This window comes from Callionymus lyra, chromosome 1 (assembly GCF_982586985.1).
Source record: "Callionymus lyra chromosome 1, fCalLyr1.hap1.1, whole genome shotgun sequence".
Taxonomy (NCBI): domain Eukaryota; kingdom Metazoa; phylum Chordata; class Actinopteri; order Syngnathiformes; family Callionymidae; genus Callionymus; species Callionymus lyra.
Genome location: NC_141818.1, coordinates 37904110 through 38192467, shown reverse-complemented (window position 1 = coordinate 38192467; position 288358 = coordinate 37904110). Strand labels below are relative to the sequence as shown.

The 288358-nt window shown below is 37.9% G+C and overlaps 5 protein-coding genes across 5 annotated transcripts; 3 read left to right on the top strand and 2 right to left on the bottom strand.

Moving 5' to 3' along the window:
- Positions 1 to 106072: 106072 nt before the first annotated feature.
- ctnna2 (catenin (cadherin-associated protein), alpha 2) lies at positions 106073 to 233556 on the bottom strand. The gene is made up of 18 exons (XM_087806512.1): positions 233238 to 233556; positions 224419 to 224523; positions 221570 to 221765; positions 220255 to 220421; positions 219590 to 219709; positions 219143 to 219409; positions 209560 to 209763; positions 162202 to 162282; positions 158720 to 158872; positions 134106 to 134198; positions 133527 to 133683; positions 131752 to 131952; positions 126862 to 127013; positions 125202 to 125315; positions 116439 to 116620; positions 114054 to 114159; positions 108913 to 109047; positions 106073 to 107315 (listed from the first exon to the last, which is right to left on the bottom strand). The coding sequence occupies exons 2-18, from the start codon at positions 224518 to 224520 to the stop codon at positions 107028 to 107030; spliced, it is 2718 nt and encodes a 905-aa protein (XP_087662638.1). The 5' UTR covers positions 224521 to 224523; positions 233238 to 233556; the 3' UTR covers positions 106073 to 107027.
- lrrtm1 (leucine rich repeat transmembrane neuronal 1) lies at positions 173331 to 178503 on the top strand. The gene has a single exon (XM_087806497.1). The coding sequence runs from the start codon at positions 174498 to 174500 to the stop codon at positions 176058 to 176060; it is 1563 nt and encodes a 520-aa protein (XP_087662623.1). The 5' UTR covers positions 173331 to 174497; the 3' UTR covers positions 176061 to 178503.
- Positions 233557 to 266551: 32995 nt separating the features above from the next.
- adra1d (adrenoceptor alpha 1D) lies at positions 266552 to 270792 on the top strand. Its single transcript, XM_087806464.1, has 2 exons — positions 266552 to 267605; positions 269950 to 270792. The coding sequence occupies exons 1-2, from the start codon at positions 266684 to 266686 to the stop codon at positions 270477 to 270479; spliced, it is 1452 nt and encodes a 483-aa protein (XP_087662590.1). The 5' UTR covers positions 266552 to 266683; the 3' UTR covers positions 270480 to 270792.
- A 1098-nt stretch (positions 270793 to 271890) lies between these two features.
- Positions 271891 to 272961, bottom strand: LOC148089396 (5-hydroxytryptamine receptor 4). Its single transcript, XM_087786066.1, has one exon. The coding sequence runs from the start codon at positions 272959 to 272961 to the stop codon at positions 271891 to 271893; it is 1071 nt and encodes a 356-aa protein (XP_087642192.1).
- A 9750-nt stretch (positions 272962 to 282711) lies between these two features.
- LOC148089395 (uncharacterized) lies at positions 282712 to 287611 on the top strand. The gene is made up of 12 exons (XM_087806474.1): positions 282712 to 282865; positions 283277 to 283330; positions 283429 to 283467; positions 283561 to 283632; positions 283703 to 283741; positions 285304 to 285431; positions 286308 to 286372; positions 286445 to 286587; positions 286666 to 286871; positions 286946 to 287010; positions 287086 to 287225; positions 287309 to 287611. Exons 1-12 carry the CDS (start codon positions 282817 to 282819, stop codon positions 287404 to 287406), a joined length of 1098 nt encoding a protein of 365 aa, XP_087662600.1. The 5' UTR covers positions 282712 to 282816; the 3' UTR covers positions 287407 to 287611.
- The last annotated feature ends 747 nt before the right edge of the window (positions 287612 to 288358 follow it).

Genomic DNA, 288358 nt, shown 5'->3' with positions numbered 1-288358 from the left:
CCTAAAAGAGGATTTTGGCCAATTACAAGCCGGCTATGACCCTTTTCCTCTTCGTTCCTGCCCTCAGGGTTCTTCTCTAACATGCTCACTCTCCACTGAACTAATGTAAAACCATCAATCTTCATTCACCTTAATCACCCATCATTTAAGCGGCTGCACTTGTTGTGAAATATAAGGGGCGATGTCTGTGTCAGTGACACCGAGTTCTCCATCAAACAGCCAACTCCAAATGATAAATCAATTAATTTATAGCTCGTAATTAACGATTTGACACTTGATTTATGCTCTCCTCGGCAACAATGAAATTTGCCCTTGCGGTGCTTAAAACATGACAAATTTAAATGTTGAGTAGCAAAGAGTCATTTGAAAAATGGACAACCCTTTAGTGCGATAGTGTGTGAATTAGTCCAGCATGCTGTGGTACATATTTACCTATAGCTGTGAGCATCTGCCTCTGTCACCTTCTGACATGTTTATTTAACTCCCAGGCTGTTTTCGGTTGTTAATTGCTTGTTTAGTTGCGCTTCTATCAGTTAATTTCTTTTCTTTTTCTTACTCACATGCTGTCGAATGCATCAATAGAAACCATTCCTTAACATATGTTTTGTTTTCGGATAAAGGCGTATGATGGGTGCAGAAAAGAGGCTTCCCATTACTGCACAGATCCACACATTTCTTTATGTGCACTTAAAATATATCTATCTATAAATGTTGAAATATACAAATATGAACAGGTTTTTTTTATTTTTGATGGTCCCACCCCCATTCACCCTCTCAGGCCGTCAACCCTGAGTCTGGTTATGCTCAAGGTTTCGGCCTTCTAAAAATTAGTTTTTCCACGCTGTGATTTACTCATTGTTCAGTTGCTAGGATCTGTTTTGCAATCTTACTAAAACTGTAAAAAAGCGTCTCGAGATAACTTTGTTATAATAAGATACTTTAAATCAGAGAGGGTTATTTGGTTCCCAAGCCCACTAAACCGGGCCCCCACAACGTCCTAGCTGTGCCTAGAAATTCTGTTTGTAAAAGTTATGAACAGTATCTGTGACCAAGGGCAGCCCTGAAGGCGTCAACTTAACAGGGCTATGCGAACGAATCACAAAAAACATGTTGAGGGTGAAGAACTGATCAACAGTTCCACGACCTGAACGAAAACCACGTCGCTCCTCCTGAATCTGAGGTTAGACAATAAGGGACCGTTGAATAGTCCTTGCCAGGGAGGCTGAGGAGTGTAATCCCCCTCTAGTTGGAACACACCCCTTCTAAAAAAGAGGAACCCAGACCTCAGTCAGCCAATCCAGAGGTACTGCCCCCGATGTTGCAAAGGCTCGTCAGTCAAGCAACCTCAATCCCAGAGATTGAGAAGCCCACGTCAGAGTCCCATGACCTTGCTTCCTCCTCGTAAGACATGATGGGGATCTGATATTCTCTCTTTTATTCTTACACACTCTGGATCTGAAACTAAGACTAGACTTTATTGAAAACTTGGTTCACAAAGAGTCAGAATTGTGATGATAAGAAGGCACATGTGTGCTCATGGTCCTTACAGCAACTTCTTTTGTGTCAAATCTCTGTGCTCATTCGAACAACTGAACCTTCAGCTCACATTCTCCCTTTTATGACGAACTACTTTTATCAAGCCAATAACGTAATGCTTTGATGAACCTTAGAGCACAGAGCAATTACGATCTGCTGAGGTGGCCTGTTTTATAACGGAGGTGAGAACAGCAATTCCAGTCACCCAACCAATGGCCATCAATCAGCTGAGGTGAATGTTCCAGCTTCCCTTGGAAACTTACTGATGACAGTTAAATGAAGGCCAAGATGATGGCAGCTATGGGTAATTGAATTTCTCCTTCATTTCTATCCAGATCCTCCGTAGAGGAAGTCTTCCTCGTGAATATGTAATTAATTTAAAGCGAGCTGTGAGCGAGGCACTCCTGGGATAGTTATTGTTTGCTTCATCTACCATCTCCCTCTCTTGATTTTTCAACATTGATCAAAACCTTGAAATGCGTTGTTTGAAATTGGAAGCTGATGTCTTTTTTTTGCTGAGATAATGTACATGTTAAACATTTTATTTCAACATACACATCATGATGATTTCGTTTTTGTTGCTCAACTTGATTAAGCTTGTTTTGAAATAGCAAATCTGTTATACGTTTTTTTTAATAAAACATACCAGTGGTTTCTAAGCTCAGATTCACATTTTCTTTAGGTGGGCATATTATCGAAAGACAATGGAATAGTTTGTGTATTTCAACATTTCTAAAACTCTTTTTTATTTAGTTAAAGTTGCTGCGATTTTTTAAATTCAAAGTCAACCGTTTCATACATTGTGCTTTGATGTGGCTATATAGTGTTTTTCGATTTCTTTATAATGTTACTTGTGTATAAAGGGAAACTAAGTTGTTTATTTAAGTGTCTCTTAAAGGGTCTTGGACTCTATTATACTCATCAGTATGTGTCTGTTTCGACAAAACTCTATTTTCATTTAAATATTTACATTAGAAAATGTGCTTGAGTGCCGCCCACTGAAAACATAGAGTTTCTGGGGATTAAATCTTGTTTACCATAACCACACTCACTCTGCTGTGATTGGTCAAGCATCAAGGTTTGTCACAGCACAGCATCAATCCCGGAAGTCTCCACCTCCTGGGAACTTGTTGCATAAACAAAGCAGGCGTGATTACAGCTGGCTGGCGAGGGGTAACGCCATTATTACATAATAATGGACTCTGCTCTTGTAACCTCTTGTTTGCTGAGAGCAGGGAAGAACTTTATAAAGACATAAGTTCAAAACACGGTCATGATGAGGGACTCACTCACATGTTTCAAATGTTGAATTCCTCTCCAAGATGCAGTGAATCGGGAGATTTGGGTTTTCACATGAGTTGCCCTTTAAGTTATTGATGATTTTCAGTTTAGCTCCGCTCATGACCCGTCTGTTGTAGGTCTATTGACAATTATGTCTATTTCAATCCAGTGATATTTGAAGTCCTTTATATTTTCCCTGTATTTTTTAAGTCAATGGCTTAGAACCGCTTTTATTTAGTTTTTTATCAATGATTTCCATCTTTGTGAACCAAACTGCTAACTCATATCCCAGAAATACTGAACTTACTCATGATATAGTTGATGGCGAATCGGATTTAAATGTATGTGCAGATAGGAGTTGCTATAGAGGAGAGCGAAGGTGTTGCAGGTTTAAAACCGCCAGCTGGCTCTTTCATCCATAGAATGTGCATGTTGTCTTCTGACCAGTGAAGCTTAGGTGATAATTTATTGTAGCATCTAAATTTTAACCGGTTCTGCTCACCATGCAGTTTATATTTACGCGTGTTTGAGAGTGTAACAAAGGCTAGCAACTGAATAAAAGTGTACACAGCGGAATAAACTGCTAAGAGTTCCACTAGGTAACCTGAAGGGCACACTTGTGAAGTAAAAAACATTTCAGGTGAATATATTTTGAAGGTCATCAGTTTGCAAACTAAACGTCAGAGAAGGTTTTCATTCATAGTTTCGATGCTCAGTGAGAATCCATCACGTAGGTAATCATGAACAAAAAAAAGAAAAAGCATTGAATGAGAAGGTGTTTCAAGACTTTTGCCTCATCCTGTATAATGTTGGAATACGTTTAAATCACCAGCCATACGTCACAACGAGTTGGCTTAATAATCAAACTTAAAAATATTAGCTTCCCATTGGCGGTTGTGACTTTTCTCTAATTTTCCATAGCCCTTATATTACACACACAGAAATACAGATGTTTTTTTAGGAATTTTAATAGATCTCCCATATTGTGGAGTTTAGCTGAGAAGTACATTTTCATTTCACACAGATGCTTATTAAGTTTCATGCAGTTTCCCGCCTCTTTTCCATTACTCTTTTGCGCATTCTTTTTTCTTACTGCCTGACAAAGTGAAACCTGCTTCAGTAATGCATTTTCCCTCATATGCTTTCAGCTTTGTTTCCCACTTTCAGATGGAAGGGTTTTTTTTAAAACTGTATTTCTTACTTCTCTATAACAAAACAGACAAAAGGAAATGCACTTATGAAGAAAAAAATAAGGTGTAAAAAGATTCTGTCAGAATAAAAGTAGGATGACAGCTATTGTACACTTTGACTATGGCTTTGTAGAAGGCAGGTTGAAATCTTCAGAAAGCTAATGTGTTACCTTGGAAAATCTAAAAAAGAAGTTTAAAAGAAATGCCAGCTATTGCCATATGTGACAACTAGATTGAATCCAAACAGTTAGAGTCATCACATGGTCACCTACTGTCGTTGAAGGATTGGCCAAAAAGACTGGCGTCACAGTTCTTCAAACACACAAGATCATCAAGCAACGCTGAGGCATCATCAGAGTTATCCCAGATCATCAGAATCAGTTTATACACACTTGCAGTGAGCTGTGACTTTTCGTGGAAATCAAAGGTTAACTCTATTCACGTCATAGAAGCAGATGCTTTGGTCTCTTGGTCGACCAGACGGTGGCAAACACATCCATGTAACTCTAGTGACCTAGCTAGAAGTTCAGCACATACATGGAAACCTATCTTTTGGTACAAGATCTTCCTCCACATAATCCCTCCTGTGGGGGCTGATTTACCCCGATAGGACCTGCTACTTTACATTAAGTAGGTGATTTATTTCATGATATGTTCAATATCACATGATTGTGTTATCAGTAGGATAAGGTTGTTTGAGTTCAGGATGCTTCGCACGTTGTCCAACCGGGTCGAAGTGATTTTTTACAAAATACTTTTTTAGAAAATGCATCAGTTCTAATTAATATTTAATTTAGTTTTAATGTACTTGTAATAAAAATATATGTTTAACTCTTCATCAAACTTTTCCCTCTTTCCCAATTTGACTTGATTTCTATAGTAAAAATAAGTGAAAATACTGGACAATAAGCTGGATCTGAGAAACCTTTCCCATTCTGTTGAGTTGAGGATCATGATGATCAGAGTGATTTGCAGCGCAACTGAATCTGATCCTAAATAGATGAGAATCTTGATGATAATCGTGCTTATTCTGAACTTGGTTTCTTCAAAATTGGTTTTGTAATCATCATAAATGACTTTTCTGAAACACACACCCATCAGGTGACGACACAGTTTTTCATACATCATAGGGAATTTATTTTTAAGTGTTGCACAATTGATATTTTTATAATTGATATGATTGATTACTTTTTGATTAAAATATGCGAATACCAAAAATGTATCAATTTAACTCAGATACAGATATTTGTCTCATCAGACTTAATTAAATACAGAATATAACCGCAAATAAACACCTCCTGTACTAAATAACCACTAAACATACTTATATGTGTATAAAATCTTAACTTACACTTAATGCAGTGAACAGAGAAGGTTTTAACGAACTTCAGGGTGATATTTAGGCAGAGATTAAAGCGGAGATCATAGAAGAGGAGGGTCAATGAAAGGAAAAAACTACATGAAACATCGGGACAAGATATGGACATATGGTTTGAGAAAACAAATGAAGGACTTACATCTCGGACCTCTAATATGACAGGTATGCAACAGAGCTAAAGTGCCCTTCACGCCTAAAAGTAGTTAAAGGGATCCTCAAGATCTATCATGCGTCAATGTATTTCCAGACATGTTAACTCGGAAAGAGTTATAACAGAAGTAATAATGGTCTTCGCTCCTCCTCCAGCCAGCTGTAATGACGCCCCGCTTTGTTTATACAACGAGTCCCTTTGAGGTGGAGTCTTCCGGGATTGATCACGTGCAGTGACAAACCTAGGGGCTCGACTAATCACAGCAGAGTGGGTGTGGTATACACGAAAAAGTTTTTATCAGTATAATCATTTTCTAATGTAAATATTTAAATGAAAAGAGAGTTTTGTACACACGGACACACACTGATGACGAGACACTTTAATCAACACATTAGTTTCCTTTTAATGTAAAGTTCCTTCTTCGGCTTCCTTTTGAAGATGCTTGATTATTGTGGCATCTTCGATAAATTTGCGTTGATTCTTGTCTCAATTATTTATTTTTTCTTAAAATTTAGCAGCGAAAAACAACAAAAAAAACATCTACTTCTATTTTGTCCAATTTTTTTAAGCACTAAATGGGCCGGCTATGAAATATAGTGCAGTATAGCTGTGCATGGAGAAAGTCTTCACTCGCCGTCCACCAATAAAAAAAGCTATTTATGAATGATTATTCAGAATGAGGATGATTGAAATGAAAACGAATACACCGCCCTGCTGGAAATGTTTCATATCAACATTTGGTTAGTATGTGTTACCACTTCAGCCTTTAATGTGTTCCGATGTGCTAATCTTTCTGGCTCCATACAGAGCGTAAAATGCTTCCTCTGCTAGTGTGTGTGCAGGCAGTATGGCACATCACACTCGCTCGTACAAACATCAAAGCAAGGCAATGGTTAGGTTCCTGAATTATAATAGATAAGAAGTTTCTATTTAAACCTCGTGTCCCTTGGGGTGTTAAGATATATCTGTCCGGCCGTAAAACGATTTTTGAAATGTATTTCTTTTTTACGTAAACCATCCATTTGTATCGGTATCTACTTTAATACCGTGGATCGCTCATGTCTGTGCAAGCTTTCTACTATTATCGGGGCTACACATGTGACCGTTAACAGTTGTTCCATCTATTTGACAAATATTTTCAACTGCAATAAAAGATTGCAGATTTTAAAATTTGTATATATTTAAAATATGTTCTGCGACAAATTTACCTGTTACACTTTGAATATTTGAGGATTAGAATCCTAATTCTCTGACTCTGCAGCTCAACTAAAATCAACATTTGCTTATTTAAAATTGGACTTTTATTTTTTGTAATAATGATCATAATAATAATATTTATAACAAATAACTTGGTCATCAAATCGTAACTTACGTCCATTTATAGATGGATAGATGCTAGATTTCAGATGATAGATGCATCCGTCCATCCGTCCATCTATCTGTTTATCCATCATCCATGAATCCATCCATCCGTACGTCTATCAGTCCAATGCCCTCGATCTATCCCTATTTTCTATCCATCCATCCGTCTGTCCATCCCTTCATCCGTCTGTCTAACCATGTATATCTTCCGTCTGTCCATCAATCCATCAGTCTGTCTGTCCATCCACCCATCCATATTTTCATCATTCCATCCATCCATCCATCCATCTTATCTTTCTTTTTATCCATCTATCCATCTATCCATCTATCTGTTTAACCATCCATCCATGCATCCATCCATATGTCCATCAGTCCAATTGCCCTTCGATCCATCCATCCACCATCCCTATTTTCATCTATCCATCCATCCGTCCGTCCATCCATATTTTCATCCATCTGTCTATCCGTCAGTCCATCCATCCATCTATCTTTCTTTTTATCCATCCATCAATGCATACATCCATCCGTACGTCTATCAGTCGAATTGCCCTCGATCCATCCATCCACCATCCCTGTTTTAATCTATCCATCAATCCGTCTGTCCATCCCTTCATCCATCCGTCTCACATTAACCCATCCATATTTTCAACCTTCCATCCATCAGTCCGTCCTTCCGTCCATCCATCCATACATCCATACATGGTTATATGTATGTTTGGATCAATTTATACATCTAACCATAAATATGTATATAAATTTGTTATCGATTTTTTATTATTATAAAAACAACAAAATATGACTACTCATAATAATATTGCAGGATGATTTGAGATTTTTATTTTTTAAATTTGGCAGTCCTTATAAAGAAACTGTTTCTAAAATACTAAAAAAAACATTTGTAAAATAAAACGCATGTTCAGGTTTAAAAAACGACTTAACTCCATTGTTCATGAAGTATAGTCAGATCATTTTTAGATTTTAAACACAGTAACTATCTACTTTCCACCATTATAGGGAAGCTCAAAGCACGCACATTGTGTCAGCATGACTGGTGTCGAAAAGAAAAGTTGCCTCGTGAACCTCATCTTTTTTGTAGCGTCTCTACAACATTAAGGTCCAGCATGTGACAAACTGGGGTTATGCCTTGTGGGTGTTGCTAAATGGAACAGCCACAATTAATGTTCACTCAGTTTGTGATGAGTCAGTAGACATGCGGCTCGTTCATCCTCGGCCTTGGCAGTTATTGTGGACATGATTTAAGTGTGTAAGAAATAAAAAGGCGTTTGTCCCTGCGGTGTGAAAGCAGTTTACAATTTTCCGGCTTATTAACGGAATCACATTTGCGGACACCATTGTTCGGTAACATTTTTCTAGCTTTAATGTGATTCCAGAGACGTCAAGCTTATGATTTGTCACGAGTGCGATGATACTGAAGAGGACGCTGGGAACTAAAATATATCCAAACTTATACAGGAAAGTTAATTTTAAAAGCAATTTGTAAGTAAGAAATTGTACAAAATGGAATGTTCTTCTTTGTTTTTCCCAGGTCAGATTGTGGAGGCAGCAGAAGAGCAGATAGGACTTTCTCTTCCTAGAAACATCTTGTAGCTCTTCTGGGAAAATTGAGGTGTTCTCAGACCAAGTGGATTTTTTTTATCTCCTAATCCTCAATCCCATGCTTCTAGCTCCTTCTGCGTTCCCACGTAGAGTGTAAGGGTAGCTTCTTTACTTTTCACATTCAATGGGACTTTCCTTTGTTGTAAATTGTCTCCCAGAAGGCTTTGCGCATCAAGACATCAACGGCGGCTAAAACCAGGAAAACTCGAGCTTCAAATGTAAGCATTTTCTTTCTTAATAGATTTGTAAAAATTACAAAACCATACCTAGTTAAACGTTTTTTTAAATGTTACGATCTTTGGCCTGGTTCAGATTATCCAGTGCTGAGCTTCAAAATATTGTTTTTCTCGGAAGTTAAAGGTCAAATAATGTGTTGTTTTAATTGTATCTTAAATGGATCTTCGACTCCATTGTATCATCAGTATGTGTCTGTTTGTACAAAACTCTCTTTTCATTTAAATATTTAACCACGCCCACACTGCTGTGATTGGTCAGGCATGAAGGTTTGTCACGCAGGGCCATTAATCCCAGAAGACTCCATCCTCTAGGGACTCGTTGTATAAACAAAGCGGTGCATGATTACAGCTGGCTGCAGGAGGAGTGAAGCCATTATTACGTCATAATGGACTCGGCTCTCGTAACCTCACTAACCTTTGCCAAGATTTAAGACGGAGGAGAACTTTATAAAGTAATAAGATCAAAACATGGTCATGATGAGGGACTTACTGTATCTTGAAGAGGAAGAGTTTAACATTTGAAACGTGAGAGTTGCCCTTTATCAAGATACAGACCACATGTACCGACAGTTATATAAGATGTGGTATTAATATACAGTATATATATATATATATATATATATATATAAATACTTATATTATTGTTATTATTCAGGCAGTTTATCTAGGAGGAAAAACACCAGGCTGACAAAAAAGAAAAGTAAATTTTTTTTTTAAATTTAATTAATGATAATGTGTGTTTCTGCAAGTCATCTTTGTCTCTCTTCTTTTGTTAACATTGACTCCACATTTTTTTCTATCTCAACTTCTCATTATTTCTCCTCCCCCTCTTCTCCTGTCTTCATGTTTACTCCTTCTCTCCTCCTTTACTTTCTCCTCTCTTCCTTTGCTGCTTTTTTTTCCCTCTGTCACTATGCCATACATTCAGACTCTCTTCCTTTTTGTTTGTTGCAGCGACGTAAAAAACCCCAGGACTGGGTCGACACTGATGGTGGGGAGGAGACTGCTCCGTTCATTTGTTCGAACCATTACCGACTTCCAGTTATTTGTTGTATTCTAATGGTCTATCTGCATAGCTACATTACTTCCTGAGAGGACCATTGTGTGTTTCTTGTTCTGTATAAATGGGCAAACATCAGTCCAAGTGTTTTATTGCAGTAATCACAACAGCTCACCTTGTTTCATCAGTTTAAACACGAATTTTTTTTTAGCGAATAAATCATGTATTTCAATATGTTATTACAATACTGCCTACCTTTTTTTGTCATTAATGTTTCCACATGTTACACCCAGATGAACAGATTGTGAGCACCTGTTATGTAATCACAAAAAACAGCCATGCTAACATATAGGAATATGATTTATTGAACAAATCAAAAAACCTTTACAAACAATCATAAAAAAAACATGTTGGATCAAAGACAGCATTTTTTGTTCTTTGATTCAAGAGCCCCAGCTATTGGTCTCTTTGAAGACCCTGAATCTTGACATGGAAAAGTCATTTTGGCCACTAATCCATGATCTTGTTTTTTTTCGGTCACAATGTGTGTGACCATAGATGACAGTAGGAACATGCCATATTTTTTTTTATGTGTATATTCTTTACTTTGAATAGATTACAAAAATATATAATTCAAAATAATTAATACATTTTCAATTTGTTTCAGGATTTCAAATGATTACAATAGGGACAAATACATAATAAATAATAATAATAATACATTTAAATTATTCTAATAATGTGACGCAACACTTTTTTCTATATTACCAGTAATATAGTTATACCTTATAAGGGACGCTGTTCCGCGACAGATGGTCGGGCAAATTAATCTTTTGGCTTAGATCTCCCCTCGGCATGAAAGACATTACTGTGCTCAAACGTTTAAAAATGTTTTATAATACATGTATTTTACAGTTATAGAAAAAGTATCTAGTATGGTATAGTATAATATTAGGCCTAATAATCAAAGCTGTAATACTTTTCTATAACAATACTATTACATAAATATTAAGTCTATAAAATAACAGTTTAGATTTATTTTTTTTTAATTTTAAGAAAAGAAGAAAAGTAATAATCCAGCGAGAAAATGTTTTTAACCCGTTGTGTTGTCTCTGGGTCAAGATGACCCGGAGGACCGAAAGCAAATGTGTTTGTGGTATCTCTGGTGTTGCCTCTGGGTCAAGGTGGTAGCTCTGGTTTCTTCTAACTAGAAAATGTTAAAGTGATAGTTCACACAAGGTCACCTTGACCCAGAGACAACACAAGGCATACCACAAACATATTTGTTTTTGATCCTCCGGGTCACCTTGACCCAGAGACAACACGTGGGTTAATATAATAAAAGAAACGTGAAACAGCAATGTTTCTTCTTCCCTGACCGATGGATTGAAACAACTTGCTTAACAAATAGTTTTTGTAAATTCAGTTTAAATTGCCCAATTTCATTGTATCAATCATATTTATTTTGCTAATCGTTCCTGCAGAATACCCAGTGCCATGCTAATTATTCTTTTGAATAGGTCTGGAAACAGCAGAGTGATGAAGAGAGCAAAGTGACGCCTCTCATTTATTAAAGGTAATAAGATGCTCACCACAATTACGCTTCTCAATGGTTCACTCGCTTTCATCCCACCAATGATGATGTTTTTCTAAAAAGAATCCGAATGAAGCCGGTTTTAATACACCGGGGAGATGAGCCGTCAGACTGGAGAATGAATATCCCATCAGCCCTAACTTTTGCACGACAACCAGTGTTTCATTTCTCCTCTCGTTCCTGCACATCTGCACTGTCTCTTGTTACCATAACAACCAATGAATTTGGTGCCCTTCAAAATAATTAGTATTCCGCTCTGTCTCCCCTGCAAACACTAACCATGTCTGTACTTCCTGATCCCTCTTTCACAAAAGCTCACCGCACATGACAGCGACCTGCTTCCCTGCAGTTTGTGAGATTATCCTACTGCATATATACGTTTATGAATTTAATTTATGTCTGTGAAACGTGAGAGTCAAAAGCCCGGAACAAAGGGTGTCACACCGGTTCACAAATATGATTAGCTTCGATGCACTCATTGTTTTCATTCCAGTTAGCAGTTGAAAATACTTCCGATCAATTAAAGTCACATTGTTGCACACCGGCAGTCAAGTGGAAACATTAAATCAAGGTTCCAACTAGACTGGCATCAGACAGAGTCTATTTGCTTGCTCAGAATGAGGCAGACTAATTCTCTATAACATTCTAATTGCCTAATGGACCTTGTTCAAACAACAGACATTTAGGCTCTTGAATCCCAGAGAAGCAATCAAACACAAGCCCGAATTTCCGGTGAAGTTCTTTCTCAAATCTTAAAACTCGTACTTTCTAAGTCAATTAAAGCGACAAAAACAACTCAAAGTAGATGTCAATGAAAATGAGATGAAAAGCAAGGTCCATTTTTGTACGTTGTGTTGTAATAAAAGTTTGTGTTGGACTTTGTGAACTAGTTCATCTCATAGTATTTTGAAATTTAAAAAGTTTACAGCTTCAAGAATTAACTAGTTCAAAGTTCATTTTCTATATGTTATTATGAGCTACTTCTTTTCAAAATGTTACCCTCGATAATCTGTCTAAACATATGTGTCACATTTCATCTTCATACCAGAAATGAGTTACAATTTATTGACAGTATTGTAAAAACAACACAATAATTGTGTATGTTGTTGTGGAAAAGGAGGGAATAAAAAGTAAATAAAATGAGATGAATAAAATATAATAAAACAAATGACACATACATTCAAGTTAAATTAAATGGACATACAATTAAATAAATGATGTGTTTATGATCCGGAGCATCTCATTTTGAACCTAAAAGAACCAGGTTTACATCGAGGCAGCATTTCTGTCAATTCAGTCAACATTGGCAGAGACGCCAGATTTTATTTTTCCATGGAAATGAAAAGTTTTTCAATCCTCATCGACCTTGTTATTGAACTAGTTTAAACGATTAAAGGACACATTTTTGGTACTTTGTCAAGAAGCTACATGCTTCGCCTGCTGATACTTGCTTTCACAACGTCAGCTTTTGTGTGCTACTGGTGGCTGGTGTTTCCAGATTGTTTTTTTTTTTTTTGCTTTCAACATTAAGTTATGTTTACCAGAAACAGGGTTTCTACCTATAAGTCTCTGAAGAAATCTGGCAACCTATGGATGGGAGATGAACAGAGAGAGTGTGACGTTCACAGACACCAGAATGAACACATTCACAATAACGTTCATCAGGCAAAATACACTACGTTCAGTTCACGCTGGTCCAAAATATGAGCTAGTTCAGGAAAAACACTGGGTGTGGACACATCTGTGATAAAACAATTGTGGCTTTTTAGCAATATTTCAAAGGACAGTTCATTCATTTTTTACTCAACCTCATGTCGAATGAGAGGAAGATGAAAAACTAAAAACGAGTCCTTATTTTAAGTATGTTTGTAGTGGAAGTTTAAAGAATAACAAGAGATACAAACAGGAAGTACTCTGTACTGGGTAGACCAGACTATTGTCTACACTGGAAGTTTGCTACACTTGTTATTCTTTAAACTGCCAGTACAGACAAGTTTAAAACATCGCATGTTTTAGTTTTTCCGAAACAATTCCTCTCGTCGAAGCTTCGATAAAGATGGAAGTTTCAGACGAGCAGTATGGAGGTATTTGGATGTTTTTAAGTTTGTCTTTTTGGACGAAGATGAAGACAAAGACCAACAGAGCTCCAGTCGCTACATTAAAATAGACTCATGTTTTTGCATACAACTCTAAAAATTAACAGATTTCTCTCAAAATAATCCCAAACCTTAGTCGACGTGAGTGCGAGTAGAACATGAGTCAAATCTTAATTGAAGTTTGGCCCACCATTTACATCATCACAATCGTCGGCATAATAAAGTTATCTATGGATGGTAATAAAAAGAAAATTTAATTAATTTTCCGGGGCAACACAGAATAAAATCTCTTATCATTTCTAATGATGTTAAAAAATCAAAGCAAAACATATTTATCTTGATATTGATATTTGTAAACTGATGAGATGATAGCATCTGTAAATATTATGAGAAAAATGCAGTGCAATTGATACTCTGTGTCTTTGGATATCGGAACGCGGTTCTTGTATCCAACATCAAAGGGGTCCCTCGGGCTTTCCTAAGGCCAACAGAGAGAAAGGTAATCAGTGTGTCCTGGGTTTTACCCCTCGGCATCCCAGCAGTACCTACTTCAGCATCTGTAGTAATTCATCTCAGCGGTTGAGTTTGTGACTACTACACAGAAGCAACAGACTAAGCCAAGCTGCCGATGTCACTTTTTATTTATGACCTTCGCCAAGAAAGTTTGCTAACGTCCAAATGTGATCTGTCATTGAGCAAAAGTAGTTCCAGTGAAAGTCTGAGGAAATGTAGATAATGGGATCAGATAACACACGTTTTGGATCTTTTCTTGGATTCTGTCTCTGATGGAATTTCAAGGTGACTCGAGAAATTGTCAGAACAGAATCTGTCATCTTTTTTCTACTGTTCACACAACAAAGATTTCTCTGCGTGGTTTTACAGTTTCATTGTTGAGCGAAAAACTATTCAAATTGGACAAAAACCATTGAAAACATCCATCTGCATGGCAACTGTCAGAAAATTATGTTTTTTATTGAATTTACAATGTTGGTTCAAAAGGTCATCAAAATAATGAATGTGAATAAAACCTAAAATAGGTTTTCAATGTGACAGGTTGTTGAGGCAGGAGTGATATTGGTGTGCACAGCAATCTTGACCCCCAAACACGCTTGTGCTCCTGGAGATTAACACTCTCCTTCAAGGGCTGACAACTTTCCTATTCTCCACTCTCTCGCGCTATCACGAAACATCTCTGCTCTGAAAAGAAGCGAAGCTCAGATTGCCAAGATTTTTGTTGGAATGTGTGCTTTAACCCCCCAAATTGAGCTGTCATAGATTACAGGATTATTTGACAAAGCACTTGGCTCATGAGTTTTTCTATAACTCAGCAGAGTGGCATTGATCCTGGAACCCCTCGGCCAAGAGGGGGAAAGGGGTATAACTCATAGCTACATCAGCATGGGCAACTAAGCAAAATAAATGACTGGACCTCTAAAATGTTTGTGGTACACTGAAGGAGAATGACAGCAATATGGCTGACAGTGTGGGAAGAGTGATGGCTTCATTTTTCACCAGCCAAGTGTCTGAGGAGTCCAAATTTTGGTCACAATTTGGAGTAATTTTTCATTTTTACTGCAATTAAAGTAGCATTTAATAGCAGCACCTTGACTCCCTGCAACAAAATGTTCAACATTAATTTTTCCAACAGTTAATTTTTCCAACAGTTAATTTTTCCAACAGTTAATTTTTCCAACAGTTCATTTTCACGATGACTGCGATGATTGACTGAGGTTTGCCTCTCGCCCTGAGTAGCTAGGATAGCCCCCTTGGTCTGTCCTATACTGGTGGCTATAATCCTTCTTTACTGAAGTAGTCGCTCTGGTAAAGCGATAAACATCCTAACAACTCAATAGAGACAGTTTTCTGTTGGTAATATGTTTATTTTCTTTTTTTTCTGTGAATTTGATTTGTCCCACGCTCTTGAACACACCATAACCATTACCATGGTGACGCACACTACACTTTCTGGTTGCTGAGATGTGATGGAAGTTTATTGGTTTGATTTGGTTAAAGTAAATAAGAGAAATTAAATACTTCAATACTTGTTACTACCGAAAAAGTTTGGTACCCTGTCCAAAAAATGTATACGATACAGCCTCTTAAAATCTAAGAGCAAATTAGATTAAATTAGTCAATGCTAATGTAGCGCCTGGTGTTCTTTATCCAAAAATACAAACTTAATATAATCTAAATACCTCCATATTGCTCGTATGTAATGTCCCTCGACATTAGAAATAGTTTGGGAATAAACTTCAACAAGTCTTTATTTAAAGTTATAGTTTTTAGCAGAAGATCCCAGTCCATTAGCGTAAATGTTGCGCCCTTTTGTGTCTTTTTGGTTTAAGATGAAGATCATCATCATACATTAAAATGGAGATCATTTTGTCTATAACTCTAAAAAAGAATAGATTACTCTGAAAATTATCCCAACCCTTAGTTGACATGAGGGTGAGTTGAAATGAAATTTGAAACCCTCACTTTAATAGCTATGCTTATGTGGGAGTAAAGCGAGAGTAAATGAAGGAAATGTAACTAAGTGTAAATACCAAGAACTTCTTCATGATATGAGTGTGGATTTACTTCATCTAATCTAGCACGGCTCTGTTAGAAAAAGGATATTATAAATCTGATCTGATGTAATCTGGAGATAAACAGTATAAACAGTGCTGTCCGTTACCAAAGATCTTTTGTAGAACTTATCTTCTCACACAGAGCCCTGAACGCCAAGTTGGCACCAAACTTCACATTAACTCAGTTGCAGCTCGAAGCAAACTCTTTCCCCGACAGATTGATATTCAGTCTGTAGATGTGATCCCCTTTGAGCTGCTGTGTCTGTTTTGTTCCCAGATGAAGCACGGGAAGATTTTCTCCTTCTTACCAGAGTTTATATGAAGAAGAATATATTTCAAAATAGCAAAAAATAGCGAATCTATATCTGGCTATATTACAACAGACTGAGCTCTATTTTTTTGAGCTATAAACGCTTGCAGAATACCTTTTATGCCTTTATGCAGTATTATTTCATTATTTCAGTTTTGATTTTAATATCCTCAAAATGCTGAAAAAGAGGCCAAATATTGGCTATTTATCTTTGCTGACAAGAATAAAGGCTGCCAAATATTGACTCACATCAGTTTTTGCTGCAATTAAAAATATAGGTAGTGATGGGCCGCTGATGTTTCATGAAACATTGCCCTCATTTTCAAAGCCCACTAGATGGCACTATTTCCCATAATTTTAGATGGCGACGTCTACTGGTATACTTTTGACTTGAAAAGTCAGGAAAATGCTCCACGAAAGTCCATCATCCCATCAATAACAAGCTTTTCTGGGCCACATCCCAACACTTATGCGCCGCATGCTTACCACGCTACGATTGAATGTTTATTTCTTTCAAAAGTACAACACATTTGCATGGAATGAATTTCACAAAAAAAACGTCATCCTCGCAGTCATTGTAAAATAATGAGAGTTTACAATCGAAATCTAACTGAAGAGCTATTGAAGTGAACGAAAGTTAACCCATTGATCACTGTGTCATCAATTATTTAAACAAAATAAATAGTGTTAATAGTAATAAAGACTTGTTAATTGAGGTAAAAAACGAAGTTACTAAAAAAAAGTGCTCCATCACAACTTGAGTACATCACTGGTCCTTTAAGAATAAAGTGATAGTTCACCTTAAATTCAAACTTATACTCATTTTCTTCGTACCCTCATGTCGACTAAGGTATAGGATTATTTTCAGAGTAATCTTTTCCGTTTTAGAGTTGAAGACCAAAATGTTTGTTCATTTTAATGTAGCGACTGGAGCTCAGTTGTCTTCGTCTACTCCAAAAAGACACTTAAAAACATCCAAATACCTCCATAATGTTTGTCTATAACGTCCATCTTGTATTGAAGCCTTGACATGAGGAACTAGATGGACGGACGGACGGACGGAAGGACGGATGGATAGACTTCCAGCATCCAACATCTTACACAGTCAGGAAGTACTCTAGGTAAATATTGTGAGCACTTTCAATGTGTACAGGAGTCATAAGAAGATATAAATATTACAAGATACAAGTATCACGACCTACAATTATCTTGCGATGAAGAAACGTACTGAGCCCCAGAGGTGACTTAAATGTATATTTTTTAATTTTCCATGGTGCAAAATACTTATTTTAAAAGTAAATAACAATTTACTTACAAACGCGCTCAACACATTGAGGTTTGATATGTGAAGTAAAATACGGCCAGTGCTTGGTTTCCTAGTGGACACTAGCAGATGATGGTATTTACATTTTTTACAGCCTTGTGAACAGAGCGTGCAGAAATCGGGCTTCAGGGCGTGCTCACCGTTAACCTGTACTAATGAGATAATCTCAGCAGAGACTGAAAGCGATCTTGTTCATGAACTCGTAATTCCACGTCTGTTTCAGCCCGCTGATACCCGGGATCACCAAGTGTGAGCGAGTCCACCCAACAGAACTCTTATTAGGAGGACAACACAAGTGATTTAGTGGTTCAACCCCACTTTCAAGGTCATTATAATTTGAAGGGTGAATTTGACAATAGGACTTTGGTATTACTTGGTATTTGTTATTGCATATGGAGGAATGGCACTAGACCTTTTGCTACTGCTGACAAAGCGCTGCTGGGAAAATGCGACTCTTCTCTTTTGGTAATTGTTGCAGGAATACGCTAGCCTATGTGACCCTGAGTGTTGTGCATGGAGGGCAGTAGGTCCAGAACAGTATCCTCAGGCAATTTGCTCACATCTTCTGCTACACTTTTGTAGGAAGTACCCGGAACAGTGTCAGCACAAAAAAAAAATGCTTATCTGCTTAGTTTGAAGTGATTTCATCTGTTGGCCAGTGAATGTTCAATTTAATACCCCCCAGGCCAAAGACAGGCAGACAACAGCATCAAGAGCAACAATTCTTAGTCTGGAAACAGACATTTTACAGGAAATCAGATACAAGTTTGGTCATTAAGTCCCAAATCTAATTGTTTGAAAAACATCTGGAACTTTCTTCTGTACGGATCAAGACGTCACGTTAGCCCCGCCCACCTATTTTGAAATAAAGTCTTTAATGGATAAATAAATGACGCAAATAAAAACATGTTATTCCATTAGATGAATAAGCCTTTTAATCAATGTACCATTCACCAAAATCAACATTTATTTAATATTGTGAGTCACTATATCAGGGTTTGACGCTTTTTCTCTTGAGACCATGAATTAATAATATTCTGTTGTTTCATTTGTACGAGTTTGGGTCGCGTGAGCAGCAACTTTAACAGGGAGGCCCAGACTTTCCTCGCCCCAGCTAAATCATCTAGCTCCTCCTGGGGGACCCCAAGACGTTACCAGACCTCCAGCATGTCCTGGGTCCGCTATGCCTTTTGGCTCAGCTCTCTTTTTACAGCCACGGATTGGTGCAGTGTTTGCATATGTGCAGATGCCGCCCCAATATCTCTATCTATTCTTCCCTCACTCATGAACTAGACCCCAAACTCCAATTGGGGCAGGATCTCATCCTCTACTTGGAGAAGACTCTCCAACATGTTCCGACTGAGGACTCAGATCTGGAGGTGCTTTCCACTAACAGCTGAAGGTCATAGTTTGATAAGGCCAACAGGACCACGTCATCTGCAAAAAGCAGTGACCCAATCCCAAGGTCACCAAACCAGAGGCCCCCAAGGCCCTGGCTATGCTTGGAAATTCTGTCCATAAAAGTTATGAAAAGAATCAATGACAAAAGGCAGCCCTGACAACCCTCGCCTAAAATGAGTCCGACCTAATACCAGCTATGCGGACCAAGCTCTTGTATCGCTTTTTAAAATTAATTTGCAAATATATTTAATAATCAAATCACGTATGAATTCACGGAATTCGGTTCACTTAGTTTCATGGGACCTTGAATTAAATACATTTATTTATTAGAAAAGAGGCTGAACAAAAATGGCAGCACCCGGTCACAAAAGCTTATGATAAAAAGAAAATTGCACAAATTGTCCTCGACTAGGAAAAGTAACACAATTATGAGCACAATGATTTAGGTTTTATTATTTCAATTACATTTCATTGTCATTTCGTCTTGTGTTAATAAAAGCTCAAACCTAGACGTGTAATTATTTAGCGTAAGTATTTTTTTTCCTTTATTTCATGAATTCTTTAGTTTTATATCCACAACTGCTAAACAGATTCCTGGTTTAAAATTAAATTAAACTTGATGCTCAGTTTGAGACGAATATTGATCACAGTTTGATTAAACTTCCATCATTCTCAGCCCTATCTATTAAATAACAAGATAGCTAGTGTAAAGAAACAACATGGAACAGAGAGACTAAGAAGAAAAGAATGCTCGATCAGTGATTCAAGTTCTTGTCGCAAGAAAGAGGAAGAGAGAGAACAGTCTTCAATAATGATGGCGAATATAAAAAACAATGTTGTAGATTCAAGTGTGTTTACACAGAGCAACAGTTGTGTCAACAAACCCAGCCACACCATCATGGAAAAGGCTCAGCTGTGATACAAATCCCAAATAATGATTGTTTTAGTTGGCTTAGCTTGATAAACAACTCCTGCATAAACTAGCAGTTATACAAGTTGAATTCATGTGTTTACAGGCAGAGAGAGGGAGCGAGCGTATTTTGATTGAGTGTGATGGACTCAATAAAACAGGGGATCCTGAGGGAATGTTAAAGGACATTCATAAACGCAGGTCAATGAAGTAATGGCAGGAAATGACAGCTTTATGAAAACCACAGTGGGTGAGACGATGACCTGTGCTCGGACGACCTGCTGTGCTTTTTTTCCCCCACACGAGGATGAGTATGGTACAAATGTCAGGCATTAACTGGATTTTTGCTTGAGGTTAAACAATGTGTGTTTAAAGATAAAAAAAACAGATGGACATCGGGAGCGTGCAAGAGCCGGAGAAATCCTTTCAACCACCTTTAAAGCAACTATAAATGATTTAAAGTGAAGGTTAACCTCTCCCTGATTTTACCTATGGGTTGCGATCATTTTCTGTTTCTTTTTTGGAGATATCGGTATAAATGCATGTTTATTTCAACGTAGCAAATGAAGCGCAGTTGTCTTCGTTTTTATCTTCATTCAAAAAGACACGAATATGAAGATAAAGGGAAGTGAGCGGCGGTCACTTAATATTATTGTGAGTTACTTGTTTTTTTCTGTCTGTCACAGTGGTGGCTGGTGAAAAATATTATATGTTGGGCTCTTTTCCAGTACATTTCCCTGCCCTCACCATTGAAAGCATTCAAAAATACTTTTAGACTTAGACAATATTCATCACTTGTGGAATTCAACACTTTTACAGCTAATGATGTATAATTATCTCTATTATCCAAGAGGTTCAAAAGTGAGTCTAATGGACTTTGTAGAATTCTAGGAATTGTCTAGGGGTTTCCTAGAACTCTACACAGTCCATTAGACTCGCATTTGAACCTCTTGGATAATCATGACCTGGATGAAAGAGAACCTTCACCAACGATAATGTTTATTATGCTCCTTTTTCAGACACAAATGAAAACACATTTTAATTATACTATAACAAACAGCATATAGAATATTTAAAAATTAAAGAACATGATACTTTCTACCTACAAACACACACAAATACACTGCAAATGAAAACCAAAAATAAATTGGAAAATTAAAATGTTGAAAGCGGGGATAGAATTGGCGAAGCCTTGTGTCCTTGAACTCTAATAACTATGCTAATAACTATATAAAAGAGCTAACCGAGCCAATGTCATACCTTGAACACACACCCTTTAAGTATAGAAATTATCAGGGTCCCTTTTTTACAGCGCCCCAAATATTCTCATATTCAGAGACAACGCTTCTGCGATTATTTAGCAGCCTCATGATTGAGCTAAAGAAACGTGATGTCACTGATGGGCCCTTCAAAAAACGACCCCAGATAGACGAATGACGACACAAACCAAGATTATAATCTGAAAGTGAATCAATGCAAATGTACATTTAAATGCAGATGTCGAGTTTTAGAACTTCCATCTGGATTAAGGAATTTTTTGAAGGATGCTATGCATTTGCTGTTTGTTTTCTTACAATTGCTATAGTATATTGCTTGAGGCTTCCCAACTAACACACTCTGGACTACTTGAATGCATTGAGTTAATTGGCGACCAACAGCTTTGAATGATGGAAAATAACATTGACTTTAATTCACAATGCGGGTGGATGCACAACTGGCCTTGGAATGTCTCGGCGTCCTCCAGGAAAGCTGCACGATCTCAACCCAAAGATTTTGGGTCGAGAGGTGAAACTGCGTTGTTCGACTATTATACTGATGTTCCTTCGACCACAACAATTCAACGGTTCTCTGGAAAAACATTTAATAAAAGTGAGAACACTTTCATGTTTCTTGTTGTTTAGAGACGTAAACCTTAAAGGTGACGCACAGTCAGAAAAAGCAAAGTGAGAAAAGAAAAAGTCTTACTGGATCTCACGTTAATCCTGGTCATAAAGTCATTTAATGTTAACTTTGAAGTTGAAAACATTTACAGCGGATATAAATATTCAACGTGATTGAACTCAATCAACCTCTTGTTGAAAAACTGCGTCACTGTGCTTCACCATGCACAGCTAATTTAGCTAATGAGATATTCTCCATTAGAACTTAAAGTATTTATTCATTTAAAATAAAAAATATATTTTCAAAGTTTCATTGTTTTAAAAAAATCTTTTTTTTCAACAATTTGTGTTTGAATCTAAGGGGCTACAGAACTTGCAAGTCCTGCTTAGAGTGAATATTTCTAATGTATTGAAGCTACGTCGACGGTACCAAACGGTAACATAATCCAGGTTGCAGTTCCAAATGAAAATTTTCTACGGAAACACATACAATTTGAATCATTTAATCATCAAAAATGATTCAAAGTGTGTGCAAAAAAAAATACACAAACAACATTTAAATTGGCGTAAATATTGCTCAACATCAAATTCTTCTTGAAGATATAAACCTTTGTCAGGACTTTTAAATTGGGCTGGTAAAGCGTGGCGGGAAGTCCGAGATGATATAGCCCACATTCCCCCGGGGAAATCAAACCAGCCTGCTGTGCACGGCATTGTGCGAGCATCATCCCCAGGTCCTCTACAAACGCTGCTTTTATGTCCTCTGCAAGGTCTTTGTTATGTGCCTGCAGCAGATCCAAAGACAGAAAACATTTGCTGATGTGCGAGCGAACTGCAACATGTCGTATTTATCATCAACTGGTTTCAGTTTTTTTGAAGGATTTTGATTCTCACAAACTTCAAAGACATCTGGTCATTTAAAGACAAGTTATTTTAGACCAACATACAATTAAGTTGATTCGGTTATTGTTGCTCCACCCTTACTGGTTTTCATTGAGGAAGATATTTTCTGCTCATGTGGTGAATTTTTTTTAGCAGCGAGGGGAAAGCAGTTAATTACCTGATGCTATCTCATGCTTACTCATATTCCAGACTTGAAGTCAACACAGTAATTTTGCTGGAGCGTTAGGATTTATACAGCTACGAGGTTTCTGATATCAATGTGACTTTGCTTATCCCTGTTAGAAACGGCTCCGTCAAGTTTAGAAATTTCAGAAAATTCTGTGATTAAAGTGATATTTCTGAGAATAAAGTTGGGAGATTAAATCATTTATTCCTTTATTGGATAAAGTAAAGCGACAACATAACATTTTAAGAATTCAGGATCAAAGTGAGAATTTGGGATTAGATTAGATCAGATAGACTTTATTAATCCCCCTGGAGAATGGTTTCCAGTACACAGCATACGATAGTTTCATGAAAACAAGAACAAGACAAAGTGCAAATAAAAAGAACAAAGGGCAAGGGATGACAAAGTGCTAATATAAAGAAAAGAATACAAAAGCAATATTAAATAACATTATACTTTCAGTCCTATCCCCAGACTCAAGCCTAATAGCAGAGGGAATGAATGAGTCCATGAGTCTATTAGTGTTGCATCATGGGAGGAGCATTCGTGCTCCATCTGCTTCTCTGTTCACTGATGACAGTGTTCAAAGGATTGATTCCAAGTTATCTTTCTGGGGTCTTTTTTTCCATTGGCCCGTAAACCCTTTCATACAACTATATGTTTAAGTAACTAAGTAAGTAATTTATAGTTCCAGACCAGGGTCACAAAGCACTTAAACAATCAAAACAATACTCAATAAAATATATACTTTAAAAGGTCAAGATAACATTCAGAACAAAACAGTTTCAGAAAATTAAGGAAAAGCCTGCACAAATAAGAATGTCTAAAGATGTTTCTTGAAAGAGTCAGTAGATCATCAAACACAGAGCGAGAGGAAGATCGTTTCAAAGATTAAAAGTTTAAAGTGAGAACTCAGTCTTTGAATGAATACTTCTGGAATTCAAGTAAAAACTTGTGAAAAATCTATGCTGATTTTTTTCGTTCTCCCAAGTGAGAATTCTTGGATGAAAGTGAGAATTTTAAGATTAAAGCCAGAATGTATTCGTTAAATTGATACTTCTGAGATTGAAGTAATAATTATGAGATTTAAGTGAGAATCTTGAGATTAAAGTGAAAATTCTGGGATTTTTTTTTTTTTCACTGGCACTAATCCTACCATAGTCCCCAGCAGCCATATGAGGGACCATATCTTCAAATACACACGAATGATCAAACATATTGTCGAGAAATCATTAAGGCAGTCACAGTGAAGAAGAAAAAATCATGGATGCAAGGATGAGATCTGTGACTGAACTCGAATTTATTTCCTCCTTTATTTATTTAACAACAGAGATGCTTCCAGCTTAAGGACTCCTGCTGCGTCTTCCAAGAATACAGCTTTCGATCATTCCAAATAATAGAAACTAAAGCCTCTTTCCACCAAAGCATCTCATTGAGAAACCACATGCAGAGTCATGCCCATTTGTAGCTCTCCTCTTTTCTCAAAACTGTCATTTTATTCACACCAAACCAGCGAAGGAAAACTATGGAAAACAATTTTCCCTACATCCATCCCAACAAGTTCAAGAAGGCTTTTTAAAATAAGGGGCTGAATATATTTCATGTTAATACGCCACATTACGTCTCGTGCAAGTAGAAATTGAAGTTACCGAGCCCCACAAGTATTTTAAATGACCCCTGACCAACGAGATTCCTGAAGACTGCTTTATGGTGAATTCCATCTGGAAACTTGTCAACTCTCTATTCTCATTGAATCTGTTAATAGCCTTTTTTTGTATTCCTGTGGTAGAGAAAACACTGAACATTCAAGTCTGGGACTTTGCAAATACCCCGACGCTTCAGACATATTGAAGGCAAATAGGGTCTTCTTTAAGTTCTGGGGTTTCAAATTACCAAGCCTCACAGCTATAGTTGGTTCTGATGTTGGATGAAAAAGGGTCTCAGTAGACAATCTCTTAGTTCTCTTTGAAGAGGGAATCATTGTGAAAAACCAGTCTGTGGGTAATTTTTGAATTTGTAAAAAGCATATAAATGTGAGACACGTAAAAAAAAAAAGACACATAAGGAGTTTGGGGTTTGTTACTTTCTCTTTGAGGGTGACCAAATTATTCCTCATCTTTAAGTTTGAGTTTATTTCATCAGGGTGACTGGTTCCACTTTTGAAGAAGGTTTTGTTCCGCCTCGACATGTTCAGTATCCCTTGTGTTGTCTCTGGGTCAAGGTGACCTGGTTGCCCCAAAGACAAATGTGTTTGTGTTATCCCTTGTGTTGTCTCTGGATTCAAGGTGAACAACCTCAACCCCTGCATATGTATTTCTGGAAGTCAGGGAGGTCATTCACCTTGAACCCAGAGACAACACAAGGGATACCACAAACAGATTTATTTCCGGGCCATTCATTTCACGATTTAAAAATAAAACAAATAAAGATAAGTGATAGTTTCATCTAAATTAATCAAGTAAATCATATAATGAAAGAAACATTTTAGAATCTAAGGGTTCATTTCGAACCAATTAAACACTGTGTTGATGAAGCTTCATGAAGCATGGTCCTCAATTTCAGAGCCAACTGGACTCTTGGCTTTATAATCCTTAGCAAACTTTTTCAATAAAACCTCCCATTATTTAAAAGCCAACAGCGCCATCTACTGAGCTCTGTAAATAAGGACGATGCTTCATTGAGCGTCATCATCGGCCCATCACTACTGAAATATATAATAATAATAATAATAATAATCTCTATTTATATAGCATATCTGAGCACATTTCTAACATGCTAGCTTTCACCACCACGGCCCCATGCATCAGTGACATCATGTTTGGTAAATTGAATCGAATACATTTTTCTTTCAGGATCAGCGACCCAATTTATTGCGCAAAATGAATTGTGACCAAAGTCACATAAACATGATCATGCAGGTTAAGTGAGCTCGACACATTAACGGCGGATTAAGAAATCAGTCGAATGAAATCAGACGAAATTAAGAACCATCTCTTTTTTGTAGCTCGTAGGATGTTTAGCTCTTTTGGTTTCAAGTTAATTGCTTCATCTAAGATGACTCTCTGTCTTCAAAGCACTTGCTTGAGATGAAAGTGAGTCACACTCACACACAACCCTTAAATCAATTGGGATCTTAATCACTGAGATTGAGGACAGAGTTTTTTCATTGTACTTGCCACTGCTCTGAGCTGTGCCCAGACTTTAATGTGTCATACCTTTACAAGGAAACAATTTGTCATTGAAATTGTATTAATAATTGGATCAGTGTCTCAGGCTGCCATTTACACCTGGATGTATTTTCCCCGATCTGAGCAGATGTTTTGCCACAACAAATGCTGAGTCCAAATTGCTCTGACATTTCGTGCTTCGATGCCTTCATGACATTGAATATAAGGTAATATCATTAATATCAGAATTCTTTCAGGGCAAGCAACAAATCCCGGAAACAACAGCAAAAGGTCTCCTTTTCAGTCCAACATGTTTTGTTAATCATCTGAATCCTTGTACCCCAGACTGTATTCATTATTTTCAGTGCTTTCATTTACTGCAGATTCTGGTGAAGGTTGTACTTCTACACACTTGCAGTTTTTGGCATAGGATGGATGGATGGATGGATGGATGGATGGATGGATGGATGGATGGATGGATGGATGGATGGATGGATGGATGGATGGATGGATGGATGGATGGATGGATGGATGGATGGATGGACGGACGGACGGACGGACGGACGGATGGATGGATGGATGGATGGAGGGTTTGTCATCTCTATTAAAACGCCTCCTAATCTCATTATAGCAAAGCCCTTCCAATAGATATCAGAGAAAAATCATTTCTTCTTATAGATCCACTTTAAATGGCAACTAAATTTAATCAAAGGACTTAATTTACCGTATTTGTTTTAGACTATAAGGTGCAATTACATTTTTTTAAATGTTCTCAAATATCAAAATTTTCAGCAACTTGACCTTGAACCAAATTTTTGTGGTAAAAAAAAAAAGTTTTATTAGTTCAATAAACACTTATGTATCATCAAAGCACAAATACTCACATTTCAATGGCAACCCACTGCCAGTCAAGTATAAATTGATGAGAAATGAACGCGGAGTTGGACAGAAAAATAAATGTTTCCAAATGAATGATTTAATATCCCTGGAATCATTTGCGTTTAGAAAAATAAAAAAACATTTAGTTCCTGAGATGTCGCTGGAGACACAAAAAAACCCTTGTGGTTTCTTTACCGACCTTGTTTGGCGAACGATAATGGCAACCTTTCGTCAATCACGATCGTAAAGATGATGTTTCCTGTGAGCTCCTTGTCACATTGTTCATCAAACGACATTATGTCTTTGTCCTTCGCCCAGAACAAACCATTTAAGAGAAGTATATATACTTACATTTGATTGATAGTTCAACTTAACAGGCCTATTGTAGATTGATTTGTTTGGTTACCAGTTCCTGCTATATGCTAGATGTGGACATATAGCGATAAAATAAATGCCTGGGATGGAAAACAAACCGCTGCCTCGTCAAGCGTACACGTTGGTGAGGACTTTATGTATATATTCATGAAGTATACTACGATGCCACACACGCTGCCTTCTTTGGTTTCGCAGGGAACAGCTGGTAATGTAACCGCAGCACATATCAAACAGATGTTTGCTTAAAGAACAGTGATATAGAGCATTTTGCTGTGATGCTTTTTCTATCAGCTATTCACCGCTGTGGGATTTAGGATGTGTTTTACAGAGTGTGTCTGGTAGCATCTTATCACTTTTTCCTCTCCAGACATGCATCCCTCTCCCCCTGTGACTTCCCCGTCTGATATTCCAGGCATTCCCGTTCTTATTCCTACGGTGTGCTGAATAACAGACGGAGACACAGTTACTAATTCTCTTTTTGTTTTATGTGTGTTTTATTATAAATGAGGTCAAAGCCATGAGGTACTTTTAATGTTTATCTATTTTAACTTTAACACTGACCAACATTTTTTGTTTCGTCTTATTCATTATATCCATCAATTCGAGCGACTTTATGAATCTGGAACAGGACATTTGACTGCTGTGAGGTTAATATTAATAAAAATGTGACGAACTGATGGATTTTGAACCACAAGAAGCATGTGGCCAGAAAACTGCTTCAAAGAAAACAACAATTGTTTTCTTATTTGTCTAGGGTTGCCAAAGTAATTCAGCCTTATTCATTTCCACCCACTCATGTCCCACATATCCTCTTCATACCCTTGTTTACTAAATCCATAAAGTCCATTAAGGGTTGTTTTTTTATTCCTCCTTTAAAAGTAGTAGTTATTTGTACAGTTCCTTTCTAGACCAGGGTCACAAAGCACTCAAAAGCAATACACAGCTTAAAATACAAATTTAAACAGCAAAGGCATGAGAAAACACAAAAGTACCTGAAAATCAGGGAAAAGCCTGAACAAATAAAAAGGTCTTAAGATGTTTCTTGAAGGAGTCAGTAGAATCCATCGTTTATAGAGCTTAGGAGCAACAGCCTGGAAGGATTTCTCTCCTCTGGTCCGGAAGTGTGTTCAGGAACCATCAGTAGATTCTGATCCACAGACCTCAGAGCCCGAGCTGGGGTGCAAGTCTGGATTAGATCAGTGATGTTAGGAGGACTCTGACCATGAAAATATCTGAAAGAAAGAACCAGAATTTTAAAATTGATCCTGAAAGAAACTGGAAGCCAGTGAAGAGTTTTAAGGATCAGGGAAATGTGAGTTCTTCTACTAGAACAGGTCAGAATTCTTTCTGCAGAATTTTGTATTAACTTCAGGCGGGACAGCTCCTTCTTGTTTGGACACAAAACTAAAATAATAGAATAGTACAAACAAGACAAGACACAAACACATGGATTATAAACTCTAAATGGTGGGGTGTTTTTTTTAACATCTTTAAGATCCAATATATCCACTGTCTCTCTTCTCCAACAATCTGAAAATGATTTTATACCTTCATTCATGTAAGACTGATGTATGCTCACGTTTTCACAACCTCTACTCCTTCCATCAGTGTTCCTTTACCTCTTGCTCATGGGTATGTTGGGGATATGGTCAGCACCAGCGTTGGGAAAGTTCTTTCTCTAGGTGAACTAGTAAAAAATAAAATAGTTCAGTTCTTCATAATAAACATTTTCAAAAGTTTACTTATCCAAGATTGAACAAATTAATAATTAATCATATATACTGATCTTTAACATTAACATTAAAAATACGTGTCCGATTTCATTGTTGTATCAGAAACAATAAAAGTAAACAGAAAAAATCGGAATTCTATGTGTTGTTGTGGACTACATTTAAAAATAGATCGATAATAAATGTAATGGATGGAGGGTTTGTCATCTCTATTAAAACGCCTCCTAATCTCATTATAGCAAAGCCCTTCCAATAGATATCAGAGAAAAATCATTTCTTCTTATAGATCCACTTTAAATGGCAACTAAATTTAATCAAAGGACTTAATTTACCGTATTTGTTTTAGACTATAAGGTGCAATTACATTTTTTTAAATGTTCTCAAATATCAAAATTTTCAGCAACTTGACCTTGAACCAAATTTTTGTGGTAAAAAAAAAAAGTTTTATTAGTTCAATAAACACTTATGTATCATCAAAGCACAAATACTCACATTTCAATGGCAACCCACTGCCAGTCAAGTATAAATTGATGAGAAATGAACGCGGAGTTGGACAGAAAAATAAATGTTTCCAAATGAATGATTTAATATCCCTGGAATCATTTGCGTTTAGAAAAATAAAAAAACATTTAGTTCCTGAGATGTCGCTGGAGACACAAAAAAACCCTTGTGGTTTCTTTACCGACCTTGTTTGGCGAACGATAATGGCAACCTTTCGTCAATCACGATCGTAAAGATGATGTTTCCTGTGAGCTCCTTGTCACATTGTTCATCAAACGACATTATGTCTTTGTCCTTCGCCCAGAACAAACCATTTAAGAGAAGTATATATACTTACATTTGATTGATAGTTCAACTTAACAGGCCTATTGTAGATTGATTTGTTTGGTTACCAGTTCCTGCTATATGCTAGATGTGGACATATAGCGATAAAATAAATGCCTGGGATGGAAAACAAACCGCTGCCTCGTCAAGCGTACACGTTGGTGAGGACTTTATGTATATATTCATGAAGTATACTACGATGCCACACACGCTGCCTTCTTTGGTTTCGCAGGGAACAGCTGGTAATGTAACCGCAGCACATATCAAACAGATGTTTGCTTAAAGAACAGTGATATAGAGCATTTTGCTGTGATGCTTTTTCTATCAGCTATTCACCGCTGTGGGATTTAGGATGTGTTTTACAGAGTGTGTCTGGTAGCATCTTATCACTTTTTCCTCTCCAGACATGCATCCCTCTCCCCCTGTGACTTCCCCGTCTGATATTCCAGGCATTCCCGTTCTTATTCCTACGGTGTGCTGAATAACAGACGGAGACACAGTTACTAATTCTCTTTTTGTTTTATGTGTGTTTTATTATAAATGAGGTCAAAGCCATGAGGTACTTTTCATGTTTATCTATTTTAACTTTAACACTGACCAACATTTTTTGTTTCGTCTTATTCATTATATCCATCAATTCGAGCGACTTTATGAATCTGGAACAGGACATTTGACTGCTGTGAGGTTAATATTAATAAAAATGTGACGAACTGATGGATTTTGAACCACAAGAAGCATGTGGCCAGAAAACTGCTTCAAAGAAAACAACAATTGTTTTCTTATTTGTCTAGGGTTGCCAAAGTAATTCAGCCTTATTCATTTCCACCCACTCATGTCCCACATATCCTCTTCATACCCTTGTTTACTAAATCCATAAAGTCCATTAAGGGTTGTTTTTTTATTCCTCCTTTAAAAGTAGTAGTTATTTGTACAGTTCCTTTCTAGACCAGGGTCACAAAGCACTCAAAAGCAATACACAGCTTAAAATACAAATTTAAACAGCAAAGGCATGAGAAAACACAAAAGTACCTGAAAATCAGGGAAAAGCCTGAACAAATAAAAAGGTCTTAAGATGTTTCTTGAAGGAGTCAGTAGAATCCATCGTTTATAGAGCTTAGGAGCAACAGCCTGGAAGGATTTCTCTCCTCTGGTCCGGAAGTGTGTTCAGGAACCATCAGTAGATTCTGATCCACAGACCTCAGAGCCCGAGCTGGGGTGCAAGTCTGGATTAGATCAGTGATGTTAGGAGGACTCTGACCATGAAAATATCTGAAAGAAAGAACCAGAATTTTAAAATTGATCCTGAAAGAAACTGGAAGCCAGTGAAGAGTTTTAAGGATCAGGGAAATGTGAGTTCTTCTACTAGAACAGGTCAGAATTCTTTCTGCAGAATTTTGTATTAACTTCAGGCGGGACAGCTCCTTCTTGTTTGGACACAAAACTAAAATAATAGAATAGTACAAACAAGACAAGACACAAACACATGGATTATAAACTCTAAATGGTGGGGTGTTTTTTTTAACATCTTTAAGATCCAATATATCCACTGTCTCTCTTCTCCAACAATCTGAAAATGATTTTATACCTTCATTCATGTAAGACTGATGTATGCTCACGTTTTCACAACCTCTACTCCTTCCATCAGTGTTCCTTTACCTCTTGCTCATGGGTATGTTGGGGATATGGTCAGCACCAGCGTTGGGAAAGTTCTTTCTCTAGGTGAACTAGTAAAAAATAAAATAGTTCAGTTCTTCATAATAAACATTTTCAAAAGTTTACTTATCCAAGATTGAACAAATTAATAATTAATCATATATACTGATCTTTAACATTAACATTAAAAATACGTGTCCGATTTCATTGTTGTATCAGAAACAATAAAAGTAAACAGAAAAAATCGGAATTCTATGTGTTGTTGTGGACTACATTTAAAAATAGATCGATAATAAATGTAAATTAAATAAGATTAAAAATATATTTAACTCTTACATTAAAATGAAGAGTGAAAACATCTAATTTTCAAAGAACCAGGTTTAACATCGGGGAAGCATTTTTGTTAGGCAACCTGTGTGGATTTCCTCCCTCTGTTTACTCCCACAGTCCAGAATCAGAATCAACTTAATTTTTCCAGTGATGAAAGAAAAAAAATGGACATTTCCAAGAACATATTGAGGTCATTTGAGCACTTTATATTGTCTATAGGTGTGGTTGTTGGTCTCTGTCTGACCTGTGATTTAGTGGTGACACTGTTCAAGGTGTCCCCCGCCACTCGCCCTTACCGGCCCATATAGAATTTAGCCCCTCCCCCAAAACCTTGATAATGAAAGCACTGATAGAAAAAGGAATAAGGTTTTCCTGCACTTGCGCTTTAGTCTCACTAAAAATCACTATGCCATTGGTAAACATCATTGTCCACGGACGCCCCACCTAGCAAAACGGCATTCGTTCCTTTTTTTTTTTTTTTACACATTTTCAGCCCAGCCAAGACCCTTACAAAAGCACCAAACTAAGTCGTGTTTGCATGAGGGTGGAATTGATGTGAAACAAGAACCCAAAGAGCACCACTCCCCATTATTTATGCCATTTCTTTTTCCGAAGAGACTTGTTAGACAGTCTTGCACATGAGTCTGTAACTGCTCATCAGTCAACACCATCCATTGATCTCCCCAGGTGCCTTAGTTAAGCATGCAAGCACTGGATAAAAAAAGAAATGCAATGTGCATACACCTCTTTAACTGACACCAAGGATAATGGTGTATGTCAGCCTGTTAAAAGTTGATCCAACCCCTCGATCACATCTCAGAATGTATTTCTATAACCTTGTCACTTTTATCGCTGCATAAATCAGCGTGAGGTCAGCCGATCCCTGGCAGTTCGGATAGTAACAGGACAAAAGGTTAATTGAAAGACGGATCAAATGAACCCCTCAGACCCCATTACCAATCGACGCCCTAAGACAAGGTACGCGCGTTTACATGCTGAGACCGATTCGTAAGGAAGGATGATTTACACGTGACGGGTTTGATGCACATACTAGCTTGGTATTGAATAGTTAAGCTCAGCCCAGCGTGTAGGAAATCTATCAGCAATGTGCGTTCAGCCTTTCTAGGCAGTTTTACCTGCCAGCAAGAGTTATGCCGCCTCCTAGTAACGGCCCCTCCAGGCTTGAAATTAGCACAATTTAACCCGACATTGTAGCATGTCTTGGTGCTGAGAACCAATGAGTTGCACCACTCCTCTCCACTGATAAGCTCAAGCGACAGAGCAAGCCAAGGACATAGGGGAATATAAAAGTTGTCAGCTTACATTACCAAGTCGTGTTGTGTGAAATGACTTCAGTCTGACATTGTTAGCACTAAGCGGGGCTGCCATGTCATGCGCTCTAAAAAAGGCCAGATCCAGGCTTGATTGATATTTGTGTTTTGAAATAGTAGGTGTTAAATATGTTTTTTTTTCTTTCAGTTTAACTAATGGATAGCTGAATCGAGAGCAATCAACAGCACTAGTTAGAGGCTTCTCACACTAATTTGACCATAATTGGCTAGACAATGCCCTTTTGCTTTCAGGGGAATGTTCTGGTTGTATTCTCCTTCATACATCCTATAAAAACAAAACTGATTTCCTCAATTTAAACTTGCTCGCCAGTTCACCAGCGATGAATGTTAGCTATCTGTCTAGAGACATAAGACAAGGCAGGAGATGGAGAAGGCTGCTGGGTAATGGTAGATTTTTAAATTGTTTGGAAGCAGGAGCACTAAAAGGGCAGCTAACTTGTCGATTTTATTGTTTCTTTAATAGATATTGTACTCTATTGTACTCAGAATTGTCTGTTTGTACAAAACTCTCTTTTCATTTAAATATTTATGTTAGAAAATAAACTTAAGCCCCGCCCACTAAAAATGCTTTCTTTTTTTTCAGGAGATTCAGTTTTGTTTACCATAACCACACCCACTCTGCTATGATTGGTCAAGCATCAAGGTTTGTCATCGCTCGTCATCAATCCCAGGAGTCTCCCCCTCTAAGGGACTTATTGTATAAACAAAGCGTGGCGTGATCACAGCTGACTGGAGGAGGAGAGAAGCGATTATTCCATCAAAATGGACTACGCTCTGGTAACCTCTTGTTCGCCAAGATTTCAGACGAGGGAGAACTTTATAAAGTAATAAGTTCAAAACATGGTCATGATGAGAGACTTACTGTATCTTGGAGAGGAAGACTTCTACATTTAAAACATGTGATTGAGTCAAGAGAGTCGGAGTTTGACATTTGTCGCACTTTACATCAAGCACTAATTTCAGATGAAGCAAAGAAATGTCCAAAACAATAAAGGCCAACATTGAAATAAAAAACTAATAATAAGCTCTCAAATGTGTGCAATAAAAACATCTATAAATGACCATTTAAGTGAAATTATTTCCCAGCATATGCTTGCTGCCAAGAACAAAATCAGTAGAGGAAAAATAAATTCCTACTTTGTTAAAGAAGAGGAGGAATTTTGTTTCTTGAGATCATATACAAACATAACGTTATACTGAAATATTTCCTTGTTTCAAGCTCTGCTGGGGGCCTTTGACACATCATTACACGCTCCCTTCTAAGGTTTAATGTGGCTCTATACTATCCAATAAAAAGTGTCCTTCAGAGGATTTGCAAGGGAAGGCCAAGCTGCAGAATTCTGAGCCAAGGCCCATCCTTTCAGCCCCAGAGACGAGACAGAAGCCATGGACATGACAAAACCATAAGTCTGTTTGATTAGGACACTCTCATTGCTGCTGCTGCCTGTGTGCGTGTTAATTAGCATGAGTACAATTCATTACCCGGAGAGACGTGGGAATATAACTCTGGATCTCTCGGCAGCTAAAAGTTTTGACACTCTAATTTAACAGATGGAGGGGGTTTCTAATTTTACCACCTTCCCATTGTGCTCTAGCCATCAGAACCTAGAGAGACCCCCTGAAGACAATGTCAAGTAGGAAATAGGAGAGCGCAGACTACCACCAAGCAGCTCATTTCTACTCACATTGGGATTTATATAGAGATGTATATACTCTAGGGTTGGGATTATTTTCAGAGTAATCTGTTCCTTTTTAGAGTTATAGACAAAAATGTATGTTCATTTTAATGTAGCGACTGGAGCTCAGTTGTCTTCGACTTAATCTTTGACCAGAATGACACTTAAAAACACCCTAATACCGCCATGGAGATCATCTGTAACGTCCCATGTAGGGAAGCCTCAACAAGTATAATCGTTTGAAAAAACTTTTTAAAAGTCTTCATTTTAAAGAATAACAAATGACACAGGAAGAAATACTGTTAAATTAAGTCCAAGAAACCTGGGTGTTGTATTTGACAAAGACGTGTCTCTAGTTCAACACTGAAAAAGCCATCTAAACTTAGTTAAATGGTGTCACAACACCGTTAATACAAAACTCTGTAGAATTCTGACTTTCTCCAGTAGAAGAACTCATATTTCCCTGATCCTTAAAACACTTCACTGGCGGCCGGTTTCTTTCAGGATCAACTTTAAAATTCTGGTTCTTACTTTCGGATATTTTCATGGTCAGGCTCCTCCTTACATAACTGATCTGATCCAGCCTTACACCCCAGCTCGGGCTCTGAGGTCTGTGGATCAGAATCTACTGATGGTTCCTGAACACGGTTCAGGACCAGAGGAGAGAAATCCTTCCAGGCTGTTGCTCCTAAGCTTTGGAATGATCTTCCTCTCCCTCTGCGTTTGATGGATCTACTGACTCCTTCAAAAAAAATCATAAGACATTTTTATTTGTTCAGACTTTTTCATCATTTTCTGTGGTGGTGTCAGTAATATTCGCAGTAATATTCTGCTGGAATCGCGGCAACTGAGACTGAACAAACTCATCAATAAAACGGTTCTGTCCGTTGATGTTTGCTCAACCCAGTGAACAAGAAGAAGCTCTCTCTTTCTCCTCTTTACGAGATCAGTGACGATATCTCTTAGCAACAGTTAAACAACCAGAAAGTGTGAGTGTAAGTGTGTTCTTCATTTGTACCAACCTGTTTTTGCGCTCTACAAGCCACTTAGTGCACTTTTAAAAAAAAACTCAAGCTCAAAAAGACGAGTTCAAGTTGAAGTTTAGTTGAATCTCAGCGGCTGCAGTAGAATGTTCATTCATGACATTTTTTGAGGATGTCCTAAACATTCTTGACATAATGTGTCACCTGTTGATAAATACCACATATTCTTCATAAACGTATCCAAAACACCATGAAAGTCTTTGTATTACCAAGACAGATCAAAATAATCACAAAAATAGACGAGCATTATGGACATATTTGGATCTTTACATCAGGTCTCTTTGGAGGAAGATAATGAACCTGAGCTTCAGTCCTACATTAACCCTCCTTAAGTATGCACCTTTTATAGAATAATAACATGTTAGATTCACGTCTGAGCACTAAAAGCTCCAAGCCATCATATAATAAGTATAAGTTACCTACTTGTAGGAGGTCTGTCAAAGATATCAGTGCCCAATAGGAGGGTGGTAAATTATATACTGTATAGCACATTTTCTAATGGAAATGTTTCAATAAAAAAATAATTTTGTAGAAACGAACACATACTGATGAGTACGATGAAGGTCCGAGATCTATTTAAGACACCTGTAGAAACTACTGACCGGGTTCCCTAAAAGTACTAAGATATTACAATGGTTTAAAGAGCGGTTTCCTTTCATTAAAAGGATGTTAAAGTCATTTTCATGCCAATCGAGTCCAAGCAAAGTCAATGATAAACAATGCCGCAGGGCTCTTCGCACACGAGGCTCACAAAAGCTCCAGTAGGACCCTCAAGATGTCATCTTGAACAGATGGTGCACGGATTGTGTTACATTAATGAAAGGTCCCCGCTCCACTTGAGGTATCCGTCTTTTTGACAGCGCCGTCCCTGTACAGGACTTATCAAAGTCCCGCTCTCGTTTTTAAAGAAGTTTCCTGACACCATCCTCTTTTTTTTTTTTAAACATCCTCAAGGCCAGTTAAGTTGGCGAGCTACGATTATGTGGCACTTTAACCCATCAAAGCACAAACGTTTGTCACACGCCCGCAGCGTTAGTGCAGAGTAAAATAGATCCATTTGTGTGTCGCACAGTACACAAAGGAAATCCCTTGTTCCCGTCTGTGGATTTTTCAGGATTATTTGGACATCCCTGGAAAAGTTCAATGGGAGACAAACTAAACACATCCTGAAGATATCTAAAGGTCTTTGATTGTTTTGTCTGTATCTCAACTCAGCTGGCTCTCCTGGGGGATTCTCACATCGGAAACTCTTTTTTTAGCTTTGGACCTCGTGTTATTTCAGCCCTCATCCAAAAAGGGTGTCGATTTGAGGAAGGGAAAGTTTGGAGCTCTTGTTTACTCAATCGTAAGCTTCTAAGTGTAGGCGTTGATACCACAATAGCTCAGGTTCCATATGCAGCCCACTCACTTTATTTATTCAGGTCACAGGTCACAGGAAACTTACAAAACTGATCAACTAGTAACATAACTAACAGCTAACACACAATTGAATTTCTTTTTATTTTCATTATTATTGCAAGTTTAAAGTAATATTCAGCCTTTATTTAACCTGTTTCATTTGTTTATTTTTTTCATTTTTCTTGTCCCGAAAAACAATATGCATATATATTTTAAAGTGAAATTATTAAATAAATAACAACCAGGCCTATTTTTTTTAACGGTACTGAATAATTGTGCAGAATTTCTTTTTCTTCGCTGCTCATTCTAGAAAGCTATCCTGCCATAAAAGTTTCCCTTCTTTTGTTGGTTTCATAACACAACACCCTGCTTGCTCGGACTTTAATTACCCCATTTCTCCGGAATTAATTTATTTAAAGTGCGTCAATTATGAAAGTACGTAAGAGCCTTCAGAGTTTTGAACAGTTCAATCAAACATTTCAAATGTTTAATTAGTTGTTGTTTTTTTAAAAATTAAACTAAACGGTTTTGTATTGAAAGTGTTTTTTAATTAATTAAGTAATTAAGTAAGTAAATATTTGTAGAGTGGAAATGATTTTTTAGAAAATCAAATTGTTGTTTACACATAGATTTAGTTCCAATTATTCAAAAAACATGTTCTATATTTAATATATGTAAAATCCATAGCATTTTAAAGCAACTCTGGGTAGCTTGGGTAACTTAATATTTTCGTACTAAAATAACTTCACACATCACTTGACACATCAACTTTAAACTAGTTGATTGACTCATATACCGTGACTTGAGGTGTTTTGTGTGATTTTAATTTTCACTGTAAAAGTTCTTGGGGATGGTGTGAACGTGCTACATATCGCGCTGGTTGTGGTGGGGTGTGGGCGAATTATGTTACAAAAAAAAAGTTAAAGTTATCCCTTCAACATTGGGTGTAAAGCAGGGGTAACGTGGCCCCTCAGGAAATGTATTTATCAGCCAGGTATCGTCTGTCAATCATTTTCTAAATTCATCTTCCTAACTTTTAATGCCTGATAGAATACTTTGGTAAAACGGTAAAATAGTCAACACGATGGCCTCGAACCCCACAGTCTTCAAAGAGTGGACAAGGCAAGGGCCCCGCGTGGTGAACGCCTGCTGCAAAGTCATGGCAGCCCCACAGAGAGAAGCAGAGCTACATGATCTCAATCGGAGTTCCGGCTGCTCAGATGGAGTCATGGAATGAAATCCGACAGTTAAAGGTTATCTCAAGTCTACAATGTGTGCTGTTTTCCCAGGGCACCGTCGAAGACTCGTGTCCCGTAGAGACTTATACGAACAAACATTGATCTTTTGTCGGGTTCAGTTTGAAACAGGTGGTCGGTCGGAATATGATCAGGATTATTGTATGTTGACTCATTGATGATGGTGAAAAAAAAAAGATGAAAATAAGAAATGGTGTTTCTCTCAGTAAAAAAGTTTAACTAACCCTAAACAGTTTATTGGTTCCCAGAAAAGATCCTGTTGAATAATCCAATGACTGCTAAAATGAAGCGACAATAAGCCCTTTGAAAAAAAAAGGGTTCATTTTCATCTTTTTTCTGTTGATTTTCTAGCAAACAGCTATACAGACTCCTGGGCTTCATGAAGTTCACTTTTCACCCTGCGCTGTTTTGTTATTAAAGGACTTATGAGCCTTGTTTTTTTTTGGCCGGTTCAAATGAGTCTGTAACATTTGTAATTGCAGGCGCACCAATCGATTCCAGGTCATCTCACTTTAACCCTTGTTTTGTCTCTGGGTCAAGGTGGACGACCTCCATCACTGCATATGTGTTTATGGAAGCCAGGGAGGTCAATGACCAGAGACAAAACGAGGGAAGAGCACGTCTGTGAGAATTTCTTTTTTTTTTATTAAAAATTAGTATTTTTCTTTTTTTAATTATTTTTTATTATGTTTGATTTTTTTTTTAAATTAATTATTAATCATTTATTTATATGGAATGGTGTGGCAATGTCCCTTATTTTACTTTAATTGATTGAATTTTATTTTATAAATATCTTTTTATTCATATCGTTTCATTTTTATATCCTGGAAAGCCACCAAAACCAATGTCTGTGTCATGTTTACAACAGTTTTCTGATTTTGATTAAAATAATAATAATAGGATCAGCCTTTCTAATATAATAATTCAATAAACACAGTTGTTTATGAAAGATGTATTTTTCCTGACTGAGACACTGTATTAAAGATTCCAATTATTGTCAAAATGAGTCACACAGATCATCACCGTGAGCCTCGTTTATTCATCATCAGATGTTATACGACAAGAAACTGCCGGCATTTCCGTGGGTCTGTGAACTTGTTGAAAAAAAAAAAAAAAACGGATGGATTTGATTTCAAAGAAGAATTCCTGGTCTATTCTAAAAACGTTAAGGGAAACCGATGAAGTGTGGGTCTTTGCTAACAAAGCAGGTCTTATAGGATTTTTTCTTTTTTCGTGAGCACTTCCTAAGCACCTCAGATCCGGAGAGATAAGTTATAAAAGGAATCGCAGGATCCATGATAAATGAGCTGGAGCAGGGAATCTAAGTGACTTCAGAAGGAAGTATTACCTCCTCACAGTCATGTGTTTAGTAGGAATTATTTCACTACATATTTGTTTTTAAATAGATCCTGTTCATAATATCTCAGCTCCAGCAAACACCGGGCGTGTTGTGGGTGTGGGTGTTTGTTGGACGAGCCGTGTGGGTGGGTTGCGTATTCATACCCCACCGAAAATCTAGCAGTGACTAATGTACCTCAGAGTCTTTTAAATGGGTGACTGAGTTCATAATAGAAGACATGGACTTTCGCTCCAGAGTCATCTATTGCAAAGCTGATAAATGAGTGTGTGTCTTGTTGTGAGGGGAGAGATGAGGAATGGGGGAGGTAAAGGAAGTGAAAAAGGGAATTAGAGCGCCAGTCCCTCCACTTTTGGCACCCTCTTCTTAATGATCTGGTGGCGTTGATCTGTGAAGGAAAGAGAAAATGTGCCATTCAGGGAAATAACGGCAACCTGCTGTCGTGTCCACTGTCGAGGATTTAACTGAGAGAATCAATTTGTCATGACACTTTGTCAATAGAAGTAATTCCAAGGTTCTCTCCCAGGCTGTTATCTGATATGCACACGAGGCAACGGAGGAATGAAGGGGGCCGTGTTTCCAAATTGGAACTGATAGCGATGCATTCACACATACCTTGTTCCCTTTTCCACCTGATTTTCGGCTAAAAATGTTGCTGGAAAATGAGGTTTTTTGGGGGGCGAGACGACCGAGCCTGTTGGTCTAAGAGAAAGTGAGGAGTAGCGTCAGCTGTAACAGTCCAGGACACCATGTGTCATGAAAATTCAGCACATAACGCTTCCCCTCCTCCATCGCACTCACGGGAGGAAGGAATTTATTATCAGGCTACAGATCCAGTCATGATGGCCAGCCTGACAAAGTTTTCCCTCGGTTCAATCAATCACACGCGTCCTCTGTGAAGAGGTATCACCACAAGGCGCTCTCAGAGGCTTTGCCAAGAGATTAGTCACAGCCCAGTCACATTTCCGCAGTACATATTTGGCGTTCCTGTAGTTGGATGATTAGAAATAGCGCGAAGAAGGCAAGAGAAATCAGAGACTGTGATACAACGTGTGTGGTATATGTTGTTCATGGACTGACTCAATACATGTTAATGTAAGCAAGCGTCACCAGAGGGAGGCTCGGCACTGGGACCTGAATTGTTTTTATCATTAATAACCATGAAGTTCATTCATAATTTACTCTATGTATATGATAGTATATTCATTGTAAAGAAAATTTAAGATTACAAATTAATCAAGAACACCAGAGAGTAAATTAAGAAAATGAAACCCCGGTTTGAAAATAATTCTTAGTAAGTGGGACAGGAAGAAAACTATGCTCTTTTCGGATCACAAAATAGACAGCACCATCTCCATGGACTAAATAGATTTTCAGTGTTAGATTCCATGATAAAATGGCATTTTTTCATGAGCTTACAAAGTGAAAAATGTATCAAAAATCTATTTTCAAAACTGCTTTGAACCACATACTGCATGTTTTAAACGTAATAAAAACACTTATTAGTCGTGTCCAAACATTTTTATAACATAAATCTTGATTTAATACAAAAGGAAATAATGGAATTGCAGCAGTTCAAATATTGTTCATTGTTTAGAGCTGTAGGACGTCAAAGAGCATTTAGCCTCAACAGCATGGTACTGACATTAGGATATTTTCAATGATGTTGATTTATTTCCAAGAGTTCATTAAACAAAAAAAAGGCTAAACAGTTCGACAGGGCTGGTCAATCAAGTACTTTACTTTACCCAGTTTAGAAAAATCCTTAAGGACAGCAGAACACAAAGGTTTGACCAACACTTGCTTTCACCAATCATCTTTGTAGACACTGAGAACACCCAGTAGAATGCTAAAGAGCAAAACCAGGCAGCAATTACAACTTTATTTAAGCAAACCCACTTTAGCCAAAGCCTGTGGGCACATTGGGAGAACAAGCCACAAAACATCTATCAAGGGGTCTCTTGTTTGCTAATCCCTATTAACCTCTTTGCTGAGCAGAGGGCAGGTTCACAGTCTGGGCCACTTAAGTTTGAGCTTGACCTTACTTTGTGCTTGCGAGGGAGTGTCAACAATGACTTGGCTGCTTTCCACTTGGAAATCTCATCTACTCACCCTAGATTTGGTAAAAAAGAAAAAGGAAGATAAAGGACAAAGCAGACTCCATCTGCACTATTTTTTTTAAAGAATCTTAAACTCACTTTTAGGCACCTGTCTTTTAAGATTTATGTAAACAGTTAGTCTATTCAAATATGTAATCTTCAGGAAATTAAATCCAGATTAAATAATTGCACAAATCCAAAATTAAACACAACCAGATTTCTTGCACAAGAATGGGCAAAAAAAAGCTGATAACCTAAAATATCATGTGCTCCGTTTTTGCTGCAATGAATATTCAATCTGGTACACACACACATTTTTGGGGAAAACGTTTGGTTTGCATTAGTATGGAAATGTTCTTGAGAAAGAATGAACAAAAATAGAGACCTTTTTTTTTTTCTCCCCGATTCCAAAAGGCCTTTTTGTTGTCGTTCATCAAAAGAGTTCTTACATTTTACATGAGAACGAAAATGAGGTGGATTTTTCTACGAAGCAGTTTCTCATGAATGCGAGATCGTTTACACAGCCAAACCAACATGACCCAAATCATTTTTTGTGGTTTATAACCTCTGGTCCCGGAATATCAATTCGGCAGCAGTGTTCACTCCTTCTTTTCTTTTTTGTCATCTGGATTTTTTCAAACTTTATGTTTTGTTATTTCCAACCTTTATTTCTTTGAATTGTGTCTTTCCAAATGTTTTAGCATACAGGATACAAGGTAAGGTGTATTATCAGCAACATGGACTCTCTGTCACTGAACTACAGTTTATAAACCAACCTGTAGTCACAGCCATTTTGGAAATGCTAGGCATAGTTACAGCTTGAATAATGATTGGATGATGAAACCATAGGCCTTTAGTTATATCAGCTAATACGTTAGCTGATATAATCAGCTTGTTAGTCCCCTTAGTTTATGATCAAATGTAACAAGGCATTATCATAACAACGTTTAAATCATTTACGTCGACTAAAACTAGATGAGACATTTTTCAATTTCGTTAAAAGTGCCGCACATATTCTTTCTTATCAGTCAAATACAGCTGGAGAATACAAAGTCGACTTTAACAGATCCACTGAAAAGGTAAAAAAAAACAAAGGAATTCCAGCATAATTGTCTCTGCACCCTCACACAGACAATTGTCCCACCAGAACGCCGAAGGCGAGGCCAATAAAGCATCAGCATCAAAGTGTCTGAATGCAGGTGTGGACCAACACACGACTCACAACTCCAGTTACTGTACGATTATTCTTTCATTTTCTTTACCTCGTAATCCCTCATGGGGACCGGGGGATGGGGGGGGGGGGGGGCAGTGGAAGTTAATCACCATTGTCCAGAATCCCAGATTCTACAGAGAAGCAGGGGACACCCTGGACAGGACGCCAGTCTGTTGCAGGGCACACAAAGACACACAAACATTCACACCTACGGATAATTTCCCCAAGTTCTCAATCAACCTCTGTATAATTTTAGACTGTGGGAGGAAACCGGAGTGCCCGGAGTAAACCCACGCAACCCAGAGAATATACCATCTCCACACAGACAGGTCACAAGTTGGATCCCTCCGGACCTGGTAGTAAAGTAAAGTCATAATTTATTAGTAGCAGTAGGTAGTTACCCATGTTAAAAGGAGGGGTTAGAAAACAAAACACTTCAATCTCTTGCGGAACAGCTTACTCAGAGGATGGACTGTGCCTGTCTCCCCTGTCGTCTAACACATCCAGTCATTTATGGCCCTGCATTTTCTCTAATGCCTTTCCAGACGATGGGAATGAGGAGCGTAGGTGTCCTCTTAGCTTTCTCTTCGGGGGTGTTTTCAGGACAGACTGTACATTTGTTTCCAGGCACATTTCCATGCCATCTCACTTCTACATGACACCATCAATATTTTGAATGTTTTTATTCAGTTAATAGAGTTTTGTTTTTTTGTCGTGATCCCTTTAATAACCAAAAATACATATTCCTTCTTCTATAGCAGTCATTGTAATGATAAATGAACATGTAAAATGAGTATATGTTGTAAAATCACTGAAAATATTCTCGAAAAGTTGCTTATATCATTTTGAATTGCATAATTTAGCTATATTTTCTTATTTGTTTATAGAAATTGACAGATGGATAAAAGAATGGAATGAACACACAGAGGGATGGATGGACAGCAGTGTGGGCAAAAAGTAGATGGGTGGATTTATTGAATGTGGATGTCCATTCATCCATCCACATGTCAACTATCTGACCATCCATCTATCCATCTATTCATCTATCCATGATGGTGGATGGATAATGAGATAGTTGGCATATGGATGGATAAATGGACAGGTGGATGAATGGACTGAAAGTTGATATATGGATGGATTAATGGATGGGTGGATTAATGGACTGATAGTTGACATATGGATGGATGAATGGATTAATGGATAGATAGCTGACATATGGATGAATGAATGGAGGGGTGGATGGATGTACAGATAGTTGACATATGGATGGATGAATGGACGGGTGGATTAATGGACTGATAGTTGACATATGGATGGATGAATGGACGGGTGGATTAATGGACTGATAGTTGACATATGGATGAATGAATGGAGGGGTGGATGGATGTACAGATAGTTGACATATGGATGGATGAATGGACGGGTGGATTAATGGACTGATAGTTGACATATGGATGAATGAATGGAGGGGTGGATGGATGTACAGATAGTTGACATATGGATGAATGAATGGAGGGGTGGATGGATGTACAGATAGTTGACATATGGATGGATGAATGAACGGGTGGATTAATGGACAAATAGTTGACATATGGATGGATGAATGGACGGCTGGATTAATGGACAAATAGTTGACATATGGATGGATGAATGGACGGCTGGATTAATGGACAGATAGTTGACATATGGATGGATGAATGGACGGCTGGATTAATGGACAGATAGTTGACATATGGATGGATGAATGGATGGGTGGATTAATAGACTAATAGTTGACATATGGATGGATGAATGGATTAATGGACAGATAGTTGATATATGGATGGATGAATGGACGGCTGGATTAATGGACTGATAGTTGACAAATGGATGGATGAATTGGTGGGTGGATGGATGGACAGATAGTTGACATGTGGATGTATTCATTGCTGAAAGGTCTTATTGCATAGTATTTTCTATGATCTACATCTACATGTATTTCGCTCGCCTTATTGGTATATGTTTTCTATCATAAGAATCATTGTGTGCATTCTCACCACCTCTTATCAGCGCTAATGAGCTTGGAAAGATCATGGAAAAAACAGAGCTGTGGATGAATACTATCGCCTTGAAGACTCATTATCGTCACGTAATGTGTCGTGTATCATCACGAAGACAAAATAGATCACTCTGACCTTTGCATGTTGTTAGCAATAAAACCACAGGTTATACTTAAAGGGATATTTCACCAAAAAAGACAACCTCATTTTCTACTCACCCTCATGTCGACTGATGGTTAGGATTATCTTCATCGTTTTTACAGTTTACAGTTTTTACAGTTATAGACAAAAATGTATGTAAATATTACTGTTGAATTAGGTGCCTTATCTTAATCATTCACTTTTAAAGTTATAGACAAAAATGTATGTAAATATTACTGTTGAATTAGGTGCCTTGTTCTTTATCAAAAAAGACATTTAAAAACATCCAAAAACCTCCGTACTGCTCATCTGTAACGTCCCTATTGAGTTGAAGTCTCGACATTAGGAATTAGGAATAGGAGACTTGTCTGAGTTTATTTCTGAACATTTCCTAATGTTATTTAAGTGTTTTTTTTTTGAGGAAGAAGAAGATAAGAGGTTACGAGAGCCATTATGATGATTAATAATAATGGCTTCACTCCTCCTCCAGCCAGCTGTAATCACACCCCGCTTTGTTTATACAACAAGTCCTTGGTGGAGACTTCCTTGGTTGATGACAGGTGGTGACAAACCTCAATTGTTTACCTATCACAGCAGAGTGGGCGTGGTTATGGTAAACAAGATTTAATATCCAGAAAAACCCAGGGCTTTCAGTGGGCAGAGCTTACGATAATTTTCTAATATGACTATTTCGCTCATGTAGTTTGTCAAAAATCCCTTAAATATCTTGTAGACAGATTTCACTAAGCTTCGATCTGCTAACGTTTTTGATAGCTGCAATTGAAACTTGGCAGCATTGGTCCCTTAAGTACTTACTTTAGGATGTCCAGGGCAGGTCTTACATCCAGCAAGCCCTGGAGCGCACAGAAAGTTCTGAAGAAAATTTATCATAACAAGACTTCGCCTAAAAGAGAGATGGGAATCATGCCGAAGGGTAAATATCTTTTGGGAATTTCAAGGCATGAATAGCATTTTCTAATCAGCACCAAATTAAAAGTAATACGGAACAAGCATCAACCTGTTTTATTTGTCACTACAAATCAAAGGCAAGACTTTAGGTTTAGTGTGAAACTTCCAAGATGAAAAATACTTTAATTATAGTATTAACTATTACGTGCATAATTGTCCAGTTTCTGAAAATTAAATGGAGCTGGAACTGTTTATTAATTTAAATTGTTTAAGAATCATATTGTACGGAAACTCAAAAGTAGGAAAAATAAATAAAGTGATCGTGTAATTTTATCATGTTGTCTCATGAAAGAAGTTATAACATCTTAACATAACAGTGTAATATCGCGTACATCTCAAAATACTATTATATTATCACATGATAATATCAATGAGATAAGTGTGGGTTATCATGTAATAACTTGTTTCATGGGATGACATGATTATTTCAGTATATCTAATGAGAAAATTAATTTATCACAAGTTAATTCACATTATAACTTGATAACATGAAATTGATATGTGATATTTTAAGGAGGTAACTTGATATTGATACATATACTGTTTCCTAGTTGGAAGATTTTAGGCTTCCCTAGAAAAAACGTTCGGTTAACATACATTCAGCAAACATTGCTAAAATAATATCCCCAAAAATCACATTTTCTGGGGATATTATATATCATATTACCCTCTTTGAAATGTTAGGCGGAGGGTCATATTTCAATGGTAAGCAATTGAGGCTAAATTCTAGCAGCTCTTGGTCAATCAAATTTCTTTGAAAAACGCAAATTCATAAAAATATATTTTTTCATTTTTCAATGATACTTCAGTGCCAGTTATCATTGTGCTGTTCAGGGAAACTACCTTAAACTACACCATTATTTGCCTCTGCAATTTATTTATATTCAGAGACGGATCAGTATTTGTTTTTTTTATTCATGCTGGTTTAAAATCCTGACTGTTATGTAGAGCTTACACTATTTATTTCAATAAAACCTGTCCTCTTATTGGATTTATTTCTTCATGAATAATATATAAGGCATTAATAGATTAATAAAAATCAGTAAAGAGTAAAAGTGATTAAGTTCATTGGATTGTTGACGTTCATACGTGACATTACAGAACAACCACACATGAATTTCATATACAATATGACACATTTTGTCACAGTCAGTGAGTATTTTAATAATTTTGTGATTCTATTCTATTGTATGCCGTTTTATTAAATCCATTTGTTTTTAAGTAGACGTACGGAACTGAGCACCAGCGAAAGATATCCATCCAGAACCACCACACAACCCTTTATGTTTACATAAAAAATAGAAACAGTTTTTTGATAACAGACTTTTGAGTGTAATGTCATTATAATGTAACTATTTATGCCAGATTACACAGAGACTACATTTAAAAAAAACGAACAAACTGCAGTAGATATTATTGTTTGGTTTCCTTCCATCCAAACTCTCGTGCCCTTGTTTCCTCCTCCAGCCTCATTGCCATGCCTCCCTCGGGACACTAGCTAGTTTGCTCGTATTCCAGCATGTTGGATGGTACCATACTCATGTTATGCTGCCCAGCATGTTGGTTTTTGTCCCAGAAATATGTCCCAATTACAATCTGGCTCACATGAACCCTTTTTTTTCTTTTTTTTTTACAGTTCCAGCCATTTATATCTTCTATGATGAAAAGGATTCTAATCATGTACCACATTATCTACTTCGAGTTTGAGCATTTGTTTTGAACCCTTTGATATCAACGGCTGATCAGATACTCCAGATGTCCAGGAGTTGATGATTGTACCATACGTCCAGTTGGTTTAGTGTGTCGGGCAAACCAGTGACTAATAGGGTGAGCCCTAGTGATGAAGCTTCATGAAGCACAATGCTTTTCAAAGACCAGTAGATGGCGTTTTTTTTTTTTGTTGCTGCATAATATATATCATTGAACTATATTCTACTATGGGGCTTTTAAAAATAGGAACATACATGACACTTCACCAGCCCCCAGGTGAATGGATGTACAGATGTTTGAATGGATGGATGGATGGATGGATGGATGGATGGATGGATGGATGGATGTTTGGATGGATACGTGGATGGATGGATAGGTGGATGGACAGATGTACCATTAGATTTGTGGATGTTTGGACAGACATATTGGTATATGTCATGAATGTATGGACTGGTGTAAAGATGTAGTGATGGATGGACGGATAAATAAACGGACAGATGGATGAATGAATGAATGTACCGATGGATGGACGGATGGGTGTATGTAAGGATGTATGGTTAGATATGTGAACGGTGGAATTGATAGGTGGATAGATAGATGGATGTATGTATGTATGGATACATGTATGTAGGAATAAATTGATGGATTGATAGGTGGATAGATGGATGTAAGGATGGGTTGATGGATGAATGGATGGGTAAATGAATGTACAGATGTTTGGACAGGGAGATTGGTGTGTGGAATGATGGATGGATAGATGGACCTATGCATGTATATAGTGATTGATGATAGATGGATGGACCGATGGATGTAACCTTGTTAATTATATTAAAGAAAAGAGCAAATGAAATATTAAACTTCCTTTGAAGATGGAAGGGATGTTTTAGATGAATAGAACTGTGGACTTGCACGTCAACATTTTCATTGAAACTGAACAAAGGTTTTCGTCTGAGTACAGACTCAGCGGTGACTGTAACTCCTGGAGGAGCAATCGAGCGCCCGGATATCTTCACCTGGACGTAATTATACCGTCTCAGAGCTGACGTATTGCACGCTGGTAGATGATCGTGTTAATGAAATGCTCAAAGCTACTCCATCCAGTGATGACTGAATTGTAAACCCCATAGACCAGTCATTTATCTTCCATTACTTTTGAAATTCACGAACACAAAATTAATTTCACACCCCGTAAAAAAGGAAATGTTGAATTATATTACCCTCACCAAACCAATTTGCAACCTTTGCTCGTCAGTGGTGAAAGTCATTGGGCTTGTTTTCATTCACAGTCACACACAGTTAAAAGCAATAAGTAAGACATGATCAGGTTTTTATATTGCTATTAAACAGCTGCTTTATGAAGAATTGAATTTAAGTATTTATACTCATGATTAGGACACACGTTTTTGATCAGTCCTAAAAGACTACTAAAGAAATGAACATGAATGCAGTGCACAAATATTGACTGCTAGCTGATGCTCCTACTGTCAATATTCTTTGGCGCAAGCTAATGTCCCACTAGTTTATTTTAATATCTCCAAAGCCTTGGGAAACTTGTTTCAAAAATGACATATACGTATTTTATTATTTTTAGAATATTTATAATATATAAATATATATATATTTAATATAACACATAATCTTTATTTTTAAATCCAAATGCTACCTATTATGGTCGCTGCCTGCCTGTGTATTTGGACCTTTGAGCCAGTAAAGAGTGTATTATACACATGTGATGTGTAAATCGCTGTAGTTCAAACTTCTCGCTTAGCATAAAAAAAAAAAGTACAAGATACTCATATTAAACAACGACTTTAAAACCTTTATTTCCACATTATAGTTCCTAAAAATATTTTCCAATTTAGTTTATCTTACATAAAAATTTGTGACGCAACGTCTTCCATCAGGGTTTTTTTATTTATGTTCCAATTTTCTAAACAGACACAGCAGAAACATCCAATCCTTCAAAAGCACCATCAAATATGCACTACTTCCTTTCAAACCTGCCTGCAGTTTTCTAAAATTGGAACTCATTTCGAGGAAAACACATTCAAGTCCATGACTGAGAAACCTGGCATTTGCAAATGGGCCTCAAGGGCCTTGCCTTCCTTCCTAAAAATCTGTCAGAGTGGAACCAGCTTGGCCGATTTCTGCATGCACACATTTGGATTAAGTGGCCCATGATTGTAAAATTACAATCATGGTTAATCTTGAATTAAGATTTTAATTACGATTTCAGTATTTTTTTAAAAAAAAGGATCTAAAAGCATTAATTTCTATATTCACTGAAAATTTTGAAGAGCAAAAAGAAGAAAAAAAAATGAAACAAATCCTAAAAGTAAGACCGCACATTAATACACGTGACGAAAATAAAGCTGTGAACAATAATATTCATTTTCGAATTTTACAGTCTCAAGTTGTTTTTCTTATTCCTTTCAAAAGACATTATTTAATCATCAGGGGGTCGTGCTGCTTACTCACAGCAGAGGGTTGAGAGTTCGAATACAGCTGGAGGCAACTCTGCTTTCCTTTGTAGGTTCCAACAATTTTTCTTTCATTTTCCCAAAATACAGATATCCGGAGACATGAGTGGATGCGGAAGCAAACACTCTAGATTCCAGCCCTACAAGTACAGTTACACAGATTTACCGAGATTAATTAACAATTTGTGTAAAAAATGTTGGTATATTTATCATGTCATTATCATGTAATTGCTTTTGTTTTAGAACGTCAGTAAAACTAACAAGTTATAGAATGACATATACTGACCTCCCAAACAGGTTGCCTAGCATATCACGGTACAAATAAAGACAACCATGCATTAGCACACTTTAAGGTTTACCATACTGAGTTTTAGTCGCTGTAGATTCAGTGATATGGGAATAAATTGGTGTTACGGTTTATTATAACATTGAAGGTATGGCATGTTAGCCGAGATGCTAACATAACAACAGCATGGACATAATATTAAGCCTCAAAGACTCTGCTATCTTTTTGTTATTTTTCGTGTTAATACAGGCGTAAAAATAAAGTTTGTCTTAGCTAGCAGCTCGATGGTGGATCGTTTCCAGGAGTCAACACCAACAACAAACTGTACATTAATTCAGTCAAAGTTTGTGGAAAACTGTGCAATGCAATTTTGAGCCGTGTCGATTATTAGATCAATCAGCCTTTGTTCACTTTTGGACAGTGGGAGGAAACCAGAGTGCCCGTTGGAAACCCAAACAACAACGACAACTTATAACAGAAAGGATTGCTTCAAGAGTCGCCTCAAGTTGGAATCGAACCAATGATCTGCTGTGAGCCGTCGTCCCTCATGCTCCAAGCAAACAAAAACAGCAGCCGTTTGTGGCGGTTCGCCATATAAAATGTTCAATCCCTCGATGAAAAAAAAACTCAAAGAACTTCAAATGTGTCATCAGCTTGTCATCATCCACATCTCATATTCCTCTGCTTGTCTTTCGTTCTCTTTTTTGTTCTTGTCCTGCTCCACTTCTTTTGTCCTGGTACCAGTGTTCCTCTCTATTATCCTGATAGTCATTTTACTTTCCCATGTTCCAGCACTTATCTCACTCCTTCCTTCCATTCTCTGAGTCTGGTTTTTATTTTGGAGCAGATAGAAGAATTGAAAGCTGACAGCTGCAATGCTCCACGGGGGGAAAATAGTTTCGATATAGTTCGAACAAAGACGTATGATGGGAGTTGAAATGAGGTTGTTTTTGTGCAATGTCACAGTATTCTGGCTGGAGCACAATGGGGACACAGTGAGTGGAAAAAAAAAAGATTCGCCGTCGTCCCCACTGTGGCATCATCTGCCTTATGTTAGCACTGACGATGTAGCTCAGACCAAAATATTGTCTTGGATAAATGTTCTTTACTCTATAGCCAAGGTGAGAGTTCACCCGAAATTCAAACTTCACTCGTTTTCTACTCACCCTCATGTCGACCGAAGGTTGGGATTATTTTTAGAGTAATCTGTTATTTAGACTAAGATATTTGTTCATTTTAATGTAGCGACTGGAGCTCAGTTTCATTTTCATCCAAAAAGACGCTTAAAAACATTAAAATACCTCCATCTTGTCTGTAACGTCCATCTTGAATTGAAGCCTTGATGAGAAGAACCGGAAAATAAGTCCATAATTCACACTTGTTTGTGGCAGACGTTTAAAGAATAACAAAAGATATCGCGAGTTCTTCCAGTTTAGACAGCAGACTGTATATGGTCTGGCAGAATAAATGAGTTAAGTTTTAATTTTGGGTGAACCAATCACTTTAAGTTGTTCCCAACCACCGGGCTGCTGACTGGTTTCACTCCGTGAGGCATCTGATATAGGGCCACATGGGAAGAGAAATGACGGGAATTCTATTGATTATTACTGTGTGAAGGTGTTTCATGTAGATAGAAGACTACGTTTTCAATAACATTAGGCAGGTTTTGGTCAAATGTACTCCAAATATAAGCAAGTGAAACTACTTTTTACTGTTTAAAAAAAGATATTGAGCTGTTCAATGATGCAAAAAAGTTGTTTTTTTTGCTTGTAAGTGCTAAAAAAAAGTATTCTTAATTAAATCTTGAACCAAAAAACAAAGCTACTTTACTATAACTTTCAAAAGACAATTTCATACTTGCGTAAATAGAGAGCTCGTAAAACATATTTCTTTGTTATTAATAATGGAATCTTTTTTTCAGGAAGAATGTCCCTGCTATACATTTCCTTAGAGACTGGAGGAGGGCCGGGCTTAAGATTGCAGTGAGACTTCCATTTCCCCCAAGGATTCAATTCTAATGTCCCTCGCCGCACTCGCTTCTCATTTATCATACTTTCAAGTGACCCACATTAAAGAATGAGAAAATTGTTCATGAATAAAAAGGAATCGCTTCAGATTCCTAGAAACGCAAGAGTGTCCTTGTTTTCTTTCAAATATACTTCCAGGGACTTAAGCAAATCAATTTACTCGCGGGACAGTTATTACTTTAATGAAAACACATTTACCATATCATTCATGATAAACACCTTTCTTTGCTTAACAGTATTTTTTTTTTTTTTTATATTCCCAAACTGAAAACCTTAGAGTCGCCATTCTTGGAGCTTTTAAGTTCCGAAGTAATTTCCATGTTGTTGGAATGTACTGTATTACAACAAGTTTGCATTATGTTGTTGCATTATGGGAAAGGGTCAGTAAAGTTTCAAGCAATTGAGCAACTTTAAAACGTAGATTTCAAACTATGTATGTGCACGTATCTGACAGCCCACAATAGTGATGTTGCCATATGTTTGTTTGCCTTTTTTTGTCAGATAGAATGTAACATTAAAAAAAAAGAAAGATTTTAAATGATAAAACACATTTTAAGAATGTGCCACACAAACAATTCTAAGAGTTCCAATCATCATCTTGAGTAGAGTATCATTTGAATGTCAAACGTTGAATATTGGTAACAAGATAATGGCCCCGAGTAGAAGGCGGTAAGAAAAAAAACAAAAGAGCAAAGAGGAAGAACATAATAGTGATCTCCCCTGACAAGAGAAATGTGCCTTTGGGCAGATATAAACAGTGCATCGTGCCGTACTGAAGATGCTTTGCTAATAATAATTGGATGGGCAATTCTTAAGGAGTCAAACAAGCATGAAAACATATAAGGCACAGCACAAAGCCAAAAGCTATATTCATCTCAGCATCATAATAGTTTTAATAGGCTTCAACTCACATTCATCTTTGAATATGAATAATCAAGAGAAAATCTGATATCTTTCAAACTATATACATCATGTGGGATCAATTATGTTTTCTTCTGTTGATCATTTAAATATAACATGTGCGATACAGTCAGGATTACAAACATTTGAATTAATCACTTTTTTTGGTCAAAATGTATATTCTCTTAAAATGTGTTGCCTCTGGGACGACCAGTGCATAGGTATAGAAGGTATTGCAAATGTATTGTTAAGTTTAAAAGGATATTAAACATTTTTTTAATATTCTTTTCATTATATTGTTTATCCTTCGAGTATTATACATGTGTTAAGGAAATAAGAACGCATTATAATGCCTTTGTATTTATGGGCAAAGGTTTTTGAGACTTAAAACTGGGCCCTGAGTTGGAAAAGGTTGGGGACCACTGTTCTAGGGCAATCGGGTCACCTTGACCCTGAGATAACACAATGGTTAAAAGTTATAAATTTGAATGTAAAAGGGATTAATTACCATTTAAAAGTACAGAAATTAGATTTTAAAACAGTGACAAATAATGGTTAAAGCATTAAAAGTATATATATATTCTACCACGGAAATGTACTTTTGATACTACAAGTACAAGACAACAACAATCCAGAAATAACCAAAATGTCATTTTCAATGAAAATGGAAAACTAGGGGCCATTATTAGGGACAGTGGCGGATGAATGGAAAGTACATCCTCCCATGTCAGGAGTGAAAGAAGATAATTAGATGATTTTATCACAGCAAAAACAAAAAAAAAACATCTGTTGTCTATAACCAAAGCTTGCTTGAGATAATGTGGTGAAATTGATGTTGATTATTCCTGTATTTTCAGTCCTCAAATAATTCTGGGAGGAAGTACATGTCAAAATAATGGGTTCGATTTTCAAGGTACATTCGAAAACATGTGTCTCAGTAATTTCCCTTTTGATGACATGTACTGAATATCAAAGGCAATTGCTCGCCTAAAAAATAATAACTGAGGAAGAAATGTTCTTCAAGAAATTTGACAAGAAATTACAATTATATGACATATTGAGAGTAAATAGTTATTTAAACTGTGTTTAATTATGCTTTTCAAACATCAATCCAAGCCATTCTATAATTGATTTATTTGTTTGAATTTTTTGTTGTTGTTTGATTAAGAAAGAAAATCCAAATTTAAGTCAAAACATTAAATAAAAGCACAACAGAAGGTTTTTCTACACACACAAACTCAAACGTACGTTTGGAAATGACAATGATGTTGGTTGGAACTTCCCTCATCCACATCTGGAGAGGACATCACTTCATATTCCCAGATTAATCAGCTGGTTTTTGGAAGCGTGGTCAGGGGCTGGCAGAATGGGACGGACACAGTTCCTCGCAGTGGATCACCATCTTGATTCAGGAAGGTTTTTAAAGGATGTATTATTCACCTGTAGCAGCTGATGCCATGTTACCTTTAAATCCCAGTACAATTTAGAGTCTTCATTTTCAGAGCCCACGATATGACACACACCGTCAACTACTGCGCCATCGGCTGAGCTTAGAAAACTTAGGAAACAAGGACATTGCTTCGTAAAATCCAGTCCCTCCTGATTAAGGGCTACCTGAACAACACAACTGAGGTCTTGTCAGCATTAAGGTCTTTCGCCATTGCCGCCTTTTTTTGCCAACTAAACCTCCTGCTGGATAAACACAGTATCAATCATTTTTTTCATGGGATTTTTTGATTGATTTGCATGTATTTTCTGTTATATAAGGAGCTCTCTGAGTGATTTTCGAAAATGATGCGGTTACAAAAAAACATGTTTTAATGAAGACACATTTAAATAGACGTTTACTGTAAACAATGATGTAAAGCAGCAGGCTACTTTTACGGTCGCTCTACGGATCATTATTCACGCAAATACCACACTGATGAAAAACAAATGTGCGTTGCTCGTTGCTCTGAACTTTGGCGCGTGGGCTCACCACGAGGACATTGATTATTGGAACGAGACTCAAAGTGACGTGGTCTGGGGGTGTTAGCTCTAGCAAATGAATCACTTTTTTTTTTTACCCAACTTATCAGCAAGATTATCTGTTGCACATTTAACCAATCACAGTGGCAAAAGATGCCCGGAGGCAGCGCTGATCGAGTGTTTCGTCATTATTTTTTTGCTCTGATAAATAAAGAAACTTTAAACAGATTGGTCATAAACGAAGGGTCAATAACTTTGTCAGTGCCTTCATCAGTTAGAAGCTGCAGGCCAGACATGACGCTAGATAATACAGTTAAGGGTTCATTTATTCATCTGCCGCTTATTCCCTTATGGTGGTTGCAGTGGGGGGGCTAGGGGCTATCTCAGGAATGCGGGCGAGAGACAGGACGCCAGTCTGTCGCAGGGCACACAAAGACACACTAACTCATACCTACGGACAATTTTTCCCAAGATCTCAATCAACCTCTGTAACCCTAACCCCTAACCTCGATGTTCCCCCGGTCCAGGGTTAAACTTTTTTTTTTTTTTACCAGCAAGTTACAAGAAGGTTTAGAAGGATTTCTGGGAAACATTTTACTCATTTTCCGAACCTACTTGGCTGTATAATCTTGGCCTAGGAGCAACTGTTTTTGATGAAAACTCCCTTCATTTTAGAGCTTACAGCGCCATCTACTGAACTTATAACTAGGACAACGCTTCATGAAGCTTCGTTTGTCATTCACTATAAGATCTAGTCACTTAAGTAAGACAACTGACCACCCCTGACAAAAAGTGTTGTTCATTCGATTTTGTTTTGATCCCATTGTTAAAAGTTCAACTAGTGAGTTCATTTAAGTGAGTCTTCAAAAGATTGTACTCATGAGGATGTGTCTGTTTGTACAAAACTATCTCATCATTTAAATATTTAACATTAGCTCCACCCAATGAAAACAATTTTTCACAGTTTTTTTATGGAGATTAAATCTTGTTTACCATGACCACACCCACTCTGCTGTGATCGGACAAACATAGAGGTTTGTCATTGTGCGTCAACAATCTCCAAGGGTGTATACATTTTAGTCAGGGGAGATCGTTAGAAAGTAATAACTCAACTCAACTTTATTCATAAAGCACTTTAAAAACAACAACAGTCGTTACAAAGTGCTGTACAGTGACATAAAAGTGCTATGCAAAGTTAAAACACACAAAGGTAAAACAGTATCAAATAAAACGCAAGTCTCATGCTGTGTTAAAAGCCATGAAATAAAAGTATGTTTTAATACGAGATTCAAAAATAACAACTTCCAAACATGGTCATAATGGTCAGCATAGCTGCCTTCCAAGCAGTTGATCCGGGTCACGGCACCAAGTTGTCAGGGTTTTTCGTGTTCCGATGAACCGACCCCTCCCCAGCCTCGTACGTGGTGGTGGAATGAAGGACAGACACATGGATGAGTTTAAGAAAAATGCTTGTTTAGTGAATTATGCAGAAGTCAGAGATAAACTTACGTGAACACGGGCGCTAGCAAGCAGAGAGATCTATCGCAGACGTCTTCGAATGCCAGAACGAAAAGAGAAAAGATCAGACAAAATGGTGGATCTTTATAGTAGAATATTCAGGTTAACGCCTCTAGTCAAATGTGAATGTAGGATTGGTCAGTAACTGTAAACACTTGATTCTAAGATGGCCGTCGCACGTGATCGTAGTGGAAACTTTCAGTGTGAATTATCAAACAGGTGTCCAGACTTCCTGGAATCTGGGATTGTTTAATCTTTCTGTGTGTGTGAGGCTTTCTGACCTCGGCCTTGTGTTGCAGTCAGTGAATGCAATGCAAGACAATGATTATTTAATATGAATTAAATATAAAAGAGTATCAGTTAATTAAGTGACCATTTGAAATGTGTGTTAAATTTAGATGATTACAGTAAAGTTGTCATTTCCTTACAGGGACTTACTGCATCTTGGAGAGGAAGACTTTAATATTTGAAACATGAGTCAAGAGAGTTGGGTTTTCACCTGAGTTGCTCTTTAATGTGTTTGATTTTTAAATTTATATATTTTTTCGACCACAAAAAACTGAATTATTCCCATATCATCACTCGTTTTCTCATTTCACATTTTCTCCTTTTTTTGTGTGTACAAATGAAGTGATGACTCTGGAGCTTCGAAAAGCGGAAATTGCGGTTGCAGATTATAAGAGATGACGGGGGGGATATTAATGGGACAAAATATCACAAGAGGAACATCTTGGAGGGAACACGCCGGCATCTTTAAGCCAATTCAGTGATAAGCAAAGATGGAGCCCCATCTGATGGTTCTCTATACCCATGGTTTCAATACATTATTCATTTTTGCACTAGTGTTTTATTAAAGATTTGCCCTCTGGCCATAGCTGCTTAGATAAGCTTCACCATGTATCAGTGCGTCTGTGACTACAACACTACTTTCCTGTGAGATGCAAACTGAAAAAAGGTCGTAACCTCAAAATGAAATCAATTTAACATGCACAGAACAGTTCAGTTATAGTTTAAGGTACAGAAAAATAATAAAGATAATACTGTAGATACGACCTCTGTACCACAAAATCCAAATGAATACAGGCTCAAACATGTACCATGAAAATATATATTTGTCTTTATTTAGTTATCTAACAGTGAGATTTAAACAGGCCGTGAATGAGTTACGACAGAAGATAGGCTAGAAATAACGACAGAATAAACTAAGTATTGCACACAAATAGATTAAACTCAAAACACACAGTTAATAATTACAATGAAAAAAAATGGAAAGTTGTCAGAAGAAACCCACACATTGATGTGACAGAAATAACAGTAAACTATAATCAGTGTTAAACTCCAACCAACTGTCGTTTACACCTACAAGAGTGGAATAAACGACACAAAGCAACCTAAACAAAAACTTAGCGGCAAGCTGAATAACAAAGAGATAAATTAAACTACGCGGCAAACCGAACTTAAAGAAGCCAAGGTAAATAAAGACAATGTACCCCGTGCTCCAGAACCCCACATCAAACAAAAGTATTCATAATAGGAGAATTTGGACGAGGTTTTTAATCATAATTAGATTTAAAAAAAAATGTATATACACTTCATAATGGAAGAAGCAAGTTTGAGTTTGCACTTTTATTTTAAAATGGGGGCGCACAGTATATTTTGAGCTCCTGCCCTGGTCTAGAAAGACGCTTTACAAATAACTATTACTTACTTACTTGCTTACATTCTGTTTTGACAGTGAATAACGAGTGAATTCACCACGCTGGTGCATTGCATGGGGGATTAAAGAAAAGGGGATCAAAGTAACATTCAATGCAATAAGAAACGTGTCCCACAGAGACAAACAAGAGACATGAAGGGATTGCTTGCTAGGGAAGTGCAAATGGTTCTGTGATTACAACTTTTCTATGGTAAATGTCCGCCCTCTCCTCAACAAGATAGTTGGAAAATCAACAGACCAGCTAGTTTCAGGACTAGTTTACCATCCACCGCCATAATTCTGCTACGGTTTTATATTGTTTGTCTTCCTGCTGCGGTTGCCAGGCCTCTGAAACTAATACCACTCTATTTGTTCCTCGCAGTTGTGTGTCTGTAGCATTAATCTGTTTCAATTTTTTTTTTTTTTTTTATTTATTTGCCATTTGAGCTTTACATGCAGAACAACGTTTTGAATAGTTTACCTGAAGGCTTTCAGACACACACGTCTTATCTGTGAAAGCTATTCATCTTTATACTGAATTACAAACATTTTATAAAGCGTATACGTTAATTACAGTTTACTTCATTACTTTGGCGACTCTATTAGCCTCTCATAAGCAATGTAACACTTCAGCAGACATTTTTTTTTATAGGGGTTTGATAAAAAATGAAACCAAAAACACTATTTTCTTTTGAACCAGATAAAAAACATGTTTTTGATTTGATGTGTTAGTAAAGAACAACACTTTACATCCAGGGATAGAGGGAAATTAGTTTTTCAGTGCAGACATGTATTCACTTATCTCCATGGTAACTATCTTAACACCGTGGTTGACTAAAGAAGTGTTTTTCAAATACATCAATGCAGATATATATATAAAGGATGATTAAAGAGGATATTACTTTATATGAAATTAGATATTACAAATTCAGTCAGACATTTTCACAGTGGGTCTCATGTGAAAGTAAAGACGTGTATGTAGACGTATAATTATTATAGAAAGTTATTTGAAACCATAGACACACAATAAAAGCTCAATATTGAACAGCCAGGAATGTAGTATTAAAGCTGTTTGCCGATGCCAGATTGAACTCTGGTGAATGCAAATGACTATTTCAAACTGAGTTATGTAAATCCACGTTCGGTGGAAAGACCAAAGGTGATGAAAAACAAGTCTGTTCCATTTGAATGAAGATATGACAATAGACGTCGGTTAGAAACTGTCTTTGTTTTGTTTTTTATAAACAGTTAAAGGGAAAGAATAATCCAACAATAAACACAGAAGATCACAGACATATGGATTTCAAGTGATAAATCCATAACCTAACGGCAATCTGCTGGCACGTCAGCAGAAAATATATATATGGATCATAAATAATCTTTAGATAACGTGTCACCAAAACGTTTCCCGCCACACCTACCCCCGTCCTTCGATCTTTAACCCAATAGCTGCACACTACCAACCAATTTCCTCGAGCATTGATTGGTGCTCAATTCCAGCCGGGTAGAAAGAGGCAACTCTTCTTGCTCATGGATTTTCCCGTCACAACGATGACTGACTGCTAATAACCACTCGCCAATCATAGCCCACTTCCCAAGTGACCTTTCCTGAAGACATTCCGTGCACTTCAGTGGAATAATATGCTTTTATTTGATTGTTTATTCCTTCATGCATCACCTTTCTAACTGACCGGTGGACTTGTTTTCATGTCTCACACTGAATAGAAGAGTTAGAATAGTGCGTCCAATGGCCATGTACAGATGTGCGACCGATCAATTTCAGCTACACAATGTAGGTGTGATCACTAAGGCTCTACAGATTCTTACGCAATTGAGTTTTGAGTGTTTTTTAATCTTCACTATAAGTAAGCATAAATCCCAAAATACTTAATAATAAAACTCCAACTTTTGAGTAATGCATTTAAATAGAATTATTATCAACAAAAAACATTAAAGGACAAGTTAGTAATAAAGGGCTGGTGAAGCTCACTAGATGGCGCTCTTTAAACCCTGAGCATTAATTACAAGGATACCTTTCATGATTTATAGCCTACAGCGCCACCGTATGACCGCTCTGAATATAGATGACGCTTCATGAAGCTTCGTCAGCCCATTATCACAATTCAGTACTAAACGTGTTTTGTTTCACAGAAAAACAAATAAAGTTAAAAGTGACAACTTCACAAGATGCTCAGATTACTTTTCCTTTTTCCTTACATTAAAGAGCCAGACTTGACCTTGATGTTATTTCTTGTTTGCCTTTTTTTTTAAACCATGTATTTTCTAATGATATGTTTTTAAAATACTTACTGCTACTATGTTCAGGAACAATAAATATGCAAGGAATACGTATACAAAATGTCATGGTTTTCTCTTATCCAAATAAATGATTACAATAATTATATTTGTTCAATTTATAAGGTTTCATGTACCTTTCCAATCAAAGATTAATGTGTGTTTGATAGTTGTTTTAAAACATTTATTTAGCTATGTTTAATGCTCCAGTGTCTCTTAGATTTGTCTGAATAAAATTCAAATATATGTTTGCTCTTTAACCCACACTTATTATTTCCTGGGCTGCTCATTACACATGCTTCACTTATCCCCACGCTTCATGAATGAATTAGAGAGGTTGGTTAAAGATAGCGCTATGCTAATAGGTCACATGTCATGCAGTGGGTCGACGCCAGAGAGTGGAGCGGAGGTGAAGGATGTGGGATGATGGTCCAGGGATTGATTGACATTGAGGTCATTCACAATGAGCTTTCAGCACTGAAATCCCAATAATCAAATACAACAAGTGGAACACAGTATTTCATAGAAACAGAAGACGATATATAGACTTTAAATGTTATCATCCAGATCTGAAGGTTTACTAAAAAAAACATATTACTGCTATTTGCTATTGTAGTCTTATACATGTGATAACTGATGAAGCTTCATGAAGCTTCATGGAGATCACTGGACGGCAATCTTGGCTGAATCATATTTCTCCAACTATTTTAACGAATCTATCCATCGATTTAAAACCAAGAGCCCGGAGTAATCCGTTCCTTTTCAGAGTTAAAGACAAAAATGTTTTTTCATTTTAATGTAGCGACTCGAGCTCAGTTGTCTTCACCTATATCCAAAAAAGACACTTAAAAACATCCCAATACCTCCATAGTGTTCGCCTGTAACGTCCATCTTGTATTGAAGCATCGTCAAGAGAAATCCTAAAAAACAATTTTAAGATTCTTTGTAACAGAAGCTAAAAGGCTGACATACAGCGAAAAGTGGCACTATGGTTAACCTCTTATTCCTCTACTGTTTATGTGTCTTATCTGTAGAATTATCTATATTGCTCGCCTATAACATCAATCTTGTATTAAAGCCTCAACATGAGGAATTGTTCAGGAAAAAATCTTTATTTTAAGCTTGTTTGTAGAAGAAGCTAAATAGACAGAAAGCATTCTGGGCAAAATTAGCTGCCAGTGTATTTGTTTTCATAATTCTACTTTTGTTTTATTCAAAGAACGAGTCCGCTGTGTCATTTGATAGGACGTTCTGTTGGACCTCACCCACCTGCACAGCTTCAGGATGCAGTGTAACCTGTAATGCTCTGTGGCAGCGAGTCATTTGCTCTCCTCTCTGTAATCAGAGTCCAACAGAGCTCAGCCCGAACGCCCTGAAACCCACTCGTCCTTCTCACAAAACCCACATAAAAAAGCGTCCGTCCTTTATCTCTTCCACCTGGAGGGTTAATTAGAAGAGTGACACGTTGTCTGAAGATTTCCTCTCAGACTTCTTCCACATCTAATTTTCAGGATGAAGCAGTGATTTATGAGAATTGGTGAAGGGAGAGAGATGTGGGGGGGGGGGGGGGGTGCGAACGTTTGATGCCATATCAGAGGCACTTCAATCCTACAGATAAGAGACGGAAACAGTAGAGTGATGAAAGGTGGACCACGGTGCCACTTGTCTCTCTATAGTAGCATGTTAGCTAACCTCATCATCGACAAGACGTTCGCTGATGAAATCAACCCTGTTGCTCTGAATAGAAAACATGTCGATTTATGATCCCCCTCACATAGAGAGAGCAGATGCATGTCAAGTTAGGAGTGAAAAATTAATGAAAATGATCAGCAGTTGTCTATTCAGAAAGCTGTGTTGACGAATGGACGAATGAAAGAAATGTTGTAAAGAGCCTTGTTGCTGTTTTTCTACTGTGTTATCACGTTTCATTCTTTTATTGTGTACTGACCCCACAACACGCTCCTATGTGTGTGTTAACAACACTGGCAGTAGAGGTTTTTGATTCCCATCGCAGAGGTTTTGAAATCGTATTTTGAATGAAATGTGATGTAACTGCAAACTTCATTCACTGTTTTAGAGAAAATCAATTTTCTTTTTCTAAAAGAAGCACCTTTTAAAAGGTGCCAAAATCTTTTAAGAGCTCGAGTGAAAAAAATATTTATAACTGTTCATCCATCTTTCATATCCTTTCCAATCCATTTCACTTTATTTTTAAGTATTTGTATAACTGTTGACATGAATAAGCTCTGTGGAGTCCAGATGTCTATCGGCTAATGCGTTGTAAATTGAGGCAAACATTTTGTGTGTGCTCCCTGAAACTACTGTAAGTAAGTTAGTAATTTATATTTATAGAGCGCTTTTCCGGACCAGGGTCACAAGGTGCTTAAACAATCAAAATAATACTCAATAAAATATATACTTAAAAGGTCAAGATAACTCTGAGAATAACACAGGAGTTCCAGAAAATCAGGGAAAAGCCTGCTCGAATAAAAATGTATTCTCGTCTGGACTATTGTAACAGTTTGTTTTCATGTTTAAACAAGAAGGATCTGTCTCGCCTGCTGTTGATACAGAACTCTGCAGCGAGAATTCTGACCTGCTCTAGTAGGAGAACTCACATTTCTCCGATCCTTAAAACTCTTCACTGGCTGCCAGTTTCTTTCAGGATCAAATTTAAAATTCTGGTTCTTACTTTCAGATCTATTCATGGTCAGGCTCCTCCTTCCATCAGTGATCTGATCCAGCCTTACACCCCAGCTCGGGCTCTGAGGTCTGTGGATCAGAATCTGCTGATGGTTCCTCTCTCCCTCTCTTTGCACTTGATGGACTCTACTGACTGTGTGGTTGTGTTCCGGACTTTTAAGATCTAGACCCCCCATCCCCCTTTTCTTTGAATACACATGTTTAAACCATCCACTCATTCAGGAGAGTCTCAAGTACAACCACTGCTTCTCTACCTTGCCCTCCTCTAAATCATCTCTTTATTTTTCAACCTCATGTTTACCAGGAAGCTGAGAGAAAGAAAATTGAGTTACAAATTATTTTTTTTTTAGAACGTGACTCCACATCAATGGAAGAATATGGTGAGTCTACTTGTGGATGTTATATTAGATTAAAAATAATTATATCACTTTAAAACAACAGCTTCTGTGCTAACTGCTAACTGTGAGGAACAGACTGGTTTGTTTCAATTTAAATTTCATCCCATACTAAGATGGAAATACGCTTTAATCCGATCCAAACTGTGACGCCACATGATGAGTCATAGTCGCAAGAAAATCCTGCCAGACATTTAATTTAGTTAATTGAATTATTTAAGTGTCTGGACAGTATCAAGCACAAAAAAAAGGGAGTGAACCAGAAGAAGAAAAAAACGCTTAAAGGATGAAAATAGTTTTCAAAAATGGTTAATAACACAAGAACTGTCATCACAAATCTAGATTATTTAACATTTCCTGCTTTTAACCGAATCACTCGAGTCGCTGACATTGGTTCAATGCCACGGGGGATAAAAAAGAAATCCCTCATGATGTCGGTGAACTGAACCTTTAATATACTCAGCAGCAGGAACAGAAAAATGCATCTTCATTAGTGAGCTTTCATGGGTCAGGTCCCCTATGAATCGGCGGGTATTTGTCAACTTACTAAATTTCCAGTATATCAGTGGCAGACAGCCAACGACAGAGAAGATATATTAAAAAGAAAATGAAAGTGGGAGCGTGTCGTCACTAAATGCTGGGGAGAACACGGGGCTTGACAGTGATGTAGTAACATCAGACACTCTTGTTATTGTTCACACAAACAGAAATGACATTAGTGAGCCACTTGATGGGGACTGGCGTGTTCTTCGTTTATTATTGAACCAATTACTTCATCCTTACGCTGACAGACGCCTTCATAAATTTCAAATGATGCGCTACCCTTCCCTCGCTTCTACCTTCAACCAGGTGAGAGAAATTGTCGGCACAGGTCACTGAGCTGTGTCGAAATAGAAAAAGATATGTACGTAGGTGTGGATTGTGTGTTCTCAATTAAAATTTAATAAATGGAAATGATATTTGTATTTTAATTATTTATTTATTTTTTCTAATTATATATATATATATATATATATATATATATATATATATATATATATATATATATATATACTGTATATATATTTATATATATAAATTAAGAAAAAAATTATATATATATATATATATATCAAAATTCGAAATTATTTTGTAAAGTTAAAATACAAATATATTTTCTATTATTATTACATTTTAATGTATTTTAATCGTTTTTTCCTAAAGACTTAAATTACTTTACTTTACTTAACTTATTACCTGGGTTGATAAATCTTAATTATCTATATTTTTTGTTACTTCACCAAAGCTCTCATGACTAGAAATCTGTTTTGCTTTTATAGGAATTCTAATTTTTGTATAATTTTTTAAATCCATAACATCTGTTCTTAATCTGTCTAAACAAGAAGGAGTTGTCTCGCCTGCAGTTAATACAAAACTCTGCAGAGAATTCTGACCTGCTCTAGTAGAAGAACTCACATTTCCCCAATCCCCGATTAGCTGCCAGTTTCTTTCAGGATCAACTTTAAAATTCTGGTTCTTAATTTCAGATCTATTCCTGGTCAGGCTCCTCCTTACGTCACTGATCTGATCCAGCCTTACACCCCAGCTCGGGCTCTGAGGTCTGTGGATCAGAATCTACTGATGGTTTCTGAACACGCTTCTGGACCAGAGGAGAGAAATCCTTCCAGGCTGTTGCTCCTAAGCTTTGGAACGATCTTCATCTGTGTTTGATGATCTACTGACTCCTTCAAGAAACATCTTAAGACATTTTTATTTGTGCAGACTTTTCCCTGTTTTTCTGGGACTCCTGTGTTGTTCTCGATGTTATCTTGATTTTTTTACTATTGGTTATTTGGCGAAAACGTTTTATTTTTTTAACAAATATTTAAAATACACTGGGAAATGAATGGCTAAAAAATAACAGTCTGCTGTGGAACATGAACTGACATCTTGATATTCATCTTTTTCTCTTTTTTTGGCACTTTTATAGTAAAGTCAAATGCATCAGTCTGAAAACCTAGAATACAAAGATTCCCACGAGACACATCGATTCAACATAAAAAACATTCAAGAGCGTTACTTGTAAAAACCTGCCCGAGTGATATTAACGATAAATATGGAGTGAGATTTCACTGTCTGTGTGCTTTATGGTCGAGGTTAAAATACTGTTTGCTGAGCTGAAATTGGTGCCATGGGTGTCTTAGAAATCTGCCAGAAACATGGCTCGCTGAAAAGTATCTAAATAGACTTGACTGGCAACAACTCATACTGTAACTTTCTTTCTCTTTTTTTCCTCCACTGTTATTAAAACGAAAATGAAAGTAGACGTTGTACATTTGAATGACGCCCTTTCTTTTAAATGAGTCAATGTTTCTTATTTTACTGAGAACATCGTACCCATTGTAGCCATCTTGGAAAAGCAGTTCTCTGGTTTTGCCAGACTCTGATAAAGAGGTGGACTTCGGATGGGCTGGACTTATTTTTGAATAGGATGAAACCTTTACATCCTAGGTCTCTTTCATCGTTACTATAAAACATAGAATCTCTTAGTTTGTTTTAGTATGTTCTGGATAGAATGCTCCTCCCATGATGTAACGCTAATAGACTCAGGGACTCATTCATTCCTCGTGCTATAAGGCTATGTTAATCTTTGTATCTTTTTCTTTGCGTTGTTTCTTTTGATCTATGTCCGTTTCTTGCACTTTGTTCTTTTGTTTACACTTCATTCTTGTTTTTAGGAAACTTGCTGTACCTTCTATTGTCTGCTGTGTACTGGAAACCCAATTCCCCAAAAGAGATCTCAAGAAGGATTAAAGTCCAACCATCCATCCATCCATTCATCCGTCAATCAGAGATCCATCCATCCATTCATAGATAGACCATCCGTCCACCCACCCATCCATCCATCCATCCATCCGTCCGTCCATACCTACATAGATAGATAGATGGATAGATAGATGGATAGATAGATGGATAGATAGATGGATAGATAGATGGATAGATGGATGGATAGATGGATGGATAGATGGATGGATAGATGGATGGATAGATGGATGGATAGATGGATGGATGGATAGATGGATGGATAGATGGATGGATAGATGGATGGATAGATGGATGGATAGATGGATGGATAGATGGATGGATGGATGGATGGATGGATGGATGGATGGATGGATGGATGGATGGATGGATGGATGGATGGATGGATGGATGGATGGATGGATGGATGGATGGATGGATGGATGGATGGATGGATGGATGGATGGATGGATGGATGGATGGATGGATGGATGGATGGATGGATGGATGGATGGATGGATGGATGGATGGATGGATGGATGGATGGATGGATGGATGGATGGATGGATGGATGGATGGATGGATGGATGGATGGATGGATGGATGGATGGATGGATGGATGGATGGATAGATAGATGGATGGATAGATGGATGGATAGATGGATGGATAGATGGATGGATAGATGGATGGATAGATGGATGGATGGATAGATGGATGGATGGATAGATGGATGGATAGATGGATGGATGGATAGATGGATAGATGGATAGATGGATGGATGGATGGATGGATGGATGGATGGATGGATGGATGGATGGATGGATGGATGGATGGATGGATGGATGGATGGATGGATGGATGGATGGATGGATGGATGGATGGATGGATGGATGGATGGATGGATGGATGGATGGATGGATGGATGGATGGATGGATGGATGGATGGATGGATGGATGGATGGATGGATGGATGGATGGATGGATGGATGGATGGATGGATGGATAGATAGATAGATAGATAGATAGATAGACCGCCCGTCCATTCATCCGTCCGTCCATCCATCCATCCATCGATAGATACACCGTCTGTCCGTTCATCCATCCATCCACCAATCCGTCCGTCCATCCGTCCATCCGTCCGTCCATCCATCCATTCATCCGTCAATCCGTCCATCCGTCAATTCGTCCATCCATCCATCCATCCGTCAGTCAGTCCTTCCGTCCATCCGTCCGTCCATCCGTCAACTCGTCCATCCATCCACCCATCCATACATAGATGGATAGACCGTCCGTCCATCCATCCAACCATGCATCCATCCATCTATCCATCCATCCATCAGTCATATTCCATCTCGTAAAGAATGTACAAACTGTTAAATATATGTAAAATAATTTGAGAGGATTTAAAAATGCCTTTTCATTCTTCTAGTTTTAGTTTTGTCAAGTTTGGAGATAAAGCAGGAGTGAAGAAGTTTTTTGTTTTTTTTTCACCGAGTGAGGTTTTATTTCTACTGAACAACCTTGAGACAAAAAAAAAAAACAGCAAAAAGAAATATTAAGCGCATTAAAATGACATCTCACTATAATGCTGAGTCAGCAGATTTCTCTGCCTCAAAAACACATGGAGTTTGTGTTTTACCCCAGTTTACAGGTTTATTTTTTCCATAGACTTGACCAAAACAAGGTTATTTAAAATCAAAAAATGTAAGGTCTATGGGGATCCAACATGCTGGAAAAAAAACACATTTTTTTTGGGTTCAGTAACGTGAGCCACGGCAGGTTGTGTGCATGAAGTGTCAAAGAGGTTTTAAAAATGCTTTTATGGAGCTCTAACATTCCAGCAACACTCAGGTTCTGTCGCCAGTCGTGAGCATCATGTATCCTCCATCGTTTTTGAAGTGAAAAAGAACAAGTTCTGGCATCAATCTCTCGCCGTGTCTGGAGTCAAGTAGGTGGGGTTGTGTGCCAAACGCTCTCACAGTTGATTTGATTCAACGTGACGTGTTTTACTTGGACTGCGAGACAATGCGTATAACTCATCCTTCTTTAAATTCAAATTCAAAACAGCAGAAGAAAAATAAATTGTACATTTGGGAACCTTTACTTATATTGCTTAAAAAAAAATTGTACAAAGAAATGTAACAAGCAATGGAGGAAATCTTTTGCTGAACATACTGGAACTGCTTTAGGCTTTGATACGTGAGCAAAAGTTGGCCTTTAGATCTGCTGCTAAACTTCACAGCTCAAGGTGTTGAAATGTTTTTCTCTGTACTATCAACAGCCTCAAAGCTCCTGGTAACAACACACCTGGCTGAATCATCTGTTGTGTCCACTCACTTCGAAATCCTGTCCAATCCCTATCCATGCTCAATGACCTCCAATAGAGTTACAGTATATAATTTCCAAACCAAACCTCTCATAGACATGAAACTGTTGTTTTGTATTGAGTCAAGAGCACTTGTTTATAAACTGGTCTTTAGAGGGCAACTGGCGTGAACCTTGACAAACTAGAGGTTACAAGAGCGGAGTCCATTATGTCGTAATAATGGCTGTAATCGCACCCCGCTTTGTTTATACAAAGAGTCCCTTGGAGGTGGAGAGTTCTGGGATTTATGACAACCATCAATGTTTTACTAATCGCAGCAGACGTTGCGTGGTTATAGTAAACACGATTTACTCTCCAGAAAGACAAGTGTTTTCAGTGGGCGTGGCTTAAGCACATTTTCTAATGTAAATACTTAAATGAAAAGAGAGTTTGTACAGACAGACCCTGATGATACAACAGAGGTCCAATATATATTTAAGACAAACTTAAATCAACACATTTGCCCTTTAAGGTCTTTAAATAGTAACCAACTAAAGGAAACTTTTCCAGGGAAAACCATTACCAATGTCTATAGACGTTTTTTGGTCGTGAACTGATTCTTGTCACACTCCATCTCCAGGTTGTCTGGCAGAATCTGGGAAGGTTAAAGACCAGAGGAGCTGCTACATTCAGGATGGGAGGCGTTAAACGCCACGTGTTAGAGGTGTGCAGCAGAGACCGGCATCATCTGACACCCAACTTGAACCCAGACTTCACAGTGAAACATCAAATCAGATAATAGTCAACACTCATTGTTGCAGTTTTCGATGCTTATTTACCCAAAATGTATGTGATTTTGGACAGAGGAAGGATAACATTTATTTCCACTGATAAATCATGACAGCAATTTCTTACTTGTTACTTGTATGTAGGCTTTTATGTTGATGGGTGAAATTTCTGTGGTAGTTATTTTAAAGTCTCAGATACCTTTTTTAAAAGTAGAAGAGGAGACAGACAGACACACCAAGCAGGTTAACTTAATAAAACGGGGCGTCTTAATCTGTTGTGGATGACCATCGCTGTGCAATGTTTCTTTGCCCTTAAATCCCTCAGCACAGTGGAGGACCCCGTCAATCGAAAATCAGTTGACCTTTCTCCACTTCAACTGCGGGGAAACAACTAAATCTATCCAGCAGTCTGTTGTCCGAGAATCAAAACATCCTGCCTACTTTAAACTAGCTACAGTATTTCCGATCTGAATTATACCATTTTCAAAGAAACACGACCCACCAATCCCATGGTTTCACCCCCACTGTGGCGAATGCATGGATGAATTGAAACAGACGTTGGGTTTAAAGACTTTTCTTTAAGACTGTGGGAGGTATAACGCTCGTCTGAAACATAATTGATTGTGTTTTGACCATCTGTGAGATGAAATACAAATGAAGACTGCGAGAGGCTGCTTAGACTTTTGCACCATACAAAATTCCACTGTGCTGAGCTGGAGGCAAAAATAGGGTGTAGGCTCTACATACAAGTGCACATACACTCAACCCCGAACAGGAAAGATCATTGGACCATCATTCTCCATCCCTATTGCTTGAATTTTGCAGATTAGGATGATCATTGTATTTTCTAATGAATAATTAAATGAGTTACCAAGTTAATGTATATTACATATTTTGGTGTTATGTACTACGAATAATCAATACAGTTGGGATTTCTTTGGTGATAAAATGGTCAGCATGAGAGTTAACTTTAAGGCTTTATGTCTCCCCTGCAGTTAATTCAAACTCTGCAGTGAGAATTCTGACCTGCTCTAGTAGAAGAACTCACATTTCTCTGATCCTCAAAACTCTTCAACGACTACCAGTTTCTTTCAGGATCAATTTTAAAATGCTGGTTCTTACTTTCAGATCTATTCATGGTCAGACTCCTACTTCAATCTGTGATCTGATCCAGCCTTACACCCCAGCTCGGGCTCTGAGTTCTTTGGATCAGAATCCACTGATGATTCTGAACACGCTTCCGGACCAGGGGAGAGAAATCCTTCAAGGCTGTTGCTCCTAAGCTTTGAAACGATCTTCCTCTCCCTATGCGTTTGATGGAGTCTACGGTACGTACGTTATGTTAGTTTTTAACTGTAAGGATCAGTGAGAACTGGAATTATTTAAGAAAAACTATAAATGTACAACTTACGTATAAATCCCTTGCACTTTATTTTTGTGCAAGGGATTGTATTCTGTGAACTGGAAACCCAATTTCCCGAAGGAGATCCCCAGAGGGATACATTTATTCAATCTAATCTAATCTAACTGTGTGGAAAGAGCAAGTTTTATTCAGTATTTTCACATATTTTTTAAAAATGTCATCGTCATTGCACATGAACCTAAAAATACCAAGTCACTTCTATCAGAGTGTTGTGAAACTGTGTAAGCTTCTCAACATAACAGACAAACATAACAGCCAGGAGCAGTGAAATTATCTTCAAGGTAAGTTATCATGCTGGCAGATATAAAGTTAGTAGTTTTTGTTGTTTTTTTGGGGGAAAAAAAATTGGGTTGTCTTTGCTGTATTTTCTGAAACCAACAAGAAAAGCCAAGGCAGAACACCGTAACATTTGGTACAGTTCTGGCTGTGTTTCACACTCTCTGGAACGCTCACATCAAGTTACCCTTGTGTTATCACTGGGTCGAGGTGACCTGAAGGCCCCAAAAACAAATGTGTTTGTTGTATCCCTTGTGTTGTCTCTGGGTCAAGGTGAACAACAACTGCATATGCATTTCTGGAAGCCAGGAGGTCATTCACCTTGACCCATAGACAACACAAGGGATACCACGAACACGTGTGTTAGGGCACTGGGTCACCTTGACCCTGAGATAACACAAGGGTTAACGTTCAAGTAAAGCTATCTAAGTAGAGATGGTTACATTGCTAAGTAGGGTTTTCACAAGAGTGGATACTTCGGTACCAATCCGGTACCAGCACTCAACAAATACAACGATACTATATTTTTAGGTAACGTTACTACCGAATACACATGTACACAGGATACGCTTACAGAATAAAAACCTCTGCTCTCTTCAAAACAATGTCTTCTTCCATTTCGAGTGACATCTCGTCTTTTTGATAACACTGTCAGTCAGGGTGGCATTTGTAAATAATTTATATTCAAGGCGGCCGAACGTGGAGAAAGTATTAACCCTTAAAACCTGCAAACGCGAGGGACAATTGGCCACAGCTACACTCACTATAGGAGTCTGTTTCTAATACTTTACTTTTATTTGAAATAAAACGTTATGTTTCCTTTTTTTTCCTTTACAGTATCAGTGGGATGACACTGACCAGGATCAGGAGAGACTGTAGCAAAGAGTCCGAAATATTTCAAAAGGCAAAGAAAATGTGAAAAGATGTTCTTTTCATACTCGAGTGCTTAATTACCACCTTGAGTATTTTTCGCAAGGATTTGTCCCAATAGCTATCCAAGGCTCTTTTAGTTTATTTTGACGATTCTTTCTGTGTTTTTTATGTTTCCCGTTCCCTCCAAGCAAAGAGCAGTTATCATGAAATCTGCCTTTTTCCTTATTAGTAGTCATTTGTCCACGATATAGGTTCATCCAGAAAAAATATTTCTATACTTTTTCTGCCTGTTCAGCAGCACTGAAAGACAGTGAAAAAAAATTGCCTCATGGTGGGAATTTGCTGAGGCTATATTAGTAGTTCATCATATTTTCCAACCACTTACAATGTTTAAATTTTATAACTGCTGGTGTTTTCTTCGCTGCATGTGGAGGAAAGAATTGAGGGAAGGACTTCATGCCAGTTGCAGACCTCTGTACACCATGTGGTGAATCCGGGCCTTGAGCGATAAAAGCCTATGTGTGTCTTTTGATACTTTTAATGAACTACTTCGTATCTACGTCCCGAACATACGGAGAAGTGGAGATCGAAATCAGTTTGAGTGAAGTGGAGTTTTCTTATGATAATTGTGTAGTTTTGACAGTCAAAGCGCACGGATGGGTGAAAGATCAAGTTAACTTTTCCTCTATAGAACTTATACCAGGTGAAGCGTAAATGTTTAAAGTGAAACCAGAGGCAAAATAAATGAACACTGGAGTCACAGGACGATTGATCTCACAGTCCAAAATCACACCTGCTGACAAGAACATCTCTCATATTACTGAGAAAACCTCCGTCAGGAAATATATTTCATTATAAGCCTATTTTCTCATGTTTTAGTATTAAAATGTTTATACACATGATTTAAAAAAAATAATGTGTGTATTCACGATCATGACACAAAATCTGGATTAAAAACTTTCTCATTGTCAAATAATTTAAACTAAATGTGATTCATTTTTTTTTCGTTATGTTCAAATCATGTTTTTCGAAGGCATCCTCTTATTGTTTGGATAACAAAGCACAATATGAATTAAATTGTTAAATTATTAAAGGGACAAACATCCTTTTAGTGCATTCTTGAATTTACAGAAGCATGTGTAGAGTTTCTGAGTTTCTAAAAGCTACAAAAAAAACGGATAAATACCAAAATCATGGAAGTTTCCCGCTTGTTGTAGTTCATGCTTTTGTGATGTCACCTTTTGTTTCCTGAACAACAATTTTAAACCATTTTAGAAAAATACAATCTTCCAGTTTAGCCAGACTCAATGAAAAAGAAAAACAAGTTTGGCCGGCTGTGACATTCTGTCTTTTTGCAGCCAGCCTCAAGCAGACGCTCGATGAACTTGTTTTTTTTTTTTAACTCAGCATTGCCTCCCCCCCCCCCCCAACCCATACCATCCAAAAAAAATATCCTTCACCTCTCCCATGTTCTTATCACGTCCTGCCTGCCCTGACAGTCCCGCCCTCTCGTCCCTCTGGAGATTCTTGCAAGTCGTCATGGTAACTTTAAAGAAAAAAGGGCCTCAGAAACGTTTGTATTAATGATCGTACATATTCATGGAGGGATACAAAGAGCATGTTCATTCATGACAGTGCTTCTAATTATCTAAAAGGACACCCTGTTCAAAGCAACTTTGTCAAAGTCACACGTTTTTTTTTTTAAGTACAGCTGCAGTATTCAAAGCCAAGACCCTCGTCGTATGAAATACGACGAGCAATAGTGGAACTTCTTAAGTTATCTGTGAAATAAAACTTCACCCTGCGCGACCCAGCCAGATTTCAGCCAATTTCCTGAAAGCTTGAGCAGCACCCTGATATACACGTTCAATAATTCTCCTGAATTTTATCTACATTTAATGAGCACAAGAGGTAGACTGAGTCAAGTTGTGATTGAATTGAAAAAAACTAAAAAAAAAATCTTATTTTAGTTTACTTTAGGATTTGAAAGGAACGTTTGGTAAATAAATGAAAATACCTTCAAATTCATGATATACAGTAACATGGACTCAACTGGAAATCAGGGGTTTAAACCTTTTGTGCTCATTTGAACCAATAAATGTCTTGTTAAAAATAATAAATAATTGTTAATAATTATTATTATAAGTTACGATCAACGCATAGATCTTTTTTTTTAGAAACAAAACACCTTTCAGACATATTAGGGATGTAAGAAAATATCACGATATATGGAAATATTTTTTATTCCAGATACTAACAATATTCAATAGCACTGTATCGATAATAAAAACAGAAATTACCTTTGAAATAATATTTATTTCAATTATATGTTATTTTATTGTTTATATTTCAATAGTGTGAGTATAAAAGACAATTATAATTTTATGTTTTATTTTACAAACACAAATTCACAACGTTTATTAATTTATGTGCTGCAATTAAACCTCCGGCCAGGAGTAGGCAACCTTCGTCATTTCCTCGTGGCAAAGTAACGGACAAAACCAGCGAAATGGCAGCAATCACCGAAAAAGAAAGGATACATCAGCAGCTTTTAAAGCTGATGTTTGGACGCATTTTGGCTTTAAAATGAAGTTTAAAGTTAAAAAGTCAACACTAACAGATATTTTATATCGCATGTTGATCCCAGGTTGTTTGCGACTGTTAATGCACTTCATTGTTAATATATCATTTTTTTGGTAATATTTTGAGAATCACGTTCACATTAGAGTAGAGAAAGTATTTGCTAATTTCTTGTTTGTAAAAAGCAAAAAAATCATTGTTTCTTAAAAGAAACAACATATCGTTGTTTCAACTGGACCGCAATATATCGTAATATGTCCCAATTCCTGTATCGTGATATGTATTGTATCGCCCGATTCTTGCCAATATACAGCCCTAGTCATAGTCAATAGAACATAAATTGTTTAAAAAAAAAATCCTACAGTCTGGTACTGGACTAGAGGTTGGCAACCACTATTAACCCCCAAAAAACATAACAATATAAGATTAGATTATTTTGGAGGAATTCATAATTAAATTATATTATTTTAATCATCTTAGTCATGTGATAACGATAACTGGTTTATGCTATAGCTGTCATTAAGAGTGAGATCGATACGGACCAAAACATCACCTTTCAACTCATTATATTCGATCAGGAATATTTAAAAAAAATGTAATTATGTAATTGTAATTAAATCTCACTCTATCTTTATTTATTTTATTAGTGATTTTTTTTTAATGGCCGGCCCTTATGTGTGCCAGTTATGAAACAATATCATCTGCATCATAACTTATGTAACACAAATCACTCGTCCCAGACTAGCGTTTTAAAATGTCATAAGTCAAAAAGGCAAATGTCACGCGTGAGAAATTCCAGTTGTTTTTTCCAAAAACGCTCATAAAAAAAATCTTGACTAAAATATTGTCCTCTCTCCCTGACGCATGGTTACAAACGCCTCACGGACAAGTATCTCTGTCTAGGGATTGGAGACCAACGTGCTAAATCTTTACCGGTCACTTTAGGTTGCTAAGAGGCAGATAGCAAACCTCTCAAGGGACAAAGAATCTAATCATTGCAGGATTGGACAGTATAGGAGCCTGAAGGAGAAAGTCCACACACACACACACAGAGGGTCATTTGCAGCACTAGTTCTCAGAGGCTTCTTCAAAAGCCCGGTAAATTGTGGAAATGGGATCATTTCGCCGAGACCATCTGCCCAAACAGTGATCAAGGGTTATTTCTTCAGACCATAACTATGTAATGCCTAATTGGACAAACACATAAATACATACGAGACTCAAACTGGATTTGACCTCGGTTCAAACCTTATTGCTTTGATACCACGACCCTTCAACACCGGGCTACCTGTTCTAAATGCATTTGGGTTTTCAGGAAATGAGGGAGGGTTCGGAGGGATTTGTCAGCGACTTTAATGGCTCCCAGATCCGTGGCGGATGATAATGCGTGTTGCGACGATGTTGGATCCACACATGCTCTTATCCTCTCAACAGTTCAATGCATGCTCGTTGATCTCTCGCTGTGTGACCTTCATTAGTGTCAAGTGTTAAAGAATGATGAAAAGATCTGGCAGCCAAGAGGTTGTCGATGCCTCCCCGCCTGAAACAGGATAAATGGGCCGTGTTGTGTGAGAAATAAATACATAATCCAGACGGCTCTTACACTGACCTCAGCACCTATTCTGATTGATCCACGCACGTCCAAATGTGCCACGTCAGTAATCTTCCCCTCGCGATCATCAGTTTGCCATCATCTTTACCTAAGCAGGTGCATATGTTTCCTTTGAGCCTTTCAAGAAAAAAACGCAGAAAAGTCTGAGAAAATCCGTGTTGCACTTTGTATTGTCCATCAGTGGATTATCTTCTACAAACCCATTCATGCCATTGTTGCAAGCATGTGATGGTAAGACACGTATCACGATACGGGAGCAACGATGTGACATATAGTATTTCTGTAGTAACAAGTATATATTTGTAGTATTATTATTATTAGTATGGTGTTGCAGAATTTACAGAACACATGACTCTTGACGAAGTCGTAACTGCTTTCATTTGTTTTGAAACCAAAATATGTCCAAACATCAGCTTTAAAAGCTGCTGGAGTCGACTGTATCCTCTCGTCCCCAGTCATCGCCAGGATCTCACAGGGTTTCATTGATTCATTAAGTTACAGAGGAGATAATGACTGCTGGAAGTTTAATTGCAACACAGAAATAAGCGAATGAGATGCATAATATATGTTAATTGTAAATGACAGTTATCAAATTATTATAATTATTATTATTTTAAAATTATATATAAAACATAAAAAACTTGGGTAAAAGCCTAAAAATCAGATTAAATCGATAAAGTGTTAAAATATCAATGCAACAAAAACATTATTTTATTCGTCCTATAATTATGAAGTGTCATCAGTCCATCACTATCCATTAGATAAAGTCGCTGTTCAAGACTCAAAAATTGTGGACCAGAGATGTTTGAGACCAGGTTAAAGAGTGGAACCGAGGAACAGAACGTAGCAATGGAAAACAGCGAGGAAGAAAAAGAGTCACAAAAGAAAACAAAGGAAAAATATCAATGAACTTTTTGACTCTTTCATCTCTCTGTGTGAAACTGTAAGGTGCAACTTGGAAGGGGGCATTTTTATTTTTATCGGTTTAACAAACAGACATCCTTTTTAAATACATCTGTTCCCAGCGACAAAAGAAAAAAAAAATACTGTACTGGGATGTGCTGCACAGCACGTATGTACAAACAAGTGACAGATTATCATGGGGGACATGAATAATCTACGACTCCCTGAAGGTTGAATAGCAAAGGAACGAGCAGAGAACTGGGTTGCAAACACGGCCCGAAGCAATAGAGTCAAACTAGCTTCCGCTCGATTTAACCCCGAGGTTCCCTCCCGTCCCGTGTCGTCCTCTCCACGTGAAGTCCTTCAGAAAACACTATAATTAGTCGTCTTCGGACATAAGTACACACTATATTAATTTTTTTAAAAGTCCATCCATCGAGGACCAAGCTGGAGATACATTTCCTGGGTCTCCTCATTGTTGGAAATACGACCTCAAAGCAACATCTTTAAAAGAAGAGATTGTTGAGGCGAGCCCTGTGTTAAAAAAGGTGAGGTTTTCAAAAAACTATTATCTTAATAATACTAACTTGACAAATATTTCATGAAATGCAGAATCATAATTATTTGTTTTACTACATATGTTTTTACATATAACAGACCTTTTTTACCGTGTCCTATAACCTGGGAATAGTTTCTTAAATCAGATTTAAAATAGAGCCAATGACAATTAACAATGACGCTTTTTTGGTAGAAACTCTTCGGAGGTCATACTAATAGTGGTGTCTTTATGAATCATGAAGTAGAAAATGTGCATTTCCAGAAGACAATGCAGCGTGAATGCTGAATCTGTAAACTTATATGCTTAAAAGTCATGTATTAGTATTCCAAGTAAAAATTAGTGAAAAAGTTCAAATGATGGCATGAATGAAAATGACACATGTGAAGAACTTATACTAACAAATAATGAAACAAGTTGAGAAGAGGAAGACAAAAAGAAGAGGAAAATGAGGGAGACAGGAGAAAAAAAACTAAAGTAGTGGTAGAATTAAAAGTACAATATAAAGATAAAGATGATGATGAGAAAGATGAAGAGGATGATGATAATGAGGATGAAGATGAAGATGAAGATGAAGATGAAGATGAAGATGATGAAGATGAAGATGAAGATGAAGATGAAGATGAAGATGAGGATGATGATGAAGATCAAGAGTATGATGATGATGATGATGATGATAAAAAGTGTGATGATGATGAAGATGATGATTAAGATCAAGAGGATGATGATGATGATGAAAAAGGTGATGATGATGAAGGTGAAGATAAAGAGGATGATGATGAGGATGAAAGTCAAGAGGATGATGATGAGGATGAAGATGAAGATAAAGAGGATGATGATGAAAAGGGTGATGATGATGATGAAGATGAAGATGAAGATAAAGAGGATGATGATGAGGATGAAGATGAAGATAAAGAGGATAATGATGAAAAGGGTGATGATGATGATGAAGATGAAGATAAAGAGGATGATGATGATGATGATGATGATGATAATGATGAAGACGATGAAAAGGGTGATGATGATGAAGATGATGAAGGTGATTATGTAGATTGAGAGGATGATGATGATAATGATAATGATGAAAATGATGAAAAGGGTGATGATGATGATGATTATGTAGATCAAGAGGATGATGATGATGATGATGATTATGATGATAAGGATGATGATGATGAAGATAATGATAGTAATGAGGAGAATGATGATGTTAATGATGTAGAGGACGATGATGAAGATAATGATAGTAATGAGGAGGATGATGATGAAGATGTTAATGATGATGATGATGATGATGATGATGATGATGATGATGATGAAGATGTTAATGATGATGATGAAGATGTTAATGATGATGATGATGATGATGTTAATGATGATGATGATGATGATGATGTTGATGAGGATAAGGATGATGAGGACAATGAAGTTGAAGAACGAGCTAAATTGAAAACAGTTTGAATGGTTAAAATAAGATATTTAAGACATTTGTAAAATAATAATAAGACGTAAAGAGAAAAACAGGATCTCATTACCTTCAGCATCCACACAACTTGAAGTCAGTTGTCTTTATCTTGCTAATAACTTGGTAATAACAGAATTCCATATTCAACACACTTGAAGTCAAGAATCAGGATTTCTCTCCAAGTCTTATTGGAAAAAAGAACTTGTTCAGTTCCCGGAGGGTGGGATGGGTTTACAGTGAAGTTCTCTTCTCTCCTCCACTCGGATCGATACCTGGCTCCTTCACAAAGGTGCTGTCCTGCAGGACAGGCCTTCAGCAGTTCTCACCACTGTTGCCATCAGAGACAAATCCGGACCTAAGAGAGGTTCATGTCGTGGCCGAGGAGTCGCGTCTTTCACCGACACACACACGCTTTGAAGACCTCGTGTTTGAAGATGAGCTTTGTGTAAGAAGAAGGTCCTGAGGTAATGGAGTGAGGGATAGAAAGAAGAAGAAATGTCAGTGAGGAGAAGGCGAGAGGGATCCGTTTGAAGGTTAGAAGTCAATGTTACATTACAGTGTGGATGATACGAGGCATCAACTGCTAATACACGCTCGCTCTTAAAGGGATAGTTCACCCACAATTCACTTATTTTCTACTCGCCCTCATGTCGACTCAGAGTTGGGATTATTTTCACAGTAATCTGTTCCTCTTTAGAGTTATAGACAAACACACTCTAACCTGCTCAAGTAGAAGAACTCACATCTCTCCGATCCTTAAAACTCTTCACTGGCTTCCAGTTTCTTTCAGGATCAACTTTAAAATTCTGGTTCTTACTTTCAGATCTATTCATGGTCAGACTCCTCCTTACATCACTGATCTGATCCAGCCTTACACCCCAGCTCGGGCTCTGAGGTCTGTGGATCAGAATCTACTTATGGTTCCACGCACACGGCTCAGGACCAGAGGAGAGAAATCTTTTCAGGTTGTTGCTCCTAAGCTTTGGAACGATCTTCCTCTCTCTTTGCGCTTGATGGATCTACTGACTCCTTTAAGAAACATCTTAAGACGTTTCTATTTGTTCAGGCTTTTCCTTGATTTTCTGGAACTCCTGTGTTGTTCTCAGTATTATCTTGATCTTTAAAGTATATACTTTTTTGAATATTGTTTTGATTGTTTAAGCGCTTTCTGACCCTGGTCTAGAAAAGCGCTATATAAATAAATATTACTTACTTACTTAATATTACTTACTTACTTACAAAAATGTTTGTTCATTTTATTTATGTAGCGACTGGGGCTCAGAATCTTGTTATTATCTTCGTCCAAAAAGACAAACTTAAAAACATCCAAATCCCTCCATACTGCTCGTCTGAATTCCATCTTGGAGCCTCGACATTGGGACGTTCAATTATTCCCTCCATCATTTGCAACACAACAACGACACGTCGCTGGATGAACGAGTTTGTCTCGTCGTCCTGGCTCCTGTATAAGAAGCTCAATTGAGTGTGCAACAAGCAATGAACACCTTCTTCCCCCTCAGCCGTCACCGCTAAGTAGAAGGGACAAGGTGACTGCCCCATGTGTTCCCGGTGTTTCCTGAGCAGGTTAAGGATTGCGGACAGGTTGTGGCAGCACATGGACCACCTGGATGGCTCCGCAATACAATCTGACAGAAAACGGCGCATCGAGAATTAATTCTAAAAGTTTTCTTGAGACAAAAAAATGTTGCTGAAATATTTCTGACGTCCCCCAAAAGCACTTTTGACATTTTGTTATTTTGAACCGACATTCTATTTCTTTAATACAGATTACACAGTATTCATGTTTAAAAATAATTTAAATCCAAAGCATTTTAAGATGAATCTTAGCTATTTTGAAGTTGAACTTTTGTTTTTTGCGGTTTTTAAATAAAGTTTTCCCATCTGGACGAATGCTGATCCACTATAAGAGCTGAAATATGACAAAAATAAGTATATTGATTTATGTACTTGGCTAAGCAACTGTATTGATTTTTTTTTTCAACATCAACGTTTCCCTTAAATGTAACTCTCAACTTCCCGTCTTGGGTTCACAACACTGGCAATAATATGTTGTCCGATTCATGAAACTCAAAAATCACTCTATTTCAATTATTACACTGCGTACTAACTGTAGCTCTGGGCAGTTAGACACTTAAGTGTGGAAATGTTTATTTATCATTTTTGAAAAAATAAACGTTACATGAGACGAGTTTAGATTCAAAGTAGCATAAAATTAACTTTTGACCTTCATTTTATAAACAAAATTGTTTCATAGTATTTTTTAAACATGTAAAAGACAATCAATAACATAACAATGCCCAAGACTGATAACTAGTGATGGTCCAATGAAGCTTCTTGAAACAAAAATCACTTGAAAGTTGTTAAAAAAAAAAGGAAAACAGTGCGGGGACCGCCATCTATTGAGTCAGTACTTGGGTGACTTAGGTCAGTCTGTCAAACTGAGCCTGAGAAACCTGGGTGTTGTATTTGACAAAGACGCGTCTTTAGTACAACACTGCAGAAAACTGACCAGAAACAGTTTCCTTCAACTTGGAAAAATCTCTAAATTTAGGAAAATTATGTCACAACATGATCTGGGGCTTATAATCCATTCATTTGTGTCTTCTCGTTTGGACTATTGTAACAGTTTATTTTGGTGTTTAAACAAGAAGGATCTGTCTTGCCTGCAGTTAATACAAAACTATGCAGCGAGAATTCTGACCTTCTCTAGTAGAAGAACTCACATTTCCCCGATCCTCAAAACTCCAGAGGAGAGAAACCCTTCCAGGCTGTTGCTCCTAAGCTTTGGAACGATCTTCCTCTCTCTCTGTGTTTGATGATCTACTGACTCCTTCAAGAAACATCTTAAGACTGCTGTGTTTGTGTTATGTGTCTTGATCTTTTCAAGTATATATATTTTAGCTGTGTATTGTTTTTGATTGTTAAAGGGCTTTGTTCCCAAGAAAAAAATTGAAGGATTGAATCTACAAACCCTCAAGACAGTCGCTGTCTTTGTATCTTTGTAATGAACCAAAACTCTTAAAAGGGGTCTGATCAGTTTAAAGTATTAAACTCTGGAAAAAATCTGGCCTTTATTTTCCAAAATAAAAACCATTCCAGACAGTAACAGAGTAAGAATTACACTCTAAAAATAGACCTGTAATCTAATGAAAATGCAAAATAAAAATCTCTCTATTGTTGCATCTTGTTGCAGAGAGGCCAGTCCGGGCTTCTTGCTGATATAATGTTATGGAGTGATGAATTTTTCATGCACTTAATGTTTTTTATTTTTACCGGTCACACTGTTTTATTTTTATGTTTTTTATCTGGAGGTCAGCCTGTGAGAATAATGTGCACGTTAGACCGGTAAGTGGTGCAAGAAATGTTTGTGGAATCCTAATGTTTAAATATAAAAGCCTGAACTCATGACTACATGTGCAAACAACACAAAGACACTTTCTAATCAACCATTTAGCAACTTGAACACAATTTAAATAAAAGATATAAAAGGAAAACAATGTAAAGGTCAAAAATGTGTTGATTTAAGTGTGTCCTAAATAGATATTGTATCATTAGTGTGTGTCTGTTTGAACAAAACGCTCTTTTCGTTGAAATATATTCACATTGCAAAATGTGCGCCGATTAATTTTAATTTACTTTAACCAAGCCTACCCTGCAGTGATTGGTCAAGGCATTGAGGATTGTCACACTGAGTCATCAATCCTGCAGGTTGCCCACATTGGTCATTAGTCAGCAAACAACTCAAAACCTTTATTGTTTTTTTTTAAGAAAGTTTGGCAGAAACTGGTGCTATAAACTTGGAGATACAGAAAATACTAAGACTCGGAGAACAAAATAAATCACTACCTGGGTTCAGGAGATAAAAAACAGTATCTGGCAGAAGAAATAGTTTTTGGTGAAAAAAAACAAACTTTAAATAATGATAAAAGTAAAAAGAGTTCTGTTCAAAGTTTGTATATGGAGCTCATTTTAAGTGAGTGCAAGAAAAAAGAGACAGCGATGTTGCATGTGAGAATAAATTAATTCAATCCTTCATTGCTTTTCTGTACGGACCTACCGAAATGTTGAATTGTTGTGGGATATTAGTTTACATCCTTTAGATCTATGGCAGTCATCGATTGTGGATGAATATTGATTTATAGCTTCATAAACCTGTCATCTTTGATATTGACATAAGAGTCATGGCTGAAATATTATGTTTTCATTATCAAGTTATTAAAGTTACATATTCAAAATATTTAACCTGCCATATTTAATGATCTGAGACATTTCTATTGGCTGAAAATCTAAATGATTTTTAAACAATCAATGGATATAGAAACAGATAAATGAACTAATAAATAATTTAAAAAGGATTAGAAAATGTGTATTTAAACAGTATAGAGTACGACCGTGATAGTAAAGGATTACTAGGAAGACGCAACTGATTCAATGCTCTTAATTTTAAAAGCCAGGCATTTATTTACTCCTATTAAATGGCTTTGGGGAATTTACCATAACGTTTAGCGAGAACTCTCCACATTTAAGTTTGGCTCAAGAGTGAAAAATCCAGAGCAATTAAAGATAGACCCGCCTTTTGTTGCTTCTGATTGGTTAATGTTGCGTCAGGCCTTTCTCTGATTGGCTAGATTTAAGCAAACAGGAACAATGTTTATTATGGTGAAAAGATCAATTTTAAGTATTAAATGGGTCAATAAAAGCGTGAGAAAAACAAATAATATTTTAATAAGGCCAAAATATTATTAAATATTCTATTGTATTTTTCTTTGTCTTAACCCTTTTTTATACGATTGAAAATAAAACAGTTTCTTAATTTTAGCTGTTACTAGTGACTTTCCTTCGCCACACAAACCGCAATTACTTTGTTTTAAAAGTCAACCTTATTTCCTTTAGTTTTAAAAGTCTCTTCGTCTCAATGGAGATGTGTCGTAGTTTGATGAGGCTCATTAGTGTGCGCCTCTAACTTTGCTTATTCACTTCAGTTGTATTTCCAACTAGCAAAACTAAATAAGACCCTGACAAACGTTAAACTTTAATTGTTAAAGTCATCAGCCAGACTGTGGAAAATCAAGGCAAATAAACGTATCTGTGACCATTATATTGGCGACTCTCAGAGAAACGACAACCAGCGCACGTCAATTGCATGTATCAACGCAGTTTGTGACCGATTGCTCATTGAGCGGTGAGGCACTGCCTCAATCTAAGTATAGTGCTATTAACAACTAACACATTATAGACTTTTCTTTGCAAAGTCTGGTTTGATTTGTGTTTGTGGTATCCCTCCTGTTGTCCTTCAGGTCACCTTGACCTTAATATTAAAAGACTCAAGAAAAAAAAAGTCTGTATCAACTGCACACAAAAGGAAAAGGCAGGATTGAGATGGATTTGTTAGAAGATGCACACTGTGACGTCGAGAAATCAGCAGGACACTCTGGTGGAAAATACAAAGTGTTGAGAAAACAGCATGAAAATAAAGCAAAGTGCGATTTCATGACCATTAAATTCCCAGTATGTAGGATTAAAAGAAAGAACTTCCTCCCCCTTCGGTCTGAAAAATGCATCTACAATGTCTCAAAAATACTGTTAACTGTTACTGGTAACTTCAAAGGGTCTCAGTATTTATTTTTTTTAATGAAAAAACTGTTTCTTAGTAGTTTGGTGGTCATGTGACACTTAAAGACTCTCCGAGCAAAATATGTAGCGAAGATAAGTATGAATAATAGTCCTAGTGAGTCATGAATGTTCAGAAAGGAGGTTCATAATGAAATTTAATATTTTGGTGCTTTAAACATTTTTTGAGGAAAGCCTAGATCAAGGGTAAGTAAGTCATTTTTATTTGTATAGCGCTTTTCCAGACCAGGGTCACAAAGCGCTTAAACAATCAAAACAATATACAATAAAGTATATACTTTAAAAGTCAAGATAAAACTGATGGAAAACAAAAGGTACAACATTTCCAGGTAAAACATGCCTTTTAAGATGACAATATAATCATATTAAAAAAAGGGTCTGTGGTCTATTGGGGGCTCAGAAACTTCCAGGCAAGCGTGCCACTTCAGGGCTTTTAGCGTGTTCTCCCTTCAAAATAAAACGGACATATGACGTCCCTTCAAATGATCCAGTGTTTGCATGGCTTTGAAAGGATAAATTGGAGTGAACGATTATTTAAGCTCTGGTCGGTTTTGTAGGGCACCCTTCCGAGCCGACCCGCTGTGGCCACCAGCGCTTTCACGGCTTAAACCGGATCCACTCGACTAAAAGGCTTATAATGAACTTTCAACACTTTCAAAGGTGCTCCCCTGAAGGCTCCAGAATAAGAGGAATAGCCGCTTCGAAAAAAAAATAGATGGCCATTGAGCAAAACCAAAAACTATATTGTAGGCCTATTCATAGCGAGCAGACAGTCTTTAACCAGCATAAGAGGATTAAGAAGTTTGATAGAATAGAGGAGCACGGGCCCAGGAAAGCATGACTTTGGCTTTGACAAGGTGCTGTTTTTTTTTTTTTCTGCCTGCTCCAATTTTGACTCCTTTGTGAAGGTTTTTTTTTTTTTTCATTTTGTTGGCTCAAAAGATGTTTCCTTGGGAAAATGGCTCAAAAATAATGTGATGCAGTTTTCGCTGATTGTTTGTTGGAAGTCATTTTGGCAGTTTTTTTAAAGTTGAATTTAAACTCTAACACTGAAGGCCATAAATTGCCATGTAGATGTTTTTTGTGCGTTTTCTTTTTCGTCTGCGATTTCGTTTCTCTCGCCCTACGGGGCGTTGCCGTGAGTTCACCTGTCAGGAAAATAATGTATGATTTAAAAGGTATATTTATTTAGATGTTAGAAAATAATAATAATAATGTCTATTTATATAGCGCCTTTCTAGACCAGGGTCACAAAGTGCTTTAACAGCCATTCACAAATACTGATGGGAGTAGGCTGCACACGCGCCAAGTCTGCCATCAGGCGCAAGTGTCTTGCTCAGGGACACAACGACAGAAGCTTGTCTTGTAGCTGGGATTGAACCTGCAACCTCTTGGACTGCCGGCAACCACTCTACCATCTGAGCTATGACGCCCCTAAAATGAGACAATTATATTCACATATGAGCATCTGACCGAAAAAAAAAGAGTCTTAAATAGATGTTGGACTCTATTGTGTCATCAGTATGTGTCTGTTTGTACAAAACTATCTTTTCATTGAAAAATTCACATCAGAAAATGTGCTTAAGCTCCGTCCACTGAAAACCCTAGCGTTTTCTCGAGCTAAAATTGTGTTTAACATAACCACGCCCACTCTTCTAGGATTGGTCAGGAATTTAGGTTTTTCACCGCGCATTATCAACCTTGGAAGTCTCCACCTCCAAGGGACTCGTTGTATAAACAAAGCAAGTTATGATTACAGCTGGCAAGGGGAGGAGTGAAGCCATTATTCTGTCATAATGGGCTCTTCTCTCGTAACCTCTTGTTCGCCAATATTTTAGACGGGGGAGAACTTTATAAAGTAATAAATTCAAAACGTGGTCATGATGAGGGACTTACTGCATCTTGGAGAGTCAGACTTCAACATTTGAAACATGAGACTTCAACTTCAAACCAAAATGACAAACAAAAATGTGTTGCTAAAACTTTGCCTTCTTAAAGCTTCGGCACTAGATCAGACCGGTCCATGAGACATTTGTTACCTGGCCCCACAGAAAGAAAGAACGTGTTATATCTATTTTTAATGCTTGAAAGGCATTTCATTAAGAAAAACTAGATGGATTGTGAAAATGAGTAAAACACAAAGAGAGAATCTGACGAGATCTCCTGGAGCGAAGTACGTTTTCCTCAGAGAGTCCAACCTTTCACTTATGATCCTATTCAGATGCCTTTCACTATTGTTCCATTTAATGCTTGCGAATAAGCACGGATTGAATGACAGAAAGAGCGTCTAGAAAGTCTACAAATTCTCCAAATTTATGAGACACACATACAGTACAACATCGTCAGCATACAATCAAACATGCATGGATCACTTGCTGATTCAGTGTTATGGTGAGATGTTATTTTAAGCACTTAATTGTAGTTTTTTTGCCGTTTTTTGTATTTTAATTTTTTTCTACCAAAACTATCGTACTGACATTTAAATGGCCCCGGGTACAAAAAAGGTTAGTCTATGGCTTTGAGCAACTAACTCTTTAGCTCACAAAAATAATCTCATGAAGCATCATGAAGCTTTATTAAGCCCGTCACTCCCAAAAACTCTGATGTTTTGCTTTTGATTGAATACTTTATACTGGGATATATCGCCATCATCATGAGGTGCCACTGGAAAGTAATGGATTATGCTTTATCAAAAAAACGTTTTAGAAAGTCAACCTAAAGCTGGTCCGAGGCCTACAATACAGAAACATTAGATCATGTGGTGATGTTGCTATAAGAGCTGAAAGTTTTGCAACAGACCATAACATGCCTTTATTGTTATTTATTTACAACACAAGTTGCCTTTAAGCGCACTTTTCCTTCGTTCCGCCCCGTCACTTCTTTTCATGCATATATACGTCAACGCTCAGATCAAAGCTTCCGTGATGGACTTCGCGGAATATTCCCCTGACAACAGGAGATGTCGCCTGATTAAAAAATAATAGAACCTTTTTTTTTTTTTTTTTACGAGGCAGAAAATATCTGGAGAAACATCTGTGAAACAAGTTGTGTATTAAATATGTAGGAAGTGCATTCAAAATTCCTTTTTGCATGGAATGGCAGGACTATAAAGGGAATGCAAAGTGCAAACCCCCGAGCTCATTCGTGTCACACCATTTTTTTCCATCTGACAATCAAAGCAGAACAATCCTGCTCCGTGCCGCCCCTCTTGTTATTTCACCAGCCGCCCTGTTTGCATCGCTGAACAGAAATTAGCGGCTCACATCGGTCTCAGTGCGTTTTACAAAATCAAGGGTAGGAAAATAAAAGGCAGTTTCCCTGAATGAATTTGAACAGGCGGAAAAAAAAAAAAAAAGATTTGGCGAATCACGTCCATATTGCTTTACAAAGGCTCTCTGGAGATATGAAGACTTTTGATGCCGGGAGGAAGGACGGCGGCGTTGCTCAAGAGCACACACAATGCTTTTAATTAGAGGGGAAGAAGGTGGATTTCAAAGCCTTCATTATAACCCGTAATGGAGTGATGTTAAATCCTTGAGAAGTCCATCGATCGGCGGAGTACACCCTCAGGTCCATTTCACTGATTCTCGGGAATCTTTTTTTTTCTTTTTAATCACCAGACGAATGAATCAACAAGCTGTCTGTGTTGCGACCAAATAAAAAGTGCAGTCATTTACGATTAGCTTCAGAATCATCTCCGCCTGCTTGGATCCCCTCAGACCGAGGGAGACGATTCCACAGCAGCGTGGAGATCTAACCTCTTTTCACCTGGTCTCCGATGAGCCGGATTGGAAGACTTGGAAAACCCTCTAAGGGGAGGCGAGTAGGAGGCTACTTTATGGATTCTTGTACGACTTTAAACAACTCCGTCGAGAAGGAAATCACTTCGCATGGCAGCAAATGTTCTCCTCAGAGTTTAGAGGATTTATTTTACTCCACGTACTCACTTAAAAAGTACCTTTTTTACTTTTCTTCTTATTTCAATTTGTAAAAACTAAATGTAATTTTTTTAGAGATGGGCTGAGGAAGCTTCACGAAGCGTAATTTTCGGAGGTCAGTAGATGGCGCTGCAGGTTTTAAAATTTTAGAAAGGTCTCAATGTGATCAAGTGAGCTTCGGAAATGAGGCTTCATGAAGCTTCACATTATGAGTCGTGGTATTTGATCCAAACGTTTTAACACAAACTGTGGTCAGTGTGTGTGTGACGGTTGAAATCTCGTGTCAGCTTTTGCTATGTTCATAAAATAATTTAACATCGGCAACTACTGAAAAACAATCATGCAACGTCACAGTTAGAAGACAATATCGATACACAGATATTTGTTTTACCCATACTGTGGTAATATTAAACATTGCTCTATGGATGCTCTTTTCATTATCTTTCTTGTATTCTGCTTTCAAATAACACTTTTTTTTGACATTTCAACAAAGTGTGTATAAATTAAAATAATATATTCCTTATTTAAAACATGCAATACATAGTTTGATCATTTTTTAATTGCAATTAAACCTCCGTCTTTACGTCCTCTGCAGCTGAAAGTAGAATGAAATCCCGGTGATGACTAAGGATGAGAGGATACAGTGGACTAAAGCTGATGTTTGGACAAATTTTGGTTTCAAAACAAATGAAAGCAGTTACGACTTTGTCAAGAGTCGTGTGGTCTGTAAATTCTGCAACACCAGAGTCAAGTACTCGACAATACTACACATATATCGTTAGTACAGTATCACGATAAGTTGTATCGTCAATCCAAACACTGTGATCGTATGCTAACGCCAGATTCTCGACAATCCACACCACGAGTCACAAGGAACACCCTTGTAAGGTAAAAACTAGTCACACTCAAGCTTGTTATTCGTGGATCCACTTATCTGGAGTGTGGATTCAGAGACACCATGGGGTGTCAAACAAAAGTAGGTTAAGTAAGTATTATTTGCTAATGGCCTGCTCGCGTCCGGCAAAAATCTCTTAACAATCGACAAGTTCTGAAAGATCAAAACAAATGAAGTTTGATTTTTAATTAACCGAAAAGTCAGAATGTGTTCCTCGAGCCGAGCCTTTTCATTACAAAAGAACAAAAGCGACTTCAAAACACGTCAAGAAAATAGCAGCGAACGACTTTATTATTCAGACGAAATTTTCCGAACCAGCAGAGAAATGATCATCTGCTCCGCACCGTCGCGAGAAGAGATTCGATCTGCAGAAATAATCGAGCATGAAGGCGATAAGCGTGTCAAAGTTTGTCAAGTACGCCTGAACAGTGCATGACAGATAATTAGGTGACATACAGACCTGAATAATTCAAATGTCTCGCTCGCGTATACATTGAGACACGAGACGGGAATCGGACCAACATGTCTGATAGAGATCGTGTCGTAGAACATTCATTTTAATTCTTCACAGTTTAGAACATGGACATGTGGAGATTTTCCTCATAATTCTTGAAAGCGAGGCTGCAGGGCTGAACCGAAAAAAGATAAAGTCAAAAAACAAGGATAACAATAAAATATTAGATTGATCCAAAAATGAATTCCACAAGATGAATAAAAAAAAAATGGTGCAACCTCAACAAAACCTTTCAATGGTCTATGTTTCACTTTGGATGTTTTGATCTGAAGGTCAGTGCATGAAAATATGACAACGATTAGAAATTTGTGTCCAGTTTGTGTTGTACTTTTTTTTCCGCTATTTTGAAGGTTTATATTTTTTATTAAACATGAATGAAGCAAATGTGTTTATAACTCAACTGTTGCAGGGTAAATATATTTCTTTCAGACCTAAATAATCCAAATCAATTATTTTAACTACTTTTCAAGATAAATAAAAACAAAAAACTGTCAAAGGAGAGGTTACGAGAGCGGAGTTCATTATGACGCAACAATGGCTTCGCTCCTCTTTCAGCCGGCTGTAATCACGCCCCGCTTTGTTTATACAAAGAGTCCCTTGGAGGTGGAGGTTAAAGGGATTGATGACATGTGGTGACAAACCTTGATGTTTGAGCAATCACAGCAGAGTGGGTGTGGTTATGGTGAACAAGATTTAAACTCCAGATTTTCGGTGTTAATATTAAAAGAGAGTTTTGAACAAACAGATACATACTGATGAGTACACTAGAGTCCAACATCTATTTACGAACCATGTAAATATTTAATTCCAATTTAAAATTGACCGTAATAATAAAAAGATCCTAAGTTAATGTGGAGCAAAAAGAGAATTTCTTTAAAAAATGCCTCACAAACCAGTTTCCATCCTCGAAAAGCAATGAAGGTTAAAGGCAATTTCTGCCTCGGGAAATGGAAAAAAAAAGGGAGAAAATAAAAGGGCCGTCGTGACCACTTGAAGCTTCTTCCTGTGTAGGCAGCTCGGCCTTGTGATTCTGCAACACAGCACATCCGTGCGTTTCATATTCACAGTTCGATTTATTGGATTTAGGATTCTCTCCCGCTGTTACTTATGTGCCGCCACAGCGCCGGACTCGACACCTCGGCGTGAATCTGGCAACTCTCCGGACTGACCTTGTCGGGAAGGCGTCGTTATGCATAGTTACAGTCATTACTCACTTAGACGGAATTAGATACTGTTTTACCAGAAGCCTGCAGTGAAAACTGAATCCAAATTAGATTCCACTCTTGGCAACGTTCATATTTGTTTCGGCAGAGTGACGATCCGGACACTTGAATCAAGCGCGCTGCAGTTTGTAGCCTCGCTAGCAACGGTAGCACGAGTCACAGCCAGAAAAAAAAAAAACCCGGACGTGGACGTCGTCTCGACGTGATCGACTCTGCTGATGGATGTCTCGACTCGGATCTTTTTAACCCGTCGTCGCCGTTTTCCAGTTCCAGCCGCTGACGCTGGCGTTCAATCCCAGGATCGATAGCAGCTAAAAAGGCTGAACTTTAAAAAAAAAAAACTTGAACAATTCCTGGAACCGATTCATTTGACGTACAGTTGTGAACATATTAAAAATCTCGGAAATGACTTACGTGGTACGCGAAGGTGGTACATTGCAAAACCCAATTTTCTTCCGTTGGGGGTTGATTTCACTGACGCAGGTGAGAATAATGACATTTCAAACACCTATTCCATGATTAGTACAAGTACAGGCTTTGTTTGAGACATCGGAGGGGGTCACCGGTTATGAAGTACGGTTTCGTAGCAATATACTTTATAAAACTTACTTTAAGTATTTCTTAACATTTCTTTTTTTTTTGAATATATCAAAATGGCTTCCAATATATTTACAATAGTTTTTTGGATAATTCACTTAGAATCAAAATATACATTAAATAAAAGGTATTTCTTTAAGGTAAGTAGCTCAAATTCTTGACGTTGTCCGTGGTTAAAACATGAAAATGAAATAACCCAAAAACTCTAAAATTGAAGAACAGAGAGAAAATTATGGAAATACTTTTTTTTTTACATCTATTATATAAATTAAATTGCACAAAGAACTTTTGGAATCGATTAAACGCGTAACAAAAAAACAAAGCTGGGAGTTTATTCATTGTTCAAAAAAAAAAAAATGTTGATTCATTATAACTATTAAATTCTTTGGACACTGAAGTTCAAATCCTCAGCAGCAGCCAAGTGGACGTCGATGAGTTTTGTATCAGGAGATTGATTTAATTTCTTTTACCTTTAATTAAAAATGTTTAAAAAAAAAAGAAAAAGTGCTGAACAATGAAAAGGAGGAACTTTTTAAAGAGCAAATATAATCGTCTCCGTCACCAGCACATCAACGCTGATGGATGGATGAAGACAGCGGCGTGAGTCGGCTCTGCATGTCATATATCACAAGAATGTTTCTGAAATGTTCACACTTTACGGTTTCTACCCATCATGCATCATAAATCACGAGTCTCTCCGCCAACGTTTTCTCCTTGCCGGGCCCCCGGAGCACCTTATAGTCTTTAACTCAGAAATACACACTTGAGGGAGTGAGCAGGTAAAATATACGATAAAACCAGAGTAATGTGTTTTGTTATGATGGACATATTATGGCATTTCCCTAATCATACCTCTGCCAAGGAGCTCATTTGACGGGACTTTTTTTTAAAACTTATTGACACCAAGTCAACGGTAAAAGCTGTTTTCTTAAGTGTATCTTAACTGACAAAACAATACGTTCGACAAATACAAGTTCATTAATTAGAAAATCATCAACGAATGGAATTATCCTCGTTCTGCTATAATACTTGAAACTTATCGGAAATATTCCGACATGAAAATTAAGAACTCACTTAGGATGGAAGAAAAAAAAAAAGCCTAACCACACATAACAATATTGAAAAAAAAGTTTTTTGTTCTCATTACTTAATGTAACGATAAATGATGTTACGATAAACCATTTGAAAAAGATAAAGTGAAGTTTCCCCTCGATATTTGCTTGTTAATTTGTCAAAAACGAAACAAAATTGTTCTTTCTCTAGTCAAACTACATTGCATATTGGCTACAAACCAGTTTGGACCAGTTTTGTTCGGATAAAACGCACTACACGGACCGCTTTCTTTTTATTCTTGTTCTTACATAGAAGCTCATTATAATGTTACTACACTAAAATATCCTCTTGAAATATTTTCATTCATTTTTTTAAATAACTACGAAATTAAAAACTCTCTGCGTAACCTTTCAAAGAAGGATTTGCATTAATATTGAACCTGGTTACCTTGTGCTTTTTACATCTAAAACATCCTTTTTCTTCCAAGTAGTTTTTGTCAGGTTTATTGAAATAGTTACATGTCTCGGCTCAAAAAATACTCTTTGTTTCCCTTTTAATGAAATACATTTATGTTAAAATGAGGTCAAGAAAGACATTTTTTCCTCCCCAAAAAAAAAGTATTTAAGAATTTTAAAGCCATAGTCTTTCTGTACTATTACAAATATACTTATATATTTTGTTGATATACACTTATGGTGTTTATATAACTAGTCATTGAGTTGTAAAAAGTAACTAATCGCACTTATTTGATTAAAAAATCATGTTATAATAAAGTAACCACTTAAGGGAGTCATCAGAAATTAGATTACTTTTCACATGGACTCTGAGTTCTGATGCGATGGATTCACTTCCATTGACCTGGAGCTGCTCAACTAAAACCACTTCCCCTCGGCTTCCACATCAAGCCATGAGCTCCGATCATAACTTAAACATGAGTCGTAGCGTCGCAGGAGAAAAGTGCGCTCCAGACCCAGCGCTCGTAGTCGCGCTTGTCTGACCGGCGTCTGTTTTTCTAAGACCAGTTTAAACAGAGTATGTGACAAGCGCGGCGACGCTTCGACGAATCCGACCTCCTCCCCCGACGGGACGCCACTCGCACACGTCCTCTCGACTCACGTCCTCCTTGTTCCTTGTCTGACAGAGCAGCCCTTCCCTTTCTCCAAACTGTCCGTCAGCGTAAAGGTCAACACGTCGTGGTCCTGTTTCAGACTATTTGCTGTGTAGCACAGAGGCCATTACACCAGGAGGCAGCGGCGGCGGCGGACGCTCTCCGTTGAGCTGGATCTGCTCTGAGAGGCCCCGGCAGAATCCCGAGATTCATCCGCTCTAGTTATAAGGTCAGGGTGTTCTAGCGCGGGGGTTCAAAGGTCAATGGCGGCCCCTTCACATAGTTACGGTACAACTCCTCTCTGACCGACCGATCCACGGACCCACTCTGTCCTTTGAACAAAAAAATGCTGACTGCTTCCTCTCCAATATGCAGTAAGTCTCTCATCATGACCATGTTTTGAACTTATTACTTTATAAAGTTCTCCTCCGTCTGAAATCTCGGCGAACGAGAGGTTACGAGAGTCCATTATGACGTAATAATGGCTTCACTCCTCCCCCAGCCAGCTGTGATCACGCCCTGCTTTGTTTAGTCAACGAGTCCCTTGGAGGTGGAGACTTCCAGGATTGATTGATGACGCGCGGTGACAAACCTCAATGTTTCGACCAATCAAAGCAGAGTGGGCGTGGTTATGGTAAACAAGATTTGGTTAACAATGCCCTTTTGTTTTGGAATTTACGGTATGAGCGTTCAAAATAAGTTGTAAATAAATATTAGATCACAAAAGATGCGTCATTCAGTAAATACACAAGCGTGTGATCATACATCATTTATTATCATTATAAATGTTTATAACCTGCTAACTGACGATTATCATCAACCGCAGGGTTGCTGGGCTTTTTGCCTTCCGTAAAACTACCCTTCCTGTTTGAGTTGACTCTTTTATAAACTCAATTAAATACTGATACTAAAAATTTCCCCTCCGAAAATCCTGAACTTGCTTCACTTTTTCACAAAATAAATGAAAAAATGTACAATTTTTTTCCATTTTTTTTCATAACATGTTTCCTCTGACTTGCATGAAAAAACACAAAACGATTATGTGATGAAGAGACACTTAAAACACATTAGAACAACAAGTGCTTAATAGTAACATTTGTCAGTAAAATGTCAAAGGTAATAAACTAAGATATGAAGTTGCTTTTTTAAATGGCCATATTATATATTGTGTATGGTCATTGATGTAAAAAAAACAACAAAAAAAAACAAACATTTTTTTCCGCACTATAAGGCACACTTAAAAGCCTTTAAATTTCTCAAAAAAAAAAAAGTATAATCTGGAGTGCCTTATATATGAACATTACTTGGTGGGTGACTTGTTTACAAACACTTTCATGACTCTACGCCGACTGACCCGACACGCTGTGGGTGGGTTTACGTCATCGCGTCATCACGGGGTGGGATTTATGACGCACGTCACATCATGGCGGACATCTTTGGAGTAAGATTACTGACATCGGTTTGAGCGAGTTTGTCTTGGTTGTTGTACACTCAAAACATTTTTATTTGCGCAAAATCACTCTGCTGCGCACTCAACCAGTCATACACGTGCGTTCAACATGTCACACATGAGCTCTAGCTGTCATACACGCGCTCAACTTCACTGCCGCTCGCTCAACATTTGTCTGCTCACAACACCAGTCTCACTGCTGCTGCTTCCTTTTAAACATCATTTGAACATCGTTTCCATGGGAGTGAACGGAGTTGTCAGAACGCTTAATAAAGTTTGACTTTATCTGACTGTTTTGTGGACATTCCCTTTAGCACAGCTTTATCTAGTGGATGCATAACGAAACCCCAGTCAAACGTTTGAGTGAATCTTTTATTCTATGCGCCTTATAATCCGGTGCAACCCATTTCTGAAAACAGTTCTAAAATAGGCCATTTATTGAAGGTGCGCCTTATAATCAGGTGCGCCTAATAGTGCGGAAAATAGAAACACAAAATATGGGGAAATATATAAAAATAGTTTTTTATGAAGATTAGTTTATTAATAAATAGTTCCAGTTCAATTGAAGAGACCACAAAGTACTAAGATTGCAACTAAAAAGAAGAGAAACGTTTCTTAGTTATCTAGATATATAAACGAGGTAATAAAAAATATATAATTAAGGGCCGCTTGCAAAAGTGCTGCATGTGGCCCCCAGACCACTCTTCTTTAAAGATGGGAGTAGCTTGTTGTAACCAAAACATGGAAGGGTTAATAGAAACTAACTTGAAATACTTTTCCTGGAGCGAAAAGTAAAAAAAAAAAGACAAGCCGCTGACTGGCAGCAACATTAGGTGGTCAGAGGAGTCAGAATGAACTCAAGAGTGTCGCTTTCTCAGGAGCCGCGATCTTGGCTCGCTCGGCGACGTGTTTGACGACTCGACCTACTCGAAAGCTTTAAGAGAGCCCGGGGTGCTTGAGTAAAAGAGTGCACTGACGGTGGCATTAGCAGCAGCCAGACTTCGGGCTCGTCTCAGGACTTCATGACGTAAATGAAAACACACTCGCGTGCAGGGAAGTAGACGGAAACACGTGCACGCTTAGTCGATTCCATTGTGTTTCTATATCGTAGAACGGTCGATAACATGTTCTTTTTCATCCCATTAGACATGTAGACAGAAAAATGGAGAAAAGGATCGATTAAATATGTTTTAACCATTTGCCCTGAACATGCAACACACAAAAATCCTAGGATTCTAATGTTTCCGATGGTCCCTGAACGCACCACCTGTGATCATCCATGCTGTGTCTCAAATCGCATACTAGCGTACTAAAAGTTAGTATTTTTAGTGCGTTAGTGCGTCTCAATTCTTAGTATGCGAAATTTAGTGGGCCATGCACACTAAATTGGCGTACTAACACGCCCACAAAACTGAGCATGGTTCGATGGACACTAAACAGCCGCCATCTTAGTGACGTTTTAAACGGAAGTTACGTCATATATATATATATATATATATATATATATATATATATATTCATATACTTACAGGTGCATTTTCCGCAGCAGGAGGATAAACACGTCTTCGCTGCTGATACCAGCGTAAATATCTCGCGATTATTTCGATTCTCATTTTTTCTTTATTTCATTTTCCAAATTTGCAAAACGTGCTGCCAGCAGGTGTCGATAGCGTTCAAACAGCTGGTTGAAACATCGTTAAATAGAAGTAGAAGAAGAAGCTGTCATGTGATCTCCGGTTAGTGTGTAGCAGCAGAGTTTGATTTGAGACATACTATCTGTGGAGAATTTGCGTACTAGTTAGTACGTACACTAAACTGATGCATACTAACTTCTAGCATACTAAGAGTAGTATGCGATTTGAGACACAGCACCAGTTACCAAGTAGCAGGTTCAACATCCCAGCAAACGTGTGCCTCTTAACTCGAGTTCGATTTGTTCAAAAGAAAAGTTTCGTTCAACATTAGTAGCATTTTTATAGCGTCCCTGAAGTGCAACACAATAAAAAAAGATTTCACTGTTCTTGAAAAATAAAACTATACATGGACAAAATATAACCTTATAAAAGCAGGAAGGAGAGATATTTATAGAAAAAAAAGATGATGCCTTTAAAGCTAGCATTTTTAAAATGTCATTAAATGGATAACTTATGAAATATGTCCTCACGTCCACTATTAAGTAAGAATTCTGTTAAATGCTAAATAAAGTCGGTAACTAGACGGGACCAGCTGCTAAAAGGTTTTATTTCTGTCTAAATCCCCTCTCTCCGTACTTCAGGAATAATGTAAAATACATGAAAATATTTGCCAAATAAATAATAATAACTATATCTCAACAATACATTCGTCTGCAAAACTATACTTTGTGTGTGTTTACGTGATCCACAGGCGAAAGTATCCATTCTAAAATCTAGTGGCAGACATCCTCTGCCATGCCTCGCCTGTTCTCCATCATTCCCTCGCTCTCCTGCTCATGCTTCAGGGGATAGCTCACCGCTCCTGAGTGTATTACTCCAGTAGCTTGCAGGTGCAGCAGTGATATGATTTGAGTCAGTGACTTTCGAGTCAATAACTAGGACTGGTGTCATATTTGAGAGATTATAGAGCCTTTCTCAGAGATATTTTAGGTTATTACAAAAGAAAATATCCGTCGTCTGACGTCCTTTGAGTTGAAGAACGGCTCCTGAACGATGGTGCGACGCCGCACGAGCCAAACTAATCTGCTGCTCGATCCCTCTTTCAAATGGTGTTTCTGCGCCTACAAGTCGACAAATAGATAGTAGAGCCAACAGCCGTTTGTAAAATAACCGAGTTGATTCTTAAATAGATGTTGGACTCTATTGTATCATCAGTATGTGTTTGTTTGTACAAAACCCTCTTTTCATAAATATTTACATAGGAAAATTATTTTAGGCCCCGCCCACTGAAAACACTATCTTGTTTCTATAACCACTCCCACTCTGCTGTGATTTGTCAGACATCAAGGTTTGTCACCGTGTGTCATCAATCCCAGAAGTGTCCACCTCCAACCAACCCGTTGTATAAACAAAGTGGGGGCGTAATTACAGCTGGCTGGCTGGAGGAGTGAAGTCATTATTACATCATAATGGACTCCGCTCTCGTAACCGTTCGTTTGACGAGATTTCAGATGGGAATAGTAGTGATAGTTGAAGTGATAATTCATCCAAAATGAAGATTTTTTTTCATTTTCTACACCCCCCCATATTGACTTAGGGTTGGGGTTATTTTCAGAGTAATCTGTTCCCTTTAAGAGTTCTCGACAAAAATGTGTATTTACATGAATGGTGCCCACTTTTCTTTGCCCTCCTCATGCAAAAAGATACAGTTAAAACCATTGAAATACCTTCATACTTCAAACGGTCAAAACAGGAGTTCATGTCGCTCCAACACGCTGTCACTTCCGGTTCTTATGCTTCGCTTTGTGGAGAGAAATGGTCAATGCAGAGTGTCACGGGTCATTTATTAGGCGCTTCAAGTCAAACAAAATACAAGCTTTACGATCGATCGGACGCACTTTCTTCCGGCAACTATACAGTTCAATAGCCCCGGGAGAAACGGTCCCGAGCTGTAGAAACAGCGATATTTAAGGCAAATTTACCGCCCAGGGGGTCGTCTTTTCCGGGGTAAATGGTTCTTTCAAGTTGCCTGTGTCTCGATCACTCGCAGAGCGAACTTCCTAACTTGCAATCTATGATTCAACTGTTCTCGGGTGGGGGCCTCCATCTGGCCGCCCCCCCCCCCCCCCCCTCCTGGATGTGTCCCGCTTCATGCTTTTGATCCACGACCCAAGGTGTGAAAAGGCAGACAAACAGACGTTTAAATAACCGGTGTCATGTCTCTAATTCTGTTCCAAGCTTGCCTTGAGACAGTGTGTCAGTCTGAGTGAAATGTTGATTGTGAATGTGTATTCAAACGTTTAAGCTCTTAGATGAAGCTAGTAATTTATACTTTATATTTTGATTATCTTTTAGCATTAATTTAAGTATGGCGTATATGCATAGTGTATTATAATATTTAATCTAACATACTGCTCGTCTGTAACTCTGCTCTTGTACACATCACTTCCTGACAAGTGAAATTGTTGTGTAAATATCGCGCAAACTCCAAGTGAAAACTTAGTCATAGTTTTTCCTGTCTCTGTAGCATGTTAGCCGTTTAGCTTTTGCTAAAACAATCGTAAAATAACGACGTCTTTAAATGTTTTCGGAACAACTTCAAGTCGAGGCTTCATCGCAAGATGGACGTTAAAGACGAGCAGTATGGAGGTGTTTTGGTGTTTGTAAGTGTCTTTTTTTGGACGATTAGTACAAAGAAAAGTGGGTGTTGTTCGCAATCGTCATATGAAGATATGTTGTTGACTATGAATTTAAAAAAAGAGACAAAAATAATCCCAACCTCCAGTCGACATGACGGTGAGTAGAAAGTGAGTGATTGCCCTTTAATGTCACAGGACCTTTGGAATGAGGGTTAGCTTTTTTGCTGACCCGGAATAACCTCTCATGTGACATCATTCCCGACACCGATGCCACAACAAATCAGACGAAATCATCCAGACATGACAAGAATATGGTAACAACTGAAAACTGTAGAGTCTAAAACAACATTATCGAGTCAAACCGACGAGGAATGGAGTTAAGAAAAACGTTATGGATTAGTTATGGAACATTATGAAGTCCATTATAAAATAAATGTTATATTTGTGCGACGGGAAATGGTTTCTCTTTATATTTTATACGAGAGATTATCATGTGCTACGTAGACACGCAAATAAAACTTTATGGGTTGGTTTTTTTTCCCCCCAACTTGTTTTTTTGTCTGATGTGAAAAACCTAATGATCACCACTGATGAAAATATTCACGAGCAGAGTTCTGCTGATATTTGGTCATCAACATTCACCACACGGCCGCTGCTCGGATACGTAGCGCCGCGGAAAAGAAAGCGTGACACGAACACATCCTCTCTTCATGTCACACCATTAAAGGGTGCATGTTAATAAACACATCTTGTTGCGAAGGTAGAAACTGTGTCAGGTTTGGACCTTGTTTTCATCCATCAAAGCATGATTTATTTGGATGACGGCGACGTGTACACACAGGGATTATCCCAGTTAGACAGCGGCTCAGCCAGGAATTAATCCCTCCATTAACTGGACCGTGTTACAATTTGTCCCTTGTGGCCTTGTTTCCTTAACTCCAGGTACTTAACGTGACGCACCGATGCTCCATGTATGTTGTGCCTAATAACCATTAACAGGACAATAAAGATGCACATGACGTCCTATTCATCGTCATCGAAGGAGTTCCCCTGGTGTCTGCGATCGATGGAGGGACTGATATGATGGTCGATCCTTGTGATCCTCGCCGGCCGGAGTGATCAATGGGTTCACTCTCTTATTTCAAAGGCAGACTTAAAGGGACAGTTCGACTCACCCTCACGTCGACTAAGCTTCAGGATTATTTTCAGAGAGTAATCTGTTTTTTATAGACAATAATGTTCGTTCATTTTAATGTAGCGACTGGATCTCAGTTGTCCTCGTCTTCATCCAAAAAGAGAAACTTAAAAAACATCCAAATACCATGAAAGACCACGAGGATTCTTTCAGAATTTTATATATATATATTTTAAGATTTAATAAAAAAGGGATGTTGCATTCATTTGGATGTTTTTTAAGTGTCTTTTTGGAGGAAGTTGGTCCACTGGCAAACCAGTCGCTACATTAAAATGAACAAACATTTTTGTCTATTACTTTAAAAAAAAAGTAACAGATTACTCCCAGTAAATAATCCCAACGTTTAGTCCAAGGAATAGAAGAAAATAACTGAATTTTTACTGAACTAACCCTTTAATGCCGAAGGATCCGGTCAGTATTCTGTACATGGACAGTATCTTCACTCATCCTACTTAAACCTTCTGTGGTCCAGAGGTTAGAGGTCACAATGGGAAGCACCTGACTGAGAATGACAAAGGCAAGATTCTGTAGGACTTTCAGGTGAAGGCTGACATAATGGTAACAATCGACGATGACATGTTCAATCATGGCAACGTCAGGAAAAAGGGTGAACAAGAAACTGGAAAAAAAAACACCAGGGGCTCAAAGAAGTGCTAGAGAAAGCCTTGAAGGTCGAGGCGCCGGTAGTGCCGGGGGGTCGTTGGAGCGCCAGAAGCTTTGTCCCCGAAAGCTCCGACAAGTCCCTTGAAAAATAGCGACAGCACTTTTTGCATTTGCTCAATTGTCCGATACAACAATCAAAACATTGTGTTCTGTGAAATTATATTGTGTGTAATGGTTTTTTACTTTGGTTTGTTCAAAAATGTCATTTCAAATTTGTGCAAAGCTAAAAAAAAAAATCTTTTCTTTCAGCCTACATAGAAACTATTTTATATTTTTCAGCAAAACAGGCAGTTAGACCCGTAGATTATAATAAATTAGCTTAAGTTTCATATCAATAATAACTATAATAGAGATGATACAATTCTGATTATGTATATTTAACTCTTCAGAGTCACATACTGACGAGAGACAAAAACAAGTCAGTTCAACAGGACAAACTGCAGAAAATATACAAAATATTGTTATAATTATCAATGCTTAGTGAAACTCTCATGTTGACCATTGGTTTGGATCGTTTAAGTAATCCGTTCCTTTTAGAGTTATAGACCAAAATGTTTGTTTATTTTAATGTAGCGACTGGAGCTCAGTTGTCTTCGTCCAAAAAGACACTTAAAAAGGTCACCCATACTGCTGTGTTCCAAATCACATACTAGCGTACTCAAATTTAGTATTTTTAGTGCGTAAGCGCGTCTCAATTCTTAGTATGCGAAATTTAGTGCACCATGCACACTAAATTGTCGTACTAAAACGCCCACAAAACGGAATATCCGAAATATTCTGAAATATTTTGATTCTCATATTTTTTCTGTATTTCTTTTTCCAAACTTACAAAACGTGCTGCCAGCAGGTGGCGATAGTGTTCCAACAGCTGGTTGCAACCATCGTTAAATAGAAGTAGAAGAAGAAGCTGTCGAGTCATTTCCTGTTAGTGCGTAGCAGCAGTGTTTGATTTGAGACATACTATCTGTGGAGAATTTGCATACTTGTTAGTATGTACACTATCCTGATGCATACTAACTTCTAGTATACTAAGAGAAGTATGCGATTTGAAACACTGCACTGGTCTGTAATGTCCATCTTGTGTTCTAGACTGGTATCATCTACTAAAAACAAACCTTAATCTTGTTCAGGTTTTTTGGGAACAATTCCTCATATTTGGATGTTTTTAAGTGTCGTTTTTGCTGAAGACGAAGACAACTGAGCTCCACTCGCTACATTAAAATGAACATGTTTGTCTATAACTCTATAACGACTTAGTCGACGTGAGAATAGTGTGAAGTGAAGTTTGACTTTTGGTGAACGATCACTAACTCATGTTTTATTCACAGTTTTTTTTTTATAATTAGCATGAAGGCAAAAGTGAACATTATATGGACTTATATTTAATTATAAAAGGTTTTATTTCCTGGGTCCTAATGGCTCTTTGAGCAGTGAAGGTTGTCGACCCCTGGTTTAGACAGACACAAGACTAATGCGACCCCTCATGATGCCAATTCAGGAAAGGAGAAGGTTGGAAATTGACGTGTATTTATCGAAAACTGTGAGACTGAAGCCGTGTTCGAATCAATGTTTTGTAACGCGGTGAAAGTCTGTTGTATTGCCATATTTTAAGATTTAATAAAAAAGGGATGTTGCATTCATTTGGATGTTTAAGTGTCTTTTTGGAGGAAGTTGGCCCACTGGCAAACCAGTCGCTACATTAAAATGAACAAACATTTTTGTCTATTACTTAAAAAAAAAGTAACAGATTACCCAGTAAATAATCCCAACCTCTCGAAAACTGTGAGACTGAAGCCGTGTTCGAATCAATGTTTTGTAATGCATTGAAAGCCTGTTGTATTGCCAGGGTGTGTACGTGACTGCAGGCAGGAATAATCACCAGGTTATCCTCTGTAGTAATCCGCTATGACAGCTCCTTAACCAGGAGCGAGAGCCCCCCACTGAGCACCAAAAGGGTAAGTTGAAGAAAACAAGCCTTCTTTGTTTCAGGTTAATTCCTACCAATGATTGTGTTTGTCTTAAATTAGCAGGAAGGCAACGACAAAACAAAAAAGGACTCTTTCGATCCAAGATGCTACGTGACCTTTACAATGAGACGTGCTAACGCTAACGCTAGTTGAAAAAAAAAAAATGGAACAAACGGTATATTTTTAAGAATTTATTATGTCTTTTTGCGTATGGAGGGACATTTATTTTCTGGATTGTAGGGCAGTGTCAAGTCCACCCCTCAATCACTTCGATTTTTTCATTCGGCTTCTCAGTATTTAGTTTGTAAACCTTTAAAGACAGATAAACCAAAAAAACATTTTAATGATCTATTTAAATTAAACATTTTTAATGAATTTTCTAAACTCATTTTAAATTAACTTAAACTTTCAAACATTTTAAATTCATGTAAACATTTGAATATTTTATGATCTTAATCAAATTTTTCAAATGAATTAATAAGCACTAAATCTATTTTCATGAATTTTCCAAAACCTTTTTAGTAAAGCTGTGATATTTAATTTTGTAATATTCTATTTAATCTTTCCTTCAATCTTCCTAATCCTAAAATCAATATAGTAAATGCTGCACTGTGTTCTTTAACTAATAGTTACCGCAATTAAACATACATTTGAACATCTCAGAAGCATTTCAAACACAATGAAAGGAAATCAAACATTTCACCGACCATTGGTGTCTTTGGAACCCATTGAGCGTCTTCTCTCTCGGACTGACTGAGAACCTCCATGACTTCACAGGTGATCCACATCAGTGCCAATGACGGAAGCAGCTGGTTTGCTGCTGCTGGTGCACTCTGGGAAGTGTAGTTCTTTGAAACATTCTGAGATTCAGCTGAACAAACAGTATAATAAAATATAAATGTGATCTCTTACTTTAATGTAAGTAAGTTGCCTTTTTGTTACAATACTTTTTTTTTTTAATTAATCAATATTTATTACAAAGTTAAATGAAAGATAAGAAAACATATATTTGTGGACTTTTCTCAGCTGTTTTTTGTAGAAAAATCGGAAAATAAATAATTGGATCAAATAATTGCAGATTCTGATTATTAATCTAAATCTATCAATTTCTTGAAAACAATAATGATAAAAAATACTTTACAAAAAAATCTTGTTTGATTACTGCATGTCTACTTAGGGGTGTGAGAAAAATATTTGTTATGCCTCAAATAAAATTACTCCAATCTGTTTTTTAAATGTTATTTTATAGTCTACATTTAAATGAAATGTGTTTCCAATCAAGATATCAAATTTACTAGATGGCAGCAGCTTAAGGAACAATCAAATCCAGCATGAGCCCGATAATGACTGGGGACGAGAGGATACAGTCAACTGATGTTTGAACATATTTATAGTCTTTCAGTACTTTTAGTATAACCAAATAAAAGCGGGACGACTACAAGACGTCACTAAAATTGTGAAAGTGTATTGAAATATATATCGTAGTGGATTTGTTGTATCGTAGTGTATCGCCGATACTGTCCACTGGACTCTCCAAAATAAAATAAAAAACGGAGAAAAAAGTGCCAAGAACACCAGAGACAAGTCAAGTTGAAGGGGAGTATTTATTAGAGAAGGATGGATATAAAGGTACGGTGTGGAGGGTTCTATTCTCTGAGCAAACCACAACTACTCAACCCTCTTTTGTCTATATTTATAAGCTACACAACTTTCAAGGTCATCATGGTTAGTGACGCGATCATTAAATAAAATCATAAAAAAAAAGGCAATACAATAGGACCATAAGTGTGCTTAAAGAAAGACAAACATGAATCATTAGGAACCAGAAAATGTAAAAACAAACCGCTAAGTTTTTGAGAAATGAAAAAATAATAAATAAAAAAATAATGATAATGGAATCGAGGCCAGTGTGTATTATTTGAACGTTCAACGGAATCCTTTCATAATAATTGGATACATCAATTACATCGGTCTCCTTTACAAAAAAAAATAACTAAAAAGTAACAAAGATACCACATGCAGCACTTTATGTTATTCATTTGTTATTAAGGGATTTTTTTTCTTCTTTTCTTTAAACTTTATTTAATCCTTTTGTTGAACAGAGAAATGATACACAGGCCTGTGAGATCAATAAAATCCATTCCAAGCCTTTAAATGTGTACAAGCAGCCAGTCAGTAGCACATTAATGATAAAGCTAGAATATCAACTGCCACAAGTTTTTTTTTTTTTTAAATGCTACTCTTTCCACTCTTTTTTTTTTTTTAAGATCATTTTTTTTTTATTTTGCATGTTTCGTCACAGTTTGGCTCTCATACGATAAGCTACAATAGGATAGATAAATAGAGTTTGTGAGACCCTCTGCGCCCGCGGGAGCGTGGCAGTTGTCGAGTACGAGTCCTCCTGAGGTATCAACAAGTACACAAGGGGCAAACACGTGGGTTAACACAACGTAAAAAGGTACTTTTTCAACCTCCTGTCATCATGTTTTTTTTTTGTTTTGTTTTTTTGTTCCTCTTGTCTCGCCGGGAGGGTTTTTTATTTTTTTTTTATTTAGAAGGAGTCCATGGCCTTGAATTCACTGAGGGCCTGGACCGGGGAGATGTGTTTCTTCTGGGACCCCCGTCGGACACGGGTCTGGCACTCCTCGGGCTTCTCCCGCTTCACCAGGGGCTTCTTCTCCGGGGCCTTCATGCGCCAGGACACCACGGGCGAGTTCACCGCCGCCGTCCCGTACACCTTCTGGTACTTGGTGGACGCCACGTACGACGCTTTCACCGTCAGCACCACGGCGTTCATGAGGTTCTTGGCCGCCTGGATGAGGGAGGTGGCGCTGTCCAGCTGTGGAAAACGGTGGAAGATGGTCGCCGGAGATGAGGAGAGCGTGTGTTAGAACGTGTCACAGGGATGATGGGAAAAGGAGGTGAGGAGGAGGCACCATCCACCGTCAATTAAGCACAATGAAAACAGATTCCTCTTATTTTAGCCGCTAATTAGCCGGTCTGGTGGAGCCGCGCTGGCTTTTGTTTGGCTGACATTTAAGGGCCGGCAGCCAGTGGGCTCCGAAAAACCTCCCGCGGAGACGAGTCAACTTCTTGGACTTAATGAGTATTAACTCCTACTGGCCGAGATGAAAAGGTTAAAATCTCAGCATGGGTTTTGCATATAGCATGTAAGTCAAAGGCTAATAAAGTCCAGAGAAATGATGGAGAGCCATTGAAGAGAAAACATAAAGTAAAAGTTGTTTTTCTTTCATCTGGAACGAAGACTTTCACCACTCGTTGACATCCTTTCGACTCATTTTCCCTCCTTCCTTTTTTTTTTCCAGCTGCTTAACTGTCCTGACCTTTAAGCGTTCCTGACGACCGATTATGACTTGTTCGTTCTCCACGCTCACATACAACTCTCTCCTTCTCTTGCCGTGTGATCAGAACCTTTTTGTTCTCCGTACATCATGTTTTCTCTCCTGGATGTATCACTCCCTCCTGAACCGCCTTGGTTGTGTTCCAGCTTCATCTCTATGAGATGGCTTCAAGGTCTTCATCAGCCGAGACCACCGGCACTCATGAGTACGCAGTAACAGTCGAAGATAAAGATAGATTGATAGAATAAAATAAATCAATTTTGAAATTAAAATAATCAGCTTAAAACAAATTCAGGGACTGACGCTGTAAACTTGACACCCTAGATCTGACCTGGAGGAAGAGTGGCCCCCCTGTTTTTTTTATTTTATTTATGAAACGTATCAATGTGCCTGGTCTACTTTACGGTATTTATAACATCGTTTGTGAGAGAAATGCGACACAATCAGGACTATCTATGACAGGTTCAAGTTGTCATATTGCAAGGATGGGTTTTAAGGATGAGGTGTGTGAGGGTGAACAAAAATAAGTTGCTCTATTCGCAGGAAAATTCTAATTTTTTTGGAAAAAAAAGGTAAAATAAACTCACATGATGGTGTAAAGTTTTCTCCTCTATAGGATTATGGATTAAGGTCCTTTCATAAAATAAAAAAAATATATATATTGTTTTCTATATATATATATGGCATCAAGTGGATACATTTTATAAATATATACTGAGGACCTTGTATATCTATCTTTAAAAAAAATATAAAACACGTTGAGTCCATATCAAAAGTCTATATCAGAATAGATTATATGCCATGATTATACTGGGTCTTTTACATTAAATAGCTACTATAGGGTATTTATTTTTTTAATGAAAAAAAACTGTTGTGTTTGTCTTTCACATTATTCATGTCTTACCGAAATTAGACTAGTCTAAAATTAACATCTCATATTCTGAAGCCAGGCGACCTGATGCCGGCAGGTTGATGGACAGCAGTGTCTTGGGCCCGACCTTTGTTCCCTTCATCACAAGAAAAAGTTCTCGCTGACAAGGAGGGCAGTCTAAATGTGTACGATGCCAGACTCACCCCTGAGACGATGAGCTCTCCGCCCAGATTCTGGACTTCAGCTTTGACTTTGCTGCAGATGTTGAGCTGGTGACAGTAGAGAGCGATTCTCTGCAAGTAGGCCAGAAGATCTTGTTTGCAGGCAGAATCGGGACACTGGGCGGAAGAGAAAAGCGGGAGAATGTATCAAATAGACAGCCTTTTTCTCAGAGAAATGATCATTTATGAAGAAAAATAATTGCATTGTGAACTTTTCTAGTTGCCATAGTGACCACTCGCCTTACGGCACGATTAATTTGCTTCACCTGATTACTTATAAATATATACTGGAGTGGGTGTCGGATTTACATGCCACGAAAACTCTTATCTCTTTGTGTATTTACCACAATTTACACTTTTCTTCCGAGTTGTGGGTTCAACATTTGCACGGATGCAACAAGGTCATTCCTTTCATCATTGTTTCCAAAGTACATCATATTCTTAGTTACACAAAGAGAGAACAAGGCAAAATGGAAAATACTTTCACCATTGATTCTAAACGTTAATATATTAACTGTTATTATTGACCATGGCGACCTGCCGTATTTTTTATTTACAATTCACATGCAAATATTCAGTGTTTATTCATGTTTGTGTTTCAATTTAACCTCTGCTCGATTGATATCAGCAGTCATTAACTCCAAAACTATAAAATATCCAGAGATCCCGGCGATGACTCAGGACGAGAGGATACACTCGTCTCCAGCAGCTTTTAAAGCTGATGTTTGGACATATTTTGGTTTTAAAACAAATGAAATCAGTTAAGAATTTGTCAAGAGTCATGGGGTCTGTAAATTCTGCAACACCATAGTCAATAGTACAATACTACAAATATGTCCTTGTTACTATAGTATCACAATTGCAATATATCGTATTGTCGCCCATGATATGTGTTGTTTTGCCATTTTCTCCAAAATGTTTTGGGAGAAACTAAATAGTTTATTTGGGTATTTTCTTATTTATGTTTTCAAGAAAAATGTTTGAGATCATGTCTTTAATTGTTAATTGAGATAACACAGAAAAAAACTAAAATCAAACGCATCTGATGAAGCATTTTGCCAGATTAAAAGTAAAAACGTCCTTATGTGCTGGACTCTTTTACTTTTGATATATTTGAAATGTGCTACTCTAGTAAAAGCTTTTTTTTTTTTTTTTCATGAAAGGAGCAGTAAGACTAAATGAAATCCACTTTTTCCCCACATCAATGTTCTTTCTTTCTGCTCTTACATCCTTCAATTTTAGGCAACAAGTAAGTTATTAGAACAGAATTACAGACATGATTGCCTTTTTGCTCCTTCAGTGCAGTCAAGAGCCACTTTGTGACTTGCAACAATGACATATGGTGAGGTTTTGAAGCCACTCAGGCTGGAGACAGACATAGACCAGAGAAGATGAAAAGATCTGACCTGAGGTGCAATATTAAGTGACACTTAAATTTATAAATGAGTGGCCCTTTAATAGTCGAAAGCCTGACTTGATATTGATATATATTAAGTAAGTAAGTACTTTCATTTTAAAGAGCACTTTTCTAAACCAGGGTCAAACAGCGAGTAAACAATAAAAACAAATACTCAAAAAATACATATTACATAGATCAAGATAACACAGAGAAAAGCACAAATAAAAATGTAAGTAAGTAAGTAAGTAAGTAATATTTATTTATATAGCGCTTTTCGAGACCAGGGTCACAAAGCGCTTAGACAATCAAAAACAATAGTCAAAAAAGTACATACTTTAAAGATCAAGATAATACTGAGAACACCACATGAGTTCTTAATATGTTTCTTTCTAACTTTCAAGGGCTGAGGTTCAGGGATGAAGTCCAGGTTAAACAAGACAAAAGAATGATCACTCAGATGGACATCATGTACAGATACATTAGAAATGTCCAGGCCAAGAGTAAAAACTAAGTCTAAAGTGTGGCCTTTGTGATGAGTGGGTTCAGACACTTGTTGTACAAAATTAAAGGCTTCTGTTAAAGTTAAAAGTTATTTAGCAGAGCAAGATGTGATGTAATCAACATGAGGATTAAAGTCTCCAAGAATAAGAACAGATTCAATTTGAATAATGGAACATAAGAACTCACTAAAGTCTTTCAAGAACATAACCGCAGGACCAGGCGGGCGGTAGATTGAAACCCAATAGAAAGGTCTTGTAGAACCAACCAAGATCATCTGAGACCCAAATAAGTGAATTCCTGTGTCTAAATTACTTTGCAAGAACAACTCTCTCTAAATAACAACAGCCAAACCTCCCCCACGACCAGAGGCGAGGCTTCCCCAGGACAGCGCTCCCTAATGGACAGAGTTTGTTTAGATGAATAAAGTCTTCCTCTATCTGCCAAGTCTCGGACAGACATAATAAATCCAATTTTTCTCTTGTGAAGAGATCATTCAGAGAAAAGGATTTATTTGTAATCGAGCGAACATTCAAAAGTCCCACGTTCAGCACCGATGACGTCACTGATGAGAGCGAGTCATCAGCGTCACCAGCGGAGCAGAGCAGGATCCTTTGAAGAGAACAGCAGCGATCACGTGGGTTCACTCGCGTTTAACTCTGTTGTAAAAGCTGAGTTAAAAAGAGGAAATGAAACGATCTGACCACCACTCGTTGAGGTCCGGGAAGACGCCAGCACTGATGTGTCATCACACTCTTCAATGAAAGGAACGTAATCAAACATCTATGACGTCCGATGGCGTTGGAGTTCTTCCGAGCGATCGCGACTCACGTCTCATCCTGACCTGAACCCCAGATCTGCTTGAACTCTTGAGGAAATCGCCATATTAAAAATAATCTGTTTCCGTTGGTTCCTCCTGCACCTCTTGGACATTAAAGCACTGGGTGGGGTAAATGGAGCGACCAGGAACATGAGGACAGCCTCCTCAGATCACCTACTGTGACATACGTCGTCCTTGTTATTTCACTTGGAACACCTCCAGGTGTCGTCCACGGCCCACTAAACCCCCTGTGGGTTAAGAACATTGGAGCAACTACTTTAACGCTGGAAGAGTCGTATCGTGGAGACACCTTTCTTCTCTGCATTAATATTAAACTAGGACGTCGGGTTGAAACCGCATGGAGAAAAACTGCGGCTCAGGAACAGGACGAGTGATAAGAATGAATGTATCCCCCTTTTTTTTTTGGTGACTCTCCTGCTCATATCCGCTTCTAAGAAAGGCCTCACGTCCACAGAATTGATCAGCTCAGAGTGGACTTGACTGACCAGCTACTAATAAAAACTTAATGAAAGTAGAAAAAAAGGACAGAATATTTTACTTTCCTTGTAGAATTTCTCAGCCCGTGGGAGATTATTGCCGGAAAATCTTGATAGCGAGGATGGTGCAGCTGCCTTTCTCTGTGACCAATCGTAATTCACTTCAAACTAATGTTATTCAACTATTTATTTACCGATACCGAAACTCCATCCGCCTGAACACATTTGAAAAAGAAACGACACAAGCTTCTCGACGTTTATCGTAAGGCTAACACTTTGGTAGCAACACTGTATTCACGGGTGGTGGCAAAAATGAAGGGTTAATCTGCTGAGGGAGGGTCTAATGTCAGGGGAGAGTCAAAATGGCACATGTTACTTTCCCTAATGTTGAAGAACTCAAACTTTACTGGTCAATTCGTTGTTGGGACTAGGGATTTGAATCTGTTTTTTTATGATAGAAAATGTCATTAATATCATATTTCTTATTGTTTTGTGGATTGTTGTGGGTTTCAACAGTTAATTTGAGATTTATACTTTAATTCTCATGTTTCATTGAAACAATATAAGCAAAGCTATATACATGGTAACATTTTATGTGAATATCTTTTTTTCTTAAACCATCTTACACGGATGAAGAAAAATGTTGCCAGAAACATTTGCCAGTAACTAAGTAACTGAAAGCTGCAATTGTCATTTTTTTCTGTACAGACAGAAGTCTGGTGTTTTATTCCTAGATCTATTACACAAAGGTTTCGCTGCTTTATCTCTGTGTCGTTGTTGCCGAAGGTCCATAGCAGCGCGAGAAACAAGAGTCGAGCCTGATGGATCAGCCCCCGACAAAGTAAGCAGAATAATAGTCGTGACAGCTGAAACATGTAACACACAGTTACACAATCTTCCTGTCAGCGCACATGTCGCTGCAACACAAGTGGTCGAACGGTCTCAGATTTAGAGAAGCTCCTTCAAGTTCAGCATCCCAGTGAGGACAGAAGGTCCCGAGGCGGCCGACGGCGACGACTCAGAGCAGCTTCTGTGATCATCCAACTATAATAAAAGTGACATTCAATTATGAAGATCTTCTTCGTTATCGTTGGGCTGCATTAACGGCTGCATTGAAACGAGATCACCAGCCATGTCTCCCGGCACGACTCCTTTGAACTCTTGTTTTGAAGCGAGAGGAATTTAATCGGGCTTTCTATTGTGTAGCCTGGACTGGACTGCAAACACATTTTTGCAGAAAAGCTTCTCCGGAAATATCTCTCTTTCTTAAAAGCTTAACCTAGAAGCTAATGTTTGCTGAAAAAAACCTTCTCAAGAGATCCTTGATCTTCCCGATCTTGTAACTTTTGCTGAAACGGACAAATCCAGTCGATAGTCTTGCCGCTGTGTGTTCGCTCCGTGTAATTTGGCAGATAAGTCGGGTAGAGAGAAAGAAAAACCTTCACGTTATCTCCGAACAACTGTCATGATTGCGAGCAAATGATGCAAACACACCAGCAAGTGTTGGCCATAAATCAAGGAGGTTGTGTAATCACCATGCTCGATGGAGACAAATAAAATGAGGAAAGGAAATCATTTGTATTACCTGGAGTGCTGAGGGTATTTTTTTTAAACATCCCTCACTAAATCTGCCACACACACACACACACTTCTGAAATGATTGATTAGATATTGAAAATGGTCCGTCAGCGCCTTTAAAAGAGGTGCTCATCTGATAATGGATGCGACACCTTCATTGGAAGCAAATTATATTAGAGTCACAACTTCAGCTGCTTCAGTGTTGCAGCGTTGGAACGACTAAATTATGAGTCAACACAACCTTGCACTTCAAAAACAAACACTCCCAATGACGGCTCACTTGACTCCGTCCTGGTTGTGATCAAAGTTTAGACGGGGGATGGACGTCTACCTGATCTGCGACGGCACGGGCGAGTTTATCCATCCTGGAACCGGCCTCCGCGATCTTCTTCGCTGCATTGATCACGTCTGAGGAATTCTTCAGGGGCCCTTTCCCTCTGCGTTAGTTTTGGAGAAAAACAAGAGGAAAAATAAATATGTGTTTGCGAGATACAACAAGTTTTTGAACATATTAATCCAACAAATCCAAGGGATCTTATACTTAAAATTCTAATTTCACTTCTTTTGTCCAAAAAGATACACTTAAATACCTCCATACTCGTCTGTAACTTCTTGTATTGAAGCCTCGACGTGAGGAATTGTTCCGGAAAAAATGAAATATGTGTTTGCGAGATACAACGAGTTTTTGAACATATTAATCCAACAAATCCAAGGGATCTTATACTTAAAATTGTAATTTCCCTTATTCTGTCCAAAAAGATACACTTAAATACCTCCATACTCGTCTGTAACTTCTTGTATTGAAGCCTCGACGTGAGGAATTGTTCCGGAAAAAATGAAATATGTGTTTGCGAGATACAACGAGTTTTTGAACATATTAATCCAACAAATCCAAGGGATCTTATACTTAAAATTGTAATTTCCCTTATTCTGTCCAAAAAGATACACTTAAATACCTCCATACTCGTCTGTAACTTCTTGTATTGAAGCCTCGACGTGAGGAATTGTTCCGGAAAAAATTAAACATGTGTTTGTGAGATACAACGCGTTTTTGAACATATTAATCCAACAAATCCAAGGGATCTTATACTTAAAATTCTAATTTTACTTCTTTTGTCCAAAAAGATACACTTAAATACCTCCATACTCGTCTGTAACTTCTTGTATTGAAGCCTCGACGTGAGGAATTGTTCCGGAAAAAATTAAACATGTGTTTGTGAGATACAACGCGTTTTTGAACATATTAATCCCAACAAATCCATGGGATCTTATACTTAAAATTCTAATTTCACTTCTTTTGACCAAAAAGATACACTTAAATACCTCCATACTCGTCTGTAACTTCTTGTATTGAAGCCTCGACGTGAGGAATTGTTCCGGAAAAAATTAAACATTTGTTTGTGAGATACAACGCGTTTTTGAACATATTAATCCAACAAATCCAAGGGATCTTATACTTAAAATTCTAATTTCCCTTATTCTGTCCAAAAAGATACACTTAAATACCTCCATACTCGTCTGTAACTTCTTGTATTCAAGCCTCGACGTGAGGAATTGTTCCGGAAAAAATTAAACATTTGTTTGTGAGATACAACGCGTTTTTGAACATATTAATCCCAACAAATCCAAGGGATCTTATACTTAAAATTCTAATTTCCCTTATTCTGTCCAAAAAGATACACTTAAATACCTCCATACTCGTCTGTAACTTCTTGTATTGAAGCCTCGACGTGAGGAATTGTTCCGGAAAAGATTAAATATGTGTTTGTGAGATACAACGCGTTTTTGAACATATTAATCCCAACAAATCCATGGGATCTTATACTTAAAATTCTAATTTCCCTTATTTTCTCCAAAAAGATACACTTAAATACCTCCATACTCGTCTGTAACTTCTTGTATTGAAGCCTCGACGTGAGGAATTGTTCCGGAAAAAATTAAACATGTGTTTGTGAGATACAACGCGTTTTTGAACATATTAATCCAAACAAATCCAAGGGATCTTATACTTAAAATTCTAATTTCACTTCTTTTGTCCAAAAAGATACACTTAAATACCTCCATACTCGTCTGTAACTTCTTGTATTGAAGCCTCGACGTGAGGAATTGTTCCGGAAAAAGTTAAACATGTGTTTGCGAGATACAACGCGTTTTTGAACATATTAATCCCAACAAATCCAAGGGATCTTATACTTAAAATTCTAATTTCACTTCTTTTGTCCAAAAAGATACACTTAAATACCTCCATACTCGTCTGTAACTTCTTGTATTGAAGCCTCGACGTGAGGAATTGTTCCGGAAAAAATTAAAATGGGTAATTTTTAAGTTTGTTAGCTACATGGCTAACATGCTACTCAGACAGGAAACGCTAAAGTCAATCTTAGAATATAGACTTGTTTGATTCTTTTACAAACAGTTCCTCATTTCGAGGCTTCAATACACGATGAGGGATTTGGATGTTGTTAAGAAAAGTGGGCGTCGTTTGCGATCTTCATATGAACATATATTTTTGTCTTTAACTCCAAAAAGTAAACCGATGACATTGAAAATAATCCCAACCCTTAGTCGACATGAGGGCGAGTAGAAAGTAGAGTGAAGTTCGTGTGACTTTAATCCTTGGAGATTTAATAATTAGAAAAGGAAGAGAAATAACTGTTAAAAAACAACAACAACACCTTCCATGGTTTGCCTGTTGCTGGTTAAGTTAAATCTTCACCTGGTGAAGTCGGTCATCTCCATCATGATCATGCACATCTGCTTGGCCAGCACGATGATGTCGTTCCCGTTGTCGTCCCACTTGGCCACCTCGGCGTCCAGCTTGCACTTCTCTTGCCTGAAACTCTCCACCTGCTCGGCGATCTTGGCCTTCTCTTCTTGGGGAAGTTGTGCCATGATAGCCTGCAGAGGAGGCGCATTTATATAGGACACACAAGTATTAACACGAAAGGCAAGCCCGTTAATTGGATTAAATTAAGAGCAATTCGTTTGAAAATTTCTTCTCGGGAATCAGGGGGAAATGCCAGAGGAGAGAATTAGGTGAAGACGTGAGAGATATGGCCATGGGGCATGCGAGGGAAAAGGGTGAACAAGAATAGGGATTAGTAAAATATAAAGCGTAAAAAAAGGACAAAAGTAGTTTAAAGAAAGTTGAACTGACATTTGTTCCATCTTCTTTTTTTTTTACAACTTTATTTTAATCCAAATACTTTACACTAAGCTTGTTCTCTGACAATCCATGCCCTTCTCCAACCAAATAAAGTTGAAAACTTTTCATTTTAGGACGGGACCTTTTCAAACCTATCGACATCTTATACCCATAAAGAGCTAATCCTTTTTTTTTTTTCCCTTCATCTCTTTTTCTTTTTTTCTTCAGCAGCCATTGAAATACATTTGCTCTGCTCGCAGGCTCGCAGGGCAGGTCCAAAAAGGCATAAATCGTGCGACAAGGTCAAAAGCACAGTAAAGGAGCCTGTATTATTTGGGAGATAGATGTATAATTACCTCACTTCTTAGACGGGAGAATGAATAATGCATTTGCTCAACGTTCTGCCAGAGAAGTGAAGTAACCTGGTTTTCATTAGGTCGATTATATTGACTTCAGGGGCAGAAAGAGAGAATGTTAAAGAAGGAAAGTCATTATTGTTTTTTGCTTCTTTTTTTTTTCCCTTCCGATCACATCTACTATTGAGCGTCCTGGAAGGATAGCTTCTCTCTTAATGAAATAATCACCAGTGTCCTCATTTTTCATCATCCTCATTGCCTCTCACAGTGTGTGTGTGTGTGTGTGTGTGTGTGTGTGTGTGTGTGGGCTGAGCTCAGTGAGAAAGTGCGTCACGTTTTGCTAATGTCCCCCAGAAGATGTGTCAGGGATAAATAAGACAGAAAGTCTAAAGAAAAAAAAAAGTCTTGTTCATCTGACATTCCACAAAAAAAACAGTGGGAGCGGTTGAAAGGCACAGATGCGCCAGCATTGTGCCCACGAGCTCAGGCTTAGCGATCTCTCTCTGAAAGAAGTGCTTTTGGTCTCACTTTGAAAAAGGCAACAGCAAACAACAGGGATCGTTACCCTCAAGCCTGCTTAGGAATTGCCGTGTTCATGCCAGGAGTCAGAAGTGTGAAGAGAAACAATGCTCGGATCAACCAAGAGTTTGTCAGACAAACATTTGGCAGATTTTTCACCGCATTAAATGTTGTTCTTTCACGATTAACCCAATTATTAAAGCCTAAACTGCTGCCATATAAGGACCAAGCACACCACATACACACACTTGCACACCACATACACACACTTGCACACCACATACACACACTTGCACACCACATACACACACTTGCACACCACATACACACTTGCACACCACATACACACACTTGCACACCACATACACACACTTGCACACCACATACACACTATTGCACACCACATACACACACTTGCACACCACATACACACTATTGCACACCACATACACACACTTGCACACCACATACACACACTTGCACACCACATACACACACTTGCACACCACATACACACACTTGCACACCACATACACACACTTGCACACCACATACACACACTTGCACACCACATACACATGCTTGCACACCACATACACACACTTGCACACCACATACTAACGCTTGCACACCACATACACATTCTTGCACACCACATACACACACTTGCACACCAAATACACATGCTTGCACACCACATACACATGCTTGCACACCACATACACATGCTTGCACACCACATACACACACTTGCACACCACATACACACACTTGCACACCACATACACACACTTGCACACCACATACACATGCTTGCACACCACATACACACACTTGCACACCACATACTAACGCTTGCACACCACATACACATTCTTGCACACCACATACACACACTTGCACACCAAATACACATGCTTGCACACCACATACACATGCTTGCACACCACATACACATGCTTGCACACCACATACACACACTTGCACACCACATACACACACTTGCACACCACATACACACACGTGCACACCACATTCATACATTTGCACACCACATACACACACTTGCACACCACATACACACACTTGCACACCACATACACACACTTGCACACCACATACACACACTTGCACACCACATACACACACTTGCACACCACATACACACTATTGCACACCACATACACACTATTGCACACCACATACACACACTTGCACACCACATACACACTATTGCACACCACATACACACTATTGCACACCACATACACACACTTGCACACCACATACACACTATTGCACACCACATACACACACTTGCACACCACATACACACACTTGCACACCACATACACACACTTGCACACCACATACACACACTTGCACACCACATACACACACTTGCACACCACATACACACACTTGCACACCACATACACATGCTTGCACACCACATACACACACTTGCACACCACATACTAACGCTTGCACACCACATACACATTCTTGCACACCACATACACACACTTGCACACCAAATACACATGCTTGCACACCACATACACATGCTTGCACACCACATACACATGCTTGCACACCACATACACACACTTGCACACCACATACACACACTTGCACACCACATACACACACTTGCACACCACATACACATGCTTGCACACCACATACACACACTTGCACACCACATACTAACGCTTGCACACCACATACACATTCTTGCACACCACATAGACACACTTGCACACCAAATACACATGCTTGCACACCACATACACATGCTTGCACACCACATACACATGCTTGCACACCACATACACACACTTGCACACCACATACACACACTTGCACACCACATACACACACTTGCACGCCACATACACATGTTTGCACACCAAATACACATGCTTGCACAACACATACACATGCTTGCACACCACATACACATGCTTGCACACCACATACACACACTTGCACACCACATACACATGCTTGCACACCACATACACATTCTTGCACACCACATACACACACTTGCACACCACATACACATGCTTGCACACCACATACACACACTTGCACACCACATACACATGCTTGCACACCACATACTAACGCTTGCACACCACATACACATTCTTGCACACCACATACACATGCTTGCACACCACATACACACACTTGCACACCACATACACATGCTTGCACACCACATACACACACTTGCACACCACATACACACACTTGCACACCACATACACACACTTGCACACCACATACTCATGCTTGCACACAACGATAAAAACACTTACACACAAGGACAAACACACTTGCACACCACATACACACGCTTGCACACCAATGTACACACACAAATACGAACACACTTGCACGCAACGATAAACACACTTGCACACAACGATAAACACATTGGCACACAACGATAAACACACTTGCACACAACAATAAACACACACGCACACAACGATTAGCGATAAACACACTTGCACGCAGCGATAAACACACTTGCACACAACGATAAACACACTTGCACACAACGATAAGACAATAAACACACTTGCACACAGCGATAAACACACTTGCACACAACAATAAACACACTTGCACACAACGATAAACGATAAACACACTTGCACACAACGATAAACACACTTGCACACAACGATAAGACAATAAACATACTTCCACACAGCGATAAACACACTTGCACACAACAATAAACACACTTTCACACAACGATAAACGATAAACACACTTGCACACAACAATAAACACACTTGCACACAACGATAAACGATAAACACACTTGCACACAACGATAAAGACACTTGCACACAACGATAAAGACACTTGCACACAACGATAAACACACTTGCAAACAATGAAAAAAAACACTTGCACACAATGATAAACACACTTGCACACAACGATAAACACACTTGCACAAACTCACACAGACAAACACACGTTTTTGAACTGAAACACTGGGACAAACGCACATACACACTCACACAAGACACACAAATAAATGCATACATGGACACAAAGAGACACACAGAACCACACAAGAATGCATGTAAACACACAACCACTCATTTGCACACAGAACCACATGTCCCCGTCCGTCTACCCATGTGAGTGTGTGTATTTGTTGACATGTGTCTATGCTTTTGCAGAGACACACAGAAAAAGAGCTAAACTCAAACACAACCACAGACGCACGCACTTACGGCTCGCCCACACAAACGCACACGCACACCCACACAATCCAACACATGTGCGCACACGGACACCTCGCCACACAAACAGACTCGCGCACCTGCACAAGCCCACGGAAATGCAATCAGGGACACACACTGAGACACACAACCACATCTTCGCGTCCGTCCCTTCGCGTGTACATGTGTGTATTTGTTATCACGTGTCTATGCTTTTGCACTGACACACAGCTACACAAATGCTTGCAGGGGACGCACACTGAGACACACGTGTACACACAACCCCACTCATTTGTAATCGCACCTAGAGACACCCACTCACATCCAACTATGGTGTCTGTTGTCTCCGTTTTTGATGAACCGCACACCCACCTACTCCATGACACACCTCGGGCCTAGCAGCGTGATCTTAACACAAAAATGAAAACGGCTCCTTCTCGACGTAAACACAGTCAAATGAAAATGAAATTGGTTCATGAATCTACTAGATCGGGAGGTTCGGCGTATTCGACAAATCTCTCCAGGAGCTCACGTCGGTGAACAAAAAGCGAACCTGCAGCACATTTGTAAACACGAGGGCCAATTGGGACGTCAGGGGAGCAGGAGAGCTCTCATTGAAACTCCACTTCCCCCTTCTTTTTTTTTTGCGCTCTAGAATTCACTTATCCCCAAATCCCCTTCCCTACTCTTCTGATAACAACAAGGAGCGGGCCTGGGGAGCTTAACATAGTGGCAAATCCGACCGAGGGAGTTTTGTGCCAATACACTCTGCAACTGTGCTCCGTCTTCAGGGATTAAAGCACTTTCCGGGTTTCTTCACCGAGCGCTGCATCTTGAAATAACTTTAATTTGTTTCATTTGAAATAAACTGCCCAAACCCCTCAAAGTTCAATTTTATGGATGACCTATCAACATTGTTATCCAATCACGGCGGCGGGAGGTGGAGCGAGCGTGGGAGGAGAGGTTTTTTTTCGTCGCCTTTAATAGAAAAAAGGACACGAGGAACCTGTCTTTTGCAGGACGACTTCCTATTATGCATTGTTTCTTAAACAACTTATCTCTAGGTGCAAATATAATGGAAGTGACAAGCGGAGCGAGACTCTCGAGGATGCTTTCAGAAAAAAAAAAAAAAGTCCCCAGACTAGATTAGATTTATTTCTTCAGTGAACAAAGCAGAGACAGTGAGGACGTATAATGGAGATATAAGCCATGTAAATGACGCTCAGATAGAAAGCGAGACTTATAAACCTCAGTGTGCACATGCCAGCTTCTGTGGAGGAAATGGATTACATTTATTCTCCTCTTTTTCAGAAAAAAAAACAAAAAAAACGCACCAAACGCCACTTGGCATGACTGGGAGAAGCGGCGGAGCTTCTCTCTGAAGTGACGGGCAGGCAGCTGAGACGTCTTTTGAGGGAAACCACAGTCGAGTGCTTTTCAATCTAGGGTTCTATTGGACACGGGGACGTATGGTTTTCGGTATGTATAGAGCAGGATCCGACTGGATTAACGCCACACGAGAGAGAACCTTGCGATGTTCTGACCGAGAGGAAATTGTCGACAAAAAATAACAATGAGGTAATGTCGTCAACGATCCTTTTATCACCTAACGATAACAAGGAGAGACATAAATAACTATAATTAAGTATATAATGCATTTTTGAAAAAAAAAACACATCTGCTGAGTGTGTTGCGTTCAATAACGTAGGACACTACTATGGTTTGTTCAATAGCGTAAATTAACTCAGAAATGTAATTAAGAACAGAATACAGCGTGTGATTAAAAAGAAAATAAGTGTCAACATTTAAAGGCATCAAATCATTTACGACATGAGCTCCTGGTTCATGTGTCACACGTGAATAGAAGCTATTAGTGATTCCTGAAGTTTATTTTCAGAGCACAGTAGAGAGTAAGTAAGTAATATTTATAGAGCGCTTTTCCAGACCAGGTTCACAAAGCGCTTAAACAATCAAATACTCAATAAAATATATACTTTAAAGGTCAAGATATCAGTGAGAACAACACAGGAGTTCCAGAAAATCAAGGAAAAGCACAAATAAAAACGTCTTAAGATGTTTCTTCTCTGAAGGAGTCAGTAGATCATCAAACACAGAGAGGGGAAGATCGTTCCAAAGCTTAGGAGCAACAGCCTGGAAGGATTTCTCTCCTCTGGTCCTGAACCGTGTTCAGGAACCATCAGTAGATTCTGATCCACAGACCTCAGAGCCCGAGCTGGGGTGTAAGGCTGGATCAGATCACTGATGTAAGGAGGAGCCTGAACATGAATAGATCTGACAGTAAGAACCAGAATTTTAAAATCGATCCAGAAAGAAACTGGAAGCCAGTGAAGAGTTTTAAGAATCGGAGAAATGTGAGTTCTTCTACTAGAGCGGGTCAGAGTTCTGTATCAACTGCAGACGAGAAAGCTCCTTCTTGTTGAGACATGAAAATAAACTGTTTGTCTGTAGTCCAAATGATTAGATGGTGCTGTTCCGTTAAAAATAAATATTTCCGACGGTAAGAAAGAAAAGGAGTATGGATGTGTATATGTATAGTTCAGCATGTGTATAGTTCAAAATTGTATAACTTAACTTTACAAAAAACTCCAAAACAATCTCTTAAGTATGTATGAATCATTGGCATTTGTGTTAACATGCATTTGGATGACGTTACCCCAGTATTTAAAGACAAGCTCTAACACAGGAGACACTGTCAGCAATGGAAGTGTTGGAAATAAATAACTTTATGTTAAATTTGCCAAAATATTTCCAACTAATGTGTTCCAATGACAGCATGAGTTCTTGTTTTAACAAGTAACACAATATTCATAGCTTCTCATGGCATTGTTCAACATGACAGTGACTAGTTATAACTGGGCGACATGCTGCGATGCAAACTGTTGCCACGGTGAAACTGCCCACATGCGAGGATGTGAGTGTCAGAAAAAAAAAGGCTAGTTTTAGTTTTGTGCTGTGATACTTTGTTCCGAGGCTCTCGAACGCTCAGATGGCCACGGCTTTCTTAACAACAGGCCCCTCAGCGGGAGAAGAGATGTAGGGGCTCCGACTTCTCGCAACTCTGGACGCCTGCAGATCTCTATAGTACTCGATATGTTTGTGCGTTTGACAGAGAATAATGGTTGATATGAAGCCACGATTCATTTATCTATATTAGACAAGCAGGTGTCACGCCGCTCTGGACTGAACACTGTTTCTGAACAAAAACACGTGTTAATCATGGAGGCGCTGAAGTTCAAAAACAACATCCAAAACGAGTGGGTAGTTTCTGTTGCACTTGACTCTTGACCACTTTTCTCCCTTCAAAAGCCATCAAAGTTCCGTGGTTATGGCAACACGAGGCGCAAGACAAGTACCGCCTTGCACCAAACCTCTTAGAGGCTCACCCTTCAAACCCCATCTTATGTTCAGTGCAAAAACTGAAATATTTAAGTCTTGTTTCACGCAGTGAGCGTTTGATTTGGATTTAAAAGGGTCAACCGTCTTGAAAAGTCTAGTCTTATTTTAAGGTATTGAAAGACAAACCATATCATTTTAACAGAAGAATACAAACGGGCAATAGGGTGAGAAAACAAAGATAGTTAAGTTTCTTTTACTTTTTTTTACTTTATCATTTGTGAGACATTTTTTTTTAAAGGGCAACTGTAGTGTTGATTTAAGCATCTCTTAAATGTATCATGTACCTTTATTGTACTCATCAGTATGTGTTTTATCTCTTAAGCCCCGCCCACTAAAAGACTCAAGCACTAGGGTTTGTCACTCTGCGTCATCAATCCTGGAAGTCTCCACCTCCAAGGGACTCATTGTATAAACAAAGTGGGTTGTTATTACAGCTGGCTGGAGGAGGAGTGAAGCCATTATTACGTTATAATGAACTCCACTCTCGTAACTTCTGGTTCGGGGTGGAGAACTTAATATATAAAGTAATAAGTTCAAAACATGGTCATGATGAGGGACTTACTTTATCTTGGAGAAGAAGACTTTAACATTTGAAACGTGTGAGTGAGTCAGGAAATATGGAGTTGACATTTATTGGCTGGCTATGTTCTCCTCTAGAGATATATTATTATGACTATGAGTGACATGTCAGGCAAAGAGTGTCGGTGAGGGAGGAGAAGCAAAAGAGACTCAGGAAGATGAAGTTAGGAGAGAAGGTACATGATAGCATTAGCAACAAAGCCTACCCTGGCGCTCTGCCCTGCTATAAGCTGGTCATCTTCAGTCTGGACACTGGTTCTGCTGCGGGTATCATAGTCCTCCTGCTCGAAGTCGGAATCATCTTCCAGCTCTTCTGGTGTCTAAGAGAGGAAAAAAGGAAACGACACATGTTAAGTGTTTATTCATTCGAGTGTTGCACATCGCCATAACATCTTTATATATCACGATGGGCCGTTAAATAAAACATTTATCCCTCAAAGAAAGACACCAACAGCGCAGATAAAAGGTTATTTTTCCTTCTGTCCGGCGCCTCACAGGAGTCATGTTCTGCGTGTGTCAGGCGGCGACTTCAGCTGCAGTTACCACCTGAGCACAGCGGAGACATTTAGGCGCGGCATTAAAAAAATATACTTCTGAAAGACACAGAAGAAGCATTAAAAAATGAAGGAAACGGTTCGATGATTACGCCACGGTGAGCAGGTTAGTAAGCCTTTTTAGTCGAGGCACGCAGCTGCGGCATTGATAAGAATGATCAATTACCATTATGTAATTATTTCATACTTCATACAAGAGCTTCATATTTCTTTTTTATAATTATGGCTCTTTGAATAAAAATATCAAAACATAAAATATATTTCTGGCTTTTTCATATGTTTTATTCATACAGACCCATAACTTTGAAACACCTTGAATGCCTTTCACTGGTATTTTAAATCACTTAAATATGTTTGCATAACACTGTAACACAAAAACATTATTAAAGGAATGACTAGGGTTTCCCATAATTCTTTTATAGACCCGATTAGATAGTCAAGAGAATCGGGAAGTATAACAGTGTATAAAATGGTTGAATTTTAAATTTTAAATCTGGAAACTTTCATTTGTTTTAATTAATTGTGTTCAGTTTTTAAATCATTTAATTATTCATGTAGAATACTATTTATATTAAAAAAGCTCCAAATGCTTCTGAACTATTAGAATGGTAATATTAAGGTCTATGTAAAACACAACAATTTACTTTCCGTGCAGAAGAAAAATAATAGTGAAAAAGCGAAAAACTAGTATTAATAAAATGATTAGGTAATTAAAGGTTATTTGGACAATAAAATCTACATATTTTTCTTATCATCAGAGGAATTAATTTCTATTCATATGACTGGGGAAGATGTAGGTGTCAATTATAATAATTAATGTTACATTTTCATCTTTTTCTTAATCTTGAGCTGTAGAAAAAAGGTAAAATCTTCATCGCTCGAACACACTGATAATGGAGTCTGGAACATAAAGTAAGAATCTCCAGAGTTGTTGTCTGCAAAAGTAATTGAACTTGGATGGGATTATGAAGCCAGCTGGTTGCCGGCAGTTCAAAGCTGCCTGTTTTACATTATTTACCAACATAAAATTATTTCCATAATTAGATTATTCCAGAGCTTCACTGAGCAACCATCCTGCTTGCATAATGTAAGAAAAATCAATTAGATAGGAAGTGGGGAAAAGGCCAGTTTGGGTGAAAAATGCAGATACAGTTTCATCTGAGTGTGCAGCCGCCGGTTTTTTCCAATCGTTTTTTAAAGATTATTCACAAAAATAAAAAACATTGCAGGAAACAGTCATAAAGATGTACTTAAGAACATCCGCACACAAATATTACATCCTTTTTAACTTGTAAGGAGATGAAGTATGTACCCGTATCATGAGCACGGCTTTCCTGATGTCACGGACGCCATCGTAGACCAGACGGGATGCATCGATGAACTCGTTCTCTTCAAAGGCCTGCGGAGGGTTCGTGCTCAACGCTTCTATGGCAACTTCCACTTGCTCAGCAAATCGTGGCATGACTGCAGGAAGGAAAGAAATGTGTTTGTTGAAGATGTTTCCATCTGCCCCATGTCTATTTATCCATCTTGAAGTTGTATAAAAATGTGTTTTTTGAGGGAATCTATTTTTGTGATTGAAGTTTCTGCTCACTGAATCTTGAATTTCAGGTAAAAGTAGAACATAGCGAGCAAATAGTAAACAATTTGTAATAAAGATGTTACTTTTATTAAATAAAAGTACATTTTGAACAAAAAAAGACATCATACAAAGTCACCCCTTTTTTCATTTTAATTCAGTTTAATCCACTTACTAGAGAACCGTAAAATAGGCTTTTGGGAAATGCTGGTAAGGCGTTTAAAACTGAAATATTTAAATGTTCTCTGAGCTCTTAATGAGCAAAGTTGCTGATGGTAAGGGGCAATTTCACTCATTGGGGTTGAAAAATGATGAAGGGAATTAAATGTGACCATGTAGGAATGGATTTCATTCAGGCTCGAGGCTGAAGCATAAATTAGAGGCATGAAAAAACTGCTTATGAAGCTCATCGCTTGGATTTTTTTTGGCACCTTTTGAGAAGTGAGAAAATTGTTTGCAAACAAGGTGACAAAGTTTTAAACACGGCAGGTTCTGTCCTTACCCCTAATTTACCATTGCCATGTTCCCTCTTTTATTGACCAAGAAAGTATCTTCATTTCGCACTCCTTCCATCGAAAACCTTTCTCTGTGGACAAGGGGTTGCAGGGGAATATACGTCTCAGGGAGGAGCAGGGAGATGGCAAGAGAGGGAAGCTATAACCACTCTCCCATTAGGCCATTGATTTCCCCCTCTCAAGGACACGCTTCAATCCTGGGCCCATATGTAGACTGTCAGGATTCTATGGCTCAGCTTTAAACAGAAGAGTTGTGTGCTATGGCTGCCAATATCCTCCCCAGCAATAAATCTGATCACACTCACTATGGAGGGAAGAGGAAGAGCAAATTAAGCCCATTTTCTAGGATGGGTACTTTGTTAACCGCTTTTCTTTGGTTTTGGAATCAACTGAGCGAGTACACGGTTTTATTGGAGATTCACAGAAGACAAAATCATGTTGTATCATTCAGTGTTTGTGTTGTTTACATGGTTGGCAGATTAGTATATTCATTTTGTTAATTATTAACATTATTGGTGATTAAAAAAAACCCCACATTATTCAAATTTGTCATCACTAATTTAGCTCATTTTCTACTCACCCTCATGTCGACTAAGAGTTGGGATTATTTTTCACAGTATTCTGGATTTTATTCCAACTCAACTTTATTTATATAGGACTTGGAATAAGCAGTGATAGTGTCCATTTAATGTCCATTATTCATGCTCATCTACGTCCAAAAAGTCACTTTAAAACACCCTAATACCTCCATACTACTTGTCTGTAAAGTCTATCTTGTATACCACAAGATGAAGACAAGAGAGCTCCAGTTGCTACAATAGATAGATCATACAAGTTTGCCTATAACTCTAAAAAGACACTTAATTGATTTTGGGGCAATAACCAGACCATTTTAACACGTCCTTTTTGCAATTGTAAGCTATGTTTTGTGCTATTCCTCTTGTTTTTGTTTTCGATGTGAAAGCAATAGTCACTTAGATATTTAGGGGTAAATATTCTGGGCCCTTGAAAGATTTGTTTTGACAGCCCTAATCTAGATAAAGGAAACAAGAATATTTCCCCTGCTGGTTTCGACACTTTCGACTAATATCAAATACAGCAGAATTGAATTGACTAAAACAGAAACTGTTCAAAATAATAAATGACTAAATAAATGCAAACTTGTATAATAAAATGACAACGTATAGGAGATACTCTTGTATGTTGCTAATATTCTTAATATACTTTCGGTTGAATTGATATAAAGCAAATGTTGGTTTTACATGAAGACATATTTTCATTGCCGTAGAACAACAACTGAACACATTTTTTATTTATTTAAACATCTAGGAAGTTTGTTTCACAGGAGTTTTGTATTATTAGTCGGTGATTCTACAATAACTATTTGAATATACTGTCTGAACTTAACGTGTAGGTGGATGAAGGATCTCTTCAAACCTACAGCAAACCACATTAATGAATTCTACAGGAATCCTTGGTGACATCTATCGATTCTTGTGCAGTCTAGTTAATCGGACTTGGTGTGGGGTCCTATATGCCTTCCCTCTCTCCTCCACTGCACTTAATCATCTTTCCAGATGCCATAGATTTCTCCTCCACTGTGTTCAAACACACAGAAATCAAGTGTGTGGTGGTTGAGAGGGGGAGAGAGAACTAAAAATTTACAAGGATCAATAAGTGCTTTATGGCTCGGATCAGTTGTGCATGGTAGATCTTAAAACCCTGGGCACCACACTACATTAAGAGAAGAGGAAATACAACAAGTCCTTATCAAAGAGGAACCCTCCAGCCAATAAAACACGGCTCGATGGCGCATACTGGCTAGAGGCCCGAAAAGTCTCAATTAGGAGCAACGATCGGACGGAAACAACATTATAAAAACTAAGAAGCCGTGACTTTCTTTAAGCACGTCAGACATTGGCTCCCATAGTTGGCTGCTCCGGAAATATATTCAACTACTTTCCAAATGTGTTTGTTACAGCCCTAAAATAAACAATTCAGTTCTGAACCCTTTTATTTCAATCCTTTATTGACCATTCCTGTTGGGAGCACAGTGCCATTTCCGCTTCACTCATTCTTATTTACTCTGGGAACTCAGCTTTCTTCCTAGAGCCCAAACATGTTCAGGGGTCGATTTAGTAATCTGGGTACTCCATAGGTTTAACTTTGTTTGTGTGAACATGATGTGATGGATCCAACGTTTTTTAGCTAAAGTGGTTCCGTTACATTCTGAGTTTTCCATTCAGTTCTGTGGTTTTTTGTGTTGAATTCTTGACTGGCGCAGGCTTTTCGCACACATCCAGCCTCCTGACAGCGTTCTGATCGCAAACCTGCTTCTGTAGATCTCACTCGCCTCACATCCACGCGAACGAGGGGTTACGAGAGTGGAGTCAATCATGACGTAATAATGGCTTCACTCCTCCTCCAGCCAGCTGTAATCACGCCTCGACTTTGTTTATACAACAAGTCCCTTGGATGTGGAGACTTCCGGGACTGATGACGCGCAGTAACAAACATTGATTCTTGGCCAATCACAGCAGAGTGGGAGTAGTTATGGTGAACAAGATGTCATCACCAGAAAAAGGACGTTTTTTTCAGTGGGCGTAGCTTAAGTGACACAAACATGAGTACAATAGGCGTCCAAGATCAATTGAAGAGACACTGAAATCAAAACTTTTAAATACTTTTTGACTGTGAAGGAAAATAAAATGGCTTCTTCGTCTTCGGTGAAAACCACACTGTAATGTTAAGTAAAGTTTTGCGGCGATATCCTTCCCCTGGGGTGGCATTTTAAGAAGGTAGGGGTCTTGTTCTGGGGTGTTGGGAAGTTCAATATGAGGATAAGTTTGGTGTCTCTGTATCATCGGTGGTAGAGAAAGAGCTGAGCTAAAAGACAAATCTCTCGCTCATTTTTGTTGTTACTCAAGATGGAGGATAAGGTGAAGAGCTCAGGCATTCAGAAGCAAATTCATGGCTCCTGTAAGGTGGCTCCTGCAGACTTCGACTAGGAGGAGATCTCAATTGGCATGTTGGGAAATCCTATTACTCCCACTTGACCTGGGGACACCACGATGTTCCAACAGAGAAGCTGGTGCCGTTCGAGATCATGTGATGCGTCAGATTGTGAGTGACAGGAGGATAAATGGATGTGAAGACACGCAAATCCCCTGTTGGTAGCTTATCAGGTAGACGAGTCTGTGAATATTCTCTTTTCAATTATTCAAGCAGATGACGATAAAAAGGGAAAGCTATACAGATGATAGGGATTCACTGTAATGTAGGAGGCGCAAAAGATGATTAACAATTAAGAAAGATGTGAAGGCGATGTAGGAAGTACAGCCGACCATTGACTCCTCGGTGTGTTATTTTAACAAGACCATTTCTGAACCTACTCTTTCATCTTCACATTTTCTTCCATTAACGAACTCCTTCAGCACCTCTCGAGTGTCTTTTGAGAGAAAAAATATCTGATATAAGTGTGTTTGCGGGTGAATTTCGAGGAAGAACTTCTGTTTATTAGATGTTTTATGAAAAAAGAAGGGAGGACACGGCAGCAGTTGAGAAGAATGTTTAAAGCCTAAAAAAAAATGAAAGTCCTCACATTCTACTTTCAAAGATTGCCACCTTTTTCGAGCGACGACAAACCAAAATAATAATTCTTGAAAAAAAAACTCCTGATGATTTTCACTAGAGCTGGGAAAATTCCTGTTTATCTGTGAGCAGTTTAATGGATTTCTCCTCCAAATGTCTGAATACAGGAGCTGTAACAGTGATGAGGAAGAAATAAAGACCTTTGGCAGAAAGCGGTAGAGGACAGATGGCTTCCATGGTTTATATTAGACTTGAGACGTCTTTGTAAACTGTCCATGCAATCTCTGTGTCCCACAGTCGCTAACCAGATTGAGATGTTAACGTAAGTAGTCTCCTGTGTGTTTCGCTAAAGTGCTTCAAAATCCTAGACCAGACCTGCAAAAGCTTGCTTGTGAAAACTATGATTCAGGCCTGATACTCAAGGCTTGGGGGATGTTACATAACTCTCCCAGAAACAATGCGATAAACAGAAGTGAGAGCATTTGTGTCACACTCCAGTTGTCTAAAAAGCACTTACCAGTTTCAGACAGCAGCTTGATGGACTCTAGCACCCGCTCAGTGTACACCCCGGGCTCGTAGTTCTCCATTTCCGCATTAATGATGTGGACCACGCGAGCCGCTCGGCCCCTGATGGCTCCGGCGGTTCGGTCGAGAGTGTCCACGTCGCCCTCTTGCAGGGCAATCACGCACTTGTTGACGTCTTCGAGGATGTGGTTTTCTTTGAAGAGGAAAATCATTGACAAATGATATATATTTACAAGCTCGGACATTCTGAGTAGGTTTTTGGGTAGTATTTTTTTTTTTTTTAATCAAAATTTCACAAGATTATAGTTCTGAGGCTAGAAGCGTGGAGGGAGCAAACAACTCCAACAAGACCCTAAAATTAACACGACTGTCTCAAAACACACCCACCGAATAAAAAGTCTAAACCACTGCATCACAGGTAATGGGGCTGATAAGGGGTTCATGAAGCATTTTCCTAATTTTCAGACGTCTTTAATATGTTGGAAGGTTCTTTCCTAAATAGCCAAAACCTTAAGAGTCCCATCAAGTGGGATCTTAACATCAAGACAATGCTTCATGAAGCATCACCGACCCATCAAGTAGACAGAGGTTTCAAACTTCTAACAATCATATCTATCCACTCTAAACATGTCAACACAGTCACAGTGAATTATTTTAGTGATTCGATTGTTGGTGTCTTTTACAAAGTTTGTTCTTGTTTTTGAAAGTTAGGTGGCATGAGCAGTGCGTGGAAACCTACATCAATCTCAATGAACAACAAACTCTGATCACTTCATGTTGTACTAATAGGAAATAACCAATAAATGTCATAAAAATGCACTTTTCTGTATAAGACACAAACAAATCAACAACTTTGGCCAACGTTGTGAACCCTTTCACCCTCGTGTTGACTTAGGGTTTGGATTATTTTCAGAGTAACTTGATTTTTTTTTTTAGAGCTACAAGACACTAAGCTTTGGAACGATCTTCCTCTCTCTTTGCGCTTGATGGAGTCTACTGACTCCTTTAAGAAACATCTTAAGACGTTTCTATTTGTTCAGGCTTTTCCTTGATTTTCTGGAACTCCTGTGTTGTTCTCAGTATTATCTTGATCTTTAAAGTATGTACTTTTTTGAGTATTGTTTTGATTGTTTAAGCGCTTTGTGACCCTGGTCTCGAAAAGCGCTATATAAATAAATATTACTCACTTACTTACTTACTTACACTTGCTTTTATTTGTCCTTCACGTTGAAAAAAAACACCTGATAAGATGTAAATACCTCCATACTGCTCGTTTGTAATGTCCATATTTTTTTTTAAATAAGTATTATAAGAATGTTTGTAGCAGAAGCTAAAAGGCTAACATGATTACAGACAGGACAGACTCGAGGTAAATCTCACACATATAGACCGTCGTGTAGACATACATTTCTGCAAGTACTTTCAAAAACACAAAGATTACTCTCAAAATCCAAACCCTTAAAGAAAATAACCGACATTTTGGTTGAACTATGACAAGATACGGAGCAAGAGGCGTCTGTGACACTAAACTATTCGCTAATCCAACACATGGAAAATGAACTATAAATACAACAATGCAGCTACAACGTCAACACAACTTACGTGTCCATCCGGAGCCGCATGTGTGTCACATTCTGACAGCAGCAGTGAGGAAAGACCTGCATTATCTGTCTCTCAGCAGCTCCTTGAAGGGAGCGCCTCAACCTCCTAGTCGTGGTTCAAGCGGGGGAGTGTGACTCAACAATCCGTCTCAACCCCCCGTCTTACCTGACACGGACAGGAAGTCGTCGACAGAGGTGATGTCGTCGACCGCTTCGGTCAGGATTCGCACTTGCTTCTCCCACTGATCCTTGAAAACGTCCATGTTGTCTTGTGCCACTTTGCTTTGTGGACGAGCCGCCAGGGTCAAGGCTGCGTTTATGACCTTGAGTGGAGAGACGAGGTGAGCAAGAGAATGTACGGATATTCACTGTATTGTATGTATTTTACAGTATTATTCAAAGTGTACTGGATCTGGAGAGCGAGGCGAGAGAGGCACGCAGGTATAAAATCACGCTTATTGAATTTTGAATCAAAAAACAACAATCTGTCGTATACTGTGTGTTTGTTTAGTTCAGAGTGTGAAATAAACTCTTCTTCCATTGCTTGCACCGCCGAGAAGCAAAAATCATAATCTATTTTCGCTAGATCCCCAGCTCTTTCTCTCGAAGGCCATCCAAGACTGTTGCGGCTAAAAATAAATCTGGTATAGAAGCCGTGGAGGGAAAATTGTTATTAATTAGCTAACTATTAAGTTAAGTGTTTAAACAACACCATTTGTTGTGGGAATTAAGAGATTTCCATCACCTGTGGGCACAAACTGTCGATTTGGGTGGCAGCCATCCGCACCAACTTTACACCTTCCTCATTGTTGGAGATAGAGCAAGCCAAGTTGGCAACCTAAACGAACAAAAACAAATGAAAATATCTTTTAATAATGATTCCAGAGAACAAAGACAACATATACATTGTTAATATCATTTTTACAACAGACACCTAATTGAGTTAGCGCTACAGACATTTGAAGATGATTCTTCTTTCTTCATATAGTTTCATCACTATGTGGTGGGAAATAATTGAGTGACAGAGCACAGGTTGGACCTTCGCTTGCATTTGAAGCAAGATAATTGGATTTTCTCTCGCCCCGATTCAAGCAATATGTATATTGAAACACAAAATTAATGGGGTGACCTTTTCAGGATACTTGTGATTCAGCCGTACATCAGTGAGTGATTATATGCATTGGGTATGCTTCGCCGTGGCTTAAGAAAACTGCTTTTTATTCCAATGGAAAGACAAAATTTAATTTGCATCTTATTTTTTTTAATTTGCCACCGGGTATTGAATGGAACCACCTTTCTAGATAATACATTTTACACAGTGATAGTTTTAATATAAATGTGTCTTACAGACAGCCAACTTGTAATGGTGTAGTTTTTATACTTATAGTTTGTTTTTTTTGGCTGAAAAAAGTACTGAAAGATAATGATTATACAGCCAAGAGTGCCATCTAGTGGTCTCTGAAAATTAGCACAATGCTTCATGAAGCTTCATCAACCCCTCAGTAGCGATAAGAAATGGCAAATTAGAAAATAAAAAAAACATTGTGTCAAAAAACACTGTGTTAATTGTGGCACAAAATTATAAGTGACAGGAGGACGAAGCTTCATGACGCATTGTACTTTTTTTAGAGCTCACTGGATGGTGCTGTTCGCAATAACATTATGGTAATAGTTTCTCGAAGCCAAATAGTATATCTCCAAATGTGCGGTCTAGCGGACTCTTAAAATTACACCAATGCTATATGCTTTCAGGATATAAAGTATACGATAATGGAAAAAAAACAAAGATAAGGAAAGATTATAATGAGGCCAGCAAATACACAAAGGGACACACATCCTTGGAGAGAACAACGCAGATAAATCAGGATGACATCTCTGCATTATCTTATATTAAATTATCATCACTCCAAACTTTTAATAATGCAATAACACAATTTTGTAAATCTGATTCAGAGCGTGTGAACTTTAAAAGAGTCACATGGCTGTTGGCAGAAAAAATGTGTCAGTTTCTATTAGCACGTCGAGTTTTCATGTGCCAGTGTTGGGAGGCAAATTGAGGTAAATCAAATTTGAGTTAGAGAAGTCTTGCTCAGAGCCGCGTCTCTTTACTCATGACAGCAATAAGCCCATTGATGGATTGCTGGTCTTTATGCGAGGCCGTGCGTTGATGTGGTATATGTGTGCGACACAAACAGAGGCAGGGACTGCAAGACGGTTGGCAGGGAGACACGGAGTGAGTGCCTGTGAGGATTCGCCAACTGATAGGACGGCACTCGGTAAATCTTCTAATGGTGCCCCCGTTTCTAGTCATCACCAACATTTTTTCTTCAATTACAAGACAACTAATCTAATATAAAAAATAAATACAGATAACTAATGATTTAAATCTAAAAAAAAATCTCTTTCACGTCATTGTTTCTTTAAATCCACTTTTTTTCCCCCTCTTGACTCAGTGCAGCGTCAATTTCTGTTTAGCATCGGAGTGAAATGCATGCACTGTCTCCAAATCTGCTCACAATTCTTCTTTTTTTCACACTCATGCCCACTAGCCAAAGAATTCCTGTGGTGTCATCTAAGACTGAGGCTGAAAAGGGTACGTGGAGGCTGACAAAACCCAATACAGAGAGCTGCCATAGTGCCAACGGTGCAAAATCGAGCCAAAACTACTAATTGCAATTATCTAAAGAAGCCTTTTTCCTCTGAGGTTTCTCTTTTTGTTAGTGAGGGAAGAGAAAAATGAAGACAGGCGATTTGGGACGACACAATGCAAGCTTAATGCTGGTACTGTCAAGGATGTTGGAACACAATACACAATTCAAAGAGGTGTGTATTTGTGTGCGAGGCAGAGAAAGCAAGGGGAATAAATCCCTGCTGAATGCCCATTCTTCATTTTACCCTCCAACAAAGATCCATTGATTTTGTCCCGTTGCTCAGACCTGGATAATTACTTCAATTCTAATTTCATGAAAACTTACACAGCACTTGCAGGAAGGGGCGTGTATCTCAATCCTGGATTTGAGGCAGAAAACTCGTGGAAATACAGACGGATATTTCACCAAACTAGGCTAAGTACTCCTTTAGAGTTAGTGAGTGAAGCGCGGCCATCGAAAAAGAGACTCGGAGTAGAGAAGCTCTGTATTGAGAGTCAGTCGAAGGAGAATCTGATTTAGGCTCGCTGGTGGTCAGGTAATACCACAAAAATGTAATTTACAATTCAGCAAAGACGTCTGTTAAAAACACATTTTCACCCGGACATTAAGTGATCAAATATATATGTTAAATGACTATTAAGGGAAAAAAAATGAATGTTTGCTACTGTTTAATCCTAGTGTTGCTTTTGTTTAGTCATCTACTGTATTTTCCAGACTGTGAGGCATATTTAATATCCTTTCATTTTCTTAAAAAAAAATGGACCTTGCGCTTCATAATACTGTGTGAATTCTGGCTGTACTTACTGACCTTGAACTATTTTGCGTGGTACAAGGCAACCAAAAGATCTGTCAGAAATGTTGGTTAGCAACAAAGACAAGACCCTGTTGTATAACGCCACCCGACGTCGTATTATAACTCCAGGATGAAGATAAATAAATCATCTTATTAAATTTATTTTATAAGATTATAAAATTTAGATGGTAGTTACTGATAACATCAAAATCCTTGCGAACCTTAACTATATAATTCCTTATTAAAGCACTTTTAATGCCGGATCACACTGAATATTCCTGGCTCAACACAATAACAAGACACTACAAAACCACTTTTTGTTTAAACTATTACCAGCCTTAAGGTTTGATAAAGTCAATTATATTTGTTTTAGTCTCATCCATACACTATTTAGTCAACTTAGTCTCAACGTTTTAATCTTGGTTTAGTCAACTAATTAATTACTACGCTAATCACTTCAAAAATCACAGATAATTACTACTAACAGTTTTTGGACTCAGAGTTGATTTAATAAGATTATTTATTTATCTTCATCCTGATTTGAAGAACCAGAAGTCCTCAGCCGGGGTTTCATGTATTCAGTAAAGAGGTTATTTCCGGCATATATAGACGCAAACGCAACACTAAATACATCCCTCTAGTTTTATAGAGGATGCAAAACCCAGCAGAGGAAAGCAATACTCTTTTACTGAGTGATTTGTTGGCCCACGTGTCAAGGTTGTGTGAAGTTAAATTCTTATGGGGATATAAAGCATTAGGAGGTGGTGAACCCCTGTGCTTTATTATGAATTGTATCTTTAAAAATCAATTCCTATTAAGAGGTTAAACATTAGCTGCCACTGCCACAAGAATATTCAACGTGCGGTCGGATCATGACTCACTAACATCAGCGCTAATTAATTCACTTTAATAGATTATGAAAAAAACTATTGATATCTTTCCAGAATAATCGAACTAATCAGGTCTTTGATACAGTTTGAAAGGTAAGTTAATTGAATCAGATGGTGACCAAAAAACAATAAGAGTCTATGTTTTGCCGAACGAAACAATGACTTTGTTGTGGTCACAGCAGCCTGCTGTGTTCCCCTCCCCCTGGTCTGCCACTCCTCCTGTCGCCTCACCTCACACCTGGTCCTCATCACCAATCACACTCACCTGTTCCTGATCCCCAATCAACCCCCTTCATCTACCCTTGGATTCCCCGCGGTCGGCGCCAGATCGTACTCTACTCTACCGTGGTAACTATACGTGACTGGCTCAGTTTATGTGTTACCTTCGTTCTCGTATTGAAGTCTCTCGTTGTTTTTTCGGACCTCAGCTAACTTTTGTTCCTCTGCCTGCAGTAACTCGGATCCCTCACTCCAGCTCGCCGATCTCGCTCTCCCTCCGGCTTCCCCTTCAACTACCTGCTTCCCCTTCGTTCAATAAACCCCTTTTGTACCCTCTGGAACTTCGCCTCTGTCTGCTCTTGGGTTCAGCATCGCAGAACATAACAGAACGATCTGGCCAAGATGGACCCAGCGGACATGGCAAAAGTCCACGGAGCTCTCGCCACTCAAGGCACTCAGATTGCCGAGGACAGCCAAGCCCTCCGGGACGCTATGGAAGCCTTCAAAAACATCGCCACCCGAGTCACTCTGATGGCCGCACAACTGGATGCATTGGTTCCCCACACACCGGAACCCCCACTGCTTACGACTCCTCCGCCTGCCCCCACTTCCCCAGCACACCTGCCACGAGCCCGAGAACCTCTCATTCCTGCGCCCGAACGCTACGCCGGGGACATGGGTACGTGCAGGGCCTTTTTGATTCAGTGTTCCCTAGTCTTCAGTCAACAACCCCTCACCTACCCCACTGAGAAGGCTAAGATAGCTTACATTATGGGGTCACTTAAGGGGAATGCCTTAGCGTGGGCCTCAGCAGTATGGGACAGTGATTCTCCAGTCAGGGATAATTTTGATCTTTTTGTTGCGGAAATGAGGAAGGTTTTTGATCACCCCGTGGAGGGAGGGGACACCGCCAAACGCCTTATTTCCTTACGCCAGGGCTCCCGCAGTGTAGCTGAGTTCTCCGTAGAGTTTAGGACTTATGCAGCAAGATCGGGCTGGAATGATAAGTCTCTACGTGGGATTTTTCTTTCTGGTCTCAGTGAGTCCATCAAGGATGAGCTGGCTACTAGGGAGGAGGCTGAGACTCTGGACGAAATCATCTCCGTTTCTATCCGGCTGGATAACCGCCTACGTGAGCGGCGTAGGGAGAGGACAGGGAGTTCCATATCCCCAGCACTCTCTACTATCCATTCCTCACACTTTCCGAGAGCTACCCCCTCTGCCCCCGTGAGATGTGCTGTGCCCGAAGAGGAACCCATGCAGCTGGGTCGCACTCGTCTCACCGAAGCTGAGCGGTCCCGTCGTTTAAAGAATGGGGTGTGTTTGTACTGTGCACAACCCGGACATCTCATCTCCACCTGTTCGTCACTGCCAAAAGACAAGGCCCAGCAGTGAGACTCGGGGCCCTGCTGAGCCACCCTCCTTCCGTCCCCGTTCCTCTCGGTTCACGCTCTCTCCTGGATGCCACTCTTCTGTTCCTCGGACGTCCCTTGCCAGTACCCGCCCTGGTGGACTCAGGAGCGGACGAAAACTTCATTGACGCCAAGTTCGCTTCTCAGGTTGGCATCACTTTCGAAAAATTACCCTCGCCCCTTAACGCTAACGCCTTAGATGGCCGCCACCTGGCCCTTATTACTCATCGTACCAAGCCCCTGGAATTAATTGTTTCTGGTAATCACCATGAGAAACTTCAGTTTCACGTTATCCAGTCTCCTCGTACCCCTCTGGTCCTGGGTTACCCCTGGCTCAAGCTGCACAACCCCCATTTCGACTGGTCGTCTGGCAAGGTGGTGAGTTGGAGCACCTTCTGTCATTCCACATGCCTTCAATCTGCACTACCTCCAGCAGAGGGAGTTGTTCCCTCGCCCCAAGTACCCCCCGACCTCTCCTTGGTTCCCCCAGCCTATCATGACCTAGGAGAGGTGTTTAGCAAGTGTCGTGCGCTCACCCTGCCCCCTCATCGCCCCTATGACTGTCCCATTGATCTCCTCCCCGGCGCCCCCTTGCCCAGTAGTCGCCTGTATAACTTGTCCCGGCCAGAGAGGGAGGCAATGGAGAAGTACATCAAAGATTCTCTTTCGGCTGGCCTCATAAGACCCTCCTCCTCCCCTGTTGGTGCTGGCTTCTTTTTCGTCTCCAAAAAGGACAAGTCTCTTCGTCCTTGTATCGACTTCAGGGGACTCAACAACATTACGATCAAGAACAAGTATGCCCTGCCCCTCATCAGTTCCGCATTCGAGCCACTGCAGGGCGCTACAGTCTTCTCAAAATTGGACCTACGCAATGCCTACCACCTGGTGCGCATCCGTGAAGGGGATGAGTGGAAGACTGCTTTTAACACCCCCCTTGGCCATTTCGAATACCTGGTCATGCCCTTCGGTCTCTCTAATGCCCCTGCAGTGTTCCAGAATCTCGTAAATGACGTCCTCCGGGACTTTCTCAACCGCTCGGTTTTTGTCTATCTGGACGACATACTTATTTTTTCTCGGAACGAGGAGGAGCACTGCCAGCACGTCCGACAAGTTCTTCAGCGGCTGTTGGAGAACAAACTCTATGTTAAGGCCGAGAAGTGTGAGTTCAGTGTCACCTCGGTATCCTTCCTTGGGTTCATCGTAGCGAGTGGACAAGTGAGGACCTGCCCCGAGAAGGTCAGTGCGGTGACAGACTGGCCCATCCCCAATTCCCGCAAGAAACTGCAGCAGTTTCTGGGGTTTGCTAACTTCTACCGGAGGTTCATCCGGAACTACAGCAGGGTTGCAGCCCCTCTCACTCGTCTCACCTCTCCTGCCCTCCCATTTGCCTGGTCACCCGAGGCGGAGACTGCCTTCTCTGATCTAAAGAGACTTTTCTCGTCTGCCCCCATTCTCATCCAACCTGACCCCTCCAGGCAATTCATCGTGGAGGTCGATGCGTCTGACACAGGGGTGGGGGCAGTCCTGTCCCAGCGCTCTGCCTCTGACGAGAAGATTCACCCCTGCGCGTTTTTCTCTCGGCGGCTGGCACCTGCTGAGCGCAACTATGATGTTGGTAACAGAGAGTTGTTGGCTGTGAAATTGGCGTTGGAGGAATGGCGCCACTGGCTTGAGGGGGCTGAACAACCGTTCGTGGTTTGGACGGACCACAAGAACTTGTCCTACATCCAGGCAGCGAAGCGTCTTAATTCCCGCCAAGCCCGATGGGCCCTCTTTTTTGGGCGATTTAATTTCACCCTCACTTACCGTCCGGGTTCCCGTAACGTCAAGCCTGATGCCCTCTCTCGTCAGTTCAACCCTGAGGACGCACCGGCCTCCCCTGACACGATCCTCTCCCCTTCTTGCCTCCGGATCGCTGCCGTCACCTGGGAAATTGAGTCCCTCATCCGGGAAGCCCAAGTCACAGAACCAGATCCGGGTAACGGTCCTCCTAACCGTCTCTTCGTGCCCAGTGCGGTTCGCTCCCAAGTTCTGGTGTGGGTCCACACATCACGCTTCGCCTGTCACCCTGGCGTGGTCCGCACCCTGTCCCTCCTGAAGAGGTACTTTTGGTGGCCAGCGATGGACGCCGACACTCGGGCATTCGTGCTCGCCTGCACGGTTTGTGCTCGGGCCAAGTCCTCCCATCAAGCTCCTGCTGGTCTGCTACGTCCCCTTCCCGTTCCTGGTCGGCCCTGGTCTCACATCGGCCTGGACTTTGTGACCGGTCTTCCTCCCTCTAGGGGCCACACTGTGATCCTAACGGTGGTGGACAGATTTTCTAAGGCAGTTCACTTCATTGCCCTCCCCAAGCTCCCCAGTGCCACAGAGACTGCCCAGCTGCTTGTGCAGCATGTCGTCCGCCTCCACGGGATTCCCACTGACCTCGTCTCCGACCGTGGCCCTCAATTCATCTCCCAAGTTTGGAAGGCCTTCTGCCAAGCACTTGGAGCCTCTGTCAGCCTGTCTTCAGGATTCCAACCACAGACGAATGGGCAGGCTGAGAGAGCTAACCAGGACCTGGGGACTGCACTTCGTTGTGTGGCTGCGCGCAACCCCTCTGCATGGAGCGACCATCTCTCTTGGATTGAGTATGCCCACAATTCCATGTCCTGCGCTGCCACCGGCATGTCTCCATTTGAGTGTTCCCTGGGGTACCAGCCACCCTTGTTTCCCGCCGAGGAGGAGGATATCTCTGTCCCCTCGGTTCAACACCATCTCCGCCGTTGCCGCAAGATGTGGAGGGTCGCACGCTCCGCTCTGCTGCGCTCCGCCGAGCAGAACAGGCGCATTGCCGACCGCCACCGGGCTCCCGCTCCTGCCTATCGGGTGGGCCAACAGGTGTGGCTGTCCTCAAAGGATCTCCCCCTAAAGACTGGCTCCAAGAAGCTAACCCCTCGTTTTGTTGGTCCCTTCCCTATTGTGTCCATCGTCAACCCCTCAGCTGTCACACTCAAGCTGCCTCCAGCCATGCGCGTTCACCCCACCTTCCATGTCTCTCGCCTTAAGCCAGTCTCCGTCAGCTCTCTCTCTCCCCCTCCCCCCCTCCCCCCTCCTCCCCGTTTGATTGACAGTCACCCAGCTTTCACAGTTCGGCGGTTGTTGGACGTTCGTCGTCGGGGCAGGGGGCATCAATACCTCGTGGATTGGGAGGGTTATGGGCCAGAGGAAAGGAGCTGGGTTTCGCGGGGTCTCATCCTCGACCCTTCCATCATCCGTGACTTCCATCAGGCTCACCCAGAGAGGCCTAGGCCGCCTAGAGTCGTCCCTTGAGGGGGGGGTACTGTTGTGGTCACAGCAGCCTGCTGTGTTCCCCTCCCCCTGGTCTGCCACTCCTCCTGTCGCCTCACCTCACACCTGGTCCTCATCACCAATCACACTCACCTGTTCCTGATCCCCAATCAACCCCCTTCATCTACCCTTGGATTCCCCGCGGTCGGCGCCAGATCGTACTCTACTCTACCGTGGTAACTATACGTGACTGGCTCAGTTTATGTGTTACCTTCGTTCTCGTATTGAAGTCTCTCGTTGTTTTTTCGGACCTCAGCTAACTTTTGTTCCTCTGCCTGCAGTAACTCGGATCCCTCACTCCAGCTCGCCGATCTCGCTCTCCCTCCGGCTTCCCCTTCAACTACCTGCTTCCCCTTCGTTCAATAAACCCCTTTTGTACCCTCTGGAACTTCGCCTCTGTCTGCTCTTGGGTTCAGCATCGCAGAACATAACAGACTTTTGAGGTCCAAATGGAGAATAAACTAAGAACAATAAGAGAAGGTAAGAGGTAAGTCTAATGTTCTCTCCAAAATGGTCAAATACCTTAAGCTAACATCGGTCTCATCAATTGTTATTATTCATTTTCACTGGCTATATTTGTAGTTACCATGCTGCTGGCGTCGATGTTTATATTTATTGAATCAATGGCTGACTTGGTAAACTTGTAGATTCCCTGCGAGCACTGCTCAGGGAGGTACAACACGACAACAAAAATGCATTAGCATCAGTAAGTACGCAGCAGCAGGGGTGGATGACAACACGGTTTATATCATGGGTAGATGCACATTGCTATGTATGTGCATCTCACATCAGGGAGCAGTTGAGCTGGTACAAGCTGATGAAAAACTTTTACTGTGTTATCCCGTTTTCCTGTTCTGTACTTACGGTCAAATACGTCTTTCTGAGTGACTACATTCCTTTTAAAAAGAAAAAAGAGGAAAATATGCGAGGGAAAATACAAACGACTCGATGAAAGATGCCATTCTTACAGAGAATGGGGCCGCAGGGATTAATATCAACAATAAAACAATGTATTGAGCCGAGCGAGGGACACAAAGAGGTAATTGCAAGCAGTATAAACAAATCATAAATGCAGGTTGACACAGCCAAAAGTGATAGCGATATAAAATAAATGGAACTATCTAACAGCAACACTTAATGGTCCTAGATTTTACTGTTTATTTCTGGGGTCCCTCAACCACAAGGCTGCAAAGAAAGAAAATACAACATTTTGACAATTTCTGTTGTATTGATTATTACCGTCTAAAACAGACCTGGGGAAAGTGCGTCCCGGGGGCCACATGCGACCCTTTGACTGTATTTTTTTTAAGTTGATTGAATACATGTTTTGAAAAAAAACTCATCTATACAAGACTAAAATTGCAGCTTATTTATCTTAATAAATGTCACGGGCCTAATGACGTCCGTCTTTTTAAGGGATTTTTTCATCTTTCTTTTTGCTTGACGGCCCCTAACAACATTCATATAATTTAATTATGCCCTTGAAGAATTTTAATTGCCCACCCCTGGTCTAAAAGGTGTGTGGTGGTACTTTCTCTGATTTAGCATTAGCCTGTGGCTCTGAAACAGTCATTGATGCTTGTTTTGGTAAAATTTACTCGAAAAAGGAACGTGTTCCAAATAATAATTAGGAATAAACATGAGTTATTATCTAAGCTATACATTACTTCTTGAGGTATGATGCTAGGATGCTGTGAAAAGGTTGTTTTCCCCCCAAAAAACTTCAGTGTACGAATAAAAACCCAGTTTGGATACAAAACATGTTCCGAAAAAAAACTGTTGACATTTCCAAGTCTGTATATAGACGAACCCAGATAAGTCTTATCAGGACTTTGAATGTCACTATTATCTCTATTCATGGAAATCATCTCTACAAGCAATATCCTTTGCAAATGCTGGCAAAAATTATTCAAATGAATTTAACCATTCTTTATTTTGTTTACTAATTAGCATATTATTGGAATTAATAACAGGATTCAGCATGTGGACCCTTTAAACTGTTTATTCACTCAACATTTTTAAAGGCTTTAAATGATCCATTGTGTTGCGTCTGTAATCTAAATGATCGAAACACATTCCGTGATTTTACCGAGGATGAGGATGTAATTACACATTCATCCCAGATCTGGGTTTCTGCAGCGACCGCTTCAGAACAAGACGACACCAAGTGATTACATAATATTTGTTATTCTGAAAAGTATGTTGTTATACAATTCTACTAAACAAAAAGTTGTTAAATGACGTGCTGCATAAGAGGAAATGGGAAGCCACTGGAGATGTGGATTTGCGCTGGTGTTATGTTGAGTATTATGTCTGCAGCATGAAAGTCACTTTGTGAATATATTTCCATTACTTTCCTGCCACAGGCAATGGGCAACGAGACACACATTGTTATGCACAATGTCTTGCCTTGCTTTGCATCTCCAGCAACACACGCCGAATAAAGGTAGAGGTTTGCAGTGGCCACTTCTCTCCGTATTAAGTCAAAAACAGAGTGCCTCACTGATGAAAGTAGTACTGGTCATGGTATAGCAGTTTCACTTGGTTGAAAGCCAGCCATCTATTGGTCAAGACAGCCTGCCCCACATCCCTCATTGCCTGACAAGAAAAGCAGCCATAGGGCTATTTCAACTAAAGTATTGATTTATCTTTGCTTGCTCCCTCTGCATCCCACGCTCCATCTCTAAGAGTGCTCGCCAAGCATTTGGTCTTGGCACCAAAACATAATTATGAAAATGGGCCGAGTTGTGTCTTTTAATCTGTCTGAACGTTCCACAGTGAGCTAAGTTTTTTAAGAGAGATACAAAGAATGCAAAAATGGTTAAACTGAAATATTCAGCACTGTGTATATCCACTGTTTTTGTGTTGAAGTGGGTTTCAAGCCAGGCAGAAAAAAAACAAATGCAGACGTTATTCATTAATTGGCCAACGGAGACATCGAGGACAAGTCGCTAAGCCTAACACCTTTAGACAGTGGGAGGAAACTGGAGTCCCTGCGGAAAACCCACACAAGCATACAATGTCCATACAAAATTGGTATACAAGTTAGGACATTACAACATGAAACCAGACACAAAAAAAACTTCCCATAGCCTGACAAACCTTGTATTATCTAACAAGGAATAGTTACATGAGAGATTTAATTCTTGGCTTCCTTTGAAGGTAAATTTAACTCTACATCTGATGGAAAGATGGATTTCCTAAACATATTCTACCCTATTTGGAATTTTAAAAGCCGATTCAGGTGTGTTGTGTAATTAAGTTAAACATTTAATGTTTAAGATTATGATGTTTTTATCCCAGTTTACTGAGTGGTTGTGACATATCAATACAGAATATATGGGAATAAACAGATTTATTTCATTTTTTTTGTACAGATTATGGCTGTCTGGAAGGTGTTTTACTTTGAAAACAAATTGTCTCTAAAGTCATATTAGCCTGTGAATCTTGAAACATCAAGAAGTTTATTTTTCTGTCAAGTTTAGATAATAAATACATCTTCAAACTAGCCAAAACAGAGTAAGTAAGTAAGTAATAGTCATTTGTAAAGAACCTTTATATATATATATACGTCTCTCTGCTGTGTTTTTGAACGGTTGCCAAGCAACGAAATGTGGTTGCCAGTTTCACTGCTGTGTTTTCTGTGCAATAACAATAAAAGAAAGTCTAAAGTCTAAACTTTCTACAGTTAAAATATATACCTAAAAAGGCAGAGACACATAAGAGAAACACAGTCCCCGAAAGTCAGGGAAAAGTCTGCTCAAATAAAAAGGTCTTAAGATGTTTCTTGAAGGAGTCAGTAGATCATCAAACACAGAGGGAGAGGAAGATCGTTCCAAAGCTTAGGAGCAACAGCCTGGAAGGATTGTGAGTTCAGGAACCATCAGTAGATTCTGATCCACAGACCTCAGAGCCTGAGCTGGGGTGTAAGGCTGGATCAGATCACTTTTGTAAGGAGAAGCCTGACCATGAATAGTTTTGAAAGTTAGAACTAGAATATTAATATTGATCCTGAAAGAAACTGGCAACCAGTGAAGAGTGATTCTCGTTGAACAGTTTTGTATTAACTGCAGGCAAGACAGCTCCTTCTTGTTTAGAAATAGCACTTGTTTTTTTTCAAGGTTCTTAAAATTTTTAAATATGATTTAGCTTTATTTTTTCAGTCCTTTTTAAGCTGAGTTGTTTGACCTCACACTGCATGTACACATAATAATGACCTAAAGAACTACATCATCAAACATGTGTTCAATATTTGTTTATTCACATTTAAAAAATGTTGTTCTTTAAATGTACTTTGAAACTTTTTCTTAGCTATTCTATTGTATTAATTATTGATTGCACAGTTTTTGTAAACCTGGAATTTTCCCTCAAGGTGATAATAAAGGGAATCTCTATGTATTTATTTTGTTCATTTACAGGGGTATTAAGGTAAGGTAAGGTAAGGTAAAACTTTTTTAAATTGTTTTTTCCAGTAGCCAGCAATTTTTCATTAACAATAAAAAAGAATACATAAAAAATAAAATAAGAAAAGAACATAAGAGGAAGAACAAGATGACACAATCTAAGTATAAAGATAAAGACAAAGAACATAGGTCAATGAAAAACAACAAAGACAAAGGATACAAAGACTAACATGGAACAGAACATCCAGATACTCTCACTCCACTCCTGCCCCCGAACTCAGAATTGTACAATTTAATAGCCCGAGGGATGAATGAGTCCCTGAGTCTATTTGTTTTGCACCTGGGTAGGAGCATTCGTGCACTCATTCTGCTTCTCTGCTCACTGATGACAGTGCGGAGAGGATGACTGTCATCATCCATGATGGACAGTAGTTTGTTCAATGATCTCCTCTCAGCAATTGGCACCAGTGAGTCCAGCTTCATTCCAACCACAGAGCCAACCTTCCTGATCAACCTGTCCAACCTGTTGACACTCCTCTTGGACACATTTCCACCCCAACACACCACAGCATAGAACAGGACACTGGCCACCACAGACTGGTAGAACATGCAGAGGAGCTTCTTGCAGATGTTAAATGATCGAAGCCTCCTCCGAAAGTACAGTCTAATAATAACAATAACTATTCAACTAGAATGCTATTTTGTAGCCCCCTTTTGCATTCATTTTGCCAGTTCTTTACATAGCTTCACCAACAGTCTATTTTTTGGTGTCAAACTCACTTTGATTTACACAAATGGTGCTTGTAACACTAATAATGAAAAATGTCACAGGCCATAAAGAAATTTTCCAGCCGAATGAAAGCCTGACCTTTAAGTTTCCAGATACGAATTAGAATGCCATCTTCATTGGCGTTATGGGTTAACGTTTTGTGCGTGACATGAAGGGAAAGTTGTTTCTTTGGCAACTGGGGAGATATATATATATATTGTTTTACGATTAATTGAGGGGTAACTCTTTAGAAAGAAACCCATATTTGATGAAATGAAAACGTGCTCTTGCCGAATGAAAACAGTAATTTCATAAGAAGAGTTGAGAAGTTAACATATTAATTGAGGTTCATTCAGTTCAGAATTTCAGACGGACAAGAAATAGCTTTTCTAGTATTGAGGTATTTGCATTGCTAGGTAGTACCTTCACTTTGTGGTGACTTTATTTTAATCATGATCCTGTCATAGAAAGCTTGTGTGACATTCCAAAAGTCTAATTTTCATTTTACATTAGAGACTGTAAGCCTTTTGGAATATGTCAACAACTTAAATGAATCATTGAAATGTAAAACAGATCCAGAGGGGGAGAAGATATTTATTTTTAAGGATTGAAAATCATTAATCGCTTGATAACTAATGACCTCTTTACATGAATGTTTCATAACTTCAGATTTCACGATTTAGGTCTAACCTGTGTCAAGAGAAAATTAAAAAGTAGAAGGAAATGCTATTATCTGCTGGTACTTTAAGACAAGGGCCGTAAATCAAGAATAACAAATGGATGAAGGAGTGTTTGATGACTCCAGATAAAGTCAAATTCCAATCACCACAATGCTTAAGAGGCATTGGTTAAGGTAAATTGATTCGTTAAGAAGCGGCCATAACTTTTGCCCTGGACTGACAATTAATATGAACCCTGAAATGAAGGCACTCCCAGGATGGCATTAAATTAAAAAATCTACTATGCTTTTATGTAATTAGGAATGGTGTTTAATCACATTTATCACAATCTTTGACGTACTCACCTTAGTGAGTAGTCATTTAACATCTAATTTAAACACTTAAAAATGATGAGCTGAGAAACACAACATCTCTAGTAAAACACTGACCAGAGACTATTTCCTTTAACTGAGGAAAATCTCTAAACTTAGGAAAATGGTGTCACAACACGATCTGGAGCTTATAAACCATGAGTTTGTGTCTTCTCGTTCAGACTATTGTAACAGTTTATTTTGGTGTCTAAACAAGAAGGAGTTGTCTCGCCTGCAGTTAATACAAAACTCTGCAGCGAGAATTCTAGTAGAAGAACTCACATTTCCCTGATCCTTAAAACTCTTCACTGCCTGCCAGTTTCTTTCAGGATCAATTTTAAAATTCTGGTTCTTACTTTCAGAACTATTCATGAATATCATGAGCCTGTGTAGTTGCTACTAAAGCTATATGGTTCCTGTCCGTGGTGTTAGATTGTCCCACCTTGCTGGGGTGGTAATGTTATTCTCATTCTTTGTGTGCTTTTGGTTTTCTCTACAATTGTATTCTCTACTGCTGTAAGCTTTTAAGGGTGGGGTGCATTATTAGATTATTTTATTCCATGTTCTTCAATAGACTTGTTTTATTCTGCATTTCTACCATTTTCTTTTTCGCTCTGTCTTCTTTTGCATGTTTCCTTCCTGTTTCTGGTTATGGTTTTTGTTCATTCTTGGGTCCATATAGTTCCTGGATTTAAGTTAATATGTTATTGTTTTTGGATAAACGTTTTTTTAATCTATGTTTACTTGGTTTGGCACTAAAGTCAAGCAAAAACTTACTTAGTAAAATATATGTATATAATTTGAAACTACACATCATTAGTGTAGTAGCCTTGTTGATCCCAACATGTATTTTTACAGTTAAGTAATTATCCAATAATCGAATTATAAGCATTTTGTGAATGTTTACATAATAAATGGCCACCACACACCTTTTGGTCAGGACCATATTTGACTTTCTTCTTCAGTGTTTGTAACCGTCTCAGCATATTATGAACCTAAATGGTTTGTAGATGAGTTGATATCCATTTTTATACAATGTTGACCCAGTAAAAGTCCACTTGGTAAAGTAGATGCAAAGCTCTTCCCACATATTTTATGTTCCATGACTCACACTCTTTTAAAGGCAAACCTTATCACCCATGGCCTTTTCTTCTACTTAGCATCCATGCATTCACCCTGGGAGGCGATAGCAACACAAGTACAATGTAACTATGGTCGAAAAAAAATGTAAAAAGATCAGGGGGCCTCATATACTAAGAGGTCATACGCACAAAAAATACATGGACATACTTTTCCACGATAAAGTTCATATGTATCAATAATGAAAAGAGCGGTAAAAAGGTCGGACTTCCTGACAAGTTTGAAGGTGGCGTACATTTTTACCGCTCAGATGCATGTCAGCCTTACTAGTCATGTTGAGATGTTTACACCAGAGATAAAGAAACCACGATTGAAGAACCTCTTTGTACATGAATGTATGTACATTTTAATGGAGCGAATGGAGATCAGTTGTCTTCATCTGTCCAAAAAGACAAACATCAAAATACCTCAGTTTGTATGGTCCAGCTTGTATTGAAGCATAAACTTGAATGAAAAAACTTAGTCTGTATATTTTAAGTTTGTTTGTAGCAGAAGCTTCCACGCTATCAGCTCCGGCTATACCTATTGGAAAAACATTGCAAGTGTCATTGCACATTCAGAAAAAGATGCTGATAGCCTGGAAGCTTCCACTAGATCCAACTTTGTTGGAATGAAGCTGGACTCACTGGTGACAGTTGCTGAGAGGAGATCATTGAACAAACTACTGTCCATCATGGATGATGACAGTCATCCTCTCAACACTGTCATCAGTGAACAGAGAAGCAGAATGAGTGCACGAATGCTCCTACCCAGGTGCAAAACTAATAGACTCAGGGACTCATTCATTCCTCGGGCTATTAACTTGTACAATTCTGAGTTCGGGGGCAGGAGTGCAGTGAAAGTATCTGGATGTTCTGTTCTATGTTAGTCTTTGTATCCTTTGTCTTTGTTGTTTTTCTTTTACCTATGTTCTTTGTCTTTATCTTTAGACTTAGATTGTGTCATCTTGTTCTTTCTCTTTATGTTCTTCTTCTTATTTTATTTTTTATGTATTATTTTTTATTGTTAATGAAAAATTGCTGGCTATTGGAAAAAAACAATTTCCCGAAGGAGACCTCCTGAGGGATCAATACAGTTTTACCTTACCTTACCTTAGAAACAAACATAAAACATAATCATTTAAGTTTTCTCTAAAGAACTCCTAATGTCGAGGAAGTTACATTTATTGGGTGACTATCAGCCACAGTAAAAACTGTCTATTACTTCCTAGAAAAATGTAAATGTTTGACATGAGCAGATACACAAAGAGATGTGATGAATACACCAAAGCATCTGCATGGAAACACTACGCCTGGTCCATCCGTGGGTGTCAATTACATGTTTTAGTTTTCAGATGATTGAAAGAAGTGGGTCGAAACACGTCTGGAAAAAAAGAGTTTGTGACATCTCAAAGTGAAAAATGCTACCATAAATTGGGACCAGAAGTCAGCTGTCAGCTAGTGAAGCTGGCGACCAGAAATAGAACGCGGTCGGTTTCAATATAAGCCCGACACACAACTAGAGCAGACATCTTCACCAAATGGGTGAGATTCTGAGTCAACTGCCAGATCCTGTTGCCTACATTAAAACTTCATGAGACAAATCTGTTTGAGTGTGAATTAGTCACAAGGACACCAGCAGACTAAAGAGCTGGAAAATGGACTTAACTGAGTTCGAAAACCGAAAGTGAGGATACTGTAATTTCCCACGCACATTTATCGATTTTGAGTGGCCGCCAGGGGCCCCTCTAGCAGTCAATGCAAAAGTGCGACAGACAATAGATTAGAAGACACTAGACACTTCATTCGTAACAATTAATGCATTTAATAGCAAAGTCCTTCAATAAGAGATTGAATACTGACGTAACCACTGGTTATTTGAAACAATTGAAAAACGGCCGCCATTATGGGATCTTTAAGAGTTAAATTACAAAAGTGCTAACGTTATCTTCAACACATTTTTTTATAATTAATTTCTCATACAATTATTATACTCTTTTTCAGGATCAGATTTTCCATTTGTTGTTTCTTGTTCCATTATAATTGAATTAAAAAATGCAATTAAATTAAAAATAAATATACAGCAAGATGTTTTTTATGAAGCTGTGGTATGTTATAATGATCTTTTATATATTATACAGTTTAAGTCAATTGAATTTTACCAAACATGACTTTCCAAAAGCGACCCAAAGTTTTTACCTCAAACTTTGTTAAGAATTCAAAATAAATTCGACCAATGAAAAACAATTGCAGCAAATAATGAAAGAAAGTGACCACGATTTTTTAAAATTAGATTTGAAGAAAATACCTCTTTGGTCAAAGGCAAAGCCACAGGTTTAAGAAACTTTTTGTTTGTTTATTTGTTTGTTTGTTTGTTTAAGCAAGGCATCATCGCTTTGTTACTCAACTTTCTTGCGTTTCACTGCGAGCCTGGGAAGCTAAAGCTAACCATAATGTTGGTGAAAGAATTAAAATAATCTTGCCAAGTTATCCTCAACATGCATGCTCCTTCATTTTTTTGCAGGGGAATACATCTGTCGTGACGAAACATTGAACGTATCGATGCAATATAACGACTTTTTTCCTTTTGTGCTACTTTCAGATAACACACACCATTATGGCTCTTTTTTCCTAATGTGATCTGGATGCATCAACCCTGAGATGGCATGTTTCCTATGATGAACATCATTGCTGCATTAGAAAGGGTACACTGAGTCTTCCCAGGAGACAGGACCTGTAATACATTGCACTTCACTTGTAATAAGCTATCTAGGGCAAAGCACCAGGCCGATGTTTTTTTTTTCTTTTTCCGGAGCTAATTAAACATCGGTGGAGATGCCTTGATCACATGGTCCTAACATCTGTATCTGGGAAGAGAACGTTGGAGAGATGATTTGCATCTGTTTGCTCATAATGAGAATTGATGACTTTTCTCTGCACCACTAAGCATTTTGTCTCGTTCCCCATTTCCAGCTCGCTTTCATCCCTGAACGGAACGTTTCAGAGCTGTAAAGAAAAGAGAGCAAATGAAGCACAGTCTGATTAATAGACTTCATTTCCAGGTGATTTGACTTCACCACGGCAGCGGCTCCTCACACGTCCGAAGCTTCTTGATTGGATTTCAGTCCGTGTCAGAAGGACGTGTCGACAGTTGACTGACTGTGATGAAATATTCATTTGACGAGCGGACAATCACTGTATCATCCTTTGCATTTCCACACAGCGAATTTCCTTTGACGTGTTTTGATCTTGTCGTAAAAAAAGGTTGTGTGACATTTACGATTCACACAATGTTGTGTACTTCACATTCTCTGGTTGAATACTCACTGAATAGCAAGCGATGAAGCGACGTTTCTATCTAATAGCAGTTAGTAGTAGTAACATCAACAGTGTGATGTACTGGGCACTAAAGGGTCATCGCTATTAACAGCCTCACAATAATGAGCTTTTGAAAGTATAAGGCTCTTCAGTGCATCATTCAGATGATTATTTCAGTGTAAAAATATTCTTGTCATAATCAAACAAAACCTTCACAGCACAAAAACAATCTGTGACTTGCTTTTTTTTATCTTTCTCAATTCTCTTTGATTTCACTTTCTCAAGTTCACTTTAAGCATCTTTCTTTTTACATGATCCACTCAAATCCCATGAAGCTTCGCTGAACGATTGCAGTTGTTATAGCGACAGCGTTCCATGGCAGTGTTTGTCGATTCCAAATGAGTGTGAAAGTGATCATGTCCTGATAGTTGTCCGTGATATATTTTTAACAGCTGCACACATGGCGAGGAGTTGGAATCGCCACGAAAGCAAATAAACCATAAAAGCCACAGTTAAGTCATAAAAATGAATTGCTTTAATATCTGATGGAAGTATTAAACTGCTTTAAGCCCTGTAATTCTGAGAGACGCTTTAATTAGTTGACAAGAGGTTTGAGAGGAATGTTCCACTGAGGCCAAGTCGCTGTTTTAGGAAACATTTTTAAATGAATTTTCGTCCTCTCGTCTACTCTCGACTACAGTGAATATTACTGGGATGATCATGATAAACGAGTATATAGAAGCAATTAAAAATAATGTCATCAAACTCATTTGATGCAATTATTTTAATGGTGTTGTAGACAGCGATCTGGACGCACAAATATTTTGGACTACTTGTCAACCTCTAGAGAAAGGGAACCTTATTTTATCTTATTAGTTTAGGATGTGCATGTTTTTCGAGCAAGTACCAGAACATGATGACCACCTATTGTTAAAAACATTTTTTATCATTTTGTTATTAACAAGCTGTGTGTATTAGCATGAATTTAGCGATATGATACAAATCAGAATACATGGGCAAGAAAACAATATATTGCGATACTGTAGGAACAAGGATATATTTGTAGTATTGTCGAGTACTTGACTCTCATGTTGCAGAATTTACAAACCACGTGACTCTTGACCAAGTCGTAACTGCTTTAATTTGTTTTAAAAATATGTCCAAATATCGTTTTTAAAAGCTGTTAAGAGTACAGTGTATCCGCTCGTCCTCAGTCATCTACAGGATCTTGCATCTTCATTGTTACTTTAGCTGCGGTCGGACGCAATTACTACTGCCATCTAGCAGCACAAATTCGAAAAAATATTTGCACGTTTGTTGTAAATAAATTCAAAAATATTGTTTTTTTTACTTTAACGTAAGTAAGTAATATTTATTTATATAGCGCTTTTCCAGACCAGGGTCACAAAGTGCTTAAACAATCAAAACAATACTCAAAATAGTATATACTTTAAAGATCAAGATAATACTGAGAACAACACAGGAGTTCCAGAAAATCAAGGAAAAGCCTGAACAAATAGAAACATCTTAAGATGTAAGACATAAAATAAATATGGTAAAAATATGATTTGAAAGCCAACAAAAAAAAAAATATATAGGATTAATTCAGCAACAGTTGCCGTTTAATATCCATATTAACGTAACTCTTGTGTTATCTTGGGGTCACAGTATTCATTTAAACATGTTAAACCCATATTATTTTTGACCTAAAACACTTTTTTAAAAAGTGTTGTGTTTCATAGCTAAAAAAAAGGCAGAACATGGATGGGTATAATTGGGTGAAAATCACTCTATGCAGTTAAGAATTCAACTCTCGGGCTTCGTTTTCATCACAACCCCCTGCAAGACGCCTTGAAAAGAGTGAGGCCATACATCCCGTTATTATCTTGTCACCCCTCATGGGTGTCAAAGCTTTCTTAATCTCTGAAACCAAAAACAGCTCCTCTCGACGTGGCTTCAGAAGCTTGTGTTAATGCTGTGTAAACATCACCGCTGCTGTTTGCCACTGATTTAGCACATGTTAATATTACATGAGACAGAGGGGCCCTTTGATGATGTAAGTGAACACTCAAAGTAGGGCTTTCCACCTCAGGGAACGGAAGAAGGGCGTAAGGAAGCTCCTTGGAGATTGGTTTCACTTCTACATTTGCAACATTGCTTGGTAGGAATTGAGCAGCTAATTTTTCACCTGTCACGGTGGCGGATTGTTCTACTTTCAAAGGGACAGCTGCCTCCACACCAGTGTGTGAACGGTTGGTGTGAAACACCAAGTCTTTGCCTGATTTGTAATAACTTGTACATGTTTGTTTTTCGGGGCTCCCTTTCTTCTCCTCCCATGCTGTGTGTTGTATGAGCCATTTCTACATCGCTACTACCACCTGCTGACCAATTTTACTTAATGATATTTCAAACGCCAAAAAGGAATACATAAATATAAATGAAATGAAAATAGGGCAATTATACACAATCAAAATATAAGCTTGTTTTCTTTTGGAAAGCCATCTTCCCCTTAAAAAAAGCCTTTCTTTATGTTTAAATTTCAAATAAAGGACATGGACACACAACAAAATAATTGACGATATGTTTTCAATAAAACCGTATCAATAATTGACAGCACTTTAACAATCGCTTTTTTTGGGAGATCTCGGCTATGACCGAGGATGAGAGGATACAGTCACCTCTTTTGAAGCTGATGTTGGGTTTCAAAACAAATGAAAGCAGTTACAACGTTGTCAAAAGTCATGTGGTCTATAATTCTGCAACACTAGAGTCAAGTACTTGAGTCCTTCAAGAAACATCTGTGTTGTTCTCAGTATTATCTTGACCTTTAAAGTATGTATTTATTTTATTTTATTAAGTATTGTTTTGATTTTTTAAGCGCTTTGTGACCCTGGTCTGGAAAAGCGCTATATAAATATAAATAACTTACTTACTTAATATTACAAAATATATCCTTGTTCCTTTAGTATCTCAATATTGTTCCATTTATCGTGATACGTATGTATTGCCAGATTTTTTACCAACTAAATGAGTTGTGACTGAATATATGTAAATAATAATACAAATAATGCCCAAAATCTTATTTACCTTAATTTTCCGATCGTTAAACTTTGTAACCTTACGTTGTTTTACTATTTATTCTTCATTTTTTGTTGTTGCTGCGACTACTTTTGTGTTTCAAACCTCCTACTGAAAGATCTATCAGCCAAGGAGAGACAGTCAATTTTTCACTTATAAAAGAGGAGTCAGGAATTTTCTCGCGGCGCGCTCCCACACATCCATTAAGGGATCTCAGAGTGGATGATAAAGTTTAATATACATGATGGCTGGAGAAGGACTCGCCATCAATGATGAAGGGATGAAGAAAATTGAATGTCTCGTCTGCTTCATGCACATTTGTCAGGCTCTTCAGTGTTATTGAAGTCAACCAGGCAGAACGCTCTATACAAGCTTTAATATGGAAAAGGAGGCGAGTTTTGGAGACACTTCATGTTCTTCATGTTTGTAGAAAACCCCGAGTTGCAAGTTCGAATTCCCCTCGGAGAACTAGGTTTGAGATTTGGTACACCATCATAGTTTTAAATATATATTCGATGATATAAAATATAGCTATTAGAACTAGCACAGTGTTTTAGTGGTTAGCACTACCACCTAAAAAGGTTTATTGTTTGTTCTCCCCATGCATTCTTGGTATAATCCTGGCACTCCAGTTTCTTACTGCAGCCCAAAAACCTCCGGAGGTCGAGTGTCTTCTGTAAAATTCTTCTCTCATCTTACTCTATTTGCTGTGTGTGGTGGGAGACATTTAGAAGACATGAACCGTGTTATATCCATAATGAAATCCTAATTCTGTGGCATTCCTTTTTAAAAAGGGGTCCCTGACCTTCTTCTTTGCACAGTGGTTTAATGGTGGAATCATTTTCACGGACCGACCTTCAGATATAAAACAGCAAAAATTAAATAGCATGACCGGCAACAAAGCGTATCACAAATACATCAAGCAGGATCAGCGGCTGCCCTGGACGGATTTCTTCTGCAGCAAGATGGACCTCCATGGAGCTTTTGTTTCACTCAGTTTAACTAGTTTACAGGATTTGTTCTTCCGCCGTGACTTGTTAAGAGTCAGAGACGAACATGTCTTTGGAGAGAATCCAGTATTTATTTTAAAATAAAACATCTTTTAGACAATAGTAATCAATACAGCTGAACTTTATACATGAGTTCATCTTTCCAGTGCTCTAGAGAGCTACTTGTGTTTTTTATTCAAGGAGACTGACTTGAGGTTTCTGCATATTATCGATCGCCAGCCTGAGTGAAAATCTCTCATTGAATCGCAAATGTCTTGCAGCTGGAGTGAGAATTGTAACATATGTAAGCACTGCTAAGACGTTATGCTGTTACATTATTTAACCCTTGCTTTGTGACCCTGGTCTGGAAAAGCGCTATATAAATAAATATTACTTACTTACTTACTTACTTACTTGTGTTATCTCTGGGTCATGGTGACCCGGAAACCATCTTTACCCAGGCAACAGAAGGGATACCTAATTTTTTGGGGGGGCCTTTCGGGTCATCTTGACCCAGAGATAATACATTGTTTAAGGAATTAAAAATAATAACAGTGAATATTTAATCAATTTTTTTTCCTGGGTTGTTGTTATAAATGCGACATAAAAGTTATAATAATCTTAATGCATGAGTGCAAATTTTTAGGTGGTCCCTTCACCAGAGAGCAATTACTGCCTTCTACAGCATACAGTGATATGCACAACCCCCCCCAATGGTGCACATTTCCTTGTGCTACATTGGTCATGGGAGTTTGTACTCGTAACGACAGCGCACACTGAGAGTTAAATGGGGTGTAATAAACTGGCATTGTGTTGGATGACAAGCATGAACTCACGCTACAGGAGATGGTGGAACTCATCGAGCTTTGAATTAATAAATACACAACTATGTTTGAACCCCCAGATCCGCATCATCCTCGTGCCCTACTCGTCACCCCTTGGACCATTTTAATGAACAAATAAGCAATAATAAGTAGAACACTGCGAGTCAGAAGGTCGACAATGCAAGGAGAAGCAGTCAATCTAAAGTGGTTCATTAACCTAAATGCATATTTAAGACAAGGAATTAAAAACGAGCGCACACAACTTTCTGCATTGCGACCATAACTGAACAAAATATGTACTTCATCGTTCTGTTGCCAGAACTTCCTCTGTCATACCTTTATATATATTTTAAGATGGTTAAATAGGATAGTTCAGTTTAGAATAGAGTGTATTCGTCATGTTTTTAATTTGCCAAACACATTTTCTTTTACTTTAATATACGTGTTACTACTCTTGATGAATGGACCAGGTGGTGTGTGTGTGTGTGTTGGGGTGTGTGTGTGTGCGAGTACAAATGCATTATTTATGACTGACCTCGACAAGCTTGTTGGCATGTTCACGAAACACCTGAGCATACTCCTTGACCTCCTTCTCGTTCCCACTCTTTGCTGCCTCGATAAGCACCAACAGGGGAACATTGGTCTCCAGGAACGAGTCGGAGATGTGGTCCATCACTGCCTTCCTTAGCTGCAGTGAGAAGAAGAAGAAGAAGAAGTGTTCTTGAGCAGCGGCAGTCAAAGTGGAAGTCGAATCATAGACTCACGTTGTCGGCTGTAGCGAAAAAGAACGAGCCTAAACAAGTACCGGTAGGCCCTTGTTTTTTCTAATGAAGGAGCGCTCCGAGCAAAAACAACTTTAATGAATGCCGTGAACTCCTGGTCTGTCAGATGATGGAGGAAGGTAGAAAGGTGCTTTTCATCTCAACTAGAACATTCGGCCCAAATGTTAAAAAAGAAAAAGGATTTCGCTTTTTATTATCGATTGATAATGACTCATATATATTTTTTTATTAGATCATCATATTTTCCAGCACCCAGCCACATTAGCGACGGGGAGAGATTAGTCGTTACTGATTCCGGTGGTGGGGGAGTGTGGAGAAATGATAGTGGTGAATGATTTCCTGGGTCACTGCTTTTTTCTGCACCCTCAGCGTTTCATGCCCACACAAAACTCCTACTACAGCTTCAACCTTGTTGACGCTACATCCTTCACCATTTGTTTTACTACAGGAATATGTTGTAGTCGATTCAACCTACACGGAGTATTTTTAATTAACAGTTTCCTAAAGTTATATCTATTTACAAATATGCTTTGAAAAGGGATCTTAACAATATAGAGATAATTAGTTCACATGTAATGTTGCGGCCTTATTCTATGGATTTATATTTGAGTCCTGATTTTGCACTGACAACCTACTTTAAATATAAAAGTATTAGTGTATTAAAAAATGTGATTTTGCATAAGAATGTATTAACAAGGGAAATATGTTATGATGTGTTTATTAATATATTTCTTCGTGCATTAAATTGACTCACATTTTAATTATTCACTAACACATTTATATATTTAAAAAACAAAAATGTATTTAATTAGGTATTTTTTTTATTTAATTGTTGTTCCTCATTTGAAAATGTTAAAAGAATGTGGATTATTCTCTATACTATATATATATAATTATTTGCATTTTAATCATTTTAACAATACACGTAAAAGTAGTAAAAGTTTGTTCGGACCTTTCTTCAGTAAACATTCAGGCGTATGTGGGTATTTGTGAGTCTACATTAAAATGAAACAAATTAGAGATATACTCTGTTCAAATTTGTTTATTTCATTAAGACAATAAGAGCCTTTGAAAAAAATCTGAATTGGTGAAAAAGAGCTCATGAAACTTTCATTGTGTCTCTAAACAAATGTTTCACAAAAGAAAACTTATTTTAAATATTAAATAATATCTATGAAGAGATTGAAGCAGCTGTTTCGCCTTAACACAATAACCTCCAACCACTGAAAGCAGCTGCACTCATTAACAAACTAATAGCGTGAACGGAAATGACTTCAGTGTTCTGTAGAAGACGGGGGGGAAAACAAAGATGGAGACATATGAGGCAGTGGCGCACAGGGAACTCCTGGAATCAGCCATCAGTCATAAAAGAGCCGGGAGAGACGACAGAACAAATGCATTTATTTTAGACGAATGGCAGAAAGGGAGAACACATGGCTCATTTTGAGCAACTTTGTCTTGGTTACCTTTTGAATACCAATGAAGAGGAGGAGAGGAGTGTAGTTCAAACACGTATTTATATCATCCAAACACTGTTGCGGCTATTTGGGCTTTTGCTTTTCATCCATCATACAGTGTTGTATACTAAATAAAAGGTCGGTATCATTTACCCTGGACATGGGGATTCTTGACGTACCTGTTTTATACTCAAGTGAATTGTTTTGTGGGTACTTAGTACTTTTACCCCAGTAAATTGGATTTAAAATATATAACATATGATTGATGATGTAACTGTTGAAAGCTTGCCTTCCTGTTTGTCCTTGAATAACTGTTCAAGATTTTCCTGTCATCTAGTTCCCATCTAGCATTAAAAACAACAAATGAAGAGGAATGTAATTAATCTGATTGTATCGTTTCTCGTTTAATTAGTTTCAGTTTATTTCACTGTTGATCTTGAGTTTCAGATGACAAAACCTGATATTTGTGAAATAGAAATATGGACGTTTGTGTTATTTATCACCACTTTTCTACGAAAAGGTCTGTGGTATGTGTGTAAAACTACTTCATTAGGTTTGAAATAAATGATTTTTTCGTCTCGCTCTCCAGGTATAAAGCCGACAATGATACAAAAGGTATGTTATGTTTCACTTTTGTTACATTTGGGATGTTGCAGTAATATATTTGAATCGTTGAGAATCAAATCTACGATATAATGTACGTGTTTTTATTAGCAAAATAGTTTTTTCATCACAAAACAAATCTAAAATCAACCTGCTATTTGTTTTAAGTTTGTTTGTTTTTTTACAATTGATGATGGGAATAATTATCTTATCTTTAAAAACATATTCATAGCTCACTATCAAGATTAAGGGAAATTATTAACCTAACTCTCCTGATTCAAATGTTGAATTATTCCTCTTCAAGATGCAGTAAGTCCCTTATTATGACCATGTTTTGAACTTATTACTTTATAAAGTTCTCCCCTGAAATCTCAGCAAATGAGAGGTTACGAGAGCGGAGTCCATTATGACGTAATAATGGCTTCACTCATCCTCCAGCCAGCTGTACCCACGCCTCGCTTTGTTTATACAACAAGTCCCCTAAAGGTGGCCTTCCGGGATTGATGATGCGCGGTGATAAACCTCAACAAATAAATTCAAGAGACACTTAAATCAACACATTAGCTGGCCTTTAAAATAAATAGAATTAAAAAATACATTTTGTACCACACAGGCCACATGCAATTACTTAGTGGTTTGGATTACAAATTATTTTCAGTCGAGAGCAGGGTTTCCTAATAAGGTTAACAATAAATCTAGTTTCTAAGAATGTGCTGACACAGCAATTAGCATCATAATGATCTCTGTTAAGTTTCACCTTCTCCCATCACACAAGAGACGAGGGGTTACTGTCTCTTCGAGTATGTCGTCTTGTGCCTCCTCTATTAGGAGTTGAAACATTGACTTGTTCATGAATAACACAATTCTGCTTCCCACTGAAAGTTGAACATCTCCACACAGCACGGCTGATTTCCTACCATGTTGACATGATTACAGTATCAAGGGTTTAGACAATGCCTCCGATGTGTAAACTAACCCTCCCTCCTAATCTGGGAACTCAAACAGACCGCCCATTCTGTCAAGCCGAAGCCTGAGTCAATAGAACAACCTGTCACAGTCAACAGCCAGCCTGTCAGACGTGCCTCTGAATGTTTCTCCCAGGATCTCCTGGTGGCGAAGTTTGAAGAATACTCCTTACAAAGTAAGACAATGTAATGGTTGACGGGAATTATTACCTGTCGACGCAGGTCCCTCGTCTTTTTGGTCATCTTGTCGATAGCCGAGTTCAGCGGGTCGCCTTTCTCCTTTCTCCCGGTCTGTAAGGAATAAGAAAATAAATGAATAATAAGTAGCCACTGCAATTATTCCTACAATGGCCAAAATAAATTTCCATGCATGGTATTGATACATGACATACATACATATTACAGAACAAAACTTGTGGAGGAAAGCTTACTGGCAAGCTATACTTTTTATTTCCATTTTGTCACTTTCGTTACATACACACTTCTTCAAGTGGTTCTAAGAAGTGACGGATCATTAACCTTTTCACTAAAGAAGAAAAAGGCTCATGTAGACAATGTTCACTATCTGATCTCACGTTCATTCATAAAGCATCAACTCAACCATAAACACATGATGGATAACAAATAAACATTTTAGTCTCATTTTGTGTTGTGGAATCACATTTGAAAATAAGGATACCCCATTGATGTTGAATTGTTTTTTATTCTATATGGTGCCAAAGTGGTACTAAAAGATGCTCAAACAATTGTCTGAAGACTGTGTTGAAAGTTATTGAATAATAAAACAACAAGCATTTTTCTTGAGTTTTTATTTGTATTCTCTCCCTTTTATTTTGACAATGTCAATCAGATTGATTGTTCCTTTGGTAGTATTTGGTATTGGTATTATTAATTATATTCAATGTAACAAACCCTGAGTTTTGTATATTTTAGGGACATTTGTTTGCCTGTTTGAACAGGGTAAACGGTGCAAAACAAAGGCACCACGATAAACCATCAGTGCTTTTCTGTCAGGTTTAGAAACTGACCTACAACTATTTAAACAAAGAATAGAAATCAGATTTACACAAGTAAGAAAGCAAAACAGTCTGAATCCTTTCTTCAGCATAGAGCTGTTAGTTCGCTGTTATATCTCTGTCGCAGTTTTCACAAGCTATGAGTTATCAGACTCCAAAGGTTCCCACCAAATACAAGCTTGGATGAGTTACTATCACTCAAGGTCAGAGGCACCTGGCACGAACACTATCACTATTCCTGACATTCGTCTTTCAACAGCAGTAATAAAAACACCAGCAGTGATAATATTATAATATTAATATGTGTGGTTAAGTAAATCTATATGGTATTCAGGACTTTTCCCATCATTGGTTACTACTGTTAATGTCAGAAGTGGTGCTATTATGGTACAAAGTTGTAGTACATTTCCCTAGTGAAGTGTGGATGTTTTGTTATTAGTCATTGTAAAATATGTTTTGCTTTTCAGGTTTTCTCTAAAGAGAGAAGCCGTCTGGTGATGTTCATACGTACCTGCCTGAAAACAATGGCTTTTGGTGTCGAACAAACACGCATTATTGCAATGGCATTGAACTGGAACATATGTTAAGAGTTGATTGCATCAATCTATTAATATCCTACGCGTGTTGTTATGTGTTCTGGTCAAGAGGAAAACAATCGTTTGTTTGTCCGTCTCCGTATTAGCCTCGGAGGTCTCTGCCAAAGCAGATGCCATGGAAACATTAATCATTATGATGCCAACAGTACTCATCCAATTAAGGTACCTAAGGTATGAACTCCCTGCCAAGTATTAAAAAAGGACATTTACTGGGACGTTTTGAAGGACAGTTTGAAAATGATCACTTATTTATATTTAAGTTTAATCAAATAAATGGTCACAACGGCTGAAACATTCTCTGATTTATATTTGTATAACTACTGAAAAACTAGTTTCACTTTTTATCATTTTAAGAAAATGTCAGAAAAACCTGAGGGTAGTTCAGAAGAAGTATATGATCTTATCATACTCAGGCTCTATCTGCTTCTAGGATTACAAAAGTCGAGATGTTTTGTGCAAGAGTAAGAGTTTTATCTACGTTTACGGATACAAATTAGTTATGGTACGCATCATCAGGAGCACTCAAAACAGTGGTGATATTTGATGGGGCGGTCTGTACTTCTCCCATTTTAAGTGAATTACTTCCATATGATGAATTTTGTAAACAAGATTCCTCATGAGGATGAGTCAGGTTTGCTCAGTCAGAAATGTGCTAGTTAGAAAAGGTTGACTAAAAGTTTGACTCATTCACTCCAGGAAGAGAGAGCATAGAAGACACATCTTTAGCTGTTACCTTGGTATCTATCCGTCTGCCTTAGATACCGAAGGTGGTGCGCACCATTTAAAAAACTGGTGGTGATACATCACGCACACATTAAGCCCGACAACACCACTTTCTGTGTCTTACCTCATTGCCTAAAAGAATAAATGTGAACTCGCCAAAACCAACTTCTTTAGAATCAAATGTATTTTACTCTACAAAACCATTAGCACCTGACGGTTTGCATTCATTCTTACTAGATGATGTTAGCTATACAGCACTTCTGGTGAAGATGTCGCACGCTAACAGCACTCCTGGTGAAGATGTCGCGCGCTAATAGACGGGCTGCTCCGCATTTTCATTATGCAAAGGTGTGAAATGTAGCTCATAGTTTTCAGCAAATCTGACTTTTAATCACATTGGAACACCTGTTAAGACACCTCACCATGGATGAAGTAAATGCTTTTGATCTGGTAAAGTACTTCTTTCTCTCGTGTATCAAGTAAGAAGCAGATACCACAGAATAATTAAGTCGAGAATATGAATAAATAAACCAGTGAAGTGGTAGCTAGTGCTTCAGCCACACAGCAAGAACACTGTGGTTAGAATCTCAGCTTGATGCTGCACTAGCGGAGGAAAATAGTCCTTTCTATCACTATAGAGTGTGTATTTTCCCTGTCTGCCAGCGTGGAGTTTCATCCAACACTCTGTTTTTTATATCAATATGTGGCCTTTTTTACTGCTGGAACAAAATGTTAATTGAATAAGCACAAAGAACTGCGGCCAACAAAATAAAAAAAATGATTTAAATAAAAATCGGTTTATTCGCAAAACAGAAAATCATAAGACCGACCGGTGAATCAGAGATAAGTGTCGGATACAAATGGGGACGGTGAAGCATTCAGTCTCATTGTCTAGGAGGATCAATGTGTTAAATGATATCAATTCCGGCTCTTTGTCAATTCAATTAGGCCGAAGCGAGGGGTACAATTACTGTCCAATGTGGTTACACCGTCTGCAGCCGGCTGAGGAGGAAGGTGAGCCGATAACGAGAGGTTGAGTTAGCGCCTGTGCAGCTGAGGTCTGACTGTTGTGGTTACATGTTGGCCGCCGTACCACCAGATAATGGCTCGCTAGATCCTCATTAAGATACATTGTGCTCTCTCAACTGTGCTGGAACAAATGGACCAATCTAAATTGTTCTCATTAAGTGGTACCTAAATATGTGTAGCAGAGACAATCGGCCGACTTGATCGGATGATACCGCGTAGTAGTAAAAAACAATTCATGCTTTACGAAGAAGTAGAATTAAAAAAAAAGAAAACCTTCCCATCTCGGTAACAATTAAGTAAGTAAAAACCTAAAACAGGCTCTTCTTACTTAGTCTGTCGTAGCTAGTGGCTAGAGTAAGCGCAGCAACAGGCTCCTCTCCATGCACTGCAGAACTGAACATTTTAAGACATCCTTTGTTTTTTTTTTCAATTAGATGTTAAAACAGAACTCTCCCTCATGCTTTTTGTCGGCAACTCTTGAATGATTTATTCAGGTTTTTTTGTATGTATTTATTTGATTGTATTTAAATGTATTTATGGGTGTTTAAATGGATGGATGTGTTATTGCTGCTGGACAAATGATTTTTTTCCTCCAGGGATCAATAAAGTATCCATCCGTCCATCCATCCATCCATCTTTACCACAGTAAAAGATGGTGGTGGGACTAAATGGTCTGTGCATGTGCATCCATACATTGAATTAATTTAACATGAAGATGATACTTTATCAGGACTAGTGACAACAAACTCTGGAACGAGGGAACACAATTTCTGTTGTTTTTTTTCCATCTGGCCACTAGCATTTATGTAAAAGAAAGTGGTGTCACAATGGTGACAAATTTTGTGACCCATCCCTATTCTTTGATAGCAAGATACATTTCGGGAAATCTTTGGTCCTGCTGAGGAAGATATACAGAAGTAATTTCTGTGTAACCACTGAAGGTCACAGCAAAAGGCAGCCCTATGGGGGACCATGAGAGCAGCCCGAGGGTGGTTTTGTAAAAAAACATCTGTTAAAGTTAAAATGTATGTTTCCTACATTGCACGAGCAACGTCACATTAAAATCATGCATCATGTATGACGATCAATTATTAAATATGCCGCTCTCCACCAACTCCACACCACCCAGTCTGTGTCATTCCGACGCTAGAGACCCTCCTTCTAGATGCTTGAGAATAAACTTGAACTTTTCGAACTAATTCACTTCCCACTAGGTAGAGTATGCTTGTGTTCTAGGGTTCATTTGGAGACCTCTCTTCCATGATATCTCATGTTGTATCAATAACAACGCTCTATGAGCCGCGCAGCACATCATTTATCATTATTGCACTCAAGAACAGAACAGCAGGGACATAAGCCTTCTGGCACAAGCTCACTAATGTTTAATGGCTATTGTCGTTTTGCTTACTTCTCTCATTACACAGACTCATGTTAGACTAGGGGCCTGTCACTGGCTTTTAGCATCTGTAGCCTAGTTGGCTGTGAATAGGAGGGCCCATATGGGATATCATCACGCTTAGTCTCGGTATGAAATGAGCAGTTTAGTAGGAATAGAGTAAACAAAATGAGCTCTGAATGGATGCCAGTGCGGCGCATGGTGCATTACTTTGATAAGGATAAAAGGACAAATTAAATTGAATACTTTAATGATTACATAGTTAGCGCGATGGCAGCAAGATGGTTGCGGGTTTACTTCGTGTTGAAGGGGATTGATCGGGAAATTGGGGAAATTGTCCATAGGTATGGGTGTGTGTGGATGGTTGTGTGTCTTTGTGTCGCCTGCGACAGACTGGCGTCCTGTCCAGGTTGTCCCCCGACTCTCGCCTAAAGAAGCTGGGATATGCTCCAGGCCCCCCCAGGCGACCCTCACTAGACATGTAATTATACATCGAGTGATGATAGTTAAATGTCAAGGGGAAAAAAACACAGGAGGAGAAATAGTTAAATATTGAAGACACTTGGCTTTAAGGTGCTAGGAGCATGGTTTAAAAATAAAAATAAAACGTCTGTCTCGTTATCAGACAGAGAGAAAGAGAAGAGGATTAAAAAAAAAAAAAAAGTCTAGTCCTGCAGCAGCAGTTCGGGGAGCTCAAGCAATGCTGCCTGTATCCTCCCTGAACTGAATAGCAAGTAGCTCGCCAGGGACGGACCAATAGGAGGGCAGCAGAAGAGCTGGGTAGGAAGGGAGGGAAGGCTGGGAATAGGTTGGAGAGGGTGAGAAAATGAGAGTGGTGTGATATCTGCAATAGCAGAACTGTAGTGGGGTTGGGGAGGGTTGCAAGTCAATGGGGTGCGAAGAGGTATCATTGATGTATTTTTGTTTCACTGCGGAGCGACCAGAGGACGTTTATCACATATAAACTCAGCTGTGCATGTTTTGGAAATGATTTAACGGTTCACAGGTGCTTATGTTGAAGGTATTTGGCAGACGTATCAAGATGTCAGTCATGGTTTCCTTAAACACAATAAGTCCAGTCTAATAGTGTTTCTTCAGATTGCATCAGCGCATGTTGTCAACCAGCAGGGATAAGAGCTGCTGAAAAAGAGACGGATAATAAATAGTAGCTTCTAGTTCATATTTTTGGGAGGCACTCTTTATTTGTGACAGAAAATTAGTGTTTTAACCATAAAAAAATATAGAATAGTTAGCTAGTTGTTGTTTTAAAACAACGTACTTAATTAACTTCATTGTGTAGATGTTGTGCATCAGGTTTGAAATCATCTCAACATTAGAAGATTGAATAACCAGCGTTTTTACAATCGTATTACCCCCCCAAAAAACCCCATACACCCCTTTGCAATTGATAAAGAGAGCTGGAATTATAATAATCCCCCTCACTATTAAGGGTAGCATACAGGGTTTAAATTCCACCAAAATCTGACATGTTTGACTTTCCTACCTTAAAAATTCATTGAGAGATCAGTGGACTACAAGCTCATTTAAAAGCACATTTGCTGAGCAGTTTGGGAGTATATATATATATACATATATACAGTATATATATGGAAAGATTGCTGTACTGTATGGTTCAGTTCAACGGCTTTGATGAACACGCTGGAAAAAAAACAAAACACTAAGTGGATCACGTGATGCTTGCTGCCCTGACACAATACATTTACACTTCTTTCACTGCCAACACCAGCCAATATGCAGGCATCAAGGCTTTCCTTAGAGTGTTCTATTTCTTCTTCTATTTTTTTTGGTGTTGTTGTTAACTAGCGTCCCTGCAGCATTAACATAGATTTTTAAACCCTGAAAAAAAACATGCTAAGCACCCCAACGACTCCATTTAATTCCCCCTAAAGCTAACCACGTGGACAACTACTACTCAACATCCATCACTGGCAATTAAATCGGAGCTCCAACAATATGCGCTGGATAAAAGTGGTAGGAGACAATTTTTCTGTGTATATTACAAATATGACGATGAGTTTGTACTTTCTGCGTGTGATTAAAACCGTCTCAACCACTTTTGCTGAGAAAACAGGGTTTTTGTTAACGACCATTTGCTGTTGGTACAACTGTGACACCAGAGGGGCTCAAAAGAATGATATATTTGTTTTTCTGTAAACCAGGATAATGATGACTCAAGCTGGTCTTGTGGTTTTGATACAGTGTGTAGGTAGCACTAATCAGGGATTAGGGTGGGTTTGGGGGGAAAGAAGAGGTCCTTCTGTCTGACAGCAAATCACAGCCGGCACTCAACAGATAATGCGACATTGCAAGAATGACATGAGTGTGGCTTAGCACGCCACAAAGGTGGAACCGGGGCGCGCACATAGCAAGAAATAAACAATAACATATTTCCTTGTGGTAATGATACAGTCTGCAGCAGCTTCAAAAGAAGCTCAGGCTGGCTGAGCGGGTGAGAAGATTACATCTTTCATCAGCCTTTCATGTGGGCTTTGTCGGTCTGGCCAAGGAGCATCATAAAGCTCCTAATAGCAGTAGTGTTGCTGCTATTAGGAGCTCGGAACAAAAAAAATGGGGAACCAGAAGCATACCGGGGTATAGTGCGAAATACCACTGATGAGCACAGTCAGGGTGTCGTTCAAAGGTGTGTGTCAATTGATGCCATTTAATAGGTCACACTTTTCCCCTCACGACCTGTCTTAGGATGTGTCATCTGTGATCTGCATCAGCAACTTTAGTCAAGAGTTGATAGTAACCACCAGGCATATGATTTATATAAATGTTAACCTAAAAATTGGGCGTTGTTAAAGGACCGGCAGGTGAATAAATCCAACAGAATTAGGATTTGAATTATCCATAAAGTCTGGCCAGGAAATGTTTTCTGGAAACAAAAGCTATTCAATAATAACAAGACTATAATATAATGGAACTAGAAAAGCACAGAGACAACACACATCTACTCCAATGGGCTCCTGTCAAAGAACTGCAGTATCCGATATAAACAACAAAAACTTGTGATTCCATAACTGGCTCACTCTTAGTACACGGCCGTGGGACCAGAACATACGGGTTGGTGTTTTACTTTCTCCGCCCTCGAACTGGACTTGAACTGGAGGGAAATCTCCATTAGGCTACGTTGCTGGGTGCATTTCGGGTGCCGGATGTGACTCTCATACCCCAAATTCCAGTTGCTAGTCTTCAATTTTTGGCACCTTTAGGGTCATCCCTCGGCTTGGGATACAGTCATCTCCTCAACCTATTAAACCACTAGTAGAGTCCAGATAAAGGGCTTGGATTCGTGATAGGCCAGGGACGATTCATTAACAGTGTTTTTACTTTCAGAGCTTGATGGTTGAAACTGTTGGCTTTAAATGATGGGAGATTTCATTGATAATTGCCAATGAAATATCAAGCCAATCAATCCTGTGTTTGTCTTATGTCCAGACCCTTTAGAGTTCTTCAATTTTAAGTAGTTTCAAATGTATATTGCTTTTGATTGTATAAGCGCTTTGTGACCGTGGTCTAGATAGGCCCCTTACAAATAACTATCTAGTGGGTTTTGAAAATAAGGACAATCCTTTTCAAGGCTTCATCAGCATATGCTCCAATAACATGTATTGAATTCAATGACCTTTTAAAACAGTTTTAGCAACACACATAAGACACAATTATAAAGCTGTATTATTATTTATGTAAGCCTTATCAAATGCTTACACACGTTAGTTCCACTTATTTAAAGGGCAAACAGGCATTGTTCAGAGTGCTATGAGCAACTGTAAGATAACATCACAACTATTGTTTTGATTGTTTAAGCGCTTTGTGACCGTGGTCTAGAAAAGCGCTATATAAATAAATATTACTTACTTACTTACATTATTATTTTGTTAATAGTTTAATATCAATTCTAAAGGAAGCTTCGGAGACACACAACATTAGCCATATCCATATGTACAGTATATGACTGTGTGTCAATGGACATGCGTGTTTTACATACACTTACACTTTTGCTGACCTGAACACTGGGGCAGAGTGCCAAAGCTCTTAAAGACTGAAAACTGATGGTCTGGATGTTCTCATCTCCTGTTCGCTGTGTCAAGTCATTATAGTGAACCAAGTCATTAGCTGATGGTGTAGTCATCCATTACTGCCGGGAGGTAGCAAATGTGACGCTGAGATTATACAGACATACACGTCATGCATTGGTGCCTCATATAAATATATATATATATATATATATATATATATATATATATATATATATATATCTGCTTTATTTATGTTTGTTTCACCAACTTATCACTTGTTTTAATGGAAATCACCATTTTACTACATATATATTTTACTGTAACCGAACACCGACATTATCTATGTCATTGTGTGATCATTGTGTGATCGCTCAGAACCACAAAAAGACAATCTGAGAGAGTATGATGTTATATATCACATTTTTCAAATGCATTCAATTTAATTCAATTCAATTTTAGTTGAATTTAAGTGTCTAATCATAACAAAGTTATCTCAAGACACTTTACAGTTGACGTAAGACTATAGTGGATAAGGAAAAACAAATCCCAGATACTAGTATTAAGTGCATTTTTGATGCAATTAACACTGACTTGTGGTATAAAGGTTTACTGAGGTGCAAGGATAAGAATCAGGTCGCGTTTGTATAATACTGCACAGTATTAAGTGCTTAACCACGGACTGAACAAACAAAGCCCACTACATCCAAGACACTGATGCACATCCTTATTTTATCTTTATCTTATTTATTGTAATTCAACGATCATGATGAGCAAAAGATGTTAGAGAGAGGTTGTTTTTTTTACTTTTCAACATGTGAATTAGAATTGGTCTTTCATACTCAACTCTTATGATATACTTTTCATCAGTTATCACTGTCAGGTAGTTCCTTTAAAGGTCAACTAATGTCAAACTCCAACCCTCTTGACTCACTCCCATGTTTCAGATGTTAAAGTCTTTCTCTCCCTCATCATGACCACGTTTTGAACATATCGCTTTATAAAGTTCTTTCTGTCAGAATAATCGGCGAACAAAAGGTTATGAGAGCGGAGTCCATTATGACTCAATAATGGCTTCACTCCTCCTCATGCCAGCTGTCATCCCACCCTACTTTGTTTATACAACAAGTCCCTTGGTGGTGGAGACTTCCAGGATTGATGATGCGCAGTGACAAACCCATTACCTAGTATTATTGACTAATCACAGCAGAGCGAGTGGGTGCGTTTATGGTAAACAAAATTTAATCTCCAGAAAAACGAAAAGTTTTCATTAGGCCGGGTTTAAGATCATTTTGTAACGTAAATATTTAAATCAAAAGAGTTTTGTGCAAACAGACACATACTGATGCGTTGGGAGTAACGCTTTACTGTAAGTACGTTATTGATTAAGCGATTATTGTGAAGTTTACATTTTTTGATTAGTTCACTGTTGTCCGCTCTTTACTTTATTTGATTAGTTGGGTTTTTTTTAAACAGTGTTGTTGTTAAAAAAAATTATAGGTTTGTTTGATCAGTAGGAAAATAAAGAAAAGATTACTTTTGTGTGTTTAACTTCCTAGAGGGGAAAATAAATTGGTCGAGTATCGAATAAAAATTGGTATTGGCCACAAAAAATATTGATTTTGTTTTATTTGTTTTTACCTTTTGTCTGAATTGATAAATCACAGCATCCAAACTTACACTGGCCCATTATTACTTACTTACTTACTTACTTACTTACACTTGGTAAATTTGACTTTCTAGTAGTTACTGTGAAAGTAGCAAATATTTTAAAGTAGCAGTTACTTTTTTAAAATAAGTAACTAAGTTACTATTCTAGAGTAACTTACCCAGCACAGCTGATGAGTACAATATATCTATTTAAGAGGGACTTAAATTTAAACATTAGTTGCCCTTTAAAAACCACTCACAGCAGAGTAGGCGCCTACTCTGTTGTGAGTGGGCGGTAATTGAGGTTTCGGAGTGACAGATTCAGATAAGAGCAAGATATTTATAACATTTTTCAATCCAAAATTATTTTAGTTTCCGGAGAAGTGGGAACATTATTTTTTTGGTACAGTAACGTCAAGACGAAAACATCGAACTAAGCAGGCGACAATAACACAGTATGTGCATGATGCATGATGGGAGACTGCTGGATCAAGTCAAGTGGAATCCATATTGGGATGTCTTGTGTGCAATAATCAATGTAAGCTTTCATGTAAATATTGATTTTTCTTTTCATTATAACGAAACATAAAAACCGGTGACACCGATTGTTTAATATTTTAACGACTGACTCCACATTTTAACCAAAGTGGGTAACTAGACTAGGGTGCTAGTAACTTCACTTGGTCGTTATAAATCTTGTTGTCGACTCATTTTCGAGCGAGGGAGCGAGAGTGAGGGGGTAGAGCGAGACAGAAGGGGAGAGGGAAGGAGGGATGGTGGGAGGGAGGGAGGGAGAGATAGTTCATTAAAGCTCTTAGCTTAAGCCCTGCCCATTTTGAATATATGCAAATGAGTCAGGCACATGAAAATAATAATAAAAAAAAAAAAAAAAAGCAAGACAAAATCTAGAAGGGAGTGAGAGAGAAAAAGAGAGAGAGAGAGAGTGGGATGAACAAGCGAGGGAGCGTTCAAGGGAAGGCGAGTGTGAGGGAGAGAGAGCGAGCTCTCTGAATTGTGAGTGGCTTACGACACTCAGTGAACAGAAGGCGCTTCTGCATGTGGTGTCGACGTACTGGTCCGCTGGAAGCGACGCTGCGATCTTTGCTTCCCATTTACAGCCCCCCACTCGGTACCAGCATCGACCTTCAGAGGCGGAGCGAGAAAACACCCGGAGCTTGGGGAGGGCAACAAAACCGGCAAGCCACAAAAAAGGATGCGAGAGGCTTCTCCTGCGTTATGGCATGACAAGGAATACCTTTACACGTGAAGACAAGGTTTTTCTTCTTCCTTTTTTTTTTTTTTCTCCCCTCAGCTATCCATCATTGCAAAGCATGCTCACCGGCTTTGGTTTTGAATCGTTTCTCTGAAGCCAGCGATTTCATTCAGAGACAGTGACGTGTGCTGTCATACATGCCAAAAAACTTGGCCAGGAAAGGGGAGGAGAAGAGAAATAACAGATATCTGAAAATTATTCTTTCGGGCATGTTCTTCGTTGCAGCAGAGAACTGCGGAGGAGACAGAGCTCATGCATGCAGACGGGGGAACTTGTGCCTCCTATCATCTCCCTGAAAGCTACTTGGATTCCTGCTCTTTGTGGCTCTTTCACTTGAGGAGAACTAAGACATTGTAAGCCTGCCAAGGATCAGGTGTCCACTGAAAGACGAGACGGGAGGGGGAGAATTTGTACCACAGTAGGATCCTTTTGAGATTCGCAGATAATTAGAGTTGGGGCACAAAGCGAGACAGTAAATGGAATTGTCAGCTTTTGGATAAAGGGTGAGTTTGAATCATTTTCTGGAACACCTTTTTTTTTTCTCTCGCTCCCCACGCACTGCCCTCGCATAACACTAACGAGACTTTTTTTCTTTTTTTTTTTTTTTTCCATCTCGGAAGATGTTGACGGATGTTAAGATAACATTCCCTGCCAGCTATTCGTTTACAGTGCAAAACATGACTGCGAGATAATGTGATGCAAATAAAAGGAATCGGTGCAGTTTGAGATCTGGTTTTGGTTCAATGGACATTTTCTCAAAGACATCCCCGGATATTTTTTCTAATGGATTTCCTTTTAATCGGACTGTATTTAAAGTGGCCACTGAAGAAGCCCTCGGGACTGATATTGTTTTCACTGGGCATTTTTTTGAGAATAGCTCCCCGGGCAGAGGGGGTCTGCCCAAGGCTGTGTCGCTGCGACAGCAAGCTGCTGTACTGCGAGGGACTCAACCTCACAGACATACCCCGCAATTTGAGCAGCGCCATGGGTCTGTCGATGAGGGAAAACAACCTGACCGAGTTGCGGGAAGGCCAGTTGGCCGGACTGTCACAGCTCACCTGGCTGTACCTTGATCACAACAACATTGACATCGTGGAAGAAGGTGCGTTTGAGAGACTGAGAAGAGTGAAGGAGTTGGACCTGAGCAGTAATCATATTGAGAATCTGCCGAATGGCACGTTCCGGCCCCTCCCAAACTTGCGTATTCTGGACCTCTCATACAACAGGCTGCAGGCCCTAGAGCCCGACCTCTTTTATGGCCTTAGAAAGCTCACCAATTTGCATTTGCGATACAATTCTCTGAAATTCGTGCCAGTGCGGATATTCCAAGACTGCAGAAGCATGCAGTTCCTAGACTTGGGATACAACCAGTTACAGAGCCTGGCACGAAACTCCTTCGCTGGCCTCTTCAAATTGACAGAGTTGCATCTTGAGCACAACGAATTGGTTAAAGTCAACCTTGCCCACTTCCCACGTCTCATTTCTTTACGGACTTTGTACATGCACAACAATCACGCCACCATTGTTGTCAACACCCTCGACTGGACATGGCATTTTTTGGAAAAGATCGACTTGTCGGCTAATGGAATAGAATACATAGAGCCACATGTTTTTGAGAGCGCCCCGAACCTCAAATCGCTGATGTTAGACTCTAATCGGCTGACATACGTGGACCAGCGTGTATTAGATTCGTGGTCATCGTTGGACAGCATCACTCTGGCAGGGAACGACTGGGAGTGCAGCCGCAATGTGTGTGCCTTGGCCTCCTGGCTCAGTGCCTTCCAGGGCCAGCGTGATAATTCACTGTTGTGTTCGAGCCCAGATTCTGCACAAGGTGAGGACGTGTTGGACGCCGTCTATGCTTTCCAGCTATGTGAGGAAAACCTACAGGATGTGACTACGGCGGGTCTGTACACCACTACGCGGGATCATGCCCAGGGTGGTCCCGTGTACCTTGGATCGTTTACTCCGAACCCGTACGACGACGATCTGGTTACCAGTTCGTTCACCGTCACTGTGAGCCAAGAAGATCTGGAGAGCACCATGCAGATCCATAAAGTGGTCACAGGCACCATGGCCCTCATCTTTTCCTTTCTTATCATCGTGCTGATGCTGTACGTGGCGTGGAAGTGCTTTCCGGCCGGAATAAGACAACTGAGGCAGTGCCTGAGCAGCCAGCGTCGCAGGCAGAAGCAAAAGCAAAATATGCAGCAGATGGCCGCGATCTCGACACCAGAGTACTATGTTGACTATAAGCCCAACCATATTGAGGGAGCTCTTGTAATCATTAATGAATATGGCTCGTGCACATGTCAACAGCAACCTTCAAGGGAATGCGAGGTGTGACGCTGCTTTGTGATTAAGCCTTTAACTGTGTTTACCTGCAGATTTTGCAAGTCACTCTTGTCGGAAGAAACAAGGGAAGGAAACAACTGCGGAACAAACAATTATAACACAGATTTGTGTTTTACAGCAAAACAAAGTGCTGTGGATTCACTGCTTTTCTGTCATTTGTTCATCGAAGGGCCAAAGGACCTGCTGAAACATTTCAGAACTCTGCTGTGTGCAATTATTTCCTCACGTATGGATATTCAGCTTTAAAGACAATTGACTATTGTTTTAAAAAAAAAAGAAGATCAACTGAGGACACAAGTACAAGGGAAAAACAGATGTGTATTATACCACGATCCTGACGAAAATGTGGGATTTTAAAAAGAAATGATGAAAATATGTGTATATGTTTAAAGAAATTGTAAATGCGGACAAATGATACATGAAATTATTTTGTAAACTACAAATAAAAAAAATGCTATTGACAGTCAAATGTACATGAGATGCCTGTCTAATAGGAGAGGAGAAAGGTTCAGTGTTTGGGATCAGGAACTGAAGCGCAATGACTCAGCACTGTATCAAACCAAAACAATTACATGGAAACATAAAACACTGACAAGAGCACCACAGGGATAACTGCATCTCATCATCAGTGTGTGTTCATATTTGAATTTTAGACCAGTAACGTGCATCTTTGCTGTTTTTTGTCATTGTGTATCATTGTTAGTGTAAATTATTTGAATTCATTTCTTGAAATATTTTTCCTTATGTTTGTTACTCTTACTTATACTATATTCCTAATTGTGCAATGTCTAACTAAATGAATCATCCTTCAACCAGAAACTGATGTATTTCATTGCTTTTCACTCTTTGGCATTTACCAATTCCTAATTTACGAAAACAAAGCACATCAAAGAATGAGATAGAACGAATATCTAAAAAAAAAAAGAGAAAAAAAAGATCCATGTGTGCTTATATAAATGATACTCATATCAGAATCACAGAGCCAACGATCACCAGCTTCAACAGATTTGCACATGATTATTCTTCACTGTGTTTTAATGTAATGTACAAATGTTTGTGGAATACAAGGCAACTGTGTGGTGTACATATATTTCTTTCCTCCTCTGGTCTTCATTGTGTAAATTAGTTCACTGGCAGAAATGTTTTATGGCTTATTTGACATGTACACCATGTCGCATAAGGGATAATTGTGAAAAAACGAGATGGAAGATCATGGCCACTGCAGTGAGAGGGTACAGAGTGCTCTCTAGTGTGCGTTCTTATAATGTGGCTGTGTTTCATTTGTTCACCTGCAACGTTAGGCAGCGGGGGCAACTGTATTATTTGGGATTTAAAGTGCTTTCTGTTTGTTTTATTTTCCTTACATAAAGAAGAAAACAACACAAACTATATATTTTTTATTTTGATATATTATAAAAATAATGTTTACAACTTGTAATTCTACAGGAATAAAATGTTTTATCGACTCACCTTAACATCAGTTGTCATGAGATTTAAAATATTTACTTATAAATGTTTTAGATTAAAAAACAAAATTCCATGCAACACAAATTGAAGAGAAGAGTTGTAGTGTCAGGGGGAAAATGATCCAATGCCAGGATGATGGTAACGATAACTGACCTATGAACTATGATGATTATATGAAACAGATGACTCAACAATTATTTTGTACAATAACACAAGTGTGTTAAGTAGAATGGGTAACATTGAGGTATACTACACAAGCCATACTTGCTTAAATTCCTTTTTCCCCCCCCCAAACTCTAACAGAAAGTACAACACTATAATATACACACAATCAAGACAATTTAAGTAAAGTAAATACAAGCAAGGATGCAGTATTATTTTCTAAAAATGTGTATACATTCATTTACATTAATAGGCACCAAAGGTCCACAACTTTTTATTTTAGTATTAAGCAAAACTGTCCATCTATAGTAACTGTAGTCATAGCTAATGAACCAAAGAAAACCATTTTGGTGGGGAAATAACAGGATGAAACTACTGCAGACAGTCATTTAAAATCGATCAAGGAATATATTTTTTTCCATATTAACTGTAAAGTAAAATAAAAAATGAGAAGTCTATTCTATTGAATTTCATCATGTTTGAATTCAAAACAGTTCCTTCTTTCTGCATTTCTAAAACATCAATTTATTGTACTTTTATTAGACCCTTACCTTAACACCGCATATTCAACATAACAGCAAAAAACATCTTCTATATGGTCACGAATATGTGTCACAGATTCAGGGTGGACTTCTAGGATTTATGACCCGTTTGCGGCCTGATCCACTTCGAGCCGCCTCTGAATCATAACCCCACTACCATCTAAATGTAAATGCACGGCGGTTCATCTGTGTAAATCAATCATTTTTTCACATCACACAATCTTATTATCATTGCACTCAATAAATTAAAGCTCTTAAATCTATTTGCACCGGTCCTGTATTATGTCTAATTTACATGTGTGTCCAGTTTGAGGTTTTCATTCCGGCATTGGTGATCATGAGTTTTAGAAATGTAGACCGTGTAAATATTGGATCGTGTCATGTGTCAACGCCTCGTTCAGGCACCTTTACCCATTCAATTAAAGTGTAAAAGAAAAGGATGGATGCTATTACTTTTCAAAACATATTTGCTAATGCATGCTACATTTAAAACCAATATATGCTAGTTATATGATACCTGTCTTCATGCTACCCTCCACAGTCAGGAGTGCAAACAAATCGTCCACCCCTTGATGCTTGATACCCAGTAACTACAGAGCAAACATCAATTCATCCAACTGACAGTCGATCCAATCTCTGCTTGACCTATGCCAGAGGTGATGATTCCCAAAGGGGCCTCTGAGACAGCATCCATCAAATATTCGGTGACTGATGTTGCCCGCTAGAAATCGATAGAGATGAGCGAAAACCAAAGTGATAACCAACTCTATTCATCCTGAATTCAATCCTTTTTCAAACATTTAGTAGTGAGTCGTACTTCCCTGCAATGATCCTAATCGAAGACAGGGTGAGGCTTTACATTATGTTTGACCAACTGAGCATGAGTTGTACACGGGTAACAACATGTTTTCGCACGTTATTAATAGGCACAACAGTCTTGGGCTTAATGAAGCTAGTATGTGAATAAACCCATTCAGTTGAAATAAGGTCTCTGCCAAGTTTTATAACAAGTGGAGGTTGCTGTTTAAATTTGAGCGGGGGCTAACAGCTTTTTGGCTCAAGCTCTTGCACCAAACTTAATCTGACCCTTCAAGTCATTGTATGTTGCCAACAATTACACAGAGACTCAAAATACAATTAAAACTCCTGTCGAATTAAAGGATTATGAAAGGTTTTGCTGAAGTAGAAAAAAAAAATATGCAGATCATTTTAGATGGATTGAGCCTCCAAGAGTGTGAGACAAAAAAAAACCTGTTACTGACCAGTTACGACCAACAGCCTTGATTTAGTTTCCCAAAGAATTCAGGGACAGGCAAAATCCTGCCATTTTCAACTCTATATTTAAAATACATGGGCCAGATCTGCCCAACACGTACTAACGTTCACCCAAAATTTCAATTTCATTCATTTTCTGGCAACCCTCATGTCAACTAAGGGTTGGGATTATTTTCAGAGCCATCTGCATTAGGGCAATTTTAGTTATAGGAAAAATTGCATGTTAATTTTAAGGTGGATACTGGCGCTCATTTGTCTTCATCTTCGTCAAAAAAAGACAAACTTATAAGCATCCAAATACCAATAAGAAATGGTTCAGAATCTTTAAATAAGTCAATATTTTAGGCATGTTTTTAGCCGAAAGCTGCCAGTCCATCAGCGTAAATGTAGCGCATTGACACGTGAAAATAACCTTAAAACAAAACAAGATGGACATTACAGATGAACAGTACGGAGATATATTTGGAAATTTCTAACTGTCTTCTTGGACGAAGATGAAGACGACAACAACTGAGCTCCAGTCGCTATGTTAAAATGAACATACATTTTTATATATAACTCTAAAAGGAAAAGATTACTCTGAAAATAATCCTGACTCTTGTGTCTTCATTAAAATTGTTTCTATCCAAGCATCTACATGTGAGCTTACAAAGTTCAACTCCTTTTTTTTGTTTTGCTGACTGAACCGATCATATATTTTAAACACATTGTAATTTTTTGGCCATTTCTTCAGATTTAATAAACCGCGGCCTGACAAAACATTTACACCCACACGTGTGTCAAATCATGCATGGCAGCATGTACTGCAGTAAGCAGTGAGCAATCAGCGATGACTCATGAGAATTTGTGGGAGTGTTTGGCCCTCCCCGGTTATTTTAGGACTCTATTCTAATGATGCATACATCTTCAATCGAAAGCTCTTCCTTATCTTCTGACATCCAAAATGATTGATATGTGAAAGTAGCAGTAGTGATCAGCTATGAGGTTCACAAATCTATATATATATATATATATAAAGAATGAAATGGTCTCTTTGTATTTGTTTAAATAATGTCTATATGTGCTTCAAAAGCCTTAAAATAGGGTCATCATCTGCTGTGCAATGAGTAATCCCTCTTTTATCATCATATTTAATCCCTTTATCATTGTTATAAATGATACATTGGTGCAATAAAATGAAACATTTACGGTGAACAGAAGGGTGTAAAGTAATAAGTGCACACCCTCAAGACAAGCATAGTTTCTATGTTGTGTAAAGGAAAATAATACTAGAAAATCAACTCCACAGGAAACTGGCTTCAGCAGTTCAGGAGACAACAAAAAACCTTTGTCTTGGTTCGGCTCTAAATATCCACTGCCCGGTTTAATGGCAACGCTGGATTAATAACAATCACAGAAGGGTCAATATGCTTACACATAGATGCACGCAAATAGTGTTTAAAAGGTCTTCGACCCTCTGTATTAAATGCACGGTCGGCAGCTTTATGAGAATAAAAAATATGAATAAATCGGATCATACTGTTCAACAAGGAACCAGAAGAGTTTTGACGTATTGTTTTTCTTGACCAGCCAGAAAATCGAACCTATTTATCAAACCTAACCTATGCACGCTTCTAAATTGATCTTTTATCATTTTAAAATGCATTTATTCTTGTATTTCTCCCCAAAAAATTGAAGCAAAAACTGGACTGCAATGCTGATATATTGCACTGCGAGCAGTATCTTAGTTATTCGTCTTCTCCAAATGACATTTAATTGAACACATTTTTACCTCACACTGCACATTAAGCATAAGGGTCAATGAGTGAGATAATACATGACAACAGCTGGGCCTGCATCTGGGACTCCATGTAACCGGTATCAGAGCAGATGTGGGTCAATGCCGAACATTAAGAGAATTACGGTGGATGAACTAACACAGGCTGATCCAGGACTAGACGGATCTTTTTTCTATTTTTTATTATTACTGTTGTTCACACCTCCCAAACCGTATTGTAAATCAAATAAATGTAATATATTGGCGGATACAATTTCCGAGGTGCGCCACAACATATTTGTGATATTTAAATTGAAAAATAGGGGTAGAAAATTGTCGAAAGGTGTTTAGCAGAAGTTTAAAATAGCCAACATTCATCATTTCTTGTTTATCTGATCAGTGTCGGCATGAAGAAAATACTAGTTCCCCCATTGATGTTCCCTCTTTCTTCCCTATCTACAAGGGCAGATTGGCATCTCTCCAGTAGCCAATGAAATTGGATACTTGGAATTGCTCCATTCACAAAATGTCATTCGAGCAAAGGGAATTCTCCTGTTTTCAGAACCAAATCCATCCCCGTTGCAGTAAGGACTTGGGTGGGTGTGTGTGTGTGTGTGTGTGTGCGCGTGTGTGTGTTTGGGGAAGCAAATGCTTGCAAGTGAAACCCTGCAAGCATCAAGAAACAAATAGAAAGATGAACTTACCTGTCATTTACAATAAAGGAAGAGAGGGAGGAAACAGCAGGAGGGCAGAAAAAGAAGTCAAAAGATATCATTGTTAGAACGGAAACATTTCTATTTGAATACATTTGAATTTCATGAAACCAAACAAGCTTGATTAAATGTCCCTGTGCCAAGAGTAACAGACGGAGGGTCGGCTATAGCTGTTTTGAAATATGCCCATTGTGAGAGCAGCATTTCTCCGACATAAATCCATTTAAGGTTTCTATGCCGTGTGAGATTTCGTGTCTTCCGAGATGTATAAATATACTTGTTCTTGAGACGTTGGGTTTTTAAATATAGGCGCCAATCTAAGTTTACCTGTGACATTCGAGGAAAATTCTTGTAGTGTTTCAACATTTACCATCAGCGATCAGACTCTCAACTTCACTGCGTATTATATCAAATCAATGCTCTTCATGTCCTTCATGAACCTCATTAGATCCGTGTTCTCTTCTACATGTACCTTGTCTCTTAATCTCTAGCATATATAGGCTCCACGTGTTTGAACCATATGAGTCGAACATCCCTGAATTTTGTCTGCTTGATCAACTCTAACTCTTCTGATCAACCATCTCACAAAAGTACAGTAAAGCAGCCCTTTCCACCTAGCCTGCACTCTCTTCTTTACCTCTCTTGATCATATACTACTTTTTTTTAGCTGCTCTCAGCTGTTTGAATTACCCACATTTTCAATTCTACTGTAACCTGCTTCCACAGACTATATTCTCTAGTTTAGTTGTGAGCTATTAAATATCCTCAGGGGCCATCAAGCCAAAATCAAGAAGTGGGACGTATAAACTCATCTTTTATATAACTTGTTTTTGATCTGATATAGAAGCACTTTTTTCCAAATATTTTTATATTAACCTTAATGTTTGGGACACAGTAATTACTAACATTAATGAAAAACACACAGAGGAAAACAAATTCTAAAAGCAAAGAACCTATATTCATATTTAGAGATTAGAAATACGTTATATAATTATTTAAATTGGTAGTTTCACACGATAATTAATTCTAAAAACAGGAATCAATGGAAACATATATCTTAGTCTAAGTGTGGTCAGATCCCTAATACATACTGACTATGCCTCATATTGTGTGTTTCATTTGGGTTGAATTATAATTATTGAGAGCATGATATAATGAAATGTACAGAGCAGAATGTTGTTTTGTTCTATTCCTTTTATAAAAAAATATGGATCCACATTGTCATTGATTTGGAGTGTGGGGGTCGGCACGTCAGGAAATCACTGATAACAATGTTAACCTCAAGACTTGGATGGATTAGATGGGAGACGAGGCCAGACCTACAGACGCCCATCAATAGTAGTACGATTACATTTTGTATATTAGTTTTAACAAGCAAGTCATCCTGACTTTCACCCCAGTGTTTATGGTGGTAACCCGCCAACACATTATTTGTTCCGGGTGCTTTGTATCAAGGATATTGCATTTACTCCCCTGGATTCCCCCCCTGTACCTCTTGATAGTGTGCACTACAACATTAGATCATATTATTAGTGGGTTGCCAGCCTTAGCACAAGATTAGAAGGGTTAAGATTTAATACCCTTTTCCTCAGAGTGTGACAAATAAAGGGGTTTAGGGTGTCTTTACACAGATCTGCCTCATGTGCTGTAACAATTCTGGACGCTATAATCCATTAGGTGTCAACTTCAGGAGCATTAATTCAATCATTGTCATAATCAAAATGGTTTCTCTGAGCCCCTGCAGCAGGGCTTAGCAGTGCTGCACCGAGAATGAAAAGGCACATTAAAATGGATAGAAGCATGCAATTCCCAAAAAGGCATTTGTTGCGCTCTGCATGCACCAAGGACATGCTATAGTAAGGTCAGGACCACACAACAGTGTGTGAATACAGAGTAAGTCAGTCTTCTTGATGGAGATGTCCCAAGATCCATGGGATCCTCAGCCACCTTAGAAGTCTGACTTGATGTGAAAATCAATGAGTAAAGCAACTGAAATATGACTATGAAGTGTTACAAATTGCACTACTAGGATCTTTATTACCTCTTAGCAGTGATTAAACTATCCTTCGATAAAGACAATTACTGCAGTTAACAAAATATATTTTTTTGCCTGTGTTTGGATGTCTGAAATCTAAATTACTTGAGCATACTTTCATTTTAACAGATCATAACTTAACGGTTGTGTCTTGAATTACCATATGGATCCTGTAGACACACTGCCTCCCTAGTCTAATTAAATATGAGTTTCTTTTTTTGTTTTATTTCCTACATACTTCTGTCTCTCCCTTCATAGGCTAATGAAAGTCGGATTTCTAGTTCCAATCCGCAGTGTCAGAATGTCCTCTTTTCTATGCTGAGCTTTGTTTTCTCTCCCTCGTGGTTTTATTTTAGTATACTATTCTGCATGTATATTTATTTATATTTTTTATTTATATTTTCTCTACGAAATTGTCTCTTTTTTGACTGTTTAATGCTCTTTTTTTGCGAGATTTTACGAACAGTGACACTTTTTTTTTTCTAATTCCCATTGTTATTTGTAATTTAATAAATAGTTTATTCTTGATATGTCAGGTAATCCAGGTTTGCAGTCACCATAAGCAATCAGCGTCAGTTAGTTCTGGGTACATGATAGATATTTTAGAATAGAATAGAATATAATACGTTTATTCATCCCCAGAGGGGAAACACACTTTTACAACAGCACAATGAGAATAAAGTGCAAGAAAAAAAAGAAAAAATAAAATAAAACGATCTTAAAAATATACAAATTATTTACAATATTAAAAAATGAATACTATTAACAGAATAAAATAAAATAAAATAAAAAATAAAATAAAAACAAAAAGTAAAAACACACGAGAAGAAAAACACACTACAGATTAACATCAGGATATTTAAAGTAAAGAGTTAAATATCCTGACACCAGTTGGGATGAAGGACCTTCTATAACGCTCCGTCCTACACTGGGGGTACCATTTGAAAGCTCACATAGTTATTAAGGTATAGCGATGAATTCAATGTACTGTTACTCGGTTCACAATGTAGGTGGAAACAAACAATTCAGTGGTGAGCCCTGAGTGCTTTTCTATTTGTAAAACATGTTTATAATGTGAATCCCTCTTGCAAGACTTCTGCTTTTTGTATTTTTTTTCCTTTTGATTATAAATAAGGTAAAGAGCTTAGAAGCCAACCCAGCGAGAGAGAAAAATAACCTTTAAACGCTGGAGCTGCCTGACGAAAGCGAAGAAATCACACACAAAAAAAACCCTTTACATTCGCAAATGCATGAAAAAAATATGCAGGTCTCAAACATCTTATAATTTAAAGGAAAAACAACCACTGGATGCTAAAAACTAAAATGTATCTTCCTTCGAGCACATGTATGCAGTATATATAGAGTTAAAAATTATGTTGCATGAGGAAACCAGTGCATAGAATAATATCCTCAAGAAATGGTTTTATCTATGTGGATAAGGTAGTAATCAGTAGGCAACCTTTCCTTCCCCTCATCTACGCCCACTCAGCAGCAACAAATCTCACACCACACAGGAACAAGATGATGGACTTGGATGTGGCCAAACAGCAGGAGATTTACCGATCAATCACGAATGACTTTGAGCAATCATCTTCACACGCTCGCATACAATCAAATGAATGTCTGATCTCAAATACGACAAGGAATAAAAAATCCAATCACAAGGCACTTTGTATAAAGATGGGGGTTTGTTTCAGATGTGTTTCAGTTAACTAAAAACGACTATAACAAAACAATAAGCTCATAATGGAGAAGAATTCATTTAATACTGTGCATTAAAAAATAAAAAGAAGTCCTAAATCTCTGGCAAATCCGCACGGCACATGTTTTGGTCCTTGCAGGGCATTAGAGTTCAAGTTGGGGGTGGAATCTGCTCTCCAGTCATTGTTTTTTGAGAGGCCACTGAGGCCGTTGATCCCTGGATAATCTCCAGCTATCCGTCTGAGTTATCACCTCTTCTTATTTAGGTCACCCTGATGGCATCATTTTTAGGTTATCCTCTTCATTCCAAGCACACGTAAACACACAGACACAATCCTCTATACTGTGATAAACAAATTCTAATCTGTGCGTTTTGGCCTTGCAGTTATTTACTGATGGAACAGCATCATATGTGACCCACGACTGAGAAGAAAAGCATCCTTCAGGTGCTTGGCGCTAATAGTTGGGATGTTTTACAATCCCATGACAATTCAGAAAGAGGTAGAATATGCGAGGTGTTCAAAGGCTATAAAACATTCAGTCAATAAAAATAAAAAAAATAAAGAAATATAGAGAATAATGAGCTTACTTTCTGGGGTGTTTTTCCAAAACAACAAACAAGCCTAACATCAGCCAATATCTGCAGCCTAACAGCGATACTGCTCTTATCCCCTAGAGTCTTTAAAATGAATGTATGAAATACTGTTATTGTTTTTATACTCCCGTCAAATTGTAATACAGAAAAAACATGTTATTGCCCTTTGTCTACATGAATATCATGTCTTTAACTCTTTTCTATTTATAAAATCAAAAAATAAGTTTATAACATTGATCAACTTGCAAGAAATTGTCACTAAAGGTTGTCTCTGAAAAATACCAGATGCTGTGATAGGGTCACGATCTCGACCTCAGTGAAGAGGACGACTGAATGTATGGCCTGTTGATTTTGTACGGAATACTCGGTTCTTTGTTTCCCATTATGTGGGAAACACGCAGCCGTGGCACAGCTCAGACGATTGTGAGAGGGATTGTGTGGCGTCGCTCGGGGTAAAAAAGGAGTGATTTATCGTCAAGGCTTCCACTGGTTGTGAACAGTGTTCATGCATTCAGAACAGATGAATGCTCGATATTTGTATTTATTTCAAACATGTGTATACAGTCAATCTGCTGCACATACTTACTAATGGAATTTATCGTTCACTCAAACTTTCACCCATTTTCTACTCGCCCTCATGTCTTTTAAGGGTTGGGATTATATATTTGTTCCTTTTTAGAATTATACACAAGAATCTAAGTCCATGCAAATATAGTGACCGGCACTCACTTGTTCTTATTAGTCGCAAATGAAACACTTTGAAGTATCTGAGCGCCAGTCACTACATTAGCATGGACTATACATTTTAAAAGGAATTGATTCATCTGAGACTAATCCCTTAGTTTAAGGAGCAAAACACGGCACCACTTTAGCCTTCTTTTTTGAGAATATAAAGGAACAACTTCCAAATGTACATAGTAAAAGTGGCGTGGTAGCAATGACCAAACAAATTATTTTCATATGTACCCTGATTAAATTGTACTGCGCAGGAGGTTTCAGTACCTGACATTTCCACCCACACTGCCCTGAAGGACCTGTAGTTCTAGTGCACATCAAACCTTATCTTCACAAAGTCAGAAAGTGGAATATATACTATTCCTCGACTCTTTCTGATTTGGAAAACATCAAAATACAAGCACCAGAGAAATGCAAGAGTAGATGAATCCTTTCCAAAGATTGCTGTTCTAATATGAAACTGTGTCCTGCTATTGAGTGTTTCACCTATACATCATATATTTGATGATAATTATATAATGGAACCACAAAAAATGCATCTTAATAAATAAATGAATTAAAACAAACAATGGACAAACAGTGGATAAAATAAAAAAAATGTCCTGTTCGCAAAAGTTGGGACTTTTCACATTTGTATTGTTTAGAAATTATATAAATACAATAATCAATTTAATCACATATCATATATCAATCACACTTCCATTAATGAAAATCAGGCGTAAATACAAGTCACTGGGATTTCCATGTAAATGCTAATTTTCATGAAGCTTTATCATCCCCACACGTGAGTGAATTCTTGGGGTTTATGGCCAACTGCTAGGGTATGACGTACTGGGACATTAATGAGGTTTGCTAATGAATTGGAATTCAAATTGTAAAAAGAAAAGAGATAGCGGGTGGGAAACTGCTTGACAGTCATAAATGAATTTAGCTGTTCCAAAAATCTTTGGAGAGGGTTTTGCAGAAACCAAAGATTTCGAGACAGATGGAGGCCCATCTGAGTAAACCATCAATCCAACGGGGCCATCTATCACAGTCCCCTAGTGATTTCTCTGGGAATGCTGTGTATCTTGTTCTCTCAGTCTGTCTGAATAAAAAGCAATCTCAGATATAGATTGCTTTTGATACAAGTTCATGAAGGCATCTTCATTAGCAACTTGTCTAACCTCATTCAGAGAAACTATACGTAACCATAGTACCTGATGGATTCCGCGTTACATTTTGGCATGAATGTGGAATTCTACATAACAGTTCAATATTTTAGTCACCCCTGAGGTGTCGGTATTTTGTCACAATTGACTAATTAACTGTGAATAAATAAATACAGAGCAGGAGATGAAACTAGAGCCAGCATCTCTTAAAATAATTTTGGACTCACATTTCAGTTCAGCTTCCAAATCACTTGGCTTTGTTCTTATCTAGTCACACAAAACAGAACAGCCCTGTAACTGTGTCTAAGTGCATGCATGAGTGTGTACACTTTTCTCGAGTAGACAATGAGAAGCAGAATGTCTGGAAGGAAGAGAAGCACAGGCAAGAGAGGAAGCTTGTGGAAGAGAAAAGAAATAGTCCCCAAAGAGCCAGCAACACAATTTGCAATTCCAAGATGTGCAACTATTATTTTACTCTGAAAAACATTTAGGAAAATTCACATGGTATTTCACAGCATATAATACATATCAGTATGTGGTGATATATTCTGAGAATATTTCGACTGAAGTATTTGCTTTTATTTTTTGTGATGGGCTGATAAAGCTATAGAATAGAATAGAATAGAATAGAATAGAATAGAATAGAAAATGTTTATTCATCCCCAGAGGGGAAACACACTTTTACAACAGCACAGTTGAAAAAAATTAAGTGCAAGGAAAAATAAATAATAAAAGAGATAATAAAAAATAAAAATAAAAATAAAACGATCTTAAAGATATACAAATAATTTGCAATATTGGAAATTTAACACTATTAAGAAAATAAAATAAAATAAAAATAAAATAAAATACAAACAAAAAATAAAATAAAACACACGAGAAGAAAAACAACCATTGTATAATCTCAGGGTCGAGGAAAAAATGTGTTTACGGTATCCCTTGTGTTTCCTAGGGTCAAGGTGATAGCAGAAACACATTTATGGCCTTCAGGTCACCTTGACCCAAAGATAACACAACAGTTAAGAACCAATTTTCTTATTTTTAGAACCCACTAGATGGCAAACTTAATTGTGTAATATTTGGGTTTAGGAAAGTTTTTAAATAACACATCCCATAATTTTCCAAACAGCATCACTTACTGAGCTCTGAATAAGAGGATGCTGCTTTATAAAGTTTCATCTACCCAGTACTACTATAACTACCTAGCCTAAACGAAAAAACAACACAAATCTCAGTAGGTGGCGCCATCAGTTAAAAAAAATCAGGATAGGTTTAAATAGACTAGTAGTTCATAGAAATGCATTTTAGAACACATCAAGCTGGTTTTAAATAAGGATACTTCTTAATAAAGCTTTTCCTTTAGTAAATAAATGATGGACTGACAACGCTTTGTGAAGCAGTGTCCATTTATAAATAGCTCATTGGAAGGTTTCTCGGTATGAGTGCTCAGACCAAAGAGTATAGAGTCAACAGTGCAAAAAGGCAATGCTTCACCAGTCCATCACTAACAAAAAGCTCCCTCCTTTTGTAGATGCATTTGGAATAATTCATGTTTAACATTATACCCACACACAGTGTATATCAAAAAACATCTTGGTCCTGCTGATATATGTGGCATTACCAGGCACAAGTGGTGCAGCCAGACATCACATATCAAATTCCAGCAAGGAGCGATCGATAAAGCAATCAGTCTGAATGTTTATCAAGCCTGTACACTTCCATTTGTGTATAATCTCACGCACAATTGTGGAGTTTGCCATGGGCAGTGCATACATAACCGCTTCAGAAAGTGCTCTCTTTTAATTATGCATTCCATTGAAATGGAAAAATGTGTCATCTGTAGGAAGAGAACAAAGATCTGTTAAGAAACATTTCATCTTTCTTATATTTAGCAAAGAAACTACACTAAATATAAAAAAAGCAAAGCTGCCTTCATAAAGCAGACATCAGGAATGTCTGATTAACACAACACCTGAACGGCAGAAATGTTCTTTATCTTGCAGTCAGGGAGTAGATTGTGTCATTCCACGGCTCTCGTCCTGAACAGATGCATCCTTTATGGCTAAAACGGCAACAATGTTTTCCTCCTCCAGCACTTTGTGCGAGCTTTAACAAGGAGAGACAAGCATTATCCTTCAAACATGCGTTTGCTTGCAACAAAAGCTTGTGCGGAAACATTTTTTTTTTACAAAGTTTGACAAGTAACTTCCTTCACGGCTTTACTTTCTGCATAAAATGTGAAGAAATAAACGTTTTGTAAAAAGCTGCCCTTCGAAACAACAGCTCTTCTGCTCCTGTTATGAAGCGAAAACAATAGGTGAAGTGCATTTGTAACAGTTACACAACAAAGTATTTATTCGCCTGTAGAAACAGTCTAGTGTTCCAAGTGTTCTTCTGCAACGTTCTAATGCGAGTACAATACCTGATGAATATTACATTATGAATATTAAGGGATGTGGACAGTTTTATGACCAACAGACAAAAGGCAATCAGTCTTTTAGCACTAGAGGGGATTAACAAGGCTTAGCAAGAATATTATCAGTCACCTCCAACGTGCAGCTTTGCATTATCAATATGGTTATAAATGATCAGGCACTCCATAAATACATGCTGTAGCGTCGGATTTAAAGAAAAGGAAGTCTATACCAATTACCACACTCTTGTTGAATTGCGTCCGTTTGAATAAATGGCATTCATTGCATGTATGTAATCCTTTTTAAAAAATATAAAAAAAACCTTGAAACAACTTAAAAAAAAACTCAATACATAATATAAAGTTATTGCTCAATATAATGTTGTTGCCACTATTGTTGGTGTTGATTCTTTCAACTTTCTTTGAGCATTCAGTGGAGCTTGAATCATATTTTTCTTCTAAGGAAAGTATTGGATTAATAGCTTGAACTATGTCTGTGTCAAGTGTTAGGACAACAAATACTGAGGGTTTTATTTCATCTTACTGAGAGGATATGTTTATATTTTCTTGTATAACTGGTATGCCGTATTGAACAGGTAGAACCGGGAAAGTTTTTGTTCAGTGGTGTCGCTCAGATCATTTGTTCAGGGTCAATAATGTGTGGACAATAAAATGATGCATAGAATTCAATGGGAGATATACAATGATGTATTCGCAGAAACTTAACGTGCAAAATCCTCGTCTTTTTATTCAATACAACTTTTCCATTTGTGAAAAAGTGTCTTTCTTTAGCTTTGTTTGTTAACAATGTATTCAGTTATACTCTGAACTAGCAATAACCCCGTTTATCCATCAAATATTTTTAATTATTTAAAATCCAAAACAACAAAAAACATCAATCATCTGTTAGTCTCAAAACAAATGCATTCAAAAAGTAAGTAAAATGTGATAAGTGGTCACGTTTTGCACATGTTATTGTAGCTTTAACTAAGGATGCCATAAGTGATTTGTATTTTATGTAAACGACAGCACTGGAGGCAAAAAACTGCTTCCAAGAAAGGAGATAAATGACACACACCAGTGCAAAGCACAATTCACTGGAGATCAGCGTCACTTATTCAACTATTGAGGCATCAAAAGATATGGATGGAGTGAATCTTCAGTCAAATATAATGAGATTACCATGGCAATATATTACCGCCATCAAAGTGGAGGAGAAGGACATGAGTCGAATTAATAAAGACGGGAATTTAAACCCGTGCAAGACTCCTGTGTCTTATATTTCGCTGGAACTATTATTTCAGGTGCAAATCAAATGTGAAAGGTAATACTATACAGAATAACTTGACTAATCTACATTTGGACTAGACTCTGTAATTGTTCAAAACTATTTGTTAGTAAGTTACAAGAGGCAAATACTTTCTAATTAAACATTTTCATAATGCAAAAATGTTTTATGTTCTAAATAGGGCAGCATTTGATGAAGTAAGAATATGGGGCAAGAGGTTTTTTTAAATCTTATATAAAAAATATATATACTTTACATTGAATAATATAGTTTAAAATGGAGGCCGCAAACCAAATAAAATCAGATTTAGGGCCACAAACGTCCCCCAAGCCGAACTACCAAAATCCCTGATGTACAGAAATACACATATTAATTGGTCAATATTTGGAAAATGTAAATGGCATTTCCTGGGAAGTAGGCTTGGATATTCAGATATTTAAAATAATAAGAAACTATACTCTAATCAACAGACAGGTTTTATGATCTCAACAGATTGATTTGGTTTCTTTCAGCTTCATAGACAAAGGTGTCTTTGAGATTGAACAGGCCCGAAATAAAGAGTACGAGAGGTATAATAATACAGTACTATAAAAAAAACTTTCCGATTTTATTTTGTCACGACTAGATACAAATCAAACTCTCAAATTAGAAAATGAATAATGTTTTCTAACATCTAATAGTATCACATATGTTCCTCTAAAGGAAGACAAAGCAACAATCTAACAATTGGCAGCAGTTAGAGGCATAATGTTCCTCTTTGCTGACTCAAATAATTCAAATGTCTGGAACTATACTTCATCATTCTTTTTTGTTTTTGGCTTCAGCCTTCACTGACAAGCAGCTGCTTCTGTGCATGTTGATACGGTGTCCAGCTGAGAGGAGATCCCACAGCAAAAGCAGGCTACGGCATGAAAAACATATCAATCTTAAAATCACAGCGAGCAAATGACGCAGAGAAACATGGAAGTTTGAAAAGATTTACCATTTTACTAAAGCTGCAAGAGATTGGAGATAAGTGTGATATCTGATATGGGTGTCTAGTATTGCGATGTCTAAATAATTACTGCCGTAATAAAAATCTATTGTTTCTGGCCAATAGCGAAACCAAGTTTGCGTCTGATTGGTCAAAATGTGCGTTTAAGAAATGCATGTTTCATGCATTCAATCATTTGAATAATTTTATCCCACATCTTTTTGAAATTCATATCGCATATGTCAATATTGTGATGACAAAATCTCTCGACATATCTTGCCACACAAGTTAGCTGGTCTGATGAAGCTTCATGAAGCATCGTCTTTATTTTCAAAACCAAGGGCAACCTTGATTAACGATTTAAATAAACGTTAATAAGAGGCAATAAAGTTAATAGAATGTATTGACCAAATTGAACATTAGCTTTTAAATTATGATCTCAATTTGGCACAACAGACTGTATTCAAAAAGATGTATTAAGAGTGTAAACGTATGCAATCTTTTATACACGTTTAATGAAAAACATTTACAATCTCCAATATGCCATCTTTCTATTGAAGTTGCACTTTATAACTGCAACAGCAAAGCCCATTAAATAGTTGGACAAAAGGTATTCACTCTTGTAGAAACACTTCAAAAAGATACTGAATCATAGACAACATAACAAATAAATCACACACTTTTTCTTTTTTTTACCAGTTTTCAGACTATAAGGGGCAACTAAAAAACTTAAATTTGCCAGTGTGCCTGACTGCAGTATTACCCAATGAATCTTGCCGTACTTTTTGGCAAGTCACTGTAGTATTACTCCGCAAATTTTGTAGTATAAATCCACCGTCACTACGGGAGGCTCCATAGTAATATGCGTCACAGAGTAATACTACGAAGTTATTCAGTTGGGGTTTTATGAACAACTCAAACCCTTTATAAGTAAAATAAAGAAAGTTTTTGTACTGGCCTTATCTTAACAATTGTTCATAAAAGCCTGTGAGTCGTCACTGTCAATAGATTCTCTAAACTTTATTAAAACTATGGTCTCCCATCTGGGAACCACCCCATAATATGACAAAAAAAAACACACGCCTCATTGGTCAACAGCAGCTGTGCATCACTTTCAGGCATTTATACAATGGTAAGAAATGAAAGCTGAGAAGGAGAGAAAAGAAACTTGTAAGTGAAACTTTTTTTTTAATGGTTATAATTTTGTATCTGTTTAACTGTTTACACGTGTAGACGCTGACATCCTGGATATACGTTTTAGAATGTTAGGGGGGTAAGGATACTATTTATCTATGTTAGTGGTTTGTTTTTGTCAGGTATTGGTCCGCAAGGACATGGAGGGATCACTTTGTTGCCTAGTAACAATCTACTGCAGAAGGTAAAGCAAAAGTAATCAGTGTCATTAGACAGTCTCTCCTTTTGACTTAAAAATGCTTTCTATCTTAAAGAAAATCCAGCATACATTCATTTACTTACACATGAATAATGTACAACAGTTCACCTACCGAGAAAAGAGACGATGCGCTCTAAATTGTGAGGCGGCATGACGTCATTACGAGTCTGAATATGATCATGTATTCCTGGCCTCAAGCAACTTTAATCCACTCCTACTCAGAGATACATTTATTCTCAGGCCAACTTCAATCTTGATACGCATGGTTTACGGAAGAAGAGGACAAGACGGAGAGACATGTGCGTAAATTGAGTTGCTGGAGAAATGTATTTTGTCCTGAGCAATCAAGCTTGAATATGGAAGCTGATGGTTTATATTACGAGAACGGAATCGGATGGTTAAAGATAACATTTCATTTGCAAACAAAATAAGTGGACTATCATGTATTTTTCCCCCGACTTCCACACGGGCTGCAGACTTACTCCGGTGCAATCATTTCTAATTGAAGCACACAGGCTGACAAGGTCCTCCATCTCCCTGACTTAGGTCAGACAAGTGGATCCATAGGATGAAAAAGGGTTCGGTGGAGGGGGCACAGTCAAAAGGGCTGGCCAGACACATCTCCATTCCGATCAATCACATTTCCCCCTTTCTGTCCTTGAACAGTTTGCTGCCGCTGTTTTTCAGATCATCTATACGGGGCGATCGACTCTTACGTCTCTGAAGCCATTATGACAGTTTACTCTAAGTAGGTTATGAATTGAATATAATCTTCACAAACAACATGATGGAAAAAAAACAATACAGAAGTGGCCATTTTTACAGTCTGTAAATAAGTAACTGCAACACCAGCCTTGTGAGAAGGACAGGCACATATTTATATTTATTCTCTAGGGTCAGCAATGGCCTGGAAATGCCGGGCTATTCAACCCATATTAACCCATATTACTCTTTGTACCTAAGGATCAGCTATCTTTGCCCCATCAACAGCCATTTTTTTTAATTCTACCGCTGCTTAAATGTGACTAAACATCTAAAGCTTATATATTGATGTATCATAAAAACGGTTAATGGCTTCATCATGAGTTCAATTTATAAAGTCGCCTCCCATCTGAAATCTTGGCGGATGAGAGGTTACAAGAGTGAGGAAACGATGACCTAATAATGGTCTTTACTCCTCCTCCTCCTCCGACCAGATGTTAATCACTCCCCCGCTTTGTTTGTGTGGTTATGGTAAGCAAGATTTAATCCTTAGAAAAAATAAGCTTTTTCAGTGGGCGGTGCTTTATTTCAATTTCTAATGTATATATTTGAACTAAAATAAAGTTTTGTTCGAAGGGACACATACAGATGAGTACAATAGATCAATTTAAAGGACACTTAAATCAACACATTAGTTGACTCTTGGACTTAATGGTGCTTAATGGAATGTTATATTTTAGGGTAGAAAGATGTTTTTGACGCGTTGCTTTTCCGGGCCTGTCCAGATGCTATAATAACACAACAAGCAGTGTCTGTGTTCGTGTGTACAGGACTCCCAACAAAAGCTGTTTGTAGTTGCAGTTTGCGGTTGTGTCAAACTCGTGCCGCACTTTACATTCGCAACTTTACTGGCCCGGAAGAGACGCCTCTGAAGATCCAGCTGACTGAGCCCGTCCTATTCTAGTTAGCAAATGTACTAAACGGCCGCCTCTCTTTGTCATAAAGTCCGCCGATTGAGTCGGAGTGCTGACAGATTTCATTGAATCCGCCCGGTCGTCTAATAAAACAGCTGATTTGGTGTTTCAAATGGCTGGAATTAAGTGAAATGTAATGAAATGTTCCGATTGCTTTGCCTCAAATGTGTAACGGCCCACCGGGCCTTGACCGGGACTGTTGATTTCAACTCGTTCCCTGGTGGTGAATGGAATTGCCTCTGACTCCGAAACTCCAAAATAAAGCTCTCTTCATCTATGGAGACCACTTTTGGTCCAGGGTCCAGGGTCACTTCAACTGAGGTGATCTGACTCAGACATATCTGTGACATTTGGTCTGTATTCCTGGTCATTAAAGAGAATAAAATATCCAAACACGGTGCCTTTTCATTTGTCAGTGACCATGAATGTTTCAATCCCAAACTTGGCATTCAACCTAGAGGGGGTTTAAAAATTCAATTACCACAAGGAAAGCCAAAAGGCAGTTTCTACTATCTCTTACAGGAAACAATTTAATTTTTGTGCAAGGCCCTTTATCGATTTCTTAATTGTTATATCAATCAGCATTCAATACACAACCTATTCATGTCTTCGGCTCCAAGTAAAGGTCAGTTCCTTCAAAAACGTTTATCATTGCAACTGCACAATAATCTAATCAATGTTCACATCCTGACAAAAGAAAAAAAAAACTTGAGGAGAGGCAGATGACAATAATAATGTGCATTATCTTTATTGACCAGGAATTAAAGACCAGGATGTGTTTTAATCGTGTCCGGGAAGCAGAGAATCAGATTCACTCGAATGATCTAGGAATTAGCAGTGAAAAAAACAACATGAACGTCATTTGTTCTTTGTACATTATATCATTTGCTCTCTTGATGAATTAAGTGCCGATAAATTCAGTCCATGACTGATGTGTCCTCTGAAGAGAGAGGCTGCCTTAACAAAAAAAAGTGTCCCCATTACACAAGCAATGATTTGAGCTCCCGAGTACAGCCATTCATCAAAGCTCACAATGATGGATCTCCAGATTCGTGGTAGAACCGACCGACTTGATGCATGAGTCCAGTTGAGAGTTCAACCACTCACTGGGCGTCTTTTACAGCAACGAAAAACACACTTAAGCTGTCGGGGGGGGAAGAGAAGTGTGACCTTATTCAAGATTTCTGTTTTCTACAGATAATTGTTGCAATACCAAGAACATCTCAAAGGTTTCACTTTAAAAGTAGAAATGTATGATTCATAGTTTTTACATCATCCTTTAAAACTACTGCGTTTTTGACGATTGTAAACTAATGATAAAAATGATTCAGTTATATTTTAAAAAAAAGGGCCAATTCAGGTTTTTTCTGTATTTGTTGTGTCAAAATAGTATAACTACTAAGTATTACATTTTTGATTTTGTCATTTTGATTTTAAAGGACAACTAATGTCAGACTCCAAACTCTCCTGACTCACTCACATGTTTCAAATGTTAAAGTCTTCCTCTCCAAGATGCAGGAAGTCCCTCATCATGACCATGTTTTGACGTATTACTTTATAAAGTTTTCCCCTAACTTAAATCACGGCGAACAAGATGTTACGAGAGCAGTGTCCATTATGACGTAATAATGGCTTCACTCCTCCTCAAGCCAGCTGTTATCACTCTCTGCTTTGTTTATACAATGAGTCCTTGGACCCTTGAAGGTGGAGACTTCCAGGATTGATGATGTGCAATGATAAACATTGATGACAAATCACAGCAGAGTGGGCGTGGTTATAGTTAAAAAGATTGAATTTACAGATTTTCAGTAGGCACATTTTCTAAGGTAAATACTTCAATGAAAAGTGAGTTTTGTACAAACAGACACATACTGACGAGTACAATAGAGGTCCAAGATCTATTCAAGAAAAACTTAAATCAACACATTATATCTTATTTGTTCTTGTTTTGTCTTTTTGGTCATTTAAAACATTCTCTCAATACATATGAGAACAGTGTCTCTGACAGCTGTAAAGCAGTTTGCCGGTCGCGGGACACCCACAGGCAAATTTAAATAGTGAAGTGCATCATTGCAATGGCTAGAGACATCCACTACATGAGTCATGACTGTACAAAATTCAACCTTTCCTCACAGAAAATATGTTATAAAGAAAGCCAAAATGTTGCATATTGATGTTCGAAAGTGGACAAAAAGTAAAGATAACAAAATTCATTTAATTTTACGACGGCAGTCATTTCCATTTATGAGCGGTGCAGTATTCCATCAAGCACAGTGTTGCTGAATCAGGCATTCTGCCACTGTTCAGTCTGAACCAGGTGACTGACTCCCATCTAATGGAAGCATTGCTTACAAAACAATCTCGATATACACCACCCTTCTGGGACCCCTTCCACAAAAAATAGAAATTGCTGCCTAAAATCTATGGGGATATCATTCAGAGCCTGATTCGATTTAATCTACCATCTCATAGGATCTGGCAGTATATTTCTTTTCTCTAGACTTGGCAGCTGCATTGAAGATTGATGTCTACTGAAAATAATAGAGACAAAGAAGCGTTCACAATCTTTGAAATGATTTATACAACATGTCCAAACGATGAGTGGCTGACCATGATTAATGCGAAAAAAAAACAGATGTCAACTTCAGAGGAATGTCGAGAAAAACAATTATTGCGAAAATGTTGCGTTACAAACGGCAAAGTGTAAATAGGCATATTCAATAACAAATGGGCTTGAGCACATTTTCCGGGTTCATTCAGAATCTAGTCAACCTTTTCCACGGGTCGCAACGTCAACATTCAAGCCTGTGCAGCTGCAGTAATGGACCATTAGGTGCTTAGCCGATCAACAAACAACGTTAAGGATGCTGTATAAACATTCAAGCTGGTCTTCACTTTTTTTTTTTTAAAGTTGCTAGAAACAATACAAAGAATCCTTGGTGTAATTTAACTGATAATTTCAAGAAATTACAAGATAAAAACCAGCATATAGTATGCAATAGTAAACACCTGACAGAATATCTTAGCAGCTACTGAATATAGAGTGATATAAGAGCTGTAGGTGAAATGTGTTAGTTAATCTGCTTGAAAGATCCCAGCCCAGAGTTCAAAGGCAATTACCATAATCTTAATATGCTTTGAATTTTCTTGTTAATCCAAAGGACCCAACCTAATTTATATATTAAGGATTATTGGAATAAATGTGATAATGGAATGTTTACCTCAGGTTACCTTAACTGAGAATGATGGGCCTCCAAAAGTACTGCTGAGATATACAATTACTGGATACTGGAATTACTTCTCCAACGCCATGAATATTAACACCAACAGGCATTTGTTTCCACAAAGATTAGTTAAAGGAGGTAATACACGTCGATATTTGCAAGATTTTCTTAAAAAATATTAGTGAAAACATATTGCTTTATTTATACTTCTGTCTTACTAGTATTGTTCTCGACCTTCTCTCCCCCGTTCGAGCTGCGCTGAGCTGAATTCATCGGCTCCGGTTCACCACAGCTGAGACAGATCAGGCATGAACGCATCACACAGTCAGTGGAAGCACAATCATTGATTAAAATGGGGGTGTTTCGCAACAACCAGGGATTGCAGAGACATTAAGTGAAAAAAACGATCACGCAGAGCAATATGAAAATCAGTTCAACAACTGGTAAATAATAAAAATAGTTTATTGGAAAACCTGTTAGACTCCATATATAATAGGGCTGTATATTGGCAAGAATCTGACCATAAGATATGTAAGGAAATGACAACTTTACTGTAATCAATCATCTAGATTTAACACACATTTCAAATAGTCACTTTATTAACTGATAATCTTTCATATTTAATTCATATTAAATAATCATTGTCTTGCATTGCATTCACTTAAACTAAACTCAGGTTCACAACTCAAAGGCCGAGGTCACAAAGCCTCACACACACAGAAAGATTAAACAATCCCAGACTCCCAGGAAGTCTCTGGACACCTGTTTGAGAATTCACAATGAAAGACACAACAGTCCAGTAAGTTGCTGAGAACAGATTCTCTCTAGAAGACAACAAACCTTTGGTAAGTTTCCACTACGATCACATGCAACGGCCATCTTAGAATCAAGTGTTTACAGTCACTGACCAATCCTACATTCACATTTGACTAGAGGTGTTAACCTGAATATTCTACTATAAAGATCCACCATTTTGTCTGATCTTTGCGTTCTGGCATTCGAAGACGTCTGCGATAGATCTCTCTGTTTGCTAGCGCCCGTGTTCACGTAAGTTTGTCTCTGACTTCTGCATAATTCACTAAACAAGCATTTTTCTTAAACTCATCCATGTGTCTGTCCTTCATTCCACCACCACGTACGAGGCTGGGGAGGGGTCGGTTCATCGGAACACAAAAAACCCTAACAGATACGTATCTCTTTACAGGGGCAACAACATGATATATTGTGATACTGTAGCATATATTTGAAGCATTGCCTTACTTTCCTCTGGCGTTACATAATTTACAGACCACATGACTCCTGACGAAGTTGTAACTACTTTCATTTGTTTTAGAAACCAAAAACATCCGCTTTAAAAGCTGCTAGAAGTCAACTGTATCCTCTCGTCCTTAGTCGTTGAGGGATCTCGCAGGATTTCAATGTTCATTTAGCGGCAGAGGACAGAAGGACTGCTGCCATCTAGCGGCTGGAAGTTTCATTGCAACAGAAAAATGAACAAACCGCTCAAATATTGGCGTCTTAACTGTACAAAATAGAATTTATAACTTTAAAAAGGGACAGATTACTCGACCCTTAGTCGACATGAGGGTGAGTAGAAAAAAAAGTGGAATTGTAATTATCTATACTGGAACCATCCATTGTAAGCTAAACAACATTGTCCACGTCAACAAATCATTGAGTGTAAAAGTTGAAGATGAGTGACGCACTTCAAGAGCAGCAGCATTCTTTACTCTCAGAATCTCTTCAAGGTGCATGTCTATCTTTTTCTTTTTCAAAGCAGGTAATGAAGGTCCGACCTCTTCTACGATCATCGGCTGTACGTGCTCGTTTCATGGGTAATAGCCCCTCAGTAGACACAGTAAACTTCTAGAGGTTATGACAGAAGAGAACAAGGGAAAACGTGAGGGTGGTAATGTCTATGAGCTTTTGCAGCTTAGGTGCATTTTTAAACACGGACATCGACATCCCGGAAAACACATGATTCCCCTCTGGCTGACTGAGGAGCACCATCCTGACCTTCTGGAATAATCCACAAATTATCACTGAATATTTATATATACATAATAATAAATGATTCTCAATAATAACCGATGAAATATCAGCAGTAGAAATTTTCAAAATCAATGTTCTTTCAAGGTGAGCCAAACTTGAGCGCCATTTAATTTGTCCACCACATCAGTGGATGGTCAGAGGTTAGAAGGGGGAAAACGGAGTATGATTGTTTACTCCTGACTGTTTGTTCTTGGCAGGTTTATTCAAGCAGAGGGGTTAATAACTTGTTGTGACCTTAAATCAACAGTGACAGCCCCCTTGCAGTCCACATTAGGGCTAGTAGAGAGACAGCCGTTACGACCCCTGCTGCCTTCAAGGCATCACCAATTTATTATCCATTTCAGTTTACTGGAAAAAAAAAGAAACAGGACAAGCTGTGAAACATATTCTTTATTAAACAAAGTGTTATATTTATTTTCTGAATTGGTGCATTCATTCCAGCTGGTAGACATAGATCCATCCAGCTGTTTCTGTTTTTCTTTTTTAATTTGAAATACAGGAACCATTTCACTTGGAGCAAAGGTTTTTTTGAGGGTACAAAGAAAAAAAAAACATCTCAAAGCCCCAGGTTGGTATCTCATCTTTGATGAGTCACACTTATTGATGGAAAATTCTCCATTAGTGCATGCTGTCCATAATTAATGTCAATGCTTATTCATACCCCCCGAGGGTAAATGAGCGTCTTTTTTTTTTTTTATGGCAAAAACACAATTTCCACAATTTATTTCCTCATATCGCTTACCAAGCAATGCAACTAATGAGATGGTCGAAGGAGATTTGTCGAAGGGCCAGATGTGGACAGGCTATCTCTTAGTAGCCTTGGGTGAGTAATAACCTGCAGGGGGTTCTGAGGAGCGTGGACATATTATAGGCAATAATTAGATCGGTACTACAATAACCGCAGGGCAGGTCGTATAAGTACCTTTTCTGCTTAGCCAACTGTATTTTTGTTCTTTCCCCAATCTCACTTGACCTTCCCCTTCCTTCATTTGTCTATCGTTTGATTTTGCCATTGTCCAAAAAAAAGAAACTGTGATTTAACCACCTGTGCAAAGAGAGATGCTTAATACTATGAGGATTTTTATAGTATATGCTAAATCTAGTAAAGGGTTTGATTGTTGCAATTGTTTTTAAATATATGAATCTGTGACGACAAATCAATGTGTAACAAAATAGGTTTGAAAATGTTGTTGTTTGGCCTAAAAGTGTTTACGCAATAACAAGTTGCAGTACTAGGTACCAAAAAAAAATGCTAGCCCTCGCAAAAGGAGAAGAAGTTGAATTGAAAAGAATCGTATGGTTGCAAGTTTGGAAATTCCTGGAGGGTTTCTTTCATTTTCCACACCAGCCTGGAGAGTTCTCCTGCCCTACTTATGGGCCACGCTCACTGCAGTATTGAGCTTTGCTGTCCTAAAAAGAACATGTTTTCCGTGCAGAGAGGGAGGTTCAAAACAAATCAGACAGCTGAACTTTCATTAATACAAAAACGTCACGTGTAAAGCAAATTGCATGCTGAACTTGTGATGATCACACTGGATTTCACTTGCAAGGCACACGGCTAATAACAGTGAGAGGCGTTTTAGATATATTCACAGAGGTGGGAGGAACTAAAAGATATATGTGGGTGTGAAGAACATGTGAAGTAATCCGTCTCAATAGTCTGTGCCTGTGTTTTGCTGCGCTCTTATCTCTAGATTACACGTCAAATTGCATTGTACCGTTACATTGCAAACCTCTCCATTCCGAATGCTTGTCAGAGACAGTATGTCTCGCGAGTGAGAGCTTCTAGATCAACAGGATTCTATAGTTGAGTGGGATTTTTTCCTATTGGCACTCTTTTATTCATGAAGCCATTACTAAACATCTAAAATTAAGCATGACATTATAGCACTAAAGTACAATCGTAACTTTGCAAAGAGTAACTTGTGCGAGAAGTTGATTCAGAATTTGGTAAGCCCACTTTGAAGTACCCTGCACCAGCTTCCTGAAACACACTCCACATACATCGGAATTGAAGGAGCCCGTCACCCTTAGCACATTCAACACTTCTAATGCTTCTGAAGCAGCTACAGTAGTAGTGGTATTGTGTCCCTGAGTGTCATGATTGCTCCTGATGGTTGAGCTAGTGCAATGCGTCAGAGCCTACTGCCATCCATGTGTGATCGTGTGTTTAAACGGGTCTTTAGTGTAAAGTGCTTTGGGTTTCTAGTATAGAAAAGCGCTATGTAATTAAGAGCCTAAATGCCATTTAATACTGGGCCGCGCAGAATGAGAAATTAGTACATTTCTGTATTCAATATCTTGGTCTGAAAGCCGTTTTATTTCGAAATAAAAATGAAAGACGGGATTTTCTTTAACATCATGTCAACCTTTGACTCTTTATTTTGGTCAAGATTACACAAAGAGTAAGTCAAGAAGACAATTATAATAATATAATAATAGTATATTGTTTGCTAGAAATCAAACAATGGCTGAGTGAAAACACTCTGCAGCTAAATGTGGACAAAACTGAAACACTGGTGATTGCTCCTGATGATAAGGTTCCAGGGTTGAGTCAGTACTTGGGTGACTTAGGTCAGTCTGTAAAACTGAGCCTGAGGAACCTGGGTGTTGTATTTGATAAAGACATGTCTCTTGGTCAGAAAACTGACCAGAAACTGTTTCCTTCAACTGAGAAAAATCTCTAAACTTAGGAAAATGTTGTCGGAACATGATCTGGAGCTTGTAATCCATGCGTTTGTTTCTTCTCGTCTGGACTATTGCAACAGTTTGTTTTCATGTCTTAACAAAAAGGATCTGTCTCGCCTGCAGTTGATTCAGAACTCTGCAGCGAGAATTCTAACCCGCTCAAGTAGAAGAACTCACATTTCTCCGATCCTTAAAACTCTTCACTGGCTTCCAGTTTCTTTCAGGATCAACTTTAAAATTCGGGTTCTTACTTTCAGATCTATTCATTGTCAGGCTCCTCCTTCCATCAGTGATCTGATCCAGCCTTACACCCCAGCTCAGGCTCTGAGGTCTGTGGACCAGAATCTACTTATGGTTCCACGCACACGGCTCAGGACCAGAGGAGAGAAATCTTTTCAGGCTGTTGCTCCTAAGCTTTGGAACAATCTTCCTCTCTCTTTGCGCTTGATGGATCTACTGACTCCTTTAAGAAACATCTTAAGACGTTTCTATTTGTTCAGGCTTTTCCTTGATTTTCTGGAACTCCTGTGTTGTTCTCAGTATTATCTTGATCTTTAAAGTATATACTTTTTTGAGTATTGTTTTGATTGTTTAAGCGCTTTGTGACCTTGGTCTGGAAAAGCGCTATATAAATAAATATTACTTACTTACTTACTTACTTACAAAATGTAATGCTGCTTATACGGTGTGATGTATTTTTCATGCACTTAATTGTCTGTTTTTTTGCATGTCGTGTCAACTAATTCTCCCTCTACACTAACACTATATACATTAATAAAAACCTTCATGTCAGGAAGTATGGTGGGGATGAAACATTAGATGGAAGGTAAGTAACCAGATTACACAAGATTTAAAGTAAAGGGATGATGTTAATGCAGCAGCTAGAGAAAAGAGAAAATCAATAATGCATCACAAAAGAACAGGTGGTCATAGGGTGTCAACAGAGTACATTATCTAACAGAGAAACAGGCTATTTCACTAAAGGTCACAGAGCTATTAAGCCTGCAAAGACAGCAAAGACCAGTTTCACTTCTTAATAGCAAAGAGAAAAAATGTTTGTTTCTGCACATTATGTGAAGTAGAAATTAAAGCTAGTTTTTAACTAATGACACAATGTAAGTGTTATACATATAGTTATCATTACTAGCTCCATACACATTTCTTATATGTACACGCATGAGTCTGGCCATTAGTTGTTTTCTCCATGTGTGGCCATTTAATCGTATTACGGCTGATCCTATGGTTGCATTCAGCTATTGATGCCCATCATGTAACCACAGCTTGCAACAGCAAGTCCTTGAAAATGAAAGCCATTAGCGTAAGGGCGAGAGGCTTAAATGGCTGGCACTCTCATAATGCAATATATCTGACAGATCTGAGCACTTTTTTTATTACACTTTTTTTTTTTTTGCGAGATGGATCTGTTTCATCTCCCAAGATGACTTTCCCTAAAAACCCAATTAAAGGTCTAATTAATTTAATAACTATAATCAAATAATGTGCCATAAGGACATACAGAGTCGGATGTTAGTCCATGCTCATGTCACAGGGTTGTTTGTTTTCTGTCTAACAAGATCGTAATCGGTTGGCTTGGTTTTTATTTCATCAGAAAAATGGCGCCTTTTTTAAAAGATGCTTACCAGGTGGACTTGTTTCCTGTTTTTCCCCTTTTCTCTTAGGCTATTTGCTGTTTCCCCTTAAATGATGCAATGTAGTTGTTTCAAAAAGGACACTTGTGGCGGTAATTCACCCACTTTGCTTTGACAGAAGTCCATCAGAGGGCACACATAGACACACAATCACAGCTACAGATCACTTTCAGTCACTCTTAACCTGCGGTGTCAGAGCAGGTTCAGGGGTCAGGCACTTTCTCGCTCTCGAGACTCCAGACACACAAACCACTGTAGCATATGCTGCTGGTGTGCGTTACATATGACTCTGAAATTCAACTTAAAGTCCATCCAGGCCCTGAAGGGAATCTTGTTTGAAGAGAGAACCAATGAGATGTCGGTGGCCTTTAATAGAGTCACAATTTCAACCTCAGGCGTCCAAGATATCCCCCCAAGATGCACTGTCATTGAACCAGGCTAAGTTGGTCTAAAGCGAGTGCTTTGCTGATGCACAGTGGAATGCTGCTTGTCGTGTGGTGCATTAGGGGTTGACAGATGGGTGGAACGGCCCAGAATGCTGTGGGGAACCAATGATTTATTGGTGGACGTGGGACATTTAACGGTTGCAAGTGCTTAGTCAAGAGGGACCGTGAAGTGAGGACAATTGGAAAAGCCGAATGATACAATACGAAAATACAAACGAGAAAAAAGCTGCAAATTAGACTGCCAGTTTTCTTAAACAAAATGTTCTCTTGTCTGGACTCTTAAAGAATCAATTTTAAACTAGAACGTTCAAAAATACCACTTCAAGCTGTCAAGCAGTGAGAGACAAAATAGTAGTTGTCAGGATGAGATACTTGAATTGCATGTTACAGATCTATCAAGGAATTGTGAGCGAACCACCTTTCACTTAGTTTTATTTCACACAACGTGATTTTTTTCTTTGTACCAAAAGCATTATTGCTAAATATGGCAAAGTTATAGCTATGGGTAAGTTTTGCTGAAGTATGCTGTTCTATATTTGAGATGAACACGTCAGACAAAGCAACTGCTAAATATTCAACACTGCCCTGGATTTTTTTTTTATTTAAGTCTGTGACACAAAATGTTTGAGAGTCATCTTTAAAGGTAAAGTAATCCAAATCTATTAACAACTTAATCATTGGTCTTGATGATTGAATTCAAATGAATGCACAGGTTGTCGATTATTTGGTCCTTCATTACTGGTTCTGTTCACGTAAGTTGGGTCTTTGAGTCGTCATGACGTTGATAATTAAATTCATTCTGTACTACCTTAACTATATTATTGAAGCTACGTGAATGATAACATTGGATGGGATGATCTTTATTCCCTAACCAGCTGATGTACAAAAATGAAGTCTCCAGCTCGGCCCAGATGTCATAATCTCACAGCAAACCCTGTTGTAGTTGATGCTATTACATACTGGTTTGGGGTCTTACTTAAGCCAAAATAGAAAAGGTAAAAGTATAAATAAAACAAAGCATGTCAGTGCAAATTCATCATCTTTTCATCGGTTACAGCTGTGCCCTTCAGCTGGCTTAGGGTGATAGACAGGGAAGCACACTGGAGCACTGAGGGAATAGAAGAAGTATCGATCCCTCGCTTTTGTTCTCCTCTCTTCATTTCATTCAGACTTCACTGACACTGACATCAGTCTTTTAACCGAGGAATCATCTGTAATGCAGGCATGTCTTTTTGATTTTGATTTTGTTCTAAACAAAAGGTAATTTGTGGTTGCGCGGCACTTCACCAAGAGGTCCGGAAAGCAAATAACTCATTTTTATAGGGCAACTAATGTGTTAATTTAAGTGTGTCTTAAACTGATCTTGGACCTGTATTGTCCTCGTCAGTATCTGTCCGTTTGTACAGAAATAATTCCATTACAAAATGATCTTAAACAACGCCCCCTGAAAACCCTTTGTTTTTCTGGAGATAAAATCTTGTTCACAATAACTACGCCCACTGTGATTGGTCAAGGATTGATGTTTGTCATTTAGCCTTATCAATCCCGGAAGTCTCCACCTCAAAGGGACTCATTGTATAAACAAAGCTGGGCCTGATTACAGCTGTCTGGAGGAGGAGTGAAGCCATTATTACGACATAATGGGCTAGATTTTAGTTGGAGGAGAACTTTTTAAATTAATAAGTTCATGACATGGTCATGATGAGGGACCTACTGCATCTTGGAGAGAAAGTCTTGAAACATGTTAGTGTGTCTGGAAAGTTGGGTTTTCAAATTAGTCGCCGTTTAGTTAGATACTATTTCATTCACTCCATCCTTTTTACCAAGGCAAATTATCAAATAAAGTACGTCTTTATCTATTAGTAACAATACACTTGTGTGTGTGTGTATGATCAAGAATCTGTTGGCAATGATAAGCCAAGGCTGGTGCTTATCTTTAAACCTATCATGCCTGGGTTGACATGTTGAAACGATAACATGTATGATTCAGTAGGGAAGCACAATCACAAGCGAAAACACCTCCACCACATTTGGTCACTCACATCAATTGTTGATTGAGCGTTCAGCGTAGCAACTCCCAAAGAGGCAGAGCGGGAAAAGGAGGCCATCAGTCTCCTTCTAATGACCATCTTACCTCGCCACCCGTGTCTAATTGTATGCACCACATTGGGCTAACAGTGAGATTAGTGTGCAAATTATCACACGTTGTAAATCATTGTGTTTGCTTACAACCTTGCTAAAAATAAGCCCTCCTCCCTCTCCGGGCCAACCATATGGTTAAATTCCGCCAAAGTTCCCTTGACCCGAGCCTGCATGTGTTTCTCCACGGATCAATTGATCGATTGGCCATGTCGGAGCTGCCGTAACTAAATCAGCCGCTCATGATGATTCAGCACCGGCTGAAGATCTGGGCATTCTGTCACTAATCACAGATCACCAGCAACACAGACAGGTATGGACATACTCGTGTCACTTGAGCCTAATTTATTTCACTCTTCCACATTGATTAACCTTGTGTTGTGGTTTAAGGTTCCAAGGGAAAATAATATCAGGATAAAAGAATCCGTCTCGAGGGGTCAAGAATGAATGGCACACACTCCATTAGAAATAATAGTTAAATTATTCCTATTGTGTTGCACTTTTTGTGTCGGAAGCTTTGAAAGCATTGTTTCTGTTGCATGTCTTGTTTACTTTTGTTCTGTGCCAGAGGAGCCAGAGGCGGTCGACAATTCCACAGCTGAAGCCCCTAAAACACAACTCATTGGCCTAATGAACCGATGCACTATTACTTAAGCTGGAGCAGTGGTGTTTTAAAAGAGGGGAAAGGCCAACTGTGGCATGAAGAAGAAAAAGTGAATAAGGAAGTGTGCATCATTTCTGAGCAAAAGAGGGTACGAAAATCCGAGCATTTTGTACTCACCAATTAATCTTTCGATCATGCATCTGGGTAAATGCAATGATCCAAATAAGGCTCATATCTCAAGGGCTGTGTGTGGTGTAATGCGTTATTAAGCAACGCATTACAGTAACTATGTTAGTTTTTGCAGTAACGAGAGCTGTAACTATTACTTTGTCGTTACAGTGATTCATTCCTCGATATTTGAGGCACACAAAAGCACATAGACATTCAATCTTTCAGCCTATAAGACAGAAATGGTCATTTTTGTAAAGTTTGCTTTGTGGTTTTCAATAAATTGTTTTATTTTTTAACTTATTTATTTTATTTAACAGTTATGTGTTGTTTTTTTACTGTCTTGTTGAATATCTTGTTTTTTTATCTAATAGGTTTGTGTGATCAATAGTAAAATAAAAGGTGACTTGTGTGTGTGTTTAAGTTCTAAGGATAAATAAAATAGGCAAAAATCCATATCTGTATTCTCCAGAAAATATTATGACCCCTAACTTATTTTGGTTTATTGGTTTCAGTTTACTTCATTTAAGGCTCTTTACCGATGACGTAAAAAGTATTTATGCTGATGTGAGGAATGTTCAACTTAAAGTACCGTGACTCAACGGGCAGTTGTCAGCAAAGCTCGTAAAAGATATAAATACTCACGTTGTTCATGTACTCGCTGAGCAGGTCCTGAAGGGCCTGGCGAACGGAGTTGCACTCGGCGACGATGCGTTCGCGCCGGTCGTCGCGCGTGCATGAAGAGTCCGCCATGAGAGCAGCCCCGCTGATGATGCTCTCCAAGCGTTCCTCCAGGGAAGGCCGGAAACGTGCCTCGCTGAATGTCAGGGGATCCAAGATAATCTTGTTCTGTTAAGGAAATAAACATAAATCAAGGTTAAATTGTGCTTGACCAAACTCCTGCCATCAAACATGAGTTGAAATAAAATAAAAAGTTATAGCGTGCGGTTATAAACATCTATTTAATAAACTGAAGGTTTTTTAATAACTTTGAAGGGGACGGCGTGACTTTGAAGGCGAGAAAAATGGGTGAAGCTATAAACATTTGGGGTAAAGTAAAGCACTTGTTTTTAAGGTTCTGTCGTAAGAACCTGCTTGTAACGCCCAAGAAAATAAAAACCTGACAGATGTAAAAATGGTTCTTTCGAGCTCAGCTTTTCACCTCCTACAGGGACAACTCTGACCATGAAGGATTAAGTCAACAATAGTCAACTCATTATTATTTCAATGTCTTCTCTCTACAACTACAGTGAACACACAGAATTTGCACCCACATTCAAATATTTTCTTTATTTCAAGCTATAAAAATATCTGATAAAGCCTTAGGCGACTTGGTATCGCTTTTGGCTTTTTAATCTTTGTCTTTTAATGAAACCTTCAATCATTTTAAAGCCAAAAGCGCCATCTACTGAGCTCTGAAAATAAGCAAATTGCCTCATGAGGCATCAACAGCCCATCATTTCTTTAACTTCCAAACATTAATATCTTGAATCACTTCATCACAGGACCAAGAAGTTGTATTTTCCCCATTAAAATAATGTGTATTTTTATGGTTGAATAACACAATCACAAGCGTAGACTGTGGGTCCCATGAAACCTGCTCAATGGCCGCAAATGGCCTCTGGCCTGTATTTTGAATATGCAAAAGGAACATCATAGTCTTCCATAATAATGGATCTGCTATACACGGAACAAAAGACAATGAGAGTTTTATTTTAAACAGTGCTGTACACTGATTTATACTCTTATAAAAACAAAAGAATTAAGGACCTATGAACCAAAAGCATATGCATGATTTGAGAGTGAAAAAACATCCAGGGGTGTCTATTAAAACACATTTAATAACAGCTTTAAGCTTGAATGAGTAGATGACCAAGATTTGAACTTCAACTAACAATGAATTCTCCACCAAATTAAGAGCTACTCGCATCCACAATATATTTTTTTAATTCGTGCCGTCAGCAGCTGGTTCTACAGAACAAGGTCACGTTGCTATTTGTATTTTCTGAATGAGTAGTTTATTCAGGATCATACATGAGTAAAACTGGATTAGAGAAAGTTTCGAAGCTAAGAACTGAGAAAAGAGAGTGGACGAGTTGGACCAAGAACGTTCTAAATGGAAATACCAGGTGAAAGAAGAAGAAGAAGACAAAGACAACCAATCAGGTTCATGGATGTGGAAAATAAAGGGATGGGGGCCATTAAGAGAATACTGAAGGTGCGACTAGAGAGTATGATCAAGATAGATTAAGGTGGAGACTGCTGTGCTGTGACTCGCCGTGGCGTTATTAAGATTAATTTTGCAGGGTTCCACAGCAGTGTTAAAGCACGGTTATGTGTAGGGTGAAAACATCTCGTCAAGTTTGGAGAGTCTGCGTTTGAAGCCGAAAGCAATAACATCACAGAAATCAAATGCAACATAGGCAGCAAAACCTCAAGATGCTACGATGAGTCATCTATGACAGCCAGTGCAAGTGTTGCCCTAATAGTTTGGAGCAAAAAGGGTGTAATGTTGTGAGTCTATTCCTGGAGCTTGTTGACAGGCTGCCAGAACATAAAAAATAAAATCACACAAGGTAAAGAGAACTGTGTCAAGCATAACCTACTTCTTTTTTTTTCCTCTGGAATCCGAGTGGATGTTGTAAATCCAAGGTATTGAGTTTTGAGGATGAGCAAAAGTAAAGCCAAATAACTATTTGTAAAATGAGGATAAAAATATATATATAATGTTTGCAGACCTTGGAAAGTGAACTACAACGGCTGATTATACAAAGATGAGCATATTAAACCAGATGAATTTTCATGAAAAACATGTAAGTAAATTACCAATTTAATAGCTATTGTCATTATGGATAATACAAATATAATGCTCTGCTAGCATACAGATAACAACACTTGTATTCAAAAGCTATATAAGGAAAAGTTCCTGACGATCTGAGGGGAGAACTTTATAAAGCAATAAGTTGAAAACATGGTCATGATGAGGGACTTACTGCATCTTCGAGAGGAAGACTTGAAACATGTTAGTGTGTCTGGATAGTTGGAGTTGTTGTTAGCTTAAGTTTGTTTTGTATTCAATGCTTTTTGTGTTAGGTCAACTTTCATTTATATGCTGGTGTCATCGTACAACTTTAGCAGTCTGCTGCATAATAAGTGAAGAGCTATATAATGTTGAGTGCGGTGTGAGTAGGAGTATAATGTCCCCTGGCTCAAGCACAACGCACGAAACCGGCAGATGTTAAAGCAAGAATAGTTACACTCCAGTGATGCAATCTTGTATGCATCTTAAAGCAAAAACGGAAGCCAGCTAGTGTGTGACGTGGAGGCTCTTTGCTTCCCGAGACCGGCGTGTGAAGAAACACATAAGCTGGCCAGTAATAACTAGAATACTTCTTTAAGGGCAACCTAATGTGAAGCTCCAACTCTCCTGACTCACTCCCATGTTGCAAATGTTAAAGTCTTCCTCTCCAAAATGCAGTAAGTCCCTCATTATGACTATGTTTTTGACTTATTACTTTATAAAGTTTCCCGTCTGAAATCTTGGCGAACAAGAGGTTACGAGAGCGGAGTCCATTATGACTTAATAATGGCTTCACTCGCTTCCTACTTTATACATGACTTCCTTGGAGACAGAGACTTCTGGGATTAATGTTGCGCGAAAAAACCTCAATGCTTGACCAATCACAGCAGAGTGGGTGTGGTTATGGTTTCATCTAGAGGAAAAACAAGCGTTTTCAGAGGGCAGGCCTTAAGATCATTTCAAATGTAAAAAATAGTTTTGTAAAAACAGACACATAGTGATGAGTACAATATATGTCAAAGATCTATTGAAGACACTTAAATCAACACATTAGTTGACCTTTAAAGACAAATGTAGGGTCGCCATAGCTCGGATGGTAGAGTGGTTGCCTGCAGTCTGAGAGGTTGCAGGTTCAATTATTATTATCTGTTATTAAATCTTTCATTCTGCTTGTAAAACAACAACCCCACAGAGAACAATCTCAAGGTAATGAACATATCCAGGCGATTTCTTTGCTAAGATCTAGCAGCAAAATAATGTCAAACACGCCCTTTGCTGTGACATTGCACTGCTAAAAGAATTTAGGGTTTTATATTTGCAATTAAAACACCATTAAATGATTGATGTGAAGATTGAGCAGTGTCAAATTGCCTTTCAGGCCAGGCTCTAGGCGGAGTTCAAATCATTTAATTCAATTTGACTTCAAACGTGTGGAAAATAGCAATACTACAAATATATCCTTGGCTTTAGATATCGCAGTTTATGGCAATATATTGCATCGTTGTCCCTGTACATTTCCACTAGATTGACACTCAGATTGACTCTTAAAGGAGAGATAAACGTGAACAACGTCCTGATTCCTAAAGGCAAGTGGAGAGCTGAAATGGAAAGCCGGATGACTAAAGCATGAGGTTTCACAAGCTTCAGCCATAACAAGTATGGATCCAGGCTTTATGTTTACGAGTATCCCCACTGTGTCTCCATTTCCACAAGAGCTCGGTCCAGAACCATTTCAATAAAAAAACAAAACAACACAAGAGAGAAGACTGCGGCTAATTACTATACGCAACCGAGACAACGATAACCCTCCATTTTCGCGGTCATGTCCCATTACTTCAGTATAGTTTCCCAATTCATATTACCCCTGACGGGTGCACCGGTCCATGGACAACGGGTCAATGTAATAGACGAGCATAAGAAGGTGTAATTAAGAGGCGTTGCTCTGCGCTCAACAGGGCCGAAACCGAAGGGGGAGTTTCGTCGAAAAACGCAAGGTTTTTTCGTCGATGAAATCGCTACCTTGACTTGTATTTGAAGTATGTTGTTAATCATCGACCCACTGCCAGATGACCTTCCCTGTCACAAACCTACTGGCGTGGAAAATCTTTCGAAGACTTTTCATCACGCCTTAACGTGGAAATCAGAAATGTTGTTGGAAACCAACATCTTCGCAGGAAATCAACGCGAGTAGGAAGACAAGAGATATTGGTTTGGGGGCGACGCGAGAAGATGAAACGACTTTGTGTGTGCGTGTGCATTTGGGTTGTGCGGAAATGTATGTGTGAACATGGAGGGAGGGGAAAAAGAAAAAGCAGCGAAAGAAACAAGAGCAGGACTGAAATGAGACAGTGAGGATAGCAGTGCACAGATTGATATAGCAATTACCAAAAAGCTATCTCTCAGTTAGGAATACATCTACATACATTAGAGCCTTACAGCTTCCTTGCCACCGCTACTATGAGGTCGGCTCACAAGCTGCGTATAACATGGTTTTGGAATGTTAGTAAACACAACCTGGATACAGACTCCACAAAATGACTGAATGAGGAGTCATTTTGTTTATTCGTATCAGATTAGCCTATAGGAACACAAAGTACTTAGTAGGGGGTGTTAGAAAATATTTATATATTTTTTGGGTTGAGATTATACTTCCGGCCACTAGATGAGAACAGTCCTTACGTGCTCCACAGCTAATGGAACATTGAATACCAGCGATGACTGAGGACGAGAGGATACAGTGGACTCCAGCAGCTTTTAAAGCAGATGTTTGGACATATTTTGGTTTCAAAACAAATGTAAGCAGTTACAAAGTTGTCAAGAGTCATGTGGTCTGTAAATACTGCAACACTAGAGGACAGTACTTGGGCAATACTCCAAATATATAGCTGTTTCAAAAGTATCAAAGTGTGTCGCAATATATTGTATAGTTGCCCCTGTATCCTAATACGTATCGTATTGGCAGATTCTTGCGTATACACACACCCCCAATGATATTAGTGTTCTTGGCTTTATAATCTGCTTTGAGCAAATATTACTTTGTAAACTCCGTAAATCCAAAAGTGCTCTCTACTGATCTTGGAACACGAAAAAAATGATTCATAGATCTTCATCAGCACATTGTTATTCCAAAGAGTGTGTCTAACAGGACGGTGGATGGAGCATAAACAACGAGTATTAACTTCATCCTGGACTCTTGAGAGGTCTATCAAACATTCCAAACCAATGCTTCATTATTAGTATTCTCTTTGCATATACTCAAAATATTTTCTCCACCTTAATACTATTTTAAACTTTTTTGAAGATCTCCAATGGCTGAACACAGTGATGAATCAATAAATATATATATAATATTAAATATATATATTAAAAGTACTTCCTGGCTAGAAATATCAAAGTGTAACCTAGTATGTTTGTGTCATGGCAGTGACATATATGGTAAAGTGACAGTTTGAAGTAGACGTTGGGAGGAGTTGATGTCCAAATACTATTTGTATCTTGTTAAAATTCGGCCTGTGTTGCAAGCATATAAAAAGGCTATAGCAGAGGTTTATAGAGGTTGTAAAAAAAAACAACCATGCAGCCAAGATTATGTTGTGATGTCATCCTCTGTATGACTGTAAAAAGCCGGGAATTGTAAGGAAAGGATAGAGCACAGAAACAGACAGACCTATTGTATTTTAAATGGGTTAATGGAAGAACAATTAGTTTTGCACCGTGTGTGTGTGTGTGTGCACGTCTGTCTCAGCTTGTTGGATAGAAAAATCACAAACAAATGCCAACTTCTTTAGTGCAACATTTGAATACGATCGAAAATCGTTGTTTCTATGGGCTTTTAGGGAGAAAATATCAAAACGGAATGTAGTCGAAGCTTGAGTGCAACGTGAGGAGGGTGGCCTCTGCAGGGAAACACTGCCATCTAGCGGCTCCCTGATGAACTGTCTGTCTCTGTTGGACTAATCCATTCTAACAGCCGCACCTTTTACCACCTGTTTGCAGCACTGCGGGAAAAATTGAATGAGACACATGAAGGACACAGGAATCCCTCTTCATTGAAACGAAAAGAAATGGAGAAATAAAGCTCAAAGAAATGTGTTTCCTGCTCGGACAGAGGTTAATTAAAATCTCCTGTGAGAAAATAGAAGGTCCGCTCGGGACGAATACACACATTTCTGTGCAGTGAATGTAATGTTCTGTTCATTCCTTTGACCGGCAGAATGAAATAATACTGTAATCCAAGCGATTCTCAATAAGGTCATTCAAATTTGTATTACTTTCATGTGTACTGCTAAAACACAAAACTCATGTAACCATGAAATAGCTTCTTGGGCATTTCTACTGGAATATTTAACCTTTTTTTTTTGACGGCCACATTTTCATCTGTATTCAAACGTTATATGTTCTAATCGTTTCATATTTTCAGTTCAAGACCTGTGCATGAGATAAAATATACACATAAAATAAAAAAAGGACCCACTATTGATTTGAAGCAGCATGACCGTCCTATTTATAAGACCATTGAAATGGTCTCTCTGTATATGATGAGCCTATTAGGATCATGACTTCCTCTAGAGTGACTCAAATCACCAATAAAATTGTAATTGAACATGTATTATGACATCGACTTCAGTGGTGTGGGACATATCAAAGCTCTTCAAACTCGTGTGTTGAAAATCAATGTTGACCATCAGCTCCATCTACCCTGCGAAGGCTGAGGACAAAGGAGGCGGGCAGGACGAAAGGCATCAAACATTCCCGCACTTTCCTTCATATACCTCGTTATGACCCCAGTTAGTCCAAAGGCTTACGATCAGAGTGGACAAGTGGATGAACACATCCAGAGGAAGCTGGTCCCACTTTAGGATGTCAGTTCAAAAGGCCTTTTTTTTATTCTGCTCATTATTATTATTCATCCAATGATGTTTCAAAGACGTAAAAGAGCACGAAAGAACGTCATTGAGAGGCCGTGGTTATCAGTGTCAGAGAAAATGTTTTCAATTTGAGCTTTTTTGGGGGGGGAAATAGTTTTGTGAATGTCTAAATTCAGTTGATACTAAATTATCTTTTTTTTTTCGCCTTTTTTAGGTTGCTTCTTGCTGAATTTGAATCTCTGTGATCCACAAGCCAGTATCTTTGATGTCCTTTTTTTATCTTCAAGTATTATTATGTGCTTTTAATTGATTTAATAACAACATATAACATTGAGCAACATTGTACAAAATATTTAAACGTTTGAAGGAAAATAAATAGAATGTTTTAATATATCTATTGCGATGTACAGTTCATGTTTAAGTATAAATTGCATGATCAGCCAAATATTTTAAGGACATTAAAATACTCATCACAGCCCTAATGAATCCGTAGCATACCTTTTTAATACATTGGGGACTTGATTTACAAGTGGTTTAAAATACAGCAGCTGTTTTTATCTTGGAGGAACAGTTAGGCCAAGAAATACGTGGACAGTGACACATTCTTCATGATTTGGGCTCATTGGATTTCATCCACATTGGATTTAAAATTCAAACAACTACAACGAAGTGCAGACTTTATGGTCTAATTTCAGGGGGGTTGAACAAAAATACATGATCAAACATGTGGTTATTGTAGCTGTTTCAATACGAACGCTTCTCATTTCAAGGGCTTAATGATTGCCTGAAGTCCTGGAATGTTCACCAAACACTGGGTTTCCTCCTTTTTAAAGCTTTGGTTCGATTGGGTTCAGATCTGATGATTGAATCCACCAGTGCTGAATATTATGGATCATCAGCTGTTAGCATTCTTCTCCGAACTCTCTTCTTCCCATCATTCTCATAGAGGTTGATCTTTTTTGGGGGGTCAATTGTGACCTTTGAGGCTAATTGATTGTTTGTGGTGAATTCCTTTCCTTTGTATCTACTATCATGACGTCTTCCCCTTATGGTGGACTTAAGATAATGATACACCTAATTCCTCGGCGAGTGTTCTTCACTTGAGTGGCTCTCCTGAAGAGGTTTTTGTTCACCGTGCAAAGGGTTGTGATTACTGTCACTGTTGTCTTGTTCCTTTTTTGATTTGGCCACTTCTAACATTTATGCTATCTTGCTGATGGGTTTCATCTTTCTTTCAGCCTCAGAGAGCTTCTTTGATCATATGTTGTGTGTTCACAGCAACAGCCTCCAGATGAGAACGCTGCACCTAGAATCAACTTGTGGCCTTTGAACTGCTAGATTGAAGGCAGGTTAATGAAGGAAGAGCCCACACATCCTTATTATCTTGTGCAGCCTTCTGAGCCAATTGTCCAAAAGAGGATTGAAAAAAGAGGCGCCTACATATTAAAGAGCTTACTCCAATCTGGATGTAAATACTCTCAAATAACATCTGAGAGTCTGCACTTTGAGCCCTTATTGATTATGTAATTGTATCCTGAATATGTTTTCGTAAGCAGCAAAAATAAAATATAAAAACGTGTGTCACTGTGCAAAATATCTGTGGGCCTAAATGTAAACTCAAGTTAGGAGCAAATACACTGAATCCACCTCTTAGAATTACATTTCTAGCCTTCGTTTTGTGTAAAGAACACACCGAACATTCACACAAATCATTTTCTGGTTCTTACTTTCAGATCTATTCATGGTCAGGCTCCTCCTTACATCACTGATCTGATCCAGCCTTACACCCCAGCTCGGGCTCTGAGGTCTGTGGATCAGAATCTCCTTGCACACAGCTCAGGACCAAAGGAGAGAAATCTTTTCAGGCTGTTGCTCCTAAGCTTTGGAACAATCTTCCTCTCTCTTTGCGCTTGATGGATCTACTGACTCCTTTAAGAAACAACTTAAGACGTTTCTATTTGTTCAGGCTTTTCCTTGATTTTCTGGAACTCCTGTGTTGTTCTCAGTATTATCTTGATCTTTAAAGTATATACTTTTTCGAGTATTGTTTTGATTGTTAAAGCGCTTTGTGACCCTGGTCTGTAAAAGCGCTATATAAATAAATATTACTTACTTACTTACAAAAATAAATAGGTAAAGGGGAAAGTGAATAAGTAAATGTTGGGAATGTGGCATGAATAAAAATGTATTTAATAACATGTCAATTAAAATAGTACTTACATTTAATTGGATGAATCAATTTTATTCTACCAATCTTGGTATTTTGTGATGATCCAACAGAAATTGTGGTTTTAAGTATATTTTTAACTCTCTTAGTTTGGTCTCAGCGTGGTAAGCAACCTTACGCATTTTTTTTTTTTTTTACAGATTCAACACACACTTTCTATATCATCTTTTCTGACGTCATTATAAACATCTTTCTGCAATTTGAGAATTGTGATCGCAATAAAACAAGTAACCACTAGATGGCAGCACACGACAGTGTAAAATAGATAGAGCCGCTGATGATCAATTCCTTTGAAATGCAAATAGAATCAGTTGAAGAAACATGACGACTTACATCGAATTCGTTGAGCGCAGCTGCGAGCTCTCCGATGCCAGCATGGCCGTGCTTCTCATCGGTGGGTGAAGTGGCCTGCGAGGCACTCGAGATGCCTCCGATCGCCTCTTGTACTTGCTTGAATACGTAATCTCTGTTCGCCCTTGTGGCGGCGACGTCCGGGTGTCGGAGGAAGGCCTGCGACGCCGTGTACAGCATGGTGGCGTTTTTCTTGAGAGCCCCTCGTGCCGCAGCCATCTCGTCCCGACATTGAGGGTCTTTCAGTTCCTGCCACCAAGAGAGAAGCAATTTAGCCTGAAAACTATTTAAAAATGAATACAGGATTTTTTAAATAAAAGCAGGGAAACACCCACTGTGTCAAGCAGAAATGTCGAGCTTATTTTACTGCAATTTATTCCTCCTCATATTCACTTTAGAAGCGACCGTTTTTTTGGTTTATTTAATCACCTGCTGTCTCCGGGCGGCGACGTAATTGAGCTTCACCATTTCTCTTCCAAATTCCTTGAAGCGGTTTGCCAGGTCCTGCTCGTTTGTCGCATTCTTCACCCCCTCCAGTGCCTCTTCTACCTGCAAAAAACAATTATCCAGGTGCGTTAAGTATGGATATGCAGCGTAAGTTTTTCCATAATTGGGATCCAAATGTTTTCTTCGGTTAAATTGAGAAAAAAGGGTTTAACAGAAGCGTGAAATTAAAAAAGAAAAAAGGGACAGTAACCGTTAAAAGTTGTGCAATTTAATTGAATCTCTTTTCGTCAATCTGCATCTGTATTCGGGAAACAAACAAACAACGATTAGCTAAACCTGCCTGGTCCTCGTGAAAGTGCTGCAAACAGCAAGTTGTAAAGTGATGATAGCCACGATAAAAGCTAATCACTCGTAATCTAAGACGAAGTGGAGAAAAGCAGGACTCGATCTCTATCTAATCCTTTAATAAAGTCGAGATGAATGATCATCTGTAGTTGAAAAGTATATAATCGTTAATTAATGATGTACAGAAAAGAAATATTCTGTATGTTTTGAGGTGTAAAAATGCGTAAAATGTATTAAAAACAACACAAGATGAGATGGAAACAAATAACAATAACATTAATAACGTGATATGTTGCTCTTACAATTTTGAGGTGAGCCAACAGTCGCATGACATCCGCCATGTCGGCGAGGATCAGCAGGCGGGTGACGGCGGACAGCAGGGCACGGGCAGCCCGGACCATGGTGCCACGTTTGACGGAGGAACACGGGTCGTCTGCGAACTCTGACGACGCGATACGCATTGTTTCTCCTGCAGATGGCAAGAACAGTTGTAATCTTTTAAACAAAATGTCTTCAGCGGGAAGAGTTCTAGGAGAGAATCCTCCCTATAAGTGGAGGTGATAACATTATAAAACCATTTGATTTCACTTGGTTGTTGGATCATTGCGTCTTGACTCCATAGATTATGCTTGTATATGTATATTTTTAACAAATATTATTGAGTATTCTTTTATTATTATTATTTGAATGTGTTACCTGTAAGCAGGAGCAAAGAATATTGTAACACTTTTTGACTTAATTTCTTTAAGAAACATCTTTATTTGTTCAGGCTTTTCCTTGATTATCTGGAACTCCTGTTGTGTTCTCAGTTTTATCTTGACCTTTAAAGTATATATTTTATTGAATATTGTTTTGATTGTTTAAGCGCTTTGTGACCCTGGTCTGGAAAAGCGCAATATAAATAAAAAATTCTTACTTACTTACTTATTTAGGATTGTTTTGTTTTAATTTGAGAAAATACTATTTGACTGCAGAATATGACAAACCTTCATATTTAAAACATCATGAGATCGTTTAAACTATTTGATGAACTCACGTGATCGTATACCAATACATCCTTAATGTTTTTCTCATATATCAATTGGTATATTTTTGCTTTATTCATCACTTTACCTTCAATTTTTTACTCTTTCAACCTGTATTTACACATAAAAAAATCAAATAATTGACATTATTTTGTTGATTAAAAAAAAAAATCCTTTATGTTTTTACATTATTACACATTCAGACATAGCACTGAACCGCTGGAGAGTTTTTCATGGTTTACATAATTTTCTTGGCTGTTTGATGGGAGCTTTAGTAAAGCCTTCTATGGCAACGGCCCAATCATGCATCAAAAGAGCTGCTTGCCAACAGGGTCTAGCCACCAGTGAGCGGCAGCAGCAACCGAGGAATGCTGACAGCGCAGGATCAGACACAACACAACATGCGTGCAGGTCATTCTGCTGATGGAGGTGTTGAGGAGCGTTTTCGGATCTAATCCCAAATCACACTGTATCCCGTACACGAGCAAACATCGAGCTACACACCTTGGGAGTTAAATAATGTCACTTAACTCGTCAGAGGTCAACTCGTGGATGAAAATCTAAACGTTATCATGCTACGAAGAAGTCTCACCTTGCTTACGAACATCCTCCACAGCAGCGATGAGCTCCTCCTTCAGATCCTGGCTGTCTTTGGCGATCTGTTCGCCCTTCTCCAGGAAGTTGTGTGTCGCTTGTTCCACGGACCCGGCGAGGACATGGGCTTTCTTGGACCGACCTTTCTTCTTGCTGGACGGCCCTTTATTGCTCGTGTTCACCAACGTCGTCACCTGGACCCATCAAAGATAAAGATCATGTCGCGTTCTTTCCCGGTCGTCACACAGATGACAGGTTGTTCAGAAACTTTTACTAGTGTTGTAAATACAACATAGGATTGTTTTAGGTCAGTACAGAATAAAATCAAATAATTAAAAAATATAGACACAAAACAAGCATAAAAAAGAAGGCAAGTGAGTAGGTCTTAAATACAACTTAAAGCTGTGAAATGTTCAATAGAAAACTTTCCTCTCCTCCCTCAGCTCATCTCTATGATCTCTTGTTCTCACAGATTTGGGTAATTTTAAACTGTAAAGTATCAGTATGGGCTCTTCAGGGAACTTTTAAAACATACACAGGGAATTGTGGTTTTACACACAAACTGATCATCTAGAACTATTTTATCTTTTTTTTTTTGTTTGTTTTTTTAAGAATAGTTCAAGACTTAAGTGACTGGAGTGGACTGCATCCTCTCGTCCTCAGTCATCGTTGCAATTTCACAGGGTTTTCATTTAGCTGTGCTGTTTAAGAATAGTTCAAGACTTAAGATATATAAAATCATCAGACTTAATCACAGATTTCTACTAGTGACCTTTAAAAAAGGCCACACAGACATGATGAGACACAAATAACAGTTAAATAAATACGGTTATAAAACAATCTAATGGTGTTTAATAATACTTTGATGCAGCAGTTGGATAAATACAGTAAAAATAGTTATCATTATCCAATATTTGTCCAGAATTGTATAGTTTTGAGAATTTATAAAACGATTTAAAGAAGATGTAGACATTGCATTGTTATTGTCTTGAGAACAATACATGTTACCATGACAACTATCTTATTCTTTCGCCATGCTCACAGATTACCGACCCACCTTTTTTCAAAAAAATGACTTGAGATTTCTCTAAGAGTAATTTGGACGCATGTATAAATATATTGCTCTGGACGTTTCTTGACTAAAGAATATGTTTTGAATTAATAACAGTGGAATTTAATGAGAAATCCATCCAATAATTGGAGGTCAATGTTCTTGCCGAGAGATACATCTTGCAGATACAAATGTATTCTCCTATTATTGAAAGAAAAGAGATGACCTTGTTTTCACTAAGACAAATAAGTGTTTTGGGGACAAATCCATATCAATAATTAGCTTATAAGCATTTTAGTAACTGAACGGTTTTGAGGTCTGGATGCACGTTTCTGAACAGAATGCTTAAAGTAATCCACTAATCGTCCATGCACCGGTCTCTAGTGGGTGGTTACGGATTGCCTTCACTTCACCACAGGGACACTCAGACCGGCAATCTCCCTCTTAAGCATCATCAGCTCCACCATTAACCCCACCACGGGATCAGACTTGGTTTAATGGATAGACGGAAGTTTAAGTTGTCTGCCTGTGCCCGGGTGAGAATCCTTACCCTTTCCTCAACTCTCACAGGATATCACTTGTAGAGTGATCTTGTGAGATCAGAAAAAAAAACCTAGTTAAGAATGCAAGACCGTCACTGGTTAAAAAATTCATCTTGATACCTTAATTATTCATGTGAATTATCTTCTATTTATAGATCCTGCTGTTTTGAAGGATAATGATCTCTCCCTAGGAGCTCATTTCATGTGTATGTTATAAAAAATACTATATAAATGAATCACATTTTTATTGCTTTGTTGCGGTGTCAACAAGCTTTAATGAATGACTGTTAAAAAGATACAAGGACAATTTTATTCATACATAAGTGTTGGAAATTATACAGGGTTTAACATTTTTTATCACAAAATAAACGTAAATCCGTTTGTTTATTACTGTTGAGCCTTGCAGGGTAATACTACGGTGACTCATGGAGTAATACTACTCAGCTTTGCAGAGTTATACTACAGTATGTCACGGTGCAATATTAGAATCATAGTATACCAACATGTTGACAGATTTTTGAGCTCTGTGTTCCACATTAAATCGGCTCAAGGTCAGTAAGTAAAACCAGAAAAAGGCTTAAAATGATAGGATTTTGAGTGCTCCTTATAGTCTGAAAAATATGGTAAGCAAAGTTATGTGATTTATCATTCGACGTCTACAATTTAGTACGTATTTGATGTGGATTTTCAAAAACATATATGTTTTTGTCTGATTACTATTGGAAGAGTTTTGCTGTAAAGGGATTAAGTGGTTTTTGAAAGGAGACAAGACTATCCAGTAGTTACATATAAGGCAATATGTGTGTAAACAGTTAAGGTATAGTAATAAACCTTGTAAATATTACATTAAAAGTAGATTTTTTTTTATAATCAATATAGTTTTTGTGTCCATGATGTTTGACTGTTGTTACACAGTATTCAAAGAGCAATATGTTGACAGTCCCAAAGCACTGCCACTGACTCTTACATAAAGAAACGTCAGTTTGCCTGCTCTGATGGGGAAACCATTAAATCTGCTGAAGCGTGATACATCAGCCGCACTGACAGAAAAACAACATGCCAACTGAGTCTTGAAATCAAATGACAGCAGGAAGGTCTTCAGTCTGATTTGTCATTGGGGGTTCACCTATCAGTGGTAAAAAAAAAAATGAAGCTTCTAAAAGCGTATTTGCATTAATTGTGTCTTAACTTAAGATGGTTAATAATAATCATGATCACAAATTAACCTCAACGGTTCGACAGTAAAACACTTACCTGTGTGACCAGTGGCTCCAGAAGCCTTTCAACAGTCAAGGTTCGGATTTCAAGACTCTTGGGGTCCCATTTCAAAAGGATTGGGGAGGTGGCGGATGTCATGATCTGGGAGAGCGAAAAAAAATAATAACAATGTCAAAATACGTTTGTTTTCAAGTTGTCTTTCCTCCCTCCTTCATGATATTGTAGTCTAAAATGTGCTCAGCGAACAGTTGGTGAGGGGAGAGAGGGTCGGGGTAACTTTGGAATGGACTCTTGTAGTAAGCAGTTTTGGAAAGGGCCAGCTGAGATTAGTCCAGTCCACTGCCAATGTCGACGATGCAGAAGGGAATAATAAATGTGAATAATAGTGACAGATCTAGGCCAACACTGGCAGAGGAAGGACAGATGGAGGTAGTACAATTAATTAACCGACGTAATATTATACGGCTATTTTTTTAACTCAATTACTCAACTCAATTCAATTTAAACTCTAAATAACAAAGGATAAAATCAAAATTGCAACTTTTTAAAAGTGTTTTTTATTGTATTAACGATACAATGAAAATAAAAAGACACCTTTAAACCCTTATCTCCTTTTAAATTATGATATTTGGACTTTGAATCTATCTTCTTTTTTTTCCTTTTCTGGCAAGATTTTTGGTCTATATTGCAGATAATTTAATTGTTTTATTTTGATCCATGGCAGGTTTTGGACTGAAAATTATCCGAAAACTGAATGAAGAAAACTGGGATATGCAACCCTTGTGCCAAGTAAAAAAAAAAATAGATAACAGTTTCAGTTTCAGTTTATTTACAGCAGTTTACATTTCTTTCTCTGAGCTTTGAACAGAGTGTCACTTTATTGGCCAAGACCTTATGTGGCACAGTCCAGTCTGGGGCTGTAGCGATACACTAATCTCCCTGATACGATACCAATATATTGGGATTGATTTTATGGGACACTAAAAGGTCAGTAGCTACTGGAGTCGACTGCATCCTCTCGTCCCCAGTCATAGTTTTAATCTAGTGGCCGGAAGTGTAATTGCAACACAATTTTTTTTTTTAAAAACAGTGAATATTTGCTTAGATAAAAAAAACAAATTATAAAATGCTGTCTAATATCAATACGCTATTTTTGCTATGCATTACAAGAGCCAGTGCACCTTTGGGAGCAAGTCAGTAGCACGGAATAAGTTAATTCAGAAATATATGATAGGATTGTAATAAGGTCATTCAAATAATAATGATAAAGTTATTCTGTCTAAAAGTTTGCACACACTTGATAACACCACCAATCATAGTCCCATTACTTCATGTAGTCTCCGACTAGTGACCAGATATAAAATACATTTTACTTTTTGGGCATTGCTTCCAGAGAGAGTTGAAGGTCAGAGATGTCACAGAAGTACATCATGTGTGAAAAACCATTAGTGCAATGGTATAGTTATTGCAGTGCAAACACTCTTCCTCCTGACTGCACCTGGAAATTCTCTCCATCGGTCCTTTAACAGCGTCAACTCTGTCAAAATGCTACGCCCACTGAAAAGCCGCTCAGGCAGACATAACTCTTATTTTATGTAGACAAGATGTGCCTGGCATCACATAAACAAAATATATGCAAACTTACCTCTAAATTATGTGGGAGATGTTTAAATAAAACATCAGTTATGTTTCACATAATAATATTTAGTAGAATATTTTAAATGTCAATCAAAAGTTAAAAAAAACTCAAAATGTAAATATTTCTAAGAACTGTTCACACGCATGTTGCAGATACTTTGTCATCAGTCATTTTACGTTTAGTTTGAGATGTTTAAGAAGTAAAGCAATTTCATCAAGACGGTTAACACTATTAAAGGCCCAACCATGTTATCTGTACATATATATATATATATATATATATATATTTTTTAAACAAAACTGTATCAATATTCTACAATACTGCAGTGACACAAATCGGAAAATTCTTCAGAAGAAATTGTGTTGAAAAAACAGTGGGTCACAATTCACCATCCCACCCATCCGTGTGTCCCCAATGCCAGGGATTAACTTCAGCAAATATACTTACAAATGAGGTTAATGCACGCTTAGCTCCAAGAAGGTGTCGAATAATCAAATTCAGTTTTGACAACTACAGGCTTGTATTAACAACTACAGACTTGTATTAACCACAGTGAACAGTTACTTCACCTATCAGCTATTCTACTAAAAAGTAAGGACGATTTGGAATAACATTGTAAGTACAGTTGCTCTGTACATAGTTTTTACTGACTTCTTTTGGAAAAATTAAATGCTTTGAATGTATTTTGAATTGAGAAAAGATTGGGTGATTAAACCCCCATTTTCTGAGAACACATCCATTTCCTTCCACTGACTAGGGATGGGTTGTGCGGTCACCATCCAATGGAAAGACACCCTTTCTAAATCCTAACTTCTTAAAGCTTTATTCCATCGAGATTCAAACATTTCCCTTCAAGTGGAGAGCCGGGGCTTCGTTTTATCTGTCAGTATGGTGGTCCGAAATATTTCAGCAGAAGGTGCAAATAATGAGCAAAAATCCCAGACAAGGTTTTTGTTTAGGATTAAATAACACTTGAATGTAACTATAGAAAAGAATAGGTTTCCAATTAAACATGGTGCGAATGTGCATATGATTGTATATGATTAAAACAATTAAAATAAAAATACAGGCAGCGGTTAACTCTATTTATCAGACCAGTGGAGTTGAATGTTGTTTTATAGTTTCAAGTCTCACTATAAACAAGACTAGGATTGTCAACGTCGACACATGTAGAGGCTTACACGGTGAACAAATTATAAACGTCTACCAAATCTGTTTACACATTTATTCCTCTCCTCCTCCTCTCAATAAAGTTTTAAGATTTAGACAGCGAGAAGACGCACAAGGTTTTATAAAGGATTGTTAAAAGATACGACGAGTAACACAATTGTATTCATACACAAGACTTTATTGTAAGTATACAGGGTTTAAATATGTATAAATTACAAATTAAATATAGTGCAACTTTGCAGTATTACTACAGAGCTTTGTAAGAATATAATTCCACATAAAATTGGTTCAAGGTCAGTGGGACCAGTAAAACTATAATTTATGCGTAAGGCTTATAAGGAGCAATGCAGAGTTTGAAGAATATTGAAGGATGTCTTTTAGTGCAAAAAAAATGGTAAAAGAAGTCATGTGATCTGTTGTTAACCGGTATATTAGTAACTATTTAAAGTGAGTCTTAAAGAGTAAATCATTTGTGTCTGATAACTACTGGAAAGTCATTGCTTTAATGGGATTAAGAAGCGTTTTATTATAATGTTGAAAAATGCAGGTACGATTTTTTTAAAGCTGTTATTAGAAAGTTGGGAAATACATTGACATTTATTAACCAGATAGAGAAATGTCAATGAATATTTTGAAAGGGGGAATGAAAACCGTCATCTGTTTGCAGCAGTAAAGAGAGAAGGTGCAACGAGAGAAAAAACAAAAACCAAAAATTGAATGCACTGACACGGCACTGACCTAGTTTCAGAGAAAAGTTAAGCAAAAAGCGACCCGAGAGTTGCAATAGGGAAATCTCTCAAAGCAGAAATCAAGACTCAGCCTTTCAAATTCTACTCTCTTCAGGGCCACATTCACAAAACAAAACTGGAGAAATTCTCAGCAAAAACTGCATTCCTCAGGGCTTGCTGTGCATCCCAGAAACATTGCAAGGGCTTTGTTGAATGTATAGAAAATGCTTTTGTTTAAAGCATGACACATTAATTCCGACTCTAAGACTCATAATGACATTCTTGAAATGTTTGTTTTTCAATGTTGGTTTTGACCTACAGCACATACACTATACACAATCAATAAATATAGAACTCATAGTGCAGTTAATGCAAAATGATGTATATGCATGGCCAATATAAATGAGGAATCAAATGTCAACAATCTTTCTTAAGTATTTATTATTACAGAAAATAAATTAAAGATTTTCAACTGATCTGATCTGAATCAGTAGTGGCATTAAACCTGCATTAGACAGTAGGCTAATGTTTTTTAATGGTTTGACTTGTAGTGTGATACATTACTGTACATTACACTAAAATCCTATGCTCTGACTCTAAGGGGAAAAAAGTGTAGCAGGCTGAAGACTGTAATGATGTGGTTCAGTTTCCGGGAGACGAGTGGAGCGGCAGCACTTACAGCTGGCTGATGGTTCTATTCAATGCATTTAATTCAGATACTGTTCCAAGTAGAAAAAATAGATGTTAACAAGCATATTATGGTTTGGACTGCGATGACGTCAACTTCACAAAAGCCTCTGATTAATAGAAATAGACAATCCACCTGGTCAAAATCTTAATACATTACATAGTGAGTAAGCCATTTTAAAGATTATATTTTGTATTATCCCCTTAAGAATATTTCCCCTTGTGACCCATTCCACACCTCAGGGACACGTCTGGTTTGTTTAAAATCAAACGATTGCTCAGCATCAGCATATAGGTTTGCTGTTGTGGTACAGAACAAAAGCATTCACCTCACAAAAAAGAAGTCAATGCACCGTGGTGCAATTGTAGAACACACAAAAGCAGAGTTTGAGCAGAGATAGTGCTTGAGGCCCGGACAGGATCCAGCTGTAGCCAATGGCAGAGGGGTGCCAACAAAAGAAACACACAGACAAATTAGGAATTCACATTTCAACTAAGGTTCTATTGAAAGTGAGGAAGCAAACTCTGTATAAAGTTTCATTCACTGCCAGTGCAGCGTAAGAGCAGAACCTCGATTAGTACAATCCTGGAACTGTTTGTGAAGGGATTTGAATGATGATTTAAGTCTAGTTCCTTAAGTTGTCGACACTCTGCTGAAGGAATCTTTAGTTCCAGACGGTCTTGACAACCAGTTTCACACTAGAATAACAAGTTCTCATGTTGGAGGTTTCTAAGGTAATCTTATCATTGAATGTCAAGAATATAAATACATATACATCAATAAATAGTATTAATTTATTTAAAAGGCAATATTTCAATAGTAAAATGTTCCTGTAGAAATATTGTTATTCCTAAAAAGGTGGATTTTAAGTCAACATGGTTTAAAGGCTGCTACTGTGTGAAAGAAAAACAGCATTCCACTGCGTAACTTGGTACCAGCCTAATAAAAGACAGAAGCGGCTGTGCAAGTTTGAGGATGGATGAAAAGCAGCTTTAGCCGACACAGAGCAGTACATTCAAATAAACCTTAATGGACAGTTTTTCAGGAAGCAACAACATTCAAACCATAAGGTTAAGATGATGCATACAAATAGTTTAAATGTAGTTATACCTGCACAGCCTTTGAGAAACAGTTTGTCTCTTTTTTTGCTAAAAGTATTTCTTAAGTCTAAAAAGATAGCTTTGTCATGTGGGGTTAATGCTGGTTTCTCTTTTATGATTTTCATGAATAACAAAAGCATATTCTCTTTATGCATAAGTCCAGAAAAATGTATCCAGAATGTCAACATGACCTTCTAAGTTAAGTCACTTAGTTTTCTTAAAAATAATTTCAGCACAATCAGATTTCACATTTTGCAAGGGCTAGAATAAACATACACAGAGAAATAGATCTTGGTGAAATTCAATGGTGAATTATAATCATTACTTATCGATGGGTAGATAAAGCATCATTGAAGAAAAATGCTGTCTAGACAATTCGAACAACTTCTGCTGAGGATGTTTTTTTCTTGAGGCAGGATATTGTTATAACACCATAACATGTTCTCCATAATGAGCTTCAGCAGCTACAGTATCTCAAGGCCCAACATAACAGTAACATATTACCTACACATAGTGAACTTCTGTTAGCACTGACACTGTATTTGTTGGTAATGTTTCTTTCTTATTTTATCGTCTTAATAAGTGTCTCAGTGACGGCAAATGCAGCAAAACTGTTCCAGATAGGGATGACACTATGGAAACTTAAAAGCTTGGCCTATATCCCCGGTGTGGGGATTCATGGGGTGGATCCAATATGCCTTCTTCTCCTGGGACGCCAATAACACAATACCCCCTTGACTACTATTGATTCTCCTGTCTGGCCGATGAGTTATGGCACTTTCTAATCCTTAATAACACAAACAGTCTTTACAAACTGTAGTGTCTATAAGATTTTTCAAATGATTTCATCTTTTTTCTGTTGTTGTTTTAATGAATAAAGGAATGTACTGATAAATTAAAATGATCCCTATATAAATACAAAGTATAGGAAATAGTTAGATTGCGAGAAATTGCAGTTACAAAAAAATATAAATATTTGACACCGTCAACCTAGCTACATAACATCTAGGAATGTATATATATATATATACATATATATATATATATGTATATATATATACATTATATTCTAAAATATAGTCATATAAGTCGTTTGTTCCTACACATTCTACACACAAAAAAACAAGATACATTACCCATATAGTACTTTGTCATAACTTAATGTTACATCATCACAAATTCAATAAATGTTGTGCAAAATTGTTGGTGAAGGACGGGTACTCAGCATCTACCACATAAGACCAATGATTACAAAACAAAACATGCAGGTTCATTTCAATTTCTTCACGGTTATGCAGGAGAAAACGGCAGACTTTACAAGTCTCATGTGACAGTAAAGCTGAGCAAGCCCTTCATGCCACTCCTTCCTCTAATTCTATATACAGCCACTATGTGACCCCTTTAGCGGCCTCTGGAGCTCTGGTTACAAGAGGGGACTTGCAGCAAACACATCATCACCAAAACTTAACCATGACATTGGATGCTGCTGCTAAAAAAAAAAAACAGAATTAAACTGTAAAAATAAAGAAAAGTTTTGTGGTTTTAGATACTGTAATATATAATAACCTTACTGGATGTTTTTCTGCAAATGTTACTTATCTAGGCGGAATGTAGTTGAGGTTTTCGATTACAATAGTTACTTACTAAAAGCACTCTAAACCTCTACAGTGTCACAAGAAGTCATCCGTCACCTGATGAAAAACTTGTTTTGGTTCTTTTGGTGCACGAGGAGGGGTTAATATGCTACACAATATGCAGACTGGGGGACAAGAAATATTCAAAACACAAGATAATATGTATTACTAGACTCATATTTCTATACCTTGAAAATAAACATGATAAAGGAAAAAATGGAGGCCTTATCCCACATTAGCTTAATTATTCATCAATGTATTTATTAGATTCATGTATCCGTTAACTGTCTTAAAAAAGCTGAAGAAGAATAAAATATATATGTTTATAATATTTTACTGAACTATTTAGATAAAGCATTTGTCCTGCTGAATACTAGTAGAAGAAGCTCCTCTCTCGAGTTCTTAAAAAACAAACACACTTATTCCAAATAAACACATAGCTAAACACGTAGCTGGTTCGTTATTTTTGTATGTTTGTTTGTTTTTATGCATTTATTTGATTGTTTTACATGCATTTATGGATGTTCCTCAACAAATAGCTGTTTACTTTTCAAAGATCCTGGTCTACCTTACTTTTTAGTATACAGTATTTACATTGTGTGGAAGATTTTTATTTTATTATGATGTCATGCTATTATTTTACTTTTGGATTCCATTTGTGGCTCACTAGCCAATGGACATGATAGTCAGAATAGCTGTTGAGTATTCTCTCGCTTATTTACTCAGGGCAGTAGGATCAATGAGCAAACTGTTAAGAAATCCATGCCTTTGCTCAGTTTACGTCCACTGAAATGTTGCTCTGGTGACAGATAAACATCGTGCATCTTCTAAAGGTTATTGTACAGAACATAAACCTTAGAGACATATGTTTAATATTAAAGACCCGTTTATATGGAGAAGAGAAGACGAATGTTTTGATACAGAGACATAATAAAAGAAAAATAATTGTTTCTGGGATATAAGCCCTAACAATAATTGTAGGAATACTTTAATGTCTTTCAATATATGTGCACAGTTAATAACAGCATACGGATGTATTCCTTTTTTTTTTAGCTTTTTCCTTAACTATAATTGCTGTATTTCTTTTTTGCAATGGGTTTCATATTCCACGGTGATCGTGAAACATTTTTATAAAGAATAAATGATTGTTTGTCGCTCATTGAAATATATGTCGTGTGAATACATTTAACAATTGATTCCTGGTGAATGCTTTATGTTGTTACACAGTGTATATAATGAACCCAGGATGACCTTTTTTTCCTATTTTAAATTTCAAAATGTCTATATTGTTATTCAAAATAGGATCCACTGCACTTCTTGACATATTTAATGTGCTAAATCTAACCATCTAGCAAAACAAAGAAGAAAAATAATAAACAAAGAACCCTTACGTGGATTAAAATGCTAAATAATAACGGTTTTATATCCAGGACACAACAGAAGTGTTGTTATGGGGGTTTTTTTGTCCATTAATCGTGCCATGAAGATGAAGCAAATATGTTTTAGTGTATTTAGAAAGTAGCCGGTATCACTTAGCTTAGCCTCAAGCTAACCTAGCTTGCTAGCTTGTTTCAACGGGGGGGACGCGGAAGAGAGTACACCGGAGCAGAGATTCAGCACCGGGTTCCCCTGGATAGCGGTGCACCGGGAGACATGATGGATAACAACCGGAAAACTAATAATACCATTAATTAAATTAAAAACAAGTGGAATAATTAAGAATCTTTTTTTTGGGGAGGAAAAACGGTTAATAATTCAAACCTCGACTGTACAAAAAAAAAAAAAAAAGCCGGACCTCGCCTTTTAAGCTAACGTGTCGAATCAGTGCAGCAAGTGTAGAAGCTAACACGCTGCTAGCATCCTCCATAAAAAACACACACACAACTGTCCACATACCTCCAGTGGTTTAAACGCCGCTCACGGGGTCCAAGAAGTGTGGGTGCTTAAAAAAAAAAGGGCCGACTTGTCTTTGGTTTAAAAATTCCTGTTCAAACAACACACGGCGTCCCCCCCCCTGTTTGGTGTGAGTTGAATCCACAAACAACAACTGTTCCGATGCTATCCTCGATCTACTGGTGCTGAATCGGAGGCGTCTCTCTTCTTTCTCTCCCTCTCTTCCTCTCTTCCTCTCTCTCTCTCTCTCTCTCTCTTTCTCCCTGCCAAATAATGAGCCCTAACGGTGCTCCTGCGATAACTGACAGGCGCAGATGCGCTGGTTACCACCGACAAGCCTTTTTGCAATATAGTGTCCTGGGAACCGTGAGGCGCATGCGCGAGTTCAACCCTGACCTGACCACCACGATGATGACGATGTGTCACTTTATCGAGGCTCTTATTCAAGGGGCCACATTTAATTCTGTGAATGTTGTGAGGGGCCTACGAGCAAAAAAGAAAGATGAAAAAAAATCACAAAAAAAAGGACATTCGTGCATTAGGCCGTGACATTTATTAAGCTAAATAACAATTTTAACCCGGGACAGATATTTTGGGATGCTAACGACAACTGGAGCGTTTAAAATGATAATGAGACAAAGGCAATTTTGTTTGGAATGGTTTTAGCAAAAAAAGTTGTTCTTCAGTGTTGGAACAAAGACATTTTTTTTTGTAAATATGTTGTATATACAGTATAATATGGTGCAGATTTCTATTTTATTCTATTTAGATTTTTTTCATTTTATTTTTATTTCTGGGTGTTTTTATTTTTTGTATATTGCTGTTTAAACTGAATTTCCCCTCGTGGGACAAATAAAGGATTCTGATTCTGATTCTGATTCTGAAAAGAAGTACCTCCTAGTTTTGATATGTGGCTTATGGAACTTTCAAAGACTCTTTGTATGGAGGCAATCCGCTATGAACAGACAGGAAAAGTAGGACAAGTTTCGACGGATATGGCAGACTTCCTTGGACTATATTTTTTGGCACAAAGAATGGACTCCTAAAATGTTATATTTTTCTTTTGTACACAATATGTAAGTGTTTGACTGGATTGCCAAATATTGTTTTGTAAGTGCTGTTTCTTTTCTTTTTCACTTTTTGATCAGGGGTGTTTTTGTTTTGTTTAGTTGTTTTTTTCTTTTTTGTGTGTTTTGTCTTGTTCTCTGAAAAATCAAAATAAATAATACAAAAAAAATAACCATTTTAATCTTGTATATATATGAGGGTTTTTTTTAAACATTTCTTCAATTAACTTAAAAATGTTTTGAGGGATTAATGTTTACTCGAAAAATTACACACAAAAAGGAGGGGAAAAGTAAGTAAGTATTAAAGTGACAAATGTAAATTAAAAGTAAATACAAAATACATTTGTTAATGCATTACAACTATTATACATGATCATACTTTGACATTACGAGGGCCGCGTAAATACAGTCGTTCTGGTTTATCTTCACGATATTTTCCATAATAACATCGAAAATTATTAGATAAGAGATGCTTTTATTCTACCAACATTGGGGGCGTTTAAGTTTACATAATGCTAATTGTTATGATTTAAGGTGACACTTTGGAATGGGGGAAGATATATTAACTTGAAAAAGCAATTAGTCACGTAATAACCGTCATAAGATATTACCTCAAACCGTATTAATTGGAACTACTGTACATTCTACACTTTATAGCAGGGGTGGGCAATTTAATTTCCTCTGGGGCCACATCATATACTGTGACTGTTGTAAGGGGCTGTCAATCCAAAGGAGGGGAGCGAAGAGCTAAAATATGACGGAAAAACTTTGAAAAAACAAAGCAAGTAAGAATAGTAAAGAAAGAAATATCAAAATTAAAATTTTCATAAAAGTAAAAACAAAAAAATCAGAAATGATAATATATATATATATTTAGAGTTAATACAATAATATGTGCTTTATAACATGATGATTACTGAACTACACCTAAATGACTTAAAATGAAATAAAGACGTAATAAAAAATTAACTTTGGCGAAAACCAACTACTCTATTTACACCTTATTAGGTGTTGAATCTTTGGTGTTTTGCAAACATTTTTAAAATAAAAGCTCTCTTGTTTTTTTAAAGCCAAAGGCGCTATTAACTAAATATAACAACACTGGTAGGAGTTTGTTGTTTACTTTAAGTAATAAAATGTTCTAATGCTTATATTCAAGTCAAGTCAAGTTTTTTTATTGTCAAATATGCATGTATTAAGACATACAGCATAAATGAAATTGTGGTCCTCTCTGACCCACGATGCAAAGCATGAATGCAGTTGAAAGGACTTAACAACAGACACTAAACACTTAAAACAATTAAAGACTTAAACAGACATTAAGACATTCAAGAAAATAAATAAAAATTAATTACCAACAAAATGAAATAAATAATCAACAGACTTAAATAATCCACTAATAAACAGAATATAAACAAAAAACTAAATTAATGCACAGGTAGTGCAAGCATATATATATATTAATATATAATAATAATAATATATAATATAATTATAATTAGATAAAATATTTATTTTACAAGCATTTGTTGTCAACTTTTTTGGCTTTGTTATTAATCTGTTTCCTTTATAGACAAAAAACATTAATTCGACCAATCACAAGTGGCAAGTAAAAGTGTAAGTGTAAAATTTTTTACCATTAAAATAATTAGTAACATTTTTTTTTAATTCTCTAAAATCGTATCATCACAATCAAACGTCCTACTTAAGTCAGGTATTTGACATCAATAATGTCAAAATGTTTTACACTTTACAGTATTTTTTCTCCTGGGGAAAAATACATTAACCTACAAGTACAGCATCCTAAATTCTGTATATATTTAAATACTGTTTTTTTTAGTAATAAGGAGGCTACTAATACTTTAAATCAAGATAAAATCAAGATTGACGTATACTACAACCCCCACAACTATTGTTTAGATATTGTATTTAGAGATGTTATTTGGCATCTTTTAACAGTCAAGCACACAGTTAACGTGTTTCTTAAGGAGAGAGCTTTTTCCTGATTAAAGTGCCGACAGTTAAGTGTGTGGAAATGGGTCGGGGATCACTAAAAGCCGCTGAGAAGTAATAACTTGAGAGGATATTGAATTAGTTCACACGGCTGCCAACAGTGCTGAAATACTGTGCATTCTATAGCTTTCGATTCTTGTAATTATAGCTCCTTCTGAACATGAACAAGCCAGGAGGATCATTGCAGCATTTCTAATGGCTGTATTAACACAGTTAATAACAGAGGCTGCTTGTTTTGTTTTTCAGAGCTTGAGCTTGAGGCCGATGAAGCATATCAGGAAACATTGTCCTCATTTTCAGAGTCCACTCGATGTCTCTTTTGGCTGAATGATCTTTGGTGTTTAGAGAACATTTTTTTTTTTTAAATGAAACCTCTCATTAATTCAAAGCCAAAAGGACTTTTGACTGGAAATGACAATACTAGCGGGAAATCACTTATTTTGCTTCACTTTAAGATTAAAAAAAAGTTGATTCTTTTTCTTATTTTTCTCTAAATTGAGTCCGTTTTACACATTAGTTTGACCAACTGGTATTTTTCCTCCTTCCTGTTTCCTCTAGAAACACTACCAACACCATTAACAACTTGAATAAGTTAAATAAGTTAATGTGGCATAATTTCTTAACCCATAAAATAGTTTATAATATTTTCCATTTGTTCAACGACTAAAATACATTATTTAATAGGTCAAGACAACAGAGTGACAAACACAGCAGCCCCAAAATAATTAAGAAAAAGCCTTCGCAAATGAAAAGGGTCTTAAGATGTTTCTTGAATGAGTCAGTGGACTCCAATTTCCCAAAGGAAATCTTCAAAAGGAATAAATAAAGTTTATCCAGCAATCCATCAAACACAGAGGGAGAGGAAGCTTAGGAGCAACAGCCTGGAAGGATTTCTCTCCTCTGGTCTTGAAAACATCAGTAGATTCTGATCCACAGACCTCAGAGCCCGAGCTGGGGTGTAAGTCTGGATCAAATCACTGATGTAAGGAGGAGTCTGACCATGAATAGATCTGAAAGGAAGAAACATAATTTAAAAATTGATCCTGAAAGAAACTGGCAGCCAATAAAGAGTTTTAGGGATCAGGGAAATGTGAGTTCTTCTACTAGATGATATAGACAATTGTGTGTTAGTTATAAAAGAAGGCACAGCAGTTTTAATATTTATATTCCAAAAAATCAGGTGAAAACATGAATTTGCTTCGGTATATTGTGACAACAAAATGAATGAGTACAACCTCACAACGCAACCCATGGTGCCTTTTTGATGAAACAAACTTTTAAAGTTTTTTCGTATATCCTCATTATCTGGTAACAACAAGAGAGCGAGGCTTTAATCAAAGTATTATAATGACCCAGAATTTCAAAGCATGGCATTTAGAAAACAGTAAATCCTATAGTAAAGTATTGTTTTTTTATACCAATTAAAGCAAAATTCTTTACTATTTATTTTATACCACCTCTTTACAGTAGCTCTTCAATAAGTACCTTGCTGTCTTTAAGAAAAAAAAAGAAGTTGGATGGTTTAATGCTTTAAACCCATTACTAAATACCCTGTATCCATTCTATAGATGTCAAATAATGAAATAGGTAACTTGGAAAAATAAGATGCTAGGACACAGTTTCATTTATTAATTAGATAAATTGCAGAAATGTCTCGATTTTAGGTAATAAAGTATAAGATAAACCTTTATTATTAAAACAAAATACAAATCCTTAAATAAGAAACATGTTTTTATTTTCTCTAGTTCCTTTCGTTCCTTCTGTCGTTGTTTTGACAGCTAGCTGGAATTAACCTGAAATCGCCTGCTTTTCAGCCTCTCAATTCCCGCATCGTGCATCAGATCCTCCTACGCTCCAACAGTTGACTTCTCAGCTTTTCTATTTTTCCTTGAATTCCCTGCGGTGCTCAAGCTTTTCCAGGGGATTTTCCCAGTAAGCGTTTTTATTCATCACATGTTTCTCCATTGATTCCTATATGTGTTTATTTCCCCGTCCCTTTCTTTTTATGCTGTACAACAAAAAAAAAATGTAATCTTGTTTTGTTGATTCTCTCACAACACACTCTTAGGTCTGGTGACTTTTGGTTTCTGGTCACGTAAAGATTTGATTAAAATGATAAAAAAGGAATTCGTTTTTTACAATCAAAACCAAAACTCAAGCCCTGTTTCGTGTGTGTCTCTTATTGTCGTAAGAATCCTCTTTCAGGTCGCGGCACTCAGGGTCTGCAGTGAGCGGCGTTTTGAGACACTTTCCATTCACACGCGAGAATATGTGCTCAACAAATCAATTATTCACTCGCTGGATTGTCATCCCGGGATACTCCTCTCAGGATGAATAAACCATGACAGGGAATCAGTTGATGGATAGAAGCGCGAGTTTGGATCCTTCAGAGTGTGTTGAAGATCTATGTTTTATTTTCCTGAAATTTTTATGTGACAAAAAAGAATGTCCCTCTTATACTGAAACCTCCACATGAGAGATTTTATTTGAAAGAAATCTACATGTCTATATTTTAAGCTTGTTTGTAGCAGATGCTAAAAGCTAACACGCTAACACGCTACTAAACAGTTAGTAAGTAAGTAAGTAATTTTTATTTGTATAGCGCTTTTCCAGACCAGGGTCACAAAGCGCTTAAACAATCAAAACAATACTTAATAAAGTATATATTTTAAAGATAACACAACAGAAGTTCCAGAAAATCAAGGAAAAGCCTGAACAAATAGAAACAACTTAAGATGTTTCTTAAAGGAGTCAGTAGACTCCATCAAGTGCAAAGAGAGAGGAAGATTGTTCCAAAGCTTAGGAGCAACAGCCTGGAAGGATTTCTCTCCTCTGGTCCTGAACCGTGTTCAGGAACCATCAGTAGATTCTGATTCACAAACCTCAGAGCCCGAGCTTGGGTGTAAGGCTGGATCAGATCAGTGATGTAAGGAGGAATCTGACCATGAATAGATCTGAAAGTAAGAACCAGAATTTTAAAGTTGATCCTGAAAGAAACTGGAAGCCAGTGAAGAGTTTTAAGGATCGGGGAAATGTGAGTTCTTCTACTTGAGCGGGTCAGAATTCTCGCTGTAGAGTATTGAATCAACTGCAGGCGAGACAGATCCTTCTTGTTAAGACATGAAAACAAACTGTTACAATAGTCCAGGCGAGAAGAAAGAAACGCATGGATTACAAGCTCCAGATCATGTTGTGACAACATTTTCCTAAGTTTAGAGATTTTTCTCAGTTGAAGGAAACAGTTTCTGGTCAGTTTTCTGCAGTGTTGAACAAGAGACATGTCTTTATCAAATACAACACCCAGGTTTCTCAGGCTCAGTTTGACAGACTGACCCAAGTACTGACTCAACCCTGGAATCTTGTCATCAGGAGCAATCACCAGTTTCTTACCAAACTATTTCTCGTGTCATGACAAGATGGACGTTACAGACATGCAGTATTTCAAGTGTGTGTTTGGACGAGTATGACAAAGAAAAGTGGGCACCATTTTTAAGTAGAAAGCAGAGTGAAAATGAAAAATCCATTTGATTATTTGTATTTATGTTTGAATACTAGCGACGAAAAGTTACACGACTTTCCCGGTTATAGCAGCTGTGTCATCACTATATAAACTAACTTAAAGTGGTTACTATTTCACAGTCGTGAAGTCTGCATCAACATTTAATTTCATCTTTAAAAAAAAAAAAGGGACTCAACTCCTTAAATCTTTAAGCAGCTCTGGAGTTCTGCTCTCTGAAGCAAGCGGGGCCTGCCAGCGAGCACATCTTGTTGACGGATATAGTTTGTGAAAATTATCTCGCCCGAAAATGTGATGATGAACTCGTATTAAGCTTAATGGTGGAGAAGATATCTATGCAATAAAATAAATATAACACACGCTCGGTTGTGCCGTAGAAAGAGCCAAAACTTTATCTACGTTTACTGACTCTGTGACATGAGATCCTGTGTCGCGTGACACTTCCAGGGGCTTTTATTTTGTATTATTGTTATACGTTGCCCTTGTTGCTCTTGCTCCTGCCTGACTTCTAGGACTCCTGCCTTGAACTTGTTTATGGTTTTCCTGACCACTTTCTCTTCAGCGATTTTTGTTCTCTTTGGTGTGAGTTGGATTTCATTTTGGTTTCTCCTCTTCTACAGTGGATCTTGTGACTTGCAGCCATGCCTGCCCTGAACTGTCTCAATAGAAAACACTATTGATAGACTTAAAATTGTTGTCGCTGAACTGAGAAAAAGGACGTACACTGCCACCATCTTCATTGTATTACACTGTGTTGTTGTTTTTTTTGTATTAAATAGTGTTTTGTCACCTGGGCCGTTGTATTTTTAAGCTCTTCCACATCTGGGTCACAAGTAATTCATGACATCCTGGAAACAAACGGAGAAAATGTACTTTCTTTATTCATTCATGAGAGGCTCAAAGTAGAACCGCTGATCATCCATATTCCGAGAAGCTAGATATCAGCTGATTATATTTAACCCTTGTGCTGCTGAAAACAAACGTGTTTGTTGTATCCCTTGTGTTGTGTCTGGGTTAAGAAGCCTCCACCACTGCCTATGTATTCCTGGAAGCCAGTGAGGTCGTTCACTTAAAACCTGGAGAAAACACAACAGATAAGGATGAATGTTTCTGGCAAATGGGGGGAGAACAAGGGGCAGACCTGGGAAACATTTGCAGAGACTGTCTCATACCGTATCGTATTTGACAATCCTCAACCCTCCAGCAGGGAAATGTTCAGCATAAGAACAACAGAGAGATATTGAAGACAGCGTTTTTGGAGTCGGTTCTGTTATTTGGCAGGAGGCAGGGGGCGCCCTGGGCAGGCTGCCAGTCCGTCACAGGGAATGACATAAAACCACTCACCCATTACCCTAATTGTGGGAAGAAAGGTGTCTGGAGAAAACAAACCAGTTGGTATGGAAATTGCTTGCCAGGGCTTGGAGCATTTCACAGGGGGAAACCTTTTTAAGACATTTCCCTCTTTATTATTACTATGGTCTACTTAACAGGTGAGAGTATTACACCGCAGTATTATATCGTTGTATTATGGGTTATATTACACAAACCTGAAGATGTCGACGCAAAAGGGTAGAAACCTGCTAGAACACCTGTGGCGTCAGCTTTGAGGAATTTCCGATTCATTCAAAAACAACCATTCACAACATCAAATGTGCTGCCAATGAAGAAAACTCAATAACATTTTTAAAAGATTCTTCTGGGTAAAGCTGTGAGGATGAAGCCGAAGACCATCCTGGATGTGGTGGAGGAGGGTAGAGTTTTGCGGCGAAAATACAGGACACACATCTAAAAAAAAAAACACTATTCGTAAAATCACACACATATGAAATAAAATGTATGGATCTGGTCAAATTTAAGTCAGAAACTGAAGTATTAAAGGGTAAAAAAAGAAGAAAAAAAAAGTTATTTCAGTTAGTTTTTTACTTCTTCTTGCTTTTGTCTTTATAAATAATTACACAGAATTCTTACAGATCATCCCTCATTAATACTAACTGATGAAGTTTGTAAGTAAGTCATTTATATTTATAGAGCGCTTTTTGACCAGGGTCACAAAGCGCTTAAACAATCAAAAAATATATATATATACTCAAAAAATATATACAAAAAAGATCAAGATAACACAGAAAAAAACAGTGTCCCAGAAAATCAGGGGAAAGCCTGCACGAATAATAATATTAAATGCAATCCTGTACTATTTGATTTCCACCATTAAACTAGTTTATTTAGATCATTAGGTCGAATCTACATTTTTATTTGTAATTCTACTGCTCAACCATCTTTCTGGGGACATTTTAATAAGCCTCTGAGGGAAACTGGATTCAAAATACATCTAACAGCGGGACGAAAATGCTGGGAATTAGAAATATGTGTTTTGTTAAATGAAAATATATGACCCTGTGGATCAAGCTTTTACCTTTTTTTCAGCTGTCGTCGACCTAATTGAAAATAGATGCCAGATTTAATGAGACTTTTTGTGATGGGGGGATGGAAATGATCACATTAACCTTTAGAATGTGATTGAATACAGTCTCAAGCTTCACAGCAGCATTTTATTTCCACAGGCTTGTTGAGGAAACAGAACATAAAACGTCTTCATAAGATGGAAAAAATCATCTTGCAATATTCTGCTGCTATTGCAATACAACTTTATATTTTCATTGAATTTTCATCGCTTTTCTTCACTTTCAAAATCATTGGGATAATTTTTATTCGCTATGATAGAGAGAAGCCAAACACCGATGTGTAGGTTTACATTACTTCCACTAGGTGGTGGAATATCATCAAAAGTCAAATGAGAAGCAGGGTCCTCATAAGTGATGTGACATACATATGAAGTTTAAAAAATATATGATATAATTAATAATTTCTCAACAAATCTATATTGAATTGTTCTGATATGTTGTGGGATATTAGTCTACATCTTCTTGATCTATGACAGTCATTGATTGTGGATAAATATTGATTTATAGCTTCATAAACCTGTCATCTTTGACATTGATAAATGTCATGACTCTGATAGATAGCTGAAATATTAAGTTTTAATTATCAATTTATTTAAAGTTATATATTCAAATATTTAACCCGCCTACTAAATTCGATAGAAACAGATGAATGAACTAATAAATCGTTTTAAAAGGATAAGCAAATGTGGATTTAAACAGTATAGAGTACGACCGTGATAGTAAAGGATTACAAGGAAGACGCAACTGATTCAATGCTCTTAATTTGAAAGCCGAGCGTTTAGTTCCTACTATTAAATGGCTTTTGGGGAATTTACTGTAAAGTTTAGCGAGAAATCTCCACATTTAAGTTTGGCTCACGAGTAAAGAATCCCGAGCGACGGCGTAAGACAAGTGGTGCTGTAATCACAGATAGACCCAAGTTGTGTTGTTTCTGATTGGTTAATATTGCGTCAGGCCTTCTGTGATTGGCTAGATTCACGCAAACTGGAACAATGTTTATTATGATAAAAAGATATAAACATATATAAATATTGAGTATTAAATGGGTCAATATAAGCGTGAGAAAAACAAATCATATTTTATTTTAGGCCAAAATGAAGTTTTGAAATATTCTATTGTATTTTTTTTCGTCTTATCTCTTTTTCTTATTAGATTGAGATTAAAACCGTTTCTAGTCTTACCTTTATCTGTAGATAAAGTCCATGCGTCTCAACCTTGCCAAACAAACCTCCGTTACTTTGTTGTAAAAGTCCTTATTTACTTTAGTTTTAAAAGTCAGTCCGGCTCAATGGAGATGTGATGTAGTTTGATGAGGCTCATAAGTGTGTGACTCAAGCTTTTCCTTTTCACTAAGGTTGTATTTCCGATTGAGCGAAACTAAATAAGACCCTCTAATATCTAAATAAGAGTGTAAAAGGAACTTACATGCACACAATATTACTCATGTAGTATCTCTCTGTAACTATTGTATTTTCTTGCAAGTTAAAAATATAAATATAAATCCCTGAAAGTACACAATTATAGAGAATACCTGGATGGGAGGCAGTAATTATACTCATTTAAATAAGCTTTATATACTCATAATTATTTATATACTCGTAATTATTCAGACTACTATTTAGTTATAATCACACATTTTCCTAGTGTGGGATGAATTCAGTTATATATTATTAATTGCATTCTATTTCTCTATTTATTTGATTAAGCCTTAATGCTTCAGTCATCTATCTTTAGTATTACTTCATAAAACAGTTTCTTTTCTGCATAATGGTCTACTGAAGTCTTATTTATTTTCACAATTTGAATGAAGAAAATCAAATGAAAAATCTCTTATTATATAACAGAATGATATGTCTTATAAATATTATATTTTATATAGGAACTATATAACTCAGGAATATTTTAGATATGTATTGTAATTTCTAATAAACATTTTCATTTAGTCAAAATTTAAAATATATATATATATATATATATACACACGGTATTTAAGGTTATTAATATTGTGGTTTTAATCAGCTTTATCTTTTGGCAATAACTGATGCTGCTTTACATATCAATATATCAAAAACAAATGATACTACTAAAGTGCACCATTTTACATAACTTGTTGATTTAATCCTGTCACTCGTGATATTAATAATTCTATGTTGATGGAATACAAATGAAGGCCTGTGGCTCTGTGAACGTCAGCTTGATTCTTTCGGCATCATAATCTTCTCATTTAATGACATATATGGAGCTCCACAATATATTAATAAATCTGAACATTACAGCTGCCACATTAACGCCATTACTGTTAGTTACAATGTCGAGAGACAAACCTCACAGATGTGCGCCTCGTGATCAGGCCGCAGGCCAAACACAGCCGCTCCATAACTCACGGAGAGTGAGATAATCATGTTGGAGAAGATTGTATTTGTCATTATGAATATGAATTGTCGTAATCATTTGAGATCTGCATTTTTTTCTTCTTCACCACACGATCAATTAACTACATTTCAGATTGAGCGATGGGATTCACAATCAGATTGACTTGGAAATAGAACCTCATTTATCACCAGTTATCAAATGAACAATGTGTTTGATAATGATCATTCTTTAAAAGTAACTATGGATGTTTTAATCAAATTATGAGCTTAATTGTTACCAGAACGGAAACACTGGAGAAGCAGTAAAAGAGTTCAGACCTCCCACAAGCAGCTCTACACATGTTTATGAGTCGTCAGATGTATTGTAATGAAATATCCGAGCAATATAACGCCAATAAAAGCACTGTTTCATGAAGCTTCATGAGACCATCACTACTATCAAATAGGTTATATCAGAATTAGAATTCAAAAACCTTTATCGCCAGCGTTGTGGTGACATTGCAGAATAATAAAAAAGAAAAAAAGAAAAATATAAATTAAATAAAAAGAGATTATTACATCAAAATAAAATGAATTGAAATAAAATAACAGACATTACAATGGAGTGGAATGTATAAAGTACATCAACGCAATTCAAATACAATATGGTCATCTGTCTGTAAGACTGACATATATATAATACTTTTTAATGAGTATTATAAGTTACTTTTTTCTGATTAAGCTGTTTACGATTTCAAATGCTACATACTGTATTAAGAATTAAATGTAAGACATGACAATAGACACGAAAGAGACGAAAGAGTCTTTCCTGCTTAACGGTGCAACATAAATGTTACCTTCAGTCAAATTTCAAATGAGCTAAATGTAACAGCAGGGGGCGGTAGTGCTTCTTAATTTAAGTAGATGAGCCAAACGAGATAGTGAGCTTGTATTAAAAATAATCTGATTTCGATGATATTAACCATTGGGGTAGATTTTGTACTTTCAATATATTGTGGGGATGATTACAAATATAAATACTATCATGGAAAACAATAATAACATCAAGTAATGTTTGGATATTATGTTAAAAACCACAACATATTACTAATATTACATATTACCACAGACTAAACACCACATTCAGGAGAAGGATATCAGGGTTTCAGTGCAGACAAAGCACTGTCCTCATGTTCAGAAACCACTAGGTGGGTTCAACCCGGTATTAGCGAAAGTATCATGATGTTCTATTCTATTTTAGTCTTTGTATCCTTTGTCTTTGTTATTTTTCTTTATCTATGTTCTTTATCTTAGGACGTGGCGACAAACATTGATGTTTGACAAATTGCAACAGAGTGGGCGTGGATATGTTGGAAAAGATTTAATCGACACACTTAAATCAACACATTCATTTGAATGAAAATAGCTTACATAGATTTTTTGGGACTGAAACCATTAGAGAAAACATTTTCTAAGGTCGAGGTCAAGATGACCCGGACGCCCGTAGGTAAATGTGTTTGTGGTATACCTTGTGTTTTCTCTGTGTCAAGGAGAACGTTCACCTTGAACCAGACAAGGGATAAGTAACAAAATATTATTAAGTATATTCCAGAACTGACTTGAAGATACTGTGTTCTTGCAAATACATCATTTGTCACTTTTTAACCACACATGGTGGTATCATATAAATACATTCATCGGTGCTGAGCTTCAGCCGTGTCCTAATAACATGTGAGGAAGACAATAATGAAATGTAATAGAGAGTTTTATTCAAGGTAATTGCTTCGTTGGAAAAGGAAACTCAATTGAGTGATAACACAATCATCAGCCACAATAATACAATGGGACACGATCATGAATTATCGCTATAAAATTATCTTAAATCAACATTAAAAAAAAAAGAAAATGCACACAATGGAAGCTCGTTTTCAGCCATTTTATCCACTTTTCTTTGCTACGGCCTTTTATGTTTTAACGTGTTTCGATGTTTTATTGTATATGTACGGTGACCTTGAGTGTCCAGAAAGACGCCTTCAAATAAAAAGTACTATTATTACCATAAATGACATATATGTTTTGCCGAGGAAGTAATAAAAGAAAGTAAAATCAGCCAATTAGGTGGAGAGCTTTCTAAACCAACGTCAGTTGACACAAACAACTTTTGAAAGCCAAAGTCATTGAGTTTGTGTTAATTTATGGACATATAATAATCACATGCATTGCCTGTACTAGGGAGTGGCCCTTTCACTCAAGCATGTGTTGCAGAGAATTTACAGTATTTAAGAGAAAAAACAGTCCTGCAACTTATATGTGGCTGGGATGAAAACAGGTGTTACAGGCGAACACACCTTCCAATGTCAGTGAAACATTGTTCCCGTCACACTGAACATTGCGAGTAGCAGAACACGGTCATATTGTTATTATACTCACGTTTGCCAGCTGAGGTCCGTCCTTGGTCACAGGTGTATTTGTTGCAGTTCATAAATTCAAAACGAGACCTTTTATCTCAAGGGCTCCACAAGTCACCCAAGACCCTGTCATCCTGCCAGAGTGATCGAGCCTCCTACTAAATTTCCCTGACCTTTGAAGTGAATTATCCACTGCCTGATATACTTTAACAACTTCTCTTAGTCGTGAACTTCTCACTCACTAGACTTAATTCAATTAACTTTGAATTTCTCGAACTCCTGTGTTGTTCTCGGTGTTGTCTTGATCTTTGAAGTATGTACTGTTTTGAGTATTGTTTTGATTGTTAAAGCGCTTTGTGACCCTGGTCTCGAAAAGCGCTATATAAATATATATTACTTACTTACTTACTTAACATTCTGAAATAGTGTTTTGGATTGGCCCTTTATGTTGTATCACAATATTATTGGATTCTTTTAGGTGTATGTTTGTGTTAGATTTTTTCCTTGCATCTTCTATCTATGTCCCTCTCTTGCCGAATCAGCACCGCTGCCGCTCAGTCCTAATCTTCCTGGTTACAGTCCGTGGTGTCAGATTGTCTTGATTTCTATAGTGGTGAAGTTGACCTTTTGGTTGTTCCCATATAGTTCTCATATAACTGGTGCATTAAGCTTTTCTATTTTATTCTGTGACTGCTTTTCATGTTTTTTTCCTACTCTATCGTTTTCCACACAGACACACACTTGTGGTGACAGCTTTATACTATTTTCTATCTCTGTGTTTTACTTCACGCTTGTTCTGATTTCTTCTTCTTGTTTGTTTATCAATTCTTTCCTCGGTTTATTTGCGCTTCTCTCACCTATTTGGATGTTCACCTTGTCCTTCTGTCACTACACACACTTGGGTCCAGACAGCATCATATACATATATAAATATACCTTTAAACTGACTTAATTAATCAACTTAAGTTTGCAAAAAGATCCACTTAAGGACGAAAGAAGTTCTCATAATCCCAGATCAATTAGCATTTGAAACAGTCTTGACGTCCTTTAATGACATGAGTTATATTTGGATTCGGATTCTTCAGTGATTGATAAGAAAAGGCAATCTTCAGAATTTTGAGCAGGCTTTTTGCTCATGAAAACACACAAAAACTAAGAAAAAAAAAAAAAAAAACTACCCCTTTTCTGACACATGGCCCCAGCATGTGATGATACCACATGAGTCATCGCCTGCATATAGACACTCTCCCTGACAGAGCTATTTTTAACCAGCCGGTGACACTGATTTACCTGAAATGTGACATTACATTAGATCACAAGGCAGATAAAAAAACATCAGGCTAAGAGTACGGACTGTTGATTATCAGTATTGCAGGGTTAATTTCTGAAGAAAATTCATGAAATCTCTAAGTTGCGACCATTTGATTAATAAATTGTTTCAATTCATACCTTTCTTTAACAACATTAATTGAGCTCAACATTGCATATGAGGCATCGTCCCTCTCTCTCAACAACCCTCTCAGTGAAGGTGACTTGAACATCTACCATAATGCTTGGCCGCCCAGCCAACCAATCTTTTGACATCGCAACATAGACTTTAAATGCGGTATTGTAGATGTCACTAAACAGAGCAGTGTGTCCAAAGGCATCATGGGAGTGCAGTGTTTTGTAGCCACCCTGAGTAAGGATGGTACTGTAATAATTCCTACCACTAAGTTCACTGGTTGACTTGTTTGTAGCAATGAGAAATAAAGAGCTTTTGCGTTCCTGACTGTCCGTTGCGACAATTGAAAAAGATATTTGAATACATAATAATCAATAAAAATCGGCATTACTTATTTGCTCAACAAGAAGTAAAACTGTATTGGTTTCTACTAACAAATCTTCTTATCTTTATTTTAAAATGTAAAAACAATTAAGCGTTAAATTTAAATATATAAGCTAAGTACTGTTGGCTTGATCAAAGTTATTTAGATTGGAGTTCTACAATCATGGTTATCCACAAAAGGGTTGTGTTATTTGTGATGAACAAGATTTAATCTCCAGAAAAACAGTGTTTTTAGTGGGCACCTTTTCTAATGTATTTATTTCCATTAAGCAAATAAAGACCTTGAATACGAGTGGAAGTGGATGGATTGACTTTCTACATGGCAGCACTGCAACATCCAAGAATATGAAAAACACGTAAATAAATGACGTGTAACAAGATTCTGTTTAAACCAGATCAAGGACTTTCACCTTCTCGTCCTCCGACAACAATCCGACCGACAACATAATTACGCGTCGCATCGACGACCTTCACCTTTTCATCAGCACACATCCGTCTTCGAAACATTGAGCTTGTCCAGGCACAGTCAGGTTCATATGTCACGCTGACCTTTTCGCCAACAGGCATTATTAAATATGAGGTGAAATTATGTAATTCGTCTTACAAGAACTGACTGGCTGAACTTCTCAGAAGAAGAAAGAGAAGAAAAAAAAAGATGATCGAAACTCAGCTCGATTCTGCTGTGAGAGAAATAATGGCTGTGATTGGTCTGCTCCCCAATTTTTCCACACACACTTTTTTGAAGGACGTTTAAACTTTTGTCGAGGCTGTATAGCGAGGTATGCTTCCAACCAAAAACGGCCAAAATCAAATGAATTCTCCCTCAGATGAGACCTCTTTTCCAACATGTCATTTCCCTTATGACTGCAGATTTTTCACCATAATTTAAGTGAAGGAAACATTGACAAGGTCATGCTTTGTTCTTCAACCCAAAAATTAAATCAAGTTTTTAATGAATTCTCATCATACAATCATCATGATGATGATCCCAATGTGTTCATGCTAGTGAAGCTTCATGAAGCATTGTCCTCATTTTTGGAGCCTACTAGATGGCACTCTCTGCTGTACAAGCTTTGGCTTTGGGCAACTATTTTAATGAAACCTGGGATACATTTTAAAGCCAACGGCGCCATCTACTGAGCTCAGGAAAAAAGGACAACGCTTCATGAAGATTCATAAGCCTATAACTATTTATCATTTATCTGGTGTTTTGTTGTTTATTCTATTTGTTTAGGACCATTTTTTATTGACCTACTAGTAGGAGCATACAACCCTTCCAGTAAAGATGACTTGAACGGCTCCTGTAATGCTTTGCCGCCCAGCCTTCTATCACAGCTGCAGATGACTTTTGACATAAGAACTTTCAAATTTCAATTCAGTATTCTTGCGACTAATCGACCGTCACTGAATAAAGCTTAAATAAATATGCTCAAGCTCTTTTTTGGATGCCACTAGAGGGCACTCTCTCCTGTAGAATCTTTGGCTTTGGGCAACTACTTTAATGAAACATTGGCTACACTTTAAACAGCAGCTACATCTACTGAGCTATGAAAAAAAAGGACAATGCTTCATGAAGCTTCATCAGCCGTTAACTAGTTAATTTATCTGGTGTTGTGTTGTTTAATCTAGATTTAGGACAGTTTTCATTGTCCTGCCAGAAAAAAAAACGACTTTATAAATAGACTTTAACAATCAAATTAACTTAACTAACTATGTGATAAGTTGATTAAAATGTCATTGTATTATTGTAATGGCCACAACATATTTTATTGACAGGTACAATTTCAGGAATGTCGCCAACCCAACTACCTTCTATCTTCGTTGTTTAGACAAAGCTTTCATAACAGAGGAAACTTGTCCGCCTTGAGCAAATACCCACTAAAAAAAACCCACTGTTTAAAACAACTGTGCTCTTTGTGAACAACGTGTTTCTGTGTTGCTGCTCGAAAAGAAGAAAACGTCTTTTGTTTTCACTCGTGGATCGGTTTGACAGTGATGAACTGCTTTTTATTCCAAGGTTAAAGGTTGGGTATTACTGATTGATTTATGGCTTCAAAATTGATTCTCAATCCACAAATAATTTGACCTGTGAGTCAATCGGTTTGTTAAAATACGACCGCACAACTAAGAAGACCTAATAGTTTTAAAGGCGTCTTCACCTGCACAGGTAAAACGAGACACTGTTGGTATTTGTTGACCAGGAAGGGAAAGGTCAAAGGTGTGGACTGGGGGTCAAATTATAAATGCTCTATCTTGAGTGTCTTCAGGATATGTTGGGAGACTTTTGACCTTCACCTGAAGTGCTTATTTAACTTCAGTCATCATTGTTGTTGTTTTGTGGAGCTAAAATCTATTGTGTTTTTTTTTTCTATCTTTATTCATTTATTTTAATGAAAAACTCTGAATTTCTTTTTAATTATTTAACAAGAAAACTGCATTTTAACTCATTCATATTCAAATTATACTCAACAAATAAGGAATAAGACGTAAAATCAAATGCAAAAACACTACCGACATCTTAAAAATAGATCTAGAAAATTATCTAAGTTAATGACTGCAAGTAAAGTCACAATAAAATGGGTATTATATCACAGTAATATTTATTAAGGTGAGAAATATGTGTTTGCATATCTGTCTTATTTAATACAAAAGTCTTAGTCCCAGTTTTCTTTCTTTTACATAAAATAGAAGTGATACCAGTTTTAAAGAAAGGGCCTAAAAAGTTAGAAATCAAATGAATTATTTTATGATGAAAATGTTGTATTACCCATGTGTAGCCAAATACACACAATACACGTCATGTTGTATTTTAGGTGATTTGATCTGTTATTCATCTTTTGTTTATTACACAATGATTTATTCCCGGATCAGAGTTGTTAATGATACAAACAGGTCGAGCGAGGTTCATAAAATAAATGATACATGTTGGTAAACAGCCAGTGCAGCAGAGCGAGCTCAGATCCACGATCATTACTATTTGAAAGGACTGACAAAGTGGCTCCAGAAGTGTCACATCAGGTCAGCTGCAGGTCATTAATAAAGCGGCTGGAGTTATTTATCTTTAGAAAAGATGGAGAAAGGTCATGATCTTGTTCTCTCCTCATCCCTCGTCGTGTTTTTATCCCTCCTTTTAGAGAACACGACTCCATTTAAATTCATCATCCAACAATAAACATGTAAGCTCATTGTCAACACCTTCATCACTCATGGAACACAAGGGAAGCTCGTCCATGGAATTTAAAGTTATTTTAAGTCGTGCGACACCTTCTGCCCTGATCACTATCCAGGACTTTTTAACTTAAATATATGTTTCAGTCATCTGGTTACCAAAGTTAGTATAGTGCATCAGAGTTTTTCAACGTTTGGAAATGTGTTTTAGTGTTTAAATATTTTTTACACTTATATTTATTACAAAAGTTTGTATATTTGTAACAATAGTTTGTATATTTGTTACATTAGTTTGTTATATTTGTTACTATAGTTTGTATATATTTTTTAAAGGTTTGTATATTTGTTACAATAGTTTGTATATTTGTGATATAAGTTTGTATATTTGCTACAATAGTTTGTATATTTGTGATATAAGTTTGTATATTTGCTACAAAAGTTTGTATATTTGTTACAATAGTTTGTAAATTGTAACAATAGCTTTTATATTTGTTACAATAGTTTGTATATTTGTTACAATAGTTTGTAAATTATAACAATAGCTTTTATATTTGTTACAATAGTTTGTATATTTGCTACAATAGTTTGTATATTTGTTACAATAGTTTGTAAATTGTAACAATAGCTTTTATATTTGTTACAATAGTTTGCATATTTGTTACAATAGTTTTTATATTTGTTATATTAGTTTGTATATTTGTTACAATAGTTTGTATATTTATTACATTAGTCTGTATATTTGTTACAGTAGTTTATATATTTGTTACATTAGTTTTCTATTTGTTATAATAGTTTATATATTTGTTACATTAGTTGTATATTTGTTACATTAGTTTGTATATTTGTTACATTAGTTGTATATTTTTTACATTAGTTTGTATATTTGTTACATTAGTTGTATATTTGTTACATTAGTTTGTATATTTGTTACATTAGTTTGTATATTTGTTACATTAGTTGTATATTTGTTACATTAGTTTGTATATTTGTTACATTAGTTGTATATTAGTAACAATAGTTTGTATATTTGTTACATTAGTTGTATATTTGTTGAATTAGTTTGTATATTTGTTACATTAGTTGTATATTTGTTACATTAGTTGTATATTTATTACATTAGTTTGTATATTTGTTACATTAGTTGTATATTTGTTGAATTAGTTTGTATATTTGTTACAATAGTCTATATATTTGTTACATTAGTTTGTATATTTGTTACAATAGTTTGTATATTTGTTACGATAGTTTGTATATTTGTTACATTAGTTGTATATTTGTTACAGTAGTTTGTATATTTTTAACATTAGCTTGTATATTTGTTACATTAGTTGTATATTGGTTACAATAGTTTGTATATTTGTTACATTAGTTGTATATTTGTTACATTAGTTTGTATATTTGTTACATTAGTTTGTATATTTGTTACAATAGTTTGTATATTTACTAAAATATTTATGTCCAGCTTCGTCAGGAATGGTTTTATTTTGAGCAGGAAAATCCTAAAAGTAAGTAGCAACTTTACTGTCAATAAAATATACTATAGAGGAAGTGATCAACTTTCTTGACGAGCATAAAACAATCTTGCAATTGAACAAAATACTGATCAACAAGTTGGGATCGCTTGATGAAAGCAAGGTTGTGTGAAATAAATGCTAAAGGGCAAAAACATGTAGAGGCAACACTCCAGAATTCCACAAGATCTTATCTAAACATCCATTGCAGTTTAAGAGATTAGTTTCCTTCTATGTTCTGGACACCAGCACTAAAATATATTTCAATTAAACATTCCCTTGTTCAACATACTCTTTTTTTTTTTGTCAAAATAATATTAATAACAAAGTAAAACCTGTCATCTAGCTAATTCAATAGGGTTATTTTCAAATCTAAATTTTTAGTCGCTTGAACTACAAGATCAAGCAGTTCAGTGAACCTACAGTTATTGCGACAAACAATGGAAACAGTGTCTCTGTTACATCAAAGCTGATATGAGTGCATGTGTGAGACACTCACGCGGATCAAAGCAAATCGAGATAACTTAACTCGATACTATATGAACACAGCAAAACTGCTCATTACTTTCTTTCACTTTGAATGAATGTTAATTTAACTAGTGTATGGAGATTAAAGGAGGTTTATTGTCTCATATTGAAGTTAGAAGCACAACAGCAATGATGCCAAGTAAGTAAGTAAGTAATATTTATTTATATAGCGCTTTTCGAGACCAGGGTCACAAAGCACTTAAACAATCAAAACAATACTCAAAAAAGTACATACTTTAAAGATCAAGATAATACTGAGAACAACACAGGCGTTTGAGGTTCTTGGTACTAATGCTGCTTCACACTTTAATGTTGATGCGAACCCGTTGCGTTGTCGCTGGATACTAACTTTAGCTCCTGCAGTTTTTGGCAGTAAAGTCGGCCATTTTTCCAGGTAATTGCAATTCAGTGTGCATGCATGCCAGCTTCGTAGTCCTGCAGTGATTTCGCAATATCACTGAGCGTATAAGAGAGGATTGAAGATCCACAGAAGTATGAAGGAACTTGAAATGAATTCGTCTTAGCACGAAAAAAAGTAAAGTGTCTATATCCTTATTCTGCTAAAACTAAATTGAGAAATTCAGGGACAGAAAAAAAAGTAGTTTTTAGAAATTAGTATCAACTGTATGATTTTAATTAACATGTATTTTACATTCTCTGGTGGAATATATGATGATAGAATTTACTCAATAGCCAATTGGCCCCAATTTGTAAAGAATACCTTAGGGTGTGAGCGCCACAATTCGATGATTATCCGCCCTGTAGGGAGGCAATCGGAGCTCAGGACGTACGTCAGAGTCAAGCGAGTCTGAGGGGCAGCGTGAGAGATGCTTAAAATAGAATCAGGTAGCTGAGGAATCCGTCTCACATGGATGGAGCATGGACAGGAATACTGAGATGTGCTCTAGAGTGCGAAAAGGCAGACAGAATAAACGATACGTTCAGGAAAAAGGCTGTGACAATGAAAGTGTGATGTCCACGGGGGACCTGACTTTATCTGTCAATCCAGCTGCCGTCTTCCTCTCGTTTCCGTTCAACCCGGGGCTCAGAATGATGGAATGTAAACAACTATCATCTCATATTTAATTTTTTCAATAAATATTAACAGTTTATTCTCTATTTATAATCAAAAAAATAAAAAATAAATTCCATAGTCAAACAAAAACAACGAAGGAATATCTTTGGAAATGTGTTTTTTTTTACTTTTATTAATGAAAAATAATGAGGATTACATTTTCATTCTTTCTCATGTTTTCCATCAGTGTTACATCATCATGTCTCTGCGCCTCGGTCTGACTCATGTACTAAAATATATCATGGCATCATCTCCAGACGGCATCTAATAAACCACCTTTCCTCTCCTGATGCCGCCGCTGATAGATACATTTACAGCCTTATTTGTTTATCTCTTGCTAGAAGAACTGGGAGTAATATAAATTAAAAAGATTTGTCGGGATCTAATTTGGTTTGGACTAAATAGGTTGGAGACCTAGAGGGCTGTTTGTTCTCTGATGTCTGAGTTGAGGAAATGAATTAAACAGGTAACAATAAAAAAAAAAAGATTTATAGACTTGGAACAACACCAGGTTATAAACCAAGTGCTTTCAACTACAGTTGGTTTATATTCTAGCATGTTGAGTGCTGTCCGTGCATACATGACTCTTTCCAGTGATAACCTGGTGGAGAAGGTTACGGAATATCAATCGATAGCGTTGCATTACTTATTTAAACTTCCCCTGTAGGGCTTGATGTGGCAGGGGAAGCATCAACTCTTCACGGTGAATTTAAAACGCCCGTAGCATAATTGAGGGATGAGTTAACGTCTCTTGGTACTTTCTAGCATTTTAAAAGTTAAAAAAGAGCAATAAAAACAACCCAACATAAAGTGGTAGTTCACCCAAAACTCCAATTTCAATTATTTTCTACTCACTCGCATGTCGACTGTAAAAATGTAAAAACATTGGGATTATTTTCAGAAATCTCTGTGTTCTTAGAGTTATTGGAAAAAATGTCGCAAACAACACTCATTATCTTTGTCCTCCTCGTCCAAAAAGACAAACTTAAAAAAAGATTGATACTTTCATACTAGACTCGTTCATGTAGACAGTACGCACAATATTTCCTGTTTCCTGTCTGTGTAGCGTGTTAGCCTTTTAGCTGCTGCTACAAACAAGCTAAAAATATTAACTTTTTAACGTTTCCTAATGTCGAGGCTTCAAGACAAGATGGACGTTATAGACGAGCAGTATGGAGGTATTTGGATTTTTTTTTTAGAAGAAAATGTATTCGTGCCTGAAATACCAACAAGCATTTTTTTGGTATTTCATTAAATTTCTTTTAGCTTTGTTAAAAAAAAGGGATTACTCTGAATACTTTCACAACCCTTAGTCGAAATGAGGGTGAGCAGATTTTCCAGTATAACCAACCAACCCCCCCCCTCCCCCAAAAAAAGTTTAAAAAACAATTTGTACAATCGAAACACACAAATGAGCATCTGTTTTTCATTCACTTTCTTTTAGTTTGTTAAAAAACAAACGTATTGCTCTATTAAAAGATAAGGTTTGGGTGAACTTTACTTTACCAAACTTTAAAATGATAAATGTATCACATACATAAGTACATACATTGGGGGAGGGAGGTTTAACGACTAAATAAAAAGATATAAACAAAATTAAGTCACACTTAAATCCTTAAATAGATAGTTCACCCAAAATTCAAACTTCACTGATTTTCTACTCACCCTCATGTTGATGAAGGGTTGGGATTATTTTCAGAGTAATCTGTTCCTTTTTAGAGTTATAGACAAAAATGTTTGTTCATTTTAACGTAGGGACTTGAGCTCGGTTGGACTCGTCTTCATCTTAGACACTTAAAAACATGTCAAGAGGAAAACTTAAACAAGTTTATAAAGACTTACATTTTAACCCAAATCCTTGCGTAGAGGGTTTAATACAAGAAGGAAATCTTTTTAGAAGTCTTTTTGTACAACGATAAAGCTGACCGAGCAGCTAGCTTAGTAGCTATTTTAGCAGTGTCCGCTAAAAGAAATCTTTCAATATAGACTTGTCTTATTTTTTTCTTAATTCCGAGGCTTCAAGGCAAGAGGAACATTACAGATAAACAGTATGGAGGTATTTGGATTTTTTTTAAGTTTGTCTTTTTGGACGAAAATGAGGACAACTGAGCTCCAGTCGCTACATTAAAATGAACAAACATAACTCTAAAAAGGAACGGATTACTCTGAAAATAATCCAACCCTTAATCAACATGAGGGTGAGTAGAGAATTACTTAAAATTGAATTTTAAGGTGATCTAGCCGGGGTCAAAGCACCGGTAAAGTTTTAAAACTACACCGGTATCTTGTTCACACATTCCTAATATTTCATCAAATTGAGGACAGTGAAAGTCAAATGGCTTTGTTTGTTTTCTTAAATTCTATCTTGTTATCTTTCAACATGTCCCACTTGAAGAATCAAATTATACAAAGTGCTGCCTCGATTGTACGCGAGCCAGAAAATGAAATGCACTCTTAATGGAGACATTTCTCTTCTCGGTGTCCATTTGGATTAGCATCGGAAGGTGCTCGCAGAATTCAAATGAACGAGCTATTTTTAGTGTCAGCGTGAATGATGGATGTTGTTGCCTGACGTGATCGTCACCGAGATGTACAAGCAGAGAGACACAGCGGGAGCTCGTCGCGTCTGCCGGCTGACAGAACGAGTCCCTCCATCTTTAAGATTCGACTTCTGAGCAGCCCTTTTTTTTTTTTTCTTTTTCGGGAATCGCTGCGTGAAGAGTAACTTTGTTGGTAATGCTGGGAAGTGATTTGTTTTTTTTTGCAGCAGCAGCAGCTGCACATCAGAGAGTCGAACACACACAACCATGAGAGCAATCAAAACAACCCAAAACACACAAGCCGATCCGAGGTTATGTGAAACAACCTTCAGTTACCACAGACACTGTTTTCTTGTCAAATGGGGCTTCAGTTGCTAATTAAGGAATTTATTGTTCTAATCTAACCAAGCTGTTTTATGATAATTAGAGGAACCAATGAATATATTTTCCCAGAACTCCCCAGGAAATAAATCATATTGCTGTTATGTAACTCCCTAAATGACTGTAGCATGACAAGCTCCAAACTTCCAATTATATCACTTCAAATCCTGGATGATGTCAGAGAAAGTCAGGTCTCTGGAAAACCTTAGAAATACAGAAACTCCAGACTAAGTGCAGAGCCTGTTCCTTCCTTAAGTCTGTCTCTTAGCCAAACAACACAACAGTCAACCGGCGGCTTTTTGACTCTGATAATGAAGCAGAAATTAGTGGATCAGAGTAGATCATCCTTCTTTACCGTCGATCCCACCAGTTCTAGTTATGATGTCATTATGACCCAAATCCTTGTGATATTGGCCTTCAAAGCACCGACTCCCAGATGCATTGAATGTGAAAAACACTTTAGAAGCAGTTCCATGAGAATATTTCCAGGGGCACCCTGAAGTAAAATAAATGGTAAGTCCCCAAGAAGTGATCCCCAACTTTCTGAGCTAGCAAGTCAAAGAAACCACTGCGACCCCAAATCTTTACTGAAGGCTTTATTTAAAGATTAAATAACGTGTTGATTTTAATGCGTCTCAAATAGATGTTGGACCTCTTGTACTCATCAGTATGTGTCTGTTTGTAAAAAAAACGATATTTGCATTGAAAAATAAAGAAATATTTACATTAGACACCGACTGAAAACTTTTTGTTTTTCATAGGTTAAATCAACACAAACACGTCTACTTTGCTGAGATTGGTCAAGCATCAAGGTTTGTCACCGCATGTCATAAATCCCGGAAGAATCCACCTCAAAGGGACTTGTTGTATAAACAAAGCGGGGTGTGATTACAGCTGGCTGGAGGAGAAGTGACGCCATTATTACATCATAATGGACTCCGCTCTCGTAACCTCTCATTTGCTGAGATTTCAGACGGGGGAGAACTTTATAAAGTAATAAGTTGAAAACATGGTCATGATGAAGGACTTACTGCATCTTGGAGAGGAAGACTTCAACATTTGAAACGATGAGAGTGAGTCAGGAGAGTTGGGTTTTTACATTAGTTGCCTTTTAACACTTTTTTACAGTCAATTACTTTGACATGCATCAGATTATATCGACATAAAATTCAGAATTTTGCATTTATATTGGGGCTAATAAAGTTAAATTATCCAACTGTCCATGTCAATGGATATATATCTATTTTCCTGCTGTACACTTTTCTTCTCTTTTTCCCCCTAATAATCATTTTTAAATGCTTTACATTTTTACATTCTCCACCAGTGACAAAGAGAGAGTAAAAAGACAACCAGGAGGAACAATAGTAATAAGTCCTTAGTTTGTTGAGTCATCCATTGTCCAATAATAGTTGTTTTCATCTGTGGTTATTGTTGTGGTACATAGAATATTATACTGCTGTTGTTTTCTCCTCATCATCCGCTTATTTATCTCAATTCATATTACACTTACTTGGACTAGTAAGAGCTAGCAAACAAATAGTATGTGGACATTTTGTTTTCCGACTTGCTCAAATGGAAAGTGAATTGTGTTTGCATATAGTCTCAAGTGAAATGTGTACAATGTAAATGAAGCAGCAACAATGAACGTATTCATTAAAAATTAAAATCTGCATTTGTCTGCTGCTGTTAACTCAGTTTCCCCATGCACAGCATGAAATATTAACACAGCGTCAGAAATGTAAGTCCTTAAAAAACATCCTTGACTCTGATCACATCACTGAATGAATTTCCTTGAGACATTTTACAGGTGAACAAAATGGCCAACAGAATGTTTTGCATGTAGGTAGGTAAAGCTTTACTGAGGGATCAATAAGGTTTTACCTACCTACATGCAAAGCATTTTGTTGGCCATTTTTTCACCTGTAAAATGTCTCAAGGAAATTCATATATTCATAGAAAAGGCTTTTGGTATAGAGGGAAATTGGCAGAAACTCACAAACTCTAGGCAGGTTACCTTGACTAAATTGAATGTCTGGTTGTGTCGATAGCCTGGGGCTGATGTTACCTCTGCGATAAAACACACCTTTTTTCCGCCAAAATAAATCAATCTGAATATTCAATGTCTATGTTGGCAACAAAAGTTTCTGATTCTGTTTTGTGCTTCCTTTCTGTGCTGTTCAGCTGACCCTACGATGGGAACAAGAGGGAATGGGACCCATACTATCCATCAATGACACAAAATCCCGACAGCAGTTTGAAAGTGATGATCTATGTCTTCGTGTCCTGTAAACTGTGCAAGACAAATGGAGCCCTTTTCTCTCCAACTAGATGGTGAGGATGTCCATCATTAGAGAGAGCCAGCTCATCTGTTCAACTCTGCCTGCTGCTGCCCGTGCAGTGTTTCACGAGCGTCCACCGCTGGCACTTTTATTGCCTCAGGCGGGCAAAAGATAAATGTCACGACGGAAATTGAAGAGAAATATGTTCTCTAGCATTAAAAGGACAGTTTGTCAAGATGTGGCAAAATGAATCATCGTCTTGTCGGAGCGTCTTGCACGGTGAAAAACCTTTAGATGTGTCTTCCTTATTACCAGTAACACTTGATGACCCCGACCATCATCTGAACAACAGAGGGAGCGAGAGCAGAAGTGACACTAGAAAGACGACAAATGCGTGGCAACGGCGCAATAGAGGTTTCACAGATTCGCAGTTGCGCTCTTCTTACACTGGAGGGAGCCAGAAAGAATCTGTTCAATCTTGCAGCTTCCTCTTTATTGTCAGTTTCTGGCAAAGGAAACATTTTAAAATCCCCTAAAGGTCACAAAAATGTTTGAATAACTATCTGTCTTCACCTAAATTTGGGATGTCAAACTCCATCAGGCGGGCTCAGTGGTTAGCGCGATCGCCTCATAGCAAAACGGTTACCGGTTCGCCATGACGAGAAAGCGACAACTTGTGACCTTTCTGTGTGGAGTTTGTATGTTCTCCCCGTAATGCGTGGGTTCAAGGGTTAGGATCATTATCTCAGTTGTCTGAGATCCAAAAAGACTTGAAACTATCCAACGTCCCTCTTGTATTGAAGACATCATCAGTATATTTTAGTTGAGAAAGCCATAATCAATAAATTATAATGGATGTACATTTCTGCTTGAAACTCTAAAAAAGGAACAGATTACTATGAAAAATATTCCCAACACTCCAAGTTGACATGAGGGTGAGTAGAATGATAAGTGAAATTAGCATTTTGGGGGAACTATCACTTTAAATTGACTTCAATACTTGATCTCTCAGTGCAAAACTTACCATCATATTTGGAAATATATGTTCCATCGTGGACCCGTTTGCCTCCAGAAGACTATCACTAACCTGGAGGAGTTAAGGGGCTTCAACAAGCGCCCGTTCTGTTGCAATTCACACATTTCAAAACTGACTGATGCAATACTTTTCATCCAGGGTGTCAAGGTTTAACTCTCGGGGGGAATAAAAAGAAGTTATGGTGGTGGATGGCGGCCCGAAGCGTTGAACCCACCAACTTTCTGAAAAATCCCTAATGCTATGGATCTGCTCTGTTTGTGCACTGGTGTTACTTAAGAGAACACGTTGTTATTTACCCATTTAAACTCGTGGCGTTTTGGGTTGAAAAAAAAAAAAAAGGTTCATTCAGTATATTGTAGACCTGAGCTGCATCACTGACGACGTGTCTTCGGGGCAGATACCGTCGAAAATATCTTGAGAAGACACTAATTTTACCACGAAACAACACAACAACATTAATAACACAATGAAAAACAACCTAATAACTTGTTTCGATTCCTGATTTCGCTGTCTTACAGTGTACTGTAAAGCATAGTCCACTCCATCATCATATTTATCACCTCCACTGATATTTTACACGCATTACAATGTAAATCATGATTTTTAAAGAAACTCTTACATGTTTCTAAGTATAGACAAACAATTTGACGACAACAAGCTTTTTTGATTTACAGCTGGCAGGAAGCGGGGGGGGGGGGGGTGGACTCTGCTCTCGTAACCTCTTGTTTGCTGAGATTTCAGACGGGGGAGCGCTTTATAAAGCAATAACTTCAAAACAAGGCTCAGGATGAGGGACTTACTGCATCTTTTTGAAACATGTGAGTGGGTCAGGAAAGTTGGGTGTGTTTTATTTTGACTGGTCTTGAACTATCTTGATCAATTCTAACACACTTTGAATTGCGTTCTGTCGCTTGACAAAGATTGTGTGAGAGGTTGTGATTTTTGCCGAGCCTGAACAATGCACACAAACAAACAACCATAACAGAAACACACGTCGACACACACACATGCAGACAGTTTAGAATTACCTCACCTCTCTTAATAGATTCATTACGGTAACAGTCGGTGACACAGCAATATTCCTTGCTGGATAAACCAATAAATGTTTGCCTTATAACACAACAGCCTCTGGTGGGTTACGTGTCTCGTTCAAAGAAATTAAAAACGTCAGCAATCAAACCCATTAATCTTTGGCTAGTACTTTTGCATTCATTGCCACTCTCCTCAAGAGTATAGTTCATGATGTCTTAAAGAACCAAAAGTCAGTACCAGAATCTGACCTGCTTCAGTCAAAGTACTGACGCTCTCCAGGTGTTTTGCTCGGAACCCGATAAGAGTCAGCTCCAGGAAAAACAGCAGCAAGAAATCTCCTCTAGCTTTTCTGGCCCGAAACAGGGCCACACTGTGACCTGAGATGCCCTGAGGTCTCCTTCCCGTTGAACATACTAGAGGCATCTTGAACGGCCTCTCTGGGTTGATGAAGCTTCATGATGCATCATTAGACACTCTTGCATAATCTTTGGCTTTAAGCAACTATTAATAAAACCTTCTTTCATGGCCGTTTGTAATCGCAATTTTGTTCTTTATCAACGACTTGTGTTGGTTAATCAAGTAAAGATTGAACCCGGGTATAGCTTTCCGATTCTCCCTGAATCCTTAACATTTCGATTCCTAGTTTTGGTGCCGGTCTGAAAACCACTTCATAAAGGAGTGAGTCGGCCGGCAGTCAAAGGTGAGGCACTTGCTCTGATTTACCTGGGCGTGAAAAGCTGACCGTCCTCTGGGTCTGGATCCGACCCCCAAAATGAGATCAGGATCTTTCTACGATCTTTCTCTTTATTAAAGTCAAAATTTTCATTTAAAAATGATGGAGAAGGTCAGACTATTTGCTTTAGAAAGACAAAACATTTTTGTCTAAAGCAAAGATTGGGAATCGAGATACTCAGTTACCAAAATCAAAACCAGAATCCGAATTCGAAATTGTAATTGTTTAAATTTAACCCTCATCACGTCCCAAGTTCCAAGACAAAAATGTAACTTGTCTTTGTTGTTTATATATATACTCTTTCTTTCTTTCTTTCTTTCATTCTTAGTCTTTCTGCTCCCTTCAATAGTCCACGTCAATACAAATTTAATATGCCAACATGGGCTATTTGGAAAGCATTTTCTCTCTGTTTAATGAATATCAATGCCAGTCAGTATGTCAATACACTCCATTGTAGTTCAGGTAATTGCCTTAACAAAAAAGAAAGCTGCAAAGAGTAACAGCTTCCACCTCGATTCTCAGGAAAACAACAATTCGCCCGTCTTTAGTGTGGCTGATTCTTCTTTCTGTTTGAAGAATCATCAGGGAAAATTGCTGCCATTCCGAAAACACTCCGCTGGATCAACAAGCTGTTGTGTTTCCTGCTGGGATAGAAACACGTGGCAACAAAACACAAGGAAGCAGACACGGCCAGAGAAAATAATATTAATAGGATTACAGACACAATAACTATCTACCTATCTGTGCATCAGCCTGTCCGTCTGTCTTTCTGTTCGTCCGTCCGTCCGTCCATCTGTCTGAAAGCTCAGGCATGCAGAAGAGACTCAGATCAGAACAATGGGTCAGCTTGTTAAATTGCTGCAGTTCTTTTGCAAACTACTGACCTTCAAGCCACTGAGAATGCATTCTTATAACAATACAGAGAAGGTAGAGCAGACTTTTTTTTTTATCCACATCCAATTAATGTAATGTTTCCTGACAGCTGTGGAAACTCAAGCAGATTATAAGTAGAGCTACTGCTGTTCTTGAGCGGAATATATATTCATATATGCTAACCTACTTGCATCGACTTCTTTTTGGTTATATTTATTTGTCTCTTTCTTTGGACGAATCTTTTATTCTAAAAGTCTGTTCACAACTCATATTAACAACTTTTTTTAAGCTGCGTCTTAGTGACAAATTTAAAGTTAACTTGTGTTGTATTGTCTTTTTTCTTGAATGTCACGTGAATCTTTTTTATCCCTCAATATCCACGAGGGAGCTGTAGAACAGAATTAATTAACAACCATACTTTTATTTTGTTTTTAATAATAAATTAATAGTAGCTATTTAAACATAATTAACTATTTTTTGTTGTTGTTTCTTGACCAACAAATCAAACCAACCATTTATATAACTGTGTATAACTATATAACTTTTAATTAGTTATAATCTTTATTTAAATCAAATCTTTAAATGGTAAATTAAAGTATGGATATTATATCTTTGTAACTTGATTACAATTATAGGTATTTTTATTTGGCGAATATGCTTAAAAACTAAAGATAATTCAAACTTTTTCTTGTTATTTCAGTTCAAGCCTGCAGCCCTCCGGTTACTCCGGTGTTTTTTCCGGAGTGTTTTCGTCAATAAGTCGGGACTTGATTGTTTTTTGGCCTTTTGACCCTGACTGTCCTCTTGACATGCTTTTGTCGGGACTTGCCTCTTGGAGGAGCCTGGGGGGTGCAGCTGCAGAGTCAAAACTGTTCTTCTCTGCTGGGGTTCACCTGGCGCTAATGACCCCCTCTGAATAATCCACTTAAAGTGTCAGCCAATATGTCAGTCAATATATCGGTAATATATATATATATATATATATATATTTGCCCTTTTTAACAATTGTTTTTGCTTAAAAATGACCTACAAGTAACACCTCGACAGATGAGAGATGTTTCTGAAACTGAGATACTATCTTTCAAAGGTCCTGAGAATATCTTGGTAGACTTGCGGGGGGGGGGGGGGGGTAGGGGTCCGCAAATTCAACACACCTTGGGGCCGCTGAGAGTAGAAGTTTCTCCTGAAAGTATATGACTGCTTGAATAACCTGAAGCATTGAGCGCAATATATACTTACTTTGTGTTATTTCAGATATTTTTCAGGTTGCAAACGCTCACAGCATTTACACAGTTGTGTCGTTCTTTGCCTGACTTTGTTCTGTGTGGCTTTTTTTTCTTCTTCTTGAAATCTGCTCTTAGTGGGACGCCCAAACAAACCCCTAAAAGCCAAGTTACAATAGATACGTTGCTAAATATGTGGATGGTAGTCTTGCGTGTTCATAATTCACTTTTTTTTATATATATAAAGTAAAAAGTGTTTGTCTATTTGAAAATATAAGTTTACTTAGTTTTTTTAATAGACTAAATAATCCCACCGATAACATTAATAGATATATATATTGCGACAATATATATATTTTTGATATATCTATATATATATAGATATATAGATATATCAAATCCAGATATTTGTGAATTTAAACACATTACCTACTACTACTACTACTACTTACTTTTTCTGAACTTATTCTTTGTGTTTTTGTCATTTACTACAGATTACAATGGATGGATGGATGGATGGATGGATGGATGGATGGATGGATGGATGGATGGATGGATGGATGGATGGATGGATGGATGGATGGATGGATGGATGGATGGATGGATGGATGGATGGATGGATGGATGGATGGATGGATGGATGGATGGATGGATGGATGGATGGATGGATGGATGGATGGATGGATGGGTCAAAGCATAGGAAGAAAATAAATACTACTACTACTTACTTTTTCTGAACTTATTCTTTGTGTTTTTGTCATTTACTACAGATTACAATGGATGGATGGATGGACGGACGGATGGGTCAAAGCATAGGAAGAAAATAAATAATATGAAATAATTAAAAAGTTTTTAAGTCTTTATTTTTTCCTCATTCTTTGTAAATAAAATGATTTCAGACTTTCTACAAAATGTTGTGTACGTTTTCTTTAAGGACTTTAAATCGAAATAAAATGTTTTTTATCACTGTGTTGTGATATATTTGCGCCTACTTACAAAGTTCCATCTTGTATTTCTACATTTTCTTGCCGCTTAGTGTTTTCAGAAAAGTTTTCAGTTGAATAATAATAATAAAAAGTTCGTATCAAGTGATATTTTTTTTAAACTGGAGCAGCCATGAATGGATAAAAAAAAGAAAAAAAAAAAAAGGATGAATGGACAAGTTGTGTTTCCATTGGTGTGTGGAGTGACGCTCTGGGGTGACGTGGGAGTGGGAGGTGCCGCGGTGCAGACCTGCTCCTCTGACTCTGATTCAGAGAGTTGATGGAGAGGATGCCACGCGGAATAAAACAAAAAGAATAATATTAACAACCATTTGTGTGTCATGACGTCAGCACCCAGCCACGTCGTCGGGGGGAACATGTTTGGGTTTTGTTTTTTTTTGACGTGACCGAGGCGCAAACTTCCCTCCATGGCGCGTCACCATGACAGACCCTAACTTGAAGAGCGACGATGGCAACGGATCCGGTCTGGACCAGGGGTCCCCCTCAAGTCGGAACGTCTCCAACTGCTCCAGCAACTTCTCGCTGGACCCGCGCGCCGCCTGCCTGGTGGTGTTCCTGTGCGCCTTCATCGTGCTGGCCATCGTGGGCAACCTCCTGGTGATCCTGTCCGTGGCGTGCAACCGACGCCTGCAGACCGTCACCAACTTCTTCATCGTCAACCTGGCGGTGGCGGACCTCCTGCTGGGCGTCGTCGTCCTGCCCTTCTCCGCCACCCTGGAGGTGCTGGGCTGCTGGGTGTTCGGCCGGGTGTTCTGCAACATCTGGGCGGCCGTGGACGTCCTGTGCTGCACGGCCTCCATCCTCAGCCTGTGCGTCATCTCCGTGGACCGCTACGTCGGCGTCAAGCACTGCCTGAAGTACCCGAGCATCATGACGGAGAGGCGCGCCGTGGGGGTCCTCCTCCTGGTGTGGGTGTCCTCCACGGTCATCTCCGTGGGGCCCCTCCTGGGCTGGAAGGAGCCGCCGCCGGTGGATGAGAGCATCTGCAGCATCACCGAGGAACCGGGATACGCGCTCTTCTCCTCGCTCTTCTCCTTCTACCTCCCCCTGTTGGTCATCCTCGTCATGTACTTTCGGGTGTACGTGGTGGCCCGCCGGACCACCAGGAGCCTGGAGGCGGGCGTCAAGCGGGAGCGGGACAAGTCGGTGGAGGTGGTCCTGCGCATCCACTGTCGCAGCGTCCTGGAGGACCCCAAGAGCAGCAAGAACCTCCCGCTGCGGGGCTCGCTGTCCGTGCGCCTCATGAAGTTCTCGCGCGAGAAGAAAGCGGCCAAGACGCTGGCGATCGTCGTGGGGATGTTCATTTTGTGTTGGCTCCCCTTTTTCTTCTTCCTCCCCATGGGTAGGTCATCTATTTTTTTTGTTTTCAACCTATACTTGATAAGGTTAGGTAGAACTTTATTGTTTTTTTTTCCAAATTATTCACAGCAAATACAGCAATTTTTCTTAAAAAATAATCAAAATAAAATGAGAACAACGAGAAATAAAGAGAAAGAACAAGATGATACAATCTAATTCTAAAGATAAAGAACATAGATCAAAGAAAAATAACAAAGCCAAAGGATACAAAGATTAACATAGAAAATAACATTATGATACTTTTACTCCACGCCTAAGATAAGATAAGATAAGAGTCCACATGAGATACAGATAATTCAAAATGTATTATTATATTGAATTCCTCTCACAACTCAATCTCCATGCAACACTTTTACACTCAAGCAACTCCAGCACATTCATCAGTCCGACAGAACTTTACAAGTGTCAAAAGTTTGAGAATTAATAAGAAGGTCGAGGTATAGAAGTTTCACAATGTGTCCGTTTTCATTCAGGGGTGGACATTTCCTTTTCTTCTGGGCCCACATCTTATGCTGTGACTGTTGTGAGGAGCCGCCAAGCGTAGAAAGAGGAGAGAAAAGCTAAAATATGATAAAAAAAACTTAAAAAAACAAAGAAAGTAAGAATAGTAAAGAAAGAAATATCAACATAAAATAAACATTATTATGGTAAAACATATTTATAAACCTTTTATGTAAAAGAAACTGATTGAAAAATAACTTTTTCTTCTTAATATGATGTACATTTTTACTATTTTACTTTAAATAAAAAACCTAAGTACAATAATGAACACAAACTTTAATTTGTTTGCTTTAAAAAATGTCTATGTTTCTACCCTGACCTCTTGAGGGCCTGCATGAATACAGTCAAAGGGCTGCATGTGGCCCCAGGGGCCGCAATTTTTTTTTTTTTGCGTTTTAGTTCATCCTCTCAAAGTGTGGTCCGAGGTCAATTGGAAGTGTAAGAAATGTTTCTTCATTTATTCTTCTGGCAGCTTCATTATTCATTTTAACATCCTGTATACTTTATAAGTATTTATTTCCAATTAAAAGTTTAAAAAAATCATTCAACCCCCATATATATATATTTTAATTCGTTTTTTTTTTGAGGCCCACAGGCCGCAAATCTACATTAGTTGTTCAAATCAAACAAGTATCCTTGACACTTTTATTTCACTATTACATCCCCATTTTTTTAAAGAATCTACATTATTTATTTCATCCGAGCAAAGTAATATTTTAAGACTATAATAATACACTAAAATTGAAGGTGTTTCATTTTATTTTACAGCTCCAGACAACAGAGACATTCAAGCCCTTTTTTTGAGAAGGGTCATATAGTTAATTGAAGTGTTCTGAATATTTATTTTAAATATAAATCTAAATGTGTTATTATTGCAACAAAATGAATAATTTCCCGCTGTCTGGAAAGTCCTTACGTAGAAACAGCACCTGAAACACTGATTAAAATGTTTGTTTTTTTATTTCTTTCATATTTAAACGTACACCATTGGTACTGAGATTTATTTTTATTTTATGTTATTTTTAATTTGTTGTGTATACTATAATCATTTACAACAGGTGTCTTAAAATAAAGTTATGGGTTGTTTATTTGCAAAGGTCCACATCTCAAAACCAGTCAAATAAATCTAAATATTAACAAATAAAGAAAGAAAATCTCTCATTCAAGCAAACCTGCCTTAAAACAATCTTGGAAATGTACTGTTCAAACTCCTGTTAACTACAAAATAGTGTAAATTCCTTCTCTATTGACTGATGAAGCTTCATGAAGCTTTGTCTTCATCCTCAGATCAACCACATCTGAATAACAATTACTTCCCTTAAAATACTTCATATAAGAAATGCAATATGTATTCTCTTTATGGTTGTGTAGATTGTGCCGCGTGTCAAATTCTAACTTTAATATTCCATTCCTACTTCCCTTTGGCTGCAGGTGTGTAATATATGGACCACAACTCTTCAATATTGATGACCCTATATTGTGTTTTTTGACAGTTGCCCCCCTGGTGCCCGGTTGTGCGTTGCATTAATGCAGCTTTCTTTTCGGTCAACATTTCTTCTCTGTTGGTGGACATTTAAGAAATTGTACTCCGTGGCCCATGTTAAGTGAAAAGCTAAAGTCCCTTTAATCTGATATAGAAAAGAAGTGGAATCCGTCATCAGCTCAAGTCAGGAGCATAAATTAGATTGACTTTCCCTCCATTTGTGAGTCAAGATGAAAGTAGTTCAATAAAAGTCTGCATGCTCTGCAAAAAAATGATTTGATCTTAAATGCAAGATGAATAAATGTAACACGTTACAATCTGTTGTGTCATTTTTTTCCCCCAGGTTCATTCTTCCCAGCGCTGAAACCCTCCGAAACAGTATTCAAAGTTATTTTTTGGCTGGGCTACTTCAACAGCTGCATCAACCCCATGATATATCCGTGCTCCAGCAAAGAGTTCCAGCGGGCCTTCACCCGGCTTCTTATGTGCCGGTGTCACCGCAGGCGGAGGACGCTGCAGCGCTTTTACGACCAAAGGTGGCACCCGGCTGTGAAGGGGGTCGCCAGGGAACAGGAGCCGAGTTCCAGTTCCGCGTTGCAAGAATCCAGCGGCGGCTCGTTGCTGCACAAGCGCAAATGGCACTTGTACGATCTGAAAAGATGGCGACAACCCTTTCAGAGGTCGTCCTTCCAGCTGAAGGAGAAAGTGAACCGCCTTTCGAATAGAATCTGTGGCGGCCCGGGCGCTTCCCCGGTGAGACACATTGATACAGTGGACACGGTGTCGTTGGGGATTCATAACGCCTCGGAGCAGAGCCTCAATCAAATGTACGATCTGGCAGATTGTTATGGGCTGAAAGAGACTGACATTTAGAAAAGGCCTTTTTTTTTTTTTCCAAAAGGGAACTTTCGCCGTCATGCAATGGAATACTGATGACATTTTGTGATAATAACGACTTCGACTGTGGAAGACGGTTTTAATAGAATGTAATGGGCGTAATTGAATTATTATGGATCAAATTAAGGGCCATTAACAAACTTGCCCTTCACACAAAAATGCTTTCTTGACAAAATTGAAGATGGACTTTAATGAAATCTCCTGAACACAAGACATTTATTTCATGATGCCATTGAAACAGCTATGTTGTCTCTGTTGTATATATTCAGCCACTGGACGGCTGCTGGAATGTTTTAGGACGAGGACACATGTTTTCTACTTTTATGTTGATTACTTCTGTTGGTTGACAAACGATTGTAGGTTGCTACCAATGAGATTGCTGCTTATGACAGATATCGGTTGTATTAATAAACTCACTGCAATTGTTTTGAATTTTGTGGAGGGGCGGGGGGGTTGCTTTTCTTGCTTGTGTAAGGAGAAAACATTGTGTACGTCACATGCAGGAAAGATTCTTCCTCGAAAGGAGGAGTGTCTTGTTCGTAAGGCAAACCCTTGGGGTAAACTGTCGTTTGGTTTCTCGACATTCCTACTTTCACCTACGACTGTGGGTTATAGGCAGGGACCATTAGAACAAGATTACTAAGACAGGCAGCGGGAATAGTTCTTAGCAGGGTGGTTGGAATAAGGTTCGGCATCCTGTTTAAAGGAATGAAGTGAATGCACAAACAACAAAAACCCCATACACAGCTTGGTAAATGGAACCAGTCTTTATATCCAATTGTCGAAACCACAGACTCGTTTCCAAACAATGATTGAGTAAAGGAAGATTGACTTCACAAGCATTAGGTACAACCCACAGCACATCCATATCAAGAAAAACGGGTTGAGTTCTTTTTTAAATGCATCCTGGATTCCTCCCAACTGCATGTCTTGGTTGGCCAGGAGGCAACTTGGTTCTGGCCCAGAAGAGCTAGGTGAGGTTTACAAGCTTTTTTTTTACCTAAATAAATAATTGGATGGATAGAAAAAACCTTCATATGATGTAAGCAAACAATTCACTCACAAGGAGAAGAAGAAAATATACATCGAAACAAGTGAAGACCATTTTGAGATGCACTTTTTATTATGCATGAAATATTTAAAAGATAACATGAATGCACACAGAAATCTCGGAACGTGTCACCATTTTACAACACACAAAATCACACAATAGTTCATGGAAATATAAGCAATAGCTTTAAAGAAAGAAAATAAGTAGTGATAATAGGCTAGTGAAGCTTCGTGAAGCTTTCATCTTTGACTTCTGTTTTACCGAGAGCATCTACTAAACTCTTAACAACTACTAATGATAGCGGCAAATCCAACACAGAACAAGCATAATTCGTGTTTATGTTTGGCGGTCATTCTGGTCTCTCCTAGTGTGCGATAGGTCCATCCCAGAAGTCGTACCTGGAAGACACACTCGGCAACCAATAAGTATGAGGAACGCTCTTCGGAAGGACCGGTTGAAGAAACCGTACAGGAAGGGATTGAGGGAGGAGTTAATATATCCGAGCCACAGAAACACATCCCAAACGACCACCTCTGTGCTGTATCCGATAAAAGGGTCCACGATGTTGACCGTGAAGAACGGCAACCAGAAGATGAGGAAAATCCCCATGATAATCCCCAGAGTTTTGGCGGCTTTTCGCTCTCGCTTCATGGCATTCCTGTGTCTTTGTTTCTTGCTGGAGTCTTTGCCGACGCCAGCTGCCATTTGGCTTTCCATGGCGCTGATTTGCATGGCCTGCCTTTTGGCTGCTTTGAAGATCTTCCAGTAAGCCATCAGCATGACGGCCATCGGAAGGTAAAACGCAATCAAGGATGCCATCACGGCATAAACGCGATTGACAAGAAACACACAAACGTCCCTCGGCACGGGGATGTCCACCCCCACAACGTGGAGGCCGGACATAATCGGTCCGAAGGAAATGAGCATCGGAACAACCCAACAGATGACGAGGAGAACGGCGACACGGTTGCTCGACATTTTCAACGAATAAACTAAAGGGTTGCAAACCGCGTAGTAGCGGTCAAAAGCTATGCAGCTCAGGTGGAATATAGAGGCAGTGCAGAGCATGACATCCAGGCTGGAGTGGAGCTGACAGAAGAGGTCACCAAAGTACCAGCAGCCCTCTATGGTGCGGACCATACTGTACGGCATCACTACCAGGCCTACGAGGCAGTCGGCCACCGCCAGGGACATGACGAAAAAGTTAGTGTTGGATTGAAGCTGCTTGAAATACGCGATTGAGATGACCAACAGAACGTTTCCGAACACTGTGCAGATGATCCAGAGGGAGAGGAAGACGTAGAGGAAGACATGGAGCGCTTGATTCCGCAGTGTAGCGCAGGACGGAAGGTCAACTTGCAGGGAGGAGTTTGTGAAATCCTGTAACCCAAGACTGCAGTTCTCCATCGTATGATCACACCTGCAGTACAAAAACAGTTTAAAGAAACAATGATTAGCTCTGTTGAAAGATGAGCATCTGCAGGTAAAACTGAATCCGTTGGGGTGTGTATTGGCAAGAATATTGCGACACAATATGTATCATGTTACAGGGTCAACAATACGATATATATAGATATGTGTGTAGAATGTCGAGTACTTGACTCTGGTGATGCAGAATTTACAGACCACATGACTCTTGACGAAGTTGTAACTGCTTTCATTTGTTTTGAAACAAAAAGGTCCAAAGTTCAGATATAAAAACTGCTGGAGTCAACTGTATCCTCTCATCCTCAGTCGTCTCGGGTATCTCAGAGGGTTTTTATTGTTTATATAGCTGCGGAGGATGTAATGACTACTGCCATCAAGTGGCAGAGAATTAAATTGCAACACAAAAATGTACAAATGCTGTGATTATTTTATTTGTTAATAAAAAAACGAATAGTAGAAGTGAGTAGGAGCAAGAATCTAGTGATACAATACGTATCACGATACAGGGGTAATGATACAATATATAGTGATACTATAGTAACAACTGTTGTGAATTTACAGACCACATGGCTGATGAAGTCGTAACTGCTTTCATTTTTTTTCAAAACAAAATATCTCCAAACATCAGCTTTAAATGCTGCTGGAGTCGACTGTATCCTCTTGTCCTCAGTCATCTTAAAAATGCTGCCATCTAGAAACTTGGCGTTTAATTGCAACATTAAATGAACAGGCGCTCTGAACATTTGTGTGTTAATTGTTAAAAAATAAATATCATCTAATCTAAACAGTGAAAGAACAAGAGTATATATAATTTGAAAGAAAATAAATAAATAAAACATACAGTTCTGCTGAATATGGATAGAGTATCATGGATGAAAATATTGCAATATTTTCTCTCACCACTAGAATACATGTGCTATAAGAATTACATTTTTAAAGTCAAGTGGATTACTTTAACTATAGTCACGGTATAAAAGGACTGTTTCTTTACACTTATATCCACAAGATTAACATATTCAGAGATGAAATCAAGGCCTAGGGCGAGTCATTGTGTGTGAGCTCAACATGTTGTGTGCTAAATGAAATTCACTAGTCATTTGTAGCATGCGGAGAATGTCAACAGTTCAAATATGGAAGATATCGCCGTATCAGATATTAGGGGGAAGAGTAAAAAGCGGCCAAAAAAAATAAGGCCAAATGTCCCAACACAAAAGTATTAAAACCGATATTTTATTTGTACTTCAACAGGGACATTATACAACCTGAGTTATTGACCTTAACTGTAGTCCTGTAAGTAAGTCAGCTGAAAGGAACTATCAAAAAGATAAGCATTCCTACTGTTTTTACTATCACCCCCCGAGGGCCGCATAAATACAGTCAAGGGCCAAGAGTGCTTTGAATTTCTTTGCGACACACCTTTTTCTTCAAGCGCTAGAGATGTATCAGGTTGTATTGGTTGAGTCCTTGATTTATGGGGTGTATTTCTCCTCAAGTTTTCAATTGGTAAACTTGTTTTGGGTTTTAAGGTCAAAACTTTAGTTTTAACTCTTGTCATGAATTTTTAAAATGAACAGGATTGTGTAACACGTACGCTGAATTATGCAGGAATCTCCATAGAGAGGTAGCGGCACCTGTTTCTATGGTGTTTGGATGGAACCATTAGTAGATTCTGATCCACAGACCTAAGCGCCCGAGCTGGGGTGTAAGGCTGGATCAGATCACTGATGTAAGGAGGAGCCTGACCATGAATAGATCTGAAAGTAAGAACCAGAATGTTAAAGTTGATCCTGAAAGAAACTGGTAGCCAGTGAGTTTTAAGGATCGGGGAAATGTGAGTTCTTCTACTAGAGCGAGTCAGAATTCTGGCTGCAGAGTTTTGTATTAACTGCAGGCGAGACAGATCCTCTTTGTTAAGACACCAAAATAAACTGTTACAATAGTCTAAACGACAAATAACCTTTACTTACTTACTTAAATCTTTGTCTGCTGTATATTTGTTGAGAAAGAAAAAACATTTAAATATTGATCAATGATGAAAATTGATGGAAAAAACAAGATATTATAATCTTATTTAGATCAAACGTATTTCTAAGGGTACGAGGGAAGGTACGACGCAGTGCTGAAGGCGGAAGGAAAGGTTGAGAATTGTGGGTCAGGAATAAGGAATGAGAGCTGGATGTTGTCGAGAGGTTTAAAGCGTGAGCTCAGTGAGGAATGAAGTCATTAGCAACAGAGGAATACAATCACACTGATTAGGGAGAAGTCAGGACGAAGGAATTCATGGACTCCGACTTTGTGGTGTTCGACCAGCGGTAGCAACTGATGCAAACAAATGATAAAAATAGAAATAAACTCTATTTCAGGAGAGTAACTAAGATCTATCTCATTATCAAATTGTTGACATCAAATCAACTTCATGATGTTGGTCACGCATGTGGTCGTGGAGAGAAAGGTTTCTGATCCATGTTTCTCTTTATTCTGGTACCTTTACTCAACGTATTGTCCTTAAAATGTATTTATTTATATGAGATTTTTTTAACGATTCTTTCTTTAAACGTTTTTTTCTTTTTATTTCAAGTTGTGATTAAATCACATCCTTTTCGAAAGAGATATTACTCGAACAATAACATATTTATGATTCATTTTCTTTATATTTCTCATTGAGTTTAACTCATATTTAATTTAATTAAACTTATTTCCTTAAACGTGTGGACAGACCAAGAAGATATATTCAATAACAATTACATTTATTTCAACATTTTGTTTTGAGTTTCATTATTATTAGGAATACCTATTAAATAAATTTATATTTGTTTATTTTATTATATTTATTTATTATTTTTTTGCTCTGTTTTTTTTCTTTAACTTTTATTATTTTATTATTATCTTTAACATGTTTTTAAACTTTTTTTTGTCTTTTTAAATGATGTTTGAAACAGTCCTCTAACCAAAATTGATTATATATTTATATTTGTTTATTTTATAAGATTTATTTATTATTTTTTTGCTCCGTTTTTTTTTATTTAACTTGTATTATTTTTATTTTTTAAAAATCCAACAATATGTTTTTTTTCTCTTACATATAAATGTATTTATTTATTCTTTTTTTCTGTCCTCCATTTCAGTTTAACACTAAACCAACAACAGCATCACAGTCAGTTTAAAAAATATATTTGATAAAAACAACGTGATTAATTGTGCGTGAAAACTATTGTGCATTATTTAAAATAAAATAAATGTAAAGTTTCAACCATTACTAGGGAGAATGATTATATCAACCTTTGAGGTATTTTATTTTGAATAAATAACTTGTTAAATTAAGTTTAACACTTTGAATAATAAATAATATTTTTTTTATTTTTTTTATTTTATTATATAGTTTTATTTTGGAAATGTATAAAAAAAAAGAGGTTAAAACTTACGTGTTCAGAGAAGAAGACGCGCCGTCACATCCATGTGCAGGTCTGTCGACAAGGGTTTGCCACCCGGAGACGTGTGATGAAAAAGGGGGAGTGTAGAAGTCTGGCAACATTGATCATGCCAACAAGATCATCCTTCTTGGATAAGGTTGTGTTGCTTTTTAAAAAAAAAAAAACCTCATCATCATCTCTTAATACAATTTAATACCTGAACTGTACAAACATTTCTCAGTAGCTAGGCTTCATATTAACAGCATCACTAATGACTACATTTAAGAATTTTCCCCTCAGGTCAGATCATATTAACACCCACTAAGGAGGTCTGTCTGTTAGCGACATAGCTTAAAAAAATGTATTCGTATAATTGAAGATTACCAAGTGCAGAAAATGTGTCTAGACTGAAATAAAAACAAATTGGCCGACAGAGAAGGTCTGTCGTAAGACCAAGTAAGCCCTTATGAAAACCTCTTGTTGCGTCTAGACTTTATGATAAATTGGACGACATATATCCTCGTTTGTTAAACACAAGCTTGAATAAAAAAGCTTCTTTTGTGTGTTTTCTTCAGCGATGAAGCCGAGCGTCACTGAGCAGGTGTGTCCTGGGAGTCAGCCCACCATTCAAGTGGGCTTGAAGACTCCTAATTAAACAACAGGGATGTTTTAATGAAGCTTAAGTTAATGTTTTCCAGACCAGTCATGAATGTCATGCTGCTTAAACTTCCATGTGATATATTTACACGCTTCGTCAGATTGAAACTAAATCTTGATGTAAAATAGAATCCAAACCCTGAATCTAAATCTTAATGTTGGATTTAACTCTAGAGTTTAACCATAATTCTAAACCTTAATCGTTATCTTCATGTTAGATTTAAATCCAAGGCTTACACATAAATATAAACCCTTTCTAAAGCTTAAACCTAGTTCTAAATCCTTCATCGTTATCTTCATGTTAGATTCAAATGTAAATCTTGACCATAATTCTAAACCCTTAATCATTATCTTCATGTTAGATTTAAATCCAAGGCTTACACATAAATCTAAACCCTTTATCTATATCGTAATGTTGGATTTAAATCCATAGCTTAAACATAGTTCTAAATCCTTAATCTATATCTCAATGTCATATTTAGATCTAAAGCTTAACAACAAATCTAAACCCTTAATCTACATCTTAGAGTTAGATTTTAATCTAAAGCTTAACTATAATTCTAAATCCTTAATCGTGATCTTCAGGTTATAATTAAATCAAAAGCTTACACATGAATCTAAACCCTTTATCTATATCGTATTACTGGATTTAAATCTAAAGCTTAAACCTAGTTCTAAATCCTTCATCGTTATCTTCATGTTAGATTCAAATGTAAATCTTAACCATAATTCAAATCCCTTAATTGTTATCTTCATTTTAGATTTAAATCCAAATCTTACAAATGAATCTAAACCCTTTATATCGTAATATTGGATTCAAATCTAAAACTTAAAGATAGTTCTAAATCCTTAATCTATATTTCAATGTTAGATTTAGATCTAAAGCTTAAGAATAATTCTAAACTCTTAATCTACATTTTAGAGTTACATTTAAATATAAACCTTAACCATGATTCTAAATCTATTTTAAAACCCAAATCAAAATCCTTATCTAAATTTTGTTGAATGTTAGATTTAAATCTTAAACCTAAATCTTTAATCGAAATGGGTTATTTAGATATAAATCTTACATCTTCAAATATATCCTAACTCTATATGAACACAATAAATACAATCTATAGCTTGAAGACAAATAAATCATATATCTAAAAGTTGGATTTGAATCTAGAGGTTGAACCTTACGCATAATCCTAAACTTCTAATTGTTGGATAATATTAAAATCCTAAAGATAAGTCTAAATTTTACATCTATTTCTAAATTTCTGATCTAAATGAATGTTTATTCTTTGTCTAATGCTATATCTAAATGTTAAATTTAAATCAAAATTTAAAAACTACATTTAGAAGATTAATCTACAGTACTGTGCAAAAGTTTTCTGCAGGTGTACAAAAATGCTGTAAACTAAAAATGCTTTTAAAATGGAAGTATTAATAGTTTATTTGCATCAATTAACAAAATGCAGTGAATGAACAGAAGAGAAATGTCAATCAAATCAATATTTGGTGAGACCACCCTTTGCCTTCAAACCAGCATCAATTCTTCTAGATTCACTTGCACACAGTTGTTGAAGGAACTCGGATGGTAGGTGGTTCCAAACATCTTGGAGAACTAACCACAGATCTTGGCTCTGTGGGTCCATACCATCATCGTCCATTGACAATCATACGCCTCCTGAAGTATCTGCCTGTATTTCTCAGCATTGAAACCATCAATTCTGACCAAATCTCCAACTACATTTGCAGAAATGCAGCCACAAACCTGCAAAGAACCTTCACCATGTTTCACTGTTGCCTGTAGACACTCATTATTGTCTCCAGCCCTTCGGCGAACAAACTTCTGCCGCAGAAAAGTATTTTGATTCATCAGTCCAGAGCACCTGCTGCCATTTTTCTGCACCAGTTCTTATGCTTTCGTTCACTGTTGAGTCGCTTGGTCTTGTTTCCATGTCGGAGGAATTGCTTTTTGGCTGCAACTCTACCATGAAGACACTTCTCCAGACAGTAGATGGTCTACCTGGTCCAACTGGTTTCTGCCAGTTCTGAAGTGATGGCACGGCTGGACATCTTCCCATTTCGAAGGGAAATAAGCTTGACGTGTCTTTCATCTGCTGCTCTGAGTTTCCTTGGTCGACCACTGCGTCTACGATCCTCAACGTTGTTTCTTCGTGCTTCTTCAAAAGAGCTTGAACTTCTTGAAACATCTGCTTTGAAATCTTTGTCTGGGAGAAACCTTTGCTGATGCAGTAGAACTACCTTGTGGCTGTGCTCAGTCATGACGTACGACTTGTGACATGAAACTGTCTTCACTGTCCTCACCCAGTTTTAAGCTCCTACACAGCTGCATATTTTTCACTCAATGACTGAGTTTCAACCTACTTGTGAAATGAATGATCATTAGCAGCTGTTTGGTATCATTGGTTGATCATACACTAGAATCCTACAAAACCCCTGACTTTGTGCATATGTACCTTTAAGAATTGATGCTGGTTTAAAGGCACAATAAAAATATAAACAATGATTATTTATATTTTTGAACTCATTCTTAGTTTACAGCATTATTTCAAACCTGCCTAAAACTTTTGCACAGTACTGTATCTCTTACGTCAAATATAAATGTCAGATTTAAAACTAAATGTTGAACCTAAATCTTTATTTTAATGTTTAATTGAAACCTAAATATTTAATTAAAATCCAAATCTTATATTTTAAAATCCATTATACATATTATATTAAATCCGAAGCTTAAACCTAATATATAAATCATTTATCTCCATCTAAATGTTAAATCTAAATAAAAATATAAACCTAAAGGAACTTTTTTTTAAATCTTATTAAATCTTTATCAAAATCTATATTTAAATTTCAAATCCATGTGTAAATCTCAAAACCTAAATCTATAACCCGAGTCTAAGTGTTTTATTTAAAACCTCACATTTATATCTAAAAAATACATCTCAAATATAACATTTTGAAATGAGAGGTTTTCTTGAGAAACGCCCGTCTGGGCTAACACCTTGAAATGACGTTGCTGCAAATTTTTCAAATGTTTTTCTTACAAGTTGTTGAAACTTAGGTTTAGAGGGAAATTCCTGACACGTTTAACCTCTGAGAGGTTGCTATTTTTACTATCTGGCTTATTGAAATTGTGCTTTAAAACATGATATATTGAGATTGTATCCTCCAGAGATTAGAGAGAACAATTCAAAACATCTTGATTCTTGAAATGACCGAAAAAAACGGATCTTTTATATCAATAAGTAGAAGTACAAGATAATATATGGAAAAGAGAAAGGACATTTTTCAAAGCCTTATTTTGAAATGAAAGAAAGAACAAAGATTGTGAAATTGGAACTGTACATCTTCCTTTTGTTATTCCTGGGTCAAGTTGACCCGAAAGGCCTGAAAACAACTGCGTATCTAATTTCTGGAAGCCAGGGATGGTTGACCTTCACCCAGAGATAACACAAGGGGTATCACAAACACATTTGTTTCCTGGGCTCTGGGTCAACTAGACCTTGAGAAAAGACGAGGGTTAAAGCTGCGTAGCTCCGCTCAACAAGGAAGTGGGCGGGTCCATGTCTGTGCATTACAGGAAATTGAAGAAGGAAAAAAAAATTACCCGAAAATCCGACCAACCAGTTCTTCAAGGTTGTTGAATGTGTTTCTGTAACGACAGAGGAAACATGTGTCTCGTGGGTAGAAGACAAACAAGGGGACATTCCACCATCCGTGACACGCTTTACGTCAAGCACAAAAATAACCCTGTACATTCTGATCCACCATTGTAATTTCTGTTTTCTGTTTCCTTCTTCATTCTCCTTTATGACGTGCAGAAAATACCAAGTTAAATATAAGGAAAACATTTAAAAAAGACAGAATCAACAACGTGAAACACTAAATATGAGGTTCAAATATAGAAATACCAAAATATTATTACAATCATATATAAAAGAGAAAAAGAAAGATTTTGGTATATGCTACAATAATATACTGTTTTATACAAAATAAACAAGAGATGGATAGATAGATAGATAGATAGATAGATAGATAGATAGATAGATAGATAGATAGATAGATAGATAGATAGATAGATAGATAGATAGATAGATAGATAGATAGATAGATAGATAGATAGATAGATAGATAGATAGATAGATAGATAGATAGATAGATAGATAGATAGATAGACAGACAGATAGATAGATAGATAGATAGATAGATAGATAGATAGATAGATAGATAGATAGATAGATAGATAGATAGATAGATAGATAGATAGATGGATAGATGGATAGATGGATAGATGGATAGATAGATAGATAGATAGATAGATAGATAGATAGATAGATAGATAGATAGATAGATAGATAGATAGATAGATAGATAGATAGATAGATAGATAGATAGATAGATAGATAGATAGATAGATTAGATAGATAGATAGATAGATAGATAGATAGATAGATAGATAGATAGATAGATAGATAGATAGATAGATAGATAGATAGATAGATAGATAGATAGATAGATAGATAGATGGATGGATGGATGGATGGATAGATAGATGGATGGATAGATAGATAGATAGATAGATAGATAGATAGATAGATAGATAGATAGATAGATAGATAGATAGATAGATAGATAGATAGATAGATAGATAGATAGATAGATAGATAGATAGATAGATAGATGGATAGATGGATAGATGGATAGATGGATAGATAGATAGATAGATAGATAGATAGATAGATAGATAGATAGATAGATAGATAGATAGATAGATAGATAGATAGATAGATAGATAGATAGATAGATAGATAGAAAACAATGTTTGAAAAAGCTCAGGGCGATGTTCATCGTTGATTGCGTGGAATGTTAGCAGACAGGATTCCACATTTCTATGACGATAGTTTAAAAAAAAAAAAACAGTATTTGGTCCGGTGGGTATTTTACAAGAAGCCATTTGAGTTAAATTGACTGAACTTTTGTGTAAAACTAGTTGTCAAAATATACAAAAGACCAACTTGAGTAACTAATTACACATGAAACCAATTATCTTTGACACGTACTCATATGACACGCTCATGATTTTAGACCCACTCATACTTTTTTTTTCATTTAACCCATGTGGCATTTACCTTGTTATTTATTTATATATAAAAAAAGGATTCAAAGGCCGCAAATGGCCTTCGGACTTTGGACAAGCCGGGCCTACAGTAACTTTATACACTTTGTGACCCTGGTCTGGAAAAGCGCTATACAAATAAAAATTACTTGCTTACTTACTTACTTTTGTTAGGCACCGTCAAAAAATATGAAAAATAAATAAATTGAACGTACTTTTTTCATTTTATTCAAATACTAATTCTAAAACAAAATGCACACAATGTGATATAAACCCCTTTATTTATTTATTTTCCAAATTTATTTTGAAAAGCACATGAAAGCCAAAAATATTTTTATTTAATTAAGTTTTCTGCAATCAAACCTATGACCTTCTTCTTGCCACGCTGACCACTCTACCACCGTCATAAAAACAAAAAAAAATAGTTGTCAACGTCATACATGGAACAAACTCTAAATGGGCTCTGCTGTATTCAAGCCACGCCTCTCCCCCCCCCCCCCTCTTTTTACTCAAAGAGGGTGTTCATCCGTCAAACAAGTCCTTCAAGTTCGTAAGATATCAATTAGACCAGGAGCTCAAACCTCCATTAGGCTACTAGGCAAGGCGCTGGACACCTGTGTCAGGAGATTCTCCATCTACATGAAACTCAAAAATTCCACAACACATCTGGATATGGGACCTCACAGAGGTAAGTGTGTGTGTGTGTGTTAATTAGTACACAAAAAAAACTGATTTAACAAATGTTTACCAAACAAAAATACCAGGGTTAGAAAATATTTGCCTCTCCAAAATGCTTTTTTTTTTAAATTTACTTTGAACACTGTTTTTGAGTCGGCCGTTAAAAAACTGTGTACAGGAGGATACAAAGCTCTCCATTCTAAGAGAGAGCCCAAACCATTTTGAAATTTAAATCAAAATCTCTTTTGTCCAACAGGAATGGGTGGAAACATAACCTACCTGGCAACATGTTTTTTTTTTTAAATAAGATGCTAAGGAACTATTTCTGTACATACCTGGGTGTCATTTAGAATTGTAATTTTGAAAAAAATATATTGAAATGTATATAATATCGCTAAATATAGATTTTTGTTTTCCACAGGAAGAAGCAGTTTAGTTGGAATGGAATGTTTCACACGTATTCTGCTTTTTGCCGGTAAGATTTTGCGATGATAAAAAAAAAGAAAAAAGGTAATATTTTGGTTTCGTTGAATAAAGATGTTGAAATTGTCTATTTTGTTGGTTGTTTAACAGGTATTTTGGGGACAACCGTCAATGCCGTGGTTCCAACCAGTAAGACACATTCCAGTGTTTTTTGACCATTCCAAAGATTGTTTGTCATTTTTTTTTTTGTCATAAATACATTATTGTGTGTGTCCGACGTAGGCGGAACAATTTCCACGGAGGTGTACGTTACGTTTGTCACTGAAGCAGAAGAAATCACAATCATGGCGACAGGTAACTCGATTGTCAGGTTAGATGTGTTGTGTTAATAATGACACCAACATTCTTTGTTCCTTTTCAACAGAGTCTGCTTTGACGTCGGAGGCCACCACCATCATTGATGGTGATGTATTTCCCCATTTACACCACTTAATAGATAGAAGAGAGAGAAGGAACTACAGAAAATATTAATTAAATAAATGTCATTATACAATGACAAGATTCAGTTTTTATATCAAATAAATTAAAGGCATGTTCTTAACATTTCTTCAATCGCCTTCAAAAGCTGATTTAAATTTTTATTTTTTAAATACCCTCAACGAAAAAGAAACGAGAAAAAGAAAAATCTTACAGTGCTTTTATACATTTTGAAATGTATAATCAAAATGCAAGTTAGCATAGAGAGGATTCTCTACACGATCACACTTCAGGAGTGTTGGCATTTTACAAAAAAACAGAACTCTCCAAGCCCTGACCCCTGAGGTGCCTCGGACGTTCATATTCTTGAAGTATTCTTCTTTTCCTTCCCTCGACATTCCCCAACCAGAGTTGATCGGAAACAAGAGTTTGCCAGTCCTGATCTTCCTGCCTGGTCACTACTTCACACGCAGGTGACACGAATCAGGTCCATCAGGTCTGGAGCACAAAGTTGGAAGGAAGTTGATAAAACTCAATCAGAGCTTCACAATAAAAACCAGGAAGTGAGACAAGACGGAGCATAAATGACAGGACTGACAGTCCTCCATTCTCGAGGCCGACTACTTGGCAAAACAAGACCCGTCACCCAAACCAAGACAGACCCTCTACTCACCGTTAATGCAATGAAAAATAAAGACAAAGAAACCGGAACAACAAAATAACGAGCAGATAAACCTAGAGTCTGGGATCTTATAGTCCTCGATAACGGATGGGGTCCGGAATGGCCCGGGCAGAAACCCATGATCGTTCATTCGGTCCACTTGTTAATGAAAGCCGGACCCCTAACCAAGAGTGTCCACGATCTGTATGAAGGGTCTCCCCAATATAGGACGAATATATTGGTTGTTGAGGTGCAAGGCTAGAAAACATGGAAGGTTGGAAAGATGGTAAAAGGTCTAGACGGAGCTATACACGGTTGATTACCTTAGGGATTGGAAATAGGACCAAAAGACCAGGGAGCGAGCCTAACAGGGTGGGGAAGCTGGATGTTCCTTTGACTGGGTCTGTTGGGGAGGATGCACCGATGCTGCCTCGATTCAATAATTGCTGAATCGGGGGCCATGGTAGAGGGAATCTGGACCACTCCCAAGCTGGAAAGAGATTACGCAGCCTAGAGTGCCATCTAGTGGACTCTAAAAATGAGGACAATCCTTTATGAAGCTTCACAAGCCCATCACTAGTCACTCCATGAGCATTTTGAACACTTTCCTTCCACTCCAGCTGCAACTCTTTGCAAATCAACCAAGCAAAGCGAAGCAAAATTACTTTATGTCGTCCAACCAACAAAACACTTAACGTCACCACTAGGCGCACTGGGTTATAAGGGACATTTAGTTCTACTGCGAGACTGGAGTAATACTACAGGTGCGGCTCCATAGGTCGACAAAGTCCTGCTTAAACATTTTGACGTATGTTTTAGTTAGTGCCACGTACAATTGGTTCAAGGTCATCAATTAACGTGTTTGTTCTTTTGTATTTTCACTTCAGTAACCACCGAGGAATCCACCGATGGAACTCTTCCCTTGACGTTTAGCATCAACCAAGAATACTCAGACGATCTGGCCGATTCTTCCACTGCGGCTTATAAGGCGCTAGAGACCAAAGTGACCACTGAGGTGAGAGATTGTCGTTGAAGAAATTCTATATAGGAAGATGGCGGCGTTGTGGGAACCAGCTTGAGTTTCTAGAACCTCTTGGGGAACCATTTCAGTCCTTAGAATGGTCTTCTCCACTTGAACAGTTAGCACGTGCTGCAGAGGTGTTTACATTTGCTGAGCTGAGCTCGACAACTGCCCAATCTAAGATATAGAGTCAAAGAAAAAGAGCTTAACCTTCTTGATCCTTCTTGAATGTGGTGATAAAACAATTTGTGTCAGCCACAAAATAATAAAAAATAATAAACATATTAATATATAATTAGTTCCAGTTCTGCAAATGGTTTAGTTCCGGAAAAGTACAGATTTATTTTCAAAGCCCACTAGGTGGCGCTCTTGTCTCTATAATCTGTGGCTTTTTTCCGAAACAACTTAATTCAACCTCCCACTGTGTCAAAGCAACAGCAACATCCAGTTATAAAATAAAGATAATTCCTTCATCACCCGTCGCTACTTTACGATATGGTCGATCGTGACGTTTGTTTATTTAGGCTGATGAAGTATAAATAAATGTATAAATGTTTGAATACATAACGAAAATATATAAATAAATAAATGAATGCATTAATATCAATATGCGAAATGCGTAAAAACAGGTATAAAATGACGAAATATATAAATACATAAATAAAAGTCAAAATGTATAAATGACTAAATGTATATATACATAGAAATAGCACCGTTCTTTGACAAAAATAAAACAGAAGTCATTTAGTTATTTATACATTTTGCGTGTTGATATTCATCCACACATTTATTTGTGTATTTATACCGTCATTTATCATCCTTCATAATGCTGAATGTTTTTACATACATTAATCAAAAATGAATTTCCAGGTGGACGGAATAGGTAAAAACCTCTACGGCGCTGACTATGTTAGCTCCAAAGTCAACTCGTTCACGTGAGTAACACCCATCGTTCGAGCCGTCCCTGGCGACGAGCCTTCGATGTTGACTTCTCTCTCCCGTCGCAGGAAGGGATCGGTGGTCACGAGTATGACCCTTCGGTTCCAGAATCAAAGCGTCGTCCCGACGGCTGTGGCCGCACAGGAGAAACTGTCCGTCAAACTGCTCAACTCAACCGTACTTAACATTGTAAACGGAACCGTTGTCGTCGGTGAGTATTAAGAAGCTTGTTTAGTACATCATTTCTGTCTATTGGTGTTTAATAATAACCCTCTTTTTTTATTTAAAGTAACTACCACCTCAAGCACAATAGCCCCCAATGCAACCACCGTTATGCAAACAGCAGCTGCTACTGAAGGCCCTTCGACGCAGGCGGCGTCAGCGAGCGAGGGAACCCTCGGTCTTCGATTCACTATGAACAGAACCTTCGACTCGGACCTGACCAACTCCGCATCGGCCAAGTTCAAGGCGTTGTCGAACACAGTGGTGAAAGCGGTGAGTAGCCTTTAGCTCGAATGACTTCCTAATGTTTTTCTCCCCATGAAAAAAAGTCTGATTTTCTCTCTCAGGTGAACAAGGTTTGCAAAGAAGTCTACCCGACGTCTTTCAAGCGCTCCATCACCAACTCGTTCACGTAAGCTCGAGCGCCTCGAGCTGCACACGTCCAGTACTTCGGGGCTAATGAGGTTGTTTTTTTTGTCTGACGCAGGAGCGGCTCGATCGCCACAGAGATGACCCTCGTCTTCGCTGACCAAAGCTCAACTCCGGCGGCCAGCAACGCCACCGTTGACCTGAATGAGAAGTTGTTGGCGTCCAGTCTGAATATCATCCGGGGCACCGTGGCAGCATGTGAGTCCTCAGATGTCGCTTTGATAAGCTTTTTTTTCTTCTTTTTTTTTTATTCATTCTTATTTTTGGACAAAATGTTTCAGACTCCACCTCGTCATCGGGTTGTCCGGCTCCTCCCGCGACGATGACGCTGACGTTCCTCACCCTGATGCTGACGTTTATAGGCCGCGTCGCTCTCTAACGTTCCCGAATCAAGAATATTACAGCACATAAAAGACTTCACCGGTGAAATGTATGTTAATGTTTTGAATTGCTTGTTTGTTTTATTAATCAGCTTCGACATGAGGTGAAAGTTAATAATGTCTAATTTATTTAACTCGCAATCGTATGTATTTGTCTGGATCACAAATAAACAAATAAAATGTAACAAATAAAATATAACTTAACTAATAGGTGTCCACATTTTGTCGGGAACGTGAAAAAAATTCCTTAAGTAATTCCTCCCAGCAGGGAGGAGACCTCGGGGCAGATCTACGACACATTGGAGAGACCAGGTCTCATGCTTGGTCGTGGACAGATGGAATGATAAAGGGATTGATGAGGGAATTAATTGTTTGATGGATGGTTAAAGGAATGAACAGACGGACGAATAAATGGATGAAGGGACAGATGGGTCGACAGACTGGATTGATAAAGGGATGGGCGGATGGATGGATTGATTATGGGATGGAAAGACAGACAGACGAACGGATGGATCAAGGGACAGAGGGATGTTTGAGGGGACGGACGGATAGATGAATGTAGGGATGGGTGGATGGACAAGCGGAAGGATAGATTAAGGGATGGGCATTTGATGAAAGGATGCAGGGTAGGACGGACAGACGGACAGATAATCGGACAAATGGAAGATGAAGAGGAAAATGAACGGATGGCTGGATAAAGAGGTGGATGGATGAATGACTGGATGAAGAGACAAACGGACAGACAGCTGGATGAAAGGATGGGCGGACGAATGGCTGGATGAAGAGAAAAGTGAACGTATGGCTGGATAAAGAGGTGGATGGACGAAGGGCTGGATGAAGAGACCAATAAACGGCCGGCTTGATGCAGAGACAAATGAAAGAACGGCTGGATGAAGAGGTGAATGGACGAATGACTGGATAAAATGACAAATGAACAGACGGCTGGATGAA

Excerpts from the sequence above, each read along its gene's own strand:
- ctnna2 (XM_087806512.1), bottom strand. The coding sequence starts at position 224,520 with ATGACATCCGCCACCTCCCCAATCCTTTTGAAATGGGACCCCAAGAGT. Across the intron at positions 219,710-220,254 it reads TGTTGGCTCACCTCAAAATT|GTAGAAGAGGCACTGGAGGG; the intron begins GTAAGAGCAACA and ends TGTTTTTTGCAG. Across the intron at positions 162,283-209,559 it reads TCAGCGAGTACATGAACAAC|ACCGGGAGAAAGGAGAAAGG; the intron begins GTGAGTATTTAT and ends TATTCCTTACAG.
- adra1d (XM_087806464.1), top strand. The coding sequence starts at position 266,684 with ATGACAGACCCTAACTTGAAGAGCGACGATGGCAACGGATCCGGTCTG. Across the intron at positions 267,606-269,949 it reads TTTCTTCTTCCTCCCCATGG|GTTCATTCTTCCCAGCGCTG; the intron begins GTAGGTCATCTA and ends TTTTTCCCCCAG.
- LOC148089395 (XM_087806474.1), top strand. The coding sequence starts at position 282,817 with ATGAAACTCAAAAATTCCACAACACATCTGGATATGGGACCTCACAGA. Across the intron at positions 283,742-285,303 it reads GGCCACCACCATCATTGATG|TAACCACCGAGGAATCCACC; the intron begins GTGATGTATTTC and ends TTTTCACTTCAG. Across the intron at positions 287,011-287,085 it reads TCCATCACCAACTCGTTCAC|GAGCGGCTCGATCGCCACAG; the intron begins GTAAGCTCGAGC and ends TGTCTGACGCAG.
- lrrtm1 (XM_087806497.1), top strand. The coding sequence starts at position 174,498 with ATGGATTTCCTTTTAATCGGACTGTATTTAAAGTGGCCACTGAAGAAG.
- LOC148089396 (XM_087786066.1), bottom strand. The coding sequence starts at position 272,961 with ATGGAGAACTGCAGTCTTGGGTTACAGGATTTCACAAACTCCTCCCTG.